The sequence below is a fragment of the Haliotis rubra genome, unplaced genomic scaffold, assembly GCF_003918875.1.
Source record: "Haliotis rubra isolate DU_JTF1 unplaced genomic scaffold, ASM391887v1 Scf547, whole genome shotgun sequence".
Taxonomy (NCBI): domain Eukaryota; kingdom Metazoa; phylum Mollusca; class Gastropoda; order Lepetellida; family Haliotidae; genus Haliotis; species Haliotis rubra.
This window is the reverse complement of record NW_025767243.1, coordinates 305,382-593,739: the sequence shown is the minus strand read 5'-3', so window position 1 is coordinate 593,739 and position 288,358 is coordinate 305,382. Positions and strand designations below refer to the sequence as shown.

The 288,358-nt window shown below is 41.0% G+C and overlaps 10 protein-coding genes and 2 long non-coding RNA genes across 22 annotated transcripts; 6 read left to right on the top strand and 6 right to left on the bottom strand.

Annotated features, from left to right (window-relative positions):
- Window positions 1-75,480: 75,480 nt before the first annotated feature.
- Window positions 75,481-93,059, top strand: LOC124253638 (carbohydrate sulfotransferase 11-like). 3 transcript variants are annotated; one of them, XM_046687442.1, is made up of 4 exons: window positions 75,481-75,582; window positions 77,488-77,744; window positions 87,846-87,898; window positions 91,600-93,059. In XM_046687442.1, exons 2-4 carry the CDS (start codon window positions 77,639-77,641, stop codon window positions 92,665-92,667), a joined length of 1,227 nt encoding a protein of 408 aa, XP_046543398.1. In that variant the 5' UTR covers window positions 75,481-75,582; window positions 77,488-77,638; the 3' UTR covers window positions 92,668-93,059. The 3 variants fall into 3 exon arrangements, with proteins under 3 accessions (XP_046543398.1, XP_046543399.1, XP_046543400.1); XM_046687443.1 differs by lacking the exon at window positions 77,488-77,744 and having other exon boundaries at window positions 75,492-75,582; XM_046687444.1 differs by lacking the exon at window positions 75,481-75,582 and having other exon boundaries at window positions 77,711-77,748.
- Window positions 93,060-116,476: 23,417 nt separating this feature from the next.
- On the top strand, window positions 116,477-130,168 carry LOC124253619 (calcyclin-binding protein-like). The gene is made up of 5 exons (XM_046687427.1): window positions 116,477-116,607; window positions 119,228-119,429; window positions 124,351-124,451; window positions 126,428-126,525; window positions 128,956-130,168. Exons 1-5 carry the CDS (start codon window positions 116,590-116,592, stop codon window positions 129,095-129,097), a joined length of 561 nt encoding a protein of 186 aa, XP_046543383.1. The 5' UTR covers window positions 116,477-116,589; the 3' UTR covers window positions 129,098-130,168.
- Window positions 130,169-132,612: 2,444 nt separating this feature from the next.
- LOC124253632 lies at window positions 132,613-132,968 on the bottom strand. Its single transcript, XR_006892249.1, has 2 exons — window positions 132,861-132,968; window positions 132,613-132,823 (listed from the first exon to the last, which is right to left on the bottom strand). It is a non-coding gene; the product is annotated as an uncharacterized LOC124253632 (long non-coding RNA).
- A 3,661-nt stretch (window positions 132,969-136,629) lies between these two features.
- Window positions 136,630-140,422, bottom strand: LOC124253634. The gene is made up of 5 exons (XM_046687438.1): window positions 140,183-140,422; window positions 139,760-139,897; window positions 138,943-139,039; window positions 138,108-138,238; window positions 136,630-137,048 (listed from the first exon to the last, which is right to left on the bottom strand). The coding sequence occupies exons 1-5, from the start codon at window positions 140,240-140,242 to the stop codon at window positions 136,776-136,778; spliced, it is 699 nt and encodes a 232-aa protein (XP_046543394.1). The 5' UTR covers window positions 140,243-140,422; the 3' UTR covers window positions 136,630-136,775.
- A 213-nt stretch (window positions 140,423-140,635) lies between these two features.
- Window positions 140,636-152,919, top strand: LOC124253612 (isocitrate dehydrogenase [NAD] subunit beta, mitochondrial-like). The gene is given in 10 exon segments (XM_046687420.1): window positions 140,636-140,740; window positions 143,162-143,310; window positions 144,678-144,818; window positions 145,887-145,998; window positions 146,001-146,021; window positions 146,729-146,862; window positions 147,721-147,823; window positions 149,420-149,567; window positions 150,514-150,668; window positions 152,044-152,919. Coding segments are annotated over 10 exon segments (1,110 nt in total). The 5' UTR covers window positions 140,636-140,665; the 3' UTR covers window positions 152,116-152,919.
- On the bottom strand, window positions 149,886-150,048 carry LOC124253613. The gene is made up of 2 exons (XR_006892246.1): window positions 149,983-150,048; window positions 149,886-149,950 (listed from the first exon to the last, which is right to left on the bottom strand). It is a non-coding gene; the product is annotated as an uncharacterized LOC124253613 (long non-coding RNA).
- Window positions 152,920-157,241: 4,322 nt separating the features above from the next.
- On the bottom strand, window positions 157,242-174,344 carry LOC124253610 (ADP-ribosylation factor-like protein 3). Its single transcript, XM_046687419.1, has 6 exons — window positions 174,246-174,344; window positions 171,880-172,023; window positions 162,132-162,248; window positions 161,245-161,295; window positions 160,608-160,793; window positions 157,242-157,453 (listed from the first exon to the last, which is right to left on the bottom strand). The coding sequence occupies exons 1-6, from the start codon at window positions 174,246-174,248 to the stop codon at window positions 157,412-157,414; spliced, it is 543 nt and encodes a 180-aa protein (XP_046543375.1). The 5' UTR covers window positions 174,249-174,344; the 3' UTR covers window positions 157,242-157,411.
- A 3-nt stretch (window positions 174,345-174,347) lies between these two features.
- LOC124253618 (sideroflexin-2-like) lies at window positions 174,348-186,158 on the top strand. Its single transcript, XM_046687426.1, has 11 exons — window positions 174,348-174,375; window positions 175,940-176,104; window positions 177,413-177,617; window positions 178,140-178,238; window positions 179,205-179,283; window positions 181,643-181,728; window positions 182,282-182,342; window positions 182,571-182,637; window positions 183,135-183,234; window positions 184,579-184,626; window positions 185,350-186,158. Exons 2-11 carry the CDS (start codon window positions 175,954-175,956, stop codon window positions 185,459-185,461), a joined length of 1,008 nt encoding a protein of 335 aa, XP_046543382.1. The 5' UTR covers window positions 174,348-174,375; window positions 175,940-175,953; the 3' UTR covers window positions 185,462-186,158.
- An 8,007-nt stretch (window positions 186,159-194,165) lies between these two features.
- On the bottom strand, window positions 194,166-248,952 carry LOC124253609 (rab GTPase-activating protein 1-like). Of its 5 annotated transcripts, XM_046687414.1 has the most exons (23): window positions 248,846-248,952; window positions 237,811-238,202; window positions 236,560-236,764; window positions 234,773-234,793; window positions 230,850-231,033; window positions 230,042-230,301; window positions 222,557-222,623; window positions 220,719-220,821; window positions 220,142-220,308; window positions 211,663-211,819; window positions 210,946-211,193; window positions 210,511-210,624; window positions 209,630-209,704; window positions 208,323-208,448; window positions 207,789-207,932; window positions 206,957-206,998; window positions 204,311-204,439; window positions 203,687-203,695; window positions 202,287-202,379; window positions 201,409-201,519; window positions 200,942-201,046; window positions 199,268-199,410; window positions 198,146-198,279 (listed from the first exon to the last, which is right to left on the bottom strand). In XM_046687414.1, exons 2-23 carry the CDS (start codon window positions 238,157-238,159, stop codon window positions 198,270-198,272), a joined length of 2,862 nt encoding a protein of 953 aa, XP_046543370.1. In that variant the 5' UTR covers window positions 238,160-238,202; window positions 248,846-248,952; the 3' UTR covers window positions 198,146-198,269. The 5 variants fall into 5 exon arrangements, with proteins under 5 accessions (XP_046543374.1, XP_046543370.1, XP_046543371.1 ...); XM_046687418.1 differs by lacking the exons at window positions 203,687-203,695; window positions 234,773-234,793 and adding an exon at window positions 199,185-199,199 and having other exon boundaries at window positions 194,166-198,279; window positions 199,276-199,410; XM_046687415.1 differs by lacking the exon at window positions 203,687-203,695.
- Window positions 248,953-252,390: 3,438 nt separating this feature from the next.
- LOC124253637 (tubulin alpha-2/alpha-4 chain) lies at window positions 252,391-259,433 on the top strand. Its single transcript, XM_046687441.1, has 4 exons — window positions 252,391-252,492; window positions 252,947-253,169; window positions 255,698-255,999; window positions 258,545-259,433. Exons 1-4 carry the CDS (start codon window positions 252,490-252,492, stop codon window positions 259,373-259,375), a joined length of 1,359 nt encoding a protein of 452 aa, XP_046543397.1. The 5' UTR covers window positions 252,391-252,489; the 3' UTR covers window positions 259,376-259,433.
- A 4,066-nt stretch (window positions 259,434-263,499) lies between these two features.
- Window positions 263,500-279,245, top strand: LOC124253640 (uncharacterized protein DDB_G0274171-like). 5 transcript variants are annotated; one of them, XM_046687445.1, is made up of 14 exons: window positions 263,500-263,592; window positions 265,189-265,237; window positions 265,940-266,209; window positions 267,330-267,528; window positions 268,718-268,840; window positions 269,481-269,603; window positions 271,060-271,182; window positions 271,906-272,028; window positions 272,441-272,563; window positions 273,172-273,294; window positions 273,929-274,051; window positions 276,286-276,368; window positions 277,534-277,674; window positions 278,730-279,245. In XM_046687445.1, the coding sequence occupies exons 1-14, from the start codon at window positions 263,524-263,526 to the stop codon at window positions 278,780-278,782; spliced, it is 1,725 nt and encodes a 574-aa protein (XP_046543401.1). In that variant the 5' UTR covers window positions 263,500-263,523; the 3' UTR covers window positions 278,783-279,245. The 5 variants fall into 5 exon arrangements, with proteins under 5 accessions (XP_046543401.1, XP_046543402.1, XP_046543404.1 ...); XM_046687446.1 differs by lacking the exon at window positions 271,060-271,182; XM_046687448.1 differs by lacking the exon at window positions 271,906-272,028.
- On the bottom strand, window positions 264,102-284,689 carry LOC124253617. The gene is made up of 6 exons (XM_046687425.1): window positions 284,544-284,689; window positions 283,715-283,830; window positions 282,032-282,316; window positions 280,725-280,889; window positions 279,282-279,934; window positions 264,102-264,113 (listed from the first exon to the last, which is right to left on the bottom strand). Exons 1-5 carry the CDS (start codon window positions 284,687-284,689, stop codon window positions 279,777-279,779), a joined length of 870 nt encoding a protein of 289 aa, XP_046543381.1. The 3' UTR covers window positions 264,102-264,113; window positions 279,282-279,776.
- Between the last annotated feature and the right edge of the window lie 3,669 nt (window positions 284,690-288,358).

Here is a 288,358-nt window from a genome sequence, read left to right as displayed (position 1 = left end):
CATTTGAGATCATTTCCCAAATGACTGTATAGTTTTATATGAAATGAACAAGTACTTCCGGTAACGCTCATGTCCACAGGGCGTGTGTAAGAGACCTATCCGCCAAATCCATCTGAATCCGTCTTAAATGGCCACAAATGGTCTCAAAGAAGACCACACATGAAAATAAAGGTAAAAACAAGGAACAGGGATACAATTTAGACAACTTTATTGTTACAAGAAGTAAAACTGCATCAAAGACAGCGGCCATGTCGGTAAGCCACTTTGAAGAAATGAAAGCTTTCATTGAAAAATCTCTCCGGGACCAAACGCTCGAGTTGGGTAGCAAAATAGACAATATTAATACTGAACTTACTACACTTCAGAAGAAAACGGACGAAATTATGAATTCAGTTGAATTTAACGCTTCACAAATTGAAGAAAATACGTCCGAGATCGAGAAGTTGAGATTCGAGTTGAAACAGCTTCGACAAGAAACCGAAGACAAACTTCTATCACAGGAACTCTACCACCGTAAGAACAACCTGCTCTTTTATGGTATTCAGGATTCCCTTGATCCGGAGCCGGCGTGTCGAGAGCTATTAAAGTCGCTAGGTGTGCCACACAGCAAGGACATGAAGTTTGTTAACATTCACAGACTCCCACGGCAGAGTACGAACCCTCGAACAGCGAACTCCCCAAAACCCATAGTGATCAAATTCGTCGAGATGAACGACTGACAACAGACCCTGAACGCAAGCTTCAGACAAGGTGCGCTTGTGAGTGAAAAATATCTCCATCAGGACAGATTTACCTGTGCCTCTGAAGAAGCTCCGAGGAAAACTTGCAGCAAGAGCCTACACCATGAGACAAACGCTGAAAGTTCATCCAGGAGCGAGGACTGGACATCACACTTCAATATCGGAAGAGTGCGTCCCACCCCTGGAAAACTACGGATCTTGAAGAGGATATCGACAAAATTGTGATCTGAACGAGGTATCTCATCTGTGTATTTTGTTTATGTTTTGATACTATTTTTTACATCTCTGATCACGTGACGCGGTATTGACACTAAACATGTAACTTTCGTGCTCACGATATTAGTCACGCTGTTATTCCCTCTCTTTCCTGCTGTTTCTTTGTGAAAATACGAGAACAAATTAAATTGTGACGTTAGTGTTCTTTTTAATAATACCAGAACACTCTGAGACGAATTATGGAAAGAAGTTTAACTTAGACCAGGTTTAAGGCTAGTCTGGGTTTTGGTAAATCCAGACCCCGGGTCTGAAATAAACGGTATTATAGAAAGCAGGTCTGGCAAAACCCTTGGTTTAAAGCTAGACTAGGGGTTTAATGTTTTTTCCGCTTTAAAAATGTTTCAAATATTATATTAGACCGTTTTTGCGCATAATCAGTGTCCTATTTCCGTTTTTGACTCAGCGTTTTTATACGTTGCATCGCGGTACATGACGGTAGCGTTTCAAACGTCAAGGTAATACAATATGGCATCTAGAATACAAAACTTTACTGAGGAACACAAGCTGTACATTCTCCAGTGTATTGAGGATAATATTTCAATCATTGAAGACAAGAGGTGTGACGCCCATGCGTTAAAAAACAAATCGACAGCATGGCGAAGAATCAAGTTATCTTTTCAAGGTCGTTTTGGCATCTACATTGAAACCGATAAATTGAAGTAATCATGGAAACGACTAAAGTTTCCTGCCAAAAGAGAACTACGGAACTACGAAAAGGAACTTTAAAAAACTGGAGGGGGGCAACCCAAGGACGTGTCTAATGTATCGCATAGAATAATCAGTATGATCCCCAGGGAGTTTGAACAACTGACCAACCCATACGACGACGACGCTGACGACCATGACGAACAGGGAGATATCTCAGCGGAAGGCGATAATTTGAGGTATATAAAGATGAATATGTGACCGCGTCTGACGAAATAGGGCCAGATGGGGCACAAGCAATTTTGAGTAATTTATAACGTCATTCGCCTTTCACAAAACCCCAGAAAAACATGCTGTAACTTCAACAGGAAGTGAGGTACCTCTATAAAGTTTTGTGTGTGTGTCATTAAGATGATGCTGATTTCAAATCACCAAAAGTCTCAAATATTTAATTTGGTCATTTCACCCTATTTTGTCAGACGCGGTCACATAAAATTATGTAGATTTCTTCATCCTCATAATATCAAGTACAAAATAATTTAGTAAAAGAAAAATCACGCTTTTTTTCAACTGATGTTTAACCAGAAAATAATTATTGTCTTAAATTTCAATATTCAGTAACAAATCTAGCATTTATAGCACACAAAATGAAGATTAGAAAGACATCATCAGAGAAAAATATTAGAGTGATCTCCCCTTACAATTCACGTCTTTCCCGTTGTATAATATGATACACATCACTTGTCACACATGTAAATATTAAACTAGAGTGGTTTATGTGTAAATAACATAATATACAGATGCATGGTAATTCATGAACACGGAAAATATTAAAAATAAAACTTAATTTCACCTGTACCAGCGTATAATATCCGATCAATGTCTGAGTGCACACAGACATGTGTTTTTTCATGGAGGCCGCAGTCTTGGATGACCTTTCTGCACTAAGCATGCAGAGCTAATATCTGTTCGAAACTACTGAATGACTTGCAAGATTGCATGGATCAAGGCCCTATAAGGGAGATAACTCCAATTACTCTATGGGGCACACTAGATACCAGGAAGTACAATTATCATATATGATAGAGGGTTAACGCAGTCAAGCGCTCCTAAAATCAGACATGCGTAAGTCCACACATTGATGCCTTCAGATCTTTCAGAACAACCAATCAGAATCGAGGATTTTCTTGATTCATGGTAGAATAGTTATTACATAAATAGTTCCCCTTCAAAAGTGTCCGTTAAGTCAGTTTAGTAAGATTGGAGCATGTATGCTCAACGTTATAGATTATCTACCTGTCAACTCTCACGCCTCCAAATAATAATCTCACGCATATCTGGTAGCAAAAACTAATTTCAAAATTAATACGCATTTTCGTTCGTTTTTGCGTAAAATTGAACATTGAAAGAACGCCTGAATGAACGAAGTACTAAAACGATGTTCATGCGAATGATTCGGCTTATTCCGTGACTTACATATGAAACGAGCGCAGCGATTGGACATCCCTTCTGGCTATAGCCAATCACAACAGCTTTTTCTTAAACTTTCTATTTACGCGGTTCTTTTGTTAGAGACGAAAACATGGACAGTGGATCTGATTCTGAGGGGCCTTCTGATGCAAAAAAAGCAAAAATTACGAAATATTATGGTGCTGCTAAGTATGACACTAAGTTTAATCCTAAATGGACGTAAACACATCCATTTATTGTTGCCGATTCGACAGACAGACATCATTTTCGATGCACCATATGCAATCGCAGTGTAAGCTGCAAACACCAAGGGTGGAAAGATGTAGAAAGACACATCAGTCGAAATTCCCACAAAGAGTTGGAGAAAATAACGTCGTCTACAAAGGTTGATATCTTCTCATCATTTGCAGCACACAACGCTATTAGCGACCAGGTACGTTACATCTTTAAGTGCATGAATTTTGAGTCCTCAAACTTCGTAATGAATTGCTTTTTTAAAAATACATTCTAGATCTAATTTTGTTTTGTGTCAATGTGCTGAAAATTAACATATTTTGAATGTGTTGAATTTGAATAAATACTAATTTTGTTTTCCTGAATATTACATGTTTTGAATGAATTTTAATAAATGCATGCCCTATTCTTATTACAGAACATTTGCATGAATTGCATGGTATGTTTAACAACTATGTCTTTAAATGGTAATATACATAGCATAAATGTTAATATATATATAAATAAATGTTATATAAATATAATTTATAAATAAAAAATATATATATAAATAAATGTTATATAAATATAATATATAAATATAAAATATATATATAGAATAAATGTTAATATATATAAAATGTTAATATATTTAGACTTGATCCACATCTATATTAATTTAATATTTTAATATGGCTAATATTTTGCTATTCATCAGGCTTTTGCCGTAAGATTGATTTATTAATCTGTGTAATCCATGAAAGGTTTATAAATAACAATGGTTTATAATATTTTTCCTATAGGTTACTCGTGCCGAAGTAAAGGTTGCCCACATCATTGCTGAGCATAACCTGCCACTTGCGACAGCTGACCATTTGTCTCCTGCTTTTGCGGATATCTTCCCAGATTCTAAGATTGCCAAACAGTACTCCTCAGCGAAAACAAAGACTACATGTATGCTGAATGGAGCTATTGCTCCTTTTTTTCTTGGTATGTGGAACATGTACACTATTAAAGTACACAAATTAGATGCATTTTCATGCACACTATTATACCAGCTACAAAGTAACTTTGATTTATTTTCATGTCTTATGGACAGCACAGCTAAACTTAATGAGGAACAGTACAACTAGCAGTTTTTGTTTATTGTATTATTTGAAACTATTAAGAACTTTGTCAACAAAAAGAACCATTACGATAATAACTAGAAATAAAATGAACCTTGTGTCACCAATTATGTTTTTATTTCAGCCAACCTTGTCGACATGATGAAGGCTCAGCCATATTCCTTGGCAGTTGATGGTTCAAACGATACAGGCCTAGAAAAGATGAACCCGTTGACTGTTCGCATTTATGATGTCAATACAAGCAAGGTAGAATTTCGAATCCTGGATATGTGTTGCAACTCAGGAAATAATTCTGCAACTGCTGCCTGCATCTTTGACAAGATTAATGAGAAAATAACTGTCCACGACATACCATGGTCAAATTGTTTAGCTTTTGGTGTGGATAACACCAGTGTCAATCTGGGAAAGAGAAACAGTATTAAGACAAGAGTTCAACAACAGGTTCAATCATGGTATTTTGTAGGATGCCCTTGTCATTTAGTCCACAACATAGCATGCAAGGCTTCGGATGCCTTTCAGTCAGAGGTGAAGTTTGACATGGGAGATTTTTGTGTGGACATATTCTATTACTTCGACAAGTCAACAAAAAGGAAGGCAATCCTAAGTGATTTCTGCTCATTCTGCGACACCAATTACAAACAAGTTGTGAAACAAGTCAACACCAGATGGCTTAGTCTTGAAAAAAGCGGTCACCAGAAACCTAGAACTATTTGAAGGTAGCAAGAGCTACTTCAAATCGACACAAGAATCCCAACCAAGGTTTAAGAGACTCAGGGGACATTACGAAGACCCAGTGACTGAAATATACCTCTTATTTTATCAGTCAGTGCTTCCTGTCTTTACCAACTTTAACAAGTTTCTCCAGCGGGATGATCCCTGCATTTATGCGGTATACCCCCAGATGACCTCCTTTCTAAAAAAACTGTTGGGAAAGTCTGTTAAAGTAGAAGTCATCAAGAAGAGTCTCCCAGTGGTAACAGATGTGGACTTTCTGCCTCCTGAAAATCAACTCTATGATGACAACATCTTTGTTGGAATTGCCACCAGAGACAAGTTGATGGCCCTTGAAGAGGAGGGTGATATATAGCCAAGAAACCGGGAGATGTTCTACAAAGGAGCACGAGCTTTCTTTGTGAAGGCTGCTTCTGAAGCTGTACAGAAGCTGCCATGGTTGGAAGACCATGATCTTCTGAAACATGCCATATTTGTAAATTTTTCTGAAAGGGCAGCAGCAACATTTGAGGATGTATTATTCTTCACAAAACAATATCCACAAGTGCTCCCATTTCACACCCCTCAACAGGTTGTTGAGCTGAAGGAGGAGTTTACAGAGTATCGGCTACTTGACAAATCTGATATTCCAGAAGCTGTCTGGAGTGCAGCAGCAGTCAAGGATGACCATGACGGCCAGTTTGACTACAGGATGGATGTTATCTGGGGGCACCTGTCACAGTGTGCACACACATTTGGAAAGAAATTTTTTGAAAAACTATCTGCAGTTGCTAAGCTTGTGCTTGTGATTCCTCATTCAAATGCTGGGGAGGAAAGGGTCTTCAGTATGGTGAGGAAAATCAAGACTGACTTCAGAAGCAGCATGTACCTGAACAGCACCCTGAACTCCCCGATTACAGTAAACTTGGCCAATCCAGAGTCACCATCACCTTGTTACAAATGGGAACCACCAAAGGAATTGTTGAAGAAATGCAAAAGTGCCACAAAGGACTACAACAGACTCCATTCTAAACAGTGAACTGATATGAAACTCCACTAAACAACAGTGAACTTCGCAGTGTTAATGTACAGTTTGAGACTTTCTGTTTAAACAAGGTTGAAATTCAAAATCTTCTATACTGTTTATTATTAGTGAACAACAGCTGTACCAACCAATTGCATCACTGTTCATATCCACACTGAGACTTCAATATCTTCTTGTGAGTTGTTATCAATCTATGGATTACACTGAGCCACTCTCAATAGTGACACTAAACTCCACTCCCAACATTGAAATTTTCTGTGTTAATGTTTTCTTAGTTCATTTTGTGACTTATGTTTAAATATGGTTGAAAGTCCAAGTGTTTATACAGTTTTATTGTGTGATTTATGAACAGCTTTGCCTACTTAGTTGTTTCACTGTGAGTTGTATCTTGGTATCTTGTGAGTTGTATCTTGGTATCTTGTGAGTTGTATCTTGGCATCTTGTGAGTTGTCTCTTGGTATATTGTGAGTTGTATCTTGGCATCTTGTGAGTTGTATCTTGGTATCTTGTGAGTTGTATCTTGGTATCTTGTGAGTTGTATCTTGGCATCTTGTGAGTTGTATCTTGGCATCTTGTGAGTTGTATCTTGGCATCTTGTGAGTTGTATCTTGGCATCTTGTGAGTTGTATCTTGGCATCTTGTGAGTTGTATCTTGGTATCTTGTGAGTTGTATCTTGTGAGTTGTATCTTGGTATCTTGTGAGTTGTATCTTGGCATCTTGTGAGTTGTATCTTGGCATCTTGTGAGTTGTATCTTGGTATCTTGTGAGTTGTATCTTGGCATCTTGTGAGTTGTATCTTGGCATCTTGTGAGTTGTATCTTGGCATCTTGTGAGTTGTATCTTGGCATCTTGTGAGTTGTATCTTGGCATCTTGTGAGTTGTATCTTGGTATCTTGTGAGTTGTATCTTGGTATCTTGTGAGTTGTATCTTGGTATCTTGTGAGTTGTATCTTGGTATCTTGTGAGTTGTATCTTGGCATCTTGTGAGTTGTATCTTGGCATCTTGTGAGTTGTATCTTGGTATCTTGTGAGTTGTATCTTGGTATCTTGTGAGTTGTATCTTGGCATCTTGTGAGTTTGTATCTTGGCATCTTGTGAGCTGTATCTTGGCATCTTGTGAGCTGTATCTTGGCATCTTGTGAGTTGTATCTTGGCATCTTGTGAGTTGTATCTTGGCATCTTGGAGCTGTATCTTCTTGTGAGTTGTATCTTGGCATCTGGCATCTTGTGAGTTGTATCTTGGTATCTTGTGAGCTGCATCTTGGCATCTTGTGAGCTGTATCTCTTGGCATCTTGTGAGCTGTATCTCTGGTATCTTGTGAGTTGTATCTTGGCATCTTGTGAGCATCTTGGCATCTTGTGAGTATCTGTATCTTGGCATCTTGGCATCTGTGTGAGCTGTATCTTGGCATCTTGTGAGCTGTATCTTGGCATCTTGTGAGTTGTATATCTTGGTATCTTGTGAGTTGTATCTTGGCATCTTGTGAGTTGTATCTTGGCATCTTGTGAGTTGTATCTTGGCATCTTGTGAGTTGTATCTTGGTATCTTGTGAGTTGTATCTTGGCATCTTGTGAGTTGTATCTTGGCATCTTGTGAGTTGTATCTTGGCATCTTGTGAGTTGTATCTTGGCATCTTGTGAGTTGTATCTTGGTATCTTGTGAGTTGTATCTTGGCATCTTGTGAGTTGTATCTTGGCATCTTGTGAGTTGTATCTTGGTATCTTGTGAGTTGTATCTTGGTATCTTGTGAGTTGTATCTTGGCATCTTGTGAGCTTGTATCTTGGTATCTTGTGATCTTGTGAGTTGTATCTTGGTATCTTGTGAGTTGTATCTTGGTATCTTGTGAGTTGTATCTTGGTATCTTGTGAGTTGTATCTTGGCATCTTGTGAGCTGTATCTTGGTATCTTGTGAGTTGTATCTTGGTATCTTGTGAGTTGTATCTTGGTATCTTGTGAGTTGTATCTTGGCATCTTGTGAGTTGTATCTTGGTATTTTGTGATTTGTATATCAATCTATTGATTGTAGCAATGCTTCTCTTCTAAGAAATTCAAAGAATGAAGGTATGTGATGTTTTTTTCATGTTTTAGCATGCATCTTTTAGTGTCAAAATAATGCCACCAGAAGGCTCCAAATGCTCCTGAAAATCACTAAACTTCATTTTCGGCTGGGGGCTTCGCCCCCGGAGACCCCCACCAGGACCCCCACCTCGCCCTGGACCCCGGCTTATTTTTTCAGTCTCACTCCAAAACATTTTCAGGGGTTGACAGCTCTGTAGATAAACCGATTAGGTAAATGTATGATATTTACATCCATGCAATGTAGTTTAATTGGTAAGGAAAAAATACTTATGTACCAGAACAAAAATATCATACATTATATTTGTGATCTCTACTCTTCAGTCCCGACGTCCAGGTAGTAAATGTCAGCAAGGGAGCCCCTATACCGTCAACATCAACATCAACATCATCCGAGTGTGTGCGTGATTCTGTCGGCCCAAATGTTGACTACTGCGACGATGACATCAGCGTAAGTCAATGTCATTATGATAAACTCCCCATTCTTACAAAGAGAAAGACAATCGACCGGTTCAACTAGAGATGCGACACCCGAGACAACTCTTCTGCAGCTCGCACGAGAAGAACACGAACTAAAGTTAAAGTACATGAAGGAAGAACACGAATGCAGAAAATCAACTTTGCGCTCACAATGTCGTGTGGGATGGCGATCGTTCATACACTGAACTGTAGATCATTAATGGAGAACTTGTTTACTTTGTATGTTGTTCTGCAAGTGTAGAGTTCTGAATCTATGTTCTGTTATGCAGTTCAGACCTGTTTCGACGTTATTCATATTCCTCGTATTTTATTTTCCACCAGTAACAGTAGAAAATATATTTTATTGATACAAATCAGCGACGAATCTCTTATGTAGAAAAAGGTTACTTTACCCCACCATTGACTGTGATTATTGTACTTCACAAAACTGGACACGAAATACAATGTAAACGTTCTGCTGCTAAATATTGCATCTAAACATTTTTTAAAGATTGGTCTTTTTGCGAATCGTATATCTTGCATGTCGACATTTTATTCCAGTGACATTCCGTATGTTGAGTGAAACATCCACACACTTTTGTTTTCATTTCAGATTACATCTATAGATCATTTGCCAGACAAAATCTTGGGAAACATTTTTCGTGAATTGGATCTTAGTGACATTTTTCGAAACATCAGTTTTGTGTGTACACGAAGGAGAAGTATCATTGATAGTTCCCACTTCTGGTTAAGTATCAAAACCATTGATATATGGGACGACCCTGACCTTTCACATTTAGACATTACCCCTTTCCTGCCAAAATCTGCCAATTAGGTATATTGAAAGTATCTGAAAATCAGTTGTGTTCTATCAAAGTTTTGGAAATATTGAGAAATTTGAAGTTTGCTTTTGACTGACGTAGGCTTCTCATTTACACCTTCTAGTCTGAGACAATTGCTGACCAACTTCAGTAACATCAAGCAGATATTAGTCGACGTTAGGGTTGACGGAGAGGATGCTGAAATTCAAGCATCAAAGGTCTTGAATACGTTTTGTTTCAAGTTATGTTTTGGACATGATATGGTTGACATAGTTCCAAGAAAGTCACTTCAATTTGACAGATACTGGTATTCATCACCTCTTATGAAATATTTTGTAAAGTAAGAAATGCCGAGACATATCATTCGGGCACTTCGGCAACTTATTGCGTTCCGTCGCGCTCTGCGTAGAGAACGTGTTTTTAGAGATCGCCAGAATCCTTTTGACATGTACAACGACGGGCAATTTCATCGCCGACTTAGGTTCAACAAGGAGAACGCTAACGACATCAGTGGTTTGATTTCAGAGCAAATTGCGCCTTTAACCAGACGCAACAATTCATTACCTGCTGCGTTGAAATGTTTAATTGCTCTCAGGTTTTATGCTACAGGTACCTTTCAAATTGCCCTTGGTGATCTCCTTGGTGTCCACCAGACAACAGTTTGCGTGGTTGTCAAAAGGGTTAGTAAAGCTTTGGCTTCCTGTCGCCAGCAGTTCATTACAACACCTACTGGTGCTAGAGCAAGACGAGTCATGGCTGATTTCTCGGCAGTAGCTAATTTCCCAAATGTTACAGGGCAGTAGATTGCACTCACATTCCTATTTCTACGCAAAGTGGCAATGCGCTTCATAAACAGGAAAGGGTTCTCTTCAATAAATACCCAGGTAATATGTGACGACATCCCACTGATAACAAACATTGTCGCATGATGGCCCGGATGCACCTACGACTCGCGCATTTTACAAGAAAGCAGAATCAGTGAGAAATTTGAACGTGGTCAAGTTCCTGGCTACCTTCTTGGTGATCCCGGGTATCCTTGTTTACCGTACTTACTGACACCTGTAAACAATCCTCGCACGGAAGCAGAAAGACGTTTCAACACATCTCAGAGAAAGACTAGAGGGATTGTTGAGCGTCTGTTCGGCATCTGGAAACGTCGCTTCCCCTGCTTATCTTTTGGCCTTCGATTGAAGTTGGACACACTATTCAGTGTTATCATAGCATGTGCAGTTTTGCACAACACTGAGTCACTTAGACATGATCCTGACTTTGACGACAGTGACGACGACGATGATGACGACAGCGAGTCAGAGACTGACAATGACAATTTGACAGACGCTGTTCTGCGACGTCGCGGCCTAAGGGAACGAGATATGATAATTGCACAACATTTCTCTAAATAAATCACAGATATGGACTTGCCCCAAGTTCATAGAAACCGTATGCACACTAGTGCATTTCCTACTGTTTGTTTATATTGATGGTATCATGTTCACACTGCGCCACAAAGGCAATAACGTCATGTAGGTTATGTCATTGTTTTGCATAATTTTGCTCGACTTTGCTTGCTCTGTAAGATGACATAATTGTTTATTCCGGTTTTTTAACTGTTCCGTATTTTAAAGAGCTTGTGATGTTGTAGTTGATTCAACAAAAGTAAAAGTGTTATTTTGAAAATAAAGTCATCTTCATAATTATCTGCCGTAGTTCTGGTTTTTTTGTCAAAAAAGGATATTCAAAATAACAAGATATAGAGCGGTGTCGGGTATTACCGAACAAGCGGCTATTACCGAACAAAATTCCATTTTCGCATTGTTTTCTCAAGTTGCCGATCGCGACAGCAACTTTTATATGCATGCTATGAAAGGGAAACTTCCTCTTCCGGAAGAACGATCGTCTGCTCCTTAAATATACTTCAAAAGACACAGAGAAGAAAATTGACGAAAATACAAGCAACAGAAATTACATTCGTAAACGTGGTGCGTATCTCGGCGATGAGATGGCTAAGTCAACAAGTCTTGGTCAAAACAGGGATACCCCATTCTAAATATAGCACTATGTCTATTTCAGTATACTACGCAGTTCCAAACAATAAAGTACGGCTTTGTTAGCTATGTACGGACTGTACAGTACGATCAACACCAACCCTTCACTGTGTAGCCCTGTCGTCCTTTACCGAACAAGCGTCATTGGCCTCAGCAATTTTTTTGCTATGCCTATGGCGTCGCTTATTTGCTGATAATAAAACAAACGGTAATAATTCATCCGTGTGGTTTATGAACCGTCAAAACAACACAAAACACGATAATTATGCGTGTCTCCATTCACTATTCGTAGGTGTTAGAATTTAACTTGTCCTGTGTATATAAATAAACATTAACTTTGGAAACGTGCCCTGCTGAAAAACACGATGATTGTTTCATCAAGGAATGGGTTTTATTGGCCAATCTGTCGCGTTCTCCCAAACCAAATATTAATAAATGAGACAACTCCAAACATTAGTCCGGGGAACAACTTACTTTTACATCAGAAACGTGTTTGTTGAGTCATGTCGATAAACGTTTGAAATATTCGACCGTGACTTTATAGGAATGTCAAGGGCAGCTAATTTTCACGACTTAATTAAGAGTGGTTTCCCTTATACTGTGCTCCAATCCTGACTGACGGGCACCAGGCACGTCATTTGCTTTCATTTCTATCTGTTCCAGTCATTATGATCGACCGACACTTCAAGTGTCATCTAAATGGTGTGTAAGACTTTCAAGTCGAATGGCTTAAACGTCAGCATTGTTTAATTATTTTCACCCTTGTCCCTGTTGAAATACGTAATTCCATTATTTTTCGTGGCCAATTAATTTTGTCTTCCATGAAATACGTCACATATCATCAAAAAACATACACATTAATCATGTATTTAGAGTAAGGCTTCCAGTATTTTTTCTGCATCCTCATCTTCCGTATGCCCCATATTTTGTATTCAGACGTACGCGTGAAATAATAGAAAGTGTCACGGACACTGTAGGGATTAATGCCCTGATGTGATCAAGTCTCTTTGCACACAAACAGTTCAGTTTTCTCCATAATATACATTTACTGAAATAATGTTTCAATGAGAAAGCGACCAGACATATATCAAATCAATAAAATAAAGATTATTACATAAAGATAAGTGATCTATATTTGAAAAAAACTGATATGTAGATACACACTGGAACACATTTGTAATGCGAATGTACAGACACTGTTCAGGAATACCTGTTTGATTCCTGGCAGTTATATGATTTACAAGTAAATATAAGAACTGCATTTTGAACAAAACATCAATCAAGTGATACTGTTAATAATTAATACAGCACTCTTTTTCAAGGACTTTCCGTTTGAGTGTTTTTTCTAGTGAATATTTTAATAGTGAATGTTTACCTTCAAATTGCTATACATGTATTTTGAAAAAAAATGAAAGAATATTTCATCTGTGTTTAGGCCTACTGTCTATCAAATTACTGAATTGACATCGTTAAATTACACGTAAGTGGAATCACATGTGTTTTCATGGTTAACATGTTACCTGGCTAAACGGACCAATATTTCTTTAAGGAGACTCGGTGTGGTGTGATTTATAGTTTGTGGTTCTTTCATATTGCTCTTTCACATATGTTTCTCGCAGTAAAGTGTATTGATCAATGCCTATCAAGAATTCTTAATCAGGTAAAGATCAGTACTCAAAGGATTTTTGTATTTGTAAATAACTGGTGATAGTTTACCCCAAAGGTCGTGCATTATTGTCTACTGGTAATTCCCACCAACCTTTAACTTGCATAAAAACTCTTGATCTTTCTTTAGATAGGGTAATATTGTCCGCAACCACCAGTAGCTAAAGTGACGACTTAAATCCTACTGGAGTATGTGCAGGAAGTTGAGGTACCGTAAGTCCCCATGATCCCCAGTGAGGTGGCCTAGCTTGGGTTGCTGGTGGATATAACCAGTGTCTTTGAAAGTTGTAGATGGAACTGTCACGTGGTGAATCGTTCATGACAACTTTGTGACACAGAGAATAAGAAAATCCCTCCGCCATACGCACATATGAAAGAGTTGTTACCTGGTATATAACTGCTCAGCACACCTGATAAATAACTTTTAACCACATGAAGTGTTTTTGACATCCTGATATGCGTAAATTGCAAAAGTGTTACTTCATATGATGCATGCGTTCATGGCAGTATTTGAATGTGACTTGTTTTACCTGCATGGTTACCGGAGAAAGTTATCATGATTATCTGGATGTTGAGATACCGTATCAAACAATAACATATCTGGCCTTGTTAGCAACGTCACGTGTTCTCTAGTATAATATATGAGTTATGGTTTCACTATTACACAATACCGTTATAGGGCGTGGAACTGGTATATCAATATATTGAGTGAGGACACTTTTAAATATTAAGATAAGAACACACCACTATAAACAGTACGCCGTCTTGTTGTTTTTCATTCTTTGTAAAATTTCAGTATAGTGACGTTTATTCCTTATTCGGAACAAACTCTTCCTGAAATTGTAATTAGTCTACATGAATTCCTTTTATCCATAATGTCGAGTGAAAAAAAACCTCGCGCACGTTTCAAATATTGGTTGGTTGGTTTGATGTGCAACGCTGCACTCAACAATATTCCAGCTATATTTTGGAACGGACAAATTTCAGTAATAGGCTGGACATCAGAGTGTATAATATGTACGAAATGACCGCACCATAAACACACGTCATAGAGGTCGTCAGCCGGCGCCGTTGTTCGGAGTAGCCCGATACGAATGTTCGGAAATGCCCGACGAGAGTGTTCGGAATAGCCCGACGTGACTGTTCGGAAGAGCCGACAAGAGTGCAAAATCTGAAAATTAGATCGTGTCAAGTATTTGCATTAAACAGGTTTACTGGACGGGATTAACTCGTCTTCAAACGTGAATACTATACACATTGAGAGGTTCGTTGTGTGTATTAATTACTGTTACGTGTGATGAAACACAGTAAGAATTAGGCGGGATGTGGTGTTAGCTGTTCGGTAATACCCGACATCGCTCTATACATGTAGGCCTACACTCGAACTGAACGAAACAGCGTTTGATCTTAGAGGTAGATCAGACTTACATGATAAAAACCTGCATGTAAACCTGCCCCTACCCAGGTCTGCATTTTTACCAGTTTTTTTACGGTGTTTAGACCTGGTTTAGTGCAAAACCTGCTTTCTTAATACCGTCCAGGGCCCCGTTTCTCAAAGCTCTCGTAAGCCTAAGATCTCGTAACTTTTCTCGTAGTATTCGTACCTCCTATGTTACAGTATAGTAGATACGACTGCTACGAGAAAAGTTACGAGATCTTAGGCTTACGAGAGCTTTGTGAAACGGGGCCCTGAAAAGAAAACTCAGCTTCAGAGCAGGGTTAAACCTGGGTTATCGCCAAACTTCGTAAATGTGTTCGGGATTTCCCGGGGAACGACGGAAAACTCGGGACTAACTAAAAACACGTTCCATAATGTGAAATATTTACGTCTCGGTCTAATTTCTTTGTTTTAGACTGGTATTAAGTTCAAACCACCTTTCATCATAGCAGTTCAGGTTTAACCTCACAGGTAGACCGGGATTTTCTTAAACCGGGTCTAAACCTGTTTCCACAATTCGGCCCTCTATGCGCAGAATGTGTTGTGCGACTGTGAGGAGGTTAACAGCACGGCGGCGTGATACCGTAGTGTGATACAGGCGTGTGCCTATGTGTTGCTCGCTACTGAGCATGTACATGTGAATCCTCCGTGGTCTTATAATATCGTCAAAATATGCTGGATAAACAACTGCAGAACCCAATTCGGTAAATATGAATCCTGAACTGTTAACACACTTTCCATACCGATGTCACATACGCTACCCAACAGTTACCTCCCTTTGTTTACATTACAGGCAGGAGATAACTGTGATGTTCATATTTACCCTGCAGCTATTATATATTGATAACTCTTTGGGTACCACATTGGCCACGCTATATTTAAAGGCGTAATTAAGAATGGCTGGTGTGGATAGTAATGCCACCTCCACTTAAGATGCTGTCTTTTTACCAATGTTTTGTTTTGGGGGTTTTCATGTCCATGCATATTTCTTATAACTGTAATGTTTCACTTTATCATGTATCCAATTTGCTTTGAGACACTTGGAGTACCGAATTCGGTAAATATGAATCTTGAACTGGTAACTCATTTTCTATACCGATATACCATACGCTACACATCTTAACCATCAGTTACCTCCCTTTGTTTACATTACAGGCTGACAACTGTGATGTTCTTATTTACCCTGTAGTTTTCTTCATATTCAATACTAAACTTTATCTAGGGAAGGCGCAGGGCCCAGTCGATTTTGGTGACCTTCACTTAATTTTCAAGGTCATGGCGACACTTTGAAGATTTCAGCATGTAAACTTGCATGTTAAGCTATCTCAAGAACCGTTCACTGGATTTTCGTTATATTTGACACCAAGTTTTATCTAGGGAAGGCGCAGGACCCAGTCAATTTTGGTGACCTTCACTTAATTTTCAAGGTCACAGAGACACTTTGAAGATTTCAGCATATTAACTAACATGTTAGGCTTGTCAGCGAGGAGATACTTCAAGAACCATTCACTGGAGTTTCTTCACATTTGATACCAAGCTTCATCCAGGGAAGGCGGATGGCCTTCACTTAATTTTCAAGGTCACAGAGACACTTTGAAGATTTCAGCATGTTAAATTGCATGTTAAGATAGTCAGCAAGATATCGCAAAAATTATTCACTGGATTTTCTTCATATTTGACACCAATCTTCATCTAGGGAAGGTCCAGGGCCCAGTCAACTGTGGTGACCTTCACATAATTTTTAGGGTCACGACGACACTTTGAAGATTTCAGCATGTTAACCTGAATTGTCAGCAAGATATTTTAAGAACGGTTCACTTGATTTTCTTCATAGACTTTTAAGACTTCTCTTGAATGTTTTTCAATAAGCAATTTCTTTAGTACTAGTTTTGCATATTTCATACACTATGACATTCATGTCAAGGTCAAAGTCAGTCTTGAAAATATGTGTGTGTTTGAACAACTAAAGAGCCAGATATCAAGAGAGGTTGATTAGTCATGTTTTTGACGGCGGGGGATTATGTCACCTTAGTGTCAATGCTTGTCTTATTTACCCTGCAGCTATTATATAATAACTCTTTGCGTACCACATTGGCTACGATATATTTAAAGGCGTCATTAAGTTGTTGATGTGTATAGCAATGCCACCTTTACTTAAGATGCTGTCTTTTTACAAATGTTTTTGTTGTTGTTGTTGTTGTTTTGTTTTTTTCCATGTCCATGCATATTTCTTACAACTGTAATGTTTCACTTTATCATGTATCCAATTTGCTTGGAGACACTTGGAGAACCGAATTCGGTAAATGCGAATCTTGAACTGGAAAACAAGTTGAAGTAGTTTCAGTTTCTTTTAATAACTGCCAAGAAACTTGAAACCCAGATCAAGAAAACAGTTCTAACATAAACGTATTGTTATTCACAATTTCAAACTCGCGAGCTGCATGCTATGTCTGCCACCATGTTTGTTTAAGAGGTAACAGGGCGGATAACTCTAAATCAAAGTGAACGAATCTGGTACTTACTGTAATTTGCGCTGCGTATTTATCAACGGAAGTCAATTACTAAACTATCGATAGTCACTATCTATCATCGTTTCTATCATTGATTAAAATCTATCGGAGACTGAACAATTGCAATCGATCGATAGTTCGATGCATCGTTGAAGCACTAACTGACTACGCATTAGTCAAACGTCCAATGTCAGTTCGGTTCATTCCATCCCATTCTTCCCCCCTACCAGCCAACGTTGAGAGTGGGCGGTGGTTTTTGATAGTGATATACGAGAAGTCCAGTGATATCCAAGAAATGTTCGATGTTGCCAAACCTGTACTGAGTGCAAGCCATGGCAAGGTGAGTTAGTAAGTGAGTTTAGTTTTAGCAATATTCCAGGAATATCACGGCGGAGGACACCAAAAATGGGCTTCACACATTGAGCCCATGTGGGGAATCGAACCCAGTATTCGGCGTGACGAGCGAACGCTTTAACCACGAGGCTACCCCACCGCTCCACCTTTGGAAGGTAACATTCAGGCCGTCCAGTGACGTCTTGCAGTGATTCCGTCAATCATGGGATAAGACGTGGGCAACTGGTCTTCAGTAATCCAGGGCGGTGGGGTAGCCTAGTGGTTAAAGCGTTTGCTCATCACGCCGAAGACCCGGGTTCGAATCCCCACATGGGTACACCGCGTGAAGCCCATTTCTGGTGTCCCCCGCCGTGATGTTGCTGGAATATTGCTAAATGCAGCGTAAAACCAAACTCAGTCAGTCAGTAATCCATACTTGTCGTAAGAGGCGACAACTGGTGCACAAAACGGTTTTATCAGTCGTCAGCGCCATATAGCTGGAATATTGTTGAATGCTGCGTTAAACAACAAACAACAAACAAAATAGCCACGAACAACAACCCCTCACAAAATGAACAACCAACATGTATCTTTCTGACACCTCTGAACATCAAGTATGTCGGATCTCCACGTCTCTTCCTATAGCTACAAACTGTCTATAAATACACTTGCTTTACCCTACAGTCAATGCATAAATGATTCCTAAAGAAGTCCAAATAGACTATAACCCGGATCTTCACGGGTAGAGACAAGCATGAGTTAATGAAGATCAAAATTCTAACCCAGACCTTCACGGGTAACAAACTACCTTTAACATACCTAACTTTACCGTACAATCAATACATAAGTGATTCTCCAACAAGTCAAAAAACGAAATTACACAAGAAATAAAGCGTTTGTCATAATTTCCTCCAAGAACTACATGTTCATTCATCCTGGTTCTAAGGCATCAGAGTTTGCTGTCTTTGTCTTCAGTTTCTTTTCCAGATCGTCGACCCCTTCTTGGTCTGTGTTTTAAGGTCAGGATCGTCAGTGTACATCTTGCAATGTTTGCCATCCAGGGAGAAGTAGCGGCACTTCAATATGGCACAGTCCTTGGCGCATGATCGGAGGGAGGTTTGTGGTGCAACATATGTCGGATGACTAGTAATTTCTAAATCTTGGTACCATCTTTGATTTGAGAAGACCTTTACTTTGTATGCATCTGTTAAGATAAAACTTCATATTATTCGTATCTTTTATAAAATATATATATCGATATGTTAGATAACTTTCTCGGATGCTAAAACGTCCCTAAAATCATCAGAAAATATATATTTTAGTACAGTTAGGGAACATTATAAGTATAAGATTATTATTCAGAACATAATCGAAACAACAGATTTTCGAAAGAATTCACTCGAACTGAATGACAAAGACTGATAATTTGCGTGAGACTAAGCCCAACAAATTTGAAAATGCAATTAGTATAACATTACCATCAGGTTGGTACGGCCCACACAGCGACTGATACTTTGAGCGACATTTGCGAGAATGCCACTTCAATATTCTATGCTTTAGGCAAACACATTGATCTGTGTCGAGGTCATCCGGTTCATCGCCGTCAATGTTCCAATTTGTATAACGCAACGCTGTCCCATCAGAGTAGCCAAAGCGTATTCCGTTGAAATGCAACCCCAGCCAAGCATAATCGGATCTGTGACAACGTACATTGTATGATTATCATGCTTTGATTCATTTGCAATTTGAAGTGTGTTATGTCACCTAAATCGCTGTCATTGTTTTCTTAGTACGTGGATGGTACTTCGTCACATAAATATCACCAGTCGGCCTGCAATCATATAGTCAGGCGCCGCTTTTAGCAATATTCCAGCAATATCACGGCGGGGGGACACCAGAAATGGGCTTAACACATTGTGCCCATGTGGGGAATCGAACCCGGGTCTTCGGCGTGACGAGCCAACGCTTTAACCACTAGGCTACCCACCGCCCATGTTTGGCATGGAGGAATTAGCTGTGACGCCATACATTACAATGGCTTTGATGTCGCTTTATATACGTTTATCTGTAACTTAATTACCATGTATACATTAGGGGTGAAACGGCACGCTCTTACCACGGTACAGTACGTATATATCGGTGTACAAGACCTTCGGTTTGGTCCGTTTCGGTTCAGTATATGAGAACTTTCTTCCAGGAAAATAGCGGTCCAGCAAAGAATGCATAGATTTGAACAATTTGAAGTGTGTTTTGTCACTTAAATCGCCATCATTGTTTTCTTAGTGCATGGGCACGTCGTCGCATGTATATCATCAGTGAGCCTGTATGATATAGTCATACGCAATGTTACTCTATTGTCACTTAAGTGGTCAAGGCTAATCTTACAGGAGACTACAGTAAAATTTGTTATCTGTTTTGATTCTCCGCACTGATGAAAGTGCAGATTTGAAGAGGTCCAATTAGGACGATGAGCATCGCTTGTCATTTGAGAATCAGTTAAGATGTCCTCCTTAGCTGTGTTTTATTATGCGTATCAGTGAACACGTCCCTTGCCTTTGGAACCAGTCGGAAAGGGCACGCTCACCTTCCCGCGAACATTTGGTGCCTTGACTGGTTTATAGTGCTTCATTAATACATGCTTATATTATACTTAAAATTGTATATGGCCTCTTGCCTTGAGATTTCTCAGGATTATCATACAGGTGTTGCTGCTTGTAATTGTAATCCGGGCTGAAGTCAGTCTAAGTAAACTTAGCCTCAGTATTATTCGTTACACTGTTATATACAGAGTCTAACAAAACCTTGTGGAAGGTCGCGTCAGGTTACCTTTGAGCGACCTATGACCGTCATATCAAACGTGAGACGACAGAACGGATTTTACCAATCAGACAACGGCTACTATTTAGGATTCAACGGGACTTACAAAATGGATTTACTCTTCCCCGGTCGCCAACACTGATCTCACAACAAATGAAAACCCGCATAAAACAAAGATATATGACCTGCAGAATATACGCTTTTGGGTTTCTATTGACATGGTTATCAATAGCTAATATTTCCGCAAGCTGACATCCTTGAATACTGACAAAACGCTATTTTCAGCGACTGTTTATTCACGGTTGTGGCGTGCTCCATGTGCATCACTCGGAAGCGATCGTACGGAAAATAGCATTCGGAATCGTTCGGGCACAAACTCTTTCTAGGTAAATGTTCGAAAGGTATGTGCGAATATCAACTTTCGCGATTTGGTAAGCTGTGTTCTGATTGGTCAATTGAAAAGGTTACCTGACGCGACCTTCTACAAGGTTTTGTTAGACTCAGTATAGCAGTGAAACGAATAATACTGAGCCTAAGTTTACTTAGACTGGGGCTGAAGTATATTAATGGCCGTTGGTGTTTCTGAAATACGGCAACGTGACGTTTCTACTCACCGTTTATGTTTGTAAAGGTCGTTAAGTTCCCGTTGAACTTCAGGAGAAGTCACTTTCACTAGGTGAAGCCCACGCCTTTCGCAGAGACGACGTGCATCTTCGAAGTTGACTCGTTTATCTATGTAGAGGTACGTGGCAGCTGAAAGAAGAACAGTCTTTTCAATGCACACACACGGACACAAATCTGAATATCAATATCACCAAATATGATAAAGAGACTTCCATATTATACTAACGTTCATAGCCAAATATGGGAAACTTACATTTAGATGTTTGTTTCCATATGGTGACACGTACAAAACAGAATAGTGTAAAACTCCTGGAAGAAACGAGAATTATATTTACACAATTTTCATCGACGTTTAGAGGCCTCAGTGATGGAGAAGGTACCCGGCCTGCATCAATATAAAAGGTGGAAAGTCCAGGGAACATTCCATACCCGAAGTAGGAATTGGCGGAATTCCCACAGAGCTGCTGGAGTATTCGAATGATGTCGTAAACGTGGCTCCATTTCACCCCAGAGAACATATTTCCTGTCAAAATTGGCAATCAGGCTATCGTCCGCAGATGCGTAAACGTCTCACATACACCTCTATTGCCAGGTATAGTATGGGCTGAAAGTATTGCTGGTTGGAACCTGTGTAGGAGGTGCGTGGTTTGGAACCATCAATCGACGTTGGGACGTTTCTGTTGTACAGTCACTATTGCTACTGTCTATAATTTGATTCTTTAGCTGGAAACGTCGCTATAAGTACCTGATGGTGTATCCATTGACTTTGAAACTAAGAACAACGACACGCTGCGAGGTACCAGACTAAAGCGAATGTATAGCTCATTTTCCCTAAGCTTGGCATGTTCAACTTGTTCCTGAAGGATGAATCAAGGTGGGGGGTTTTCCGACGTTAGCACTCCTTAAGACTGCACTGAGTGGGAATAATAACCGTTCTCTTGCCTTTTAAAATGCACATTTCTGGCGTCATGCTTCTTACAGCTTTCAAGCACCATGAACAGCAACTGCATGCTTGCGTTTCTTCGACCAAAGTCCAAAACTAGTTAGGTGTTTCAGAAGTTGATAATGAATAGCTCCTGCCGCAGCGTCGTGAGGCTGCCCAGGGCAGTACGTAGTTCATGGAGAGAAAACGTTTCATTGTAAACCTCACCATTATCAGAGTTAAAATTGACTAATTTTCTTTCTTGATGGGTTTGGTATTTCTGGAACTGAGGGTTATAATTTGATGAGGAAGAGTGGTTCGCCAAGTTTCGTCAAGTTTGTTTGCAATTTCAAATTTATTTGTTAAAAGAGAGTCACCATCTTTGAGATGGCGGACACCAGGTTTTGATCCTTTGCCCTTAATCTTTTGAATCATGTTCCACACCTTGGATATGGGTGTGCGGGAGTCGATTTTGGACACATATTTCCTCCATGACAGATGTTTAGTTTGCTTAAAGGTACGTCTTGCCCTGGCATTCGTCATTTTAACGGCATTCAGGTTATGCACAGTAAGATGTTGTCTTTAATGATACTTTTATGCCTTCTTCAAATTTTTCTAGCTTGTTTGCAGTTTGTATCAAACCATGGTTTGCGTATGTGTGGGTTAGCAGAGGACTTAGGACTGCCTTTGTCTATAATGGCATTTAAAATGTCTGAAAATAGTGCCATGGGATCAGGAACATTCCTGAAATTGTCAGGTATAGGTTTTTCAGAGCTTAGGGTTTGGAATAATGGCCAATTAGGCTTAGAAAAAGTCCACCTTGTTGAAGGTGGTTCATCTACGGGAATGATAGGAGTAAAAATTGTTGGGAAGTGGTCACTTCCACAAAGGTCATAGTGGACCGACAATTAAAAGTCGTTTAAAAGATTAGTATCTGTAATTAATAGATAGAGCAGAGTTTTGTGGATTCATGGTGCTTCCACCAGTGACATGTCACGTGAACGTGAGGAAGTGTTTGCAGTACTCCTATTGGTGTCAGGTGGAGATCGAGTGACCTCCATATCCAGAGGACCAAAGGGGTTATGGACCTCGACAGGGACCTCTAGAGGAGAGGTGGCCTTTGGTTTGGGGTTTGGCAGTTGCTCATGCTGCTTTAGTCCCTGTATTTTATTTTATTTCCTTTTTTGGCGCACAGTTTCTGGTTCTGGTGTTTGTGATTCAGAAGTTTTGACTTTTGGTTTTGGAGATGAAGTGGCTGAGTTGGGCTGAGAAAGATTTGACCCATGTCAGATCGGTCTGACATGAGATAGTTGCAGTAGTGATAGAAGGACGGGAGACAACAGAAGAGTAAGAGATGGTTGAAGGGGTTACAGTAAAACTTACAAACCTTTTCTTAACTTCATGAAAGGAGATATTTTCTTGTGTTAGGGATCTCTGACTGGACAAGATTTGACGATTTGGCTGCAATATTATCGATGTGACGTTAAATGATAACTCACTCACTCACTCACTGGACAAAATTTGGAAGAGGCCATGTGGTTACTGTCGCAGCTTGTGCAATTCACGTCCTAAGTACAGTCATTGCCCTCATGTTTGTAACCGTAGCAGTAGCAAACAGCGGAGGAACGACAAGACTTGGAGCGGATTGGAGACAGACACCTCCACACCAATGCTGCAATAACCAGCTCTAATCGATTCGGGAATCTTAAATCAGGCAAACGTAAAGAGATAGGTGTATGTTGGTTGAACAACACCGTCCTTCTTGAAAGTGAATCGTTTTACGACTGTGACGGACTGCTGGGAAAGCTCCTGGACAATTTGTTCCTCAGTCATGTCAGACAGGCATCGAGCTATGTCATGTACAATGTCTCTACACGTGTTTAGTGTTTTGTGCAACCTTTACATTGACAAACTCTTGTATTTTCAGTAGATTCAAGAATTGCTGTCTCTGAGCTAATTTTACAAGGAGAGAACCGGATCAGAGCTTGGTGACATTGGCAACCTCTCTGCAGATACCAGCGATAGCCTTGGAGACTGGGTTCAGCTGCAAAGGTTGCTTGTCACAAGCTTCAATGATCAAACAACGTGGCCAGTAAACGGGTCGAAGGGGCATACTCTCGTCAGAGAAGGAATTGTCAGAGTCCATATGTCTTCGTTTTAAACCGGAATGTTGTTCGGCACCCCCTGTCCCCACCCACCATGGAGTGTCAACAAGGACAATCTTATACTGCAGCGGATTTCCAAGTTGCAAAGACCGAGGATGAGGGGGTGTTAAACTCCAGCGAATTTGACATGAAATGCTGCAGCTGTCTACCAGATTTAAGGTCAGGATGGTTCGGTCCTAAATTGGAAATAGAGGAATTTGGAAATGACAAGATAATCATGTCTGGTGATTGGAACCTAGTTCTTGATGCTGATATAGATATATTTAATTATAAACATTTAAATAATCCAAAAGCCAGACAGGAATTACTTGAAATTATTGATTATTTTGATCTCAAGGATGCATGGAGAGAATCCCACCCAGATGAGAAAAGGTATGCCTGGCGGCACCCAATCCCTTAAAGCAGGCACGACTAGATTATTTCCTGATATCGCATAACCTTCTTAATTCAGTACTTGAGAGTGATGTTACTCCAAGTATAAACATAGATCACTCTTTAATACCTATTTCCCTAAAGACCACAGAAACAAAAGGTGTGTGGCTTTTGGAAATTTAGTAACTCCCTACCCAACGATAAAAAATATGGTGAAAAAGTTAAAGAAACTATTAAAAATACCTTACAGCAATATAACATGATAAGAATGTAAATGGCTGTGTATTAAATGACAAAAAGCTCTGGGAAATATTACTGTTGGAAATAATAGGAATGACTATCTATTACTCATCAACGAAAATTAATAACCAAAAAGCAAACCAAACACAGCAAGAACTTACTAAACTAGAAGAAAAAAATGATTTAGCTCAAAATGAAAAGGAAAAAACTATTGATATTGGAGGATATGAACGAAGTTAAAATGAACTTGGAAGTATTAGAAAAGCAAAAAACTCAAGGAGCTCTCATTAGATCTAACGCAAAATGGATCGAGCATGGAGGAACACCAAGTATATATTTTGCATCTGGAATATAGAAACTTTCTAAACAGATACATAAAAGAATTACATTAAAGTGATGGGAAAGTATTGAAAGGCCAAAAAGAGATATTCGAAGAAACAAAACAATACTACGAAAAGCTGTATACAAGCGACGAATATGTACAGGTTAGTTTGGAAAGTTTATTTTCTGAATTCGATGTTTCAAAGTTAAGTTAAGTTAACTTATCATAACTTAATTTCCTTCCTTATAGTCAATAATTACTTTCTGAATTCGAAGTTAAGAGACAAACTTGCAAAATCTCTAGAAGGGCAATTAACATCTGATGACATACTTTTGGTTCTTAAAATTACAAAAATTGTAAAAGCCCAGGCCTAGATGCCTTTACAGTAGAATTTGTCAAATTCTTTTGGAATGATTTAGAGGAAATACTTGATAAATAAAACAACACCAAACATCAAAGACTACCGCCAGTCGCCTTAACGCCCCCGTGAAACACTCATGCCGCCCCCATGCCCATGCAGAACAATCATTTACCATCACCCACCAGTTATCTCCCCTTGCGGATATTTCCAAAATTGGAAATCTCATATTTCCAAAATTGGAAATTTTTGGAAACATCATCTTTCCAAAATTGGAAATTTTTGGAAACATCATCTTTCCAAAATTGGAAATGTCTTGGAAACATCATCTTTCCAAGACATTTCCAAGCTTGTAAATGCGGATTTTTTTTCCAGTGCTATGGATATGAATCTGGATCGTTATCTACTACAAAACGACAAGGAGTAATAACATGCCTACCAAAGGAAAATAAACCTAAACATCTTCTAAGAAATTGGAGACCGATATCTTATTTAAATACACCTTACAAACTAGTCTCTGCAGCAATAGCCAATAGAATTTAAAAAGAATTTACCACAAATAATTCATGAAACCGAAAAGGATTTGTGGAAGGGAGATGTATAGGGGAAATAACCAGATTAATTTACATTTTGATGGACTACACAGAAACCTATGCAAATTTGGCTTATCGACTTCGAAAAAAACTTTGACTCTGTGGTGAGAAAATTCATGCAAAATGGTTAAAGAAAATTTAATTTAGGCCATAGTATCCAAAAAGGGATTATAGTACTTTTGATGGGGTCAAATATAGTGTTTTAGTAAAGGGATATGGACGCTCTTTCTTTCGAATAACAAAAGGTTGTCGCCAGAGGGACCCAGTATCTCCTTATATCTTTATCCTGTGTGTAGAGATCCTTAAGTTTTTAGAAAGATTTTCAGGACTCAAAGTGAATACTGAAAAGACCAAATTAATTTTGGATTGGTTCAAAAAAACAGATCTCGGATAAAACTATGCAAGGTTATGAATTTAGACTGGACTCAAAGTTTAAACTTTTGGGAATTGATTTTGATATAGACCTAGAAAATATGCAAGACCTGAGTTATGAAAGTAAACTAACCTCAATTGAAAAGGAAATGAGAATGTGATCAATTAGAAGTTTAACTCATATAGGAAGAAATCCCATTTTAAAATCTCTACAACTTCCCTAACTACATCACTTGTTTAGTATCTTACTAAATCCCCCTATTGGAATCATAGACAAATTCCAATATATATGTGTGTGTGTGTGTGTGTGTGTGTGTGTGTGTAAAGCGCTGGAGGTATTGCTCAAAATGAGTCATAATTAGTAATCGACAAATGATGCCACGCACAAGGCGAAATATAACTGAGTGAAACGTATCCAGTTTTTAGTATTACAACAGCACACACACAGTATCTCTCTCTCTCTCTCTCACACACACACACACACACACACACACACACGCACGCACACACACACACACACACACACACACACGCACACACAAGGCAAAAACAAATAAAATATCCAATAAAGCAAACAAAAAACACCGTGCCAAAATATAATTGCAATGATTTAAATCACTCATTCCGAGCCAGGCCGTTCTTACCTTGAATAATACGAAGGAGTTGCAGCGTGGCCAGACTTAGAATGAGCATACTGACTGCCAACATGGAGTCTCCCCTTCCACCTTCACCAGGGATGAAGTCAACACTTCTCAACGTTGCTTTGCTATATGCTGCCGTGAAAGGGCAGGTTTATCTTAATATGCGCGTTGGATTACGCCCACCCGGTGATATGATCACAGATGAACCCACATAGAGCTACAATTACAATTTGCAGGTTTCTTATAATATGGGTGTGGAGTTTCTTATAATAACCACCCGATCTGTTACTGCAAAGCACCTGTCACAAGTCTGTATACATCAATTTCATCTAATGTATACTGCTGAAAATAGTAATGAAAGTATCTCAGCTTTATCTTCAATATGGGCAAACTAGTGCAAAGTGATAATATCCTTCTACATCACAGTTGTCACAAAGCATTAATTCATGTTTTACAAACTCTTTGCGGAAATGCTGTTTTTAAAAATATTTTTAACTAGATGGTTAACATCGAAATTTCGACAATACTCTCACAAGATATTTCTCACACGAGGGTATATAGAGTTGTTTCGATTGGGGATAGATATATCACGCATAATGTTTAATGAACACGGAATTGCTAATATTTTGATACCAATTAAAAACGAATCATGAGTCGCCTTCAAAAGAATGTCTTATAAGGAACAAATGGATAATTGAAAATGAAATTCCACATGTTTGTTCCCATTACTGATGTCGCCTGAATTCGTTCAAGATGTTCGAATCCAATATGCAATATAGAAAAAACAGCTTGTGGCAATCAAGGCACATATCCACTTTTTGTCACTGTAGTGAAAATATAACTTTTCCTAAACTGAGAAATATCAGTATTTCACACTACAGTCCGTTTGAGTCAGAAACGGACCGATGAATTGCAAATTTTATCATTGTACAAAATTGCCACATAAATATAAATAGTACACATGTTTATCATTTACTAATACCCAACAGCTTTCTTATATTTGAAATTTTCGGACTCCACCAAAAAAGTTCTTTAAGAAACTATCATTAAAATTTTGACACAGTTCACTATTTGTTACGAGGGAGGAGTGCAGAGAAAGGGACAGCCAGGTGTGCGAGAAAGGATGGAGACGGCACAGCACAGGCTAATGAATCAATAACTTGGTGGGCACTTGTGCACGTGCTTCTCTAACCAATACTGGTATTAGATATATTAAAATCAATGTGTGCATCAAAGAGTGAGTGAGTGAGTTTGATTTTACGCCGATTTTAGCAATATTCCAGCAATATCACGGCGGGGGACACAAGAAATGGGCTTCACACATTATGCCCATGTGGGGAATCGAACCCGGATCTCGGCGTGACGAGCGAACGCTTTAACCACTAGGCTACCCCACCGCCCGTGCATCAAAGAGGATACGGGCGATCCTGGCACTGTCAGGCTAATCAGACTTATCACAAGGCTAAAGCTTTCTGTGCCTGATACTGCACGAGTATAATGAGCTTCACGGCATCATAAAGACGTTATATGTTTCTAAACTAAAACCATGTTGCAAAAACGTGTAATAGTTGTTTGCACATCATGGTAGACACAGAAAAGTTGCTTAAGTTTGCGTTTACTGTTAACTATCAATAATATATCCAGCAAATGAACGAATGATAACACTATCTAGCGCCTTACGGGGATGATTTCAAGATACACTATCAATAATAGCATATGTTGGGATATTCTTGTGGACCACATTTGCAAGTTTCATCTCAATAACAGTTTGTAAGGTTTTTGAATTTATCAAGTTGGTAAAAATAAAAAATGTTAAAAATATGTTAATTTTTTTTTTTTAAATTACAAAAAAAAAAAAAGTTGGTAAAACCAAATAATCATGTTGTCATGGTTTTGGTTTAAGTATGTGTATCTTCAGACCTAGCTGTATGTAATCTGGTTTCCACACGTTTCATTAACATGACCAGCGTTCCATAATGCTTACCTTATCAATGTGGAAGTTGTGGTATCGCTTCAAGTGGCACTAATATACCTGTGACATGGGGCCATTTAAAATCGTTGATGATATTTCAACGTTTCCGATAATAAATAAATCTTGTTATGGATTATTAAACTTGAATGGATGAGATGTGAAAGATAACGCTCATCGCATCATGCATTTAGTATCTCTTTGAGCAATATTCCAGATAAAACACAAAGTAGTACTTGAACTTACATGAAATGTTCAAAACACATTTATATTCATAGAAAATCTGTATTACAATCTATTAAAACGTAGATTTATCAAAGAGCAAAAGAAATGGAAAGGAAATAGTATTACTTCTTTAAATGATCATCATCGGGCGATGAAAACAAAAATGCTAACAGCATAACAAACAAGGGTTCGTATTTAAAAACGGAAGTGACTTGTAATTTTTTTGTTGCCATTTCTATATGCAGTGGTTTTTCTTTTTATCGATCATTTCGAGGTAATACATTATAATATTATCTAAGAATTGAATGTCACTTTGTGTGTTTGCACTGAAAAATGAACGATGTCAAAGCGTTGTTCAAACTCGTGTGAACGAGCGAGTTTACGAGTGACATTCAATTCTTTTAATTTCGCACTTTGATGTTTACACATACGTTTTTTACCCACTTCTACATGATCGTTGTTTACATTGATGTGTTTTAATACCTGTAAAATGTTGTAATGTCATTTTGTTCAAGACCGATGTTTGTATACTTGGCGATTTTTTTACACATGTATCCCAACCCTTGATGAAATAGTTCTCAAAGTATTCCTTAAAATATTACAACACATTCGTCAATAGTTTGAAACTGCTTTAATAAGCATAACATCAATAAAATTATCAAACAGAAACAAATATCAATAACAATATCATTTTAACAAACTGTCATTGTACCTATAAAACTATGACGGATTCGTTTGATCGCGTAATAATACACTGACCGACTTCGAAGTGCGGCGTGGCGAATAGGAAGCAGATCTCGTTGTCGTATTCTATTTATTTGTGATTGTTTATTGTGAAATTTAATGAGCAGTTTTTAAACAGATCACGGGGCAGAACCCGCAAACCACGAGAGATTAAACTCTTGTGATAAGGAACAATGCTCGGCAATTGGAAATCCGTTTGGTCGTGAAGAAGCGACATTGCCAAAATTGGGATGATTTGAAACAGGATCGCTCGCTAAATTGTCATCACCAAATGCAGCAAGAACATTGGGGTTCCTTGAAACCGTAGCGGAAATTTGAAAATTAGTTCGCACTGGCTGGGACTTGTTGTCGGACAGCGTTGTCGGTCGGATTCAGTTGGTGCTTTTTGTTACATACAAAAACAAGTAAGTGATATGTATAAATTAAAAGGAGTGTGAATGCAAATGATTTATTTTGCTCGAAAACGTTCACACACGTATGAACGATGTTTACGCACGTATGAACGATTTGAAGGGTTCAAGGGAAATGAACCTTGAAAGTTAGATCACATGACCGCTCTCTCAACCAACCAACGTTCGGGAATCTGTGTAAACTTCAAAGTACGAAATTATATTGTAATGAAGGAGGCCACAGGAAATGCGAAGATCTAAATTTGAGATTGAAACTCACGACCATTAAATGTAGATACAACACACTTCGCTGATTTGGGAGTGAGTGAGAGTGAATCGGGTTTTACGCCGCTTTTAGCAATATTCCAGCAATATCACGGCGGGGGACACCAGAAATGGGCTTCACATATTGTACCCATGTGGGGAATCGAACCCGGGCCTTCGGGGTGACGAGCAAACGCTTTAACCACTAGGCTATCCCACCGCCCCGCTGATTTTTGACTTATCCTGTCATAACTGTACATAGATTTAAAGTTCGTGAAGTAGCCATGAAGCAAGCATATTTGGGCACTTCTCTGCTCTTGATACCGGAACAATGATGGCGTGTGTTCAGGCTTTAGGAATAGTTCCAGAAGTCCAACAAATATTCAAAAGATCACAGTTGTTGGCGATCTATAGCCCGTTTTTAGATTGTATTGTCCACATAGTGCTATTAGTTTTAACATTCCATGCTAGTTTTAATTCTAATTGTGATATTCTAGTTGTTTTACTGTCCTTCGTCGACAGGTTTTTATAATATACATATATTCCATTTCAATGTCAAATGTGTTCTCGTCACGATATGGCTGCAATATTGCCGATGTGACGTTAAATAATAACTCACTCACTCACTCAAAAGATCACTGGGTGCCGTTGTACAAAACTACTTCAATCGTAAGTCTATGCTAAGGTATGCGAGTTACGATCACCTCACGATCGCTTTGTAAAATGACACAATGGTCATTAAGCGAGCATAACTGGGATCTCATAGTCATCTCATAACTGATCTGCTCAATGAGAGTGGCTTGAGGCGACTAACAGGATCAGATGACACATGTCATCGTATCCCAATTGAGTAGATCGATGCTCATGCTGTTGATCAGTGGATTGTCTGGTCCAGACTCGATTATTTACAGACCGCATCTTATCTGTATGTATCTGGAATATTGCTAAGTGCGGGGTAAAACTAAACTCACTCACTCCATGAGAGGCACTATTTGTTTCAATATGGCATGTTCATCGTTTAAGAATTGGATCTTTAAGTAAGAGCCAACATGGCAGTAGACATGTCAGGTATAAGAGAGTATTTTGTGTTTTTCAAAATCTCTCTGGAAGTTATCAGAGCTCCCAACAGTTCTAAATTGTTCAACTAGTGTCTGGAAAACCGTTAAAATCAGTGTATTAAAGATCACTTACTAACGCATTCAAGTGATGAAGTGTACACCTGTAACCACGGACAACAATCTGACAAACACATCTCAATGTTATCTAATCAGTCGTCGGATCACTACGTTTCTTCCTATAGCTACAAAACACCCTTTAAACACTTTACAACACCATCAATACTTTGAAAACACGTCACTCAGTTCCAGTCTTTCTTAACATAAAATGAACAATAAAAAGCCTTATCTCGCCAATGTTGGTGTACTCGAACCGATAATGAATACACTACATAAAAGGCAATAATTTCACAGCTATTTGAAACATTCCAAAGAAAGTTACACCTGGCAAGAATGGTAACTCTGGAAATAACGGTTTGTTACCTCCCTTGATTCGAACTGTGACTACAGGTAAGTGATTGACAAACCATTTATAATAATAGGCACAAGAAACAAAGCGTTTGTCACAATTTCCTCCAAGAGCTACATGTTCTTTCATTCTGGTTCTAAGGCATCAGAGTTTGCTGTCTGTGTCTTCAGTTTCTTTTCCAGATCGTCGACCACTTCTTGGGCTGTGTTTCAAGGTCAGTATTTTCACTGTTTGCCATCCAGAGAGAAGTAATGGCACTTCAATATGGCACAGTCCTTGGCGCATGATCGGAGGGAGGTTTGTGGTGCAACATATGTCGGATGCCGGGTACGTTTCACAGGCAGATGTTAGAAACTACGTGTTTCTATAAATATTTAGGTGTTTATTTTACAGATCGCCTCACATGGATCTTACATACTAAAGAGGCGTCAAACCAGGCTAAGAAAATACTGATAGGAATTGGCAAGAACCTTCATGTACTTTCCAACATATCTTATAATACTTTGACGCAAAAATAAGAGCAATACTCCTTCATGGGTCAGAGGTATGGGGACTTAAAGCTCATGATCCAATTGAAAAGGTACACTTATTTGCGTGTAGAAATACCTAGGAATTAAAACAAATACTCCCAGAGTTATGGAGTAAGGGAAAACGGGGCGTTGTTCCATGTATATAAATGCCTATATAGAAGTCAATAAATATTGGTTAAGACTTATCCATATGCCCCCTTACAAATACCCACGAAATTGGGCCACACACGCGAAGGAGAAACTTTTTATTACAGGTTTACTACATTTGGTATGATCAACTTGTAAACTGTACTTCAAATTTCATGATGACTTTTACACAGAGGTTAAAAGACATATTTCTGCAAGATTGGCATCGCACCCTGAGTTTGTCGAGTAAATGTTTCTATTACAAACAGCTAAAATCCACTATTGAATCTGAAACTTATCTCAAGGTATAAATGTGAAGAAATTTAAGATAGCAATTGCAAGGCTAAGATGTTCATCCAATGATCTCTTTGTGGAAACAAGAAGGTACACAATATCTCTAGAGAAAACAGATATTGTAATCTTTGTAATATGAATAGGATAGGAGACGAATATCATTTAATTCTTATATGTCCATTTCATTTAACAATAAGAGAAAATATCAGTCTAATTCTTATAATAGACACCCAAACACTCACAAATTTATCGATCTACCTAGATCACATTTTTGTCTAATTCTACGAAATGTATCAGCATTTATATTCAATGCTTGAACTATAGAAAGACTGTCATGTCTTGATTGTGTTATGTAAAATCCACGTTAACGATTGCCTATATTCTACCATATGTATATTGTAAATGTACTACAGGTCTGTGGCCTCTTCAGTACTGAATAAACGGATAAAGTATCTGCTTTGGGATGTATTGTAGCTGAAAAAAGATAACTTTATTTGTATATTCAATAAGACAATTCCATGTGATTCTTAAACCCTATTTAGAAATATACATTTGGAAATATAAGGAAAACAGCTGGTAATACTTACGTGAGAATATATATAACAAATCCTTGTTCTCTCCATCTTTTAGTTGTATAAAAGAGGTTTAATTCTTTGAAATATATGAATAAAAACACAAACAACAATACACTGACTAGTGCTTCGGTGATATTAAGTACCATTGGAATCAAATAGGAATAGAGTTATCGTTCTTGTTTAAAGTAGTTCTGATGTTCATTCGCCAATGTGAAATCCTTCCAGAGGGGCACGAGTCGCAATTGGGCTTGTCCCGGAATAACACGAATTGGTCACGAATGGATATACAACTGAAAAACTCTTCATACTGAAGATTTTACGACACAGTTTGTGTAACTTCAGTCTAACTGCCTGCACTAGGTTGTGGAAGTCACAATATGAAATGAAAAGTTGGCTTTTATTAGGGCTTCAACGGGTACTCGAGTACTCGAGCACGAGTCGGGTTTAGCTGGAATCGAGTCCATTTTCTAGGACTCGAGGACTCGATAAGGGGAGATAACTCTAATCGGGTTACGTTGTCAGACTGTCTGTCTGCCTTGTGCAAAGCGGCTGTTAACATCTGATATACGACATCGTTTGAGAAATTGAGACTTCACTTCTTAAAGTGATTAGGTAACTATCTTATTGCCAATTGACAGAGATGGAGAAGGATAAAAAATCAAATGTATGGGCGTATTTCGATTTGGATAATGAAAAGAAGAAAACCAAATGTCGTCTGTTCGGTACATCACTGAGTTATGCAGGGAGCACAACCAGTACCATGAAAAAGCATTTGTCATGTAAACACCCAAATACTAATTCTGACCAGCCAAAGCGAAAGCAGGCCACTCTTGTGTCATTTGGTAATTTTGGAATGACAAAACCTGTAGATAGAAAGTGGTACGAAAGGGTCACACAGAAAGCAATGATCATGTGCGTTCGCGACCTGCGACCTCTAAACATTGTGAACGGTGACGGTTTTCGTGCATTCTGTGCCGAGTTAAACCCTAACTATAAAGTCCCATGCTCAACCACTCTCCACAATTACTTGCATAAGACTTTTAACGAAGCTAAGTCAGAGCTTAAAAACAAACTTCAAGCTATTCCATATGTTGCCCTTACCACAGACATGTGGACAAGCATAGCAACAGAGGGCTATATTACGGTTACGGCTCACTGTCTTAGCAATTGGGTACTTGAGTCGTGTGTGCTGCGCCACACGGAGTGTGGAGGAACGCCATACGGGCGAGAATATTGGACGGATTTTAAATTCTGTGCAGGAGGAATTTGGAATTGCTAAAGTGGTCGGCCTAACTACTGACAATGCGAGCAACGTGTCTCTGGCGGCAAAGACAGCAGGTTATCCTCATGTGAGATGTTTCGCCCACACTCTTCAACTAGCAGTCCATGATGGTTTGAAACTTCCTTCTATTGAGAATATGCTGATGTTTGCACGCAAGCTGGTAGCGTTTTTCTCAAAGTCAACTCTGGCAACTCAACAACTCAGAGAACATCAATCAAAGCTTGGTAAAGCCCCCAAAAATGTCATTACCGACGTGGTGACTCGTTGGAATTCTGCCTATTTCATGTTCGAACGTCTGGCCGAACTCCACACAGACATCGTGGCTGTGCTCCATGACCCGCTGCTGAAGAAACACAAGGGATTGAATCTAAAAGATACACACTGGAGTCTGTTGGAATACCTTGTGGTGGCACTGAAGCCACTAGTATCCGCCACAGAAGTCCTTTGCAGCGAAGAGTTTCCAACATCTTCAGGTGTGTACCCCCTTCTGTTTGCGCTAGTCAACAAGCACCTGAAAGTGTCAGACTTGGACACAAATATCATTGCAGACATGAAGACAACCATCGCAAAGGGGCTGGAAGGGCGTCTTCTCAAAGACGAGTTTTGGAAGAGACCTCAAATGATTGCAACGGCCCTGGTTCCTGACAGATGATCAAAAATGTGACATCGAAAACCATATTATCGAGTTGATTGAACGCAACCACACACGTGATCCAACAGAAGAAACTCCTGCTCTTCATGTGAAGGAGGAACCAGAAGAAGGCCCAGATTCGCCAGCAACAACACCCAAACAGCCAAGCAAAAAGTTCAAATTTTGTGAGAATGACAATGCTATGTCATTCCTCTTGGATGACATCATCGAAATCGATGATGACGAGAACCTTCACAAAGATGCCAGAGCTGAGTATCATGACTATCTGTGTGCCCCTAACAAGCTGTCTGGGTCGTCAACGCTAAAATCGTTAACTCTTGGCTGGTGGCGGGAAAATGCCAACTTATTCCCACGAATTGCAACATTGGCTCAAGAACATCTTTGCATACCCGGTACAAGTGTACCATCTGAGAGAGCTTTCTCTACCGCCGGTCTCACGATCACCAAACAGCGGGCATCACTTGATTCAAGCACAGCAGATGCAATCATCTTTCTGAATAAAAACCTGAGAAATACTCTACAAACCTCGTCCGCTTCAACGTCGTCTTGTCCACCAGTGCCAGCAATCGCTATAAAGGTGGAGCCGGTTAATCCCATTCCTCAGACAGTGTCGAGTGAGTCTGGTGAAACTAACATCACTCAACCGCCACTTCCCGATCTCCCACATATGTGTTGAAGTTTTCAAATTCAGAAGCTATTTGCTTATTGACGTTCGAGTTTAAATGTTTCAAAGTTTATAGTGACGTTGTTGATACAGCAAGTCAGAAGATGCTACACTTCAATGATATGACTGACAATCTACCAGTTACACAGGCTGTCAAATTTTGTCAGTGAACGACATTACAAGGCTCTACTCTCGAGTTTAATTGGCATTTCTTACGTTCTTTCAATTTCTTTGACATTTGTGAAAACGTTAGAGACGTGAATGATTTATTTGTTTATCTGTTAAAAGTTAAAATGTTAACTACTTACGTTGATATATTTGAGAAAATATGGAAACTTGCATTCGACCAGTTAAAGTTTGTCTGAGATTGTACTGAGTGCGGCGTAAAAACTAAACTCACTCTGAGATTGTAATGATTACTAATGTTCACAGCACTACACCGCCTAAGGACTTAGGCATTTCTTATATGTGGTTTGTTTATTAACAACTGAACACACAGGCAAACTAACGCAAGTGTCTTGCGCAACAAAGCAAAATGACCAGTCTTACCCAATGCGAACGAAATTATTATGTTCTGTTGCGCAACTCAGTTGCGTTAGTTTACCTGTGTGTTAATGTGGTTAACATGAGATAAGTGATTCATTTGTTTGTCAATATCCTCTGATGTTCAGATACCTGAGTGTACTTCTTGAATCTTGATACTGTTAATTAAACATCTTGAAATGTAACGAACGTGTTGATCTTTTTGTTTCATATGATCTCTTTCAGAGTACTTAGTCATAATTTATCACTTTACACCATTCAAAACGTAATTTTGAAAGCAATTATCAAAATTACACAATTGCCAGTAAATAATTTCGAAAGGAATTGTTAAAGTCCATCAATATCAATCAAAATTCTTCCTTTTAACCGTCTCTTATTCCATGGATTGAGCTGATTGAAAGTGTTCATTTCACTGGTTTTCCATAATTTACTAACAGCCAATTGCTGATTATGTCTTCGCCACGTGCTTCTCTTCATGTACAGCAACCTGAACCTAAGGCGGCAAAGTCGCCCCATAGTCCTGTCGTGCTAGTAAGTAAGTAAATTATACATGAAATCAGCATCATGAGTATGCATAATCAAGCATATGTTTTTATATTATTTTGTGGTCTTTGATTTTACATTATTATAACAATGGGAAATGTAAGTGACATGACGATATCAAATCGGAAAGAGTGAGTGAGTGAGTTAATATTTAACGTCACATCGGCAATATTTCAGCCATATCGTGACGAGAACATTTTACATTGTAAAGGAATATGTATATATTATAAAACCTGTCATCGAAGGACAGTAAAGCAACTAGAGTATCACAGATATATAAATGTAAAACTAGTAATTGAATCTAAAACATTTTAACCATAGGGGACAACACAATCTAAAAATGGGCTATAGATCGCTAACAACTGAAGGTAGATCACCATACTAGGGACCATGGGGACTTACAGTACATTTGCTTCCTGCATGGGCCCTAGCTGGATTTATATCATCCCCTCAGCCGTTAGCAATTAAGACATATCTAGCCATACTTTAAAATTACAAATATTCTACGATTAAAAAACGGAAAGTTGAAATTTACTTTGAATGTTTTGGGACTTACGTACCCTCTCAGGAGCAAATCGGAAAGAAGTAAGTGTTAACTTGCATGATCGGAACACATTTCATGCCATGAACTGTAATGGTTTAACAACATGTATGTGTATTAGTAAGTTACCAAATTCACCCTTGTTCAAACAAACATCGTATTGTGTAATGCTATGCCAGTTATGCTATGGTTTGATGGAAAAGTATGAATTTCGAGTACTCGGGTCCGAGTCGAGTCTGACCCCTCGAGTACTCGAGTCCAAGAAAATGGACTCGTTGAAGCCCTAGCTTTTATGATCATTTTTAGAGTCTGTAATCCAAGTAGCTGTTGTTCTGTGATAGATGTTAGCACTAATGTTCAAATTAGGAATATCCGCACCATAACTGCTTCAAACATGTACATTAATGCCACAAAAACACGGCAAAGTATTCTGACAATGAATTCCGGGGTCGCCAACTGTCAAGGAGAGAGATGTTATGATCAATGTTCCATTGCTATCGTTAAAAAATACATGTAAATACGTGTAAACCACCAGAATTCTGCACTCTGCCAGCTTCCCCGCAAGGCTGTCACTGCTGGTGATCTATGTTCGTACACTTTGAAAAAAAGCTTGGCCACAATCCAGTCCCACGAAACCCAAGTTAGTCGCATGTACACACAGCAGCACCTACTGTCACTCTTTCGTCGCATGCCTGGGTGGAGGCACGTACGTGAAATTATGATCCACACTCGCCGGTCATAAAAATATTTGAATAGTTACAGGTCGTAGGTCGATCAGGAAAGGATCTATTCTTCGATTCTGCAGGGTTCAGATTCGACAGTCAGTCAAGTATTTTCCACTGTCACTTCAAATTTCAACCTTTCGCAAAATGTAAACACTGGCTCGTGCGCCATTTCAAACCGTTGCGTAACTGTCAACGACAGACTGCACTTCCACGAAAAATAAGTAGGTCAGACGATTCCATTATAGTGTGGCCAGGGGGGTAGAGTAACACGGCACACAAAACATAGGCTGGTTTCGGTCGTGTGGAGTTCGGATTATATAAACCAAGCGCTTAGGTATTACATTATTGGAAGCACCTTTAGAATACAGCACCACAACTTCTCGCGAGGACGGATCTCTGCCGTAGGTCACGTATCATTAAAGGATTTTTAAAAAAGTCACTTCACATTGTTTAGTTTCGCTCTTAATGAACCCCTGGGTATATATAATATTCACAAAATACAGTTAAAAACGGTAATATTTCATTATACAGCTTGTATTAGGAATCTAAAACGCACCTCCCACGAAAGCATTTCCCGATTACGCAAGATAATGAGGTAGATGTCACGTGGTCGCGTGACGTCATACCCGAGAGTCGCTACATCAACACACAGAAAATACAGTGGTACCGAGCCTGTTCGCTTACTGAGGTCTACATCTAGTTTAGCAAATAAATCAATCCACGAAGTCAAAACTGGATTTGGATGGCATACTAGATACTGATTATATCACATACATACAACCTTTTCAATTTGAAAGCATTTCTAGCGGCAAGGCCGACATGAATATTGACGACGATTCCACCAGTTGACAACATACACCGTGGGACGATCCCGATCCCGACTATGTTTTGAATAGACCTACTGCAGACTGGTATGCAAGTCACTTGCCTATCACATGTTCATGGAAAACTGATTAGAAACTGAATTAATTTGTCCGCGGTTACGGTAAAATTTGCAGTCATGATAACGGCAATGTTCAATCAATGTGTTGAGCCTGTCTTCCGGTATCCATCGGGAAGGTAAACACTGAAATAGTTACGTTCGAGGTTCATGATTTTATGAAGGTTATTAAGTAACTTTCAGTTTGATTTCATAAAATGCGTCTTCTGCTAAATTTATCCGTAAAGGTTTAAGTATGGTGATAATCTTTTCTATGAAATACGTACCGTTACGGAAGTCGATAAGTTCGATCTCACCACTGTATAGAGAAGTACCCTAAATTCGTTAGTGTATGTTTTCGGAGAAGTCAGTGTATCGTCTCTGATATGGTGCATCAAACATCAGTTTTATTACATTTTCAATTTCCATACACGTGTAAAGCATCGGTTATATGTCGTGATACTTAGTCTATAAATCTGCAAAATATACATAAAATGTAAAATGATAAAGACCTGTACATGTAACCTCCTTAGCAGCTAATAATAGATAGAATAAATAAATATAGATGCAAAAAATAGAACTGACAAATCCTTATCTTTCTCTTTAACTGTCAGCTAGTGAAAAAGTAAATTCTTCATTGTGTCATCTAGTAGTAATGTGTAAAGTGTGATCAGTCCCATAGAAAGACCAGCGATCAAATCATGAAACCAGCACACTAAAATTAAAGCAAATATTTTATTTGCATACAAACTGTTTATGTCAAAATAACGAATATGTTACGTGATCTTGATTTTCTACTACATGATGAGTTAGGAGTAATCTCCCTTGCTTGTGCTTTCGAAGGTCGTCGATTAAACATCGTGTCTTTGGAAGTCAACGTGTCTTGTTATTGGCCTGAAACCTCAAACCAGAGCACGTAACATGGTGGCAGCGGAGTGGAAACGAGTAAGCCCATTCCATAGACAAATCTGATCTGAACTTTGAAGGAATTTAATCCCGAATTTTACTGTTCTGACTGTTCTAATTGTCACGTGTCTGAAACCGCGTGACTCGCTCAAGATGGCGGAAGGCGGGAAAAACAACGACCTTTGCCAAGGCTACAAGGCATCAAAGCACCCGGTGCGACGTTAAATATTAACTCACTCACTCACTCAAAGCACCCGGACCCTTATTGCTTGATGGCAATACAGCTGGGAGTTGGGGTCAAACACAAGTTAAAAAACTACGAAATATTAGCGCAACTTTCACCGTATGAGAGACCTTATCAGGTTGCATCATTCTTGACCTCGCTCGGTGATGGGTCTCTACGTGTGTACAACGGATTTCACTTCAGCAAAGATGAAAAGGATATTACTCTAAACGATATCATTAAGAAATTTGATACATTTGCCATAGGAGAAATCAACGAAACTTATGAAAGGTATGTGTTCAACAAGCAATCGCAAAATGAGGGTGAATCTTTTGAGAGTTTCCATTCAAACATCAGATCGTTGGTAAAGACTTGTAATTACTGTGGAAACTGTGTTGACTCAATTCTCAGGGACCGTATAGTGTTGGGTGTGAGTGATAAAACACCTCAGCAAACATTACTGGGGGAAAAGCAGCTTACGTTGACAAAGGCTATTGATATTTGTAGAGCAGCTGAGAATGCCTCTGCTCGATATGAAGCTTTTAAACCAGAAAGTGTGAATAAAGTTGTATCTGTACGAAGAGATAGGAAGAGTTTGTACAAAGAAAGAAGTTCCACAACATCACTGCATGGGGATTACAAGCAAAGTGCTGACAAATCTGATCTGAAAGACTGTAAATTCTGTGGACGAAAACATGTTCTCCTCAAATATGAATGCCCAGCCTGGGGAAAAACTTGCTCCACATGTGGAAATAGGAATCACTGCTCAATCATGTGTGCTAACACAAAGAAGAAATATGGTAAAGTGCATCAAGTCATTGAAGATTCCTCTGATGACGAGGAAGAAGAATGGATACATACCATACACAGTGTTGAAAATGAACATGACTAGATCAGTACAATAAACTTTGATGAAGAAAATATCAACTCAGTGAACACATCCAAACAAATCAAGTGTCACAAGATCATCAATGGAAAAGATCAAGTGTTACAAGTAGACACAGGTGCTTCAGGAAACATTCTACCTAGAAATTACGTGCCAGATGCAGACATTAAGCCTTCTGTGAAGAAACTGAAAATGTGGAATAACACTGAAATTATTCCTCTTGGAACATCTCGGTTGTCGGTGAAGAACCCAATGAATTCGTTATTGTCGAACAACAGCTGACACCTTTAATTGGTCTTCGAGCGGCTGAACAAATGGACTTGGTTACAGTTCATCCTAAAAACATGGACCTTGTTTGCTCTGTCGCACATAACTGCTCCATTCTAAAAAGGGACTGCTCTCCTGTGAAGAATGAAGGTGCTCCAGAGAGGAATGGCGGCTCTTCTGTTAAAAAAGACTGCTCTTCTGTAACAAATGACTTTCCTTCTGTTGTGGATGGAGCTTTCGCGGGACTGGTAAACCTGGAAGTGAAAGAAAATGTGAAGCCAGTCGTAATGCCTGACAAATGAGTGCCATTAGCACTCCGTCCAAGACTGAAATCAGAACTTGATCGACTGATGTCCCTAGGTGTTATAACGCCATTACATGAACCAACACCATGGGTCAGTCAACTCAAGATCACAGAGAAGAAATCAGGGGAAATCAGGATCTGTTTATATCCAAGAGAACTCAACAAGGCTTTACAAAGAGAACACTTCACACTTCCTATCCTTGAAGAAACATGAACTGGGCCAGTCACGTGTGTTCTCTGATCCAGAGCAATTTCCGTGGACTGGTTGTTGCTTTTGTTATTGTATTTCTCAAGTGAGTACCCGGATGATATCCCAGAATTATCTAGACTTTGATGAATAATTTGGTTTCTTACAGAAAAATATTCACTTTGATAAAAATGCTGATTTTGATTTCATAGTAATGTTGACTTTATAAAAATGTTAACGTAAATGGATGTAGAATTTGATTTAAGAAATAGTTGGACCTTGAATTTGGTGAGAAGCCTTGTTTTGAAAGTAAGGCTAACTAAGTACATGGGGAGTCTTGGGGAGAGTAGTGAGCTTGGGTTCGCTACTAGTAAATCTGAATGTTGTATTAACTGGCAATATTTTGATAACAAATGAAAACAAAAAGTTTAACCATCTGCCAGTGGTAATAAATGTTAGGACTGAAATAACGAAGTCAATGTACGTCTTTATATTTTGTCTCATAATCCTAATTAGTTTATTGTCATATTTACATGCATTTTGAAACTTATTAAAATGCCCACGGTCTGCTTATATTTAGTGAATTTATAACATGACTGTAATATCTAGACATCTTATAGATTGCCAACGTGTATCATATTTCACACAGACGCCCTAAGTGCGACCTAGTGTATGTTGTATGTCTCATTACACTTCACGGCAAAAAAATGATTCTGTTGAATTCCATAACAAATATATAAAAACAAAATGAAAATATTAAAATTAAAACAGACCAAAGTTATAGCAACAATATCAGGCTATTACCTTGTTCGGGGAATGTATCCATCAATATCTACATAAAGGAATGATATGCCATTCATCTGCAGCTGACAAAGTATCCTGTTCTATGTCATGTGTCTTTTAACAGTCTAATTGCGAAATAGTGATCTATCGTTTCTGGTTTTTCACATTGGTGTATAGTCCCATTGGTCACCCAAGATAGCCCACCTGGCAACTAATTGCATGATGTGGGCCATTCTTTAAAAAAAGTGATTTAGTTAGCCAATAATGAGCAATCAATCAATGTATTGGCGGTTAATCCTTTGAAGGAAGAGACTTTACGACAGGGTGTATTCAGTATAGATTAGTAAATCTACATACATAAACACTACCTTTTGACAAATCCGCTGTGCAGGATAAAAGCAATTCATCAATCAGCGTGTTTTCAGTTAATCCTTTGATCGATGTTTGTTTTGTAACTCACCTGATAATTCCTCTTACTGCACTTCCATGCGTATATTATATAAGATGTAATACATTTGCCACATCAGACCTCAATTTATAATGATGAGTATTTACTCAAGACACAAGAAATGCCAAATGGGAACCTTTGTCGGGTAATCTGAGTGGTGTTATCACTAATTATAACTGTTATACATTCATTAACTGACCTTCAAGTGAATGATGACAAATAACATGTGTAGGTTTACCACCAAACAAGGGTTACAGCAAGAGAGTAGTAATCCCTGTATTGCATGCAAGTTTGATTGTTGTTGAAATGAGAAAATAGTTTGAGTTTGAGTTAACTAAATTTGTCACATTTCCTTCTCCATGATACAGATACAGGCGGAAGTACACAACTGTTGTTGTTGAAATGAGAAAAGTTAACTAGATTTGATTTTTAACAAGCCAGATCTCAACATTATTAAATACTTATCGCATAGTAAATGGGGTAGCAACAGACAAACATTACTACTATTATATAAATCACTCATCAAATCTAAATTACTCTATGTCTGCAAAATATTTCAAGATATGGCACAAACACCAATTCCAGGCACATTCTAACAAACCCCAAATTAATAAAACCACTCATTAAATATCTCATTCATTCATACATAATTATACTAACAATCTAGCAAAAAACCCAATAATACAATAATTCCACTTAAAAATTCGACAAAAAAGAGGCGACATATGCCCGAGCATGCCCGTATAACAAAGTGGCCACAATAAAGAATGTACTGTATAACGTATTTTGTTTTCCTTAATGCCCGGAGCGTCGAACGCCATAGTGTTAACGCCTAGTTACCTCCTTACGTAATACCCGAACATCGAATTTATAAAATTTCATTTTTCGACAGTCCTGGTGAACACCACAGCAAGAGAGTAGTGATCGCTGTATTGCATGCAAGTTTGATTGCCTGAAAAAAATATATCGGCCGACACTGTTTTGAGGATACGAACGGAACTTCGTTGTTACATAAGAAATATATATAAGCATTTGCTGTGTACTTAGTTAAAAACTGTATATACCTATATGTACCTAAGTAAAATTTCAGATTTTTTTGGCAATGGCAAAGTGGGGTTGTTTAGTTTATGGATTCAAATATATCAAGTGTGTGTTTTTGATAGCATACGTAATAGACATCATATTTTTACAGGATTACATATCGAGGTAAAAAACACAGAAATAGGATCAAATTGGATCAGTCACTATACCATCCAAACATTTGAAAATTTGAAAAAGCCTACACTGCTGGGATACTTTATTACAATCAAACAAGAACTACCGGGGATATTTTTCAAATAACGGCATCTGATGGGCATCCACCCTTCCTAATGTGCCACTGTTTAGGTTGACAAAATTCTGCCAAGGTGGACAGTAGCCCAGTCCCGCGTGTCCGTCACGGTCGAGGGAGCAAGGGCTGACCTGTTTGCAGTTAGGTTTCGTAATTAAGACTGTACATGTTGGCTGGAAACATTAATCGCTCTGGATCAGTGGCCTTTTAAGACATCAGGCACAACTGGTTTCAGTTCACACCCTAGACACGTATACATGATTTCATTTTATATCTTGATGTCAGTGAATTCACCAGTTCCTGTTTACTAGTTATAAATGAAAGTTTCTGGCAGAATATCCTGGAAAAATAGGCTGTTTGTCCTGCAAGGATGTCGGAAGGAAACATGTTTCTTCTCTCGAGAATGGCCCTGAGGAGGAATTCCAGATACTCTGTGAATAAATTTTAGATTGAATTAGAGACATTTTGTAACACAATTTCAGTATATTTTGTTTTTGTTACCATAATAACAATTTTCTTTGAAATCTGCTCTAAAAAGTAAGTACTTTTGTCTTTACAAATGCTGAGAGGGAAATTAGATATGAGGATTAAAAACCAGTGTCTTTGCAAACAAGACTTAGTGTTGACTCATTAGTTAGGGAAAAACATGCAGTAATAGGAACAGTGTTTTTTTGTCAAACTGGAGTGCACCAGATCAACAAAATATTATTGATTGTATGAATTATATTTACCACGTGTTGGTTTCTTGTTCACTGGCTTGACCTCTTGGTTTAGGCCTAGGGGGTAGCTGATTGCCCACTTGGGTTCTCCAGTCTTGTTCACTTCTAGGGTATTTAGGCTGTTTTCATTGATGTGAAATGCTGCCATGTACATCCTAAAAAATATTATTAAAGTGGCATTTTTACATTTGCCAAAAACAAAACCCACAAGGAAATACATTATCTGAGTGAACATATTTCCCTGATTTCCCATTTTTGAAAGTGGGTTAAAAGTTACCTATATATACAGCTGCCATAATGTTTTCACAAGGGGTCCATAAATACCTAAGTTTTATGCCAGTGGTGAGCAGTCATTTTCATTTTATTTATTGTATTGCCTTAAAGAGAGAAAGAGTGAGAGTCAACATTTTGAACATGCCCTAACACACACACACACACACACACACACAATTCACATACCCCATTTTAACATGGTAGGGGACCAGTGTCTGGTGGATAATTAATTATCTGATATGACTCATTTTTAATTATGTTTTAATAATTATGTGCTCTCTCTCGCCACCGCACCAGTATGATGCAAATTCTCATTTGTCCATGCCCACCCCCATCCCAATCCCTCCACACAACACACCCGTCTCGGGAAATAGGTGGCCCTACTGACTAACAGTAACACAAACAGTGGCTGTGAAAATATATCTCTGATCGAAAATAGGACACGAGCGCAAATTATGACGTACTTTTTCATCAACTATTGCTTTATATAGCTAGCTACTGGAGTGTTTATGTTGCTCCAAAACAACAACATCTTAAAACTCACCTGCAACCAACGTCGCGTCCGGATGCAACTCTCTCGGTCTCAGTTCCAAGTTGACATTTCGGCCTCTGTGTTTGTTTGGAATGTCGAAAGGAATGCCCAATATATATAGCATCCTTATAAAGTTTAAGTTTTGCCTATTCGTATCCTTATTTTGCCAGAGGTTAGGTCTCTTTCATAGCGATTCTTCGAAAAGTGTAACGAACACAGATGACCGTGCGTGGAGGGGTTCACAGAATCCGCACGACGACAGTAAACAATCTATGCCCTTCCTCTTGTCAAATAGAATTTCTCAGGAAATGTACATCCGTGTTGTTTACGCAGTTGGATAATCATCAAAACTCGAAGTGCAGTTGTCAGTTTCCAATACATAATCACAGCAACGCTTGATTCAAAATATTGCGCTTCTTGTCACTTTCAACTCGATGGCGTATACTATGGAATCCTTGAAGGGACATTGTCGCTATGTCGCATTGTCGCGTTGTCAAAAACAAGTAAAGTGAGGCAAAATAAACCAAAACGCGACACGCGACAACGCGACATTTCGCCCATTTGTCGCATTGTCGCGATGTCGCGTGTCGCGTTTTGAATAATATTTTTCTATTCCTCCAAAGGGCGACACGCGACATAGCTACAATTTTCAAGGTCAAAATATGTCGCGTTGTTGCGCGTCGCCCTATCTAAGATGTGTAAAAAGAAGCCTAAAAATTCACTAAAACGCGACACGCGACAATGCGACATATTATATGTCGCATTGTCGCGTGTCGCGTTTTCGCCCTTTTCGATTACCGGTGCGCATGCGTAGAAAGTCAATGAGTCTACACATGCGCAGGAATGTTATACTCTTTCACACTTCAGTGGTCTTTTGTTACCTCAAATGGTTTTACAATGAAGTAGTACGCGTAATGATAATGGGGGCTGCTTTTCTTGAACTTAATGGACATCTTTCATTGTTGCTTTGAAAATTATTGTATATATTGTAAATGTATTTGGCCAATCAAGTGTGTTTTTAGCAGCAAGACAAATTATTAGCGCTACTATTCATTGTAATCACGGCACACGGTGGCTCTGTCATTCAAGGCGGGGCAATTTGCTGTGCAGAGTTGTGTCTCTTAGTCACACCAGAAAACTATGATCATAGGTTCTAATCCCAGCACCATACACACTCATCACTTCGGACATTTCACCCATATCAAGCTCACAGGTTGTGAAAAAACTCAAATATTGTTAAAATTCAGGCCACATCGGCAGAAACATCAAGTGATGTCCACGAATGGGTTACTATGTTCCACAGTGTGGCTCCTCAGAGAGATTCTTGGTACAGTCCTGTCCGACGCTGACGAAATTGTTCAGCAAAAGTGGATGGATACCAGGTAGAATGAGATGGTAATATCACTTAACCATCCAGCACCTCAAATACAGTTTTGGTCGACTTTGAACGTGATATTCTTCTTGGGAAAACGCCATACAAATGGAATGTTATCATTATGATTTTAAAAGCGGTCAAATCGCTTGGCAGAGTTGCGTACCCTTGGAGTGCCAGAAATCAACCCTCGCTCGCTCGCTCCCTCCCTCCATTCCACTCCCCGCTCCACCCACTCACTCACTCCACCCCACTCCACTCCACTACACTCATCTCCACTCCGCTCTACTCTACACCACTTCGCTCCACTCACTCACTCATTCCACTCCACTCCGCTCCGCTCCACTCACTCACTCACCCACTCATTCCACTCTACTCCACTCCGCTCCCCTCCTCTCCGCTCACTCACTCATTCCACTCCACTCCACTCCCCTCCGCTCCACTCCGCTCATTGACTCACTTCTCTCACTCACTCATTCCGCTCCACCAACTCACTCACTCCACTCCCCGCTCCACTCATTCACTCACTCCGCTCCGCTCCGCTAACTCACTCCACTCACTCACTCATTCCGCTCCACTCCGCTCCACTCCACTCCACTCCAATCCGCTCCAAACATCGAAAAGTAATCATGCTTGTGATAGTTTATGAAATCCGCGGTAACTAATAAAACGCGACACGCGACAATGCGACAACGCGACATTTTGATGAAATGTCGCGTTGTCGCATTGTCACGTTTTGTTAAAATATTGAGTATAGTATGTATTATAACGTATTTACTAAAACGCGACACGCGACAATGCGACAACGTGACATTTTGATGAAATGTCGCGTTGTCGCGCGTCGCGTGTCGCGTTTTGTTAAAATATTGAGTACAGTATGTATTATAACGTATTTACTACAATGCGACAACGCGACATTTTGAGGAAACCAATGGCGATATGACGGTTGGCTTCACTTAGACGTGGCATTTTGCGTTCGTCAACAATATTCCAAATACAGTGAATAATCGACAGGCAACGATCAACCTTTTATACCAATCATTGAGACTATCTGATCCCCAACTTTCACCTGCATTGCATGTGAATTGTGTATTCTGTGACACTACACGCCGAATCATGCTGTTAAATACGGTGTTGTTATGTTTCAAAACATAAACACCATAGAACTCATAAACAGAGCATAACCTTTTGTAAAATGAATCACGTTTTCATTCATTGCTACATGAAATTGCTATTTTCACGATGCGTTTCTTTTTTGGGAGAGTATATATGATTTTTTTTTCACCCTGGTGATATTAGAATAGATCTGATACATGTTAATAATCATATAATTTGATATCAGCAATTATTCAGCAGTTAACAAGTTTGATTAAATGATACAATGGAGTCTTTTTGCGTTACTTTATTATACTTTAGGGCTGTGCATACAAACATATTTCAACACATACTCAGTGATTTTACATTGAATTTTTGAGAATGACAGTGCTCTGAATTTGTTAGCCAGTTCACTATTGATATTTGTTTTAAATTGAAATTGTATGGTTTGTATCTAGAAATCTGGATATTGTGTTAACACCTATCCTTATTTGGACTAAAGCACTAACTACTCTTGGTGTAGAGATTGAAAAGGCTATTATGACATTGTACAGATATTAAAAGAAAGTTGGAAATATACCATGTCCAGATTTATTTAAGATATTTAGGGCTCCTTGCCTCTAGGCAGGAGACCTATTGTAATCGTTAATGTTTTTATTATTATTATTATTTATTATTCCGCCGTATTTTGTACCAGGGCTACAAAGAGCACCAGTGGACAGAATCGCTTGACAAAGGTCACCTAGATGCCCATCGAGGTGTAGATATTCCCCATGCTCTAACAAATCTCAATGCTCTAGGCCCAATAGCAAAGGGCAGATAATTCAAAATAATTTTAAAAATTCAATTTCAAAAGCAAGTATGTGCAAAACTACTGATCTAATAAGTGCCAAAGTTCTTGAGCAGATGCACAATCAAAATGCCTACAATTTTGCTTGGTCGGGTCAAGTCGCTAAAATGTACCGTTTGGCAGTTATATTTGTTTAACTGATGTCCAGTACGATTCTGCAAATTCTGCACAAAAAGTGCCAGGGTGCCGTTCCACTAACCGATCTTATCTAAGATCAATCTTAGCAAGTTACGCCAATTTTACAATCGTCGTAGCTAAAAGTTACACCCGTTCCACTACCCGATCTTAGGCCGATCGTAGCCGGTCCCGATCTTACGATCCGATCCAAGTTTAGATCGAGGCTCTTTCGTGCGAGAGATAGAGGAATGCGAGGCACGAGTTATCTCCCTTTGCATAGTCTAGCAAATGATGGAAGTAGTTTACGAACCAACTGAGTGAGTGAGTTTAGATTTACGCCGCACTCAGCAATATTCCAGCTATATGGCGGCGGTCTGTAAATAATCGAGTCTGGACCAGACAATCCAGTGATCAACAGCATGAGCATCGATCTGCGCAGTTGGGAACCGATGACATGTGTCAACCAAGTCAGCGAGCCTGACCACCCGATCCCGTTAGTGGCCTCTTACGACAAGCATGGGTTATTGAAGTTCAATATTCTAACCCGGGCCTTCATGGGTATTTTTCCAACTAAGTGTAAACGTGGAAAAAAGACCTAGAGCAAAATATTAGGGTAGTGAGCACCTTGGTTTCAGGTGCAAGTGCGTGTGAACGCTGGGTATCAGGCATTATATAATAGTAATAAATGCATATTTATAGTGCGCCTATTCCACATCCTGGGGCATGCTCAAAGTGCTATGTACAGATAATTTCCACGAGAGTATTTACAGCCGAGATTATAAGTAATATACTGAGAACAGGTTTTAAGTCTGGACTTTAAAAATGTCAATTGTGTCAGAGCTTTTAATATTTGCCTGAACTTTGTCAATCAAAATAAACAAGGCGTGGCGAGGTATCCTCTATAACGTATGTAGAATCTGTCAGTGGTCTTGAATAACACGCGGCCTGCCTTTAGAATTCCCCACCAAATAAGCGCACATGAAATCAAACATATTTGTATCTTTTTGTTTCAGAACATTGTTCACTTCACGGCTGTCGTTATTCTTAACCATGACGTTGCAATATTGTTGTACAAATGTGTTACACCGACTCGCTCGGTTGTGTTCCCATGACGACAGTGGTCAGACTGGCCTGACATTTGTAAGGCTTCAGTGCAGTGTTTGTTTACATCACAGAAATATACAAATTCATTTCATGGGGGATTTTAGGGGACGGTCATGGTGAAATGCTCGCTCTTATTTTTCACATAGAATAGGAAAGCCACCATTTTGGTTTCTCTACGATTGATTTTAGCTATCCTAAGTTGGTCATGAGCAACTTAGACTTTGAATCTTAACTTTACGATTGACTTAGGTAAGATTGGTTAGTGGAACGGTACGCCGATCGTAACGTCACGCTAAGACTGGGATTTTATGGGTTTACGATTGGCATAGGGCTAAGATCGGTTAATGGAACGGCACCCTGGGTTTACGCCAATCGTAAACCCATAAAATCCCAGTCTTAGCGTGACGTTACGATCGGCATACCGTTCCACTAACCAATCTTACCTAAGTCAATCGTAAAGTTAAGATTCAAAGTCTAAGTTGCTCATGACCAACTTAGGATAGCTAAAATCAATCGTAGAGAAACCAAAATTGTGGCTTTCCTATTCTATGTGAAAAATAAGAGCGAGCATTTCACCGTGAGCGTCCCCTAAAATTCCCCATGAAATGAATTTGTATATTTCTGTGATGTAAACAAACACTGCACTGAAGCCTTACAAATGTCAGGCCAGTCTGACCACTGTCGTCATCGGAACACAACCGAGCGAGTCGGTGTAACACATTTGTATTGTACAACAATATTGCAACGTCATGGATAAGAGTAGGGACAGCCGTGAAGTGAACAATGTTCTGAAGCAAAAAGATACAAATATGTTTGATTTCACTGCGCATATTTGGTGGGGGATTCTAAAGGCAGGCCGCGTGTTATTCAGGCAAATATTAAAAGCTCTGACACAATTGACATTTTTAAGTCCAGACTTAAAACCTGTTATCAGTTTATTACTTACAATCTCGGCTGTAAATGCTCTCGTGTAAATTATCTGTACATGGCGCTTTGAGCATGCCCCAGGATGTGGAATAGGCGCACTATAAATATGCATTTATTACTATTATATAATGCCTGATACCCAGCGTTCACACGCACTTGCACCTGAAACCAAGGTGCTCACTACCCTAATATTTTGCTCCAGCCTTTTTCTCCACGTTTACACTTGGTTGGAAAAATACCAATGAAGGCCCGGGTTAGAATATTGAACTTCAATAACCCATGCTTGTCGTAAGAGGCCACTAACGGGATCGGGTGGTCAGGCTCGCTGACTTGGCTGACACATGTCATCGGTTCCCAACTGCGCAGATCGATGCTCATGCTGTTGATCACTGGATTGTCTGGTCCAGACTCGATTATTTATAGCTAAGATACATAGCGTTAACTAACATGAACGCTCATGTTAGTGAACGCTATGCATCTTAGTTAGATTATTTACAGACCGCCGCCATATAGCTGGACTATTGCTGAGTGCGGCGTAAATCTAAACTCACTCACTCACTCAGTTGGTTCGTAAACTACTTCCATCATTTGCTAGACTATGCAAAGGGAGATAACTCGTGCCTCGCATTCCTCTATCTCTCGCACGAAAGAGTCTCGATCTAAGCTTGGATCGGATCGTAAGATCGGGACCGGCTACAATCGGCCTAAAATCGGTTAGTGGAACGGGTGTAACTTTTAGCTAAGACGATTGTAAAATTGGCGTAACTTGCTAAGATTGATCTTAGATAAGATCGGTTAGTGGAACGGCACCCAGGACGATAGACAAAGTCTTGGTGATTCCAGGGTGCCGTTCCACTAACCGATCTTAGCCCTACGCCAATCGTAAACCCTTAAAATCCCAATCTTAGCGTGACGTTACGATCGGCATACCGTTCCACTAACCAATCTTACCCAAGTCAATCGTAAAGTTAAGATTCAAAGTCTAAGTTGCTCATGACCAACTTAGGATCGCTAAAATCAATCGTAGAGAAACCAAAATGGTGGCTTTCATAGTCTATATGAAGAAGAAGAAGAGCGAGCATTTCACCGTGAGCGTCCCCTAAAATCCCCCATGAAATGAATTTGAATATTTCTGTGATGTAAACAAACACTGCACTGAAGCCTTACAAATGTCAGGCCAGTCTGACCACTGTCGTCATAGGAACACAACCGAGCGAGTCGGTGTAACACATTTGTAAACAATATTGCAACGTCATGGGACAGTTGTGGAAGCCGTGAAGTGAACACTGTTCTGAAGCAAAAAGATACAAATATGTTTGATTTCACTGCGCATATTTGGTAGGGGATTCTAAAGGCAGGCCGCGTGTTATTAAAGACGTTATTATAGCCTCCTCACGGCTTGTTAATTCCAGATTGACCTGTTAAGGTTAAGGCACAATATCAAAAGCTCTGACACAATTGACATTTTTGTGGAAAGTCGCAGACTTAAAACCTGTTCTCAGTATATTACTTATAATCTCACACGGCTTGCACCTAAATGCTCTCGTGTAAATTATCTGTACATTTGGTTGAAAATACCTTTGAGCATGCCCCAGGATGTGGAATAGGCGCACTATAAATATGCATTTATTATTATTATATTATGCCTGATGCCCAGCGTTCACTGGATTGTCTTGCACCTGAAACCAAGGTGCTCACATAACCCTAATATTTTAGATTATTTACAGACCGCCGCCATATAGCTGGACTATTGCTGAGTGCGGCGTAAATCTAAACTCACTCACTCACTCAGTTGGTTCGTAAACTACTTCCATCATTTGCTAGACTATGCAAAGGGAGATAACTCGTACCTCGCATTCCTCTATCTCTCGCACGAAAGAGTCTCGATCTAAGCTTGGATCGGATCGTAAGATCGGACCGGCTACGATCGGCCTAAGATCGGGTCGTGGAACGCGTGTAACTTTTAGCTAAGACGATTGTAAAATTGGCGTAACTTGCTAAGATTGATCTTAGATAAGATCGGTTAGTGGAAAGTCACCCAGAACACTAATTGTTTTGACCGTAGACTAAAGAACAACTGAGATACCGACTTGTATAGAGGGAACTATTCTTCTCAAGAACTTCTTAAAAGGAACATGACCCCGACGACCCCGGCTGCATTTCAACGATTCGCTCCCGTGTCAAAAACGTGTTCTGGCTGCGTTTGGGGCGATTTCTAGCCCTCAAATACAATTCAAACACCCGTAACTCTGAAACCAACCGTCCGATTTCGACCAAAATGTACCTGTACAAGTGGGCTATTAGTGTGGATTATAACTAACGATTGCAGTAATGTATCTCCAAAGACAACAGAGGGACAAGTGAAATTATATTTTCCACATTTTAGTTGCTATCTTCATCGGTTCTCTAGAGAACACAATGAAAGTTAGCCGTATGTATCTCAAACGTTAGCTGATCAGTTTCTGTTCTTCGGTGCATTTGAAAAGTATCACCGTTTGGTACATATCTTCTTCATGATTGTTAGAGGTAATTAAGATAGATGTTTGAACAAAGGGTTCTTCTGTTTTGAGATTCATGATACCCAAGTGATATTTTCTAATCTAAGAAAAAAGGTTTGGTGATGAATTTATCGAAACTTAAAGACCTTCCAGTACTTCCAGTCGAAGAGCATTCGACTAGCAGTGATATGATTCATATTAACTAAAACTATTACTACTTTCATCAGTTATGTGACAGACACAATAGGCTAGATAGAACTAAAGCCAAGGAGCCTACATCGTTGCTTGCAACTATATTTGATGCTATGATTGTTCCTATGGTGTGTTATGGTGCAGAGGTATATGGTACCTCATTCTTATTGAACTATTGAAGATGTTCAGTATAAAATGTATAAATGGTTTCTCAAAACAATGGTATGGTTTGGGGAGAATGTGGCACAGCCCTCTCCAACTTGTCAACACCACAAGGGCTATTAAGTATTGGTGCAGGCTACTGCATTTGGATGAATGCAGACTGCCAATGCTACCTAATGGATGACTCTGGCTGTACCACATGGGCTACTCATATTAAAGATATTCTGTTTAGACCTGGATTTGAATATGTGTGGTTAACACAAGATGTGGGAAAAGTGAAGATATATATTCTCCTTTTTAAACCATGATTATTTAACAACCTACAACTATCATGGTGTTGTTCTATCAACAGTTTATCTGATTCCTTCTATTTATATTCCATAATGTGTCCGTTTCCGATTACATAAAAACAACTGTAGCTGTATCTGGAGTGGGATGGGTAATGGGGTACATTCAGTTTTATTTTTATCATAGTCATGTGATTTTACATATCCAGAAAATAACAGGCATAACGCAGATGTTGTAATGCCATGGTCACTGAAGATCATTATGTCTATTCCATCACCATGATCAACCTCATGCAAAATGGAAGAATAGAAATGGATGTTATTTTGAAATGATATATGCAAAATGAATAAAAATAATAAATATATTCTTCTTCACATACATTGTCAAAAATAAATGGTTGAATTAATCAGTTATGTGTTACACATGTATTAGATCTATTTATTATTGATTACATAATGTTGTAAACAACAATTTTCTAGTTACTATTACTGGGTGTTCAGTTTATTTCCAGCATACAACAGGAGAAAATGGGACCAAATCATCGAATTATACGTCATCAACTATGTTAAAATAAAGATGCTAACTATATTCAATCAATGTGGTCGTTCAGATCCATGTTTTATGTGTACGATTTTGACACAACAGCGAGCTGGCAGGAAATATCAACGCACATGTCGGTGTTGAAAATGGGGTCTTTGTTATTGTAACGATTTTCGTGTATCGAAACTGCATAAACAAAGTTTTCGTACACGGAAAGATTTACGGAAACTGTCGATGTTTACCGAAGAGAGGCCAGAAATTTGTTCAAAGCAGAGGGTAGTGCTAATGCGAGGGTCAGTGTTCAAATATCAAAAGCGGGTAGACAAATTGAATACAATGAGCAGAAAGGTAAAAGAATAACCTACAAGCTCAAAACAATGTTTTGTGAAAAACGTAAGTTTTGATTGAACCGCACGTTAAAATAGTCGGGCTGTCCGGTTTTCGATAAGGTTTTGAGCATCGCGAGTGTCAACCTTTGAGTATTGTATGTAATGAGTGTAGCGGTAGAATTTTCTTAAAAATTCATTTCTTCACCGATCTCGTTCAAATTTGAAATATAGGTTAATCATAACATAAAAATAACAAATATATACTATTGCAAACGTCTAGATTTTTATTTGTATTGTCCAAACAGTGATTCGAACTCCTGTGGTTATATAATGCATACTGTACTCAATATTTTAACAAAGCGCGACACGCGACGCGCGACAACGCGACATTTCATCAAAATGTCGCGTTGTCGCATTGTCGCGTGTCGCGTGTCGCGTTTTAGTCAAATACGTTATAATACATACTATACTCAATATTTTAACAAAACGCGACACGCGACGCGCGACAACGCGACATTTCATCAAAATGTCGCGTTGTCGCGTGTCGCGTGTCGCGTTTTAGTCAAATACGTTACAATACATACTAAACTCAATATTTTAACACAACGCGACACGCGACGCGCGACAACGCGACATTTCATCAAATTGTCGCATTGTCGCGTGTCGCGTTTTAGTCAAATACGTTATAATACATACTGTACTCAATATTTTAACAAATCGCGACACGCGACGCGCGACAACGCGACATTTCATCAAAATGTCGCGTTGTCGCATTGTCGCGTGTCGCGTTTTCGTCAAATACATTATAATACATACTATACTCAATATTTTAACAAAACGCGACACGCGACGCGCGACAACGCGATATTTCATCAAAATGTCGCGTTGTCGCATTGTCGCGTGTCGCGTTTTAGTCAAATACGTTACAATACATACTAAACTCAATATTTTAACAAAACGCGACACGCGACGCGCGACAACGCGACATTTCATCAAAATGTCGCGTTGTCGCATTGTCGCGTGTCGCGTTTTATTAGTTACCGCGGAATTTCAAAACTATTACAAGGATGATTATGTTTAGATGTTTTTAAAGGGCTAAGATACACAGGGATCGAACTCAGAGTAATAATAAATGTGGCCGTGAAGTCTGTGGGTTAAGAGTTCTTGGTTAATAAAATGGATGTGTTGAAACTGGCCATTTTGCTGAACATTATTATGATTGAGTAGGTGTATGTTTGAAACGATACAAGTACATGTGTATCGCTTGGTATATTATTATTATTATAAATAATATAGGATTCAAATAGAATTGAAAAACAGACATCACAACACATTATTGTAATGAAATATCTTGCTAATTTACCAAGTTCCCTAAACCTTGAGTGAGTGAGTGAGGAGTGAAAGTGGAGTGGAGTGGAGCGGAGTGGAGCGGAACGGAGAGGAGAGAGAGCGTAGAGGAGAGGACAGGAGAGGTGCGGAGAGGAGAGAGGAGAGGAGAGGAGGAGGAGGGAGAGGAGGAGAGGAGAGAGAGAGAGAGGAGAGGAGCGGAGAGGAGAGGAGAGGAGCGGAGCGGAGAGGAGAGGAGCGGGGTGGAGAAGAGCGGAGTGGGGCGGAGCGGAGCGCAGTGGAGTGGAGCGGAGAGGAGTGAGAGAGGGAGGGTTGCTTTCTGCCACTCCAAGGGTACGCAACTCTGCTAAGCGATTTCATCGTTTCTAATATCATAATGATAACAGTCCATTTGTATGGCGTTTTCCCAAGAAGAATATCACGTTCAAAGCCGACCTAAACTGTCTTTGAGGTGCTGGATGGTTAAGTGATATTACCATCTCATTCTACCTGGTATCCATCCACTTCTGGTTGAACAGAGGCAGATGTCGGACAAATTCATCAGCGTCGGACAGGACTGTACCAAGAAAACTCTGTCAGGAGCCACACTGTCGAACATAGTAACCCATTGGAGGACTTCACCTGATGTTTATGCCGATGTGGCCTGAATTTTAACAATATTTGAGTTTTTTCACAACCTGTGAGCTTGATATGGGTGAAATGTTCAAAGTGATGAATGTGTATGGTACTGGGATTCGAACCTATGATCATAGTTATTTAGTGTGACTAAGAGACACAACCCTGCATAGCAAATTGCCTCGCCTTGAATGACAGGGCCACAGTGTGCCGTGATTACAATGAATAGTAGCGCTAATAATTTGTCTGGCTGCTAAAACACACTTGATTGGCTGAACACAGTTACAATATATAAAATAATAAAGCAACAATGAAAGATTTCCATTAAGTTCAAGAAAAGCAGCCCCCATTGCCATTACGAGCACTACTTCATTGTAAAAACCATTGGAGGTAACAAAAGACCAGTGAAGTCTGAAATAGAGTATAACATTGTCTGCGCATGCGTAGACTAATTGACTTTCTACACATGCGCACCGGTAATCGAAAAGGGCGAAAACGCGACACGCGACAATGCGACATATAATATGTCGCATTGTCGCGTCGCGCGTTTTAGTCATATGTTATAATACATACTATACTCAATATTTTAACAAAGCGCGACACGCGACAATGCGACAACGCAACATTTCATCAAAATGTCGCGTTGTCTCATTGTCGCGTGTCGCGTTTTAGTAAATTTTAGGCTGTTTTACACATCTTACATAGGGCGACGCGCGACAACGCGACATATTTTGACCTTGAAAATTGTCGCTATGTCGCGTGTCGCCCTTTGAAGGAATGAAAACATATATTATTCAAAACGCGACACGCGACATCGCGACAATGCGACAAATGGGCGAAATGTCGCGATGTCGCGATGTCGCGTTTTGTTTTTTAATTTTGCTTGTATTTGAGAGGGCGACAACGCGACAATGTCCCTTCCAGGATTCCATAGTATACACTACTGAAATGTCAACACACTGAGCGGAATCTCGGGTATGACGTCACACCCACAGATGGCAGACCGCTAAAAATAAAAATATGCATAAGAGTGGGCGGGGCTAAAGTGGTTTTAGTTTTGGTGCACATTTATAATTTTTACAACTATTTTTCGTAAATGGATGGTGCAGATATGGTATATATTCATGTTTGAATGGCATTATGTAATAAAAATGCATAGTATTTAACTTATTTAAAAATCCTTCAAGACAAGCAACCAGTTTGTGAGAATCCGTTGGACGCGAACCCGCGACTTTCGGATTGTTAGCTCGACAGCTAACCGACTGACATACGTCCACACTGTGCAAATTTATCGAGTCATTCCTGTGACGTCACGTAAATGAACGGAAAGAGTCGAATAGGTCACGGACAATTACGAAGGTTACGGGTAGACTTGGTGTCTCGTGATTTTAATCACGGACAATTGCCGAATGGACCCGATGCCATTTGGCACACTTATCCCATTCCGTAATCTACAACATAACGTGTGACGTGGAATGAGCCGATATGCCTCAAACTGAAAAGGGTGGTTGACGTCAAGCGTCAGACGTCGATTTCACGGTGCATGCATGAATGAAGCGCTTTTATATAAATCGGTGATTTTGTGACAGAAAAGTGATGTAGGGAACACTGTAAGGATAATGTGGATCGCACTAAGGAACGAGGGAGACATGAGCATGTGTAGTGACGGCACGAGGGTAAGTTAGCCTTCGAATCATTACTGAACAATTGTTGCGTGTGAAAGAGACTCGAGTGCAAATTCCAGGCATATTTCCATTAACCCAAAATTTCTACATTAAACCATTTCATAGTGTACCTTCGACGTTTTTGGTTTCCCGTTTTTGTGTGAAAAAAAGTATCAAAATGCAAAAGGAAAAACAAACAAATGGTCCTCACGTATTACACCGAACATGTAAATACTAGGCACATAAAGAAACTGTGCATACAAAAATTTAAAATCTAAATTTATCAAACCTGTGTAGACACATAAGGATTTAAACGCAGAGATTAGTGACGTGTATCCAACATGCATGCACGTGCCACGTTCCGTGACGACAGTGGGTTCGTCCTTGTGACGTGCAATACGTTGTTGCACGTGCATTCCGGGAAAGAGAAACAGAGCAAATGAATGCCACACAATACTGTCACTTTGGAAAGCTCAACCCCTGCCCTTGCGATCGTTCAAAAAATTAAACGGCTATTGAAACGCATAGCATGCCAAGGCTCACGTCTGCACAACGTCATGAGACCATTGGGATGGTCCGTGGGGGAATGTCTCAACGACAAGTGGCTGCACATTTCCACTGCCACCAGAACACCATTTCTGCACTGGTGAGACGCTACCAGAACACAAATGACGTCATCTATCGGCCACGTTCTGGACGTCCACGTGTAACAACGCCAAGACAGGACAGATGGATAAGGGTGACCCATCTTCGCCACAGGTTTCTGACTGCAGTGATGACTGCCCGAACCATCCCAGGACTTCGCCGTATCCACCCCAACACAGCTCGACAATGTTTCGTCATCACGGGATCAGACCACGACGTCCCGCCATACGGCCTATCCTGACACAACGTCATCGACAAGCTCGCCGAATGTGGTGCCGAAATCATGTCCGCAGACCCTTGTTTTGGTGGAGAAATGTTGTTTTAACAGATGAGTCCAGGTTTAACATTTCCCATAGTGATGGACGTCAACGTGCCTATAAACGCGTGGGAGAACGTTATGCACAGGCCTGTGTCTTGGAGAGGAATCGCTTTGGTGGTGGTTCCATGATGATTTGGGGTGGAATAACAGCACGCCAAAGAACTTCTTTGGTGATTGTTCAGGGCAACTTAACTGGTGTGGGCTACAGGGATCAGCTTCTTCGACCTGTGGCAATTCCTTTTCTGCAACGTCATGGCCCTGGGTTAACATTCCAAGAGGACAATGCCCGCCCTCATACGGCAAGGGTTGCTATGGATTTCGTGCAACACCACAACGTTGACTTACTGCCTTGGCTTGCAAATTCACCGAGTCTCTCCCCGATAGAGCATGTTTGGGACGAGATGGATCGACGTCTACGCCGTCTTCCTCATCCGCCAGATAACGTCCTTGACCTTGCAACGGAACTTGAGAGAATCTGGCGTGACATCCCACAAGCCTTCCTTGCACGTTTGATAGGCTCTATGCGTCGTCGATGCACTGCTGTTCTCAATGCCGATGGTGGACATACCGTTATTGAGCTTGTGACATGGTCGTTTGACCCCTCGTGACGTCATTGTGATTGACTTTTCAATTGAAATTCTCCCGACTTGTTATGGTCTCATTATCCCTCCATTAAAGTTTATATGTACCTTTGACATTGTTATCGTACTTATCAACTGGGATAATATTTTGACAATGCACAGTTTCTTTATGTGGCTAGTATATATTGGATTAGGTAACTAGCCCTAACCCTAACCCTAACCCTAACCCTAACCCTAACCCTAACCCTAAAACCTAAAACCTAAAAACCTAAGCCCTAACCCTAAGACCTAACCCTAACCCTAACCCCTTGAAATAATCCTAATAAATAGAATACATTGACCGAACCGGTACAAACATGACTGACGTGTCCAGTGTAATGCAGTATTACCGCTTCGAAAAATAAAATACTAATAAAAAAATTCTATGTAATGGTGCAAGTAACTGAATGAAAAAAATATATATGTATGTCAGTTCACGTTGGTAAATCATTTAGACCTAATAGTTACGTAGAAACCGAAACATAAAATATATTTACATTATTTATATAATTACATTGACCAAAATTGCGAATAATCGAATATATATAATATAGACCGGTCTAACGCATTCTCGCTAAATTTAAAAAATACAAAATACAAAAATACACAAAATATAACACCACCCTGTAATACAAATAAATATGAGCGTATTAATGAAAAAATGAAAACTTATTTCAATCTGGTGCTTGCAAAAACTTGCGCATCCGCCGGTATACAACTACTGGATATTCTCAACATCGTTGGACTTATGCAATGACAAAGCTAGTAGAGATGAAACACCAGTGAGCGGAGCTTATACGCACTCGCTGAGCTGGACAACCGTGCTGCTATGCAGGCGTCATAGGGCATTGTTTCGAGAACGTGCTTTCGAACAAAATCACATCAAATTACGTAATTACGTAAAATCACATAAAATCTCTAAATTAATCATTTGAAACCTCACGCTACGCGTTCGGTTCCAAATGAAATTAAGAGACTATCAATTCTGCCTAACATTCATCTAATTTCCAAACACAGTACGTTTATTTCCGAAATAAAGTATTATTTAATTTGAAACTGACAGTTATATTTGATTTAAAGGCATATCACGAAGTCTAAGGGACCGTTCATAATTTATGTCGGTGGGGGTGGGGTGTGTGTGTGGGGTGATGATGATTTTCATCATGCATGTGCAATGTGAATTACACCCCCCACCCCCACCCCTAAAATCTATGTACAAAGTAGGTGGCGCCTCCTGTAGAGTCCGAGTGGGAACAAACACTATCTTCCTTGTCAATGAACTTTAATTGAAAGGAAACATCGCAAATACAACGGACCAGCAACTGACGCTCTATCCTGCAGCCGGGGCATGTCCAATCGGAGTTGGCATTCAGAACTTTCACTACCAACCTTTGCAAACATGATCATAATGACCCGTCCATAAAATGACCATGATTCAACCATAGTTACATATCTCTCTCTCACACACACACACACACACACACACACACACACACACACACGCACGCACACACCACCCCCATGACTTGTACAAAATCAGTAACCCCCTCTAAAGATTTTTAGCACAAATGTTTTAAATACTAATGTGTACAAAATTGCTGACGTTATGAAAATTGCTGACGTTTTCCATAGTTGGTGTGATGTTTTCATTATATTCTGCGTTGAAATGAATGTTTGATCATGAACCGATTTGGAGTTAGATTGTTATTCATTGGTATCATTTTGACCCAAACAGACTTTATGCCACATTCATGGTTTTGGACCAATGTCCCACAATTACGTTTTTCACATTTTGAAAAAGCACGATTCGCATGAAGTTTCAGACAGCTGCGGGCTATCGGGACCATGTTGCGTTTTGGCGAATGTTTTCTGCTTCGGTTCAAACCTGTATCAGCGTTTTGGTTTTTTTATAAAATTACTTTAAATGTGATAACTGGTATTTTACTTTGAGTTCAAAATGGATCCAGCTCTAATATTTCATTAGCAATGTTAATTCGTGAATTGCCTTAACAGATGCCAAGGAGTCAGTAAATATACCTCGCTGATGGTCATCATTATTTACTCCTGCTTGTCGTAAGATGCGACTAACGGGATGGTCAGGCTCGCTGACTTGGTTGTCACATGTCATCGTATCTCAGCTGAGCAGATCGATGTTCATACTGTTGATCACTGGATTGTCTGGTCCAGACTCGATTAATCACAGACTGCCGCCATAAAGATGGAATATTGCTGCATGCGGCGTTAAACAACAAACCAACCAATCAACGATTATATGCTAAGCAGCAAATACTGGGAGATAGTAACTTTGTTTTGATACACTTGAGATGTAGAAATCTGAAATCCAAGGCCGATCCTTTGAGGCAATAGTAGATTGGCATAACGTTCATTAATAAAATCATGAGATACAGGTTTTATCAAATTAAGACTCTTTCTTTGATAATACACGAAGTCAAAACATCAAACAGTAATGATGTCTGAGCATTTCTGAAACAATTCAATAACAAGATCACAATTTCTGTATGTGCATTTGTACAGTTAATGGTCAATCCGTTAACAAGTCATTGATCGTAATATCGAAAAGAATGGGGCTAATAATACTGCCTTGTTGGGTTATCAATTTCAGTCAATATTTACCAATACTTGAATAGACCTTTCAGAAACTCCATGTCAGCTTGTTGCCTTTTAGCCTCAGAATTCTCTCATTTGGAAAGAGGTCGTTGTTTGCTTTTTCAATATCAAGGAAGTGTATTGTACATTGTATTTAATGGTTAATCTGAAAAAGGGTCATTTATCATAATATTGAAAAGAACGGGGATAATGATACTGACTTAAGGGGTTAACATTTTCAATAAAATATTGACAAATACATGAATATGCCTTCCAGAAAGAAACGAGCTGATGCATCTGCCTTTTAGCCCCAGAATTTTCTAATTTGAAGAGAAGTTCTTTTCTCCAAATTATATCATATGGTTGTTTTTTTCTATATCACTGAAGATGCACAATATCACATGCTTGATAACGGTGTTGATACCTACACCGAAACGTCTCATTCGTTGCAATAAAGAAGTTGACTATCCATAGAGCTTGGTTTTCCTTAATAATCCCTGGGTTCCAATTGTGCATCCACCGTACCAATTCAGTGCTAATTAACTACTGGCTTTCCTTTGTTATCTTATCACTTCTGCTGATTTACATATTGATACGAGAGTGTGTGGTTTTTTGTAATTTGTAATAGCTTTGATTAAGTGATAGTTATTATGGGTCACAATGTTTAAAGTTTTGAGTGTGGGTTGCGGCTCACATCTTACATCGTAAATGTTCAATGGTAATAGTATTTTTAGCGGTACGCCGTTTTGATAGCGCCCCAGAATTACCTGCCCTTGGCAATCTTTTGTTTATCTTGTTGATTTCCACCTCTCGCCGTGGGTGTTCGCGAATGTACTGCGTGGATAATGATACAGCCACGCTTTGCTCGAATGTTCAAGAATCTCTGTCAGTAGATATAAAGGCTGGTTGTTGTGTTGTGCGACACGGGAATCACACACGGAATTACAATGGAATCCCACACGGAATTACACGGGACTTTTCATATCACTGGAGTTGTGTACATCTGTCTGCCATTGCCATCGTCTGACCTACATTCAAGACTGACACTGTGTGCCTGATTGTCCTCATTGTAAACTACCTTCATTCAGTATATCTGCTCTCACTGTAAATGTCAAGACTCTGGTGAGTTGATATCTTATACTTGTGACCCACTACTTGTGACTCAATTGCATTGTACTAGAAATCTGTATTGTGATTGTGTAGCTTGCTCATTGTTTGTTCAAAATATTATTGAATATTTTAGACTTGTCTGTGTGTTATTTTGCTGGTTCAAAGGGGATTCTTAAACCTTTTGTCACGGCAAATTGTTAACCCTAACAATATATACTGGCCACATAAAGAAACTGTGCACACAGAAAATATAAAGATAGGCAGACAGCGCCTTTATACATAAATATAGGTGTGACCATAGTAAGTATTGGAGACAATCAAACGCTCATGCAGGTGCCAGGCGACGTGACGTCATTGATGGTGGTCTATGGACTTGCAATGTGTTATTGCACGTGCAGCCTGTGCAGCTGCACATAACATGTGAAACTCAGAAATTGCTGTCACTGTCGAAAGCTTGATCTTTGGTCATTCAAACGTTCACAAATTCACATGAGAAGTCACATGCATATCTTGCCAAGATTAACCTCTGCTCAACGTCATGAAGCCATTGGAATGGTTCGAGCAGGCATGAGCCAAGAACAAACGGCTGCACATTTCCAATGCCATCGTAAAACGATATCTGCATTGGTCAGGCGTTATGGAAACAGTAATGACGTCGCCGGCCACCCAAGTTCTAGGCGTCCCCGAGTAACGACGCCAAGACAGGACAGATGGATTCGGGTAACTCATCTCAGACACAGGTTCCAGACGGCAACGACCACGTCCCAAACCATTCCCCAGGCCTTCATTTGGAAAATTTGGTAGCCTCTATGCATCGTCGATGCACTGCTGTGCTTCACGCGCATGATGGTCATACCAGTTATTGACTTAGTGACGTCAACGTGTGACCCCCGGCTCAATTTTGAACTTCTAACGTCATCGTTACGGATATTGTTCATGTTCTTTTGACATGTTGATGAGGCCCGATACTAAAGTGTCTACATCATTTGGTCTTTTCTATGGAATCCTGGAAGGGACATTGTCGCGTTGTCGCATTGTCGCGTTGTCGCCCTCTCAAATACAGTGCACTCTGTCAAACTCGGTCTCTGTCTTTCTCGGATTGCTGTATAAACAGGACTGAACTCACAGTCCCGACGTAATCCTTCTTTGTTGTCATAATAAAAAAGTTCTGTATCTCGGACTCTCATTATTTCGGATTTCGGACCAAAGTGTAGGCCCGATAAGGAAGTTACATGTAAAAACATTGCTATATAATTCAGACTGAGCAGGAAGTCCGTTTGACAACTTTTATGACTGTTGTTGTTGATTTTATTTATTAGTTTATTCAATTTATTTAATGAATTCCTCGAAACATCGTTACTTTGCTCTTTGACAATGTTATTGTGGACCCGCTGCCGAAGCAGGTGTCCGAGAATCGTTGTTTTCAATAACATTGCGAAAAATAGTTTATAATTTTAATTCTGCAGATAATATATGATAAATTGAAATTTAAGAAGTGTTTTCAGACATTGTGAAATGTGATAGATTTAATATATGAATCATAAGTCTTGTAACATGTGTTTCATGCACAATCGGATGTTCGTCAAAGGGGAGATAACTCCATTAAAATCTGTGTACTTCGGACTACTGTATAATTCGGACTTTTTAGTCGGTCCCAAGCTGGTCCGAATTAGACAGAGTGCACTGTACAAGCAAATTAAACAAAACTTGACACCAGACATGCGACATGGCGACAAATGGGCGAAATGTCGCGTTGTCGCGATGTCGCGTGTCGCGTTTTGGTTTATTTTGCCTAACTTTACTTGTTTTTGACAACGCGACAATGCGACATAGCAACAATGTCCCTTCTAGGATTCCATACTTTTCTGTGTTGTATTCTAATTCTGAAGGAATTTTCTGTGTGCACAGTTTCTTTATGTGGCTAGTATACATATATAACTGTCTGTTTCCTTGTATTACATTCACATGGTGAAGGAGAAAAAATGTACTCCGAAACGACGTGTTCCTCAAGTGTTCGCCCATTATATCTCTAAGTGACACCTTCATAAAGCAAGTATGTATCTAATTGGGCGTCTGTTCCTATAGGCCTCTTCCTATAGCTACAAACTACTTTTGAGTGAGTGAGTTTAGTTTTACGCCGCACTCACCAATATGCACTCAGCAATAGCGCCTTTGAGGATCTGAGCTGGATATCGGCGCTATACAAATGTTAGTATGTATGCATGCATATTCCAGCTATTTGGTCTGTAAATAATCGAGTCTGGACCACACAACCCGGTGATCAGCAGCATGAGCATCGATCTGCGCAATTGGGAACCGATGACATGTGTCAACCAAGTCAGCGAGCCTGACCACCCGATCCTGTTAGTCTCCTCTTACGACAAGCATGGGTTACTGAAGATCAATATTCTAACCCGGACCTTCACGGGTAGAGACAAGCATGGGTTACTGAAGATCAATATTCTAACCCGGATCTTCACGGGTAGAGACAAGCATGGGTTACTGAAGATCAATATTCCAACCCGGATCTTCACGGGTAGAGACAAGCATGGGTTACTGAAGATCAATATTCTAACCCGGATCTTAATGGGTAGAGACAAGCATGGGTTACTGTAGATCAATATTCTAACCCGGATCTTCACGGGTAGAGACAAGCATGGGTTACTGTAGATCAATATTCTAACCCGGATCTTCACGGGTAGAGACAAGCATGGGTTACTGTAGATCAATATTCTAACCCGGATCTTCACGGGTAGAGATCATGGGTTACTGAAGATCAAAATTCTAACCCGGACCTTCACGGGTAGAGACAAGCATGGGTTACTGAAGATCAATATTCTAACCCGGATCTTCACGGGTAGAGACAAGCATGGGTTACTGAAGATCAATATTCTAACCCGGACCTTCACGGGTAGAGACAAGCATGGGTTACTGAAGATCAATATTCTAACCCAGATCTTCACGGGTAGAGACAAGCATGGGTTACTGAAGATCAATATTCTATCCCGGATCTTCACGGGTAGAGACAAGCATGGGTTACTGAAGATCAATATTCTAACCCGGATCTTCACGGGTAGAGGCAAGCATGGGTTACTGAAGATCAATATTCTAAGCCTGACCTTCACAGGCAACAAACTACCTTTAACATACCTAACTTGACCGTACAATCAATACATAAGTGATTCTCAAACAAGTCAAAAAACGAAATTACACAAGAAATAAAGCGTCTGTCATAATTTCCTCCAAGAGCTGCATGTTAATTCATTCTGGTTCTAAGGCATCAGAGTTTGCTGTCTGTGTCTTCAGTTTCTTTTCCAGATCGTCGACCCCTTCTTGTGCTGTCTTTCAAGGTCAGTATTGTCACTGTATATCTTGCACTGTTTGCCATCCAGGGAGAAGTAATGGCACTTCAATATGGCACAGTCCTTGGCGCATGATCGGAGGGAAGTTCGTGGTGCAACATATGTCGGATCTCTGGTAAATTCCTCCTCTTGGTGCCATCTTTTGGATGCGAAGACCTTTACTTTGTATGCATCTGTTAAAATTACACTTCATAATTATATTTTATGAAATGGATATGTCAATATAATCAATAACTTAATCGAATCTTAACATTTTCCCTTAAAAATCAAGCAATATTTTATTATAGTTAGGGAACAATTTACGACTGTAAGACTATAATTCAGCACCAAACTGTAACAGCAGTTTTTTACAGACATCATTCTTACTGACTGACAAGGAATGATAATTTGCTTGAGACTAAGGCCATAGATATAATATTCTTGTTTCTCATTACCGCCCGACCCCAAAATTCGACCAAACCCTAAGATTGTCTTTATTTTGTACACAAGAGAAAATGCAACTTTTACCCTCCAAGCTTTTCACTCTACTAAGTTTTGATTTTCTATCGGAGAAAATGTGTATATAATAAAATGTAAAAATAAATCCACCCACCCGACCCTTTTTTTTGTGTGAAAAAGCGACGAGAAACAGGAATATTTTTATATGTGGCCTTAGCTCAACCATATTTGAAAATTTCAATAAGTATAACATTACCATCAGTCTGGTATGGCCCACATAGCGATGCATATCGGTGTTCACAACTTCGAGTTTTCCACCAGAAGTCGTGATTCTTTAGGACAACACAATGATCCCTCTTGAGCCGATCCGGTTCCCCGGGGCCCCAATCTTTATACCGCAACGCTGTCCCGTCAGAGTAGTCATGGCGCTCCCCGTTGTAATGCACCCCCAGCCAAGCAACATTGGATGTGTGGCAATGTACATTGTATGCTCATTTTCAAAATGACTGACACACACACACACACACACACACACACACACACACACACACACACACACACACACACACACACACAAATTCTCCAAAAATTGCCCAAAATGCTTATTGAAACACAATACGCTGAAACAGAAAGGCATATGACCCTAGCTACCTTAATGACAAAGTTATGAGTCAAAATGCTATATAAGACATGTCTCAGACGGGTAAATAGTGTGCATTAAGTAAAGGGTGGTGATGCTTCTTTGAAAGCACCATATAGTTATTCCCGAAAACGAAAACAACATGAACGGCAGCTGTTGTTCACATGAAGATGACTGTGATTCGTCCTTGACAACGTCATCAACAAGTTATTATTACTAAATGTTCCGAGTCTTCATTCGACCTTGGCTTTCAAGCCTCTACAACATCAGAAAGAAGCCATTTTAGGAGCTATATCAATGACAATTTCAGAATTTGCTGAAATTTGAAAATGAGATAGTGCTCCTGCCTGAACTTCGTGAGTGTTCGATCTTGGGTCCTTGATTAATTTAAGATGTCGCCTTATATATGTAAATCCGATGTTACTTAATTATCATGTAAATGTATGTCGAGCATATCTTGTCATTAGAGAATCAGTCAGGATGTCCTGTTTCGCTTTGTCAGTCAAAACCTTTTCGTATACATAATATTTTTGTTACGTATCAGTGAACACTTTGGAACCAGTCGGAAAGGACAGGTTTACATTTATCTTCAACAACTAGTACAACCGCCTTTTTATAGTGCTTTATATATAGATGCTTATATTATAATTAAAATCGGATAATGGACTCTCTTTTTAGCAGAGGTTACTTCGAGAATAATTGAACGGCTCCAGCCTTTGGTGTACACATTTCACAACTTTTGAGGCACAATCGAGCATGTTCCTTTCATCTGGATTTTAAAGAGCGTCATGACACTCTTGCTCAGAAGTTGGTTGATCAAGGCTACAACATCCAAGGCCTCAGCAAAGCTTTCAAGAAGTTTTATGGTAGACATGTGGAGGAAATTTCCCAATTTGATACATCAGTGACAAAAATGATGTCCGATGCAATTCCCTATTTTACTTATATCATACGTTCCCAAATTATTTCAGGTGAACAATTGACTAGACTTAGCATATGTTTATGACGGGTGCCCTCGGTGGGGCAGGATACGCTGACCTTTACGCGAACACCTGGTATCACTATTTCATAGCGATTCATTAACACATGCTCTGTCATCGTATCGCATGGTGACAATCACTGGATTGTCTGGTTCAGACAAGATTGTTAACAAACAACGTGATACAGCTGTAATCCAGTTGATACAAATATCTGCTCATGATACAGTCACAATTGTACAACCGACTCTCCTTTTGGTTAGAGATTTAATATGAATGTGGAAAGGGTTTTGTCAATTCTAGTATGATGATCGTTCTGGCTGAAGTATATTTAGGAGTGTTTCTGAAATAAGATGGCATGATGTTTCAACTCACTTTTCGTCAAAGTAAAGTTCGTTAAGCTCCTCTTGATCGTCAGTAGAAGTCACTTTTACAAGGTCACGGCCAAGTTTTTGACAGAGATGGCGAACATCGTCGTAGGTGGCTTTCTCAGCTATGTGGAGGTACTTGGTAGCTGAAAGAAGAAAAGTCTTTTCAATATATACACACACGCGCGCGCCCGGACGCACACACATATACATGTATATATGTATATAACCACGCACTCGTATTAGTGTCAGTTCCGGTGATCACTGGATTGTGTGGTCCAGACTCGACTATATATATATAGATAGATAGATAGATAGATATAGATATAATACGCGGTAGGAAACTTGTATATTTTATAGTTTCGGTAGGGTTCTCGTATGATGACTGTGTAAAAGTCTAGAAAAGATGATTATATTCACACAATTTGAATCGAGGTGAAGTGGCCTCAGTGAGAAGGTCCCTGACCTGCATCAATACAACAGGTGGAAAGTCACCTTCTTCTAAAAAGACATTTAATTGTGATACACTGAGTACTTTGTGTAGTATTCCATATCCGGAACTCACAAAACACACACACACACACTCTCTCTCTCTCTCTCTCTCTCTCTCTCTCTCTCTCTCTCTCTCTCTCTCTCTCTCTCTCTCTCTCTCTCTCTCTCTCTCTCTCTCTCTCTCTCTCTCTCTCTCTCTCTCTCTCTCTCACACACACACACACACACACACACACACACACATACATACATATTATCAACTTTTGTTTGGATATGTAATCATAATTTTCATCTACCACAGGAAGAGGGATAAAGAACAACAACCTACGTCATGAATGTCTTCACTGCTGATTCGTTCTGACTTGTGATGCCATCAATATTTTAGATCATCATTAATTAAGGATCTTTTTAGAAGTATCAGTTCTCTTTTAGGTATTGACTTTTTAATGGAAATTGATTTAAATGAATAAAGTTTGATGTATATAAGTTACAGTCAATGTCTATAATCAGGCAATGTGTACAATGACTGAAATAACCAGTCACTGTGTACATTGTCTAAAATTTTCACGCATTGTGTACTTTGATTAATTAACCCAATTATGGTACAGATGGACTGATTGTTGAACAAACAAAATCCACACCTAACGGCATCAGGTGGTAAGGCTCGCTGACTTGGTTGACACATGTCATCGGTTCCCAATTGCGCAGATCGATGCTCATGCTGTTGATCACTGGATTGTCTGGTCCAGACTCGATTATTTACAGACCGCCGCCATATGGCTGGAATATTGCTGAGTGCGGCGTAGAAATAAACTCACTCACTCACTCACTTACTTACTTCGACAAATGTGGATGTTGCGGTATCGCATCAAGTGGTACTAACATACCTGTGACGCGTAGCCATTTGTAATCGTTCATGATATTTTAACGTTTCCTTAAGTATAATCTTAATGGATATTTATTTCATAAGAATACGGATACGATAACACTCGTTGCATCATGCTTTTTAACGCATCTTTGAGAAATAATCCAGATAAAACTGAAAGTAATCTTTGAACTTACAAAGATGTACAAAACCCATTCAATATTCATAGAAAATCTGTTACAATCTGCTAAAACATTTGTTATTATTATCGAAGAACAAGGGGTATGATTTATGCACAACGCTAGTGGTTCACATGATACTCCGAGTTTCCCACGTTATGACAAAGCTTATCATTGTGTCCGCGGGCGGCAGGGTAGCTTAGTGGTTAAGGTGTTCGCTCGTCACGTCGAAGACCCGGGTTCGATTCCCAACACGGGTACAATGTGTGAAGCCCATTTCTGGTGTCCCCCATTTCTGGTACTGGAATATTGCTAAAAGCAGCGTAAAACAAACCTCACTCACTCACTCAAAAAAGAAGAAGAAGAAAGAAACGCATAGGTGATTTTGAGAACATTGGACTCATGAAGCTGCGGCAAAAACAATACAAACATACTATTTCTTTCCAAAACGTCATCTTTGTTTGATTGTCACGGCAATTTTAACTTTTTCCTTTGTTTTAGAAGCGTTTGAAGAAATATTCGCCAAAACGTAACCAAGAAAAGCAAAGCAAAGCAAAATGCACGTGCAATTAAGCGGAACAGCATGAAAAGGCAAACGTTGTGCTTAAGTTTGTATTTCGTATTTGCCTGGAAAATCATCATGCCACGACTGAGTGCCGCCAATCGAAACATAGGCCGCCTTGATGCTAGGGAGTCTCAGTCCTCAGTTGCCCGACATTTCCACGTTCACCAGAGCACCATATCTCGCCTGTGGGATCGTTTCCTGCAGACCAATTTCGCCCCAAATCCCCGAGAAGCGGCCGTCCCATTAACATTTTCAGGTAAAGTCGATTTTTTACTTGTGCAATTGTGTAAAAACATGTTATCAACACTTTTGTTACATATTTTGACAATTGTTTGAACACAATAGGTAATTAATAGATTTTAAAAAATACAAAACGTCTATGCGTTTCTTTTTTGGGATAGTATATATAGCTAAATATTTTATAAATTGGTAGGATATGACTCAACCTGGGCTGAAGTAAAATTATTGTCCCCCCGAAAAGGTATGCAAGTCCATATCTCTCCAGTATTTATATATCTACTAGTTTTTAATCGTAGTATATATTATTATGTTAGTTTAATTTATGGCTAGATTGGTGTAAAATTGCCAGTCTCTGAAGGGATGGTGTAAATCCAGCTTGGGTCCATGCAGGACTCGATCATGCATTCCACAGAGTATGAGTATGAAGTGCCTGTGGCCTTCATCAACCGGCTAATTCATTCCATGTACAGACGATGCAACGCCGTCATTGATGCCCATGGAGGCTACTCACGATATTGACTTTGAAGGCATCCCAATGGTGCCATTTTTGGTGAGTTTGTTTGTGTGAACTCTAAATGTGATTCCCGAAAATGTGAAATGTGTTAACCATAATTGGCAAGTTTGAACCTCCGTTTTGATTGTTGATTACAGCGAATTAAAGTGTGTGCTTTAAGAAATCTCTATCGGTTTGGCGTTTCTTTTGCAGTTGAGTATATATATATTATTGTAGACCACATTTCCAAGTTATATCGAAAGAAAATAATGTGGAATTTGTGTGAATTGTGAATTCAAACAAAAGTGATAAATATTCGTGATGCCATGATTTGGTTTTAAGTATGTTTATATTCAGAACCAGTTGTATGACTGAATAATATGTTTATTACTTCAAACAAATGTGGAACTTGCGGTATCGCATCACAATAAAATTAGAAAAAATACATGAAAAATAGGGGACATCAAATGATGGTCGACGTTTTTCGTATTTGTCAACCATCGGTGGGGGCATTATTTGACGTAAATAACGCCATAGGCGGTATTGCGGCAGGACCATCATTGTTATAAACAATATTTTTAGCATAGTCAAACATTTTAAATATACAGCACAAAATACTTCATTCCAAAAGCCTGAAAAATTTACTTGAAACTAAGCCCAAACATATATCACAATTGAATAAGTATAACATTACCATCAGGTTCATCCGGCCCACAGACGGCAGCACTCAACAAATCTGTGACACCACTTCTTATCCCATACTCTGATTACAAAGCTAGCATTAGAACTTACATCCGTGATCTGATGCAGAATAAGTGGGACACCCAGTTAGGTATCAATAAATTACATGCAATAAAACCCTACATCGGTTAAACCTACTTGGGTTGTCAGTCCAGATTTGAAGAGGTCAATATGCGACGATGTCGAAATGGCCATAATAGATTTACTCACGAATATTTATTGAAAGGCGAAGATCCTCCGTTTTGTATCCCTTGTGATGAGAGAATCACGGTCAAGCATATTTTGAAGTATATAGCGACAGCCCAGCAAGGTCGAGGCAACATTTGAAATTCCCTTTGTCGTGCACATGACATGTTCGGAGTTGCAACAAGTATTGTGGCACTAGCTTTTAACGTTTCACAGTATGCAGTTAGCAGATTTACAATTACCGTATCGAAAGATAAATAACGTTGATGACATACGTCGATCAGGTTGACGAAGGGGATCGGGTGGTCAGACTCGCTGACTTGGTTGACACGTCATCGTATCTCAATTGCGTAGATCGATGTTCATGGTGTTGATCACTGGATTGTCTTGTCCCGAATCGATTATTAGCTGGAATACTGCTGGGTGTGGCGTTAAACAACAATCAATCAATCAAAACCATACCCCTGATTGAATTTAAGAAAGGATGCCCTGAAAACAATATGAAGGTTCCCCGTAATGTTAGACGAAAATATCCCCAGTGAAGCGAAGTAGACCCAGTGTTTCAGATTAAACTAGTTGATTAGTTACATATCAATACGAGTTTGAAACCTTTCTGTATTTACATTACATGCGTGTGTATGTGTGGCTGCTTGTACTAGCCCAGACTCAAGCTAATTTTATAGTGCTAGCCCACTGAGATACCATGCCGCAGTGAAGCATGAATACCCCACTCAGACTCATTATACTGACTCCGAGCCGACCAGTCCTTGTACCTATTAATGCCGAGCGCCAGACAGGGACCAACAAGTACCATACTTTAACGTCTTTTGGTATGACGCGGCCTGGCATGAAGGTAAATGTGACTGTGATGTTGATGATAACGACGATGACAACAACAACGACGACGAGACAGTGGGATGCTGAGGTTAATGATATTAGTCACGAGAACAACAATGGCGATGCGATGATGAAGGTGAATGTGATGTTGATGATGTTAATGACAATGATGATGAAAATTATAACGACAACGGTTATGGTGTATCGATTATAAGGGACGTGTGTAGTGTGTACATGATCCCAGCCTGCAACATATTGGCCGGTAGTTAAAGGCGAAACCGACTCCCGGATATGGCGAGGATATAATCTGGCATATACAAGCGGCGGGACCATGTGACAGCTGTGACGGCCGTGACGTTTGAGCGGCCACACAGACACAGGTAGTTGGTGATGTTGACGTGAAGCGCTGACAGTCGGTATCACTGCAGGTAAGTATACTTTTACACATCCAACTTTCGTGAGTTTACCTTTGAGTGTATATCGCCGGTATGTCGATCCGTGCTCAGCGTACATACACATCCCCGAGTACCCGTGAAAATCCGGGTAAGAATTGGTCTTCAGTAACCCATGCTTGTCGTAAAAGGGCGACCAACGGGATCGGGTGGTCAGACTCACTGATTTGGTTGACACATGTCAAATCCAAATTGCGTAGATTGATGATCGTGCTGCTGATCACTGGATTGTCTGGTCTAGACTTGATTATTTACAGACCGCTGCCATATTGCTGGAATATTGCTGATAACGGTATTAAACAACAAACCAACCAACATCTTTATTATTATAACATGACAACAAGTAACAGAATTATGAGCATCTGTATTATTTATGATGACCAACTTTATCATTTATACACTCACATTCCGTCCGTGTATGTTGTTACCGCTTCGTCAGGCAAAGGGCAAAGCGTTACAATGGTAATAGTTTGTCAAGTTATCTGCCTTATATTATTGATGACGCAGATGAAAAGGTTAGATAGAGTCAATACAGCCTGATCAAATCATATTTAAAGTCACTACCAATGCTGTCTATCTCATTCGTACCTAACCCAGTTACAACATATGACTGCAGGAATTTATTAATAAAATGCCACATAAAAAGGTGAACTGTTAATTGTATCATTTACATAATGAACCAGCTGAAGAGAGTTGTATTTCATTACATAATCAGAGCGTTGATTAACCAGTTCCAGATAAAGAGAGTAACATGGATGTACAACATGTACAGGGAAATGATAGAGTGGCGCCAATATCCATAACTCTATGTAGTTATTTCACCCAGTAATCACAAAGCAGGACCATGCTTACCAAACCTGTCCTGACGGATTAAGTAAATAATTATTGATAGTAGTTGTAGCGGCGGTGCGGTGGGGTAGCCTTATGCCTAAAGCGTTCGAAGACCCGGGCTCGATTCCCCACATGGGTACAATGTGTGAAGCCCATTTCCAGTGATTCCCCACATGGGTACAATGTGTGAAGCCCATTTCCAATGTTCCCCGCCGTGATATTGCTAAAATATTGTTAAAAGCGGCGTAAAACTAAACTCGCTCACTCGCTAGTTGTATAGTGGTTGCAGGCTGTAAATCCGTCTTACACACGGAACACGGGGTCCCTACCATCTGATAGTCAGAACAGAACTGAATGACATACACATCTGACGTATACATCCATCTGACGTATACATCCATCTGACGTATACATCCAACGCTGACCAATGGTCATTGCTATATAATATACGTCAGAAAAGCGCAGATCATCAGGTATTGAAGAGGTAAAAAATGGACAAGATAATTGTGTGTAAATCATGACTTGTCACCCCAATCATGTTTGAATCAAAACTTCTCAACCCAAATCATATCTTAATTTAAGACTTGTGAACCCAAATCATGTGTAAATCAAGACCTGTCAGCCTAATTCGAATGTAAATCAAGACCCGTCAACCCCAATCATATGTAAATCAAGATTTGTCCACCCAAATTATGTGTAAATAGAGACTTGTCAACCCAAATCATGTGTCAATCATGAGATGTCAACCCAAATCATACCTTGATTTAAGACTTGTAAACTCAATTCATGTGTCAGCCTAATTCGAGTGTAAATCAAGACCTGTCAGCCTAATTCATGTGTAAATAGAGACTTGTCAACCCAAATCATGTGTAAATCAAGACCTGTCAACCTCATTCATGTGTAAATCAAGACCTGTCAGCCTAATTCATGTGTAAATAGAGACTTGTCAACCCAAATCATGTGTAAATCAAGACTTGGCAGCCCAAATCATGGCGAATTCAAGATTTGTGGACACAAATCATGTGTAATTGAAGACATTTTGTTATGCAGGTAAATAATGGGCCAGGCAATATTCCTTGTTGGACTAGACTTGTCAGCTAAAACCCTGTTTAATTATAGACGGAACCCGGTTTATATCACTATTGCTACACTGGTCCCAAGACTTCTCAACGCACATCCTGCTATGTCCCAGTGAGACACAATGACAGCTGTTCGTCGCCTGTTCCTCTGCGCGTGCAGGGTGCCTCGCCCCCTGGTGGCAATTGCGATAGTGGTGACAATACTGATAGCATACCTCTCTACAACAGGCAAGTATGTTAATCACGGTTAATGTAGGTTACAGAGAGCTCTCTCCTTATCCCTAGGATTTCCTTTCCGATCATGCGCCTTTTGCGAGTATTATGGTTATGTACAGCGTTCCGACCAAGCACCCCACTTGCCGATCAAAATAAAACTTGCGATATTTTGGTGTGGGCCCCACTTATAGATCAAACACCCCCTTACGAATCTTTGTGTCCAGCCCCCCTTGCCGATCAAACACCCCCTTACTATTCTTTGTGTCCAGCCCCCCTTGCCGATCAAACACCCCTTGCCGATCAAACACCCCTTACTATTCTTTGTGTCCAGCTCCCCTTGCCGATCAAACACCCCTTACGAATCTTTGTGTCCAGCTCCCCTTGCCGATCAAACACCCCTTACTATTCTTTGTGTCCAGCTCCCCTTGCCGATCAAACACCCTCTTACTAATCTTTGTGTCCAGCTCCCCTTGCCGATCAAACACCCCTTACTATTCTTTCTTTGTGTCCAGCTCCCCTTGCCGATCAAACACCCCCTTACTATTCTTTGTGTCCAGCTCCCCTTGCCGATCAAACACCCTCTTACTATTCTTTGTGTCCAGCTCCCCTTGCCGATCAAACACCCCTTACTATTCTTTGTGTCCAGCTCCCCTTGCCGATCAAACACCCCTTACTATTCTTTCTTTGTGTCCAGCTCCACCCTTGCCGATCAAACACCCCTTACTATTCTTTGTGTCCAGCTCCCTTGCCGATCAAACACCCCCTATTCTTTGTGTCCAGCTCCCCTTGCCGATCAAACACACCCTTAGCTCCCCTTGCCGATCAAACACCCCTTACTATTCTTTTGTCCCTCCAGCTCCTTTGCCGATCAAACACCCACTTACTATTCTTTGTGTCCAGCTCCCTTGCCGATCAAACACCCTCTTACTATTCTTTGTCAAACACCCCTTACTATCCGAGCTCCTTTGTGGCCAGCTTTGCCGATCAAACACCCCTTACTACTAGCTTCTTTGTGTCCAGCTCCTTGCCGCCGATCAAACACCCCTTACTATTCTTTGTGTCCAGCTCCCCTTGGCGATCAAACAACCCCTTACTATTCTTTGTGTCCACTATTCTTTGTGTCCAGCTCCCTTGCCGATCAAACACCCTCTTACTATTCTTTGTGTCCAGCTCCACCCCTCTTACTATTCTTTGTGTCCAGCTCCCTTGCCGATCAAACACCACCTTACTATTCTCTTTGTCCAGCTCACCTTCTCAAACACCACCTTACTATTCTTTGTGTCCAGCTCCCCTTGCTCCCCCCTTACTATTCTTTGTGTCCGATCAAACACCCTCTTACTATTCTTTGTGGCCATTCTCAAACACCCTCTTACCATTCTTTGTGTCCAGCTCCCTTGCCGATCAAACACCCTCTTACTATTCTTTGTGTGTCCATCAAACACCCTCTTACTAATCTTTGTGTCTCCCTTGATCAAACACCCTCTCTACTATTCTCTTTGAGCTCCCTGCCGATCAAACACCCCCTTACTATTCTTTGTGTCCATCTCCCCTTGGCGATCAAACACCCACTTACTATTCTCTGTGTTAATCACAGGGGCGATGGGGTAGCCTAATGTTTAAAGCTTTCGCTCGTCACGCCGAAGACCCGGGTTCTTCACATAGGTACAATGCGTGAAGCCCATATTTTCTGTCCCCCGCCGTGATATTGTTGGGATATTGTTAAAAGCGGCGTAAAACCATACTCACTCACTCTCTCTTAGCAATTATATCCAATGCAGTTTAAGGAAACTCCGAATATTTGTATTTTTTATCAATTTTCGAGTTTCGCGGAGTAACAAATTACTCCGATTCATTGCTTTAATGCTTCATGGCTTTGCCTGAAATGTTCGTATATCGTTCTCAAATACCACTATCAGTCATGTTTGCCAGCTGTTACAACACTGACCATTTATGTGCTTTGAAAACAAACAGGACGCCACAAAACAACGGTATGGTTATAAATTACATGATTTGACATATTGCCGATACATTTTTACGAGCGTTACAAATGTGCTACTGGAAATGGACATTGTTAACCATGAAGGGAACCTACCAGGGGGGCGATATATGAGCCTTTCTGAAGAATATTGAACAGAAAGCATATACTAGGTTTATAATGGGGGGCTATTGTGGCATGAAAAGTGATACTGTTCAATTGATTTGTTTTGCGAAATAACACGCGAGCACAAACATTCGTCTTACCCGAGACTCCATAACAAAACAGCCTCAGGCACTGTTTCACAAAGCGATGTAAACTCGACGACTTTTATAATATATATCAGTGATACATTATACGCTTTGCGAAAGGATATACTGACAATATTGATTTTGTACATTCAGTGCAGTTTGTTGCCGATACTAGTACCTTACCTGGTGTAGGAGTGCCGTGACCTACTAACGGGCCCTAATACCTGGGTTGGGAGGGTATAGGATCAAACAATCAGGAATCGGCTGTGAGAGGTGAGAATTAAACACCGAAGAATTATAATCATGATAGAATTGGGACGTTTTTATGGCTAACAACGTATGCAATGAAGCAAGGCCGTACATTCATGGTCTCTGAGAAACCGGCGACTGGTCTGGTTAGGTGATACACGATTTCTTCTCCAACGACGAAAGACAGCCTGCCTACCGATGCCGAAATATACGTTTGGCACCGAACTGCGTTCGATGGGTCGGAGATTGTGTGAGGAGCCATATCCTACACACTGAGATCTTATATTTACTATGTGGTGGTTCAGGGTGATCTGGGTGCAAAACCGTACGCTGACCAAATTCTTCAACCTCCCCTTCTTCCGATTATCCACCGACAGAGGGAGTTGTTTCAACATGACAGTCCTGCACCACACACACCTCGTGTCACTGTTGACTTCTTTCATAATTCAAACGTCATTGTCTTGCCATGACTTTCCTGTTCTCCAGATCTGACCCCGATAGAGCAGTTTGGAGATAAACTCGATAGACGGGTACGTCAACGTCAAAATACACGACAGAGACCTGCTGTTGCAGGAAGAATGGAGGAGAATTCCACAGGACGGAATCCGTAGACTTATTCAGTCTGTTGCAAGGAGATGTATTTATAATACCCGTCGGTGGTCACCCCAGGTACTGATGCGAACACCCCAGGTATTGATCCGAACGCCCCGGGTACTGACCCGAACGCCCCAAATACAGCTCCGAACACCCCAGGTACTGATCCGAACGCCCCGGGTACTGATCCGAACTTCCCTGGTACTAATCCGAACACCCCAGATACTGATCCGAACGCCCTGGGTACTGATACGAACACCCCAGATACTGATCCGAACGCCCTGGGTACTGATACGAACACCCACAGGGACATGTGCCTATAACTGTAACATGACGTAATGCTGAAGGGGTGGAGAGGCTTGTATTATCTTGATGGATGAAAAAGTATAAACTGGACTCTATAATTCTAGAGTACCAAAATACTACTAAATGAAAATAGTGTGTTTGACGTGATATAACCTGTCGATGTACAATTTTGTTTAAGATTATAGGAAATATAATCATGTAAAGAGAACTTTGGCTTAATGGTCTAGAAGCCAAACCCCCCAAATGGTGAAAATGTGGTGCAGTTCTGGCGACCAAACGGGATGTGATTTTTCACAATCAGGAATGATTTAGCTTTGATTTAAAGCCGGTTGTCATCAGCTACCATGCGTGACTACCGTACAGAGGCCCTTTTAAGGTGCAACATGTCATGTCAGTTATGGCAATATTTTAACCGATAACTGGGTGGTTTAATTTAATAACTTTGTTTTGGAGTGACTGATTTTCATCAAAATAGTAGTTTTGGAATGCTCAGATCATGATTGAAAATTGTGGACAATAATATTACATATATGTTCATCGCAAAAATATTTTGGTAAGGTCAAAGGTCAATTTTAATAGAAAGGGAATTTGATGAGAAAATATGAGTTGAACTTTACAAATCAAAGGTAATTGTTTCCAAAATTATGTTTTCTAATTCAGCTATATCATTTGAAGATCATATATACCTTTGGTTTGCACTGTATGCATGAAAAAAACATTACAAGGAAACAAAAGTTGGTACTTTGTATCTAGATCAGCAAAATATTATATAATGTCTGTTCAACAGTAACAGCTCCATGCTTTACATAGTCAACGATACCAAATATGTCGATAATACTGTCGGACTATCTCTAAAATCACACAACATAACAGAAAACTCTTAAATGTAAAATTCTATTATTCCAGATGTCTTTCTTTGCTCATCAAAGAATGATGAGTCAGCCATGTCATCATAACTCAAGCAACATTTCCTTCATATCAATTCGTGTCTATTGTTCCTAATAGTCATAGTGTATTCCTAGTTGACATGGTAGCCAATGTCAACAATGTCAAGATCACGGGAACATGTTTCAAGTCCACATCCACATGCCGAAGTACACAACAGGTTCAACCTCTTTGACACCTTCCTGTACATTGACTTTAACATGCACAGTTATGAAGTTGAAGAAGGTCCACGGAAACCATTTAGTCTTAACTTATTTGCAACTTTATCAATTTTACAAATTTAAGGTAATTTTACCAAAATTATGTTTTTATAATTCAGCTATATCATTTGAAGATCATACATATCTTTGGTTGGCACTGCATGCATGAAACTCAACAATTCAACTGATGTCAGAAGGAGATATGTTTTGATAAGTGTCAATATTGTTAATATATGTGTCACTTCACGCTCCAGCTGCAATGACATGCCGTGAAACCCTTACAGTTGATGGATAATAGTATGACATCCTAATGAAAGGTTTACAAGTGACATTATGGTGTTCCATTTTTTTCTGTTTACAATGTGAAATATTACGACTTTGGTTTTATTTATTTATTTTACACCATCAAAAGATATCACACACTGATCAGAAAGGCGTTATGGTATCTTACCACCAAATGTACACACCCGTCATATACCTCTGAAATACACAGTATTCCCAATGCATTCCTTTTGATTGTAATATAGGTGATGTAATTTCCGACTCTTTTCTAAGTTTACTTGGGTTCGAAATATGAATATTTCCTTAGGTGGGAAAACATTTGTAAATTTGCAAGTTTTCAAATGTTTTCATGGCTTAAAACCTTGTGCATCATTCCGGATATCAAGGGTATGTATTTGAACACATTATATATGCTCATGTTACCAGTACTAAAACAAAATGGTCACAGAAAATCTGGGTTCACATTGTGTTATTCACATTGAGGTTTGATAGTTGTTTAGGCTATGCAATATGTTATTACCCTCTCCTGGTTTATTGGGAGTTCACTGACAAAATTACAGTTTGCAACATGTTTCGCATCCATGCATTATACAGCGCTGTTCTTGATTCATGATTCATGCATTCAATCAAAAACAAAACATCTGTAAAAATACTTGTGATCGAAACCTGCTTAAAGCTGCATTACTCACAGGTACTTTCACACAGTGTTGTTTTACATTTCAAAGTTCTTTTAGGTAAGCTTTTTTTCAAATGTATTGGTTTAGTATTTCAAGCAACGCTGCAGGTTATCTGTATGTCTGGACGTATCAACGCATTAACGCCTTGAACATATACCTCCCATCTTTCCTCTATCTCCACTACCCCATGGATAATTGAAGAAAATAATCATCCTGATTAAGAGATCGCACAAGCCAAGTACATACAATGTACTTGGATTAACCTTTCCATATTCCATACAATATCAAGCAAATATTCATTATCATAAATACACAACGTTTCTAGGCTACTAAGAAGCAGCCTAGAAACGTTGTGTTGTAAATAATAAAGAAGTTGTAAATCCATACCATACGTTGTTATGTTATCTTCCAACTTCTAAATGCCCATCAAGCATCCACATGTTGATCAGTTTACAGTGCAAACATTATGAAAATGTACCCATGAATAAATATAATCAATTAATCCTACTTAGGTGGATTTCATCTTGAATAGCCCCAGCCCATACAAATGCAACAAAGAAAATAATAAACAAACGCACGCACAAAACCCAATGCCATAAAAAGGCTACACAGCGTGCAAGTTTAATGTTGGATCTAACAACAGTTTGTTTAATGTGGGAGAAATTCAGAAACATAGATATGGTCTTGAAAACAAAATAAGCATGCCCGGCATCATGTTTGGGTCCATAATTACAGGATCCTGGCACGTTATACCAAGCGGAAGCCTCTGAAAATAGGAAATTTTGATAGCAATATATAACTCCGTATATACTGAATTAGCCCCAGTGAGTTCGGAGACTCAGAACTAGACTGGCTTCATTTTGGACCATTGCATTACAGAAGGGGCTGGGCCGAAAGTTTGGAGTATGAGACAGACTACTGGCATGTGTAAGGTCCCAGCGATACAGAGCGAATATGGTTCTTACAAGGAGGGAAACGCATTTAAAAACCTTAATCCTAGTAATATTAGCATTCGGAAACTAAATATATAGATCTGGGCAAGCATTTGAAACACACTCTGCTGATCACAGCTGTTGGAACAATGCAGTTGACTACAGCCGACTTGGTAATGTTCATCTGGGTGAGGTCTGTCAATATGTTAGAGCTGACGTTGTACTGTCGACGTGCGTCAGCTGATGAAGACAGTGATTGACGTGAGCCAATTCCATGATACGATAACTATTGTCAGTTCATTCACTCTCTGCTTGAAGGACAACGTAGTCATGCGACATATGGAAATCGGGAAAGGAACGACAGTTGGTCGTTTAGTATCCATCTAGACGAGGTAACTCAATACTGTCAATATGTATAGACGATTCAAAGTTTTCCGCGCAAAATATAATTCTAAAGCGTCTGTCAACGTATATACCAACTTCTGTGCGTGTACGGAACAGCTGATATTAATTAAATGCAGCTTGACAATTGGCTCTCTGAGGTACGACTTATGCAGAGACCAGAAAAGATATTGGCGACATACATTCTGTTGTCAGTAATAGCACTTGGAATGATATACAATAGATATCATGAGACTGACTATGCATTTATTTATTAACCATTCTGGCAGGTTCACAAATATGTTAATTGGGTCAAAATTGATCTTCAGCAACCCATGTTGTAAGAGCGAACTAATGTGATCGGGTGGTCGTTCTCACTTACTTGTTTGATGCATGCTATCGTATCCCACTTGTGAAGATCGATGCTCATAGTGTCATGACCATGCTATGTGTAACTCTTTTGTGTATATCATTACATATTACTAAAACCAAGGTATGCATATTTGTATGTACGTTACAGTAGAAGCAAGACGTTTATATGAATATTGTCTGGGAATTCCTTTGAGTTGTCCATAAAAGCAGGCACTTAATGTTTTGTATTTAAAGCAGTACGTTTATGTCGTAATAGATCTTCATCAAATATTCCTCTGTTCCTCTGTGATAAGGTTGCAAATAAGTTAAGACTAAATCGTTTCCGTGGACCTTCTTCAACATATCTGTGCATATAAACGCCAATGTACAGGAAGGAGTAGCTGCAAGAGGTTGAACCTGTTGTGTGCTTCGGCATGTGGATGTGGACATGAAACATGTTCCCGTGATCTTGACAATGTTGACATTGACTAACATGTCAACTGGGAATACACTATGACTATTAAGAACAATAAATACGAATTGATATGAAGGTAATGTTGCTTGTGTTATGATGACATGACTGTGTGTATATTTGGTGGTAAGATACCATAACGCCTTTCTGATGAGTGTGTCATATCTTTTACAATGTATCAATGATTGCCGGTGTAAAATAAAGAAAGAAAACCAAAGTCGTAATATTTCACATTGTAAACAGAAAAAATGGAACACCATAATGTCAATTGTAAACCTTCCATTAGGATGTCATATTATTATCCATCAGCTTTAAGGGTTTCACGGCATGTCAGTGCAATACTGACACTTATCAAAACATATCTCCTTCTGACATCAGCTGAATTGTTGTTTCTGCTAGAATGTCAATAAACGCAAATTTGTATGATAGTTCAACAGTATCTTCGACATATTTAGTATTGTTGATACTTTGTAAAGCATGGAGCTGAAATTATCTTATGTTTTGCTGATCTAAATACAAAGTACCAACCTTTATTTCCTTGTAATGGTTTTTCATGAATACAATGCCAACCAAAGGTTTATATGATCTTCAAATGATATAGCTGAATCAGAAACACATAATTTGGGAAAAACTACCTTTAATTTGTAAAGTTCAACTCACATTTTCTCATCAAATGCCCTTTCTATTAAAACTGACCTTTGACCTTACCAAAATATTTTTGCGATGAGCATATATGTAATATTATTGTCCACAATTTTAAATCATGGTCTGATCATTAAAAAACTATTTTTGTTATGAAAATCGGTCAAACCAAACCAGAGTTATTAAATTAAACCATCCAGTTATCGGTTAAAATATTGCCATAACTGACATGACATGTTGCACCTTAAAAGGGCCTCTGTACGGTAGTCACGCATGGTAGCTGATGACAACCGGCTTTAAATCAAAGCCAAATCATTCGTGATTGTGAAAAATCACATTCCATTCGGTCGCCAGAACTGCACCACATTTTCACTATTTGGGGGATCTGGCTTCTAGACCAGGGGCCTAATATACCGTTAAACACCGTGGCGTCGAAGCTGAAGGGATCTACGCAAATACTTCGAGTTATCCAAGGTTCGACACCACCCCCAAACGATGACAAAATAATGAATATACCTGCATCAAACGTTATTTTGAAAACAAAACAAGTTCGACACAATGGTGTTTGATGAGTCAGTGAGTATGGCTTTAGGTCGCTTTTAGCAATTATATTCCAGCAATATCACGGCGGGGACACCAGAAATGGGCTTCACACATTGTACCCATGTGGGGAATCGAACCCGGGTCTTCGGGGTGACGAGCGAACGCTTTAACCACTAGGCTACCCCACCTCCCCTTGGTGATATCGGCCGATACTGTTGTAATTCATGTTCATAAATACAGATCTATATTACACGAAGAAAATGGTAATAATGAACTGACTGCGCATGAGCATGCTGTCAGTGTGGTTTTAGCGCAATATAAATGGACTAATTTTTATCAGTATTACTTTAACACGAGTTTATCATATCTGTAGCACTGAATTATTTTAACAGGCGCACCATAGATGTCCATAAACTCCGATAGTATCTCTTATAGTTTTACATAGGCTGGCAACTGCTGCTGCGCATTGACTATTATTATGCTAATATTTGCATAGCGCCAATATCCCGTTCAGCCGCTCAAAGGCGCTTTGTTTTTCACTCGATCATTGGATTGCAATCTCAAACGGCACATCGCATTGTCAATCTCAACTCCCTGAGGATCATACAACTCTTGCTGCCACTAGACGCACCGAGTTAACATGGCTTTCCCATCCTTACGAGGTACCCATTCACAGATGGGTGGACTGGGACACATAGTCACAGTACTTTGTCCAAGTGTTTGCACCTATCTGGTCATTTACAGATTCGTTGGTTCTTTTAAGTGCACAGGGTTGTGTACTGTACACTAGGGGTTGTGACAACACTGAAAGAGTCTGCACACAAAGTTGACTCCAAGGTTTTTACACCCGGTCACAGGTGAACTCGATCCCGGCACCTCAAGCTTGCTGGATCACTAGCCTGGCGCCTTAGGCAGCTCGCCCACCACGCCCACCTCTTATTGTAGTGAGTGAGTATGGTTTTACGTCGCTTTTAGCAATATTCCAGCAATATCACGGCGGGGGACACCAGAAATGGGCCTCACAAATTGTACCCATGTGGGGAATCGAACCCGGGTCTTCGGCGTGACGAGCAAACGCTTTAACTTTAAGGCTACCCCACCGCCCCACCTCTTATTGTAAGAACTCTGGCTTTAAATATGTAATGATGCGACAGCCGCATAACGCTGTGCCAGGTCGAGCCCTTCTGAGAGGGTGAGTGAGGGAGTAGGGGAAGGGGTGGGTTGAGCGGGTGATGGATGGGATAGCAAGCGCGAGTGATCTGATAGGAATATTGGACAATGATGTGTGTTATGTTTTTTTCATTACCTCCCAGGCCAAAAGGCGCCCCGGAAGTCAACGCGTGATGACAGAGCCAGTGTACCACAGGTAAACAGTAGATAAATGTTACCCGTTTAATGTCTGCTTTGCTTAGATAAGTGAGCAAGCAATGTCTCGATATTTCTGGCGTTGCAAATATCAAACATTTGAAATTATGACGACCTCAAAACGTACCATGCCACACATTGTTAAGGAGTAAGTGTACAGATGTTTCCCAGTTGGTGAAACACAGGTATGTGCATCTTTCTCTAGATGACCATACACAGGTATGTACATGTCATCCCAGTTGACCATACACAGGTATGTACATGTCACCCAAGTTGACCATACCCAGGTATGTACATGTCACCCAAGTTGACCATACACAGGTACGTACATGTCACCCAAGTTGACCATACATGTCTCCCCAGTTGACCATACACAGGTATGTACACGTCACCCAAGTTGACCATACACAGGTATGTACATGTCACCCAAGTTGACCATACACAGGTATGTACATGTCACCCCAGTTGACCATACACAGGTATGTACATGTCACCCAAGTTGACCATACACAGGTATGTACATGTCACCCAAGTTGACATTACACAGGTATGTACATGTCACCCAAGTTGACCATACATGTCTCCCCAGTTGACCATACACAGGTATGTACATGTCACCCAAGTTGACCATACACAGGTATGTACATGTCACCCCAGTTGACCATACACAGGTATGTACATGTCACCCAAGTTGACCATACACAGGTATGTACATGTCACCCAAGCTGACATTACACAGGTATGTACATGTCACCCAAGTTGACCATACATGTCTCCCCAGTTGACCATACACAGGTATGTACACGTCACCCAAGTTGACCATAGACAGGTATGTACATGTCACCCATGTTGACCATACACAGGTATGTACGTGTCACCCAAGTTGACCATACACAGGTATGTACATGTCACCCATGTTGACCATACACAGGTATGTACATGTCACCCATGTTGACCATACACAGGTATGTACATGTCACCCATGTTGACCATACACAGGTATGTACATCGTCACCCAAGTTGACCATAGACAGGTATGTACATGTCACCCATGTTGACCATACACAGGTATGTACATGTCACCCAAGTTGACCATACACAGGTATGTACATGTCACCCATGTTGACCATACACAGGTATGTACATGTCACCCATGTTGACCATACACAGGTATGTACATGTCACCCATGTTGACCATACACAGGTATGTACATGTCACCCAAGTTGACCATACACAGGTATGTACATGTCACCCATGTTGACCATACACAGGTATGTACATGTCACCCAAGTTGACCATACACAGGTATGTACATGTCACCCATGTTGACCATACACAGGTACGTACATGTCACCCAAGTTGACCATACATGTCTCCCCAGTTGACCATACACAGGTATGTACACGTCACCCAAGTTGACCATACACAGGTATGTACATGTCACCCAAGTTGACCATACACAGGTATGTACATGTCACCCCAGTTGACCATACACAGGTATGTACATGTCACCCAAGTTGACCATACACAGGTATGTACATGTCACCCAAGTTGACATTACACAGGTATGTACATGTCACCCAAGTTGACCATACATGTCTCCCCAGTTGACCATACACAGGTATGTACACGTCACCCAAGTTGACCATACACAGGTATGTACATGTCACCCCAGTTGACCATACACAGGTATGTACATGTCACCCAAGTTGACCATACACAGGTATGTACATGTCACCCAAGCTGACATTACACAGGTATGTACATGTCACCCAAGTTGACCATACATGTCTCCCCAGTTGACCATACACAGGTATGTACACGTCACCCAAGTTGACCATAGACAGGTATGTACATGTCACCCATGTTGACCATACACAGGTATGTACATGTCACCCAAGTTGACCATACACAGGTATGTACATGTCACCCATGTTGACCATACACAGGTATGTACATGTCACCCATGTTGACCATACACAGGTATGTACATGTCTCCCCAGTTGACCATACACAGGTATGTACACGTCACCCAAGTTGACCATAGACAGGTATGTACATGTCACCCATGTTGACCATACACAGGTATGTACATGTCACCCAAGTTGACCATACACAGGTATGTACATGTCACCCATGTTGACCATACACAGGTATGTACATGTCACCCATGTTGACCATACACAGGTATGTACATGTCACCCATGTTGACCATACACAGGTATGTACATGTCACCCAAGTTGACCATACACAGGTATGTACATGTCACCCATGTTGACCATACACAGGTATGTACATGTCACCCAAGTTGACCATACACAGGTATGTACATGTCACCCATGTTGACCATACACAGGTATGTACATGTCACCCAAGTTGACCATACACAGGTATGTACATGTCACCCATGTTGACCATACACAGGTATGTACATGTCACCCAAGTTGACCATACACAGGTATGTACATGTCACCCCAGTTGATCATACACAGGTATGTACATGTCACCCAAGTTGACCATACACAGGTATGTACATGTCACCCATGTTGACCATACACAGGTATGTACATGTCACCAAAGTCGACCATACACAGGTATGTACACGTCTCCCCAGTTGACCATACACAGGTATGTACATTTCACCCAAGTTGACCATACACAGGTATGTACATGTCACCCAAGTTGACCATACACAGGTATGTACATGTCTCCCCAGTTGATCATACACAGGTATGTACATGTCACCCAAGTTGACCATACACAGGTATGTACATGTCACCCAAGTTGACCATACACAGGTATGTACATGTCACCCAAGTTGACCATACACAGGTATGTACATGTCACCCCAGTTGACCATACACAGGTATGTACATGTCTCCCCAGTTGACCATACACAGGTATGTACATGTCACCCAAGTTGACCATACACAGGTATGTACATTTTACCTAAATTGACCATACACAGGTATGTACATGTCTCCCCAGTTGACCATACACAGGTATGTACATGTCACCCAAGTTGACCATACACAGGTATGTACATGTCACCCAAGTTGACCATACACTGGTATGTACATTTTACCCAAGTTGACCATACACAGGTATGTACATGTCACCCCAGTTGACCATACACAGGTATGTACATGTCTCCCCAGTTGACCATACACAGGTATGTACACGTCACCCAAGTTGACCATACACAGGTATGTACATTTTACCTAAATTGACCATACACAGGTATGTACATGTCTCCCCAGTTGACCATACACAGGTATGTACATGTCACCCAAGTTGACCATACACAGGTATGTACATGTCACCCAAGTTGACCATACACAGGTATGTACATTTTACCCAAGTTGACCATACACAGGTATGTACATGTCACCCAAGTTGACCATACACAGGTATGTACATGTCACCCAAGTTGACCATACACAGGTATGTGCATGTCTCCCCAGTTGACAGGTACAATCGACAGACAAACTCTGACGATTTGTCTCATAATGTTGGACACCCGAATTAAAAAGTTGTTTAACAAACGCCAAATCGTTATATAACAACGCAGGCACCTAATGATTCATTCTAGAGACAGATGGTCGTAATATGCCGTGGTTCGGTATGTTAACTAGGTATAAAAGGCAATCTATGGTTTCAAGGTTACTGTTCTGATCAACTCATGTCATATTTTGTTTAGATGCTACACACCGACGTGGTTGAAAGCGACCCTTCTATTTACGTAACACGACGACGTCGCTTGCAGCAGCTATGTGAGGGCAGGAAGGGAACAGCGTGGACAGAAAACATCCTCGTCTACCGCAACATGTCCTATGGTGTGGTAGCTAAGGCTGGCTGTACGTTTTGGATCCGCGTGTTCCGGTTCCTACATAACGATACCATGGGGCGTATCCTTGACAACCCATTCCAGATGACGAGAACTGAAGCTCATGGGGGACCCAGGAAGATCAAGATGTACAGACTTCAGAATGAGGAGGACAGACGTGTTGTCATGGCAACAACACGTTTCATGGTTGCTAGGAACCCATTTACTCGATTGTTCTCCGCTTACATAGATAAACTGTATCTCCCTGACTACTGGTCCAGCGCTGGCAAAACTATAGTCTCCCGTCGAGAGATTGTATCTTCTATAAGTCTGAGGTGCGGGCACGACGTCTCCTTCGCTGAATTCCTTGAGCATGTTGTTCGTGTCGGTGAACACAATGCCGTGTCTTTGAACGGCCATTGGCGTCCGATAGAGCATTCCTGCAACCCATGCGCATTCAAACCGGATATAGTGGCCACGCAGGAGACATTCTCGCGAGATTCTCGTTATATACTAGAAAGATTCGGCCTTGGGCACTTACTACATAACCACTCTCACACAGATCATGTGCAAGACGAGTTGACAATACTTACAGACTGGAACTATCACCCACGTGACGAGTGTCTCACCCGGAAGCAGTTGGCTGGAAGGTTATGGAAGACGTTTCAGATCAATGGCTACCTTACTCCCGGCTCAGAGGTACTTTTAGAAGCGGAGTTTTCAGAGACTCTGACTAGAGACAAACTAAAGCAGCTGATGTTCAGATCCTATCGTGACGCCATGTTGACAAAACAGAAGTCTTCCGCACAGAGACGATCCTACCTGAGACAGGCCTACGCCTCTGTACCACGTGACATACTTGATAGAGTGGTCAGACTTTTCAGAAATGACTTTTTATACTTCGACTATGACAGCTCCATAGACAGTCTTCTACGTAAGTGAGTGAGTTTATTTTAACGCCGCACTCAGCAATATCCCAGCTGTATGACGGTGTCGGGCGGATAAGCTTTTTGAGAAAGAGGGTGTGCACAGTTCATTTTCAAAATGGTCATTTAATAAACTTTCAGGACAAAAGGGAGGGTGGGTGTTTCGCGCCCCTGCAACCCCCAACCCCCCTTTTGAAAATGACTTAAGATGACATTGAAAATTTTTTTTGGCTTTGGCATAGCCAATGGGGGGTTCAGAGAGTTCGAACCCCCTGAAGCCCCTCCTTTCAAAATTCCTGGATCCGCTCATGTGAAGGATAATTAAAGTAACATTTCAATATTAGTAACTCTTGAGAATGAAAGTGAAATTTGTGGCAAATGCATATCAAATATATGTGATTGATGTGATTGTCGTTCATGTTTCAGCCCGGGTTAGAATTGATCTTCAGTAACCCATGCCTGTCGTAAAAGCCGACTAGCGGGATCGGATGGTCAGGCTCGCTAATCTTGGTTGACAAATGTCATCGTATCTCAGTTGCGCAGATCGATGCTCATGCTGTTGATCATTGGATTGTCTGGCCCAGACTCGATTATTTACAGACCGCCACAATATAGCTGGAATATTGCTGAGTGCGGCGTAAAACTGAACTCACTCACTCCTTAAGACGAAAAAGATCTGCATGTAATGAACTACACGAAACAGAAAATATTTTTTTCAGATAATTTTGATGTAAACGATGGTAATGAATTTGTACATTTTGTTGTAGAGGAGAGAGCATTCCATAACCATAAATAAATGACTTTTAGAGAATTGAGGTGCGAAATTTAGGAATAGCCAAATCTGATTGGTTTGCACAAGTTGTATCCGGAAATGGTGTCATTAAAAGGTAGAATTAATTTTTATCAGGTAATCGGGAGCTTGCATATTAACAATTTTGTAGAATGTACAGAGTTTGCTTTGTGTTCGTTTAACTTTCAATGGTAACCAACCAGTTTCACTGTATAAACTATATCTTGAAGCGAATTTAGGCAAGCCGGATCCGCGGCCGGTTACAATTCTTGCTGCTTCAATTTGTAACATTTAAATTTATCACAAATAAAGCTAGGGCAATTATCCCAGGCCTCCGATGCATATCTAAAATAGGCCTAATATACATTTCACACATACTAGAAAGGCTATATCTAGGCAATACATACATTAGCGTCCGTAGTGAGGAAAAAAAATTTAGGCCTTTTCTATTACAGCAGATACATGATGAGACCATTTTGTATTATCTGAAAAGATGACACCGAGGTGTTTACGTTCATGTACACGTTCCAAATGTTCAATGTTGAAAATCAAGTCAGGAACTTGTGGACAATTTCCATTCTTAAAAAGCATGAATTTTATCTTATTCGGGTTAAACGTAACTAACCATTTACAACACATTCATCCAAATCATAGTTAGCTTCTATGGTTTTTACATCTTTTCCACCGACACGTCGGCAAACAGTCTTGTGACATTTGTTAGAGTTTCTGAAGGGATCTATGCAAATACTCCGTGTTATCCGACGCCAAAACGATGACAAAATAATGAATATGCAGGCACCACCAAACGTTTATTTCGACAGAAAAATGTTTTGGTTTGTTTGGTGATATCGTGACTGAGTGAGTGAGTGAGTATTGTTTTACCCCGCTTTTAGCAATCAATTTTGCAAAATAGTTAAGAATAGCTTCTATGTTTCTTACATCTTTTCCTGCAACACTAATTGAAGTGTCGTCGGCGAATAGTCTTGTGACATTTGTTAGAGTTTCAGGTAAATCATTGATGTACACAAGGAACAAAAATGGACCAAGGACAGATCCTTGAGGCACCCCTGCAGTAACATTTAATTCTTTTGATAATGTACCATTGATGGAAACACTCTGTCGTCTATCAGTTAACACTTTGTTAACCAACTAAGTAAATGCCCACGGACACCACAATTTTCTATTACATGTGATCCATGTGTTCTCACATTAGGCAAGTGAGTTTGTTCAAAACTGCCTCTGTTCACCCAGCAGAAAATGGGTGCCCGGTGGGGTAAGTCATGTGACTATTAACCTTCTAAGCACCTCACAGGCAGCTTGGGTTATCCGGGGTAATAATAATCAGATTGTTAGTGTGCAACGTTTACCCTGGCCCACTTTTTATAAGATGGCGGCACATCCGGTCCCCATGGGCGCCGCCATCTTGGATCAATATGGTTCTTTCACCATACCCAAACCGGTGAGCCGATGTATACATATCAAGATCACTCGGGTTCCGGTTCCGGTGCTTCCGGTTCCGGTGTGTGCGCACGCATCGCGATGACGTCACGTCCGGTTCCGGTGGTTGCGCGCGCATGACGATGACGTCACCTCCGGGCCAAGATGGCGGACGCGTTTCAAGATGGCGTCCCATCCGGTGGGATCGCGTGAGATCTCGCGGGATCTCGTGGACTCTCGCGGGATCTCGCGAGCGTAGACGCCTTTCAAGATGGCGGAACGGACGAGCGGCGGACGGGACAAGGACGGAGAGGGAAGGAAGGGAAGGAGGAGGGAAGGAGAGGAAGGAGAGGGAGAGAGGGGTGAGGCGGACGATGGCGTGGCTAGACAAGTGTGTGTGTGTGTGTGTGTGTGTGTGTGTGTGTGTGTGTGTGGTTAAAACACATTGGATGTAGCCTTCTTTCGAGCGAGGTGGGTGGCCCTGAAAAGGGCCGTTGGTATGGGTGGGTGAGAGATCACCGAGGTATCTATTGTGGTGATGGTGGTGCACTGGAGGCAGTGCTGCTGGAATCGTCCATGGGTTCGACAAACTCCAAGATGCGTTGAAGTAGAGAGTACATGGTGTCTATGCGATCTTGAACGAGGAGGACCTTGTCATGGAGTAGAGCCAGTAGATGTTGGCTTTCACGTTTACTCACTTTCTTTGGCGGTTCACTTGGCTGGTAGGTGGATGCCGGACGTTTCTGGCCCTTGTTAGAGCAGTTCATACTCTTATGGTCCTCTTGACCACAGTGACGACAGGGATGTGGACAGACGTAACTGAGATGACCTTCGTTTTTTCCACAGTTGTAGCAGGTGTTGTTATCGTGCTTGTTGTTGTCCTTGGTCTTCTTGGGACATACGTAATAGCGATGACCTTGAGCACCACACTCGGTACAGGTCACCTTGGGACAGTGTAGATAACTGTGGTCATCTGTTTCGCACAGGCGGCAACGGAAGGAGGCGGAGGCGGAGGCGGGAGACGACTGCATGCTTCCAGTTTCAGTGAGCAACTGATGAGGAGTGCTGGAAAACCTTGAATTTATATAGCTGGGGTTGATGACGTCACTTTGACGCATCCGGTTCGCACCGGTTGCATCCGGTTCGCACCACTCTCATCCTGACTCAACAGGCTAGTGTGACGTCATGGGGTATGACATCATTCCTATAAATAACACATGAGCTCATGGTGCGCACTGCTACGCTTAGGACAGCCTATTGTGACGTCATAGGGTGACGTGACCTATATAAACCAGTCTCAGCGTGGGTCTTACCAGTTCTCACCATGCCGTCACCACGAATGAACGAAGATGAACTTGAAGAGGAGCCTGTGCCCTACGAGTTGGAGCGGACGACCCAAAGAACAACCAAGAAATTCCGGACTGGTACCCAGCGCTACAACCTGAAGTTCAATCCAGCTTGGCTGCAGCGTCAACAGCCTGAAGACCTTCCCGTCGTTCTCAGAGAACAGTTTGATGCCGTGTTAGCAGATTTGAGAGACGATGTGGGCGGACAGGATGGTGATCGCGTGGGATTGGCCCTGGAACACCCAGCCCTGGATTCAGACATCCGAATCCCATTTCAGCGCATGGAGGACCTCCAGGGGGAACACATCATGGCCCAAGTGGAAAAAGTACAGCAAAGCAACCACGATTTGCATATCGATGACACCATGGACATTTTCTTACTGCATGTAGAGGATCCTGATCGTATAGGTGAGGGACACGGCCGGCCAAGGCACCTCGTTGGCTTAAACGCTTTCCTGGAAAAGAAACAATGCATCGTTCAAATCAAGAATGAGGATCAGCTCTGCTTTGCCCGTGCCCTGGTTGTGGCCAGTCACCATTCACACAAACCCGATCCTGTGACCAAGGAATGGACGAAGGAATGGAAATACATACGTAAGGAAGAAAGACCAGCGCAGTTGAAGGCTGCCAAGGGTTTATTTCGCCAACTCAAGATCCCCGAAGGGCCTTGTACAGGGCGTGCCACGTGGGAGTTGTTCAGTCAACGTTTGGCCCCTTACTATCAGCTCAAAGTCTACTCCCAAGATGTGTTGAATCGCCTCCTGTACAAGAGTGAAGTGCCTCAACCCACCAAGATCCTTCACCTCTATCATCACCATCACCATTACGATGTCATTACCTCCATGACTGCCTTCACAGGGTATAGTTACTATTGTGAAACTTGTGACCAAGGCTACGACCACGCTGAAGATCATCGTTGCACCCGAGAATTTCAATGTCACTGGTGTCAATGTCTTGGATACTGTGGCGACGTGAACAATGAAGGGCTCTCCTGTCTCCAATGTGGCGGGTGGTTCCGAAACCCTACCTGCTTTGAACGCCATCGGACGGCCTCCGCCAAGCATCCCAGTACCTGCTCCACCATCCATACGTGTCATCGATGTCTGGCCAAAGTCAACGTGAGAAAAATCCAGGGCATGGCCAACCACCAGTGTGGCACGAATTGGGACTGCAAGATCTGCAAAGAACCTTTGAAACCCAACCACCAGTGTTACATGTCCGTCATCGAACCACCGAAACAAAATGAAGACGGTGAAAAAAATGGATGAAGACAAAGAACGGCAACAGCGTCAGTTCATCTTCTATGACTTTGAATGTACTCAAGATCAAGGAACTCATGTTCCCAACTTGTGTGTGGTGCATCTAGGATGTGGAAAATGTATTTCCGAGGCCTCGGATCAGTTGTGTGACAAGTGTCCCTGGCGTAAGGAAGGAGAAGGGCCTAGCCGCATCAAAGTGTTTCAGGGATCTACGACGTTGAAGGACATGGGCGACTGGCTGATGCGCCATGGAAAAGAAAGAGAAGCAGAAGAAGAAACGTAAGGCATCCCAGCAGCAGCCGTCAGGCCGCGCCTCTCGAAACAACTCCAAACTGTCATCACCAGAACCCGATGATGATGATGTAGAACAAGACAACAACGACAAAGAACAAGACGATCGAAGACGACATTTCTCCTACCATTGATGATGACGACGGTTGGTCATTGCTCACAACTACCGAGGGTATGATGGACACTTGCTCCAACAGTACTTCCATCAACATCTCGTGAAAGCACCCCAGGTCACACTTCGAGGGAATCACATCTTGCAAATGACCGTGGGGACGCCTTGTTTTCAAGGATTCCCTCAACTTCCTCACGATGGCTCTGAAGCAGTTTCCAAAACGTTTGCATTGACGGAACTCAAGAAAGGTTACTTCCCTCACTTCTTCAACACCGAAGCTCACCAAGGCTATGTGGGTCCTTATCCTCCCGTGTCTACCTACGATCCTGACAGTATGTTTTCTGCCAAACGCAAAGCTTTCTTTGGTCTGGTACGCGATGCACGGGTGGCTGAAGGGACTGTGTTTGATCTGGATGAAGAATTGTTGACCTACTGTCAGAGTGATGTGGACATTTTGCGTCGAGGGCTGTGCTGCATTCCGCAACATATTCATCCAACAGAACAACGTGGACCCTTTCTATGAAGCGGTGACTCTACCCATGGCTTGTATGCTCACCTTCCGAAAAACAGTTTTGGAACCCCGCACCATCGCCATCCTACCTACTCAAGGTTATCGCCCCAGCGCCGCTACTCTTTCAGTGTCTCCACTGGCTCAACTGGGTCATGCATCAACACTCTGGGGTCCACATTCAACATGCTCGAATGGTGGAGAAGTAGGTTTTGACTGTGCTGACGGAAGTCGCGTTACATGGCAGATGGCTACGACGCCAAGACACGCACCGCGGTACCTAATACTTGGGCTGTTTCTGGCATGGATGTACTCGCTGTTACAAGACGGGCCGATGTGAACGCCATGTTAGCTTGGGTACCACCCCTTGGGAACGATACCATCATACCATGTACCGCCTGGGTGTGTTACGCCAACATTCCGACATCGACCAAGTGGTGACCCTCTGGGAATGCGATTTTCTGAAACAACAGAAAGACAATGGTGACCTGAGAGCCTTCCTGACTACCCTGCAAGGACCCCATGCCTACATGCCTGACCCATTGGATCCTAGAGATGCTTTCTTTGGAGGTCGTACCAACGCCACCAAACTGTACTATGAAGCCAAAGAAGATGAAGAAATCAAATATGTGGACGTTTGCTCGCTGTACCCCTTTACATCTGCAAGTATGGTACTTTTCCCCGTGGGACATCCCGAGATCAAAGATCATCCTCCCGTGTCTGACTTGTTTGAGCTCCACGGCCTGATCCAGTGCCGAAGTCTTGCCACCCAATCGACCTCTATCATCCTGTTCTTCCCCTACAAGTGTCAAGGCAAACCGCTCTTTCCTCTGTGCCGCACGTGTGCTGAAGAGCAGTTGGATGCTTCCTGCTCCCCACGGGATGAAGACCGGCATGGATCGGTACCTACGCCAGCAAGGAGCTTCAGTTTGCTGTTGAAAAGTGTGGCTATCAGGTGCTTCACATCTTTGAGGCTTGGCACTTTGACACGCTCGCCACCTACGACCCTGACACTCAAGAGGGAGGACTGTTTGCCAAGTATGTGAACAATTTCTTCAAGATCGCAAGAGGCCAGTGGATACCCCGAAGGTTGTCCAGACCCAGACGCTTACATCAACGAGATACAGCAAAAAGAGGGAGTCACCTTGGATCCTGCTCACATTCGCAAAAACCCAGGACTACGTGCTTTAGCCAAAGCCTGCCTGAACAATCACTGGGGCAAGTTTGGTCAACGCGTTGGGTTTGCCAAGACGGAATATATCAGTTCCCCTGAGAGGTACTTTGCCCTCCTCCGAGATGAGCGCTGTGTGGTGAAAGATATTAACATCATCAATGAAGACCTCATCTGTGTCACTCACGAACCTCAGACAGACTTTCATGACCCTCATCCAGCCCACAATGTGACATGACCATGTCCAGGGTTTGTCAATATTCGGATGAGATACACCCATTCCTATTCCCCATCTTTGATCGTAGGGGCTAGCTTCAGCTAACGACTTTGGGTAGGATTGAATCAATCTCTGTTTCAAGCCCTTGTTCTGGGAAAATTTAGCCGTGATCGCCTTGGTCATCACCTCAAGACTGACAGTGTCCCACACTGTTTGAGTAAAGCCTTTCACACATCGCCCCAGACGTTTTTGCTTTGCTGGAACAGCCTCTTGCAGAATACGCGTCGCACTGTCGTAATCTCCAAAGTACATGGCTTTAGAGTACATGTAACACTGTTCAACACAATTAAATGTAACACCATCCAAGGTAAACACAGCTGGATGAAAGTTGCTGAACGGTGACTGGATTCCATAGAAGAATAGCCAGTGGACTGTCACTTGTGACTGTGCCTTGTCCGTTGGAGTCTTGAGACCCAGCAAGGTCATGGCTTCTGTTTCTCCACATTCCTCCAAAGCTTTGCAGAAGAGGGAGTAAGCTTGGGGTCCACGTCGGGGAAGCATGTTTAACAATTCTCTGACACGGTCAAAGGAGGTCCGAGGTTTTTCGATAATCTCTGCCTTCATGAGGATGGTCAGGACTTTAAACGTCATCAGTTTGTCGACCACGGCTTCGACCTGCTTGATAGCGAGCACGAGACCACAACGATTCTCCCTAAGCCTATCGCAGTGAACGGGTTCCATCCTTCTCTTTTCTTAGACAACAGAATCTGTAATGACTCTGACAGAAACGTCTCTTTATATATACACACAGGGTCGTGATGACGTCATAGGGTGTGTGACGTCAAACTAGAAAGAAAAAAGAAATACAGAGCAGAGCGTGGTTTCGATCCACGGGCCTCTGGGTTATGAGCCCAGCACGCTTCCACTGCGCCACTCTGCTCTCCCTTCTCTTTGTGACAGTACCTATGACATGGTAAACGTGACCATGGCCTCCACCAGGTCTGAGTCTAAGAACAGGGTACAACAGGGTTGAGGGTGACCATGGACTCCACCAGGTCTGGCCCTGAAGAGAGAGAGACGACATAACACAAGAGTACAATACAATCACAATTTATTGAATGATAGAACAACAAATGAACAAGGCAATCACATTTTATGGGTTAAACATCAATACATCAGAGCATGTCTGCATCAAAAGTCCATGGGAGGGATGGGTTCACTCTTTATAGCCATAGGGGAGAGTTTCCCTGGGGACACCTTGGGGGTCGTACTGCACTCGGCGTTTGGTGTAGACCAAGCGATAGGTTTTGGTGGTGTCCTTGGACAGCAACACGTTGCCCTGACGAAGTCCTCCGCGAATGATGCGGTGTGTGGGTGCGGGACCGTGATGTTGGCTTGATCCCTCTGACAGACGAGGTTCTTCATGCTGTCAAAGTGGACATGTTGGCTCGCCCTGTGATTTAAAGTAAATCCCGGACCTTGCTGATGCCCACACTACCGTCAGATTGAGGATGACGTAGCTTGTAGCCATAATTCTTGGGTCCTGCCGAGACAAAGGTTTGAATGCTGTTGCCCCTCCCAGTTCATCAGTCAGCTCCCCAAGGTATCTCCCAGTGGCGGGTTGTAACTTCGTGGACGGTGAATGTAGATGATACTGTCTGTATCAAAATAGAGGACACGGCGATCCAACGGTTGCAAATAAGAATACAACTTGAGACGGGCTTGCGCTGTCACCCAGGCTGCAATGGCCACATTGTGGGCTGGATGAGGGTCATGAAAGTCTGTCTGAGGTTCGTGAGTGACACAGATGAGGTCTTCATTGATGATGTTAATATCTTTCACCACACAGCGCTCATCCCGGAGGAGGGCAAAGTACCTCTCAGGGGAACTGATATATTCCGTCTTGGCAAACCCAACGCGTTGACCAAACTTGCCCCAGTGATTGTTCAGGCAGGCCTTGGCTAAGGCACGTAGTCCTGGGTTTTTGCGAATGCGAGCAGGATCCAAGGTGACTCCCTCTTTCTGCTGTATCTCGTTGCTGTAGGCGCCTGGGTCTGGACAACCTTCGGGGTATCCACTGGCCTCTTGCTTGATCTTGAAGAAATTGTTCACATACTTGGCAAACAGTCCTCCCTCTTGAGTGTCAGGGTCGTAGGTGGCGAGCGTGTCAAAGTGCCAAGCCTCAAAGATGTGAAGCACCTGATAGCCACACTTTTCAACAGCAAACTGAAGCTCTTTGCTGACGTAGGTACCGATCCATGCCCGGTCTTCATCCCCGTGGGGGCAGGAAGCATCCAACTGCTCTTCAGCACACGTACGGCACAGAGGAAAGAGCAGTTTGCCTTGACACTTGTAAGGAAGAACAGGATGATAGAGGTCGGTGGGTGGCAAGACTCGGCACTGGATCAGGCCGTGGAGCTCAAACAAGTCAGACACGGGAGGATGATCTTTGATCTCGGGATGTCCCACGGGAAAAGTACCATACTTGCAGATGTAAGGGTACAGCGAGCAAACGTCCACATATTTGATTTCTTCATCTTCTTTGGCTTCATAGTACAGTTTGGTGGCGTTGGTACGACCTCCAAAGAAAGCATCTCTAGGATCCAATGGGTCAGGCATGTAGGCATGGGGTCCTTGCAGGGTGATCAGGAAGGCTCTCAGGTCACCATTGTCTTTCTGTTGTTTCAGAAAATCGCATTCCCAGAGGGTCACCACTTGGTCGATGTCGGGATGTTGGCGTAACACACCCAGTCGGTACATGGTATGATGGTATCGTTCCCAAGGGGTGGTACCCAAGCTAGCATGGCGTTCACATCGGTCCGTCTTGTAACAGCGAGTACATCCATGCCAGAAACAGCCCAAGTATTCATACACGGTGCGTGTCTTGGCGTCGTAGCCATCCACCATGTAGCGACTTCCGTCAGCACAGTCAAAACCTACTTCTCCACCATTCCGAGCATGTTGGATGTGGACCCCAGGGTGTTGATGCATGACCCAGTTGAGCCAGTGGAGACACTGAAGAGAGTAGCGACGCTGGGGGTGATAACCTTGAGTAGGTAGGATGGCGATGGTGCGGGGTTCCAAAAACTGTTTTCGGAAGGTGAGCATACAAGCCATGGGTAGAGTCACTGCTTCATAGAAAGGGTCCACGTTGTTCTGTTGGATGAATATGTTGCGGAATGCAGCACAGCCTCGACGCAAAATGTCCACATCACTCTGACAGTAGGTCAACAATTCCTCATCCAGATCAAAGACAGTCCCTTCAGCCACCCGTGCATCGTACCAGGCCAAGAAAGCTTTACGTTCGGCAGGAAACATGCTGTCAGGATCGTAGGTAGACACGGGAGGATAAGGACCCACATAGCCTTGGTGAGCTTCGGTGTTGAAGAAGTGAGGGAAGTAGCCTTTCTTGAGTTCCGTCAATGCAAACGTTTTTGGAAACTGCTTCAGAGCCATCGTGAGGAAGTTGAGTGAATCCTTAAAACAAAGGCGTCCACGGTCATCTGCAAGATGTGATTCCCTCGAAGTGTGACCTGGGGTGCTTTCACGAGATGTTGATGGAAGTACTGTTGGAGCAAGTGTCCATCATACCCTCGGTAGTTGTGAGCAATGACCAACACGTCGTCATCATCAATGGTAGGAGAAATGTCATCTTAAATCGTCTTGTTCTTTGTCGTTGTTGTCTTGTTCTACATCATCATCATCATCGGGTTCTGGTGATGACAGTTTGGGTTGTTTCGAGGCACGGCCTGACGGCTGCTGCTGGGATGCCTTACGTTTCTTCTTCTGCTTCTCTTTCTTTTCCGCCAGGGACATCAGCCAGTCGCCCATGTCCTTCAAGGTCGTAGATCCCCGAAACACTTTGATGCGGCTAGGCCCTTCTCCTTCCTTACGCCAGGGACACTTGTCACACAACTGATCCGAAGCCTCGGAAATACATTTTCCACATCCTAGATGCACCACACACAAGTTGGGAACATGAGTTCCTTGATCTTGAGTACATTCAAAGTCATAGAAGATGAACTGACGCTGTTGCCGTTCTTTGTCTTCATCCATTTTTTCACCGTCTTCATTTTGTTTCGGTGGTTCGATGACGGACATGTAACACTGGTGGTTGGGTTTCAAGGGTTCTTTGCAGATCTTGCAGTCCCAATTCGTGCCACACTGGTGGTTGACCATGCCCTGGATTTTTCTCACGTTGACTTTGGCCAGACATCGATGACACGTGTGGATGGTGGAGCAGGTGCTGGGATGCTTGGCGGAGGCCGTCCGATGGCGTTCAAAGCAGGTACGAGTTTGGAACCACCCGCCACATTGGAGACAGGAGAGCCCTTCATTGACCACGTCGCCACAGTATCCAAGACATTGGCACCAGTGACATTGAAATTCTCGGGTGCAACGATGATCTTCAGCGTGGTCGTAGCCTTGGTCACAAGTTTCACAATAGTAGGGATAACCTGTAAAAGCAGTCATGGAGGTAATGACATCGTAATGGTGATGGTGATGATAGAGGTGAAGGATCTTGGTGGGTTGAGGCACTTCACTCTTGTACAGGAGGCGATTCATCACATCTTGGGAGTAGACTTTGAGCTGATAGTAAGGGGCCAAACGTTGACTGAACAACTCCCACGTGGCACGCCCTGTACAAGGACCTTCGGGGATCTTGAGTTGACGAAATAAACCCTTGGCAGCCTTCAACTGCGCTGGTCTTTCTTCCTTACGTATGTATTTCCATTCCTTCGTCCATTCCTTGGTCACAGGATCGGGTTTGTGTTCGTGGTGACTGGCCACGACCAGGGCACGGGCAAAGCAGAGCTGATCCTCATTCTTGATTTGAACGATGCATTGTTTCTTTTCCAGGAAAGCGTTTAAGCCAACGAGGTGCCTTGGCCGGCCCCGTGTCCCTCACCTATACGATCAGGATCCTCTACATGCAGTAAGAAAATGTCCATGGTGTCATCGATATGTAAGTCGTGGTTGCTTTGTTGTACTTTTTCCACTTGGGCCATGATGTGTTCCCCCTGGAGGTCCTCCATGCGCTGAAATGGGATTCGGATGTCTGAATCCAGGGCTGGGTGTTCCAGGGCCAATCCCACGCGATCACCATCCTGTCCGCCCCACATCGTCTCTCAAATCTGCTAACACTGCATCAAACTGTTCTCTGAGAACGACGGGAAGGTCTTCAGGCTGTTGACGCTGCAGCCAAGCTGGATTGAACTTCAGGTTGTAGCGCTGGGTACCAGTCCGAATTTCTTGGTTGTTCTTTGGGTCGTCGCTCCAACTCGTAGGGCACAGGCTCCTCTTCAAGTTCATCTTCGTTCATTCGTGGTGACGACATGGTGAGAACTGGTAAGACCCACGCTGAGCCTGGTTTATATAGGTCACGTCACCCTATGACGTCACAATAGGTTGTCCTAAGCGTAGCAGTGCGCACCATGAGCTCATGTGTTATTTATAGGAATGATGTCATACCCCATGACGTCACACTAGCCTATCGCCCTGTTGAGTCAGGATGAGAGTGGTGCGAACCGGATGCAACCGGTGCGAACCAGATGCGTCAAAGTGACGTCATCAACCCCAGCTATATAAATTCGAGGTTTTCCAGCTCTCCTCATCAGTTGCTCACTGAAACTGGAAGCATGCAGTCGTCTCCCGCCTCCGCCTCCGCCTCCGCCTCCTTCCGTTGCCGCCTGTGCGAAACAGATGACCACAGTTATCTACACTGTCCCAAGGTGACCTGTACCGAGTGTGGTGCTCAAGGTCATCGCTATTACGTATGTCCCAAGAAGACCAAGGACAACAACAAGCACGATAACAACACCTGCTACAACTGTGGAAAAAACGAAGGTCATCTCAGTTACGCCTGTCCACATCCCTGTCGTCACTGTGGTCAAGAGGACCATAAGAGTATGAACTGCTCTAACAAGGGCCAGAAACGTCCGGCATCCACCTACCAGCCAAGTGAACCGCCAAAGAAAGTGAGTAAACGTGAAAGCCAACATCTACTGGCTCTACTCCATGACAAGGTCCTCCTCGTTCAAGATCGCATAGACACCATGTACTCTCTACTTCAACGCATCTTGGAGTTTGTCGAACCCATGGACGATTCCAGCAGCACTGCCTCCAGTGCACCACCATCACCACAATAGATACCTCGGTGATCTCTCACCCACCCATACCAACGGCCCTTTTCAGGGCCACCCACCTGGCTCGAAAGAATGCTACATCCAATGTGTTTTAACCACACACACACACACACACACACACACACAGCCACGCCATCGTCCGCCTCACCCCTCTCTCCTCCTCCCTCTCCTCTCCTTTCCTCTCCTTCCCTTCCCTTCCCTCTCCGTCCCGTCCCGTCCGCCGCTCGTCCGTTCCGCCATCTTGAAACGCGTCTACGCTCGCGAGATCCCGCGAGAATCCACGAGATCCCGCGAGATCTCACGCGATCCCACCGGATGGGACGCCATCTTGAAACGCGTCCGCCATCTTGGCCCGGAGGTGACGTCATCGTCATGCGCGCGCAACCACCGGAACCGGACGTGACGTCATCGCGATGCGTGCGCACACACCGGAACCGGAAGCACCGGAACCGGAACCCGAGTGATCTCCCCTGATGGCGGCACATCCGGTCCCCGTGGGCGTCGCCATCTTGATCCAAGATGGCGGCGCCCAAGCGTATTTGAATAAGGTGCAACAGCTACTGAATTAAACCAGTATAAGTTTTCGTAACAGTTGCATTTACAGCAAATCCTGATGAACAGAATAATCAGAATGTGTGATGCGTGCAAACAGGTACTCCTAATGTACGATCATTCAAATACTGTACGTATGCGTTTGATTTCTATCAGGTTGCTGATTTGTGTCCTTCTTTCCACATCTATTTAAATAAAGTGGCACAAGCGTATTTGAATAAGAGCTTGTATTTAAACTTCCAGATGAGCCACAGTTAAATATGCGTTTGATGCAATTGTGTGGAAAGTGGCTGGAAAGATAAGAGCTACTTTTACCTACTAAATGTTCCCAGGTTGGTTCTTATTCAGGTAACTTTTTGTTACGGGTACCAGCGGTGGGGCAGAATACGCTCACCTTTCCGCAAACACCTTTAACCATGGCTGCTTCATACTAATTCATATGCAACCGTAATCATACAATCATACAATCGACAATGATGTGGTATAGAAAGATCAATGAACAGTTCTGCATGACAGAATCATTTGACCTTTGTCCGTGTATTCATGCGTCACGTTTCGACCTCGGTAAATACTTGTAATCTATAGACACAGTGACACAGCCTATCAACGAAGCAGTCATTGTACAATCCTATGATTGGTTTTGAGTTCGGAATGAGTGTGAACGATGCCAAGCAAAGTATGATCACCAGAAAAATACCCATTATTGTCCACGCAGATGAAACTGACATGGTGGATACAATGAACCACATGGAGAACTTATTGACTCTGTGTTACAGTCTTGCAATCACTGAGATGGCCAAGAGGCTTTCTTGTGAATTATGTTTTAGTTGTATGTTTGATACAGAAGGTGAACCAGTTCATTCTTGTTGTGGCATGTCAGAACAGGACCTCGCGGAGACATACAGTGTCATGGCCGTGACTGAAGTGGGCGACGTGGAAGTGCTTGGAAACTGGATGACATTGTTGGCAGATGATTCGTCGTTGAAACGTACACCTGCTTTCAACATAGTTCCATATTAGAGAAGGACATCAAAATGGATCGACGATGTGACTGACTGACTGAGTTTGCTTTTACGCCGCTTTTAGCAATAGTCCAGCTACATCACGGCGGGGGAACACCAGAAATGGGCTTCACACATTGTACCCATGTGGGGATTCGAACCCGGGTCTTCGGCATGACGAGCCAACTCTTTAACCGCTAGGCTACCCCACCGCTCCTCGACGATGTGAAAGAACGTGTCATTAAAATGTGAAAGTTAGACAAGAGATTTTTAAACAGGTATAACTCTAATCGAACTTTAAGAGATACAATAAGTTATGTACACGCTATCTCGAAAACTGTCTTTGTAACTCGAAAATTATATTGTCAACGTCCACCAAGAGAATAATAAATTTGTTTCTTATCATTATATTGGTAATTGTGTTGCTGTATGTATATTATAAACTTGTCATGCTTTCTTTCATTCATCTGCGATTCCTCACACTGTTCAACACCGCGGTTCCTCGTTATTCCTCACTCCTCACTGTTGAATTTGAACATGCAGGGGGGACCACTTACTTTGTGCATACATTTTAGACGGGAGGCCTTCACATTGTACATGCTTCTCCATACGAAATCGTCCCCTCCCGACCACCCCCACCCCACCCCCATAAATTATGAACGGTCCCTTATATGTTCCGCTTGGAGGGAAGGACGGAAAAGAAAAAAATCCAAATTTTATGAAAACATTTTAATATGTGTATGAAAAAGCGTTTGTGATTACAATGCAAAATTCCTTGTTTGATCGACTCTCTGGATGAATGCACTTGCAACATGTGTTGCAATAAGAACATGAGTGTCAGTTCTTGCCAAGGTCGTCAGCGGTAAAGCCTTTTGAAGTGTATTTTGTGTTCATATACTTGGACTAGAACCAATAGGACGAAGATACGAACCTGTTTACGATCATGTGACCACTTACAAGGAAAAAGGTTCAAATATTCTCACCTGTCTCTGTTAAAGACATGAAGTGAAGAGAGAATAATACAGTCATGTTGCATCTTTCAAGTTTCATTGGACCAGTTGATGTGATGGCAGTGAAAGTGTCAGAGTGGTACGGGCTGGCTGACAAGTCAATGTACAATGTAGTGGTGATGGCAGTGAAAGAGACAGAGTGGTACGGGCTGGCTGACAAGTCAATGTACAATGTAGTGGTGGTGGCAGTGAAAGTGTCAGAGTGGTACGGGCTGGCTGACAAGTCAATGTACAATGTAGTGGTGATGGCAGTGAAAGTGACAGAGTGGTACGGGCTGGCTGACAAGTCAATGTACAATGTAGTGGTGATGGCAGTGAAAGTGTCAGAGTGGTACGGGCTGGCTGACAAGTCAATGTACAATGTAGTGGTGATGGCAGTGAAAGTGTCAGAGTGGTACGGGCTGGCTGACAAGTCAATGTACAATGTAGTGGTGATGGCAGTGAAAGTGTCAGAACGGTACGGGCTGGCTGACAAGTCAGTGTACAATGTAGTGGTGATGGCAGTGAAAGTGTCAGAGTGGTACGGGCTGGCTGACAAGTCAATGTACAATGTAGTGGTGATGGCAGTGAAAGTGTCAGAGTGGTACGGGCTGGCTGACAAGTCAATGTACAATGTAGTGGTGATGGCAGTGAAAGTGACAGAGTGGTACGGGCTGGCTGACAAGTCAATGTACAATGTATAAGTGGTGGTGAGGATTAAGACCGCAGATTAGCGTCATATAAATAATTACAATTAAGTTCCAAATGGGTTGGATACATAGTTTTTGGTCTTTAAAAATATTTGGACGATGGCTGTCCTGACTTAGTCACTATGATACAGCTAAGGGCCTTTGCTGGTTAGACACCACTGTCTGTAAACATGAAGAAGAGGAAAAATCACCGACGTTTAACTGAGTCTGATGATATATTCACAGACGGGGACGTTAGACGTTCGGCAAAGAAAGGAACCAGAAGAACACAATCCACCAGTTGTGCTTGACACAATTGTCGTTGACTATTACTATGTACGGTGTTACCTGCAAAGCTTCAGTAAAACTAATACATAATGGTACACGAATTCTTCTTCTGAAATTGTGTATAAAATAAAAACATTATCTTTTCGTTTTAGTGAGTTTAGTTTTACGCCACTTTTAGCAATATTCAAGCAATATCACGGCGGGGGACACCAGAAATGGGCTTCACACATTGTACCCATGTGGAGAATCGAACCCGGGTCTTTGGCATGACGAGCGAACGCTTTAACCACTAGGCTACCCCATCGCCCCTCTGTTCGTTTTGGCAGTTGACCATTCTTATTCATGATGAATGGGAGGGTACCATGCAAGGAATGTGGTAAAACATTTTCCAGAAAGGATATTCTGTTGACACACCAGAGACAGCCATAGCAGTAAGGGTGTGAATAGTCAGCCAATACAAACACCGCTATAAACAGAATCTCTCATGGCGTCATCTCCTCATCCTAACTTACAGCCGCCTCCACCGCCGCTGCTGCCGCCGCCGCCGCCTCCATTACCTTTTACATTCGTGATTCCATCCAATGCCATTTTGTTGTTTGGTCCAGTGGATACAGAAGGTCAGTGCTTGCCTTCAACCTATTACGTCATGAATTCATGAAACCCGCCCCTAACCATATTCTCTAGTGTTATGCTGTATGGCAACCCCTTTACGATACCATTCTTCAAATTCTACCCCAAGTACAGTTTATTAAAGGAATACCTTACAAACTCGAAGATGATTTTTTTGTCTGAAGCGAAGAACGACAGGCGGATTTCCGGTCTGTTTACCCAAACCTCCATCTACAAGAATGTTATTATCTTTTAGCTATTGCACATTCTGTTCCCAAGAGGCAAGGAATCATGTGACATTGCTCTAAACGCCCATTACGTGACGCTGTTGAATTCCCCTGTTAGTCAACAGCGGGTGAAATTCTTTGCCAGAAGAGTATTTCCTGAAAGAGATTGGTAAATTCATGACTCTATATGAAAAAGCTGTTGAAACGACCTGTAGAAATCTCACAGTGAATCCCAACCTAGTACAAATGAGGAGAACAGACTGCACGACCCTACCTTGACAACCTTCGACGGTCAATCTGATCATCAGTAGGGTTCACAACAAGAGAAGGTAAAACACGTTACTTCGAAAACGGACGTTCGGACTAGGGGTGACTATTGAGAGGGAAACAACTAGGGCTGTGCAATATAACCGGTTTACCGGTATTTACCGGTTCAGACATGAAAACGATACGTATTGCGAAACGCTGATCGAAAACCGGTATTTTGACTTGCATTCGGAAAACGTCGTAACACTCGGAAATCTTCGGATACTAGTATTTCCTTGTTTCATTTGTGCCAAATATTATTCACATTTTTATTTAATCATGATTAAAAGTTGTTATTAAAGCTTAATCAAGCATAGTGATTTTGGTGTGTTTTTGCTCTATAAATCAAGCAGTAACTCGATTATAAGTAGTTTTTTGTTTAAAAATACTTCTTGCAATATATTGCAATACGTATCGCAATACATGCTTTTGCATTGCAATATATTGCAATATGAATATTCTCTGCAATACCCACCCCTAGAAACAACTATTGCGATAATCTACTGGAGCATACTGTTGCGATAGCGATAGTCTATTGCGACCAACTATTGGTTGGCAATGCTATTTCAATAGTTTTTCTCTCTTTCTTCAGTTGTCTCATTTGAAGTCATTTCCCAAATGAATGTACAGTTTATATGAAATAAAAACAAGCTGAAGTAGTTTCAGTCTCTTTAATATCTGACAAGACACTTGAAACCCAGATCAAGTTAACAGTTAACAGGGAACAGGGGCGGATAACTCTAAATCAAAGTGAATGAATCTGGTACTTCCTGAATCAATGGAAGTCAATTACTAAACTAACGATAGTCACACATACTATCGATGCATCCATAGTTTTTCGTTTCTACCATCGATTAATTGCTGTCGGAGACTCAACAATTACAATCCATCGATAGTTCATAGTTCGATGCATCGTTACAGCACTAGTTCAGACATGTCATGACATTCGTGAGAATCTCACTTTAGATTCCAAAGAAAGATCTCTCAGCCTTGACGGCGAAACAGCATCCATCTCCTGTGACGTCACTGGGCCTTTCACCATGGCAACTGCTTGTGCTGACTGCAGCCTATTGATAGATAATATGCATGTTCTGCAGCGCCATATCAAGTCATGGTGCCCAGAAAATGCGTTGAAATCAAAGAGGAAACCTTAGATATGAGGATGACGAAAGTGATGAAAATGAACAGCTCCCTGTTCAGAAACGTAGCGGTGTTGTCCATAGGGAACGGAAAGTGAATGATATACCCTCCAACGAGTGGCAAAATGTTGGTTTACAACGTACATGTATTTGGAATCGGGTGCATGAGACGGATCAACATCATCTAAATCTCAAGAGGAGCAAGTACAGACAAGGAGTGAGTGAGTGAGAATGGTTTTACGCTGCTTTTAGCAATATTCCAGCAATATCACGGCAGGGGACACTAGGAATGGGCTTTACACATTGTACCCATGTTGGGAATCGAACCCGAGCCTTCGGCGTGTCGACCGAAAGCTTTAACCACTAAGCTACACCACCCCTGAGACAACAAGGAAGGTCAGAGGAATGGATCGAAAGAAAACTGAAACATATGTGGAAAGTAATTTAGCCGTCAACCTAAACAGTGTCTGCAGACTGAGGGGTACTTCTTGACAGTAACTGATAGTATACTGACTACATATTATTAGGGAAAAGACTTTCAAGATCCAAGATTTGTATTACAGTATTAGAGGCCTCCAGCCCAAAGTACATGTTTTGTCTGACAAACCTCCTTTCACAGACGGTTTACATAAAAGTGAATGAATACAAATAAAATGGTACAAATACAATATAAACAGTAAAAATGAATGCAAGAGAACATTCCTCACACTGTTCAACACCTGGGTTCCTCGTTATGCCTCACTCCTCACTGTTGAATTTGAACATGCAGGGGGGACCACTTACTTTGTGCATACATTTTAGAGGGGGATTCACATTGTACATGCTTCTCCATACGAAGTCCTCCTCCTCAGTTTCAAATCGCTATTATTGGTTTGTATAACAAGGGTGTATGCACATTAAATGAAACACCGAGAACAAGTAGGGTTGGTCTAAGTTAACGCTCATCAGGTACCACACGTGGATTTAGTTCAGTGTTCCAACTACCGCACTTATCCCCTTGTAATACAAACCAATAATAGCGATTTGAATCTATGATCGTTTGTTAAACAACTTTTATCCTAAGTTGAATAAAATTCTGAGATTCAATGTTCAGTTGGCAAGGTAAAATTATGAGGATTCGCAATCTAAATTTCAGTTTATTTGATTTACTTTCTTGTTTAAAGTGAAATTCATCGGTACGTTTTCACTGCAAACAGACTATTGAGATGGAAACAACTATTGCGATAGTCTACTGGAGCATACTGTTGCCAAAGTGAATGAATACAAACAAATGGTACAAATACAATATAAATAGTAAAAATGAATGCAAGAGAACATTTCAAACAACTTTAAGCAGCATATGGAAAATATCATATTTTATGAAGGCTTTAGTCACTCTTAATATTAAGTAATAGTTTATCGCTGGGTTTTAACGCACACTTATGTCTAAAGTTGCTTTGTGCTCCATAAAACAAATTTCATGGAATTATAGGGGCGTTTGGCATGTTTGGGTAGCCTAGTGGTTAAATCGCTCCCTCGTCACGCCGAAGACCCTGGTTTGATTTCCTACATGGGTGCAATGTGTGAAGCCTATATTTCTGGTGTCGCCCGCCGTGATGTTGCTGGAACATTGCTGAAAGCGGCGTAAAACCATACTCACTCACTCACACATGGAATTATAACATGCTCAGGGCTCCGGATAAGGGCCGTATCGGCGTATGTACGGATAAAAAATATGTACGGTAAGGTAGGAAATAATTTAGAAAACGTATCAGATACGCACCACAGCAATGTGTACGGTCTTAGAACCATTTACAGACGTATTTATCTGAAAAAAAGTATTGTTTTATTGTTTATTATCCTGTTTACACAAGAGTAGCAATGTTGTGGTGCATATATGAAACGAAACAAGATTACTGATAGTCCATTAATTTCCATTCAGTACTCTAAATGTACTCTTAAGGTTTTCCAGTACTCAATATTGAACAAATAAGGAGTACGTACTCCTGATGTTGAAAAATTATCTGGAGCCCTGATGCTGTTTGTGTGTATGGTAAAAGTGTACATGATTACTTCTAAGGTGTGACTGAGGAATTATTGTTAAACACCTCGTCAGCATGTACTTTTTCATGGCTGTTGTTCCCAAGAAGTATGGTTCCTAAAGAAGATGGGCAACCTGCTTTCTTCCAGATTGTTTTCTTTATTGACGGTATGTTACACACTTAAATGCTTCTTCAATCATGGAGTCTTTGAACGACTTTAGAAGTGATACACATATTGATTTATTTATTAGTTTGAGGAACAATCATGGTTATTTTCTTATAATGCTTGCACTGTAGTCAGATCAACATGTGTTCTTAATGCGCTTTTTTGTAGCAGTGTCATCCCTCGCCTACCGACTCGGGTGACACTGCTACAAAGAGGCGTACATCAGACCGTATTACCTTCGAGAGAAGCATACAACTTATATTATCTTACCTTCATGTAAAATACTTTAATTTCATTGGTCAATGACGCGTTAACAAGTCTCCGTGTCATAATATGAAGTGCCCGTAGTTCGAAAACCGTTCGATTAGTTGTTTTTAAGTTCACTATGTACACATTTATTTTACCGACTTTCATTACTTTATTTAAACTATTTTATACATTGAATCGTTTGCAAACTCAGCTTAAACACATTTAACCATTTTAATAGCAGTTTTAAGCTTGTCAGAATATGTTTCACTGATTGTAAAAATCCAGTCGAGAGGCAGACGCCATTTTGTTTACATGTCATATAGTGGGTAGCGATCTTCAAAATAAAATGAAATGATATTTTGTACATTTAACATGGCGGTAAGATAAATACGTTGTATGTTGGAGAGAAGCATACAACTTATAATGTACATTGTATGTGCTGTATGTGAATTATATCCTGTTTGTCATTATATTCCCCAATAACCCATAGAGTAGTGGAAGCACAGGATGAAGGGGAGGTATCTATTAGAGCATTAAAACTTCTCCAGGCCTCGAATTAAGCTGACGTATTTACATAAAGTACTCAAACTCCATTTGTTAAAAGGAGCTCATTTAACTTTGAGTTGCTTGCAAGAAGAAAATTGATAACCCAACAGTATTACAACACTTTAATTAACCCATATAGCTTAGCTTGCGAATATATAATATTTTCAACAGATCTTTGTTACTGGCTGAAAGCAAGACTCAAATATTAAGAGTGAGTGAGTTTGATATTTACGCCGCTTTTAGCAATATTCCAGCGGGGATCACCAGAAATGGCTTCACAAATTGTACCCATGTGGGTAATCGAACCGGGGTCTTCGGCGTGACGAGCGAACGCTTTAACCGCTAGGATAACCTACCGCACCAAGTGCGTGTTTATATTTGGCTGTTCAAAGAACACACAGAATGAAGAAGAACTTGTTTGGAACAGTGATTCTTATGACTAGACAGAAAATGATTGAATAACTGTTACTGTTCATGTACTAAGTAAGATAATATGATCTTGCCAGAGCCACAATAATTATGTTGTAATGATTTTCTACATCATCAAAACTCGAGCACTGTGTATAATGGTGGGCGTGGTGGGCGAGCTGGCTAAGGTGCCAGGCTAGTGATCCAGCATGAGGTGCCGGGATCGAGCCCACCGGTGACCGGGTGTAAAAACCTTGGAGTCAACTTTGTGTGCAGACTCTTTCAGTGTTGTCACAACCCCTAGTGTACAGTACACACCATGTGCACTTAAAAGAACCCACGAATCCGTTGGTATTTGACCAGATGGTGGCCACATGAATACGTGCAAACACCTAGTTGCGGGTACAGCAACGTGCAGTAAACTTGGACAAAGTACTGTGACTATGTGTCCCAGTCCACCCAGCTGTGAATACCTCGTAAGGATGGGAAAGCCGCAATAACTCGGTGCGCCTTGTGGCAGCAAGAGTTGTATGATCCCCAGGGAGTTGAGATTGATAATAAGATGTGCCGTTGAGATTGACATCCAATGATCGAGGGGAAAATACCAGCGCCTTGAGCATTCACTAGTGCGTGGATATGTGCGCAAAATAAATATCCAATAATAATGCTATATTTTATATTGAGCAGCCTGTTTTTGTTTGGTGCAACAAGATCTTTACCTTAGGTTGCACCGAGTGCAAGTATAGTTTTCACTTTCTAAATCGAGCCCTGATGACTGTTATGACTTCTCTAACACATGAATACACACTCAATAGATGGTTGAAACCTAAAACCACATAGAAGTATAATTATTTTCATCGGTTGGTTTAAAAAGCCAAAGTGATAAATACATTGTGGATAAAGTGATACAGATCATGCACTCGTAATATAGACATGTAACCGACTGACGAGCGAACGCTTTAACCACTAGGCTACCCCACCGCCCCTATAGACATGTAAAAACTAGTCAAATGCATACACTAAATATCCGGAACGATACATAATTTCTGAGATATGAAAACTTTAATAAATTTTAAAATGTTGTCCGCATTAGAAAATGGCAATATTTCGAACCCATAGTAAAGTAGGCATGTTGTTTTCTAAAACAAGCCTGTCTGAATCATTCAGAAATTTCACCTACTTTCGCTACTCTGGGATGAGCCAAATGTAAGTCACGGAAAGATACGAATGGTGAGGATTGGGAATGACTCTCTAGACTGGTTTGGCTATATAAAAGCGCTTGCGCACCGCGTCACTTCAATTTTGTAAAGCGAAGGAGGACAGGATACCAGTCTATAACTAACATACTGCCGAGAGGATCCGAATGTTTCAGCGCGGGAATACCGGAAGTTAACCACAGTGGGGAATCCCACGTGAGGCCAAACAGCCAGGTATTTCCAACTGTGTTAACTTCTGCTTATATTCCGTAACCATGGCATCGATAGAAGAGGTAAGTTGTGTTTGAACTAGATGAAAATATTTGGTATTCTGTATTAGATCCAGTTTACGGTGATGAAAGTAAACCACGACGCAAGTGTATTTACTTCATGCAGGGTTTCTAGAATATTCTTTAACGTGCATGTTCATTGTTGAATTTAAGTCTTTGTATTGTTTGATGTTTATATAACGAAAGGGTTCGTGAGCCATGAGAGGGACAGCTGATAAACAACTTTGCCACCCTTTTGTAATAATACGGCCGAAATGTGAATTCAAATGGTACCGCAATCAACATATCACACATCACCTCTGACCGCCAGACCTAAGCAGTAAGCTTATTTTGGAACACCGGTAGCTGAATGGCACATATTTTAAAAACAATTTTTAGAAGTATTTTCTGTCTTCATGTAGGTCTGTGCACCAGAGGCTGAGTGTCCAAGAACAATTGTACAGTTCTCGAGATCGGCCATTTGTGCCTAAAACAATCCATGAAAAGCAACACTAATTATATGGTTTATCCTGTTCATTATAATCCAAATGAGAGCAATTTCCCCGTGAAACCATCTGTGCTTTAAGAAAATATCTGAATTAAAGGACCTGCTAGGTGTTTTTAAATCATTCACAATTTCTGAGTTTGGTGTCATTTCAGCTCATGCACAGTTCAACTGTCTACCAAACAGTAGAGCTCCTCAGAACAAAGCTGAGAACCCAAGCATTGCACAGATTAAACTGGCAAATTATAGAGAAAGCTTGTTCTTATGGAGACTTATTGACAGATTGATTGGAATCAAAGCCAGTGTTAATACATACCTCGGTCATATTAAGCTTAATCATGTTGCTTATTGCTGACCTGCTAATATGCTGAATTCCGCCCATTCTTGCACAGTGTACTCTGCAGAAACTTCACTCACTGATTAAGCTCTGATTCAGGGATATCAGCTATTGTAAAACATGCTCCAGAGTGGCTGGCATTCTGGCATTTTTAAGTAATAATTGTGGAGGAGAAAGGCCATTGAAGAGTAGCCATATAAACATGTTTCCATAATTATATTCAGTGTATGAAATAAGACAAAAACCCAGCTAGACATCAGAGCTGGTAACTTCAAAATGTTACCAGCCCCAAATGGATTTAACCAGACCAGACAATCCAAAGAAAATTACTCAGATTAATGGAATATGTTATCTAAAAATATTACCAGACCATCGGGCTGGCTAGCTGTAGATTTAGACCGTCCGTCAGACCTGGGCAGTCGGACAGGCCTTATTTCATACACTGTTATATTCTAAACTTAAAATTTTATATTTTAGATTAACGACATATTACTAAAGACTCCTAAAGTGAATATGGAAAATGCTTCCTTTATTGTTGTATCAAATGGGATAGTTTAACTTTTGGACAAAACACAAATACAAGAAACAGTGGTTGATATAACTGTCAATTATAAGACAGAGGCAGTTCTGTAAACATGGTAAAGTACTGTATGTACATGTAGTGGGTATATAACCTCCAAGTCGCTTGAAGGGATTTAATTATGAACCTTCTGGCCTGAAGTCAACACTTTGTCCACATGTCCAAAGAGGTTGATCATACATGTCACCCAAATAGAACCCCACCACTGCACATGCACACCGGCCTCCCATGTGACCAGCCAACGACTGTCACTCTCTCAGTTTAAACTGTATCGCTGGCTATGGGACATCGAGGCAAACAGTATGAGTCAGAATAAGTATTATATAATATTTTTACTCTGAAATTACACACACATTGTTCGCTCATCACCCCGAAGACCCGGGTTCGATTCCCCACATGGGTACAATGTGTGAAGCCCATTTCTGGTGTCCCCGCCGTGATATTGCTGGAATATAATTGCTTAAAGCAACGTAAAGCCATACGGACTGACTCGTCAAACACCATTGTGTCGAACTTTTTTTGTTTTAAAATAACGTTTGGTGCAGGTATATTCATTATTTTGTCATCGTTTGGAGGTGGTGTCGAACCTTGATGATGATGGAACATCGCTAAAAGCGGCGTAAAACTAAACTCACTCACCCACACATATGAATTGATGATACACCTTGACACAGAAACAGATATACATTGTAGTGTAGAAGCAGTTATAATTGGGCAAGGGGTGGTTGATTAATCTAGTTGTTAAACCAAAGCAAATCGCTCGTCACACTGAAGACCTAAGTTCGATTCCCCACATGGGTACAATGTGTGAAGCCCATTTCTGGTGTTCCCTTCCGTGATGTTGCTGGAATATTGCTAAAAGTGACGTAAAAACAAACTCACTCACTCACTATACATTGGGGGGTGGGGGTGGTGGTTTAATACTAGCCTAGTGGTTAAAGCATTGGCTCGTCATGCCGAAGACCCAGGTTCGAATCCCCAAATGGGTACAATGTGTGAAGCGCATTTCTTGTGTTCCCCGCTTTGATGTTGCTGGAATATTGCTAAAAGTGGCGTAAAAACAAACTCACTCACTATACATTGGGCATGTTGAGAATACACCTTACTACAGAAACAATGGTACGTTAATACAGGACATAACAGAATACACCTTGAGCTTGTTGAGATAATAACAGCTACATACATTTGGAGAACACTGTAGGAATCTGTCAATATGTTGTAGCTGAAGAAAGACATTGAGGAGCTGAAGAAGTTTGAGAATGAGTCAACCCGTCCCCGGGTCCAGAAAGCATTGTCTGTGGAAATACAGAAGATCGAGTCAGCGATAGCTCTGCAAGAAAACCCTGCCCCTGTCAACCTACTTGCCCCACAGTCCACCACTAGACAGGAGGTCAAGGTGCTCGCTGAGCAGATCAAGAAGTATGGTGAGTTCTTGGAGTGTCCCTCTGGTGATGTTATTTTGTGAATTTGTTGGTCTTCTTTATTATAAAGTGGGTGGCGGTACCCTTAATGGGGGTTGAAGTACTGTAAAATTACTGTCCTCTTGAGAGGGTATGTAAGTCCACTTGAATCACAGAATCCCAGATAAGCTGTGTATCCGGGTAAAATATGAATATTCATATTTACCATCATGTTTAATCGTAGAATATTTGTAGTTTTTAGATACATGGCTACCAATATAGTACCATTACCAGTGTATGAAATAAGCCAGAAACCCAGCCAGACATCAGGGCTGGTATTAGTGGTAACTTCAAAATGGTACCAGCCCAAAATGGATTTAACCAGATCTTGACACTAAGATATGGTGAATTTACTCAGATTTATAAATAATCTTGTCTAGTGATGTTTAATTGCATCTATAACTTTTGTTTGTTACCAGACCATCGGGCTGGCTAGCTGTAAACTTTTTTGCCGTCCGGCAGAACATCCTAGCTTACTCAATGGCATCTTAGGTGAGTAAAATGACTGAAATACGCACATCGGAACAGAAAAAGCCCACTTATTTCATACACCCACATGCCATTACTCTACAATCGTTAGCAGCTGAAGGGATGGTATAAAACCCAGCCAGCTTATTAGGAAGCCAGCCCAAAATGGATGCAGGAAGCAGACATATTGTAAGTCCCCGTCGGTCCCTAGTATGGTGACCTCACTTCCTTTGCTATAGCTAGTGATCCCTTGCCACTTTTTATCTCGTATAGTTAATTTTTCGTATCTGATTTTAACTTTCTCTGATCTAGTTTTAACAGATCTGTGATAGTCTAGTAATAATACTGTCCTTCGTTGACAGGGTTTTATAAATAATATGTATTTATCATAAATTAATGACTGGTTTTAGTCACAATATGGCTGAAATATTGCGGATGTGACTTAAAATCTCAACTATCTCTGACTCATTGTAAAGTGGAAACTTGCTAAATGGGAGATTTACAGAGAGTGAAAAGTCTTTTGTTCGATCCTCAGCTGCAATATACCAAAAGTGGGGTGGTGGGGTAGCCTAGTGGTTAAAACATTGGCTCATCATGCCAAAGAACTGGGTTTGATTCCCCACAAGGGTACAACGTGTGAAGCCCATTCCTGGTGTCCCCAGCCATTTGGAGCACAGTGGTGTAGTGGTTAGCATGCTGGCCTCTCATGCCAAAGGCCCAGGTTCGAATCCCGGTGGAGACACCAAAATTTGTGACCTGGGTCTCATACTGTGTTGTGTCCCTGGGCAAGGCACTTCATCCACATTGCACTCAGTCCACCCAGCTGTTCAAAATGGGTGCCTGAGAAGTGGATGTATGGACCTATACGGTTGGCGGAGCGCTTAGTAGCAGCTTTGAAAGTACAATTCCGTCAGGGTAATAATGTAACACGAAAGAAGCATTGGGTTGGATTTTAGGCGCAAAAATTAGCATTATTATTATCATATTGCTGAAATATTGCTTTTCTCACGTACCAAAAGAGATTAAAAGATGGAACATGTTGTCATCATGCCTGATGTTGAATGGACAAAACATTGACTGGTCTACTGTCTCTGAGTAGGGTAGCCATTTTATGACTGGCATTCAGTCATAAGTCCAGACTACATACACACATGCTGGGGCTTGTTGCTTTGAAAGTGCGTTAGTATTTAATGTGATGTTATACCCGTGAAGTTCTGGGTTAGAAGAATGATCTTCAGTAACCCATGCTTGTCGTAAGAGGCGACTAACGGGATCGGGTGGTCAGGCTTGCTGACCTGGTTGACACATGTCATCGATGCTCATGATGTTGATCACTGGATTGTCTGGTCCAGACTCGATTATTTACAGACCGCCGCCATATAGCTGGAATATTGCTGAGTGCAGTGTAAAACTCAACTCACTCACTCACTAATGTGGTATTAACATCATTTCACCTCACCTCCATCACCTAACATCCACTTTACATCATAGGGCGTTTTTCAAGCAATGAATCAAATCTTCGCATGCTTCCAATGAGAAAGATTCAAGCAAGTGCTGTGGCCAGTATGTGCTCAGACTGCATTCATATACAGTGATGTTCTTGGTTACCAAACGGGTTCAAAAATCCCATCGCCCGATGCCCGGGACAAGTCAGTTTTCATTTCGGGCAATCAAATAATGGTATCTTACTTGTCCGTGGGCTACTAGATAATTTCTACTTATGGTTTCAAACTGCAAATAAACTTGGATTTTAATTTCATATCTGCTCAAAATGTAGCTATTCAATTTCGCAATGATAATAAAGTAGAGTTATCTTTCTTTGCTTTTTATCACTTTTCAATAAATAGTCCAGTAAACATTAACATCAAATACCATGTTGATTTCTTCTTTCATAATTACATCATCATGATTATGTCATAAAATCAGGGCAAGTGGAAAATTAGTCAGGACAAGTTACTTTCTTAAAAAAAATTTAAACCCCTGCCAAAGTGTGCAGGATGAGGGTGTGGCGGTGGAGTAGCCTAGTGACTCGTCACACCCGAAGACCAGAGTTCGATTTCCACGGGGTACAGTGTGTGAAGCCCATATCTCTTGTCTCCTGTCGTGATGTTGCTGGAATATTGCTAAAAGCAGCATAAAACCAAACTATCTCATTGATATTTACGCAGTTAACTGTACCTGTCACTATCCCACAGATGTATTGTTTGGATTTCTTTTTAGTATTTTTCAAAAAGCAGGATGAGGAAGGTATTTCAATATGAGAAAATGTTTTAGCAAAACAACAACCAGTGCTCACATCAATGACCATTTAATATGCCACTGAAAATATGTTGTTAATTTTGCATGAAATTTCATTGAAAGAGAATTGTGTGTGTTGACTTACGTTGTATTCCATGACAGCTTGGGACCAGTCAGACAAGTTCATGAAGCTGTATGTGACACTGGATGGCGTCCAGGGCATCCCCCGCTGAGAATGTCACGTCCACCTTTACAGACAGGTAACCCACTGATCCACATTCTTCCTCAATGTCTCACTTCTCTTCCCACAGAGGTTACTCCTGTCATATCTTCCTACGTAACCTCTGTTCTAATACGGCCCTTTCATGGTGTGAGCGTTCAAAACTCGTGATTGGAGGCAATCAGATTTAGTTGTGCAATCAGCGACGTTGTTTCAAAAGTGATCATTCGCAAGGCCTCAGTAATTTCCGTATGCTTCGAGAAAACTAAACTTCTTCCCCTGCGCGATGCGCAAACGTTTCTTCTAGACAGAACTCAGTCATGTTATGGCGGATCAGTTGCGTCTCCATCGCCCTCGTTGACAACGGACAAGCTAGCCATTAAACGTCTTGTGTGTAACATCAACACAAATCCCCGGCAGATGGGGGGATATTTGTGGCCCCACATTTGCTTTTGTTAGTCAAGTTGAATCTAGGTCGATGTAACACGTGTTCTGATTGGATAGAAAGAAGGGAGATAATTCGTTTTGCGATCTTTTGCCGCTAGGGGATTTTACGAGAACCGGAGGTTCGTAGGAAGATATGACAAGTAACCTCTGTGGGAAGAGAATGCATTGTCTCATGTCAGTCATGTTAGCTAAGCCTAGTGGTCAAGTGTTCACTTGTCATGTCATAGGCCTCTGTTAGATTACCCTCAAGGGTACAATGTGTGAGTGAGTGAGTTGAGTTTTATGCCACACTCAGCAATATTCCAGCTATATCGTGGCGGTCTGTAAATAATCGAGTCTGGACCAGACAATCCAGTGACCAACGTCATGAGCACCGATGCGTCTTCTATTATTCCCACCTCTTTTAACGTGCAACTATATTATCCAATCAGAGACTCGCTCTACTATTCGGTGCGGGTCTGTAGCCTGAGATTTGTTTACTTCCGGGCATATGTCCTGACTTCGTGTGAGAATGGACGGCAAAATTATTGAAAGCTTTAAATGAGAATAAAATCACTAGGTTAGTGATACGCAAGGTACTTTACAGAGGTCAGCTGAGCATAAATTGTGCAGTTTATCCAACGGTCAAAGCGATGGAAGCGTTTGTCAGACCAAAACCCAGCCGAGTCGAGCCGGGCCGCCATTTTGTTTCGATTTACTGACACACAGTTCTTATATCTTATATATATATATAGGTCATACTTATAAATATATCAGAGTCAGGCGCCTATGCTTTGTACAGGTGGCATGTTACTTTTACGCTTATTTTGTCTTAAGTTATGTACAATTTATAACATGTATATATTATGTATGTATGTTTTTATTAAAATGACTGTGAGGTGAGACTATAATAAACAATCTGTCTGTATATACAATTGTCTAACCCTTCTGACCATGAAGAAATGAGGTGAACAAGGGAGGTAACTCTATGGATCTACAGCTATTTTAATATAGTGTGTGGGATGCTTCAGTGTAGATACTATATAAGTTATCACATCGTGTCGAGGGAAATACAGGGTTTTATCAGTCCTGAGTAAGGTTGTATTTCCCGAGACACGATGTGATAACGCATTTATCTAGCCAAATGTTTTGCTTCAATTTCATTCTCAGTTGTTGTGGCAAAACGTTTCCTTGCTGCCATGTTGACAACAGCTGATCGATTGACCTCAATGCAGCGCACTTTACTAAAGGCTTGGCGATGCACGCTTTTCTCACTTCGCGTGGTCACCGAGGCGTGGCGGGATAATATGACTTTTGTACTCCCTGCTTGTGGATCGTGACGGGTGTACATGGTATTTTATCAGAGTCACGTGAACCAATCAAAACTCGACATTCTTACATGAGGCTGGATAAACACTGTTAACAGTGATGTCCCTGTGATAAAGTATAACTCATTGTAATATCCATGGAATCATGTCCCTTGCTCATCATATCAACTTTTAAATGCCATGTAAAGAATCCTTCTGTTACCAGGTCTGGTGAGGCTTCTTGTAAAGGGCCTCAACAATAAGAGCCACGAACTGTTCATCGCTCGACTTTGTGAGGAGATCACCCCAGACAACAGTTACCATAAGGTTAGTGTCAGAACTGCCTCCAGGAGCCTGCTTAATGTCGCAGTAGTTCCTGACACCAGCTGACTTGAGCTGGATGTATAACCAGTGGTTCCACTTAACGTAAGTTTAGTTTTATCGCAGAGCTGTATTTAATGCCAGTTACTGGAAGTTGAATCACAGAATAGTAGTAAATGCCAGTTACCATAGGTTGTGTCTGTGGGTTACTACAACATTCGTAAGCATATGATAAACTATACTGGCCAGCTGAACATTTGTCGCCGTCTAACAGTTATCGCCAATACATCAGTATCACACGTGCGCAGTTCAGGTCAATTACAATTCCGGTATTTTTCCCCACGGTATTTGACAACAATAAAGGACAGCAAAAGAAAACTCTTCACGGCAAGTAACATAAGAGAAAAAATAAAGATAAAGTTATGAACCCTATAAAAAAATTTTAACTTAGTCAGGGGGATGTCCGTCAACCTATATAATAGCAAGTGCTAGTTCACAAGTCATTAATTGTTTCATTCCCTATCAATCTACTGTAAAAGAAACATTCAAATAGTCACACAATCAATTATTCGAGGTTACTGTATGGTATAAATATATATTATTTCACGAATGGCATGAGAAATTCTGAATGGCGATAAGTGTTACAGTTAGTTGTGAGAAAACAACTATTTATACTGCCATGATTCCCTTCCGCCGGGTTATATAAAAACATGATTGGCGGCAGTGAAGGGGCTGGACACATCGGTGAATAGCTAATTAAGTATCTTAATTAATTCTGTTTCACTGAATTAACGAACGGCTGAGTAATTTTGTAAATACCGCTAAAATATGGTGATAGCTGTTCGGTAGCCAGTAGAGTTATGAACGCTTTCTTGATTGGGGCCCAGAACTGAAGTAAAGACGAAGTCCAAAGCGACGTATTTAGAACAGACCATGGTTTTATGCAAATTAGTGTGCGATGATATGGCATGACAAAGGGCACTTTTTAAATGCCCATTTTGAAATTAGACTTAGCTTCATTATTAACGATAGCAGACGTAAAAAATAATAACTTTGATACTGACACCATTAAGCCTCACTATCACTATAAAAAGAAACAGGTAGGAGGGGCCGTCTCAAAAGCAAAACCAGGATGGGTGTCGCAGACGGTGGTTGGGTCGGGCTGGGGCATAGAGATATCAGCTAAGATAAGATAGTCCTTTAGGGGAATAAACTGGAGAAGTAAACAGCATGTCATACAAATAATATCCAGTCCTGTTGATCTTTGGGTGTTCATACCACCTATATATTTTGAAATAATACAATGGCTGATTTAAGCTTTTCTATGGGTATCATACTCTTTTACATATCTCAACATAAACCTTAGGAAACAAAGGCACATCAGATGTTAATCAATAGAGACATATTCAATACACATGAAAAAGCATAAAATATGTTTGAGATGACCCCTTGTGCCTGTGGGCAGCACATGCATTTCATGCCAGGTGACTCGACGGTCCGTGGTCATACTAGGCTGAGTACCTAATTGCCATCTATAGTCTGATCTATTGTTTTCGGTGTCCATTCATACTTTTTCTAAGTTTTGCCCGATTTTACGAGTAAACATGCTTTTCTGGATATCCTATTATGCATCCCACTGAACGCCCAGTTAGGCCAATGTGGGTTATTCCGACATATGCTATTTGCAGTTGTGTAAATTTTAGGGAAAAAACTAAAAACAGTTTTTTTCTATTTCCGACATTACTTTAGTGGTTAAAGTGCTCACTTGTCAAACCGAAGACCCAGGTTCGATTCCCCACATGGGTGAAGCCCATTTCTGTGTCCCCACTTATAATGCTGAAATATTGCAGAGAGGTGTAAAACTCGCTCACTACAGTTACTGTAAGTTAAGTGTTCAACATTAAGCCAGTTTAAAGCTTCTAAAGCTTCCCACCAGAAGTCTCTCCATGAGTGTATTGTGACGTGACTCCCCTCTGTACCAGGTGAAGACCGACTGTGTGTTGCTCATGATGAAGAAGTCTTCGTCCATCACCTGGGCTTACGTCACGGAGGCAGAGAAAAAAGCCAAAGGAGTAAAAAAGTAAGATTTCCACTCATTCTTCTCTGTGCCAGATATATCTTTTTTTGTCCCCCACCGCAACACGGAACTGGGGACTATGTATTCAGCAGCATCCGTATGTCCGTACATCCGTATGTACATCCCAATTCTTGTTAACACGATATCTCATGCACTGGTGTACCCAATGTCTTCAAATTTGGTGACAGCCTGCATTGGGGGATTACGCAGACACCAGTCGTTTTGTGTGACCTGAACTTTATTTTCAAGGTCACCCTGACACTTTGACCACTTTTCAAACTCTTGTTAATGCAATATCTCATGCACTGTTGTACCCAATGTCTTCAAATTTGGTGACAGCCTACATTGGGTGATTGCAAAGACACCAGCGAATTTGGGTGACCTTGATGTTATCTCTAAGGTCACCATGATTCTTTGACCCGTTTTCAAACTTATGTAAATGCGATATCTCACAAAACATTGCACCCAATTTTAGCCTCCAAGCTGAAGAATATATATTGCCATTTCTTACAAATTTGATGTCAGGAATTAACATAATGGGTATCAGGGTATGGTAGGGTAATAGGGGGTGGGGTACCCGGGTAGAAAATTTGGACCCATCCCAGCCCTAATACACACTGATACTGACAGTGGATATATGCATCTGCATCTATACATTCAAATCTACTATATTCCTGAAATATCTTGGGGGACATTGCCATGTTGGTGGCAAACACTTATTGTCTGTTGATATGCCATAATGCCAGCAGCAGAAGAAAAGGATTGTCAGGGTTGTTTGAAATGAATTTCCTGATTCAAAACCATTAAATAAATACAGTCAGATAGAAAAGCAAAAACGTGTGTTGAAGAATGAAAGTGGGTGTCTTCTTTGAGTGGCATTTCTTGAAGTTGTATAGTCAGATAAGGACAAACTATGGATAAACAAAGTCTTTATTCAGGTGATGCGTTTCGACACAACTATACAAGCATCTGCATCGAAACGTCGCATCACCTGAATAAAGAAATTGTGTGTAGTATATGGACACTTAAGTCTTTACTTTCAACGGTATAAGGGAGACAACTCCGGAAGCCTTGTCGCTGTAACAAGTTACAAACCAGAGTGACGTCCCTTTGGGAACCCCCTGCATGTAACCCAGGGAAATAAACATATCTGCGGTCACGTTAATGTAAGTTGTTCTGTCATCGACTATGGTCGATTATGGTGAAGACACGACATTGTTCATCCATAAAGTTTGTCCTTATGTGAAAGTGGGTGAGATCACGCTTGAGTGGAAATGGATGATAGTCATGGCATGATTGTGGAACCGGTAAAGAGGCACCTGGTCAGGGCTAGTAACGGACTGATTGTTTATGCTGCTCTATTATAAAGTGCTCTTAACCAGTAGGGCACGTAACATGGATGCGAGATGGGATGGTGTTAGCGTCACTGTAACTTAGCATTAGACATGCTGAGTAAAGTCCATTTCTGGTGTCCCCTGGGTGTTAAAAGCTGCGTCATTGCCAAAAACTCACTCACTCACTTACTCACTCACTCACTCACTCACTGAGTATGTGTCATGAAAACAATGACTGGTGGAAAGACTGGTAAAATCTGTATTATAACCAATTCACATCTTTACTGAAGTTTGTAAACAAACTACACCTAAAATGACCTGAGCCCATTCTGCAAACCAGACTCAGTGGTTTGATCACCAGTTTGTTTGAGAAGGGAGTAATGATTATCTTAATGCCAAGATCGTTTGGTGGGACACAATCCTGAAACTTCATTCTCATATGCATCCAAGGTGACATTTTATCATTTCATACAAGGGGCAGTGGGGCAGCCTAATGATTAAAGCGTCTGCTTGTCATGCTGAAAACCTGGGTTCAATTCTCCACATGGGTACAGTGTGTGAAGCCCATTTCTGGTGTCCCCCGCTGTGATATTGCTGGAATATTGTTAAAAGTGGCATAAAACTAAAGTCAATCACTTTTCATGCAAGAAATAGAGAATCTCACCCAAGTGTCTTCTGATATCAATTATATCAACACGAGTTGATAAAGTTACAAATATCCGAGGCTTGCCGAGGATATTTTTACTTTTATCAACGAGTGTTGATTTATTTGATATCAGAAGACACGAGGGTGAGATTCTATTTATCATCCAAAATCACTCTTCATTAATTTTCAATGAAAAATGTACATCTCTGAACATGGTACTGCCATTAGACTTGCAGTGCAGCGATGTCATAGCATTGTGACGTCATCAAGTACATGACGTCATAGCATTGTCAGGGCATTGTACAAAATCTACTGTCAAAACGATATCTCCTAGGAGATATCGTTTGATCTCACACAAGCGATATCTCCTGTGGAACACAGTTTTGGATGATAAATCATGCATATCATACATAGTAGTCTGCTGATAAACATGTTGCCATGGTAACCTTTCAGACCACCAATCGATGACAAGGAAGACCCCAATGCAAGCCTGATGAAGATGATGCAGAACATGTACGAGGATGGCGATGATGATATGAAGAGAACGATCGCCAAGGCTTGGACGGAAGGACGGGACAAGACACCCGCAATGTGAGGCAACTTGGGGTGGGGTGGGATAGGGTGGCGATGATGATATGAAGCTTAACGATCGCCAAGGGCTTGGACGGAAGGAGGGACAAGACACCCGCAATGTGAGGCAACTTGTGGGGGTGGGATGGGGTGGGGGGCGGGCGGGGCATCTTGTGGGTGGGGGTGGGTTTTAATCACCGACACATGGTGGGTATGACTGAAATAATACCATTCTGTCTGTCAGACACATGCTTTTGTCTCTTTTTTAAATGTACCTTTTGAAAAATATGCTACGAAATGGTTCTAATATTGACTACAGACTGCTCGTATTTTCACCATGTTCACCTGTTTTGATATGAATTTGTTGCTATTGATATCATCTCAATTCAAGCTTCAATAATTGTTTTCATTAATTTTGCTGAAACATGGATGTATTAGCATTTGGTATTGTGGTGTTGAATCAGTGAGGGGCCGGTAGCCTAGAGGTTAAAGCGTTCACTCGTCATGCCAAAGACCTGATCAAATATTTTCCAAATTTCTGAAAAAGCTCCTGCAAAAGAGACACCAGAAGAAATTGGTTTTGAAATGACACACAAGGCACATGGTCAAGCGTCACTTTGTCCTACGAGCGGAGGGGTAGCCTTGTGGTTAAAGCGTTCGCTCGTCACGCACATGGCCCGGGTTCGATTCCCCACATGAGTACAATGAATCCCATTTCTGGTGTCCCCCGCCATGATATTGCTGGAATAAAAGCGGCGTAAAACTATACTCACTCACTCTCACTGTATCAGTGTATGGAGTCCTGTGTAGAGTGAGGGTAGAACTCGTCATCATTCTTTTGGGTTATATGCTACTCAAAAAATGTTAAGGAACACAGATTCTTTTTCATACTACTGTTATTAATCAGTCATGACATATATTCTATTGTATAAATCAGGTGGTCTTTAACTTTTTTGAGTAGTATAAATGTGAGCAGATCGGTCTTGGTTGGCACATCCAGCATTGTAGTCAAAACTTGGCAGCATGATTCTCAGATACATATTGTTTACAGTTTTATGAGGATAAATATTTTTAAGTTCATGGTCATATTGTCAAATACTAGTGTGTACATAGTGAAGAACTGCCTCTAAGTATGAAATAATTTTCCATATTAGACCCTCGATTCGATCACTTTCGGTTCGATTCATACAAGTAAATACATCAGATTTCATTTACCTCTCAGAGTTCAAGTGAGTCAGCTTTTTAGTGTGAACTCTACAGTCAACTTTGCGATGTCTACCAACAACAATTCTCATTGGATAATTAGCCCAGTTCAACCAATCACGTTTCGCCTTATTTCAGCACTCGAAACTGCTCGAGTTGGAGTCAAAATTACATTCTTGCTGTGTGGAAATAATTTAAATATATATTCAAATATCAAATCAAAATGGTGATATGGTTATCAAAAATCTAAGGTGTCAGATTCGATTTTCAATGAATCGAACAGAATCGTTGCAGCCCTAGATTCAAATCATAAATCATGACGTTTAAATTGTTAAGATTATACCCTCATGTATTATGTTATGTTATGAACACTGTCTTCGACTCTTCATCACCAGTTTTTTCTGTGTGATTGAGATGCTGCATAGATATTCAAGTTGTTGGATCATTGGGCAGAAGGGTCTTATGGTGAAAGTATTCACTGGTTTAGCCCAAGTCCATAGTTTGATTTTCCACATGAGTACAGCATGTAAAAGCAATGTTTGGGAGCCTCTGTGGCAATATTGGTGGAATATCATTAAAAGCTTCATCAATACTTCAGGGTTTGTATACATTATGTTTTTCGATCAGAGGTGAATACGTAAATATGCTGTAACATAGTTAATGAATTATCGAGAGAGAATCTGTGGACCAAGTGTTTAGGCTATGTAGTGCTAGCAGCAGTGTTTCTTATTTGCTGTTGTGTGCAGCATGTGCAAGAACTTTGCAGACGTCTGCACTAACAACCAAGTTTCTTGTATGACTTTGTGTGCAACATGTGCAAGAACTTTGCAGATGTCTGCACTAACCAAGTTTCTTGTATGACTTTGTGTGCAACATGTGCAAGAACTTTGCAGATGTCTGCACTAACAACCAAGTTTCTTGTATGACTTTGTGTGCAACATGTGCAAGAACTTTGCAGATGTCTGCACTTACCAAGTTTCTTGTATGACTTTGTGTGCAGCATGTGCAAGAACTTTGCAGACGTCTGCACTAACAACCAAGTTTCTTGTATGACTTTGTGTGCAACATGTGCAAGAACTTTGCAGATGTCTGCACTAACCAAGTTTCTTGTATGACTTTGTGTGCAACATGTGCAAGAACTTTGCAGATGTCTGCACTTACCAAGTTTCTTGTATGACTTTGTGTGCAACATGTGCAAGAACTTTGCAGATGTCTGCACTAACAACCAAGTTTCTTGTATGACTTTGTGTGCAACATGTGCAAGAACTTTGCAGATGTCTGCACTAACCAAGTTTCTTGTATGACTTTGTGAACATGTGCAAGAACTTTGCAGATGTCTGCACTAACACCAAGTTTCTTGTATGACTTTGTGTGCACATGTTGCAAAGAACTGCAGGCGTCTGCACTAACCAAGTTTCTTGTATGACTTTGTGTGCAACATGTGCAAGAACTTTGCAGATGTCTGCACTAACCAAGTTTCTTGTATGACTTTGTGTGCAACATGTGCAAGAACTTTGCAGATGTCTGCACTAACCAAGTTTCTTGTATGACTTTGTGTGCAACATGTGCAAGAACTTTGCAGATGTCTGCACTAACCAAGTTTCTTGTATGACTTTGTGTGCAACATGTGCAAGAACTTTGCAGATGTCTGCACTTTAAGTTTCTTGTATGACTTTGTAGCAACATGTGCAAGAACTTTGCAGATGTCTGCACTAACCAAGTTTCTTGTATGACTTTGTGTGCAACATGTGCAAGAACTTTGCAGACGTCTGCACTAACAACCAAGTTTCTTGTATGACTTTGTGTGCAACATGTGCAAGAACTTTGCAGATGTCTGCACTAACCAAGTTTCTTGTATGACTTTGTGTGCAACATGTGCAAGAACTTTGCAGATGTCTGCACTAACAACCAAGTTGTATGACTTTGTGTGCAACATGTGCAAGAACTTTGCAGATGTCTGCACTAGCAACCAAGTTTCTTGTATGACTCTGTGTGCAACATGCCCAGAGCCTTGTCGACGTCTAATCTACATGTGTCCAGCAATGGTGGGGTTCACTCAAAGATCACCCATCTCATATGGCCTCCCTGAAATATACACAGCTTTTTGTAATTAGTTGACGAATTATTTTATCCCAGAAATATCATTTTGAATCCTTGGGTGATGGAGGAAAACTGTGGATACAAACCTGTGTGAAGTAGTCTCAGAGACCCATCCATAAAACAAGACAAAACATTGGTCTCATGTCTAGATCTTACAGTCTGCGTCTGCATTAGTTCAAAACAGAAACTCACATCCTAACAGCTTTGGTCGGTATACTTCCCATCTCATTTTCTTTCTGTATGTATGGAGACATTACCGTTAGGGCTGGGACGGGTCCAAATTGTCTACCCGGGTACCCCACCCCCTATTACCCTACCCTACCCGGATACCTGTTATGTTAATTCCTGACATCAATTTTGTAACAAATGGCAATATATTCTTCAGCTCTAACGCTAAAATTTTGAGTTTTTCAATCTCTTAACCATGTATTATATTCAAAACAGGTGACTGTAAATTATGTCTAAATCTTCAAAGTCAACACAACCATTTGATCATGAAAGAATAACATATTACATTGTATAATCTATTGGTCACGTGATCATAACGAGTCCGGGTATTGAGACGGGTACCCGGGTTCAACTCATTACCCACCCGTCCCGGGTATCCGGGTTACCCGTCCCAGCCCTAATTACTATGTATGGGGTTGAGTGTAAAGATTGAGATCATGGACTCATAAAAGAAAGAAATTATATGAAAAATCTTTAACCTAGTATAAAGGTAATCACTGGGGTAAGAATCAAGTGAAATATTGGACATGCCCACAGTAGTAATACCGTGTTTACTGGAAATCTTTTCAGTTTGATTTCGTGTCAACCTTTCATCGTTTTCATTGGTAGAAGTGAAATATATGTGGGAAATTTGTTTACTGCGGTACAAATTTGCATTCAACATACAAAGTTGCATCAGGGCTCCAGATAAGGGCCGTATCGACGTATGTACGGATAAAAAATATGCACGATACGATAGGAAATAATTTCGAAAACGTAGCAGATATGCACCACAGCAATGATGTATGAATCATTTACAGACATATTTATATGAAAAAGTATTGTTTTATTGTTTATTGGCCTGTTTACACAAAAGTAGCAATGTTGTGGTGCATATACCAAACGAAACACAAGAATACTGATTACTAATTTCCATTCTGTACTCTAAATGTACTCTTAAGTTTTTCCAGTACTCCTATATTGAAAAAATAAGGAGTACGTACTCCTGATGTTGAAAAATTATCTGCAGCCCTGTTGCATCAAAGTATTTCATTATGGATTGACTTAATAAAGGCATGGTCATATTCTTACAGTGGTCCAAACCATTTCACACCCAACCACATCTAATTAAAACACAACCCATTACCTGACAAGACTTCCTTTAAGTTTAAGCATTTGGAACTTACATGAAGTGCAACCTGAAACTACAAAATGCAACCTCTTATTTATACCAACTAGCACCCCTGCATGTTAATATTTTGATGTTCAAAGAGCACAGACTTCAGCTGGAAAACAGTATGATGAACTGTCTGGGAGCAGTGACTGATGACTACACAGGCAGTGATTGAATGAGTGTTCATGTCATGAAGTTGAATGAAATAAGACAGGGCTCGATTTATGAGATGTTAACCTACTTGCACCAGGTGCAACTTAAGATAAAAACCTACTTGCACCAGTCAAATTCCAGTTGTACTGTTTTTATTGCAATATGTAATATCAGAAATATGCTATTGAATTATTTTGATGTTTTATTCATAAGGTTACCCACTCAAAAATTGACTTGCGCCTGGTGCAAGTTAGACTAATAACTAGGTTGCACTTTGTAATTTTGGGTTGCACCAGTGCAAGTAACAAAGCATTAAATCGAGCCCTGTAAGATAATATGATCCATCAGATACAGAATACACATGTAATTTCATTATTATGATGTTCTAAATCATCAATACCAAAAATCAAGCATTATGTATATTTTTGTATTGAGCAGCAGGTGCAACCTGTTTTTGTTTGGTGCAACTAGGTTATTACGCAAGGTTGAAATGGGTACAAGGTTTCATTTCCATAAGGAAGGATAACAACATATGGATGAACAAATTCTTTATTGCAGGGGCGGGGGGTAGCCTAGTGGTTGAAGCGTTCGCTCGTCACGCCGAAGACCCGGGTTCAATTCCCCACATGGGTACAATGTGTGAAGCCCATTTCTCCTGTCTCCTGCCGTGATGTTGCTGGAGTATTTATAAAAGCGGCGTAAAACCACACTCACTCATGTTTTATTGCAGTGAGAGCAATGTTTTGGTGTACTCTCTAACACCGTTATCAAGTATGTGATGAACAGCATGAGGATAGAAAAGCTTGCTTGATAACGGTGTTAGAGCCTACACTGAAAGTGAAACGTCCCTCTCACTGCAATATAGTTAGTCATCCATATATTGTTATCCTTCCTTACTGCTCCATGTTCTAAATGCCTCTCAGAGAATTTGTACATTTCCATAAATCGAACCCTGCCTGGTCACAATCAGTGATAATAGTCATTGGGAAACAACAATCAAAGGGTTTGTTTAGGATCGCCTTTCTGTAAATATTGATGTTTAGTAACAACGGACCGATCCAGAGGAGGGTGTACAACTCCACTTCCTTCAGACACCTTTCATGTTAACTGGCCCTCGGCCCAGGCTATTTGTCACTTGGTTATGTATTTTCAATATTCTGAATCGGCCTCCATGCCATGTGTGAAAATAAACTGTCCTCAGTCATTATACATTCTTGAGTTTCTTTTATTGTTTGTGGTATTTTGCAAATAATGACTTGAAAACGGTATAAGTATCTATACCGAAACATTGCTATTGTACAATAAAGAAGTTGATCATCCATAAAGACTTGTCATTCCTAATGCCTCATATAGTGCATCATTTGAACACAATACTTATTATTTCTTTGAGAATGGGGCGGTGGGGTAGCCTAGTGGTTAAAGCGTTGGCTCGTCACGGCGAGGACCCAGGTTCGAATCCTCACATGGGTACAATACTACAATGTGTGAAGCCTATTTCTGGTGTTCCCCACTGTGATGTTGCTGGAATATTGCTAAAAGCGGCGTAAAACCAAACTCACTCACTCTTTGAGAATGTTTAGTACACGCACTTGTCATGCAACTACAATACAGAAGAGCTGCTTCAACCTTGTGAGTGTCTCTTGCCTATACACATATTGACAGTACTATGAATTTGGAATAAGATTTACACTTCAGACCACATCTACACAATACGTTCTACAACAAGCAGAAGAGACAATTCAATTCTCAAACTTCTTACATTCTAACATGTGGGCATCTTATGTATGTGACACACTCTGTTTCCAAGTCTACAGGATAGCAGCATCAGAGGAATATTGATTTGGTAGCTGTAACCGCTGACTCAGCATTTTGTCACAGATATGACCTTGAACTGATGTCTCTAGTGCCACCAAAACACAAGAAGACATGGTCATCAATATCCCCTGCCACAGTGTTCTGTTCCTATTTTGACAACTATTCATTCTTCCTGCAAATGGCGGTACATTAGCTGTTAAATGAGAAAATCTGTTCCCATTGGGGATAACGTGCATTGTCAAGAAACGCATGACAAGGGCCATAACTCTGTAAAGAATCGTAACATGGTTTCCATTTTGGAACTCCATCAAGGCATTCATGTCCTGAAAACACATACCAAATTTGGTTTCCCTATCTATAACAGTTTTTGAGAAAATCTGTCCCCATCATCTCGGACATGGACAGATGGACGGAGTTCAAACCAATATCCCCCTCCCACTTCGTGGCTGGGGATAATAAACTAGTATCAGCCAGTCACATCTCCTCAGTGTATATACTTCTACATCTTGCCAACTCATGATGAGTATGCCTGACTCCCAGTTTCAGAACCTATCAGTTTACTGCCATTTTCTATGGTTTTTCATCAATTTACAGGAGCGGTGGGGTAGCCTAGAAGTTGAGGCGTTGGCTCACAACGCCAAACACCCGAGTTCAAATCTCCATTTGGGTACAATGTGTGGAGCCCATTTCTGGTGTACCCCACTGTGATTTTGCTGCAATATTGCTAAAAGTGGCATAAAACCATACTCACACACACACACACACACTCACTCACACACACTCACTCACTCATCAATTTACAGCAGAAGACTTGTTCTCAACAGGTCAAACTTATATTCTTAGAAACCTCCATCCTATAAATATTTTCTTTCTGTTCAAATCTTAAAACAAAACAAGAGACATTGTAATAATTAGAAACTTGCAACTTGTGTTATCATCAGAAAATAGTCAGTGAAATACATCTGTTTAAGGAAATCTGGTGAGCCTGAATCTTTGTTGGGAAGTTCCGATTATTCAGATAGTCCAACCACACCGCACCCACTACCAACTATCACTTGTCTTTCTTTTCAGCCGCTGGAATTCGACCTATTAAATAAAATTCTGGGTTGGGTCTCACGCGCAGGAAGTGAGCTAGTCTGTTGGACATGCTCAGGAAGGATGCCAGTGACCCGATATCCCAGGCATCATCATGGTTCATGCCATTCTCGTACAGCCGCTCGAACTGCTCGTCTGCTGGTGAGTGGCATTCGGCAACAGTGGTAGCGAAGTCCAGGATTGCTTTCTGTCGTATGTCCAGATCTGCCATTCTCCAGTTGGTAGACAGCTGGAAGAAAGGGGTGGACCATCATCAAATCTTGAGAGTAGTTGCCATGGTAACAGCACCACAGCAATAAAATAAGTAGTTACCTTTGTAACAATAATCAATCAGACTGCAGTTACCGTGGTAACTGTAACTGCTGAGAAACCATCCTGACTGTCGTTACCATAGAAACCTCAGAACAACCATCCAGACAGTTGTGACCATTGTAAGCAGCCCTACAGAGAGCACTACAACTTTGTCCTCTATAATATCAAGTCTAGGCCAGAAAAATCGGTGGATCACACTACCAGGAATAGTCCTAAAACATTATCAACATTGTCTTAACTAGGGGCGGTGGGGTAGCCTAGTGGTTAAAGCATAGACTAGTCATGCTGAAGACCCTTGGTAGATTCCCCAAATGGGTACAATGTGTAAAGCCCATTTCTTGGTGTCCCCTGATGTGATATTGCTGGAATGTTGCTAAAAGTGGCATAAAACCATACTCACTCAACTCAACCACTAATATCACAGGCCCTGTTACCACACTAACCACAAATAATTTGATTTTCGTATTTAGACAAATATTGAAAATTATCACCTCAGCGGCCCATTCAATAAAGTGATCGTAGCATGGGGGTGATTGTAACTCCATACTTTAACATAAACGTGTTTTACAGTTACAACTGTTTTCAGGGGCATAGCTACTGTTATAGAAAAACAACTGTTTTCAGAAGCTTACACTGTTATGTTGTTGCTAAAAAGGTTGTACAAGCCCTCAATAATATCTAAATATATAGCTTTGCAACCTATTGGGCTTACACGAAAAGATTGGCTTGCTACCCACCTGGCTTTTGTAGCCCTACGAACTTGTTAAGCCCATTCTTAACATGTTGGCTACGATCAAAGTTTAGAATTCTTAGGGCTACGGAACGTTTGAGAATAAGGGCCCTGTTTTTGGGGAAACAGCCTTGAGTAATAATTCTTAATATTTGTTTAATTGTACCATGTTTGTCAGCTCTTGACATCCCCGTTATGACATGGTGGGAATATTGCATACCAAATCACAATTGAGCCATGGCTTACCTGATCTGCCAAGACAGGGTTGCGTGAGTGGAGCCTGTAGAGGGCGCTGTGAGTAGCCACACAATACAGACACTGGTTGTCCGCACTGACAACCACAGCAATCATCTCCTTGTCTGCTTTAGTCAAATTACCTGGGTATGAAAAGTCCATCAGACAACTCATCAGTGAAGGATTATATGAGCAAAAAAAAAAATAAATTACAACTTAATTCATTTGAGTTTCTATTTCGAATGAAGATTTAGGGTTCAATATAACTTATCCCATAAAGGTTCTCACAGCTAAGGGTGGTGGGGTAGCCTAATGGTTAAAGCTTTCAGCTCACTTGGTTCTCAATCCCCACATGGGTACAATGTGTGAAGTCCGTTCTGGTGTCCCAGAATATTGCTGGAATATTGCTAAAAGCGGCGTAAAACCAAACTCAGTCAGTCAGTCAGTCTCACAGCTAAAGAGGACCGAAAAACCTTTCAGCTCACTTGGCTAGTAAGTTCATGTGAACTGACATTTTTGCAGACCTCGTGGTCTTCAGTAACCCATGCTTGTCATAAGATGCTACAGCTATTCCAGATATATGGTGGCAGTCTGTAAATAATCGAGGCTGGACCAGACAATCCTGTGATAAACAACATTAGCATCAATCTATGCAATGCAGCTGCAAATTACGATGACATGTGTCAACCAAGTCAGCGAACCTGACCACTTGATCCCGTTTGTCGCCTCTTGATAAGCTTGGGTTACTGAAGATCAATTCTAACCCGGATCTTCACGGGTCTGTATCTACAAGAAGACAAGTTATCCCCAAGTAGTACTCTTGACATGATATGCTTCAACTACTTACTACTGTCTCTCATCAGCACTTCGTGGTAGTTGATAAATGCTCGCAGTTCATCAGGTCGATATGACAGAGCGCCAAATACATTTGGTAGAAATTTTGACTGGAAAATAGCAAACAAGACAATCATCAAACCAAACACCACACAACCAGACAGAGTGCTGTAACCTACAGTAAACACAGACGTCACATCAGAGTAAGTTTCAATTTTACACAACACTCAGCAATATTCCAGCTATATGGCAGCAGTCTATAAATAAGCAAGTCTGGATCATACAACCCAGTGATCAACAGCATGAGCATCAATCTATGCAACTGGGATATGATGACATGTGTCTACCACGTCAGCGAGTCTGACCACCCAATCCCGTTAGTCGCCTCTTATGAAAAGCTTGGGTTGCTGAAGACCAATTGTAACCCGGATCTTCCCGGATTCTACACATCAGAATCAAGTTGAATTAAATAACATTATGTATGTATCATAAGCATAGTAAACATCATCACTTCAGGTTTTCTTCCCACATAAAGCTAACACACTGTGATATGACTGGAATACTGTTCAAAGTGGCAGTAAACCAAATTCATTAACTCAAATTAGCAATGCCTGAGTAAAAAGTGGTTAAAGTGTTTGTTCATCAAGCCAAAGATGCTCTGGATGTTATGGCGCATTATCCATTTATTATTATTATTATTATTATTATCACGCCAAAGATTCTGGGCATGGGCAAATGAAACCCATATCTGGTGTCCCCCACAGTGATATTGCTGTGATATTGTAAAGAGAATAAAAAATCAAGTCACTCACTCACTCATACTGACTGACCTTTCCAAACTTTTCCCTGAGATCCTCTGGCAACTCCTTGACATCGGGTACAGGGAATCGGCTGATGGGATGTTCATGTGACTCGTCATGTTTCAGTAGCACACCTGATGAGGTAATACTTCTTCGACATGAATTTGTCTGCAATTAATATATTGACATATATCATTTATCTGGCCATTTCATTTTACACAAAGCACCAAACCCTAAATCAGTTACACAGATAAGGTCTAATTTAAGTAGAACTAGAAGATTATTGAACCCTATGAAAATACAGATCGGACTCATGGACTAAGAATTAAAGGAAAACAATATCAGTGAAATGAGAATGTCAGGCTTGCACTGTAAACTTTTGTCTTGTCAAACGTATCGATACTTAAAACAAATACTCCAATGTACTATCTTAATGCAAAATGACAGTCATACCTGATTCTTCAAAACTATGGCTATTCTTCTCAGATACTGCAATTTAGTTTTTAAAAACATTTCTGTATTTATTTGTACAGCTTCTTAATAAAGAGATATCAGCTGATACTACTGTCACAGATTTCTGCACAGGGTAGCGCCTTTCCACAGGTTGCTTGATTGTTAGAATGGTTATGAGCTTGGTGCTGTCTCCACATATCACAAATAGGCGCCGAACGTGAAGACTTGGACACCAGTTTAATAAATAGGGTCACTTCATGGGGACCGTTTATTTCTTATGGCTTTCATTTAACATGTACTTACTCTAAAAGTGAAAATGTAACGCTGGTTTTGCAGAATACACAATGATAAGAATATATACCTTAATTTGTACCACAACAAACAATTTGCTTATCGCTAAAAGTGTGCTTCATTAACTCTGAATGAAAATATATACTTTATGCTCATTTCTGGAAATCCCCTTATGACGTCACAGATACAATCATGGCTACCACGAGGTTATCCACGACTTTGAACATCGGAAAGACATTGGTCTCAAGTTTGCGGGCTCTGAGCAATGTGAGTTTATCCATAATTGCCGTGACTCGTTTGTTCAGTGGCGTCTAATGTATCTCGTCATGAGGTATTTTGCAGATCACATTCGTATTTGATGAACTTTTTGGCAGAATTGCAGACGGACAGTTTGACATTGACATTGTAACCATGCACGTTTTATGACAGTTCATGGGCATGAGATCACTGAACGATTCTGCACAGTTTGAGTTACATTTCTGTTTGTATTGAACTTTTGTGTGTACCTCCAATGAGTCTAAAGCTTAGTACATATAGATGCCCAAAACTGAAAATATAAATGAGCATGTTAATCTTTCTGTTGTAGGATCAATTCGGAAGAATTAATTTCCTTATTACTCATGTCTTAGGAATTAATTATGATATTTGGCTAAACATTTTAAGAAATTATGTGATTGGGAGTTGATGTTGCTGCTGCTGTTGTTTATTGTGTTGATTCTGGGCTATAATTGGACCCCAGCAACCTACATGTTGATTAAGTGTCAATATACCCAGATGGCATGGTGTTGCTCATTAGGCCTAAACAATTTTTTTTGTGGTTCCGATTACCCGACCGACCCTTGAATTCTGGTGCCGACCCTTTTTTTTCAAGCGGTATGAATAAAATCAGCGTTCAGATACCATTTTGTTTTCCTGGCACTGACGGTCATCGGTCATTCTGATATACAAAGTTGACATGATGGCCGCAAGCTTGATTAAATAAACAATTTCACATTGATAAATGTATTATTAGTTTGTATTTTATTTCTAAAAAAATGTAAAAAAAATATTTACCTACCTACCCTAAAGTTTATAGAGATGTATTCGGAACCACAACATTTTTTTTTATTTGGCCTTATATTCAGTCACTGAACTGACTCAGTTATTTACAGGCAAAAGTCAAATAGCTGAAATATGTTTGAGTGCGTTGATAAACAACACACACTTAAGTTCACACACACATTATAATTGTTGTCGTTGATGATTCTGAATCACTGAATCAAATTAAGACTATAATGCAATTTTGCAATCAATGTAAATTTACAAATCAGCTTCAGTATGTTCAACAATATATAACCAGGTATTGTGATGTTTGTTGTAGCCATCTTATATTTTATTTTGTATTCTGTAGTCTGTAATGATTTCATTTTGTTGTTTGTATTTTTGTTGTCACAGCCTAGTGCAAGCAAAATTCCTGCCAGCAATGGCTACCACATCGACTCCATCCCCTCACAAAAATGTGGTATGTGTTGTTACACCAGTGTCATTATGATCATGCATGTCATAGCTTTACAATGTTGTTGTTACCATGGTATGGCTGGCTATTGATACAGATCATAGAGATGATCATCGTTAAATGTATCTCGATTGATTATTGTTAAATATCAGAGAAGTAACTTCGAGCAAAAGTGACTTAAATATCTGAAAGAATTCAGCGCATTTCACATTTCTGATTATCGATCTTTTGAGCCAGCCCTAATGTCCCTTAGTTTTACAAATTTGTTGTTGCCATGGTAACTAGTGGACCTGAACTGCAGGGTTAAACTTGTGTTTGTCTTATGCAAACTGAGGATGGACGCAGATATGTAAGTTGTGAGTGCTGGAGGTACACAAGCAACCTGACAGTTCACATAATTGAAGCTACTAAAGGTCTCTTAGAATTCTTGTTGCACACAACTGACATTTCTATTTTGTTATGGTTAATAAGTTACCTTGACAAAAGGTTTAAGAGTCCCCTTTGAACCAGCAAAATAGAACACAGACAAGGCTAAAATATTCAATAATATATTGAGCAAACAATGAGCAAGCTACAATGAATGACAAGACAGATGAGTTACAAATCTAATAAATGTTAGGTCGCGTCATTCACATTGTAAATGCTTCTCCATAAAAATCATCATCACACCCCCTAGTCATAAATTAAGAACAGTCCCTTACCAGCCTGATCTATGCTGTTGACTAAAGAGACTATTATGGCGTACAGACCGATATTAAAGATAAGTCAGGTAAATTACTATTTAATGGATATGAAAGAATAAATTTTGCATTTCTGCAACTAGACTGGGGCCAAGTATTTATCCTGTTGACTCAAAACAATAATACTGTCTACAGACTTAGAATAAAGAGAGGTTAAATATGCAGAATGTTTGCGCAAAGGGAGAGAAAACTTTGGAATACCCTGTGTAACCATAGTAACTGTAACAGTTAGCGTGTCAGAAAGAAATCACAAATCAGATTTGAGTATGAAACAATCAGATTTGAAACTAATTTACAAACACTTCTTCATAGATTTAGGCTGTAATTCCCACAAATAAAAACATAGCACTGACACATTCACTGTTTATTGCGCTTGAATAAATTTTTTTAGTTTCTCTTGTTTAAATGCTCTGTCACACTTTATTCCCTACTAAAGTGTGTTTGAATGTCTAGAATATCCCGGAGCCAGTATCGAAGCCAGCTGGTCGCCATGTTGTGACAATGGTGCCCGGAGACGGCCTCGGCCCAGAGATGATGGGCGGCGTCTTGGACGTGTTTCAGGCTGCTGGTGTTCCGGTGGACTTTGAGGAGATCTTCCTCAGGTATTGCAATAATTAAAACACAAGTGCAATAGCTGCCATGTTACATGTTATATGGTGATTACTTGGTCAGTTTGGTTCAAAGAATCATGAAGGTTGTTTCTGTGTAGTTAGTACTAGGGCTTGATGTGTGTGATCTGTTACATGTGATATTATGAATTTTTACATTGGCTGAAAGTTTGCACAATTTTTCAAATTCTCTCAAATTGCATTTCATCACAGTGAAATTAAGACAATAATTTCATGTGTTTGTTTCCACCAGTGATAAAATCTGAATGTTTTCAAGAGGTTTAAATCTGATTTTCAGGAGACCCTGAATACATCTTACATAAAATGGGGGTTGGGGGGGAGAGGAGGGGGAACCATATTTGATACCATAATAAGACTAGTCCTAGCTCTAATTGGTTTTCCATATGATGACGTCATATTTTATGAAAAAGCTAGGTTCTTATTGTATTTTCACAAAACAGTTAGAAATGTATGTTGTTAGAAACATTCTGTTCAGAAGATTCATGATGCTCAAAGTTAAACAAAGTGAATATATCTGTTGTGCACAAGGACATCAGAAAACTATTACCATGTATTACCATAGATCAGAAGGTCTCATAGATAAGCCAACACCACCACCCCAAACACACACACACACACACACACACCCCAACCTTCGCTCATCTTTTCATTGTGATCAGTCATCGGAAATAGTGTCAACAAATCCATATTGAATTACTCAAGTTTATTCTCCGATATTTGTAACTTAGGTCAGTATTATTCACAACAGTGACTACTAAGTGGATTCATGGCACAGGCTACAGCACCCTTGACACTGTTGTCTAGTCTTTTAGACTGCCTCCGTGGTGTAGTGGTTAGAGCGTCTGCCCGGAGAGTGGAAGGTCGCGGGTTCGATCCCCGACCACGTCATACCAAAAGAAGTTAAAATATGGTACTTGTTGGTCCCTGCCTGGCACTCAGCATTAATGGGTACAACAAGGACTGGTCGGCTTGGAGTCAGTATAATGTGTCTGAGTTGGGTATTCCTGCTTCACTGCGGCATGGTATCTCAGTGGGCTAGCACTATAAAACCAGCTTAAGTCTGGGCTAGTACAAGCAGCCCCACATACACACGCATGCATGTCGTCATATGAGCGAAATATTCTCAAGCACGACGTTAAACCCAATTTCACCCCACCTCACCTTGTCTTTTGGGTGACCTTCTTTAATTTTCCTCTGACATTGCATATTGAGTAACAAAGTCTGTTTTACAAGAAAACAAGTTGTCATGGCAGAGATAAAAGTGCCAGACGTTGTTGCTGAGGTGATTATATATCTTATAGCTACATATGCAGAATTTATTTTTATTTTTTCTTTCCCAGTGAAGTTCAACCCGGGCAGAGTGCCAGTCTCTCGACAGCCATTGAGTCGTTTGTAAGGAACGGCGTCGGGCTGAAGGGCATCATCACAACACCTAGCAGCTTCAAGGGCGGAGTACTGCGTACACTCAACATGAGGCTAAGGTAGAGTTACCTACCCTTTCCTTTCAGTGTATCACTACAGATTTCACGTTATAGTATCTTAATTACATGGATGAATGCTCATAATGTCAGTCGCTTGATTGCCTAGTCCAGAATCGATTATTTACAGACTGTTGAACATAGCTGAGCGTGTTGCTAGGAGACAGCAAACAAGCATACCTACCTGTATCTTTGTCATCACACCCAGAATACTCATAAGAGTGTAACTCACTGAAATGGAAGTTGTATAACCTTTTGCATTTTTTGACAGACATATTGACAGACAAAAATGGTCATATATGTTTCTTTCTTGCTCATAACTCATGATTCTTGGTAAGACTAGGTTCCAAGTAACCATGGCAACCATTGTAACCATAGTAATCTCCATTTCTTACTATTATAACTGGATGGCTCATGATGCCTGGTTAGACTAGGTGCTTAGTAACCATGGTCCTCTCTCATTTTTGCTTTGATAACTGGATAGCTCATGATTCCTGGTTAGACCGCCTCCGTGGTGTAGTGGCTAGAGCGTCCGCCCGAAGAGCAGAAGGCTGTGGGTTCAATCCCCGACCACATCAAACCAAAAGACGTTAAAATATGGTACTTGTTGGCGCTCGGCATTAATGGGTACAACAAGGACTGGTCGGCTCGGAGTCAGTATAATGTGTCTGAGTTGGGTATTCATGCTTCACTGCGGCATGGTATCTCAGTGGGCTAGCACTATTAAACCAGCTTAGTCTGGGCAAGCAGCTGCACATACACATGCATGCACGTCGTCATATGAGCGAAATATTCTCAAGCACGATGTTAAACCCAATTTCACCTCACCTCACCTGGTTGGAGAAGGTTGCTGGTAATCTTGGTAATGTATAACTGTCAACATAGGTGACTATCTGGGTCAGGTGGATTGAGTGTGATTGTTTTGATATCAGTAGCTCTTCTCATTGTCTGATCCCCTACCTTGTTACTTACAGACGTCTGTCTTGTAGCTGAAATATTGTTGAATTCTGTTCATTTTCTTTATTCATTGTATCTCTTCATCCCTGTTATCATATTGTTTTCTGGTGATAGACGAGAGTTGGATCTGTTTGCCAATGTGGTGTGGGTGAGGAGCTTGCCGGGCTACAAGACCCGCCACAACAACCTGGATTTTGTCATCATAAGTGAACAGACAGAGGGGGGTAATACAGTGCGCTGGAGCATGAGGTGGGTGGCACAAACTGTGTCTCATCATGGGACAGTAACTAAGTATGTCATATCCCCTGGTCTGACCATGATGACTGAAGTAGGTGATGTCCAAGGCTTGCCTCCCATAAGTTGGTCATTTCTCGAGCTTGTTTCACACTATGGTAAGTTAGATGAGTGAAATCCTACACTTGTTTCACCATGATGAGCTAAGTAGGTCATATCCAAAGCTTGTCTCAACTTGGTGATCCCAAGCTTGTGTCACATCACCAGAGAACATCGCCATGGCAACAAACTGCAGAGTTGCCTCCCTTCACTGTCAGGATCAAATACCAGATTCTTACCAAATATTTGGTTGGCAGGGATTACTACTTCAGGGTTATTGTTTGAGGTAGTCTTAGCAACAAGTACATCAATGTAAACGGTGTTTTAATTCTGAACCATGTGGTTAGCATGGCAGTCATTACACTGGAGCCAAGGGAGATCACTCTACTATCACGTTTTACATTGACATACTACATGTTGGCAACTATATATGGTTAAAGTGACCCACCATTTGTTATTATCTTAAGTACATTTCATCACCTTGTTTACTTGTTGTACAAGTTGTGTTTCTCACATGCTCATAGTCATACCGACAAAGGTAGCTGAAATGTGGATCAGAGAAGATTTGTCACAATTGAATAGGATGCTAATCTCTAGTTTCATTGTGTAAATCTTGTGTTCAGAGTGTCGAAGGAGTGATCGAGTGTCTCAAGATCATCACCAGAGAAAAATCCATGAGAATCGCCAAGTTTGCTTTTGACTACGCCCTCCGTCACAACAGGGAGAAGGTCACAGCAGTTCACAAAGCCAACATCATGTGAGTTGCGTAATGAACTTCATGGTGTCAAAACACACATGAGTGTGATTTTCTTTATCATCCAAAGTCATTCTTCCTATTTTAAGTTTGTGGAAGCTGGTGATCCCGCCGTGTTGTTGCTGGTATATATTGCTAAAAGCGACGTAAAACCATACTCACTCACTCACTCACTCATGTTTGTAAATAGTCATAAGTCTTCTAAGAAGTACATCTGTCCAGCTTTAGTGCTGCAGAGATAAGTGATGTCAGTTGACTGTGATGTCATGGTAACCAGTGACATCACAATGGCCTGTTAACTCATTGTAAGTTCATTGCATTTTAGCAAAAATTCTCAACAGATCTGACTTGATCTCACACAAGTGATATATCTAGTAGAAGCCCATTATCTGTCCAGCTTTAGTGCTGCAGAGATAAGTGATGTCAGTTGACTCTGTTGTCATGGTAACCATGACATCAAATTCCATTGCATTTTAGCAAAAAATCTCAACAGATCTGACTTGATCTCACACAAGTTATATCTAGTAGATGATTTTTTTTCTCTCTTAATTCAAATCAATTTACTCTCTGTATGTTTTTTCATATGTTGCCTTCTCCATCTTTCAAGACTAGAGTGTGTACCAGTGGAAAACTGTTCTGTTGAACTTTGATCTGTCGACCTTATGGTTGCCTCGAAGCCTTGTCCTCTGCTTTCTTTATTCATCATTTGTTGGTTGTGTCAAACCTTGGATAGCTTGAAGGATTTATGTTGATCAGTTCAACTTTGCTACAACAGTGTTTGACTGTATGTACAAAATTTAGTTAATTGGTAAATGCTATCCGGATTTTTACACATTGCATGTCATATTTGGTACATGACAGGAAGCTTGGTGACGGCCTGTTCCTCAAGTGTTGTGAGGAGGTTGCAGCTCTCTACCCCAAGATACAGTTTGAAACAATGATCATTGACAACTGCTGCATGCAGGTATGTGTTATATTACAGCTATTGTGATGGATCTCCACAACCTGGCTGCCTCAGACTCAGAGATCCATGAAGATCCGGGTTACAATTGATCTTCAGTAACCCATGCTTGTCATAAGAGGCGACTAATGGGATCGGGTGGTCAGGCTCGCTGACTTGGTTGACACATGTCATCGGTTCCCAATTACGCAGATCGATGCTCATGCAGTTGATCACTAGATTGTCTGGTCCAGACTCGATTATTTACAAACCGCCGCCATATAGATGGAATATTGCTGAGTGCGGCATAAAACTAAACTCGGTCACTTACTCAGACTCAGAGATGTGGTTAATAACGTACCTCAGTGGCATTTATGGTTGTTTACAGTATTGATCACTGGATTGTCTGGCCCAGACTCGATTGTGTATATACCATCATATTGCTTAGAATAATGCTATGTGCCAAGAGGGGCGGTGGGGTAGCCTTGTGGTTAAAGCGTTTGCTCGTCAAGCCGAAGACCCAGGTTCAATTCCCCACATGGGTACAGTGCATGAAGCCCATTTCTGGTGTCCCCGGTGGAATATTGCTAAAAGCGGCAAAAAACCAAAACTCACTCACTCACTATGTGCCAAGATAAACAACAAAGAAATATATTTAAGGATACATTTTGGTAACATGTCATTTTCTCTAAAATTGTTGTATACTTAGATATTTCATGCCTCAAAATCCCTTGCTCCCAAGATTCAAGTACTGTAAGATCAAATAGACCAGACCCTAGTAGTCCGAACGCTGGTTACTGACATAGGGTGTTACCTAGGTGACCACAGGCTACCCAGCTGGACTACTGTGTATGTGATGTAATACGTAATTCATGCCCTCCTTTTCTGTATGTGTGTTTATAGGGGCGGTGGGGTAGCCTAATGGTTGAAGTGTTGGCTCGTCACGCCGAAGACCCGTGTTCGAATCCCCACATGGGCACAATGTGTGAAGCCCATTTCTGGTGTCCCCTGCCGTGATGTTGCTGGAATATTGCTAAAAGCAGTGTAACACCAAACTCAGTCAGTCAGTCAGTCAATATGTGTGTTTATAGACGTAGCCTACCACTTGACAACGAGTAATGACTAGTATATAGATCTAAATGGTGACTTTTGTAATATTGTGGTCGTCTAATGTGCTTCAGTTCTATGTGCATCCCTGCTATTGATTGTGGGTTCAAACCATTTCCCCCAGATATGTTTGTAAGCAATCAATCAGTGAATCAGTGAGTTCGTCTGTCTGTGTGTCTGTCCCTTCCTCCAGGGGTGGAAATAACTTTAAAATTGCTAGTTTACTCTGGTACAGTAGCACATGTAAAATCACCTGCCCTGATAATTTTTCCACTGTACCGGCTGTTTTCTTGTTGATGTTTTAAATAAATAACATAATTAACATTGGAAAGTCAACTGGACACCGGTACAGTGTGATATGCAAATTAGCTTGCCCGACAGAAAAAACACTGGACTCGACGTCAGGCAATGGGTTATTTCCACCCCTGTCCTCATGAAGCTGATGATGTAAAAACCCATTCGTATAATCCAGACATTACATGTCATTATAATCATGCTCAATGACACTTCCAGATGGTGTCAAACCCCCACCAGTTTGACGTGATGGTCATGCCCAACCTGTACGGCAACATCCTCGACAACCTGGCAGCAGGGTTGGTTGGTGGTGCAGGGGTTGTACCCGGCGAGAGTTACAGCAAGGATGTTGCCATCTTTGAGCAGGTATGACGCTCACTTGAGAGAAAATATTTTGCACTTTTTAACCATGTATGGTTTGTGTACGTTGATAGGGTAGGGGAGTAGCCCAGTAGCATTATCATTTTACTTCACTCCCTGTCTGTATCATCACTTCCTGTTCATGTTATCACTTCCTGTTTGTGTCATCTCTTTCTTTTTTGTCCTCACTTTCTGCCCAAACCATGTTTTCACACATTTCACTGTCCATATCACCACCCTGTGACCATGTCATCACTTTGTCATCACTGTCCATACTTCCTGAGGGTATCCGCAGCCCTGTGACCCAGTCATCACTTCCTGAACATGTCATCACTTTCTGTCCATATCACCACCCTGTGACCATGTCATCACTTCCTGAACTGTCATCACCTTCTGTCCATATCATGTCATCATTCTTTCACTTTCTGTCCATATTTCACCATATCACCACCCTGTGTGACCGTGTCATCACTTCCTGAACATGTCATCACTTTCATGTCCATGAACATGTCATCACCCTGTGACATGTCATCACTTCTGAGCATGAACATGTCATCACTCTGTACATAACACCATCCTGTGAACATGTCATCACTTCTTGAACATGTCATCACTCTCTCATCACCTTCTATTATTGTCATCACTTTCTGTCCATGTCATCACATATTATTGTCATCACTTCCTGAACATGTCATCACTCTCAGTTCATATAATCACCTGTGACCATTTCATCACTTTCTGTCCATATCATCACTTTCTATTATTGTCATCACTTTCTGTCCATGTCATCACGTGACCTCATTATTGTCATCTCTTCCTGAACATGTCATCACTCTCAGCTCATATAATCACCTGTGACCATTTCATCACTTTCTATTATTGTCTTCACTTTCTGTCCATGTCATCACCATCTATCCATGTCATCCCTTTCATGTTAACAGGGTGCCATCCCTGTCATCGCCATGCTTTTGCGGAGGCTGTGGGTAAGAACATCGCCAACCCAACAGGGGTCCTACTGAGCGCCTGTAACATGCTCAAACACATCCACCTGGAGTACCACTCAAAGCTCATCGAGGAGGCTGTCACCCGTGTCATCAAGAGTGGGAAGGTCAGTAGATATGAGTATAGCTGTCTGTTAATGCCTCACTCCACACTAGGTGGTCTGCAAGTAATCAAGTCCCGACAATCCAGTGAATGACATAAGCATCGATTTATGCAGTTAGAAAAGACAGCCTGACAATATAATCTTGGATTACTTGACTAATTTGAACCCAGATTTTCACAGGGGTATAGAATCATGAATCATAAGACACAGGACAGAACATTTCAAATTTGTCTCATCCTACTTGGATTTATCAGCATTCCTGGATTCCTGATTTCTAATCATGAATTGAATTAGAATCATGAAAATCTTTTGTTTGATTGGTCATCTTAGGGTGGAAAACCAGCCCTTCATTTATTCATAAATAATGACATAGTTGATGCTGGAACATCCTCATTACTCCAGGGGAGGTAGGGGACTTAGGCGTCTCATCTCCATGTTAGTTTCATCAGGGACTGTTCATAATATATGGCTAGGGGGGTTGATGATGATTTTAAGGGAGGGTCACCCATTTTCTTATGGGGAGTTAGGGGGGTCATCAATTTTGTAATTTAATGTATTCTGCTTAAAAATTATGAGAAGGGGGGTCCATTTAATTTGTACATGTGTGTGCGTGTGTGCGTGCATGTGAGAGACTGTGAAAGATTCACATTGTACATGCTTCTCCATAAATATCATCATAACCATAACTTATGAATGGACCCTAAATACCACGGACCCATCGTCCACGTTAACAAGATTGAGAATACAAGTGTATGTGACTGTGATGATGTCACTTCCTGAAGGAGATCATATAGGACTGACTGACCGCCTGAGTTTTGGTTCTACGCCGCTTTTAGCAATATTCCAGCAACATCACGGCGGGGGACACCAGAAATGGGCTTTAATTTGTACATGTGTGTGCGTGCATGTGAGAGACTGTGAGAGATTCACATTGTACATGCTTCTCCATAAATAGCATCATAACCATAACTTATGAATGGACCCTAAATACCACGGACCCATCGTCCACGTTAACGAGAGTGGGAATACCAGTGTATGTGACTGTGATGATGTCACTTCCTGAAGGAGATCACATAGGACTGACTGACTGCCTGAGTTTTGGTTCTACGCTGCTTTTAGCAATATTCCAGCAACATCACGGCGGGGGACACCAGAAATGGGCTTCACACATTGTACCCATGTGGGGATTCGAACCCGGGTCTTCGGCGTGACGAGCCAACGCTTTAACCACTAGGCTACCCCACCGCCCCAGATCATATAGGAAATGGCCCTGGGTATTAATCACTGTACCAAGTAAATATGATGTACGGAATACCAGAGGATGGAACTGAAGGTGAAAACCTAAGTTTGTTGTCTAAATATCTGACTTTTCTCCTAGATCCGCACGAAGGACATGGGTGGTTATGGATCAACCAGCGAATTCATCAGCGCCGTCGTCCACAGTCTGTAGAGTCTCCACAAAGCTCTTATTGTTTGTTATTTATTGTATTTGTCAAATAAACATAAATGTCACGTTTGTCAACATTTAAATGCCTAGTGTATGACAGCAACTTGAAAGAAAATTGTAGGAATTGTAATGATGTTAAGATTTTATGTGTACATCTGAAGTTAGTCATAATGAAATCCTGTTGGCTGTGAAAATGTGTTACTCTGTCACTACCTGCAGCTTGTGAAGAAACAGGCTGATGCTTGGGCCAAAGATTTCGTAGCAAGCTGGTGAGAAAAAACAAATAATCTAAACTGTTCATTTCAGAATGATGTACTCATGTGCAATATCTTATTTTTGTGAGTTGAAATTTGTTCCATATCGGGTTTTTTCTGTTTCGGTAAATGAAACGAAGATGAGCACTGATGAATCTCATTTTGATATTTCAATATTTTGTTTTGAATGTTTTAGAGATTACAGATTTCTGTAGTTCAGATGTCACATTGAACACACATGCATGGATAAGTTTAAGAGTCGCAGTGTGTGTAGTCAGACATTGTGTAGCTGGAATACAGAAGAAAAGCTGTCTACACAAAACTGATTCTCATATTTCAAGCATATATTTCAGCAGAATGATAGATTTTCTTAAAAAGTTCAAAAGTTGAGCGGTATCTATTCAAATAATGTTAAGAACTGTTCCTGATACTATCCCATAAGAGCCCTGCCATTAAGTTCAGTTCATTCACATGTAACATTATAATTATTTGAAGTAAATGCATTTTTAGATGCACTTTCAAACAGGTTACAAATGTTCCAGTAGTGGTTTCCCTCGGACTTTTTCAACTGCACTCCTTCGTCGGGCAGTTAATGGAAGACCTCGGGCTTCTGCAAATGATAATGCCCTAACAAATAGCATTACCCTTATATTAGAGTAGATCTATTTTCTGTATTTACAGACTTTATGATGTATGCAGATATTTATCAGACTGTACATTGTGTGCACACAGACTGTTACATTATACCCTGTATACATGAATACTGTACCACTGAAAGGTTATGATGAGTTAATTATTAGATTTTCATCCAAATTTTGGTAAAACGCTGAGGTAGAAGGCATTTGGGGATTATCATTTGCAAAAACTTTGTGGGAAATTAGATCTCCAGACTTTGTATACAGATGGATTGGAATGAAAATTTAATAAATAGTTTATCATGGCCTAAGCTAAGATTGTAGATAACACCATTTGTTCATGGTTTATTATTATTGTTTTGTTAATAAAACATATACCAAAGCAACAATGTTACTTTTAATCCTTGTGTTGTCAGGGTTCGTTTCCTCAAATGCGTGACAGCCGCTCGACAGTCGTACTTTTTTACTATCCTTGTCGTTGTTGTCCAGGAAAATCACTGAAGGAACAGAAACCCCGCGGAAGATCCAGGTTCAATATCCCATGCTTGTTGTAAGTGGCTTACTTAACAGGATTGGGTGGTCAGGTTCACTGACTTGGTTGAAACGCCATCGTATCCCAATTCCATAGATCGATGCTCATGCTGCTGATCACTGGATTGTCTGGATTGTCTGGTCCTGACTCGATTATTTACAGACCTCCACCATATAGCTGGGATATTTCTGAGTGCAGTGTAAAACTAAACTCACTCACTCATTCCAGGAAAACCACAAAAGTCACCAGTAGAATATGTGAGATTTATTTCAACATACAGAGGACATTGTAAGTGATTCTGTGTCATCAGAGGGTGACAGGACGGATCAAGTATGCCGATATGACTCTGGGAATCATGACAAAATATTACAAATCAATTCATTGCTTAAGTAGCTGAAGGAATAATTCAATAAAACAAGGCAGATATAATTTAATGTATCAGATCTACAGAACAGACACTCCCTACAACATCCTTAAACTGGATACTTTTTATACTGGAGTTGAACATACAAAAGTAAATTCTTGGCGGATGTGGACTTGAGGACCGCTTTTCATAGTACGTCTATCTTAAAAATTAATATCTGAACAATACCATTCACATGCATATATAGCTTGAAGAAATATACAGAGGACTGTGCAATTAGTTTGAAGAAAGTTTGAGATTATTTGCTTAATAACTGATAATTTCATAATAGAGAAGCATTTTTACTGAACACTTCAGAAACTTTTTGAAAAACTTCCTGCAACTTTGTGTCATACAACACTGGCTTCCACAGTTGAAAGAAACTGAATCATAATACTATTCAAACCATTGTCACATCCTCAGTTAACATGATGTCACAATCAAGTTACATCAGTAATTGCTCAGCCACGGAAGCTGGTTAGGTGTACTTATCCACCTCAAAACACTCGGTAGAGATGTATTCTAATATTTTCCATTAATTAGCCCCTGAGTCAATGAATTGTGAAATAAAAGGATTTCATTTGTAAACGGGACTTGTGTAGAGCTGTGACAGACAAAATACATTTCACTCTGCACAAGACAAGCTACAAGTTTTACTTGGACATCTTGTTGTGTTCTGCCCTACAATTAATAAAAAAAATTGCAGGCATTTTGCTCTTTAATCACAATGAACATTGGAAAATATTCACTGGAATCCATGCTGTTCCACATGAGAGAACCTGTGCAGTGGTGTGTCAACAGACAAGTAGAAAGGGTTTAAAGGCGGGATTCCTACATTTCGTGGAGTTACACATTGCAACAGTTAGTTGAGGATATGAACCATACGACAACAGCAGACTTTGCTGAAACACATATCTAAACGTGAGACACCTAAACCTGAAGACCTGGATCCTATCCTCATTTGTACGCCCACGATAAAGAACACTGTTACGATAGGTCGTAACACTACGATAGGTCGTAACACTACGAACGCTTTATGGATCGGAGCCCTGTTTTATATTTCTAAACTACTGTACAGTTCATTTTCATCCCTTGCAAAATACCCTTCATATGTACAGATGTTACAAGATACTTGCACCAGGCACAAGGTATGGCACTCATCTGATGACTGGGCAAAGCTCCTTCTAATGAGGGTCCTGAGAGTTGTAAAATAAAACAGTGGTGAAATGCTAAGTGTTGAATATAAATATCATCAAATTATATTGTTTTTATGCAGCTTTGTTAAGATGATTTTTTTATGGCATCAGTGCAAACTGTTCGGTAAACAGAAAAAAACTCGAAAACATATTGAAAAGATATATTGTTTTGTTCAGCCATATATTGTCAAATAAATTATTTCAAATCAGTTCACCTCCATTGTAATTATAATTACTGCCTTCTATTTGTAGGGTCTTACTCTGCCTACAGTCATCCCCATCTGGACACTCTTTACCCTGGTAGATATGAACCAAGAGATCCCTATACTGAGGTGGGGTACACACAATACAGCCCATGACAGGCCAAGTGTTTGGTTAGAATGTCTCTGTCTCAATATTAAACATAGAAGGCATTTACACAAATTGCAACACTTATGAGAACTAGGCTAATTGTGTTATCTCAGAGTGTATGAATATAAAAGCGGCACATGTGTTTAAGACAAAATTATCTTCATTCAAATTCATTACTTGGGTCATGATAATCGCCCTTTGACTATAATCCATTATTGAACACTGCTGAACACTGCTTTTGCAAATTTTGTTGAGAAAGAAAAAAGTGACCAGTTGTCTCCCCTGACAGACTTTCTGATCCTCTTCCTCAGGATTCTGCTTGGATGTTGTGGCATCCAAAGGAACTAATCCGCTTCACCTGCCAGGAGCGATGGACAGCATGCTGTTGGAAATAATATGTTGGACGGGAACGTTGGGAAATGCTAGCCAACCAGTGAGTTTTGAGTTAGTGAGTGTGACCACAGTAAGAGCACTTCAAGATAAAGAAACATGGACGGATACAAACACAAGCAGGAATGATATGTGTCATCTGGACTGTTTCCAAGGCAACCAGTATCACAATGATAAAAATGTCTAAAATAAAGAAGCTGTGATAACATTCTCACAATGCACCATCACCTTGTACACCCCTAGCTGTTTCTTATCCAAATGCTGAAGTAAGACAACGTATAGTTACTGACAAGCTCTGTGACAAAAGGCACTGAGCTGAAACAAGTGCTTTCTAGTTCAAGGAATGGTGAAATCAAATTGCAGTGATGAACAAAACAATGATTGAATTTGTTTCTGCCACTAGGGGTGAAACGGTATATCACAGTATTAGTAGAATCATGGAATTTTGCCTTGGGTTCGGTATACCATAATGCAATCCAAAATTTGGTATTTTCAGTTTTCGTACCGTCATTTATTAACCTTTTAAAACCTTTTCTAAAATGTCTAGAAATCGAATTATTTTGTCAAATTCTTTTCTAGATGGCCGCTATTTTCCCGGAAGTAAGTTCTCATATACCAAACCGAAACGGACTGAACCGAAGGCTTTGTACCGCAATATGTACCGTGTACCGTGGTAAGAGCGTTTCACCCCTATCTGCCACAAACATTATTGACACTGTCAGTAGGACATTGTCCATATTATGCACAGATTATGAATGACAACAATCCCACTTCCCTGTTCTCTAGTAAAGAACGTCCCATTCATATAGCAATCATCATCTGATTATTAGGTTGTAATAATAAATATACATCAGCTATACAAATACAAAACTCTTAACTGGAATGAACAAAAACACATAACTGACAGTCGAAACTTGTAAGTAGAGACTGAAAATGATCCAAATGAGTGTGACACAAAAAGTCCAGTATTTCAGCAACCATCAACTGTGAAGCTTGTAAATGATTCATCCTTTCAACAGTCGCGCTGTAATGCCAAAGCTTTACTCAACTTCACTAAAACGTCTTCACTGTGGACGTGATTTCATAAAACTAAAGTGATATGTAAGCGTCTTATAACCATATTTGCCGCAAATTGCTGCAACATTGCTGAGGTGTGGCGTTAAGCAATATTCACTCACTCACTTATAACCATATTCACTCACTCACTTATAACCATATACCTAAGTTAAATCCTTAAAATATTTTATTTATGACGGTGGAGAGTTGAGTGCTAGAACACTTTTACCTTGTAACCACACCTGTGTTCATAGATGATACACTGCCATTATTAAACGTCCCCCTTCTGAGAACCAACTACAGACCAGGATAACAATTTGATATTCTTGCAATTTGATATTCATTGTGCCATGTGTTGTGACACTGACATGTCATCGCCATGGTAACTCAAGGTAACATAAAGATGGACAGAGCCCCCCTTCCCTCAGTTAACCCTAACCATGTACAGAATAATGAGTGATTGTCTTAGATGACAGCTGTCTTCATTTCTTCTTCACCATCTTCATCACCCACTCCATCCCATCCTGGAACACAATAACAGATATCAGATACCTGGTGTAACAAACATACATCTGATGAACATGATCTGTTGTGTACATGAGCCCAGATTTTCAAAGCTCTCTTAGCACTAAGAAAGTTGTAAATTAATGTTAATGTATGGCACTTACTTACTATCTTAGCTAAGAGAGAGCTTCAAAAGTCTAGATCCTGGTGTATATCTGATGTAACATATATTTGGGGTACATCTGAGGTACATCTGGGAGTATATCACATGTAACATACATTTGTGGTACATCCGCTGTATATCTGATGTAACATATATTTGTGGTACATCTGAGGTACATCCGAGTATATCACATGTAACATACATTTGTGGTACATTTGAGGTACATCCGCTGTATATCTGATGTAACATATATTTGAGGTACATCTGAGGTACATCCGAGTATATCACATGTAACATACATTTGTGGTACATCTGAGGTACATTCGCTGTATATCTGATGTAACATATATTTGGGGTGCATCTGAGGTACATCCGAGTATATCACATGTAACATACATTTGTGGTACATCTGAGGTACATCCGCTGTATATCTGATGTAACATATATTTGAGGTACATCTGAGGTACATCCGAGTATATCACATGTAACATACATTTGTGGTACATCTGAGGTACATCCAGCTGTATATCTGATGTAACATATATTTGTGGTACATCTGAGGTACATCCGGAGTATATCACATGTAACATACATTTGTGGTACATCTGAGGTACATCCGCTGTATATCTGATGTAACATATATTTGTGGTACATCTGAGGTACATCCGGAGTATATCACATGTAACATACATTTGTGGTACATCTGAGGTACATCCGCTGTATATCTGATGTAACATATATTTGAGGTACATCTGAGGTACATCCGGAGTATATCACATGTAACATACATTTGTGGTACATCTGAGGTACATCCGCTGTATATCTGATGTAACATATATTTGTGGTACATCTGAGGTACATCCGGAGTATATCACATGTAACATACATTTGTGGTACATCTGAGGTACATCCGCTGTATATCTGATGTAACATATATTTGAGGTACATCTGAGGTACATCCGCTGTATATCTGTTGTATATCTGTTGTAACATATATTTGGTGTACATATGGTGTATATCTGATGCAACATATATCTGTGTATTCTTCACATTTTATACATTCAGTGTATCATTATATAGGTGGTGTGTGTCTAATGTATGTGTAATGTGTATTATCACATTTTATACATTCAGTGTATCATTATATAGGTGGTGTGTGTCTAATTTATATGTAATGTGTATTATCACATTTTTATCATTTGCAACATGTACCACATTGTACATGTCTCATATATAAAAAATGTACATCGTTGTATTCCAGCTGCATATATATTGTATTTTCAAGTATTCTCTGTGTGTGTGCGTGTGTGTGTGTGTGAAATATGCAATGCACATCATTGTATATTTCTAGTATGTCTAATGTGCATCATTGTATAGGTCTGTAAGAATATTACTGTACACCTATGTCATATATATATATATATAGGTATTAACTCTTTCAACACCAGTCAACCAGAGGCATTTACTGCCATGACACCGAGTTCCCAGAGACCCTGAGGTCATAGATGAAGCCTATGTTTATGAAGGAAATTATAAGCTTGCAAAACGTTATTGCTACTACATCCCATACACCATTTAAAAGATCTAATCCTACTGTTGATAAATATGAAGTTTATTTTTATAATATTATTCAAATAATACAACTACAACTTAAATAAATGTATTTTTGAAAGAAAATGCAAGCTTACATTTATAATGTCCAGATAAACCACGAAAGAAGCAAAAACTATGGCGATTTTTTTCCATTTGTGACATGTCATAACATGCCCGTGCCTTTTTCTTTTATATTTTCATTTTTACGTCATCAGAAAATTATTATAAAAAGATTTCTTAAATAATATGTATGGTCGCCTATTTCCCGATATCTGTGGCTTTCCGCTCGGTAACATGACATAACAACAGAAAATACCTCCGTTTTCGAAGCTTCGTATGAATAACATGCGAAGCGAATCGTTTGATGTCGGGCATCGTTCGAAAGCTCTGAACATCAACAATATCACTGTACCCTTGCCAAGAGTATTTTCACAGTTGTAAGAAGCGATTTTATTGGATAAAAATTGGTTTCTAATGACGCTTTTTCGCCACAGTCTGCTATAAGGGTCGTGATTGGTCAAAATCAGACACGTGACCTAAGGCAGCCAATCATATTACGGCAATGGATATCGTCCTCGTAAACGAAAACTTTTAGATTTAGACAAAAGTTTTGGGTAAAATAATGCTATTCTGAACATATTAAGCAAGAAATCGCTACCTATACGTAAATTATGGAACTTATTGGACGTATCGTGCTAGGTTATGACCTATGACAAAAATGCTTCATGTATATATTTTCGCATTAAACATCGTGTCCGAGCGTGAAGATTGAGGCGGCGAGAGCCGAGATGTCACTTGTCAGTGACTTGACTTACATTACATGATCGCACAAAAAGATGGAAATAGTAATTTTATATGTACCTTTGACAACTCTTATGAATGTTGTTGTTGATTTTATGCATTAGTTTATTCAATTTATTTAATGAATTCCTCGAAACATCGTTACTTTGCTCTTTGACAATGTTATTGTGGACCCGCTGCCGAAGCATGTGTCCGAGAATCATTTTCAATAATATTGCGAAAAATAGTTTATAATTTTAATTCTGCTGATAATATATGATAAATTGAAATTTAATAAGTGTTTTCAGACATTGTGAAATGTGATAGATTTAATATATGAATCATAAGTCAGGTAGGTTCCTAAAATTATGTCTCATTTTGACGTGACTACTGCCTGGCCGCTTAATCGGCCTCCGGTGTCTGGGGACTCATAACGTTGTGGCCGCTTAAGCGGCCTGCGGTGTTGAATGGGTTAATGTACATCTTATGTATCAAATGTGGATAATTGCATATCATGGTTTGACTCCATATCAGTATATCAGTGTATATCACGTGTATATGGACTACATCAACCATGTATTGTTGGTATGTACAGTAGATATAAAACTATGTGTGTTATCTCCAGACCTACTCCCTACCTTAACCCCCTCCCCCGTGACTGCTGAGCAGGCCTGGATCTGCCACTTCCTGTCCCGTATACTCTGCAGACCAATTCCTTGGGAGATTTCGGATGGGGAGGCAGCAGTCAGCAGATCCTGTTTGTTGGCAAACACCACAAGAGGGACACCGGACAGCTTTTCTTCTTCCAGAAGCTCCTTCAGTTCCTGTGACAGTCACCCACATGTTTCCAGCAAATGAATGACAATGAACGACATGAGATGTCCAAATGTATCACTCTTAAATTCCACACCCCTCAGGAAAAGGTGTGGCCATAAGAAACCACTAAAATGAACCTCTAATGAACCTCTGCCTTCTTTTAAAATAACATCTTAGCACACATTTGAAGAGCATTTTATGGTAAATGATAACCAATTTCTCACTGCACAATTCTGCAGAATCCTTTAGGCGCTTGGTAAATACAACTGATAATATTAATAATACTGGAAATTCATATAGCGCTAAATCCAACCACTAAGTGGGTGCTCATAATGACCCCCACCCTTCAGAGATAAGTTCGAGGAGTTGACAAAAGTACAAACAGATGTTTCAATATATCAAGATACGAGCTGTATGAACAATAAGACATAAAGACAATCATTCCACAATGCCTCTTACCTCTGATGTTTCTTCAAATCGTTTCTTGTCACTGCTGTCAATCACGTACAGCTGCAAAATAAAATGATTCTAACCAATCAACTTGACAATGCACGCTGACAAGATGCAAACCAACACTGCAGGGACTGGTCTGATCTACATATTTAAGACAGTGACAGTGAGCTGGGTTGAATGTTGCTTTCAACAGTATTTCAGTTTCAAAGATGTTTTGCTAAAAGATCAAAGGCGTCGAAGGTACTTTATCAGGCTATAAAGTACAATTTTTTAAATTGAATGACGTCACACTGTATTGACGTCACTTCACCACTGTCGTCTGACCCCTTGTTATCAAACGTACCCTTGGTACCCAACGTCACGATTCCTGTCAGATGTCACATCGTAAAGCCTCCTACTGTAAACTACTCCAGAGCACCCCGTTTCTTGGTTTGCAGTTGCTTCACTCAGCTAACATCACTGGTCGAAACATTATGTTTATGCTTTTCGACGGATATAATGTCTCAGCTCGACTCACAATTAAACAGCGACACGGCAACCTTTGCCATGTTTACAGACCCACAATGTATCCTTGGAACGTCACATGACTAGTCAGCTTCATCTGGATTTAGGGTTCTAAACTTACATTGGTAGTAGAAATGCAATGTTGATATTGGCTTACATTAATCACAGATGCAATTAAAGTAAGCAAGTGTCCTTATACTTTAACTAAAATAGTGAAGTGTATTTCAGTATATAATAATGTGCCAGTTTCATGTGGGAGGAAATACTAAGTGATGCAGGTCTCTGACGTTTACAACAATAATGGTGTTGACAAACCAAGAAGCATAATGAGGAAAACTGGGATTCATATTGCTCAGGTTCCAAGTTAACAATGAAAAACAATAACTCACCAATACATCTGTGTTATCGAAGTAGTTCTTCCAGTATGGTCTGATCTTCCTCTGCCCGCCAATGTCCCACACGTTCAGCTTGCAGCCGGCCGACTGCACAGACTTGATGTTGAATCCCTGCCAGAATGAAAAGATATGTAATGATATTTGTTTATAAATGATAAATGTTTACTACTTTATTCACATATTGAACATATTAACAATCACTCAGCTGCCACCACCAAATGTTACCAATCCACCTGGTTTGTTCAGATACTGTTGTAACCTAGAATCTCAATAGGAATCCTGGCAATCACAGACTACAAACTTTTCAATGAACACCAACGCATCCCAGGAATAGCACGCCGGTAGAATTATCATCAGTTTCTGCAGTAAACTGACAGTGGACAAACATGTGTCTCCTTAAACATCCCAACACTGCCTCACAATTGTTCTCATCAGTGCAGCCTGTAAATACTGATGATTGATGATTGACGGTGACGGTGATGATGATGATGATGATGATGATGATGATTGATCGAGTAAGGTTTACGCCACTTTTAGCAATATTCCAGAAATGGGCTTCACACATTGTACCCATGTGGGGATTCGAACCCGGGTCTTCCGCGTGACGAGCCAACGCTTTAACCACTAGGCTACCCCACCGCCCCAGATCATATAGGAAATGGCCCTGGGTATTAATCATTGTACCAAGTAAATATGATGTACGGAATACCAGAGGATGGAACTGAAGGTGAAAACCTAAGTTTGTTGTCTAAATATCTGACTTTTCTCCTAGATCCGCACGAAGGACATGGGTGGTTATGGATCAACCAGCGAATTCATCAGCGCCGTCGTCCACAGTCTGTAGAGTCTTCACAAAGCTCATATTGTTTGTTATTTATTGTTTTTGTCAAATTAACATAAATGTCATGTTTGTCAACATTTAAATGCCTAGTTTATGATAGCAACTTGAAAGAAAATTGTAGGAATTGTAATGATGTTAAGATTTTATGTGTACATCTGAAGTTAGTCATAATGAAATCCTGTTGGCTGTGAAAATGTGTTACTCTGTCACTACCTGCAGCTTGAGAAGAAACAGGCTGATGCTTGGGCCAAAGCTTTCGTAGCAAGCTGGTGAGAAAAAACAAATGATCTAAACTGTTCATTTCAGAATGATGTACTCATGTGCAATATCTTATTTTTGTGAGTTGAAATTTGTTCCATATCGGGTTTTTTTCTGTTTCGGTAAATGAAACGAAGATGAGCACTGATGAATCTCATTTTGATATTTCAACATTTTGTTTTGAATGTTTTAGAGATTACAGATTTCTGTAGTTCAGATGTCACATTGAACACATGCATGGATAAGTTTAAGAGTCGCAGTATGTGTAGTCAGACATTGTGTAGCTGGAATACAGAAGAAAAGCTGTCTACACAAAACTGATTCTCATATTTCGAGCATATATTTCAGTAGAATGATAGATTTTATTAAAAAGTTCAAAAGTTGAGCGGTATCTATTCACATAAGGTTAAGAACTGTTCCTGATACTATCCCATAAGAGCCCTGCCATTAAGTTCAGTTCATTCACATGTAACATTATAATTATTTGAAGTAAATGCATTTTTAGTTGCACTTTCAAACAGGTTCCAGTAGTGGTTTCCCTCGGACTTTTTCAACTGCACTCCTTCGTCGGGCAGTTAATGGAAGACCTCGGGCTTCTGCAAATGATAATGCCCTAACAAATAGCATTACCCTTATATTAGAGTAGATCTATTTTCTGTATTTACAGACTTTATGATGTATGCAGATATTTATCAGACTGTACATTGTTTGCACACAGACTGTTACATTATACCCTGTACAGATACCACTGAAAGGCTATGATGAGTTAATTATTAGATTTTCATCCAAATTTTGGTAAAACGCTGAGGTAGAAGGCATTTGGGGATTATCATTTGCAAAAACTTTTGTGGAAATTAGATCTCCAGACTTTGTATACAGATGGATTGGAATGAAAATTTAATAAATAGTTTATCATGGCCTAAGCTAAGATTGTAGATAACACCATTTGTTCATGGTTTATTATTATTTTTTGTTTTGTTAATAAAACATATACCAAAGCAACAATGTTACTTTTTGTTATCCTTGTGTTGTCCAGGGCCCCGTTCCTCAAAGCGATCGTAGCGCTACGACAGTCGTAACTCCCATACTTTAACATAGACTTACGACTGTCGTAGCGCTACGATCACTTTGAGGAACGAGGTCCAGGAAAACCGGACCCGTGAAGATCCAGGTTCAATATCCCATGCTTGTTGTAAGTGGCGACTAACAGGATTGGGTGGTCAGGTTCACTGACTTGGTTGACACGTCATCGTATCCCAATTCCATAGATCGATGCTCATGCTGCTGATCACTGGATTGTCTGGTCCTGACACGATTATTTACAGACCTCCACCATATAGCTGGGATATTTCTGAGTGCAGTGTAAAACTAAACTCACTCACTCATTCCAGGAAAACCACAAAAGTCACCAGTAGAATATGTGAGATTTATTTCAACATACAGAGGACATTGTAAGTGATTCTGTGTCATCAGAAAGTGACAGGACGGATCAAGTATGCCGATATGACTCTGGGAATCATGACAAAATATTACAAACATCAATTCACTGCTTAAGTAGTTGAAGGAATAATCAATAAAACAAGGCAGATATAATTTAATGTATCAGATCTACAGAACAACATCCTTAAACTGGATACTATTTATACTGGAGTTGAACATACAAAAGTAAATTCTTGGCGGATGTGGACTTGAGGACCGCTTTTCATAGTACTTCTATCTTAAAAATTAATATCTGAACAATACCATTCACATGCATATATAGCTTGAAGAAATATACAGAGGACTGTGCAATTAGTTTGAAGAAAGTTTGAGATTATTTGCTTAATAACTGATAATTTCATAATAGAGAAGCATTTTTACTGAACACTTCAGAAACTTTCTGAAAAACTTCCTGCAACTTTGTGTCATACAACACTGGCTTCCACAGTTGAAAGAAACTGAATCATAATAATATTCAAACTCAGTTAACATGGTGTCACAATCAAGTTACATCAGTATTGCTCAGCCACTGAAGCTGGTGAGGTGTACTTATCCCCCCTCAAAACACTCGGTAGAGATGTATTCTAATATTTTCAATTAATTAGCCCCTGAGTCAATGAATTGTGAAATAAAAGGATTTCATTTGTAAACGGGACTTGTGTAGAGCTGTGACAGACAAAATACATTTCACTCTGCACAAGACAAGCTACAAGTTTTACTTGCCCTACAATTAATATTATTTTTTGCAAGCATTTTGCTCTTTAATCACAATGAACATTGGAAAATATTCACTGGAATTCATGCTGTTCCACATGAGAGAACCTGTGCAGTGGCGTGGCAACAGACTAGTACAAAGGGTTTAAAGGCGGGATTCCTACATTTCGTGGAGTTACACATTGCAACAGTTAGTTGAGGATATGAACCATACGGCAACAGCAGACTTCGCTGAAACACATATCTAAACGTGAGACACCTGAACCTGAAGACCTGGAACCCTATCCGCATTTGTACGCCCACTGTTACGATAGGTCGTAACACTACGAACGCTTTATGGATCGGAGCCCTGTTATATATTTCTAAACTACTGTACAGTTCATTTTCATCCTTTGCAAAATACCCTTCATATGTACAGATGTTACAAGATACTTGCACCAGGCACAAGGTATGGCACTGATCTGATGACTGGGCAAAGCTCCTTCTAATGAGGAGTCCTGAGAGTTGTAAAATATAACAGTGGTGAAATGCTAAGTGTTGAATATAAATATCATCAAATTCAATTGTTTTTATGCTGCTTTGTTAAGATGACTTTTTTTATAAGGCATCAGTGCAAACTGTTCGGTAAACAGCAAAAAACTCTAAACCATATTGAAGAGATATTGCTTTGTTCAGCCATATATTGTCAAATAAATTATTTCCAAATCAGTTCACCTCCATTGTAATTATAATTACTGCCTTCTATTTGTAGGGTCTTACTCTGCCTACAGTCATCCCCATCTGGACACTCTTTACCCTGGTAGATATGAACCAAGAGATCCCTATACTGAGGTGGGGTACACACAATACAGCCCATGACAGACCAAGTGTTTGGTTAGAATGTCTCTGTCTCAATATTAAACATGGAAGGCATTTACACAAATTGCAACACTTATGAGAGCTAGGCTAATTGTGTTATCTCAGAGTGTATAAATATAAAAGCGGCACATGTGTTTAAGACAAAATTATCTTCATTCAAAATCATTATTTGGGTCATGATAATCACCCTTTGACTATAATCCATTATTGAACACTGCTTAACACTGCTTTTGCAAATTTTGTTGAAAAAGAAAAATGTGACCAGTTGTCTCCCCTGGCAGACTTTCTGATCCTCTTCCCTGGGATTCTGCTTGGATGTTGTGTCATCCAAAGGAACTAATCAGCTTCATCTGCCAGTAGCGATGAACAGCATGCTATTGGAAATAATATGTTGGACGGGAACGTTGGGAATGCTAGCCAACCAGTGAGTTTTGAGTTAGTGAGTGTGACCACAGTAAGAGCACTTCAAGATAAAGAAACATGGACGGATACAAACACAAGCAGGAATGATATGTGTCATCTGGACTGTTTCCAAGGCAACCAGTATCACAATGATAAAAATGTCTAAAATAAAGAAGCTGTGATAACATTCTCACAATGCACCATCACCTTGTACACCCCTAGCTGTTTCTTATCCAAATGCTGAAGTAAGACAACGTATAGTTACTGACAAGCTCTGTGACAAAAGGCACTGAGCTGAAACAAGTGCATTCTAGTTCAAGGAATGGTGAAATCAAATTGCAGTGATGAACAAAACAATGATTGAATTTGTTTCTGCCACTAGGGGGGAAATGGTATATCGCAGTATTAGTAGAATCATGGAATTTTGCCTTGGGTTCGGTATACCATAATGCAATCCAAAATTTGGTATTTTCAGTTTTCGTACCGTCATTTATTAACCTTTTAAAACCTTTTCTAAAATGTCTAGAAATCGAATTATTTTGTCAAATTCTTTTCTAGATGGCCGCTATTTTCCGGAAGTAAGTTCTCATATACCAAACCCGAAACGGACTGAACCGAAGGCTTTGTACCGCAATATGTACCGTACCGTGGTAAGGCGTTTCACCCCTATCTGCCACAAACATTATTGACACTGTCAGTAGGGACATTGTCCATATTATGCACAGATTATGAATGACAACAATCCCACTTCCCTGTTCTCTAGTAAAGAACGTCCCATTCATATAGCAATCATCATCTGATTATTAGGTTGTAATAATAAATATACATCAGCTATACAAATACAAAACTCTTAACTGGAATGAACAAAAACACATAACTGACAGTCGAAACTTGTAAGTAGAGACTGAAAATGATCCAAATGAGTGTGACACAAAAAGTCCAGTATTTCAGCAACCATCAACTGTGAAGCTTGTAAATGATTCATCCTTTCAACAGTCGCGCTGTAATGCCAAAGCTTTACTCAACTTCACTAAAATGTCTTCACTGTGGACGTATTTCATAAAACTAAAGTGATATGTAAGCGTCTTATAACCATATTTGCCGCAAATTGCTGCAACATTGCTGAGGTGGCGTTAAGCAATATTCACTCACTCACTTATAACCATATTCACTCACTCACTTATAACCATATACCTAAGTTAAATCCTTAAAATATTTTATTTATGACCGTGGAGAGTTGAGTGCTAGAACACTTTTACCTTGTAACCACACCTGTGTTCATAGATGATACACTGCCATTATTAAACATCCCCCTTCTGAGAATCAACTACAGACCAGGATAACAATTTGATATTCTTGCAATTTGATATTCATTGTGCCATGTGTTGTGACACTGACATGTCATCGCCATGGTAACTCAAGGTAACATAAAGATGGACAGAGCCCCCCTTCCCTCAGTTAACCCTAACCATGTACAGAATAATGAGTGATTGTCTTAGATGACAGCTGTCTTCATTTCTTCTTCACCATCTTCATCACCCACTCCATCCCATCCTGGAACACAACAACAGATATCAGATACCTGGTGTAACACATACATGGTGTACATCTGGTGAACATGATCTGTTGTGTACATGAGCCCAGATTTTCAAAGCTCTCTTAGCACTAAGAAAGTTGTAAATTAATGTTAATGTATGGCACTTACGACTATCTTAGCACTATGAGAGCTTCGAAAGTCTAGATCCTGGTGTATATCTGATGTAACATATATTTGGGGTACATCTGAGGTACATCTGAGGTACATCCGGAGTATATCACATGTAACATACATTTGTGGTACATCTGAGGTACATCCGCTGTATATCTGATGTAACATATATTTGTGGTACATCTGAGGTACATCCGGAGTATATCACATGTAACATACATTTGTGGTACATCTGAGGTACATCCGCTGTATATCTGATGTAACATATATTTGAGGTACATCTGAGGTACATCCGCTGTATATCTGTTGTATATCTGTTGTAACATATATTTGGTGTACATATGGTGTATATCTGATGCAACATATATCTGTGTATTCTTCACATTTTATACATTCAGTGTATCATTATCATATAGGTGGTGTGTGTCTAATGTATGTGTAATGTGTATTATCACATTTTATACATTCAGTGTATCATTATATAGGTGGTGTGTGTCTAATTTATATGTAATGTGTATTATCACATTTTTATCATTTGCAACATGTACCACATTGTACATGTCTCATATATAAAAAATGTACATCGTTGTATTCCAGCTGCATATATATTGTATTTTCAAGTATTCTCTGTGTGTGTGTGCATGTGTGTGTGTGAAATATGCAATGCACATCATTGTATATTTCTAGTATGTCTAATGTGCATCATTGTATAGGTCTGTAAGAATATTACTGTACACCTATGTCATATATATATATATATATATATGTATCGATGTACATCTTTGTACATCTTATGTATCAAATGTGGATAATTGCATATCACAGTTTGACTCCATATCAGTATATCAGTGTATATCACATCAACCATGTATCGCTGGTACCGGTATGTACAGTAATTATGGTAACTATGTGTGTTATCTCCAGACCTACTCCCTACCTTAACCCCTTCCCCCGTGACTGCTGAGCAGGCCTGGATCTGCCACTTCCTGTCCCGGATACTCTGCAGACCAATTCCTTTGGAGATTTCCGATTCGGAGGCAGCAGTCAGCAGATCCTGTTTGTTGGCAAACACCACAAGAGGGACACCGCTAAGCTTTTCTTCTTCCAGAAGCTCCTTCAGTTCCTGTGACAGTCACCCACATGTTTCCAGCAAATGAATGACAATGAATGACATGAGATGTCCAAATGTATCACTCTTAAATTCCACACCCCTCAGGAAAAGGTGTGGCCATAAGAAACCACTAAAATGAACCTCTAATGAACCTCTGCCTTCTTTTAAAATAACATCTTAGCACACATTTGAAGAGCATTTTATGGTAAATGATAACCAATTTCTCACTGCACAATTCTGCAGAATCCTTTAGGCTTTGGTAAATACAACTGATAATATTAATAATACTGGAAATTCATATAGCTAAATCCAACCACTAAGTGGGTGCTCATAATGACCCCCACCCTTCAGAGATAAGTTCGAGGAGTTGACAAAAGTACAAACAGATGTTTCAATATATCAAGATCTGAGCTGTATGAACAATAAGACATAAAGACAATCATTCCACAATGCCTCTTACCTCTGATGTTTCTTCAAATCGTTTCTTGTCACTGCTGTCAATCACATTACAGCTGCAAAATAAAATGATTCTAACCAATCAACTTGACAATGCACGCTGACAAGATGCAAACCAACACTGCAGGGACTGGTCTGATCTACATATTTAAGACAGTGACAGTGAGCTGGGTTGAATGTTGCTTTCAACAGTATTTCAGTTTCAAAGATGTTTTGCTAAAAGATCAAAGCGTCGAAGGTACTTTATCAGGCTATAAAGTACAATTTTTAAATTGAATGGCGTCACACTGTATTGGCGTCACTTCACCACTGTCGTCTGACCCCTTGTTATCAAAGCGTACCCTTGGTACCCAACGTCCGCGATTCCTGTCAGATGTCACATCGTAAAGCCTCCTACTGTAAACTACTCCAGAGCACCCGTTTCTTGGTTTGCAGTTGCTTCACTCAGCTAACATCACTGGTCGAAACATTATTATGTTTATGCTTTTAAAAGCCGGATATAATGTCTCAGCTCGACTCACAATTAAACAGCGACATACGGCAACCTTTGCCATGTTTACAGACCCACAATGTATCCTTGGAACGTCACATGACTAGTCAGCTTCATCTGGATTTAGGGTTCTAAACTTACATTGGTAGTAGAAATGCAATGTTGATATTGGCTTACATTAATCACAGATGCAATTAAAGTAAGCAAGTGTCCTTATACTTTAACTAAAATAGTGAAGTGTATTTCAGTATATAATAATGTGCCAGTTTCATGTGGGAGGAAATACTAAGTGATGCAGGTCTCTGGCGTTTACAACAATAATGGTGTTGACAAACCAAGAAGCATAATGAGGAAAACTGGGATTCATATTGCTCAGGTTCCAAGTTAACAATGAAAACAATAACTCACCAATACATCTGTGTTATCGAGTAGTTCTTCCAGTATGGTCTGATCTTCCTCTGCCCGCCAATGTCCCACACGTTCAGCTTGCAGCCGGCCGTGACTGCACAGACTTGATGTTGAATCCCTGCCAGAATGAAAAGATATGTAATGATATTTGTTTATAAATGATAAATGTTTACTACTTTATTCACATATTGAACATATTAACAATCACTCAGCTGCCACCACCAAATGTTACCAATCCACCTGGTTTGTTCAGATACTGTTGTAACCTAGAATCTCAATAGGAATCCTGGCAATCACAGACTACAAACTTTTCAATGAACACCAACGCATCCCAGGAATAGCACGCCGGTAGAATTATCATCAGTTTCTGCAGTAAACTGACAGTGGACAAACATGTGTCTCCTTAAACATCCCAACACTGCCTCACAATTGTTCTCATCAGTGCAGCCTGTAAATACTGATGATTGATGATTGACGGTGACGGTGATGATGATGATGATGATGATGATGATGATTGATCGAGTAAGGTTTACGCCACTTTTAGCAATATTCCAGAAATGGGCTTCACACATTGTACCCATGTTGTATCGAACCTGAGTCTTCAGCATGACTGACTGACTAACTGAGTATAGTTTTACGCCGCTTTTAGCAATATTCCAGCAATATCACGGCGGGGGACACCAGAAATGGGCTTCACACATTGTGCCCATTTGGGGAATCGAACCAGGGTCTTCGGCGTGACGAGCCAACGCTTTAACCACTAGGCTACCCCCACTGCCCAATCATTGATGAGGATCATGATGATCAAGTAAGTCACCTCATGACTGTATTTCATTCAGTTCCTAACAAGCTTACTACACTTACATTTACAGAAACACACATATCTCAGGTTGATTTGTTCTTCAATCAAGGTTATGCTGCTCTCATTTTCAGCAATATTCCAGCTATATTACAGCAGTCTGTAAATACTCTAGTCTCTAGGCAGAATAAACCAGCCAATCTTGTTACTTGACGTACCTGCGTGGGTGTTATGTGGGATACATCTTCAGATGCCAACTTCTTCAGTAGAGTTGTCTTGCCAGCATTGTCCAGCCCCAATAACAAGATTCTTAGTTCCCTGTCAGGAGATGACTTCAGCTTCCTCAACAGTTGAAGTAGACCCTGAAGGATTTGTTAGAATGTTTAGAATTGTACATGTCAGTAACAGACCTAGGAATTTGTGTTGTCAGTTCTTTTGGCACTAATATAAACAAGGTGAGGATGTTTATTCAGGGACACTCTTATGCTGTGTTATCATTTGTGGGAATCACAGGCATTAATATTATTGCTAACATGGCCATCCAGGGGTGGAAATAACTTTAAAATTGCTAGTGTACTCCGGTACAGTGGCACATGTAAAATCACTTGTCCTGATCATTTTTCCACTATACCGGCCGTTTTCTTGTTGATTTTTTAAATAAACAACATAATTAATATTGGAAAGTCAACTGGACACCGGTACAGTGTGATATACCAATTTGCTTGCCCAACAGAAAAAAACACTGGACTCGGGCATCGGGCAATGGGTTATTTCCACCTCTGCCATCACATTGTCTAGATCCCTGCACCAGATAGTGGCTGAGAGAAGTTAACCATTAAACAGTCTTTGGAACAAGATATTATTAATCATAAACCATGATGAAAATCTGGGAAGATTTCATAGATAACAACTTTTTTTTTGCAACAACCCTGCATAACTTCTTCATGATCAACTGATGAACACAGGTCACTTCCTTATATATTGCCATGATTATTAGGGGTGGGTATTGCAGAGAATTTTCATATTGCGATATGTATTGCAATATATTGCATGAAGTATTTTTAAACAAAAAACTACTTATAACCGAGTTACTTCTTGATTTATAGAGCAAAAACATAAACAAATCACTAGGCTTGATTAAGCTTTAATAACAACTTTAATCATGATAAAATAAAAATGTGAATAATATCTGGCACAAATGAAACAAGGACATATCCGAACATTTCCGAGTGTTACGAAGTTTTCCGAATGCAAGTCAAAATACCGGTTTTCGATCAGCGTATCGCAATACGTATCGTTTTCATGTCTGAACCGGTAAATACCGGTAAACCGGTTATATTGCGCAGCCCTAATCATTAGGGTAGAAGTGTTATTGACTGCATATTTTAGCATTCAGTATTTATCATGCTGATGCATCTTGACGCAAAAATTATTCTATTCTGTATATCATGTGAAAATAGATGAAAACAATACCGATGTAGACCTGTAATTAACAAAGCTGATGCTAAATACGAAGTTGGTTGATTGAATTTAATTTTCTACCTCTTCATAGCAACCTTTCACAAGGAAATCTTAATAAATGTGAGTTTAGATGAGTATCAACACAGCATTAACATTTGAAAAGTAGTTATCCATAGATTGAATGATATACATGATATATGATGACATCCCTACATCTTGCACATGATGGTATTTCATTCATTACAAAAGACAAATGTTAAGATATGAAACATGAACATGAAAAAAATGTCATATATTTTCTATTATTTAATTAGGCATCGCAAGGTTGGAGCAACAGAAGGATGATCCAAAGAAAGAAACATAAGCATTTGAAAATGCAAACAAAGCTTGGGATTGTGACCAGAGAGCATATAATAAGATTATATTATATGGTCTCTGTTGTCTCATAATCTCAAAACAAACACATCTTCTTTCAACACGGTCATCAGTATATATCTATCTATCTACCTATCTGACTGTTGCCTGTTAAAATGGTGAATAATTGGGGCTAAACTTAAAACAATATGTTGAATAACAAAGCAGGTTATCATAAAATCATCATGCTGTGATTGGGTTATGAACATGATGAGATCTGGTAACGATTTGTCAAACTGTACTAAATGCATTAGTTATCCAGCTGAAACATAAAAATTTAGTGGCTGTTCCTGACGTAGTATGTCATCCCGTCATCCGAGAGGAGGTTATCCTCAGGTATGCAGAATGACAGACACTACTGAATCTCGAGAATCGTTCGGTCTAATGAAGAGTTTATCTTACTGTAAGAATGACAATGATTATTGAGGCCGTGTTTTCTTTCTCCCCTAAAGGCTTGGGAAAATATTATGAACCAACACGTATAATAGGATACGCCTCATTGATTCACAACACGCTATATTGTGATCAACCGGCACGGCAGGTGAACATCTTCTCATTAACAGGTAAAATATCCCTCAAAACCATAAACAACGGAAATCCTATCCAAGTACACGTAGACAATATGTACATATACACCTACTGTTTAGAAAAATGAACATACGAAAAACCAATAAGTAAATAATATTGTAAACAATCGAAAAATCGTTACCATTTTTGATGAATTATCTTAGTTTGGGGTAACTACGTGTGACGTCAGATCTTTCTGCGTACTCCTTATTTCAGCCTTTCCATTCGTAAGAGTCTGGTAAGGGGGCTAACTCTCGTCTTAGAAGCGAAACGTGAGTAGTCATTAATGTTCACTTTTTCACTTAGTTAATTAGATTACAGCAGCTGTCAATGTCACATAATTCAATCTGTTTACAGATACATATCACATACAGTACTTGTCTACAATACACGATGATGTATGCGTTTTAGCTAATAAACATGTTCATTGATGTTGTTTTAATACCGTTTTGTGTACGATGAAAATAGTAGTTTACAATGCTGAACTAGTGAATACAACGGGCGTGGTGTATGGAACCAACAGAACCAACAGAAGATAATGTCAGGATGTCTTATAGAGTATAGTTTTCAGTAATATAACAGCAACATGTAGTCATTGTAACATGTAGTCAGTCACATCAGTAGAGTATCTGTGAAGGACAATAGGTGAGTGAGTTTATTTAAGTGATATACGGTCGTTCGTAGACACTGTCCTTGACCTTTTTGATGAAGGCAATGAAATTATTTGTGTTATTAAATATTTGGACCCACTGACAACAATGTGATAGGCAAGATTCATGAAAGCATGATAGATATGCGAACCTCACCTTTGAAATGTCTCACTTGCATCCCACATACACTGATGACTGGACACCCATTGTTCTTGTCAACTTCTTGATGGCCTTGTTTGGCACCTCCTGCGCCTAGATTTTCGAAACTCTCTTAGCGCTAAGATAGTCATAAGTGCCATACATTAACATTAACTTACGACTATCTTAGCGCTAAGAGAGCTTCGAAAATCTAGGCCCTGGTCTGTTGGCGCAGATCACAAGAGTGCCTGTGTGTTCTCCACCAGGGGCACGGTTCTTCTGACATTCTTGGTAATGCAGAAGGCTGCAGTGTTGGGGAGACTTCACATTCTCCTGAAAGTTCTTAGTGGGTTCGACTAGCCAGTGCTTCCTTGGAGAAGTCCCATTCGCTGTCTGGGCTGCATGTAGGGGCAGCAAGGTTGCCTGAGCTGATGATGAGCCTTACCACCCCGACTTGGCTTGGTCCACCAAACCTCCCTCGGCTGTATTTTAGTTTAATCTGTAAGACATAATAATTCAATAAGTTGATTTGTGTTTGCTTTATTCCATTCACCAAAGAATTGTCTATGGCACTAATTATTATTGCTTTCAGCGCATCAGTGTGCACTCAATGTTCATACTGGTTAGTATACAACCTGACCGCCTCCTTGGTGTAGTGGTTAGAGCGTCCGCCCGGAGAGCAGAAGGTCGCGTGTTCGATCCCCGACCGCGTCATACCAAAAGACGTTAAAATACGTGTTGGTCCCTGCCTGGCGCTCGGCATTAATGGGTACATCAAGGACTGGTCGGCTCGGAGTCAGTATAATGTGTCTGAGTGGGGTATTCATGCTTCACTGCGGCATGGTATCTCAGTGGGCTAGCACTATAAAACCAGCTTAAGTCTGGGCTAGTACAAGCAGCCACACATACACATACACACGCATGCACATCGTCATATGAGTGAAATATTCTCAAGTACGACGTTAAACCCAATTTCACCTCACCTAGTATACAACCTACACTGCCTGTGTACGAATGTCACATTACCATCTCATCTTTATGTTTGCAGAAACAGACTCTGCCATGTCGGAGAGGATAGACCTGGATGCTCCACGATGGAATCAGGGGACATTCCTTGGACGACTCAAGTACTTCTTCTGGGTCACTGACCCGCGTCTGACCGTAGTCCCGACACATCGGTTCCATGAGGCGAAACTCTGCTGGAGCAGTACAGGTGAGACTTGATTGATTGAACATTACCTATTTAATAACATGCATATACCTGTATCTATACATGATGAGGTAGCCTTGTGGTTACAGCATTCATTCATCATGCCACAGACCTAAGTTCAATTCCCACTTGGGTAGAACGTGAACCTCATTTCTGGTGCACCCCTGTGTATATTGCTAAAAGTAGCATTCGCTGAACAATGATTCAAATCCCAAATTTACTATGCGCCAGGTCAGTGGTGACCTTTAGGTATGCCAGAAACCTACATGGGTTCCAATCCTGATTGAACCTGCTTGTGTTTCTAGGTCATGAGTAAACAATCAATACCTACTTCTCTTTAGGTTTTCCTACCCCATTCAGCGGACATGTTATGATATAACTGAAATACTGTTCAAAGATGCAACACTTACTCCTTAAAAAATTCCAGAATTGTTTGGGTCTATCAGAAGCAGATTATTTTGTGTGTCTAGTGAGGTCTGTGGTGTATATAGAGATTACAAAATGAGTGGGTGTTGAATATGGAAAATATTCCGAGATATGTTTAAATGTTTTAATTAATTCACGGGCGAAAGCAACATATTCGACAACCACAATTTTTGTGATCTATTTATTACACACAGGACAGGAAAACAGTGTATTCAAAGAACTGAACATCAAGCAGTCGTTGCCGAATATAAACAAAACAAACGGGAGCTAACTCTGTTACGACTACTTTATAGATGAAAATAAACAATTAAAAATATTCAATTGAAAAATAAAACTTATCCCCAGGACACAGAAATTGAATTTTAATGATCGACATGCCTAATGTTTTGTTTGGTTGACATGTTTGGTCAAAACCTGCTTGAAAGGAGTTATAATGTTAATCTGAAATATCGAGGAGGCAACAGAAAGGTCACTTGCATTGAATTCAGCATTATGACGTCACTATCGTTGAATAACCTAGTTTGGTTACACACTTGTTGGATAACTTTCCGCTGGTTACACAACACCTGTTTCAAATAGCCAAAATTATCTCATAATGATATTCAGAACACGTGTGTAAAAGGAAGTATTTATTCAGGGGTGGAAATAACTTTAAAATTGCTAGTGTACTCTGGTACAGTGGCACATGTAAAATCTCTTGCCCTGATAATTTTCCCACTATACCGGCCGATTTTCTTGTTCATTTTTTAAATAAACAACATAATTAACATTGGAAAGTCAACTGGACACCGGTACAGCGTGATATACAAATTTGCTTGCCCGACAGAAAAAAACACTGGACTGGGGAGTCGGGCAATGGGTTATTTCCATCCCTGATTTATACAGGTTACTTGCCAGCTCACATTATCATTGTCTGTAGGCGAGGTGAAGAACCAGCAAACACATCCTCTACCAGCATCCGCCAAGCCCAGAAGATGTTCCTCTCCGCCTTCCACCCTGACTCTGGGGATTTGCAGAATGTGATTGGTCGGATGTCCTTCCAAGTACCTGGCGGCATGATCCTCATTGGAGCCATGATTACATTCTACAAGTAGGTTTGATCTACCGGTACTCCATGTACCGACCCGTGAAGGTCCGGGGTAGAATACTGATCTTCAGTAACCCATGTTTGTCATAAGAGGCGACTAACGGGATTGGATGGTCAGACTCGCTGACTTGGTTGACACATTTCATCGGCTCCCAATTGCGTAGATTGATGCTCATGCTGTTGATCACTGGATTGTCTGGACCAGACTTGATTATTTACAGATAGCCGCCATATAGCTCAGGCGTGTAGCAAGCCATTTTTTTTGTGTAAGCCCGATAGGTTGCACAGCTTTGTATTTAGATAGTATTGAGGGCTTGCCCAACCTTTTTAGCAACAATCATGTGTAAGCCCGGGCTCTTTTTCATAATGGTAGCTACGCCTTGTAACTGGAATATTGCTGAGTGTGGCCAAACCAAATCAAACCAAAATGTTCTACTTTTAAGTAGGATCTACAGTAGTAATATTCTACGTTTATGTTGCATCTACACTGGTATCACTGTAACAATTCTTAACGTCCTTGTACAGATCAAACACTGCTGTGGTATTTTGGCAGTGGGCCAACCAGTCCTTCAATGCCCTTGTCAACTACACCAACCGCAACGCTGCGTCGGACATCTCTACAAAGTGAGTAAACTAGGTCCTCCTGATGTCTGTACTGGAGGCTGAGTCTGTCTTTTGTCACATTTCATAACATTCAACTCCTGTAAGCAGTTAAACTCTCTCATGTTTGTGCTTGAAGATCTGAGGACAACTCCATCAAGGGTCATGACAAGAGGTGGTCAAGTGTTTTCGTTGATAAGCTGGTCACTTGCCCATTGCTCTATAAGTATAATAATCTTGAATGCGAAATTTAGCCCATTTCACCTCACCTCATGCAATCACTGGCAGTCAGTGGTTTCTATGCAGTGGTGGTGTGTGGTCCTGTGCATAGACCTCAGGTCACAAATCAGTTGACGTTAAGCAACATTGGGTGTGGAGAGTCCTTGGATGGGTGAGAGTTTCTAGGACCCCACAACTAAGCACATCGTGATACACATTGTTTCACCATAGGAAAGTGAGTTTGATCAAAATTGCCTCTGTTCACCCAGCAGAAAATGAGTACCTGGTGGGATCAGTCATGTGACTATTAACCTTCCAGCACCTCACAGACAGCTTGGGTTATCTGGGGTAATAATAATCAAGATTATGTTTGTGTGCTTTGAGCAGGATATGAAGCCTGGAAAGCCGTGTTATAAATATTCTACATTATTACATTATATGCTGGTGAAACAGTCTGTGAATCTGGAATCTTGAATTTCTGATTTTAGTGTATGATCATTCCGATAACGAGACATATTGACAGTCTGTTGCCAAGGCAACACTAAGTCTGTGTACACACAATATGACGTTGACGTTACTTCAGCTATGTAGTCCTACAGTTTTCACTGGCACTAGGGGCTGATGCTGGATCTTTGGGTTGATGTTACGATAACTTGATTAATATATTCAGTGATGAAAATCATGGTAATACCTTATACCATTTGTGTCGAGGAGAATCATTGTAATTTCACCATTTTCAGAACTAGTGCACAGTGTTGTGGAATGTTTCAGACAAATGGCGGTAGCATATGTCAGCGCCACATCATGTGCCCTTGTAACTGCTCTCGGACTCAAGCATCTTCTTGCCAAGGTCAGAGGCATTCTACTTCAGTGATCATTCCATTCCGGTACTGTCGAGCAGGCCCAAACCTCAAACCTTGTATAGTCTATTACTTATCACAGCTTTGAGAAGTCAGGGATAGAATATGACTGCATGGTTCCTGATCTACAAAGTGTTCGTAGCATTATGAGGCATCATAAATATGTAGTTTATCATAGGATAACAAATGGCTTAGTGCTAAGAAAGCTTTGTGGATCAGGCGCCAGCAACCTAAACTTGTTATACAAAGCAGGGGTGACTATTGCGGGGGGAAACAACTATTGTGATAGTGATAGTCTATTGCGACCAACTATTGCAATACTATTGCAGTAGTTTTTTTCTCCTTGAATTGTCTCATTTGAATTCATTTCCCAAATGAACGTATAGTTTATATGAAATAAAAACAAGTTGAAGTAGTTTCAGTCACTTTTAGTGAGTGACAAGAAACTTGAACCCCAGATCAAGTAAACAGTTAAAACATAAACTCAATGTAGCTGCAAGTCTGCACCCAAACATCGCGTAGCGCATTTACCAACGGAAGTCAATTACTAAACTATCGATAGTCACACACACTATCGATGCATCAATATTTTTTTGTTTCTGCCATCGATTAATTGCTATCGGAGACTCAACAATTGCAATCCATCGATAGTTTGATGCATCATTACAGCCCTAATACAAAGATCATAATTGATCATGTGTCCACTTTTGGTGACTTGTTGATCACAGGTCATCGTTCCCCATCAGGGGATGCTGCTCTTGATATCAATCACTGGATTATCTGGTCCAGACATTGTTATTTGCAGGCAATATTGCTGACTGAAGCATTACACAACCAATGAATAAAAAAAGTGAAGGAACATTCTTTTTCCGAGAGATCGTCCTTGGGGTACATATTATGCATTTTCCGGCTGAAAAATGTCCTGTGACAGTTGTATCAATGTTTTTTGAATAAAAAGATTGAACAATAAATAAACTCTTTTATTTATTATACGGACCCTACCTCACGGAGTTACCTCCCTTAGCGCATGCGCACCAACTGGGTAGGCTCCTAGACCCGTATCATCATTCCTTCTGCTGTCACTGCCGTGAACAGACGTTATATGTAACCATTCATGAGCCGTGCAGCTGAATACGCTATGTCTGAGACACCACCTGTATGTATGGTCTTTATTTGCCTAAAACAAGGAACAGTAAAGCTTTACAGTTGGTTGTTTCATAATTGTGACTTTGTATTAATACAAAATCTGCGAACTTTCCGTGGTTTTACGCCGCGTGTTGCTCTGCCATGGCGGGAAGTTTAGCGTGCCATGTGGTAAATAATATTGCGTATTAAAACCAACTATTACTTTCCGTGGTAACCTTCACGTATTTTTCAATGTTTTCCTACGTGTTTATATGCTGCTGGCGCCCGTTAACTAACATGCTTGCGTGTTTGTTTTCAGGCCTTTTCATCCTGTTCGGTCTGTGGGGTAGTAGTCCCCCCGGGCCGACAGTCATACAAACTGTGTTGCCTGTCTGGAAAAGGCGGGACCGCGGCGCTGATTCCTGCCCTATTTGTCTGGCCTTTTCCCCGGGCCCAGAAGAGGCGGCGGCCCGATCGTTGTTTTATCGTTGAGATCGTGTGGCGGGAGGGACCTGGCGCAGGTTCCCCGTCTAAAACAAAATGAGCGTCAAAAAGGGAAAAAATCGAGGCCCTTCCCCTCTCCTGCCACTTCCCCTCACTGTGTGCTTGGACAGAATTCCCTCCTCCTGGCCTCCGGTCTTTGGGAGTCTGTGTTTATGCATAATATGTACCCCAAGGGGCGATCTCTCTGAAAAGAATTAACCAAACCTGCAGAGGTTTTCAATTCTTTGAAGAGAGTCGATCCTGGGTGGGGCCTCCCGCCTCCCGCAATTCTGTTCACTGATAAGAATTCAGCAGAAGGAATGATGATACGGGTCTAGGAGCCTACCCAGTTGGTGCGCATGCGCTAAGGGAGGTAACTCCGTGAGGTAGGGTCCGTATAATAAATAAAAGAGTTTATTTATTGTTCAATCTTTTTATTCAAAAAACATTGATACAACTGTCACAGGACATTTTTCAGCCGGAAAATGCATAATATGTACCCCAAGGACGACTCTCTTCAAAGAATTGAAAACCTCTGCAGGTTTGGTTAAGTTTTTATTGTTACCTGCTTCAGGAAAAAGAGTCTGCTTGTCGCCATTTTGAAGGCTACAAGTTCATGATGCCAATCACTGGAATGTTTGTTCCTGACTTGATTGTTTACAGACCGCCACCTTGTAGCTGGAGTTTTACTGAGTGTGACATTAAGAAACAAACAAAAGAATCATGTTGTCCATGTTGCAGAGAGCGGCGCCGCTGGTGCAGAGATTTGTTCCCTACGCTGCGGTTGCTGCTGCTAACATGGTGAACATCCCACTCATGAGGCAGAGGTGTGTGTTGTGTCAGCTCCGGCCTTTGTCTACCTCTGCTTCTTGGTCTCTGGCTGAACTGGTGCTTTGCTGACACTCTGTCTACCAATTAAACTGAACTTACTCAGCATTTGCTTCTAGAACTGTTTTTTCTGTGTCTGTGTTTACTTGTTGATCTATTTTGTGTTTGCTTCTGTGTCTGTGCTGAATGTCGTCTGCTTCTACCCCTGAAACACCTCTCTGAACCTGTGTCTTTGCTAAATGTCGTCTGCTTCTAATCTTCTGCTTGTCAAATCTTGAAACTGTGTCTGCCTCTACTCCAGAAATATCTGTCTGAATTTGTTTCTTTGCTGAAACATTTCTGCTTCTACTCCTGAAACGCCTGTCTGATCCTGTGTCTCTGCTAAATGTCGTCTGCTTCTACTCCTGAAACACCTGTCTGATTCTGTATCCAATCATGAATCCTGTTTCTGCTTCTACCTCTGTGTCTATTCACGAAACTGTATTCCTATGTATCTGTATCCAGTGACTGATTGCCAGCTGCTGTTTCTATATTTGTCTGTTTCTGCTCCAGTGAGCTGGCTGACGGGATCCAGCTGTTTGATGACAACAACAACAAAGTTATGGAATCTCGGGTAAGGACACATCAAACTGACAAATGAAGTGTTTATCCTAGCGAAGGTCAAACATTGATCTTGCTATTATCCACTGGAGTGTTTGGCACTGACATGAATATCAATAGCTGGAAATATACAAACTATGGCATAAAAACAACATTCACCTGCTCTGCTGGTTGTGAAGAACTCATCCTCCCTCAGTAAAAATGTACTCTTTTCTGATTGGTCATTTCAATGTCTCTGCAGTATGCTGCAACAAAGGGAATTGGCCAGGTGGTGTTTTCAAGAATCGTCATGGCAACCCCAAGCATGAGTAAGTTAGTTTAGTTTGGCAATATATATTTCATATATGATCACCATGCTGTGAGATATGGGGTAGAACAAATATATGTGTTGTCAGGGTCTGTTGAAATATCAATTCCTGACATTATGCCAAAACATGTTTTTGATGTGTTTGTATACCAGTGTATATGACATTATATACTTTTTCATATATCCTCTGGGGCGATAGGGTAGCCTAATAGTTCAAGCATTAGCTTGCCATGTCGAATACCGGGTTCGATTCCCCACATGGGTACAATGTGTGAAGCCCATTTCTGGTGTCCTTGGTGTGATATTGCTGGAATATTGCTATAATCGGTGTTCACTCTATATATCCTCTACTGATATGAAGGCATACTGTTCACTGCTAACTGTTGCTTTTATTTTTGTGTGTGAAATACCTGTAATGTTTAGACACTAATATAAGGGATAAGATGTGTGAACATTTGTTGTATGAAACATTGGCTTCATCCATGGTTGTTTTTTTAGCGATGCTGCCATTTCTGATGGAGTCTCTGGAGAAGACAAGGTTCATGAAGAAAAACCGATACATCAACGCCCCTCTGCAGGTGCTACTGGCTGGACTAGTGTGAGTGATGTTTTCACTGAAGTAACAACTGCTCCCTCAGCTGGTATATCCACTTAGCCCCCAAAAGTAATAATGACTGCTCCCTCAGCTAGTATATCCACTTAGCCCCCAAAAGTAATAATGACTGCTCCCTCAGCTGGTATATCCACTTAGCCCCCAAAAGTAATAATGACTGCTCCCTCAGCTAGTATATCCACTTAGCCCCCAAAAGTAATAATGACTGCTCCCTCAGCTGGTATATCCACTTAGCCCCCAAAAGTAATAATGACTGCTCCCTCAGCTGGTTTATCCACTTAGCCCCAAAAGTAATAATGACTGCTCCCACTTATCCCTCAGCTGGTTTATCCACTTAGCCCCCAAAAGTAATAATGACTGCTCCCTCAGCTGGTATATCCACTTAGCCCCCAAAAGTAATAATGACTGCTCCCTCAGCTGGTTTATCCACTTAGCCCCCAAAAGTAATAATGACTGCTCCCTCAGCTGGTATATCCACTTAGCCCCCAAAGGTCATAATGACTGCTCCCTCAGCTAGTACATCCACTTATCCCTAAACTGTGATAATGTGTGCTATAAGAAGTGATCTAAAAACTATAATAAAGACTGCTTCCCCAGCTAGTATACAAACTGATGTCTCATCTGAAATAATGACTGCTCCCTCAACTGGTATATGAACTGATGTCACAACAGTAATAATGACTGCTCCCTCAACTGATATGAGGACTTTGTCAACCTCCTGTGCAGTAATGACAACGCCACTGCCACACAGGCTAATTTGTATATCAGGTGACCAAACTTTTCTCTCATATAAACAAACACACTTATTCTGAAATCAGTTCATACTGACCTAATGCAAGTTTTTCGATGTTATTCTTTATTGTTTTGCACAATTATATAGATATGCTTCTGCAAAAGTGATAAGCATGACAATATATATTTGTGTATCAAAGTGACTGTATCATAACTCTCAGTAGGGCTAATGTAAACAAAGGACAGCAACGTAAATCAAAATAGTTTTCTAAGTGAAAGGTAACCATTCTATCACAAATGTTTAGCTAGATGTCTAAATTCATCATAAACTAAACAGACAAATGCACTGTGTAAGATGTGATGAGTGAGTGAGTGAGTCTAGTTTTACACCGCACTCAGCAATATTCCAGCTATATGGCGGCGGTCTGTAAATAACCAAGTCTGGACCAGACAATCCAGTGATCAACGTAAGATGTGATGAATCGTCACTTGGCAGTGGTCTGTGGCAGTGGTAATCTGGCCACGTGTAGAGGAGAGTGGACTGATCTCTGGGCTGTAATAATGAATTCTCCTTCAGATAACGCACCTTCTTTTCAGGTTGCTGTTCATGACTCCGACTGCGTGTGCCTTGTTCCCACAGAAATGGTGAGTGAATTAAATTTAGCGTAAATTTTCACTGAGAATGTTTTGACATATCACTAGTACAGTGTATATTACATCAAAATGGTAACAGACAGTTCAATATATACTGTTGAAAGGTGTCTTGGGTTGAAGAGATTAAACTTTCAAACATTTGATAGTGTTGTAGGGAGATGGAAGTTTTAGCTTCTGACTGAAGTCAAGTAAGCTTATGTCATGGCCTGCTTGTCCGTCGTCTGTGGCAACCGAGGAAACTGAAAATTGATATTCTTGTTAATGGCAATGATGACCATGACTTTGCCAAAGAGATTTGATTCCAGTTTTACAATATGGCCATTTTCTTGAAGAACCAGTTATAGCCATGACTATATAAAGGCAGCTTCCCTTGTTTGACGGGGTGGTGGAGTAGCCTAATGGTTAAAACATCTGCTTGTCATGCTGAAGATCGGGTTCGATTCCCCACATGGGTACAATAAGTGAAGCTCATTTCTGGTGTCCCACACTGTAAAATTGTTGAATATTGCTAAAAGCGGCATAAAACCATACTTACTCACTCCCTTAATTGACCCTCAGCTGCCACGAAGTTGTATCTGTGGCACTGTTCTTGTCTGCCACGGCCAGTGCTATGTACATTGTAGCAGTGACTGAAACAAACTGCCACAGAATGGACATATTGATCATAGTATTTCTTAGCTCTCTTTCCAAGGACTTTACTTTCAATTTCCTCAGCTCTGTCCAGACTGACAGGCTTCGAGCAATGGAGCCCCAGAGAATTGAGAAAGCAATGGAGAAGTACGGTGATCGACTCCCCATGACTCTGTACTTTAACAAGGGACTGTAATCTGGAGAATGAAGTATGGAGATGACCTCATCCCTGGTGCAGCAAACCAATCAGACTGAGATTTGAGGATGTGAATATCAGTATTTATTCAACACTTTCATAACCAGATTTATATTTAATGGGAAAGTGACTTGTCTCTTTCGTGTTTATACAGAGACAAGTGTTGTGTGGTCAATATTGACATGAAATATTTTGACCACAACTTCAAATTCTTGTGATCAGGCATGATTCCGATTCGATGAATTGTCTGACTGGAACTGCCTTTCATGTCAGTCAATATATGAATGCAGATATACGATAAAGTAGATTTTGTGTGCTTGTTACAGTACAACATTGTATATTTCATACAACATTGTAGACAGAGTGATTGGTTATATACAATAGTTTAGACTATATGAGGAAAGGTGCATGTTAGAGTTCTGAAGACATTGTGATTGTATGAATACAACATTGTATCAATAGTAGTTTTCAGGGTGATTGTATCAAAATATCCTAAGTATGGTGATCAGTACAAAATATACGCAGAGTGGAGGTATGAATGGAACAACGTATGCAGGGTGATTGTATCAACAGATCAATGTATACGGGGTTATTTTATCAATAGAACAATGCATGCATGGTAATTGTATCCATAGAACAATGTATGCCAGATTTGTATTAGTACCAGATTGAATGCATATTGGTTGTATCAGTAGAACATTGTATGCTATACAACAATGAGATTTGTTGTATTAGCAGAACATTGTATGCAGATTGAATGCATATTGGTTGTATCAGTAGAACATTGTATGCATAGTTGTTGTATTAGTAGTATGAGTAGAACAATGTATGCAGGAGGATTATATCAAAACTCTATTGAATAAGCAGTGATAGTGCTTGCTAGTGCTTGGCTGTATGTGAGAACACTGCTAGTGCTTGGCTGTATGTGAGAACACTGCTAGTGCTTGGCTGTATGAGAGAACACTGCTAGTGCTTGGCTGTATGTGAGAACACTGCTAGTGCTTGGCTGTATGTGAGAACACTGCTAGTGCTTGGCTGTATGTGAGAACACTGCTAGTGCTTGGCTGTATGTGAGAACAGTGCTAGTGCTTGGCTGTATGTGAGAACATTGCTAGTGCTTGCCTGTATGTGAGAACACTGCTAGTGCTTGGCTGTATGTGCTAGTGCTTGGCTGTATGAGAGAGAACACTGCTAGTGCTTGGCTGTATGAAGAACACTGCTAGTGCTTGGCTGTATGTGAGAACACTGCTAGTGCTTGGCTGTATGTGAGAACAGTGCTAGTGCTTGGCTGTATGTGAGAACACTGCTAGTGCTTGGCTGTATGAGAGAACACTGCTAGTGCTTGCCTGTATGTGAGAACACTGCTAGTGCTTGGCTGTATGAGAGAACACTGCTAGTGCTTGGCTGTATGTGAGAACACTGCTAGTGCTTGGCTGTATGTGAGAACAGTGCTAGTGCTTGCCTGCATGTGAGAACATTGCTAGTGCTTGCCTGCATGTGAGAACATTGCTAGGGCTTGCCTGCATGTGAGAACGTTGCTAGACCGTTGCTAGACCGTTGAAGACCCCAAAAAGCAGCCTTTGTCAAACCTTTTTTCTGGTGACCAGCAAGAGAATGACATTGTATCATTTCACGTGAACAAACAAGACAAAACTACTTTGTCAGTGAAGACATCAAATTTGCAATTAAACATCACTAGACAAGATTATTTACCTTTTCAGTTCTAATTTGTTATTGCTAGGCATTGTATTATATGCAGGGATTACGATTACCGTGTGTATTTGTCTCGTATATAGAGCCGGAAATAACAATCAGCTGTGCACACGTTTTCCGGCGATACTGAAATGTGTCAATGTGTAACACTTGCCTGTCTAAACAAGCTGTAACTGACAGGCGAAATTGATTGATGAACATGACTGTCAAATTTACAATATTTGATTGTGTGTGTTTGTTAAGCCATTTTGTAACTTAACTCTTGTTAAATCACAAATTAGGAGACTCAGAGGGATGTGGCGACTGAAGTAGATCTCATGTAGCGGAATTATTCATGTGCAATATTGACGTGCTATTGACCTTGATCAAAGGATTTATTTTTATGTTGTCATAATACTTTGTTTATGAAGTGCGGAAGTGATCTCTGTGTCTTTTTGTAACTGTGAAATAGTATTTTGTGTACAAAGTTTTTCTTTGTGAGTTTGTTATTGTTTTAACCAGATTGCTTGTAGGTTGTTGGCTGGTCAATGAGGACTGGTATTCTGTAAGAACTGTGCAACTGGTTGGTACCGAAGTTTCTACAAGTTTGCTAGATCTTGTCAGCGAGTCAGCGTGGACTCAGGACCTTTTTGTGTGAACATCTGACCTTAACAAAAAGATCACAGCAGTTTGACCTCACCTAAGACCATGGAGGGTTTCTGTGAAACTCTCATATGATATTTATAATTCTCGGTGACAGTCAGCTGCTGTGTCCTAAGAAACAAACGGATCAGTATCCCAGTATCCATCGACATTGTCAAACACCCCCTCCCCATCTACCCCTCCATTGCTTGAAGATCTCACCTCTATAGAAGGCCATCGCAGGGGACACTGAGCGGAATGTGACTGCCAATTCTAAAGGATGTGTGGGTTCTGGGCCAAACAAATGCAACCTCTTAAAATGAGTTGGTTTCATTTGTCTACCATCTTGAATTTAAAATGAGTGAGTTTATTTTTACACCACTCTCAGCAATATTCCAGCTACTTAGCGGCGGTCTGTAAATAATCGAGTCTGAACCATACAATCCAGGGATCAACATCATGAGCATCGGGATACACAATTGGGATACAATGGGATACAATGTCATATGTCAACCAAGTCAGCAAGCCTGACCACCTGATCCAATTAGTTGCCTCTTACAAAAAGCATGGGTTACTGAAGATCACTTCTAACCCGGACCTTCACAGGTCCTCTTTTAAGGGTCAAAGGTTTACCCGGTACCTTTTTACAATAATATGTGATTGAACACTTCTGAAAGGCTTTGTTCATATATCAGAGACTTGCCATGTCCAGGATACAAAGCATTTGTTAGTTAAAACGTCCTGAATACATTACTGTATTTTTCGAATCCATCAACTGACTGACTGACTGAGTTTGGTTTTACGCCGCTTTTAGCAATATTCCAGCAACATCACGGCAGGGGACACCAGAAATGGGCTTCACACATTGTGCCCATGTGGGGATTCGAACCCGGGTTGACGAGCGGACGCTTTAACCATTAGGTTACCCCAACGCCCCTCGAATCCATCAAGGATGGAATGGTGAGCAAATAAAACTAAAACTAAAGCATTTCATTTTGATTGGACAGAAATCTGGTAAAATCTGTTCACTGGAAGGAGAAAAGTTTAGTTTTGGGGAATGCAAGTGTTTTTAACAGTATGAACAATAATTACAATAATAATGCATTTTTTGTTCAAAGTTAATGAGTGAGTGAGTTTAGTTTTACGCCTCACTCAGCATTATCCCAGCTATATGGCGGCGCGGTCTGTAATTAATCGAGTCTGGACCAGACAATCCACTGATCAACAGCATGAACATCGATCTGCTCAGTTGGGAACCGATCAAAGTTAATGACCTTCAATGGAGAACACTGTGGCCATGTTGCAGTCTGATACCATGGAATACACAGCGTAACTCAGGTAATACTGTGGTATACACACAGGGTACACACATATCAGAACTATATAGATCTTGAGGTTATATTAGTAGGGTCACTTTGAAAAATTGAATATTCACAATGCCAGCTACATTGTTACTTAGTACAGTGAAAATTGTTTTCTCAAACTGTTATAATTTTATATTGCTATATAAGTTCAATAATACAGTTTAAATAATAAATAAATTGCAAGTAATTCAATGGCATTTGATCAGCAAAAAAAGCTTTTTGTTGCATGCTGGTTTCCATAATCCACCAAATAGACCACACCCACTAGCAGACTTTCTGATTGGCTGATAGTAAAATAAGGTTCCTGTGAGTTGTTATTTACTGAACAATGTCACTGTTTTCATATTGTTGTCTCTGTTTTATGTGTTAATGATAAAATAAGTAGTTTCTGAAGCATTGTTGCCATAGTTATTCATAAGAATTGACTTCCAATATGTTTTTTGCTTCTTTTTTTTGGAGATAAAAAGGTCAAAACTGGTGTGCACAGTTTGCATAAATCTATTTGGATTTACGAAGGGTACACGCTATTTCTTACATTTAAACATCTTTAAATGCAAAACGATATTGACGTCAGCTCCGAATAAGACAATGTAATGAACAGAATATTTTGCCACAAAAATCTGATATCATACTGTTATTCTGTGAACTACAGCCCAAGTTTTCCATCTGGCAGAGCCAGAAGAGACATGACTGGTACTGTCAGCTTGCTTTATGAACAACAAGCACTTTTATCTGGTTTATCAGAAAATGTTATCCAGGTTAAAATCATTCTTTGTTTTCAGACTTGGTGGTGTTATTTGAAATTATCATCCCATATATCCGTGTACTCTTATATCACCTAGGGTATACACAGTAATATACTACTCAAAAGATGCTAAGAATGCCTGATGTTTTGTCTGACTATAGCTATATGTGTTATGACAATTATATAATCATAAGGCGATAGTGAGTGAGTGAGTATGGTTTTACGCCGCTTTTAGCAATAGTCCAGCAATGTCATGGCAGGGGACATCAAAATGGGCTTCACACATTGTACCCATGTGGGGAATTGAACCCGTGTCTTCGGCGTGACGAGCCAATGCTTTAACCACTAGGCTACCATTGGACTATTGCTAATACGGCGTAAAACTTAACTCACTCACTCACTAGTCTGTCATGACCTGACTGTGGTCGCATGTTAGTATTGGGTGTTCTTCAGCTTCTTTCCAGCAGTGTATAAAAGGTCAGTTATTCCAGTCTCATGTATTGTTGGTGTATAGTGTTTGGGGTGATGGAGCCATCAGGTGTAGATCCTGTGGTGTGCCAGATGCATGGATATTCAGTATTAAAGACCGACTCCATTTACAAATTTGTCACCTTTACATTTATTTGCTCTGATACAAACATTAAATGGCAGAGACAATGGAGAACTGAATTTGTTTTCTATTTACTTGGGTTTGTCCTACAACTGATCAGTGTGGTATAAGAAATGTTAGGGATAACAACTTCTTTTATATTATACATGCCAGTACAGAGCAGGGTTACTCTTGGTGCCTTGAGGTGGTGTCTTGGCAGATGCCTCATGAACAAGACCAGAGAGGCAGTGTCCGGGCTGATGGTCTATCAACTAGACCAGAGAGGCAGAGTCCGGGCTGATGGTCTATCAACTGGACCACTGAGGTGGTGTCTTGGCAGATGCCTCATGAACAAGACCAGAGAGGCAGTGTCCGGGCTGATGGTCTATCAACTAGACCACAGAGGCAGTGTCCGGGCTGATGGTCTATCAACTGGACCAGAGAGGCAATGTCCGGGCTGATGGTCTATCAACTGGACCACAGAGGCGGTCTCTTGGTAGATGCCTCATGAAGAAGACCAGAGAGGCAGTCTCCAGTCAAATCCAAGGAGGTGGTCTCTTAGCAGATGCTTTATTGACTATACCAGGGAGGTAGTCTGCTAACAGATCCTGTAGCCATTACATCACGAAAACGGTCCAAAAATTGCACAAAGCTGGTAGGTAAAGAAAGACAGACAAGATGATATGTCGATTGTTTTATTTACACCACGTATGACAGACACACATCTACTGTACAGACCTATAGTGGTTGGTGCTGTGGCTCTCATGCTTAACTAGACACTCCCAATGTCTTATGGGTACACAACCACAAGGGGCTGGCGGATACTGCGAGACAGCATCAGACTACAAAAAAAATTCATCTGTTTCTCATTTAAGCAAGCATATTTTTTCAAAAGGTCATGGTTTAGTTGTGAATACAAGGAAACATTTTTCAGAGGTGTGTAATAATGACTAGTGACCCTTACGTGCATTCTCTATACCACACAAGAAACAACAAATTCCTTTGATCTAAACCCATATCAAATATCTGTCATAATTCTAACAGCAATGATTGTAGCTGTGTTATAGATGATAGCTCTACATATAACAATCAATGTCCAAAAATATGACCTGGTCGTGATTTAGAATAATTTTTAAGCATTTCAAGCAAATTGCATAAATCGCTGATTCAGCAAAAAACAAATCAAGAGCAATCCTGCAATACACACAATCTATTACTGCAGGGGTGGAAATAACCCATTGCCCCGTGCCCGAGTCAAGTGTTTTTTTCTGTCGGGCAAGCAAATTTGTATATCACACTGTACTGGTGTCCAGTTGATATTCCAATGTTAGTTATGTTGTTTATTTAAAATATCAACAAAAAAACGGCCGGTATAGTGGAAAAATGATCAGGGCAAGTGATTTTACATGTGCCACTGTACCGGAGTACACTAGCAATTTTAAAGTTATTTCCACCCCTGTACTGTAGAGTATTCGAGGCATATCTGGAGCAATAATGAAACTAACTGATCTGTGGAAAATGACCTGTCCGTCCAAATCTATGTGTGTTTGCGGACAGTCACTGGACAACATACATCTGATATTGCATTATGCTATCACATTTCTGAAAACGAGAAGATAATGTATGTACACATTCTGTTTCTGTCAAGAGTATATATGGCACTCAGCTTGAATACGACAAGAAGCATATACAGTCAGATAGTATTCATATATTTATAAACATTCTAAAAGAGTTCTCATATCAGATGTCATTAGCCCTGATTTCACAGAAAACAACATACAACAGAATGTAAATACTGATTAGCTACAACATCAGTTCAGTCAAGGGTCAAGGCCGTGCTTACAGTTGACAGGTATTGTACAAGTGCTTGTTCTCTTCTGTCATTCTAAACTAACAACCACGTTCCAGGCTGAACATAGTTTGTTGGGGTATATAACCATTTATCCAAGGGTTATGTTTTGCCTGTTGGGATATATAACCATTTTTGGCAGGTTGATAAGTGCCTGACAGGGATATATAGACCAGCACTGCTGGAGGTATGAGGAACAATGCTGTGCTGCTGCTGGCTGTCCCCACAATGTGAGTTACGCTTCTAGTTACAGCAATGTACATGAAGCCCCAGGTGTTCTAGTTTGGATGCAGATGTTGTGGGGAAAGTGTCGGGATGAAAGTAGTTTTGGAGATTTGTCGGGACAGCACTACTGTTGAAGCGGTATTACAGTGATCATCTGTGTATAGAATGTGTCTGGACATGTGTATAATGGAGGAAGTGTCGGATCTGTGTTAAGTGGAGAAAGTAGTGGAACATTGTTACACTGTTTGAGAAAACAAAGAGACAGCTGTCCAACGATACATGCATATATAATTTATAAACAGTATATAATATCAGTCGTATTTCACCCAGCCAATGTAATAATGCTATTACTGACAGAAAACCATTTTCATACACCTGTAGTAAAGTATACAGGTAGTCATAAATCAGAAGATCATTTTTCATTGGGTTAACAATACCATGAACATAAATTATGTCAGCTTCTAGGATAGTGTCAATTATCCTTAGAACAGCAATAGGAGTCGATGGAATGCTCTTAATATAGAAACTGTGGAAACATTCACAAATTGACACATGCAGATCCTAAACTTTATCCAGAAGATACTGGAACAATGGCTGGTAAATCTGGCCACCGCCATCGCAAATGACCAGCTGACAATCAGAGGCATCAGCTGGGTGGAATACGACAAGCAGCTTGAAAAATAATCACATTTCTGGACTTTTATATACTTGTGAGGTCTGCTTCTGTTAAGTTTTGTCAGAATGTCAATTTTGACTTTTTGTTGCAAAAACAAATTGAAACCCTGCACTACAGAGATATTTCATTGATGCTAGTTTGAGAAAGAGAACTGTATAAAACAAATCCTGTGAGTAAGAGTGCTGAAACATCAAAAGTAAATAGATACACAAGAGATGTTCGTTCTTGTTACAGCTGCTGATAAACTAGACACCAGCCACAGACAACCATCACATCATCATAACTTTATCATGGCAACAGCCACACACATATATCCCAATATTGTGGGCAGACCTACACATGTGCAGAACATCCACACAGATATATCCCAACTTCTGAGGGAAGAACTACACATGTGCAGAACAGCCACACCCATATATCTCAACTTCTGAGGGAAGAACTACACATGTGCAGAACAGCCACACACATATATCCCAACTTCTGAGGGAATAACTACACATGTGCAGAACAGCCACACACATATATCCCAACTTCTGAGGGAATAACTACACATGTGCAGAACAGCCACACACATATATCCCAACTTCTGAGGGAAGAACTACACATGTGCAGAACAGCCACACCCATATATCTCAACTTCTGAGGGAAGAACTACACATGTGCAGAACAGCCACACACATATATCCCAACTTCTGAGGGAATAACTACACATGTGCAGAACAGCCACACACATATATCCCAACTTCTGAGGGAATAACTACACATGTGCAGAACAGCCACACACATATATCCCAACTTCTGAGGGAAGAACTACACATGTGCAGAACAGCCACACACATATATCCCAACTTCCGAGGGAAGAACTACACGTGCAGAACAGTCCATGAAGGATTCCTCGCTAAAAAAAACCTTCAAGTTTGTATTTTCTCCAATATATACTATGTACAGGCATGTTTTGTCTCTTCAAATAGTACTACCCTTCTCAAACCCATAATCATATTTATGAAACAAAATAAACTTCTTCCTGGCTATCGATTGTTCAAATTTTGGATTTTAAAACTTAAGTAAATTAATTATTTTGTTTGCTGCCTAACATCACTCAGCAATGTTCCTGCTATACGAAACATTATCAGCAGATGTACTGGTACCAGCATATTAGGCCATTCTTATGAGTGAGTGACTGGGTTGGCTCTAAACCTCTTTGAATATGATTTCAGTTACATCAGGGCATGTCAGCTAGACGAGGGAGGCAAGTCCAGAGTAATGAAAGTCTTCGGTGAAACTCATTAGCACAGGAATAGCCCTGGCAAACCTAGAAACATAATCAAGGATTCAAATCTATGGTCGTAAGTTCCTGTCTTGCCAAAGGGAGAGAACTCTGAACAGCTACAGCATATTACACAACAGGGCCGTCCATGCCCATCTATCGAAATTTGTATTTTCGTGGGCAAGAATAAATGATCAGCATGATCACAGCATTGTGGAACCCTTCAAGGAATGGTCAATACAATAATCTTAGCATATATATATATACAGCATTTTATTAGCCTATACAGCATTTCAAAATAAATAACACGACTTTTTCAGTCTCAAGCTTTGTATATACAAAATAAAATGCATTGCTTATGCATATACAAATAAAACCTGCAAAACAAACATCTGACAATAACAACATTCAATGCATTAACAGAGTCAAGCTGGGCGTTAATAACCAGAGTTACCATGGCAACACATTTATGCTAAATAGTGTGCGGGCGCAGTTTGATTATGACCAACACGACCTATACAAAAAACAGCTGTAAATGATGAAAGTCCTCAGTGAATAAACACTCTCCTCTGAGTCTGTGAGGATAGTTTTACACCGCTTTAAGCAATATTCCAGCAATATCACGGCTGGGGACACCAGAAATGGGCTTCACGCATAGTACCCATTTGGGAAATTGATCCTGGGTCTTCGGCATGACAAGCAAATGCTTTAACCACTAGGCTACCCCACAGCCCTAAGCTTCAGGTGGGGTAGAGGTTAGGTTGTGGGTATTAAGTGGCCACAGACAATGTCAAGTCCAATATTGTCATTCAGTTGAATTATATCATATTTACAGTGAAGGATAAATTAGTGAAGCTTTACTAAAAGATCATTATAAAGTTATACCTAGAAACCATATGATTATATCTTTTGATATACGATGCCAGGGTGAAGAGGTGGGTATCGGAGCAGTTACCACACACACGACCTCAACATAAATTATGCTCACAGATGATTTATTATTATGCTCTTGATTGGTGAGGATGGATCAAAAACTTTCCATTGCATATCAACATCACAAACATTGCAAAATATGATAGGACACAAATGAGAATGTATGGCATTATTCAAACTATTCCAATTCAGACGAGCAAGCTACATTATGTCTGGAGGAGCTGTCAGCCTCTGATGTCACCAATTACACAACATGGATGAAGAAAGGAATGGATAGTAACCATGGCAACTATATGCATGATCATTGGTAAGCTGCAATCGACCCTTGATTTGTTTTGTTGAGTCTGGTTTTCTGACATATTGTTTGAAAAGAAAGAAAAAATACATGGTACCCTGTGGTAATTGCTAATATTTCAACAGAAACAAGTTCCACAAAAACAAAACTACGCTAAAAAAACACAAAGATGCTGGCGTATGGATTTCTACTTGTACAAGGTCTTGCAGCCTGTCAGGCTTGTGTTCCTTGAGAGGGTGGATCCTGTATTTGTGAGGTATTAACTCATATTGCACAATGGTTGTCATACCAATCATAAAAACAACACAGAGAAATGCAATAAACTGATTCCTGTACTGACAGTTTGTAACTGTGAACTCATTTCTGAAATCTTTAATTTATGGATGCAATACCGATTCTACAGACGCATGAACTTATTCCTGGAACAACTGTTTCCGCCTACTGGGTTATATGACATAAATAACACCGGCAATACCTGGATCCAACACTGGAATGAGTTAGAAACACTAACATAACAAATATCAACCGATAAATAAAATATCTTCATTCCACTGCAGCCTATCATGTGAAAATGCACAATGAACTTATGAAATTCGATCACTATGTAACCATTACAAACATGACGGTAATGCATATTTTGAAACGAGTTTTAAATATTCGTATATCGCCACCATGGCTCTGATGGTGGAATCCGTCCCCTCACTGAACAGGGAGGGTGAGTACAATAAGTTATATATATAAGGACTAGACACAGCATCACAATGTGATCTACTGGTTACACACAAGTGCTGATTATATGTCACAGGAAGTTGGTAATTCAAATGTCTATCTTCTGACCTTGAACTTTTGACCTCAAACGTCTGACCTTGAACTTTTGACCTCAAACTTCTGTCCTTGAACTTTTAGCCATTGCTTCAGACATTAACCTCCTCTTAAGGTTAAATTGACCTGGATATCCTGCCAGCAACATCTTCTTCAGTCTACCAGTACATCAGTACTTGGTTTGGTCAATGTATCTTTCCCATGCTGGTACATTCTGATAGCTCTATGTGATCTTTGATATATTTCCAACTCTCTGTGCAGGAGACATATTGCACACCAATTCTGTGCAGCTGCACCTGCAAATGTTACACTGGACACTGTTGTTTTGCTGGCGCACCCTCGAGTGTCTCGGATATATTGTACATTTGTATTAGCTGGTACACCTACATGTTGTAGATGCACCATGCACTGATCCGCTGGTATCTTCCATGTTGTATATATTCTTAACTCATGTTTGCAGGTACAGCTACGTGTTGGATACATTTTATCACTGGTCCACCTATGTGTTGTCGATATATCGTGTACACCCACATATTGGATATATATTGTACACTGGCGTTTTGCTGTTACACCTATACATGCCATAGCAGTAAATATATCATACATGCTGGTACATCCATGCATTGTTGATACATCATACACTGATGTTATGCTGGTACACCTACACATGTCAAATGGTGATGTAGTTTACAAGATCTGCACACATACCTACACTGTCTAAGTGTAAGTTAGACCATCCACATTGCACTCCCAGCCAAGATCAATAATTCTACACCAGAATCATGCAAGAATACTCCTCAACCAAGGACACCCTGTACAACAGACACTCCTCTACTGAGGACACCCCTATACCACTGTACAGAGAACCTTTCTATTTAGGTCACCCATGTACTGTGGACACGTCAGAGCCCAGGACAACATCGAAAGGTGGAATTCCCTGTAAAGGACACCCTGTACAACAGACACTCCTCTACTGAGGACACCCCTATACCACTGTACAGAGAACCTTTCTATTCAGGTCACCCATGTACTGTGGACACGTCAGAGCCCAGGACAACATCGAAAGGTGGAAATCCCTGTAAAGGACACCCTGTGCTAGAGACAACCCATACCAAGACCATCCTTGTACTTAGGACACTCTGTATCAAAGACAGCTCTGTAAAGACACAACTGTACAAATGACACCCAAAGTCATTCTCCAAGAGGTTGACTACATGCTGGTTCTGTCAGCGCTGCCATCCACAGATTTAGCACACTACATCCACATCCAACATGACACATATTCAGTCAGTGATCAACACAGTAATATTCTCTGTCAAAGAGTCACAAGCATCATCTGCTAGGGGTCCTACATAACCTCCACTTTGTCATCCCTGACAATGGCATCACAACGACACAGGCTCATTCCTTGGGATCCTTCTTATTGACTGTTGTCACCTCCTTAATGGAGCTGATGGTTTTGTGGAACCATGTGTTTTTGGATGCTTGTATTTCGCTGATGGCCGAGTTGAGCTGGTGGGTGAGGTCCTGCGTCTTGCACTCAGACTCTACCAGAGCCAGCTTCGTCTGGGCCAGCTCTAGCTCCAGTTCCCGGACCTGCTTCCTCAAATCCAACACACACGGGTTGCTGTCTTCAGGATTGGCCTTGACCTCTGGCAGTTTGACCTTGCCATCCTCAGTGAACATCTTGGAGCATTTATCACATGACTTCACTTGACCCTATTAGAGAGGACAATGATACAAGTGAATTTTCAACTTAGTTGTTAAAGGACATATGAAGGTCAAAGGCCATCAACAGAGTGAAACGCGATATCTTAAAAAATTGTTTCACATCTTAAGCGAGTTAGTGAATGTTTTTTTATACATGCTGTTACAAATCTTTCAGCTATAACATGGCAACCAGTAACCGAGTCGAAATTATCACTCCCATTTTTATCAGGTCTTCAAAAATTAAAATTAGAGTTTGTTAGGAAAACAGTGTTCCAGCTATATGACAATGTGTGGTTTTTATGTAGGAGGAAAGCCTTAAGTGATGCAGGCCTGAGTAGTTTACTGCTTTGGTTCATGATTGATTGATTGATTGATTGATTGTTGTTTAATGCCGCACTCAGCAATATTCTAGCTATATGACGGCAGTCTGTAAATAATTGAGTCTGAACTAGACGATTCAGTAATAAACAGCATGAACATTGATCAACGCAATTGGGATACGATGACATGTGCCAACCAAGTCAGCAAGCCTGACCATCTGATCCAGTCAGTTGCCTCTTATGGCTTACTGAAGACCAATTCTAACCCGGACCTTCACAGGTCACTACTTTGGTTCAAGCCACAAACACGAGTATGGTGCTGGCAACCTAAACCCAGAGTAAGGGCAAGCTGGAGTTTGAGCTCCCAATGATATCCAATAAGTAAAAGGAAACAAGGACCTTTCCTGCTTCCTCAGATTCGACTTACAGTGGAACACCACTTCCCTCCTGACTAAGAATAACTTGATTTCATAACATTTTCAGGAGTGGATGAGTTTGTTTCAATGCACTGGATGATACTTTAGCTAAGACAAAATGTGAGGTCAGTTTTCTTAGGGTACCCCTAGAGATACAGGTTCCTTGACCTCTCCTTACCTTAATACGTCCCAGCTCACACAACGTGAGGTCAGTTTTCTTAGGGTACCCCTAGAGATACAGGTTCCTTGACCTCTCCTTACCTTAATACGTCCCAGCTGGGCTGCTGCTTCTCGAGTCTCTCACTCAGCTGGGAGCAGATCTGTTTGTAGTCAGCAATGATGGCAGAGTTCCGCTGGCTCTCAGACTCCGCCCTGTCCAGTTCCCGCCGACACATCTCCTTTAGCTGAATCAGAAGTAAGCATGAAACATCCTACCTTCATCTTAAGTACAGTGAACATCTGTCATTTAACTCCTTCAACTTTATTTACAGATTAGTACTTATATATTGTTGCTATAGACATCACTTCTCACCTTCTAATTAACTTGATTTAAGTACATTTTGTTGAGCAAGCAATGCACTAAGTTGGTTTTAAATCGAATATGTAATTTTTAAAGTAAAAATGTAATTTTTAAGTAAATTTGATATTTTTATACTTATCCTGACTCATGAGACAGGATAAGGAAAAATAACAATATTTCGGTTAAATCTAAATGTGACGTAAGTGACTCAGGTTTTACACATTCACCACACAAGGGCATTTTGCTGACAAACTAAGACTAATGATTAGAGCAAATATAGGACTGAAAACCCCACTTATAGGATTCTGGCATGACAAAGGGAAGCAACTCTGCATGAAAATGAGTGAGTGAGTGAGTGAGTTTAGATTTACGCCACATTCAGCAATATTCCAGCTATATGGCAGTGGTCTGTAAATAATCAAGTCCGGACCAGACAATCCAGTGATCAACAACATGATCATCGATCTACACTTTTGAACTCTGCATGGAAAATTGTAAACACATTAATTGTTGAACAATAACTTACTAATATGTCTATTGTCCCATAATATCTTGAAGAATGATGATACTTTTTTATGGATATACAACTTCTTTTATTCTGTGTAGGCGACGTTTCGACATAGATTCCAATGTTGTTGTCATCACTTGCTTGACAACGACATCAGAATCTAAGTCGAAATGTCGCTGTTCACAATAAAGAAGTTCACAATAAAGAAGGGAGCGGTGGGCGAGCTGGCTAAGGCGCCAGGCTAGTGATCCAGCAAGGTTGAGGTGTCGGGATCGAGCCCACCTGTGACCGGATGTAAAAACCTTGGAGTAAACTTTGTGTGCAGACTCTTTCAGTGTTGTCACAACCCCTAGTGTACAGTACACAAACCCTGTGCACTTAGAAGAACCCACAAATCCGTTGGTATATGACCAGATGGTGGCCACATGAATATGTGTGCAAACACCTAGTTGCGGGTACAGCAACGTGCAGTGAACTTGGACAAAGTACTGTGACTATGTGTCCCAGTCCACTCAGCTGTGTATGGGTACCTCGTAAGGATGGGTAAGCCGCAAGAACTCGGTGCGCCTTGTGGCAGCAAGAGTTGTATACTCCCCAGGGAGTTGAGATTCATAATACGATGTGCCATTGACATTGACATCCAATAATCGAGGGAAAAAATACCAGCACCTTGAGCATGCACTAGTTGCCTGGATATGTGCACTATATAAATATCCTATTATAATTATTATAATATCCATGAAAACTATCATCATTCTTCATCATCCCAACTTCTAAAAAGCCCATCAAGGAAGCCATAATATCTTGTCAGGACTTCTGCCCATTTATAACATCTTAGAATCAGTACAAGGTATGTAACCACAGCAACTGGTATCTATAACAACCTTTAAAGAAGACATTCTCCTACCTGTGAGGACTCTGTTTCCAGTCGCCGTTTCTCCTCCTCCGTCTCTGTCAACATCTTCTGGGTGCTCATGTGATCCTTCATCAGAGCCTCGTGGGAGTCCTCCAGCTGAAAAGTGACCATGGCAACAGGTAACCATAGCAACATGAAACACAACACCACTTGACTCTCTGTTGGAAAATTTAAACTAATCTAACTGGTTCCTGTTTGTTGCTTTACACACATCATTATTGTGTGACAACAGATCCTCTTTCCAGTACAATAATCACCACACTGGGACCCCTTCTACCCTCAAACTTCCATAGAAGCCTCTTGGAAATCCATCATTGTAATTTTCATATGAGTTAATATAGATAATGACACCAATAACTTTCCTGACAATTTCCACAACACATTACATTCCTTCTTACGTCTACCAGCAAATGATTTGAAGTCTATCGCAACACGTATACAAATACACATCTACTCACAGCATCCAGCTCACTGCGGAGGGCCAGTTTGCTCTCTACCAGTTCATGGGCGAGGTCATCATTTTCCTGTTCCAGACGGAGATTGTCCTCCAGGAGCCGCTTGTTCTCGCGCTGAAAGTAGTACCGGTTTGGGTTAGAGAAGTCGCAGTGATAACTCACTGAATGCTGCTGTTGTTGTTAAACTGACTTACTGAGTATGGTTTTACGCCGCTTTTAGCAATATTCCAGCAATATCACGGCGGGGGACACCAGAAATGGGCTTCACAAATTGTACCCATGTGGGGAATCGAACACTGGCCTTCGGCGTGACGAGCTAACGCTTTAACCACTAGGCTACCCCACTGCCCCTGTTGTTCAACACCACACTCAGCAATATTAAAGCTATATGGTGGCATGACACATTAGAAATGGATAATTATCAAATCAAATTAATATTTAAATATCTGACTATTTCAAACATTATTACTTGCTTAACATAAAAAATGTTAAGACAATTTCTGGATGAGGTTGCTAAACATCACCAATAAAAACATGGAGGTGGCCTCAGGTCTTCATGCAGAAAGGTCTCAAAGCAAAAGATCTGAATCTGAGTGAGACTGATTCCAATTATCTTTCAGTATTTCTTGAGACAGGAAACAATGAACTGTGTAAACTGGTTGTGTTCTGTGGTCAATGGGGCAGTCTAGAGGTTAGAGCGTTCCGCTCGTCATGCTGAAGACCTGGGTTCGATTCCCCACATAGGCACATTATGTGAAGCCCATTTCTGGTGTCCCCCACTGTGATATAGCGGGAATATTGCTAAAAGCATTGTAAAACCATACTCACTCACTCACTCACTCACTCAGTGGTCACTGAGGTCAAGTTGCTGCTGCACTCACCTCAAACCTCTCGATGGGATTCTCCTGCTGCAGCTGGTGTTCCTTCATCTGGACGTATTCTCGCTCGTATTTCTTCAACTTGCGAGCGGTTACCTGCAACAATGAACATTTTCTCTTCTAAAACACTGCAATACTGAACTATCTGAAACAATTACTGTAATATACCAACATAAATAGAGAACAATTAATGATGAAATATCATGTCATTTGATGTTTGCTATTATTTTAATATTGTAACTAGTTGTGTAACAAGCAAGATCAAAAGCTACCTGTACATATAAGATAACATAAAACAATTACACAATACATACCGTTCCGGCAGAAATGACTTCTTACCATATTTTATTTGTGAAGCAATAACATCAACAGAAATCTGATCATGGACTCCTTACTACAACTAACAGCAATGAGCATAATCATGACAAGACCAATAACCCAGTGAGACATTATGTCATAACTCTGTATAACTCCCTATATCCCTATTTCACCCAGCTAGATGCTCAAAGAAACCCACGCAAGGGGAAGCACACCATATCCCAGTGAGACATTATGTGATAACCCCCATATCACATACAGGTAGGTTAAGCGCAATATATCCCAGTGAGACATTATGTGGTAATTCCCATATCACACACAGGTAGGTTAAGCGCAATATATCCCAGTGAGACATTATGTGGTAATTCCCGTATCACATGCAGGTAGGTTAAGCGCAATATATCCCAGTGAGACATTATGTGGTAACTCCCACATCACAAACAAGTGGGTTAAGCGCAATATATCCCAGAAAGACATCAACTGATAACATCCCTTTTACCCCAGGTAGGGAGAAGCAGAATATATTCCAAGGAGACATTGTGATAACTCCTGTATCCCACGCAGGCAGGGTCAAACACAGCATATCTCAGTGAGATGTGATAACTACCATATCACACCCAGGGAGGGAGAAACGTAATATATCTCAGTGAGACAAGCTGTCTTCCAGTTGTGACATGCATATATACATTGAACCACTCCGTCACCCATGCAATCGATGTAATCAAAGTACTGTATGCAATCCAGGTCAATGTTCTACATTGCTACATAATAACTTTTTTAACTGACAGAAATACTGTCAATTGATTTCCTTCATAAATGATCATATCACATAACAGTATAAAAGGTGACAGAGGTTTAAAGCTGAGCTTTTCCCACATGGGAATGAAGCCTGCGCCTTCAACATGATAAGCAAATGCTTTAACCACTAAGCCAATTTAGAAATAGAACTGATCCAGTGTTATGTAACACATACATGTATGTTTATCTATTAATTCTTAATGGCAGTCAACACCAGGAATATATAGATGTAGGGTCAGTAGCTGATATGAACACTTAGAAACCCAATGTATCATCATGTAGCATACCAAATAATCCTGGAGGCAGTGGAGAGAGATTACAGAAGATGTAACATGTGGTCAAAGCTCCATACATTCATACAATCTATCATTTGACAGTAAACAGCCATTTTCAGAGACATAACGTTTTGTTGTTTTAAGTGCCGAGGTAAAATATTGTGTACAGTCATTCAATTAGCTGCCTGCTTCCATCCACAAAGATCAACTATGTTTAAAACATAGCAACCAACCACAGACCTCATATCACAAAGTAATGGACAATGTAACCCTAACAAAAAAGAAAGAATGGTTTTAAGTGGACTGTATAGTCACTGCATAATGCTACGTAACTAAAGCATGAACAACTGCTATCATTATAGTATACGTATATGAATCATTAACAAAACTGTGATGTAAAAGTGTAACTTGGGTACAAGCATAACTGAATAATTTTAGGCTGTTATATTGCACCAGTTATTCCAAAATTATAACAGATGGTATCTCTGTAATTTGTTAATGCAGTAGTGATCTCACTTCAGTTATAAAGACTGACTTTATAGCTTCCCTGTTTAATTATGTACATTATTTATATTGAGTTAACGGACACCACACAAACTACTGATGGCTGTCAATGAGATGTACTGGAAGACTTACCTTGGAGCTGACTGCTGTCCTCATCAGATCCTTAGCAGCGTCGTCAGTGCGGTACTTCTTGGGCAGCTGGACGCGGAAGTATTTCAGGACTCCCTCAAAGTCCAGTGCTAGAAGGTCCTTCCTAGAACCCTGTAATACAGACAACATGTCAGCTGGGACAACGTTCAATGTGGAGAAAAGATAGTGGAATATGTACAGGGTCGCGATCCACAGGGCATTCGTAGCGCTATGGCATTCGTAAACTTATGGTAAACTATTGGGTTACGATGGGTCGTAACGTTACGAACGCTTTGTGGGTCAGGACCCTGAACGTTCTTCTACACACACTACCCCAGCTGTGACAAGATGGTCCATTAGTTGGCAGAATACGTCCCAACTGGCCAGGTCACACACTTCATCTCAGTCTAATCTCACGAAAAGTATGAATTGATGAGGATCCCTCAAATCCCAATGGGAAGAATATAATAAGGAATGTGCAAGCAGATTGAGTGCATCTGCACCACTCACAAATATTCCAGCTATGTCACACAGCCTGTATGCAATCAGACAAGCCAGTGATTAAAAGCTTTCAATAATGATCCAGGTCACTGGGGAATGCCAAACCTGACCACAAAATCCATTTGGTCACTTTCAACCAGCATAGCTTGTTGGGAACCAATCCAGATTCCAATTCCAAACCAGAATCCCACAGAGGTATATTAGTATCCTGCAGGTGTCCACTATAATATGGTGCTGTCAAACCTAGAAACATCAAATCTGAGATTCATACTGATGATCATAGGTTCCTGACAAACCTAAGGGACACAACTCACGTGTATTACACACCTGTGGCCCACAACAGAAATATCATCATCAATATCATCCAATTTCTGCAACCTGCCAGTCCCAAGGTGACTCATGTGGTTCCAAATGAAGGAAAGTGCTTCACCAATGTTGGGAATCAAACCCAGCGGTGGGTGCTTGAACCACAAGGCTACCCCACAAGACAGCTACTTGAAGATGTAATGTTCTTCTAAGGGATGCTGTGATCACATCCTGCTCTCTCCAATGTAGTCTCAGACTACTAAGTCATAAACCCAGATAAATGCCAAGATAAGTTCATCGATCAATATGACCCTGGCTAGGAATCCGGGATCAAGTCTGCCAGACAGATTACACTCACTGGCTTCATGTAAAATTATGGTACACGCACTACACGCACAACTGATCAGGAATTGACTGGCTCAAGCCAATTTAGTTGCTGTTGAAGAATGCATTTAGCAATAATCCAGCCTATTTGGCAGCAGCCTGTAAATATTCAAGTCTGGACCAGACAATCGGGTGATTGATATCATTAACAATTCATGCCATTAGAGGACAACCACATGCAACCTCTTGAGTAATCAAGTCTGGACCAGACAATCAGGTGATTGATATCATTAACAATCCATGCCATTAGAGGACAACCACATGCAACCGCTTGAGTAATCAAGTCTGACGACCGAATCAGTTTAGTGACCCTTTCCAAGCACCATTATCTGCAGGGGATCTATTCTAACCTGTAATATCAATAATGAGTCCACATGAAACGTGTTGCATCTCCATTGCTCGTGTGCAAGCACACACAAAAATTATGGCGGCAGCCTGTAAATATTCAAGTCTGGACCAGACAATCAAGTGATTTTCATTTGAAGCTACTTCGGGTATATACAATCCTAGCTGCCATAAGCACGAGGTGGTAACAGTCAAACACACAGACACAGACAGACAGACAGACAGACTGACACACAGACACATTTTTACTGCTGGACGACTAGAGGCATATTAATTATCAAATCAAGCTTGACAGTACTTTTGACAATATAAAAGTAATACTGCAGAAATCATCAAATCAGGGATAATTGTTTCAGGTTGCAATGGTCCTCTATGGCCTTGATTTGTAAATATTCAAGACTGGACCAGACAAATCAATGATTTTAGAAGCAATCCCAGTCATAGCACCTGGCCACCTGACCCTGTCAACCAGTATAGACTGCTGGAGATATCTGTCGTTTTTAACATCAAAGAAATTAAGATATCCATTTATACGTTTTAGGTTAGGTTTGATCAACATAATGGTAAACGAAGGAAGACGTTTTTATATTTAACGACGCAAGAGAATGTGCCCACTGTGTCATATAGATGTGGAAACTGAAATCCATTTTTTTCTTGTATGTCCTTTGTATAAAGATTTGCGTACGAAATATATAGCTGAATATTATCTATGTAAGCCACCTACATTAGGATTTAAACTACTTCTTTCATCAACTGACCAGCATGTAATAATAAAGCTGTCTGTCGTACTATATCAATTATGCTCTTATTAAACGTAACAATCTGATAAAAAGTTTTGTAGGTCCATCGTATTTCACTACTTGTACATAATTTACTGCATGTATCATGATTTGCTGTTTGGATCACTAACTACTACTTATTGCACCATATGTATAATGTTTATGTATAACTCCAATGTATATGGGCCGGAGGCGTTTTGTACAATAAACATCTTTGACTTGACAATGAGTATCACATGAATCCACATGGGGATTGACCAAGGGGTGAGGCATGACAGGAGACTACTTCCACCACTACACCAACGGTGTTGGAGTATTTAGATAGGTGACTCACCTTCAACAATGCCAGGGCCACACTGAAGATAACATCCTTGCCCTGAAATAAACAAATATAACCGTCACGTAACCATGGGAACAGGACAGATGTTGGTGAAAAACCAAAGATAAGAGCTGTCAAAGTCCTAATGTTACTGAATATTAGGTCACTATTAATGCACTGTTGATAGTTGAACATGCCATCAGTTAAGTGCTGACAGTTTGACCAAATGTAACATCTAGGTACTAGCAAATAGCAACTACAAGGTTAATAGAACAAGGTCAATAGAACTTACCTCACTGATTTACATGAACACAATGTTATTTCATCTCACTGAGGTATGGGAACATCACTGAGGTGCAGGTCCAGGATGTGAACAGCATGTGACCTCAACTCATCTCACTGAGGTATGGGAACACCACTGAGGTGCAGGTTCAGGATGTGAACAGCATGTGACCTCAACTCATCTCACTGAGGTATGGGAACACCACTGAGGTGCAGGTTCAGGATGTGAACAGCATGTGACCTCAACTCATCTCACTGAGGTATGGGAACACCACTGAGGTGCAGGTTCAGGATGTGAACAGCATGTGACCTCAGCTCATCTCACTGAGGTATGGGAACACCACTGAGGTGCAGGTTCAGGATGTGAACAGCATGTGACCTCAACTCATCTCACTGATATATGGGAACACCACTGAGGTGCAGGTCCAGGATGTGAACAGCACGTGACCTCAATCCATCTCACTGAGGTGCAAGAATGTCAAGTGACCTCACCTCACCTTACTCAGGTACAAGAATGTCACATGACCTCAACTCACCTCAAGAACGTCACATGACCTCTACTCACCTCACTGAGGTATAGGTCCAGGATATGGAACACCACATGCAAGGGGAACTTGGCCGTGAAGAGCGTCAGGAACCATTGTGAAGCAAACATGTGAATCTCCAAACCCATGTCAGCAAAATGTCCATATAAGTCAATCAACTGGTCCTGTAAACCACACAACAATAAGTTTCTTCTACAATATATAAACAACAATAAGTGCATGTGTATGTTCATGTTTGTGCATTTTACATCATCCTCAGCAAAATATTTAGTTCCTAACAATAGATTTGCTTGTTGTGATTAACACGACAACCAGCAATATTCCAGCTATATACCAGTGATCTGTAAATCATCAAGACAGCCCAATGACTGATACTATCCAAACCAACAACTAGACTTTCCTTTATACAAAGTAACAACACTATAGCATCCCAACCCTGTCCTAACTGCCAGGATGACATTATCTCCACATGTTAACCATCACCACCTACAGTATGGCAACATCATTGCCTGCCCCTCCTTATCCAGATCAGAGGCATGCCAACACCACCCTACCTGCATGAGTCTCTCCAGCTGGTAGAACTTGAGATGTAGCTCCTCAAAACCCTGCTTGAACAGGTCCCGCAGGCCGTAGTCAAACATGATCTTCACTAGGACACAGAAGGCTTGTTCCTCGGGCATCTGGAGGTCAGACATTACAGTCAGAGGCAAACTACTTGTCAATAATGGCAAATATCACTGGATGGGAAAAGGTTTTTCTACCTGTTCTCACCCTGAATCCCATAGGGAAGATCATGAAGTAAGTGTTGTAATACATCTAAATTATGTGCTACTATAAATGATATATCTACACTATGTGCTACCCTAAATGATATATCTACACTATGTGCTACCCTAAATGATATATCTAAATTATGTGCTACCCTAAATGATATATCTACACTATGTGCTACCCTAAATGATACATCTACACTATGTGCTACCCTAAATGATATATCTACACTATATGCTACCCTAAATGATATATCTACACTATGTGCTACCCTAAATGATATATCTACACTATGTGCTACCCTAAATGATATATCTACACTATGTGCTACCCTAAATGATACATCTACACTATGTGCTACCCTAAATGATATATCTACACTATGTGCTACCCTAAATGATATATCTACACTATGTGCTACCCTAAATGATATATCTACACTATGTGCTACCCTAAATGATATATCTACACTATGTGCTACCCTAAATGATATATCTACACTATGTGCTACCCTAAATGATATATCTACACTATGTGCTACCCTAAATGATATATCTACACTAAGTGCTACCCTAAATGATATATCTACACTATGTGCTACCCTAAATGATATATCTACACTACGTGCTACCCTAAATGCTCTTAGAAACATGGGGCATTCAGCTACAACATAAGGCACAAGGCTACAACATGGGGCACCTGCTACAACATAAGGCACAAGGCTACAACATGGGGCACCTGCTACAACATCAGGCACAAGGTTACAACATGGGGCACCTGCTACAACATCAGGCACAAGGCTGGGGCACCTGCTACAACATAAGGCAATGGGGCACCTGGGCACAAGGCTACAACATGGGGCACCTGCTACAACATCAGGCACAAGGCTACAACATGGGGCACCTGCTACAACATCAGGCACAAGGCTACAACATGGGGCACCTGCTACAACATCAGGCACAAGGCTACAACATGGGGCACCTGCTACAACATCAGGCACCTGGCAACACCATCAGGCACTTCAGGCTACATCAGACACCTGGTTTCAACAAGGGTCCCCTGTCACAAGGTTCACTATGGACATACTTACATGTAGCAACAGTGCAGCAGCAAGGAATGAGAGACCCTGGACGTAGCCAATCTCCTCATCATAGATCGCATATGCCTGAAACACAACCAAGTCTACATTAGTTTACACAAAATATGTGATCAATCGGTGGGTGATTTGGAGTTAAATGTTTGTGTCAGTTGAAGCTGTGGTAATTTTATTTGCAGTCAATGGCAACAATTGACAGTCGTTCCAGCAAACTTTCGCCTGTCGTGGTGGGAGCAAGGAAGTGGAACTTAGAGTTACCGATGACATTTATAAACATGACAGCCATGATGGGTCAAGAAGTTGTGGATGGAACAGTTTCCCAAAGGATGGCTGCATCTGTATGTGAGCACTACAAGGTGATTACATGTGTGTATCTATACTACCCATCAAAAGTTTAGACTCACTTTAAACACTCACTATATGTTATGTATATATATGGTTACATCGAAGATGAATTTCTCCACTAACTTGGGGGAACCAACTGCAAACCTTATGCAGATAAATCGCAGAAGAATGCATCAAATTGCTGTAAAGCATGCGCAAATATCATGCATGTGAACAGCTGCGTTTTGGTGTAAAGGTTTGGTAAGAATTCACCAATTTTCATTGAGTTTCATCATTTATTGAACTCATAACAGTGAACTTTTCAACGTTACGAATTTGTTTAACAATACGTCAGTTCCTGTGTGAACAGTACCTTTAAACAGTATGGAATATTTTGCAAAATCTAGTTTAGAACAGTTGATTGACGTCAGTAGCTACATTTACACTAGTGAGTCTAAACTTTTGATGGGTAGTATACTTTCCACAATTCAGACCAGAGTTGTCCTATCACTCTATCACCACATACACATCCTAAGGACCCTACGACTCACCTTGCTGATCTTGAAGAGAGAATCCTGCCCAAGACCTCCAGACTCCTTGAAGAAGTCATGAGCAGGGAATGTTCGGTTGATGTCTCGTTGGATCACCGGCTCACATGCAGACTCCTGTGACGATAATGAATGATGAATAATAGCACAAACACAAAGATCACACACATGCATTCTCCATTTTCTTGGTTAATTTGTCATTCAGCATAAGATTAAGCTCCATAAAACAGGGGTATAATAAATGAGCAATGACATCATATTTAGAGTAGGAACTACTTCACAAAACGTTTGACCTATTAATATTTCATACCAATCCATCAAAAATGTCTGAATAACATCAACAGTGATCAAATGTTTTGACTAAATCACAATTACCCTTTTACAACTCTTCAAGCAAACTTTCTGTTACTGACACGACAGACACCAAACCAAATGTACCTTGGTGATGAGGATCCGGTAAGCTTCCAGTAGTTCACTGCTGTCATGGCAACCAGTGATGAGTTGCCACACTTCCCCACGGAGAGCCTCGGGTACACCCTTCCGTGCCAGGGGGGTCACCTGTTTGGGGCGCTGCGTGAGGTTGGCGTGCCACTTGGTGAGGACGTCGTGCCAGGCGTCCAGCAGGTTCTCGTCAGTCACCTCCTTGCTCACCACTCCAGACCCACTGAGCAGCGGCTCGTCGCCATCTGGGGAGAGCAAAGGTATATAATCAACTGGGAGAGCCAACCCACCTTCCCCTGTGACAACTGGACAGGCTTGGGATGTTTCAAGGTTATCTATCCACCATTACAGCCTCATTAAGACTGTCCACCTCCTGTTGTCTTGTATGGACCAGATCTATGCCTGGTTTAGAGTCATAAAGAGTCATATATCCATTGTTCCACTGCCATAAAATGAGGTATACCTGTCTCATTTCCAGACCTGGGTGCCGTTGTACAAAACAACCTTAGCGCTAAGACTACCTTAAGTCTATGTTGAGGTATGGGAGTTACGGTCACCTTAGTGCTTAGATCGCTTTCTAAAACGGCACCCAGGCAATGTTCAGGGTTAAGATTGTCTCATTTCTCTCATTAGAGAGGTTGACCCAACCAACTCTTGTAGTGTGTAGGCCACATCCAGGATTGTTTAGAGTTAAGATTCCCTGATTCTACCTACCCGACTCCTCCTCTTCTTGTGGTGTCTGGACTGGCTCAGGGATGTGTTTGCTGCTGCTCAGACTGAGGCTCATGCCAGTGCTCTTCCTGTCCATTTCTGTCTGGCTCTCAACATGGACAACCTCAAAGTTGGCCCCATCATGGTTACTGCCTTCCACCTACAAACACAACGTTAACAAGAGTTTGAAAAGTGGTCAAAGTGACGGGAGTACCAACTGCGCACCAACTGGGTAAGCACCTAGGCCCGTATCATCATTCCTTCTGCTGAATACATCAGTGAACAGAATTATGGGAGGCGGGAGGCCCTATCCAAAGGCGATTCTACTTCTCAAGAATTGAAAAGCTCTTCAGGTTTGGTTAATTCTTCTTCATAGAGATCGTCCTTGGGGTACATATTATGCATAAACACAGACTGCCAAAGACCAGAGGCCAGGGAGGAGGGAATTCTGTCCAAGCACACACAAATAGCTATCGCTAATTGAAATAATGTAACAGACGCCATGACACTCACCTGTCGTGATGTCCCAGTTTTACGTCCCCGCGAGAGGCATTATGGGAGGGAAACCGACAGGGAGGATTTGTGCTCAAAGACCCACCTCCAAATGTTAAGATAGTAAATCGCATTAATGGTGCTTAAAATGTAAACAAAGCCCCACTCACCACGCACTCGATTAGTGAGCACCGTGAGGGGGAAATGTCAAAACGCCACAATCGACCTAAATACTCTGTAGAGAATCAAATGTGGGTAGTTAGCCCCAGTAGCGATATGTCAATAAAAACTTCAGTATTGAACAGCAGCCAAACAAAACCAATGAACCAAGACTCACTCGGTCAGGATGGCAGGACACTGTCCACTGGAGAGAACAGAATGGCCAAAGCTCGCCGCACGATTACGGGAATGCGACGAGCTGATAATGCCTAATCAAACGCGCCAGGGTCGGCTCCAAATAGCTGCAGAGCAGATCTCTTCAATGGGGAGTGCCGATGCAAAAGCTACTGCCCTGACCGAGTGAGCCTTCAACCCCTCAGGGGGAGGCTTGCCCTTAGCCTGATAAGCGGCACAAATACACGAAACTAGCCAGCTCCGGAACACCAGCCTTCCCGCCACCGTAACAACAGAACAGCTGGGTACCCGTGACGATTCCCTCATGCTCGCTTGATATAGACTTTGAGGGTCTTACGGACATCCAACGGGTGAGTGCTCGTTACAGAGGTCCCCGGCGTGGAAGGCTGGGTAAGAGGGAAGTTCGATAGGAGCTGTCACATGGAAAGCGCGGATCGACCCTCGGCTGCACGATCCGGGAGGCTTAATACTGACACGATCCGCGGTGAAATAACAAAGTCAGCCAGGTCGGACGACATAGCATGTAAATCACCGACCTCTACTTCCAGACATTACCGCCACCAGAAAAACAGCCTTCCAAGTTAACAACTGAATGGAAATAGCCGATAGGTGTGAGAAAGTTGGACCGACAGCCAATCGAAAGCACAATTGACAAATCCTTAAGGGGCTGGTTCGCCTGACAGCAGGTCGAACTCGCTCATGCCAGCCAGCAGAAAGCGCCAGACGAGAGGGTGCTGCCCCAGAAGAGCACCATCGACAGGGTGTGAAAAGTGGAAATAGCGTGGAGTAGCAGCTTAATGGTCGGCTGCCAGGCCTTCTTCCAAACGGGCTTGCAAAAACTCCAATACTCGGACTAAATCCGCAGAAAAGGGATCTGCAATCCCCCTATCTGAACACCAGCGCGCATAGCGGGACCACCATACCTCATACTGAACGTTTGTCGAACGTTTGTCGAGGCTAGACCTGACAGAGGCTAAGCCACCCACTGAATCCTTGGATTTGGGTGGGGCGCTCCGTTCTGAGTGAAAATGTCCGGTCGTAAAGGTAATAGAACAGGAGGCTGAGCCAGAAACCTGAGAATTACCGGAAACCAGCTCTGTGACGGCCAAAGCGGTGCCAGTAGCATAAGCAGCCGAGCTGGCTGGGTGGACAGCTGTGAAAGGACACGGGGAATGAGTGGTAACGGCGGGAACGCCCAGAGCACTCTGCCCGTCCAATCCAGCAGGAAGGCGTCGGCAGCCAACGCCCCTGGGTCCGTATTCGAGCAGAACACGGTGTTCTGATTCGTCCCGCCGACTTAAAACAGATCCACCTGGAACGAACCGGCACAACTGGGAGATAACTCTGAAAATCTGCCTGTCGAGCATCTACTCGTGCGGGGCCAGGATCCGGCGAGATAAACAGGGAGTACCTGACAATCGCACTGGTCGCACCAGAGTAGAAAGTCCCACGTCTCCTGGAGGAGCGCTGGGGACACCGTGCCGCCCTGCTTCAGGATGTACGACATGGCGCCTGGTTGTCCAACTGAAGACGGACAACCTGGCCCCTGACATGCTCTCTGAAGCCCGAAAACCAACCGCGACAGCTCTCAGTTCCAACATCGCTGATGTGAAGGTGGCTTCGCTTCGACCAGAGTCCGACACCACAGACTGCCCAGAACACCCCCCAGCCCGCGGAGGGACGACGGGTCTGAACTGTGAGAGCTGGCGCCGGGATTTCCAAGGGGACCCCTGGTGAGATTCCCACATTGGTCCACCACTGAAGGTGAGGTGTCAACCACCCGGGACTGTGAGACTCAGCTCCAGGTCCTCCGAGTGAGCCCACAGACTCGCCAAAGCTTGCTGTATAGGGCGCATCCTCAACCGCGCCCGCCACACTACAGAGATCGTCGCCACCATATGGCCCAGTAGATGGAGCCAAGTCCGTGCTGGTGCCTGGGGCTGGGAGAGGAACGAAGACACCATCTCCCGAACTCTGGTGATCCGGTCGGGCGACAAGGAAACTAGATCCTTGTGTGTTTGGAATCTCGCCCCAAGAAAAACCAAGTCCTGGGTGGGTACCAGGTCGGATTTCTTGAGGTACTGCTTGAACGATGGATGTATGGGCACATGCAGATACGCATCCTTGAGGTCGATTGACGTGAGCCAATCGCCGGGCTGAACAGATAAGATCACCGAGCGCAGTGTCTCCATCTTGAAGGATGGTACTTCGAGCATGCGGTTCAACCCCTTGAGGTTGAGAATGGGACGAACCTGCCGCTTTCTTCGACGCAGGGAAGTACGTGGAGTAAAACCTCCCGTTCCTCTCTCTCCCGTGGAATGCGCCGACAAGCGGACTTGTCCAGCAGAGCCTGAACTTCGGCAGCAATAATATGTCCGCCTCTTGCCTGACATGACGGCACCGGAGTGCGGCGATGCCGTGAAGTCGGGCGGACCTCGCCTACAGTGGTAAATGGCCTACACTGATGGTGGACAGCACCCGCGTTGTTTGTAACCTTCCCCCACCGCAGGAATAGAGAGAGGCGCCTCCCACCCTCCCCACCCTCAGGGCTTAATCGGGTGAACACGCACTCATCCACCATAGGAACCGGCTGAATCAGGGGAATCCTCCCCAGCTGGTACCTCCGACAAGCTCTGGCAAGTCGAAACGGAGCGCAGACCCAGACAGGAGGGGATCCAACACGCCCTGGACCAACGACGGAAGAACACGGAGCAGCTGCCTCATGAGGGCTGCCTAGGGGCAAACGCCGCCTGGCAGGCGGAACTCAGCCGTCCGAAAGCAGCTGGCAGGCACCGCTGCTTGGGGTAGGTACTGCAATGCGCTGCCGACCTCCCCGCAGAGCTGAAGAAAACGAAGCACCATCCTGTTCTCGACCTCCCCAGTATCCAGTAGACTCGGGCGCTCGGTGCCCGAAGTCTGAGGTTGGGTCTCCTCAAGAGGACCGAAACCCCGACCCGGGTGGGCGTGCCTAGCACTAGGTACAGCAGAGAGGGAGGAGCAGACAGAGCGCCCCGCGTCAGTGCCTGCAGTCATGCACGGACCCCGGTCCCGAGACGCTGGAGGCAGACCAGGCAGAACTGGTGCCTCCGCTCTCATGGGGCGGGAGGGCGCAGGGATCGGAACCCCAGGAATCATCCGGTCCCTGCGCTAACTCCGAGAGGGGGACTGGGAGCCGAGGTGTCCGGACACAAAGCCAGAGGCAACAGATCTACAGACGCGTCAAGGCCGAGGGATCGAGCCGGGCTCGGCGATCCCACCCCCAGACTCTCCGCCCCACGCTCAGAGTGGGCGAGGAACTCCTGCCGGAGTCCTCCAACCGTCTCATGAACATGGGACCTCATCGAGTCTGCGTGCTGCTGAAACATCTGTGTGATTAAAGTCATATCAAAACCGCTACTAGTAACGGAAGAAGGGGACTGGCTACGGGATTTTTTTCCCTTAGAGCCCGGCTTTTTAGCCTTAGACTAAACCCATGCAAATTTCACAAGTTTCGGCAACATGGTCCGTCTTCTCCAGACAGACGATACACTTATCGTGTCTGTCGGCCCGTGGGATACTCTGCCCACAGACCGTACAGGAGGAAAACGCCTGAAAGCAAACACGCAAGCATGTAGCTAACAGCGGACCAGCAGCGAACATACACGTAGAAAACATTGAAAAATACGTGAAGGCTACCACGGGAAGAAATAGTTGGTTCAATACTCAATATTACAACCACATGGCACGCTAAACTTCCCGCCATGGCAGAGCAAATGTGCATAAACCATGGGAATGTTAGCGTAAAATAATTAATACAAAGTCACAATTATGAAACAGCCGACCGCAAAGCTTTACAGGTCCTTGCAAGGACATAAAATAAAGACCATACATACAGGTGGTGTCTCAGACATATCTCTTTCAATTTCTTTAAGAGAAAACAGCGCTGCACGGCACATCGAACACGTCTTCACATGTGAGTGACAGCAGAAGGAACGATGATACGGGCCTAGGTGCTTATCCAGTTGGTGCGCATGTGCAACGGGAGGTAACTCCACGAGGTGGGGGCCGTATAATAGATAAAAAAGTTTATTTATTGTACAATCTTTTTATTCAAAAAACATTGATACAACTGTCACAGGACATTTTCAGCGTGGAAAATGCATAATATGTACCCCAAGGACGATCTCTATGAAGAAGAATGGTATCTATGTAATCCCCCAATGTAGGCTGTCACCAAATTTGAAGACATTGGGTACAACAGTTCATGAGATATCGTGTTAACAAGAGTTTGAAAAGTGGTCAAAGTGTCGTGGTGACCTTGAAAATAAGATATGAGATATCGCGTTAACAGAGAGGCGGGGGACAATAATACTTAGATAAACCTATAGAGGTTTCCAATTCTTTGAAGAGAATCGTCCTTGGGGTACATATATGCATTTTCTGCGGCTGAAAATGTCATGTGACAGTTGTATCAATTTTTTTAATAAAAACATTGTACAATATATAAATATATTTTTTATCTATTATACGGACCCCACCACATGGAGTTACCTCCCTGCTACGCATGCGCAGCCAATCAGGTAAGCACCCAGGCCCATATCATCTATCCTTCTGCTGAACAAATCAGTGAACAGAATTGCAGGGAGGTGGGTGGCCCTACCCCAAGGACGATCTTTTCAAAGAATTGGAAACCTCTACAGGTTTATCTTATTCCTTTTCATAGAGACTCCCAAAGACCGGTGGCCAGGGAGGAGGGAATTCTGTCAAAGTACACATAAATAGCGATCGTTAAAAAGAATGTAACAGACGCCACAACACTCACCTGTCACGTGTCCCGAAGCTTCCACGAGATGCATTATGGGAGGGTAACCGACAGGGAGGATAAGTACTTAGATCCGACCTCATAGGTTAAGGACAGTAAATCGCACAAAGTGCGAAAATAAAACAAACCGCCCACATCATGATCTATTAGAGAGCACCGTAAGGGGGAAAATCGAACTCACTCAACTGCTGCAGGAATTCCGCGTGCTTCGAGGCTAGACCTGACAGAGGCCAAGCCACCCACTGAATCCTTGGATCCGTACAACTGGGAGATAACTCTGAATATCTGCCTGTCGAGAATCCACTCGTGCGGGGCCAGGATCCGGCGAGAGAGAGCGTCTGCTCGCACGTTCTCCAGCCCCGGGAGATAAACAGGAATCACCTGCCAGTTGCACTGGTCACACCAGGGCATTCCGGTAGACTTCCTCTTAAGTCCGGTATGCCTGCCACAAGGGGGCGCACAACTGGGCCAACGGTGGTACTAAACGCCCTTGCTTGGCAGCCGGGGCTGCACCCGAGGAAGCCGAGCCTCCCCTGAGGGCTTACTTAAGTGAATACACACTTGTCCACCTCCTCGCACAAGGAACAGAGAAGCCAATCAGGTAAGCACCCAGGCCCGTATCATCTATCCTTCTGCTGAACAAATCAGTGAACAGAATTGCGGGGAGGTGGGTGGCCCTATCCCAAGGACGATTCTTTTCAAAGAATTGGAAACCTCTACAGGTTTATCTAATTCTTTTTCATAGAGATCATCCTTGGGGTACATATATGCATTAATTCAAGACTCCCAAAGACTGGAGGCCAGGGAGGAGGGAATTCTGTCAAAGTACACATAAATAGCGATCGTTAAAAAGAATGTAACAGACGCCACAACACTCACCTGTCACGTGTCCCGAAGCTTCCGCGAGATGCATTATGGGAGGGTAACCGACAGGGAGGATAAGTACTTAGATCCGACCTCATAGGTTAAGCACAGAAAATTGCACAAAGTGCGAAAATAAAGAACCCTGCCCACATCATGATCTATTAGATAGCACCGTAAAGGGGGAAATCGAACTCACAACCGACCATAATCTCCGGAGAGAATCGAAAGGAGCTAGATCACACAACAGCAGATATATCAATAATACTCAATTGAAAGCAGCGTCAACTGTCCAGATAACCAAGACTCACTCGGTCAGGGTGGCAGGACAAAACGCGCACGATCATGTGATTGTGTATCGAGCTGATAGTGCCTGATAAAAGTGCTAGGCCTGCTCCAAATAGAGGCAGAGCATGTCTTTTCAACGGGCAGTGCCGATGCAAAAGCCTTTGAAGTGGCCACTGCCCTGACCGAGTGAGCCTTAAACCCCTCAGGGGGAGCCTTGCCCTTAGCCTGATAAGCAGCACAAATGACCAATACAAGCCAGCGAGACAGGGTCTGTTTGCTCGCCAGCATCCCAGCCTTCCCGCCACCGTAACAGCAGAACAGATGGGTACCTGTACGGATCCCTTGTGTTCGTTTGATATAGACTTTAAGAGTCTTTCGGACATCCAACGGACATCCGGGAGGCGAATACTGACACGATCTGGATGGAACACAGTGCCGACATAGCATGTAAGTCACCGACCCTACGCCCAGATGTTACCGCCACCAGAAATACGGCCTTCCATGTTAACAACTGAATGGAAATAGCCGATAGACGTGAGAACGTAGGACCGGACAGCCAATCTAGCACAATTGACAAATCCCAAGGTGGGCTGGTTCGCCTGACAGCAGGTCGAACCCGATCCATGCCAGCTAAAAGGTGCTGCATAAGAGGGTTCTGCCCCAGAAGAGCACCATCGACAGGGGTGTGAAAAGTAGAAAGCAGTGGAGTAGCCACGAATGGTCGAAGCCGCCAAGCCTTCTTCCAAACGAGCTTGCAAAATCTTCAATACTCGGACTAAATCCGCAGAAAAGGGATCTGCAATCCCGCTATCTGAACACCAGCACGCAGAGCGGGACCACCTATCCTCATATTGAACGTTTGTCGAACCCCGCCTTGAAGCCAGAATTGTGTCTGCAACTGCTGCAGGAATTCCGCGTGCTTCGAGGCTAGACCTGACAGAGGCCAAGCCACCCACTGAATCCTTGGATTGGGGTGTGGCGCGCAGTTCTGAGTGAGAATGTCCAGTCGCAAAGGTTATAGAACAGGAGGCTGAGCCAGAAACCTGACAATTATCGGAAACCAGCTCTGTGACGGCCATAGCGGTGCCAGTAGCACAAGTAGCCGAGCTGAACATAACAGCATAAGATACACGTACAAAACATTGAAAATTACGTGAATGCGACAACGCGACATGAAATACTTGGTTAATAACGCAATATTTCAACCACGTGGCACGCTAAACTCCCCGCCATGGAATAGCAACACATGCGTAAACAACGGGAAAGCTAGCGTAAAATTTAATACAAAGTCACATAAATGAGAAATAACCGACTGCAAAATCAATAAAACTTTTCTCAAGAACGAATAAAGAGCATACATACAGTAGTTAAAGTCTCAGACATTCTTCTCGTAAAGAAGTAAATCAGCTAGGAACTCTATGAAACACGTGTGAACGCTACAGTGACAGCAGAAGGAATGATGATACGGGCCTGGGTGCTTACCTGGTTGGCTGCGCATGCGTAGCAGGGAGGTAACTCCATGTAGTGGGGGCGGTATAATAAACAAAAATGATTTTTATTTTTTGTACAATATTTTTATTAAAACATTGATACAACTGTCACATGACATTTTCAGCCGCAGAAAATGCATATATGTACCCCAAGGACGATCTCTATGAAAAAGAATACAAGGATTGTGGAGCCTACCTGTTTGAGTCTAACGTGGAACTGCTCAAAGTGGGGTTTCTTGGTGAAGTACCAGAACCGCTCGTTGGAAGGATAGATGCGTGCTTTGGTCTCCACAGCAAACCTGACAGGTTCCTGAATACCGAATATCACTAGGTCGACCGCCACAGTCAGGAATACTCGCGTGTCTGGAACATAAACACATACAAAATTGCCCATACTGAATATAATCAGGATTCAAAATTAATATGTCGCTAAAATAATTAAGGAAGGAGAAGTGACATTTCATGAACTACCATTCTTACCATGAAGACTACGGAAACTTTGTAGCAGATAAAAATATTTTCAAGAACTCCCCCCACGACTGAAAAGCAACATGACAATCTCTATATTCTCTTGAAAATAGAAATATTTTGGCACAAAAGAGCTGTGCACTAGTGACATAGAACTGCCTAGTAACAATCCAAAGTGTCTTTAACAACATACCTAAGATATGTTCAAACTAATTACCCAGAAAGGTATATGAAATAATTACCAGCTCTTTAACCAATCCGAGCTAGAATTTCAATGTGAGGTAAGATAAGGGAACTTATCTCACCTTTTGGGGTCTCCTCGTTCAGCACAAGGAAACATTTCTCGCTGGGGTCCCACTGCCCTGAGATGGTGTAACTGCGGCCATCACCAGCATAGCCCATAGAGTTCTGAAGCATCAGTACAATACATACCTCATACACAGCTAGCAAAGATTTATCTATCAAGTATGTGAGTTTAGTTTTACGCTGCTTTTAGCAACATTCCAGCAATATCACAGCAAGTGACACCAGAAATGGGCTTAACACACTGTACCCATGTGCGGAATCGAACCCAGGTCTTCAGCATGATGAGCTCATGTCTTAACCTCTTGGCTACCCCACCTCCTTAAGATTTAGCTACACCTACTAAAAGGGGAATATTGGCCCAAACTGTGCAGCAAATGATTGTAAAATCACAAAATGAATAATATTATTCCATGAGAAAATCAAGATTTATGGATGTCAACTTCTTTATTGTGAATAACACAACATTTCGAAGTATACGCTTGCTCCTTTCTCAGTTGAAGGATACACTCCGAAACGTCATGTTATTCACAATAAAAAAGTTGATACCCATAAATCTTGCTTTTCTCATGGATTCCACTTCTAAATGCCCCTCAAATATTTAATACTTTTCCAGTTCACTTCATATTGTAATAACTTAAAGTGCGGCTTTGTAGAGGGAATTTGAAATTCACTGACCAATTGGAGCCAAACTTTAAGATACAATATGTCTCGATATGCAGTGTAGGAAAGATAGCCCGTCCCAACGTCCGAAACGGGTGAATTTTGTGGAGGACAGGTTAAAAAAATATCTAGTCCGTCCTCATGTCAGGTCAATTTTAGCAAACCATTGACATATATATAATGATTATAACCTTTTTGAATATTTACTGCCGAAGGTGTTTTATTTATATTTGGAGGACTGGCTTGATTTTGGCAGGACTGGTAAAAAATTTGACCTGCCAGTCCTGTGGACAGGCTAGATTTTCTACATCTTTCCTACACTGCGATATGCCTGTCAAAGTCAGTCGGTTTGTAAATCTGAACAAAAACATGTTAAACCTGTATATTGTGTGCATGGTTCTATACTGCCTAGTGCTGCAGTCAGAATACTGTGGCTATTATCCTCAAGTTATAAAAGTGCATCATCATTATTGAAATTCATTCTGCCTCAGTATACAATATAATCGGTCTAGTGTCCCCCACCTTGATATTTCTGGAATATTGCTTAAAGCGTTTTTAAACTAAACTCACTTTTATATACAGCGATGTCAAATCCTAAACATCTTTTGTGTGTACAGTTAAACCTCCCAACACCGGCACCTGTCTAATCCGACACACTGTTGGTTCCGCCATTTTACAACAATATTATGATCAGTAAAACATTGTCTAATCTGGCACCTGTCTATTCCATATTCCAGCATGACTTTCCGGTCCCAACAAGCAATTTTAACTGTAATTAACACTGTCTTAACCGGCATGGGTATGAGACGTCCAATCAAGGACCCATAATCCAATACACTAATTACTCCTCTTGTCACGCTAGATAATCAGGAAGTAGTGATAGTGCAGTGAATCAAATGCTCTAAGCCGGCATGGGTATGAGCAGTCCAGTCAGGGTCCCATAATCCAATCACTCCTCTCGGCACACTAGATTGAGAGATTGACGAGTGTAAATTGCAGCCATGTTGGAAAATGAACGTCACTGTCTAATCCGGCACCCTGTCTAAACCAGCATTTTATTTCGGGCCCGTGGTGTGCCTGTTTAGACAGGTTTGACTGTATAAGCTGATTCTAAAGACATGAAACAGGTTAACCCCCATGTATCATGATTCTGTTGATCGTTACCAAGGTTACTTACCAACTCAATCAGCTGCATATCACTATGCTTAACGTTCCTCCCTGGTGAGATCAACAGCCCAAAACATCTGAAAAGAAATGATTTCATATTCACTCATGGAAACGAATAAGGGAACACATGAAAGTACAAGTGTTCCTTTATTCTTTTCCAGGTTTCTTCACAAAGTATGCATTGCACTGTGAGTGAAATTGTGGGAACGAATAAAGGAACACATGTACTTTCATGTGTTCCCTTATTTGTTTCTATGAGTATATTATTTTCGTTCTACATCATGTTAGTTTTAACCATTTTCAGGAGTTTTTTCTTAAGTCTAATGTTTGGGTTTTCTTTGTTGAATAACGCAATATCCCATCAAACTGATGGTAGCTGTAAAGAGCATGATCTGAACCAGACAAACCGGTGATTGCTATTATGAGCAACAATCAGGGCTACTGTAGAACATCCAATCCACTAATTCAAACACATCTCTCTGTTTTTTTAATTTTTTTGCAAGTAAGATATACTTTGCAGTACGCATGGATTTTGGCAAAATAATTCCCCACAAAATTCATAGCATTTTTTCATTATTTGTGATTCCAATTATATCTTTATATACACCATTCAGTCTGTGAGAATTGCAGAATCCAGATGAGATTATCTCCCTTATTTAACTTTTCTACAATATTTTTCTCTTTTTAAGTCATAATTACAGATATTTATTTCCCAAAGTAAATAGATACAAACATAATGAATGTACTTTACTCTTTAGGTCTTTAAATGATTCACTTCACTGAAAACAAAAATGTAATTTTTAGAGTAAAATTGATATTTTATACTTATCCTGACTCATGCTCTTTTGCTTGTCTTCTTCTTCTTGCGAACATAGTGGAACACTTGTATCTCCTTAATTGAAGCTCCCTTCAATGTAAAATCACTAATTAGTACTCACCAAGAGTTGCCTCCCTTTGCCTTCACGCGGGAAAGGTGGCGCCACCCTCTGGCCTCATGCTTCACTCTCTCCTGATTTTGCGAGCCCAACACTTGAATTTACAGGGAAATCCAAAGTGTTATGTGGGGAGGATGGGAGGGCTGACCTCATGAGTCAGGATAAGTATAAAATATCAATTTTACTCTAAAAATTACATATTTTTCCTTATCCTGACTCATGCTCTTTTGCTTGTAGAATCCTACAGAAACGGAGGTGGGAAAGAACAGAATACTTTGGATTTATAAAATTAGTGATTTATATAGATATAACTGTAATAACCCCCTAACGGGAACTTCATAAAGGCACTGACTTAGGATAATTCCTCTACTATAAACCATAAGTTTATACATTGCCATAAATGGGGTATTACAATAATAATATACTATGATATTAGCAAATAAAGATATAAAAGCGACTCTGACAAATACAACTGAACATGATCATCAGTATGAGCTTAAGGCTGAGTAGACCTAAGCTAAGTATATACATAGCCCTAGAACTCCGTAGAGTTATAAGCTAGATAATGCAGGTATGAAATATACATAATAATCTCGTAAGACTATGTGTTAACGTCTACAAGGGACTGTCAACTGCTGGGCGAGGACCAAGGGACCGAAATGGTGAATACCTGAGACATCCTCGGTGGTGATATCTCTCAGATAGTGATTAGCAAACACCATGTTAGATTTCCAAAAGCATCCTTCCATAATTGTATTCAATGAACAGTTACCGTGTAGAGCGAGTGTGGAAGCCAATGCCCTGATCTCATGGGGATTTCATGCTGTTGGAGGGTCCAGTCCTGCTGCCTTGTAGGCGCGAAGTATGACAGTTCTTATCCATATAGATATGGTGGTACGAGAGACTTCTGTTTGAGTTGTTGCCGATAAGGGGATGAATAATCGTTTGAGAAATCTTCGCCTTGTTTTGGAACGTCGTAAATAGATTTTGAGAGCTCTGACTGGGCATAGAGATAAGTCCAATGTATCCTGAGATCCGAGAATCGAGGAGAGTGCAGGAATATGGAATAACCTGTCTGGTTGACCTGGCAATTGATTTTTGGCGATGAAATCCCATCTTAATCCCAGGTGCGCTGTGTTTTGATTGTCATCAAACTGTATCCTCTCATAATCTAGTGCGTGAATTTCTGACATCCTGGCTGCCGTGGCTAGAGATAACAGGAAAAGCCGCTTTCTGTGAGAGAAATTCAAAGGTTGTCGATTCCAACGGTTCATAAGCCTCACTTGTGAGGTGTTGGAGCACTATATTCAGATCCCAAGCTGGGCGGAACTTCCGCTTTGATCCTCCAATCGGAAAGCACGTAGTAAGGCCAGTAACTCTGGCGCCTTGGTTAACTTGACACCCGCTCTCATAGTTATCACAGAACTAAGCCGCAAGATATGTTGACAATGTCGAGCCTTTTAAATGTTTGTTTTGGCGTAGGTAACACAAATAATCTGCTACTTGTGGATGAGTAGCATCTCGCCGTAAATCCCTTATTTGCTGCGTAATTTTCGAAACTGTGCCACTTGTCGTCGTACAAGTTACGTGTAGAATAGCGTAAGGCAAGCGTGACTGCTTTTGCCGCTCTGGTTGAATATCCTCTCTTGTTTAAACACATTTTAATACAGTCCATACGTGAAGTTGGAATACTCCTGGGCTTCCGTGCACCTGTTTGGTGTGTGGATGTACTAATAGATTCAAGCGCTTTGGTAGCTCTAGTGTTGGTTGACCGATTTCTTGAATTAGAATGGGAAACCACGTTCTGGCTGGCCAGTAGGGCGCGACCAAAGTAAGTTGGAGGCTCTGTGTTTGTCTGATTTTCTGTAACACTTGAGGGATTATTGCTGGCGGCAGAAACGCATACGCATTGAGGCCTTCCCAGGATATGCTTAGAGCGTCCGTTGCCCATGCTTGTGGGTCCGGGACTGGTGACACGAATGTCAGTAGCTGATTGTTGAAGCGTGTGGCGAATAGATCTACTAGCGGAGCTCCTATTTGCTTGATAATCTGTGCAAAGATTTCTGTATTGAGCATACATTCTGTCGGTGACGGTTGATGTGGCCGAGAGAGTGCGTCTGCTAGTACATTCTTGGCTCCGGAAATGTGACATGCTCTGACATGTAAGTTGAGATCGTGGATTAGATCGAACAGTTGAAAGCTTAAAGTCAATAGGTTCAGTGATCTCGCTTGAGCCTTGTTTGTTCACATAAAACGCCACTGTCGAAGTTGTCGGTATGAATCATCAGATGCGATTTTGTAGAATGGTGCTCCAATGAAGTATGGCGCTGATTACCGCTTTCATCTCTAACATGTTTATATGGAGCTTGCTTTCTTGCTGATTCCATAACCCTGATGCCGTCCGGTTGGCGAGATGAGCTCCCCAACCCTGGAGCGGCATGCTGCCTACATATAGATGGGTTTTGAATTCCTGCTCTGTTAAACAAATACCTTCGCAGACATTCGACCTCCTGGTCCACCATAGTAGATGAGGTCTGAGGTGTTTCGGTAGACTGAATGGTTGTAGGTCGTTGAGATGTGCATTGATGAAGACCTGTAACGGACGTAACTGTATTCTGCCTCTGAGTGTCATGTCTTGGGCTGACGTGAGGAGACCCAACAGGCTCTGCCAATGTCGTAGTGGTAACGGAGAGAGTAGAGCTGGCGGAATGGTCTGTTGGATCTTGAGCCAACGGTCTTCTGGTACGACGATACGGTTGAGAGTCGTGATAAATCGAATGCCTAGGAATTGCAGATCTTGCGAGGGTACTAGGTCCGACTTGAGTAAGTTTACTAACCATCCTAGCTGTGTTAGTAGCTTTATGATGTAGTTTAACTGTAGTTTGAGACGCTGTGGATCTTGATCTACTTGTATCCCGTCGTCGAGGTAGAACACACTGCGTAGCCCTAGACGATGTAGATAGGTGACGATAGGTTTCGTTATTCTTGTGAATAGCCAGGGGGCTGATGATATTCCGAATGGGAGTACTTTCCATTGGTAATGCAGCCCGTCTAGTGTAAATCGTAGGTATTTCCTGGATTCGGGATGTATCGGGATGTGTAGATATGCGTCTTGCAGATCTATACTGGCCATGTAATCCATGGGACGAATCAACTGCCGTAACTGAGGTAGATGTATCATGCGAAACTTTGGCGGTTTGCGTAGATAATTTCTGTTGAATATGTTCATGTTGTAAATGAGTCTGTATTTCTCCTTGGAGTTTTTCTTGGGTACTAGGAAAACTGGGGAGTAGAAGCCTGGTTCGATGTTTACTTGATCTAGTACTTCTATGGCCTGCTTGGTTAAGAGCGATGTAACAGCCTCTCTTAACTTTGGTAGTTGTTGTGCCTGGAAGTCGAACTTGTGAGGGTTACTTGTTTGAGTGGCATTTTAGAAGTTGAGACGTACAATATATAACAAGTTTTATGGATAACAACTTCTTTATTTTCGTGAGTGCGACGTTTCGATACAGATTCTTGTACCGTTGTCAAGCAAGAGTGATACATGAAGTGCTTGACAACGGTACAAGAATCTGTATCTAAACGTCGCACTCACGAAAATAAAGAAGTTGTTATCCATAAAACTTGTTATATCTTGTGAGGGTTGACTGTCAGCGGAGGCGTGGCCTGTAGTGGGATACGAAATCTGTGTTGAAGAATGTTGGAGACATAAGGGTCTTGTAACATTTCCCAGTACTCCCAGTGTAGTTGAAGGCGTCCACCCACTTGTGACGGTTGTACTGGAACGGCTGGGGGTGGATGACTCCAGTCGTTCCGAACCTGTCTTTCAGCGTTTATAGTTGCGGGAACCTCTGGGTGCCCTGCCTCTTCCTGATCCTCCTCTATAGTTGCCATATGGGCGACGAAAAGAATCTTTTCCCCTGGAGCTGGCCATCTTCCTATCCCGTGCTCTCTGTAATCCAGTGAATTTAGATCTCCCTGAATATCTTTGAGAAGTCTGCCTGATGACGCTGGCTAGCGTGTCCATCGACTTAATCATAAGGACTTCTCTGGAATCCTTAGTGACTTCCTTGGAGACTTTCTCTATTCCTCCGTCAAAGATGGATGGGGAGGACCACGGGGCTGTATAGAGTGGAGCTGTAAAGTTCTCACCCCAGCTGCAGGAAGCGAGGAGGCCTTGACGACGGCTAAGGTTAGCGCTGCTGAGACTGATGTGAGATGATCCGTTAGGAACTGCTGGTCCTTCTTTTGCATCAGTAGGGCCGAGTAGATCATCCTATCATCTTCAGAAGTCGTGTCACGAAATCTGGTGATATGTGTCTCATTGATCGTTCTAGATCTATTAAGGCCAAAGAACATGCGTCTCGTCATGGTTTCTATCTGCACCAGCTTGCGATCGTCAATCTTGTAGTTCTTGTTCTTGACATCGCTGATCAGCTTGTAGTTGTCATCGATGTCTTGTGCCTTGAAGAAGGGGTCCATGTTATGAGTTGAGAACTTCTTAGCGTGAAAGTTCGGAAGGTGTGGCGTCTGAACTTTCATGGCTTTATGGAAGGCTGTATCTAGATTCTGTGGCACCGCAGCAATCGGGTCAATCGGAGGTAAGGTGACGGCGTCTGCATCGTCTTCTTTCATCAGGTAGGTATGCGCCGAGTTGCCACTCTTGGAAGGTGAAGAAAGGTCTAGGTTGTTTACCATCCAATATCGTATCTCAGCGTCTGAGAAAATGATGCCTCCATCATCTTCTACCCCAGGATCGCTGATGAGAGGTTGATGCTCTTCAGATGGTGGACTGTGTGCTTCTACCACTGTGCCGGGTGACGATAGGGGAGACCTGACTGTAGACTTCTGTGCAGACTTGTGTGGTGACCTGCGAGGAGATCGACGTGGTGATGTACGAGGAGATCGGCGCGGTGAACGGCGAGGTGATCGTCTTGGTGATCTGCGTCTATGGGTTGACCTTCGCGGAGACCTTTGAGGTGAATGTTGATAGCTTCGCGGAGCTCTTGTGGAGTCCCTCGATGTCCTTCTGGACGAAGATGATCTGGAGGCAGGTGACCAGCTTCCTCTGCGTCCGGTCCTGGGGAACGGCGACTTGACCTTCGCGAAGGCTTCCGTGAAGTCTGGTGGTCTGAGTCCGCATCTAAGGATGAAGCCAAGGAAGGTGATGATCTATCCCGCCTTCGCGAAGGCCTTCGCAAAGGCTGTACATCTGGGTCCTTCGTCGAGGTGGTCTGTGACTTCCTTCGCGAAGGTGGCTTCGTCGTGGCCGCTACGTTGACAGGGGGTCCCTCTGGGGTGTCGTCTGCGTTGGAGCCTTCGCTAAGGCTCAGGCCCTGGGCTGGCTGCTTCTGCAGTCTGTAGTGGTCTTCCATCATGATCATGATTTGCCGCATCAGTTCATCTGGGACGGTCTGCGACGAAGTAGTCGGTGCCCTCTCTGCGATGTTAGCGGCGGGGCCCTCAGGGAGATCGTCCGACATCGGTGTAGACACATCAGGCTGCATGGCGATCTCTGCTGACGTCACTGTAGCTGTCACCGGTCGCTTCTTGTGGCGTAGGTCGGGGATGATGATCGGTTGATCACCGTAGAGGCCCAGTTCGGCGGCTGGAACGATCTCGGCTGAGAAAGTTCTTGACGACTTCGTAGACTTTCCCTTGGAGGAGTTGAGTAGACGTCGAGGCCCTCTTAGACTTTGGCTGCGATGACGGCATGTCTGGGGAGGCAGGACGCTTCTTGGAGGCGGCGGACTGCATCCCACGCCCCTCCTCCGAGGGAAACTCTAGCGGAACACCAGACGGGAGGGGGTCAACCAACAGCAGGTGACTGGATGGGGATTCCGATGTATCGGCCAAGTCTAACCCTTGTTTGTCTGACCTATCTGCTGCACGTCTCAAGACGCAAAGATGATACTTATTAAAAGCAGAATTAGATAGATTAATGCAGTAACTGCAACGTGAATCAAACGCACAAGGCGTAGAACAACTAGGGCATATTACATGCGGGTCAGCAGCAGAAAAACGTAATCTACAAATAGTACAGATTTTCATCAACGTAATACTAGCTGAACAATCACGAACTCACGTGAATAAACAGTAGAAATACGATTAATTATCAATACATATTAATGAAGGATACTAGCTATACCTCTATAGTAACCTATAGGAGGTAACTAACTAAGAAAAACCAAGGATATAGTGTGTAAGGAGACACAGGCGCTCTCACATCCTGCTCACTGGGCGAAGAAGGAGAGAGTGAAGCATGAGGCCAGAGGGTGGCGCCACCTTTCCCGCGTGAAGGCAAAGGGAGGCAACTCTTGGTGAGTACTAATTAGTGATTTTACATTGAAGGGAGCTTCAATTAAGGAGATACAAGTGTTCCACTATGTTCGCAAGAAGAAGAAGACAAGCAAAAGAGCATGAGTCAGGATAAGGAAAAATAAGGACAAAACGTCTGCTTTCAATTCTTCAACCAAACTATGGGAAGCTGCGTACACAAGAGGTCTCCATATCTGATCATGATATGGTAAGGATTGATGTTGCCTCATTCAGAACCTCACCGTTCAATCTTTAGCTCAATCGGACCAGTGTGAGTGACACAGATACTAATCCTCTTCTCGACGTTAGAGCGGAACTTGAACACTGACTTGTCCTTCGGTACAGCAGAGTAGTTCCCCTTGCCATCATCTTCCTTGAACTCAATGCCCACAGTGAATACATAGTTCTGATCGATCTCAGGCAAAACTGCTGAGGCTGTAGTCCGTGTGCTGCGGGGAACCCGGCGGAATGTTGTCGCAAAGCTGTACAGGATTTTTGCCACCTGCACAGTGAATGAATTTAAATATTAATCAGATTCAGTATGAATTAATTCAAATTCAGCCCCCCAAAATCTTGTTTCAATTCTGTGATTTCTATTTAATGCATCAGGTTGCAAAATGTTATTGACAATATGAGCATCAGACTGCACACAACTGGGACACCATTACAAGCATCAGCCAAGAGAACCTAACCATCCAATCCCATTTAGCGTTTCCCCCAGGATCCAAAAAGGGCAAGGTGACAGAATTTTAAAAAGGGTACACAATAACAGATTTCCAAGTATTATGTCAAGTTATTCATGCATAGTGATTATTCCAGGTTCAAAGAGCACAGACATTTCACATTACGTTACCATTAAATAGAAACTAAAACCATCAAATGTTAACATCAATTATTGTATTAAAAGAAGTCAGGGAACCAAATGAATAGGGCAGGGCACTGCACCCTGCTAAAAATGCGTAAGGAAACACTATCATTACTAGTCTCTTACAAAGGCATGGGTTGCTGAAGGCCAATTCTAGCCCAGATCTAATAATGTCATCAACTTACTGCTTCCGGAAGGTCACAGCGGAACACATGACACTGGAAAATGGCGGTCTCAGCTGTATCGCCATGGCTACACGTGAATGCAAAGCACTTCTTTTCGCTGCTGTCAGTCGGACCTCTTGCACAGAACAGAATGCGGTGAATACGGTAACTGGCAATCTCTGTGCTGCTTGCTGGATCGATCAATCTGAAACAAAGGTCAAGGTCAGGATACAGCCATCCTTGGGTCAGCCTCCCGAATGAGTTTCTTAAGGCTATTTTCAAAATGTAACGCAAACATTACAAACATGAAGACACTGTTATACTTATACACTTATCAAAAACTATCACACAATAACATTAATTCACTAAAACACAATTAATCAGACAAACCAATTAGCATTTTGTATTAATATTTGACAGTCTATTTTCGCCATTGTGTTTTATAAACACATGTAACATCAATATGATTATGACGACTACCAGTGAACAGTTTGGACAGAAATGATTTACCAAAGCATCATGACATCAAAATCAACAATCAGATACACAAAGTGGCTTTGTCTACATCATTGTGACTCTTCACAAACTCTTTTCATCATGAAGAGAGAGTGAGTATGGTCATGCTCCACTTTTAGCAATATTACAGCAAGATCACAGCAAGATCACAGCAGGGGACACCAGAAATGGGCATAACACATTGTGCCCATGTTGGGAATCGAAACCCGGGTCTTCAGTGTCATGAACCACTAGGCTACCCAAGAGTATCCACAAATTGCTTTCATGATCAGCTAGTCAGTGCACAAATTGTGGCCATTCCATGAGTGTCTGCAAATTTCTTTCATAATCTAAGAGTCCATAGAATACTAATAAAATATGACAGTCAACAATTCATTGTCATGATCTCAGAGTCCACAAACTAATTTCATAGCCAGACATTTCACAAATTAATTTCATGTTCTGAGAATCCACACTCTGTATTCATCATCTGAGAGCCAACACATTATTTTCATGATTTGAGAGTCCCCACACTGTCTTCATCATCTAAAAGTCCACAAATTACTTTCATGGCCTGAGAGTCCACAAATTGTTAGCATCATCTGCGAGTCCACATTATGTTTTCACAAATTAAGGGGGAAGAAGGAGACAATGATACGAGGAGGAGAAGGATAAAGAATATACCCGGGAAAACGTGTTCCTCATATTACACAAGTCCACATCCATAACATATTTCTCTTTAAGTATCGGGCCGGTGGGGTAGCCTAGTGGTTAAGGCGTTCACTCGTCATGCCAAAGACCCGAGTTCAATTCCCCACATGGGTACAATGCATGAAGCCCATTTCTGGTGTCCCCCGACGTGATATTGCTGGAATATTGCTAAAAGCGGCTTAAAGCCCAACTTGCTCACTCACTCTTTACATGTATTATTTCTAAATGTCTTTGAAAGAGTAACCAACAATCAAAAAGACATTAACAAAGCATAAAAGGTATGGGTTTTTGTGTCGTTGCTTTGTTGGATCATGTCTGCTCTGTACAAACTGGAAAGATGAAAGATGTTAATACACGTACATTCGATGATCTATCCGCAGGGTTTCACATGATTAACAGCTGAATAAGGCATATTCCATTTTGAATTTTGATTGAGTATTCTTCACTGACTAATATTTGACTCAATCTAATTGTATTACTCAGTACCAGACTGACTGACTGAGTTTGGTTTTACGCCGCTTTTAGCAATATTCCAGCAACATCACGGCGGGGGACACCAGAAATGGGCTTCACACATTGTACCCATGTGGGGATTTGAACCACGAATAACGCTTTAACCACTAGGCTACCCCAACGCCCCCCTCAGTACCAGAATGTCAACGCCTACACATCTGACGGAGTGTCAGCAGTCAGCTCACATACAAAAAATTAACTCAAACAATTTCATTTAAAAAATCCTCAAAATGCACTTTTGACATTTTAACATGCTTAATTATTTTTAAAGAAACTGTTTCCAGCATCAGTGTGAATGGATTTGATTCACTTGAAGCATGAATATTTGGTTTGACCATTCAATATTTTATGTTCTAAAAGCAAGCGTCCAAGTTATCGTTGCACACTGATCAACAGTTATTGAATGTGCTTAACTGGAAGTTTCAATTATATATACTTTGTACATCATCAAACGAAGAAGGGAACACATGTAATGACTTCCTTTGTCTACATGGACACTTAAATGATGTGAGGCAGGGTGTCGGCTTGTGACGGGGAAAGGGATGAAATTGATTAGTTTACCATTATTCCCATTTTCTATCAACATGTCTGCCATGTCTATGTAATTTCTTGACATCATTATCTCGTAGATTAAAAAGTTCATGCAAACTATGCAATATTTTCATAAGCTATGTGAAACCCTGTATATAGCCCCATTTACAATATAAGATTAATTATCCATGTTTGGTCTGATCTACACATCACTGACTGACTGACTGAGTTTGGTTTTACGCCGCTTTTAGCAATATTACAGCAACATCACGGCGGGGGACACCAGAAATGGGCTTCACACATTGTGCCCATGTGGGGATTCGAACCTGGGTCTTCGGTGTGACGAGCCAACGCTTTAACCATTAGGCTACCCCACCGCCCCTAGATCTACACATGAAGATACACTGTTATCATGGTTATCAGAACCTATCAAAAACATTCCTGGTGACACTGGTCATATTTTCCATATATATTTTAACCTGTTACCATGGCTAATTCACACAGTAAATAACACAATGAATGAAATTTTTGAAAATGTTATATGGGTGCTTTCTACATCTACAAAGATTCTACCATGTTACCATGGAGATTTCAAACTTTGGTTTCAATTCTCGACAGCAAAATATGTGTAAGTGGTAAAGATTACCCCGTTACCATGGTAACATCAACAATATTAGTTGTCAAACGTGGTCGCAGTGCAATGATTAGACAGGCATGCAAATGAATAAAATTAGAATAAAAACAGACGTGCTAAATAAATCTGAGGAAAAGCGTAAAACAAAATCCAAAATACTGATTTAATGACAACACAACAACACATCCACAGCAAACAATAGTGAGAAGTGGATGCCAGTATTAGATGACAGCATCCTAGGGCCTCAATGAAGTGAACCTATCTCCTCCATATTCTCGGGCAGTTTTACACTGCTGTTAACCATGACGAATGGTAGTCTCTATTTTTCCAAGTAAGACAGAGAAACATTTATATCATGAATACATGTCCCAAGAATCCTTTCTTGTATTTTCCGCAAAAATGTCCAAATTACTTCAACCGTCATGATGTAACACAATTTGTCTCAATTATTGAAAGCTACTCAGCTACACCTTATTTTTTACAATACTATCTACAAAAACAATTTATGTCCGACTTTTCGTGTGAGAAAAAATATGCAAAATCTAACAGTACTTGTCTGAAAACTATTAAAAGTGTGTCAAGGCGAAAGAAAAAGCAAATTATAAATTTTGTATGTGTGCCTGAAGATTAGTATAACTGTGTGAACAAGTGTTGTGTTTTGGACATGATAAAGGACTTAAAAATAATCAGTGTCTCCAATTTCAGATCTGTTTAAGTTGAGAAGGGCCCTAGCTCAGTCCAACTTTGCATATCCAAAAGTATCATGTTTTACTACAGTTGGATTTGATCTTGCTTTTTTAAGAAAAGGAAAAAAAACATTCTATACGTCTGGAAAATGCCCCAAGGTCGTAATATGTGCATCACTAGCACAAATCCGTAAGCATTATGTTTTGAATTTAGAGCAAAATAAAAAAGCAATGTCCCCATTTAACGCGAGTGGAAGACACCCCCCACACCCTCCCAAGCCTTATGTGTTGGTCTGTTGACTAGCATATGAAGCAAACGTAATGTAGCAAGCATGAGAGTCACTGAGACAATGGAGCCAAGCATATGGGCATACCGAACCATTCCATCGGCAGGGCTGCAACAAAGTAGAAAGCCATCAAACGTTGTTACCATGTCAACAGAACAAACTATTGTAGAAATATAATGTATGTTATCCTTACATCTGTATTTTCATGTTAACATGTTATGCTTTTATGTTTTAATGCTTTATGCATAATGCTGTAATGCATCAATAAAATTCTGTGCACAGTTAAAGTTCCTTCTCTTACTTAACATGAAAAGCTACTACATAATCATTCTTCCATTTACATGATGTGACCATTAACTTAATTCTTCAAACTTATAAAATATTGAAAACTAGTCTAAACCACAAAACTCGACCAGAATCTTACCACGGTTACAACTATTAGTTTTCTTTGAAATAGTTTTGTCATTTAAAACTCAGGAATTTCCTCGAAAGCTATTTCATGATTTGTCTAGTTTCAGACGACTGCCATGTTTACACATACTAGATCTAGCTTTATTCAAAACTAAACTATGTCGATCACCTCAGATGTTTTGGAATCAAATGCTATAATTACAGTTAAAACACACTACCTTTTATCAAAGTGACGTATTTTTTAGATTTGGAAGGAGGTTGATTTCATTGAATGTGATCAAATTTCATCAATATTCATTGCAACATCACCAACAGTGTGCATCACTTTCACATTAATGGTTCTTTCTGATCTGTGGAACTCTTTGTATTTCCGGTATAACCAAATATATACCTTACACATCATACATATTACAAAGACAGCAGTACAGGAGGCTATCAAACAGATTTAGTAGATACGGAAATCAATAGAACTCAAAAACACCACCAAAAAAACAGATACTAAAAAATAATCTGCATGCAAAAATGCTTGCACCAAATGTTGACACCATAATCACTGATTATTAAGGAGCCAAAGTCGGGATGCTGGCCATCAATCTCAACCCCATGACTTAATATATACTTGTTAAAATACTTGCATTACTAACGCCACCATGGTGGTGAAGAATGAAAACTGGACATGTCATAACAATCAAGTGTGCTACATTATCCACCAGTCCAAGAAACAGTTCTTCTAGGTCTAGAGTGAGTGAGTATCATTTTATGAAGCTTTTAGCACTATTCCAGCAATATCACAGCACGGGACACTGGCTTTGTTAAACGTAGAAACCTGAGCCAATAAGAATTCATGTCAAAATAAAATGTAAAATTTGAAAATGATGCTAGGAGCACATTCTTCAAATTTGGGCACAGATGAGGTCACTATCCACATGGCAGTTTTATACAAACGTATGTCCCTGTGTTTAGATGCATATTTCTTTCTTTGTGTTATTCCACTACCCAAAATAACATCATAAACTGTATTACGTCCTACACATGTGATAACACGACATTCCTACAACCACTGAGGTATAACACAACTGATGATTGGACAACAACAAAACTATCTAACATGTCATACAGGCTCATATCTCTCTAACCACTACATAATCTACATATTCCTTCACATCATGTCACAAAGGAAACAGCATATAGAGAATGGCAGTTGACAGTTGATTTGCTTTAATCCAACGGACAAACTTTTAGTCAATTTTGTTGTAATTTGTTTCATTACTATTATGCTCAAGAATGTTTCAAATATCGTGTAAAGCTAAAAAAATATCTTGTATCTTAAAAAATCACCAAAGTATGTATGTGTCAAAAATAAAGAAAGATGTTTTTCTATAGATTGTAATGTATCAACTGTTTTGGTCAACTACCATGTTGTATTTACTGTAACCTTAATCAAAGGGAGATAACTGGCTTACCCTACAAATCCCTCCGACGTACTGGGCACGGTGAGAGTGACAGGGATAGCCATCTGTGATTGGTCATTCAGCACTGCCATGTTGCGGTAGATCTCCACCTCACTGCGAGGTGCGTTGACAGTAGCGCAACCAAGGTAGGTGACTCCATCAAACACCGTACAGTCTGTGCCGGGAATTGTAGGAAGCGAGGTCGATCGGCCACGATCTGAAGGGATTAGTCATCATCAACACAGAATATTGTAGGTCGCTAGTTCAAGTGAGTACACTAAAACATCATGTAATTTTTTAAGTAAAGGGAAAGAGTGACAAGTATGGGCAAGTCACATGGTAAGTTTGTGCGGGAAAGGGCAAGGGAGGTAACTCGTGGGTGAGTATTTATACGTCTGCTTCGGGAACTTCAAGGGATTCAAGTGTTCCACTACCATTCGAAGAGGAAAGGGAGATAAGCAAAAGATCATGAGTCAGGATAAGGAAAAATAATGAGTCATACTGAATGTATATAGCAGGTACAATCTTGTGCAGGTGTTATAAAAGATGGTACTTATTGTTACCCTGCATGGTGCTTTGCATTAAGAGAATAAAAGAAGGACTGGTCGGCCCACAGTCAGTATAATGTATCTGTGAGGGTATCAATGATAAATGTTGGAAAGGTATCTCAGTGGGATACAACTAGAAAACCGTCGAAAGTTCAGATTTGAGTGAGTGAGTGTGTGAGTTTAGATTACACTGCTTTTAGCAATATTGCAGCAATATCACAGCGGGGGACACCAGAAATGGGTTTCACACATTGTACCCATGTGGGAAATCGAACCTAGGTTCTTGGCGTGTCGAGCAAACGCTTAACCACTAGGCTACCCTACCACCCAGTTCGGATTTGAACAGACAAGACACACACACATGCATGCACATCACTATGGAAGTGAAATGTCGTGAATGTGAAACTGAACCCCATTTCACCTCACACAATCCCCACCCCATCAATCTCACAAACAAAAGTATCGTCTGTCGATGAACTGGTCATCTTTGACGTAAGTGGAATGGATGCTTGTTTACAGTCTGGCTGTTTCACTGAGGCTCAAAATGAACATATGACAGATTATTGGTCCTAGGTTGTTAATACCATTTATCAAATTTGTGTTTATATACACAATCCACAAAAGTTATTCCCTTTCATCAATGACACTAAAAAGAATGGTATCAAAAAATGTTTCCACAAGACAGTCACCAAATGTAGGATACTTCGGTACTCACTGGCAGTAATCTGGTTGAGCCCGACATCTGCAGACCCCAGACCCATCACAGACATGTTCTCCGAGTGACTGATGGGCCCTACGATGTTGGACGCATCAGGGATGAGGACATCAGCCGACTGGCTACCACGTATCGCATGCTCCACCTTCTCCAATTCCATGCCATTTTGTTCAGGGGTGGTAGCAGCAGACGCAGCCATTTTGGGGGATAGGAACTTGCCGGCACCAACCTCTTCGTCTAGGTCGTTAATATCACCGGTCAACTTGAACTTTGGGTCAGCATTGACAACCACGAAGTCATCACCTGTTGAGGAGGAATCCACAGACTCTCGGCTCACGGCATCCTCCATATCAGCAGCGCAGTAGAGTCGCGTTCATAGTCGGGGCAGGGAGCTGAAACCATGGAAACAGTGTAGAGTCATGATCGCAGTTGGCACAGGGTAGCTTAACAAAGCCAGGATAGGGAGCTGAAACCATGGGAGTTTAGTTTTACACCACACTCAGCAATATTCAAACTATATGGCGGCGGTCTGTAAATAATCATGTTTGGACCAGACAATCCAGTGATCAATAGCATGGGCATCTATCTACTCAATTGGCATCAGACCCTAGTCAAAAGGGCCCCATCAAACAGTCAAAGGGCCTCAGACCCTAGTCAAAAGGGCCCCATCAAACAGTCAAAGGGCCTCAGACCCTAGTCAAAAGGGCCCCATCAAACAGTCAAAGGGCCTCAGACCCTAGTCAAAAGGGCCCCATCAAACAGTCAAAGGGCCTCAGACCCTAGTCAAAAGGGCCCCATCAAACAGTCAAAGGGCCTCAGACCCTAGTCAAAAGGGCCCCATCAAACAGTCAAAGGGCCTCAGACCCTAGTCAAAAGGGCCCCATCAAACAGTCAAAGGGCCTCAGACCCTAGTCAAAAGGGCCCCATCAAACAGTCAAAGGGCCTCAGACCCTAGTCAAAAGGGCCCCATCAAACAGTCAAAGGGCCTCAGACCCTAGTCAAAAGGGCCCCATCAAACAGTCAAAGGGCCTCAGACCCTAGTCAAAAGGGCCCCATCAAACAGTCAAAGGGCCTCAGACCCTAGTCAAAAGGGCCCCAGTCAAACGGGCCGCAAACCCCTAGTCAAAAGGGCCCCATCAAACAGTCAAAAGGGCCTCAGACCCCTAGTCAAAAGGGCCCCTTTTTTTAAAAGTGTATTATAGTAAAAGGTTATACATCTATACAATGTATACTTTATAAATACTAGTTAAGTTTTTAATAGATATTTTTTTCAATATTTGAAAGAAAATGCTGACAAAAATTAGATGTATGTGATGGTTATTTATTTCATCTAAGTAACAACACACTTATCATTTCGTCATGCGGCCCTTTTGACTAGGACCCATGTATCATCACCACGTAGAAAGCTTAAAATAATCAGTACAATTTCACCTGAGTTTCCTCATTCCTGTCCAACAATAACTTTCCAAGCACCTGTTAACAATAGCCACAGCTATGGTTTAACACGCGTTATTTTCCTGAAAGTATGACGCTTCCACCATTAATGTTTACAGAGCAGGTGTTGTGAGCTGCTTAACATCTCATTTCCTGGTTGAGGGCACATCTCAAAACTTTTGCAACAATTCAGTAGGTTCAGTGCATGAAAGTCACAGGGACCTTGTCATAACACTGCTACAATTTAAAGATTTAGTGTGTTTACGACGTACTAAGCACATATTCAAAGAACACAGACCTCAAAGAATCACTTTAATTTCCAACACTGCCTGTAACCATGGTAACCTTACACATGCAGAGCTCCAGATAAGATTTAGGTCATGTGGGTACTGTACCCACTGCATTTTTTTTGGAGTGGGTATTATGAATGTTGAGTGAGTATTTCATTTTCCGTCACCCACTGCTTTCAAATATGTGCGTATTTCAGTCATTTCACTCACCTAAGTATTACGTCGTTGAGTAAGTTTACTAAGCAGGTATGTCCTGCCTCATGTCATACCTAATCAAAACCAACTTAAATATAATGGAAATGATTTCATAAAAAAATCACTCATCCTATACTGACAGTACAACACTTGTCCTATACTAACAGTACAACTTGATAGCAATCGATGTCTTTTTCATTACGCAAGCGATTTTTATAAATATACTCTGTACGCATTTGTTTTAAACATTTTGCGTATCTAACATTGTAAATGCGTAAATGGTACGCAACAATTATTTTTTCAATGCGTATTTGGAAATTTTCTATGCGCGTATTTTACCCGGATACTCAGTTTATCTGGGCCTCTGACATGTAATATGTCAAGTAGAGTTTGGAATGGCATGGAATAACAATTACTGAAATTGAAATGGTAATATTTGTGGAGAAATACATCTCTAGTTTGAAATGATCATCACAGTGGCATGAAACTGGTCCACAGCTCTTTCCAGACAAGTGGTTTATGCACAATAACTAGATTCTGTGAGAAAGCATTTTCTTGCATAAACCACTTGTCTGGAAAGAGCTGTGGACCAGTTTCATGCCACTGTGACGCCAAACTCAAACCACTCTGATAACCATTATCAAGTCACAATGTCACCAATTAGGCCTCATTAGTAATTATTCATAGAAAAATGTTTGAAAAGAAATTTGGTTACTGAGTGAAGAAAATTGGACACAGATCAAGCACGACCAAGCAAATATTCTGATCTCTAACATGTTGAACCAGATCCAGAATAATATATCATATATCTCTAACATTTTCAAAAAATGCTGCTGCAAATGAATTGATTTCAATAATTCATGGAGTCATGCATTTTCGATTCACCTCTGGGCATACACTGCATATCATCACTGTCTCCATGCTTAATTATAAAATATCAACTCTACCTCAGTAAGATTGACACACCAAGGGGATCTGCTGACTAGTGTTGGGAATCGGAAAAGAAGTCCACTATCGATTATCGGAGGACTTGTGGTGAACGATAATCTACATTTTTAATGTAATCACTAATTTTAAGGGTTTTTCCCCAGTTTTTTTCTATTTAATTTTTTTTTATAACTAATACTGTCATGCAATGAAATGCACGTATGCAAGAATGACACTGGAATTGTAATTAAACAATAAAAGTGGTTAAAATTTTACAATTCTGACTGTCTTCGTTTCATTACTCGATTACTTCATTCTATATCATTAAATATAAATACAATCATTCATGAGTGTCCTCAATATTCGACAAATTTAATGGTTAGTTTACTTCAGTCAAGTGTTATACTAAAACAAGAAAATTCCAGTTAATCAAAAATGTTTTTTTACAATCGATAATTATTTTTAATCTTTCTTTCGATCGAATTTCGATTATTTTCGATCATCAGAACACCACTACCGCTGACTGCCTACTGTTACCAGCAATACCACTCATTTCTGTGTGTGAAGCCCATTTCTGGTGTCCCCCGCCGTGATATTGCTGGAATATTGCTAAAAGCGGCGTAAAACCAAACTCAGTCAGTCAGTCAGTCATTTCTGTGCATGCTCCTTGCTCCATGTCACCATGTGTCCCTGTATCATGTGTGATACGTGGATCTTTGTTCACATCATATAGTGTGATAAACAGTGTATACCATACACAAGGCAGCAGTATCTTCTTTTACAGCGACAGTGATATATTATATACCTCTAGCTTCCTTAGGTCTCACTTATGAATTATTAGCTTCCGGATGTTATTCAGTAAACATAGTGTGATCAGACAAATAAACAAAACTTAAACTATCTTCATGCAATTTTAATCATCCATTTATTTATATTATATTGATAGGTGTTATGAATTTGTAAAGCAAAGAAAACAAGTAATCATCTCATACCAAGGTAACATGAAAGATGGCACAGCTCTGTACGCATTGTAGTCAACATGGTGAAAGCCCTAACTATATTCAACAGGTGATCCTGATGAGATATTGCTGTAAATGAAAAGGGACATAAAACAATCACCACATCACTTATAATATGCTGACATATATATAGTGTTGTAATCTGGCCAATCATGCAGCATGTACACTATCTAGAAATGCCATTACTTCGTCAAATTGTTGCCCTAAACCACTGATACCTCCCCTGGTCAGTATGGTGATGTTCTGCTGATAACAAGAGGGAAACACTTCTGGAATCCGGATATCACTGCTTTGTGTGATTATCAAGAATCATTTACTTCTGAAATCTTTGAACAAATATATCAGCATTGAGTAAACACAGTTTCGTGGTTACTACACGAGTGGCAGATGCCTATGTCGTTCTGAAACCTGGGTTGTCATGTTCAGTACAACCAGAATAAACATAGATGTGATGTTAACATGGTAAATAGGGAGGGTAGCTGTAAATAACAGAGAAATCAGATTGCTGCAGGTCAAAAACATATCTTACTATCATCATGGAAATGACATTAAATCCCACCAGAGACCATATAGATCTGACATTATTCGGTTTATTTCAGGTACACAAGAATTTATTTGGACCCATTCAAAAACCAATTATGCAGCGACCGATTCACAATTCCTGTTTTAAAACTGTAAAGGTTTTCTTAGTGAGTTTAGTTTTACGCCGCACTCAGCAATATTCCAGCTATATGGCAGAGGTCTGTAAATAATTGAGTCTAGACCAGACAATCCAGTGATCAACAGCATGAGCATCGATCTGCGCAATTGGGAACCGATGACATGTGTCAACCAAGTCAGCGAGCCTGACCACCTGATCCTGTTAGTCGCCTCTTACGACAAGCATGGGTTACTGAAGATCAATATTCTAACCCGGATTTTCACGGGTCGAAGGATTTTTTAAGTTGTTGAAGAGACAAGCAATTCATCACACAGTTTGAGCAAAATAACCAAACAGACACACACACACACAAATCCAGGAAGATGTGCCACTGACATGCTACACTGAGCGTCCAGGTATAGAATAACCCTGGTAAGTGGTAACACATGAATAACCAAATGTAGCACTCCTACCTGGCAAGAGGTCCGAAGTCATCATCACTGTAACTATGGCAACCATATAAACAAATATCCACCAAGCGTCCTCATTTGATTTCAACAAGATAACTTAATCCACAGAAATCTCTATGTGCATCAACCATATATATTCCAACTACCAGTCCTGTCAAAGAATATACACAAACACACCAAAATGGCTGTCTGTTACAGATGCGAAACTGAATCCCACAAAACATCGAACACGCCCTCAAATGTTCTCCATGATGACGACAGTAAAACTCATTGTACACAAATGCTTTTCCTGCATAACAGAATTATAGAATTATGATAACATCTGATGTCACCAGTATTAAACATTGGCGACAGCTGTGGGTTGTAACCACCACCAGTCGTTGGTGACACACACATGATCCAGCATCAGAGCTCCAGTTACCTCGAACACGCTGAACACATTACAAAACACGCTGATCACATTACAAAACAACTCGCAGGACACAGGGCTGTAAACATTACCTCAAAAGTTCACAAGAGATCATGTTAGTCCCGATGTATAATCATGACAGCATGCAAATACTGGAGTTATGGTGACCGAGTCTCAAGGTTGTACATTGCAAATGTGACACTAACTTATCTATTGTCTTCTGGCCTAGTTTTTGAAAATATAAAACACACAATGAATATCATGAATATAGAGGTTCTTTCATCTTTGATGAAAATGCAAATGAGCCAAACATATGGTGACAGTCCATGCCAAAATATTTTGACCGAACTAGACATACACTCAAAAAAGCAATAAAAACATATGTCTAGCCTTGACTTCAGCAAACCTGGACTGGGGCACTGCGTGGGGACATGTTTGCCTGGATGTCAAGTTAAACATTTTACAGCAATATGGTTTTGAAAACCATTGCAGTGTTCTGTGGTATCACACATCAACTTCTCATTACAAATCTTCACTTCTTAAATTTCAGTGACATATTTAATGTGTTACCATGGTTACAACAAATGCTGAATGTCACCAGGAATATGTTTCTATTCACCGTTTTAGTTCAACTGTTTGGTGAGCTCATTTGAAAAAGACATTACTGGACCGATCAGTCTACCAAAGAAGATGCTGTCCCACAGGTTGTTATACTTGACCCAGTTTATGTCACAGACTGTGCTCAGAAATCTGCAACGATGACTATATTGAGCATATTAAAATAGACACTACCCGTGAAGATATGGGTTAGAATTGGTCTTCAGCAACCCATGCTTGTCATAAGAGGCAACGAACCAGATTTGGTAGTCAGGCTTGCTGATTTAGTTGACACCAGGGATTTACCTTGAGTCCTGTATTTGAGGGTCCCTGGGACTCATACTCTTAATTTTCGGGGGTCCTGGACAACAAAATGGGGGTCCCAGACACTTAAATATTATCATTAATACTGTTATTATATTGTGTATCATGATCATCACATTGTAACAGTAATTACATTGCAAAATATACCACAACCCAGCTATTTGCAAATTCAGTGATAACTTATTGTCACTTGATCGGAATTTGCACAAAAAGTATTTGGACTTTTTCTGAGTCCCTGTGGACCGCTGGACGGGGTAATCAATTTTGTTGCATCCATTGTCAATTTTTATGCACATAGGACGCAGGAATTCACGTCCTGTAAATCACTGGTTGACACACGTCATCGCAACCCAATTGTGTAGATCAGTGCTCATGATGTCAATCACTGGATTGTCTGGTCCAGACTCAATTATTTACAGACCTCCATTACATAGCTGGAGAATTGCACAGTAAAAGAAACAAAATACACACAAACAAAGAGTAGATATCCACATAAAATATGGGTAAGTGAGATAATATCAAATGTCAAATTTTACACTTGAAATGCAAATTGTTCCTATGACCATGTTGACTTTCCAGTTGTAAAACCTACATACATACATTTCAAGTGTCCCTTATGTTACTCAAGAACAGTGCCCCAGTTCCATGGCGACACATGAACAATGGGCTGGCACTTATGCCACCTTTGCACTGAGCTCCACAGCTGGTAAGACGAAGTTCACCGTACTTAATGCAATTCACCGGTATTTGATTCCTACACCCCCTCAAATACTCAATCTCTTGGATGTAACCCCATACTAGATGAACGCCTAGTTTCTGAAATATACATAGTTTACAGAAAAAAAGGTTCCTGAATTATATTCACAAATAAATTGACAAATATATCAACATGACAAACTCATGCTATTTATTCTAAATCTCACTCTTTCACCTGAAAACCATGGTATCATGTTTATTAGCAATGACAAGATTGGCACAAAGTGGAGCCGACTCATATTTCAGTTATTTAACATGTTTAATGCCTTACTCATTGCAAATGAAGCAATCAGGAAAAATAATGTCTGGGCAAGACAATCTAGTGGTTGATAAAACAAGCATCAATCTATAAAATACTGATTGACTGAGTATGGTTTTACAGCGCTTTTATAAAAATATTCCAGCAATATTACGGCGGGGAACACCAGAAATGGCCTTCACAAATTGTGGCCATGTGAGGAATCAAACCCGGGGCTTCGGCATGACGAGCAAACGCTTTAACCACTAGACTACCCCACCGCCCCCAATCTATGAATTGGGGATAGGCTACTGACAGGATAAATGCTGAAGCCACAGCACTATCCAATCAAGCTGGAATAAACACCTGAAATGTTTTCTAACCCAAATCATGCAAATGGTCATTCCAGTACAAATTCTCCTTTGCTACCTACTTGTCCTAAGGATATGAAATACACAAGACAAACTGAGTCAGGTTGTCAGCGGTATACTCCCCAAGGAGTGGAGAATGAAAATTAAGTGCACTGACACGACTGACCCGTTGTTGAGGGTAATAAACTAACAATGATCCCTCTGACTATTCATTTGGATGTGGATTTGGGTCTTTATAAACATTTTAAAAATAAAATCTGAAAGCAGAAAAAAAAATTGATGCAACAATTGATAAAGGTTAAACTTGAACATGGTGATTATTTGACTTATATCATATTTGACCATATAAATTGGTTGAAATCCAGGAATATATGTAAAAAATGTAACTACTAATGGCTCTGCTGCATAATACTAGCCAGCAAACACGGCAAAATGTGACCAAGTCCAATATTCTAATAATTCCTATCTATACCCTCATCACAGGTATACAAGCTTCTTTATGCAGTTGTTACAGAACCCTTCCTAACGATGGTTTACTGCAATGACTGACAACAGACAGTCTTGGAATGGGAGAAAAACGATTTTGGAATTTGCATCCAACCAAATTAGTTTAGTTTTAGCTGATTGATTATATGTGTCATTTCCGCATTGTTACAGTGGATTTCCATTTAAAGAAGTAACACAAAAAAGCAAGGTTATGGGCAAAATAATGAATTGCAATATATTGCAACATATGTATGTATGCTGCTGTACTTATTGCAACATATTAGCAAAATGTTTGACAGTGACTTGACACTTATTGTTCATGCAGATCCTAATCGTCAGTCACAGCTTGTTATCATGCAGACAGGTACTTGGTGGAAAAAGAACTCGAATATATAGGACTGATTCATCATTTGTCATATCAAACGAAACACATCTTCCATAACACATCCATATCTCCAGAGCTTGCATCTTGGTACTCCTACACATATTTGATAAGAGAAAAATCTTGTGTGAATAAATTTCAAATAAAAAACAATCTACTGGAATGCAGAAAGAAAAAAAGTTTGTCTTAAAAGGATTTTGCAGTTTACCGATATACATGATATATAGGGGTACCATGGTACGGTGCGTTATTGCGGTACAAGGTCTTTGGTTAGGTCCGTTTCGGTTTAGTATATATGATATGATCATAATGACGAAATTGACAACAAGAGGCAAACCTTACATTGTTTAATAACATGGAAAAAAATAACCATCATCTTTGTTATTTTAAAACTGTCATTTTATGACTAGATAGAAATAACGGTAAGAGAACCGAAAATACCGAATTTATAGATTGCATTACAGTATACCAAACCGAAGGCAAAATACCACGGTTCTACTAATACTGCCATATACCGTTTCAATCCTAATGATTTACAGGTATCAATATGCAATTCTGTAACTGCATGATCAGATTTATCCTCTGTAAACATAACCATGATCAGGGCTCCAGATAAGGGCCGTATCGGCGTATGTACGGATAAAATATGCATGATATTGTAGGAAATAATTCAGAAAACGTAGCACATACGCACCACAGCAATGCTGTACGGTCTTGGAATCATTTACAGACGTATTTATCTGAAAGAGTGTTGTTTTATTGTTAATTGCCCCATTTACACAAGAGTAGTAATGTTGTGGTGCATATGTGAAACGAAACACAAGATTACTGATACGTCATTAAATTCCATTCAGTACTCCAAATGTACTCTTAAGTTTATCCAGTACTCCTATATTGAAAAAATAAGGAGTACGTACTCCTGATGTTGAAAAATTATCTGGAGCCCGGCATGATATAGTATAAACAACTCCTGACACACACCAAGTGCAAGTACACAGTTCATGGAATATAACAAGTGTCCCCCCCTCTTGCAATAATTGTACGATACCAAACACAGCCCTTGCTACCATGCTTATACTATAAATTATAGGGCTTTAAAGATAATTTCACAGCTCCTTTTTACAAAAGACTTCTCATCCTCTTTAAGATGAGTGAAATATATCATGTATTGATTAAGAGTTCAGCATGCCCGATGCACTTGGATTACCATTGTTAACCCTTCCTTAGTACAACGTGCAGTAAACTAGGAACCTTGACATGTACGTGATGTCAGCAAATTGACCTTGATTATGCTGATCAATATATGCTTATGCTGCGTTTGATTGCCTAAGGTGTAGTAGGTGTGGAATGAAATAATACATTTATGAAAGAGAAATGTCATTGGATATTATCAATAATCCATTGTTGTGTCTCATCATGGATCATCCTTGACTGCTTATCATGTTTATGGATGTTTTTGACAGTCATGGCAAAGAAGATCTGTTTTCATCAAACCCGCTTAACGATCAATAACAATTTTAGTTTTTGTCAAGATTTCACGGCAATTATAACCTTTGCCAAACCAAACTGGGTACATTATTGGTCATTTCACCCTGATTTCCTATGCTCATCACATTAACTGGTGTTTATGATACACATTAAGTAAAAGAAAACATATGGATTTCATGTATAAACTATTATAATCTTGGCTCAGCGCAATCACATTCTTATACTGCTGCCCTTATCCTTTTTACACACTTTTCAACCATTCCCTCCTTTCCTTGCCATTTTCTCATTAATCATTTTTTATATCTCAAAAATGCTTTAAAAGAAAACAGATAAAAAAGACAATTCATATCAGTCATATAGCAATTGTCATTGTAGCAATTGTGGTTAACGCAATAGGTAAAACCTTTTTAAATATGTTCCCTATCTATTTCTGAAATACAGAATATAGCAGTAATATATTGTCTGCTTATATTCCCACCCACACTTTCTAGTCTCACTGCAGGATGTATTGACAAATCCTTCATGTCTAAACAGCCGACATTTTCATGTTGGCCATTATTTTTTTACTCAAATTCACATTAATTATCCTGGCTTTCATCTTTATCACCATGTGCTGTCAACGTTGCCGTGCGGGCTACAAACATAGTAATGATTATCATTGCCATCGTTATCTGTCCTTGTTGATTTCATTACCATCATCACATTGATAATATTTTCGAATAATTATTTATGCTGCATGAACATTATGACACGAATCGATACAGATAAATGCAAGATGTCTCTCATAATGCATAACATTCCGTTATAAAAATACCGAACAGACGTAGACCCAAATTGTTGTAATCTGTAAACAAGGAACTTGATGTTGCTGACGAGCCAAGTGACAGACGGTGGAAAAATTGGCATTATAATTACATCAAAACAAAGCGAACTTGCTATAAATAATTGGGGCACATGCTCTTAACAATACATGTAAATCGTTCATAATTTACTAGCCTTGCTCTCTTACCGATCAATCATCATAATTCCATCTGACAATGTTTGACAGGTAAAATGTTCCACTGTCTTGCGAAGAATCATAACAAATTACACATGGCCGAACATTTTCGCAGAGGGCGCTGCAGAAATGACGTGATGACGTCACTTCTACTTCCGCATTTTAGTGACGGATGCGTCTGTAAAATATGCATAAACTCTCACTTAACAAATATGACGAGGACTGCAATGTCAGCTTGACATTGGACAGTTAACCTATGAATCAGTTTCAGGACAGATCAACTCGTTCATGGACAAAGCTGACTGACTCAGACATAAAAATAGATGATTCGTGGCAGTTCTCAATGAACGTTAGAAACTGACACAGTGTTCAAACCCAAATTTATATGGCCATAACGTTCAAAAGGCGAGTAGAAACTAAAAAAAAACTGGACATAAGCATTATGTAGGAAGATATATCACGCGAGCTAGTGAGTGGAAAGGATACCTTTCTTCTGGTTGTTAGGCATGAGAATCAACCCTGTAGGTGGTGGCATGAGAAGCAGGCAGAAAAGTGGTTGTTTACCTGAGTACAAGAAACATATAGATCAGTGGTTGTAACTTGTAAGCATTACTGGTTCGTTTGTTGTAACACCAACCCGCAATATTCCAGCTGTATGGCGGCGGTACGTAAGTAATCGAGTCTGGACCAGACAATCCAGCGATCGACATCACGGGCATACGATTGGGATACGATGACATACATGTGTCAATTAATTTTCACAGCTCACAGGGTTGGGATTTGACGAGATCACATGGTGCCCGTTAATGTGAGAGGGAAATGTTTTATTAAGACAATACCAGGCCTGCTGTCCTTGCCTTTGTTCATTATCTGCTAAAGGGAAATATTACAGCTCTTAAGCAGGTTTTCAAATCTGCAGGTCTTGACCATACAGATCCTTTTCGGGATGACCTCAACAGACAGGTACGTCAACTTCAGCCGCCATCGGACGCTTCAGCAACCGTTGCAAGCAATGGGCTAGGATTCCACAAGCTCGGATCCAAACAGTTGGAGACGACAGAACAGATTTGAAGACATAACGTATTGAGCCCAATGCACATATATGTTATCTCTGATTGACATTTTGTTCAATTATTAGTAATGACTTTCACACTGTGTAGTTTGGTTCTGCGTTCGAAATAGATTTTTGTTGGCTTGTTTGTTGTTTAACTCCTCTCATCAATATTCCAGCTATATGGCGGCGGTCTGTAAATAATCGAGTCTGGACCAGACAATCCAATGATCAGCAGCACGAGCATCGCTCGACGCAACTAGGGTACGATGACATGTGTCAGCCAAATCAGCGAGCCAGTCGAAGTATAAACATAGTCTCAGTATTATTCGTTATACTGCTATGCTATACTGCTATACTGAGTATAGTATAGCAGTGTAACGAATAATACTGAGACTAAGTTTACTTAGGCTGATCAGCGAGCCTGACCTCCCTGATCCCGTTAGTCTCCTCTTACGACAATCATGGGTTGCTGAAGACCAGTAGCTGCTGTCCCTTTACCAAAGGCAGTGACTTTAAAAATGTGCTTGTAACATTTCGGTAAAGCTAGCCCGAATGTCGAGATGAAAACTCTTGGTAGTGCATATCTATTTCTACGAATTGTCTAGTTTTCAGTTTAATCGTACTCAAAAACATGCATTTCCCTCTCACATTAACTGGCCCTACAGATGATTGTCTGTAAATAAATTCCATCTCTCAGATTATATGTGTTGCTATCTGAGACCTGAGATTTTACTGATATATTCAAGTACAATGCCGGTAGTTTTATAAACCTCAGAATAACAAATGACAAAAGTAATGTATAGTTTGTAGGGGTAATTTATAAAACACCCATATTTTCTCTGTGTTGCATATATCTAGACTTTCTACGTGTATGTTAACACCTGTGCGATTATTCAGACAGCAATGGTTCTGATTCAAATACCAAAAGTGTTCAGGGTGAAATGTATTATTTAGATAAAATAATGTATTTTCTGATACCAAGATATGGTGCCATCTCATTTTATATATAAAAAATAGCTAGTCGTATTTCAGGAAACTTGCAAACTATTCTGTGACAGAATACTTACCTTTGTCATATCAAAAAAGAGAGAACAAACGACAATTATATCTGACCATTAGATTGATACCTTACATGGATGCAATAGACAACTATTCGCGATGCAGTTAATATAATGAGTTTATCTATTATGCAGGGTTTTACATCACGCGTGATTCCTGCGTATTGGACGCAACAATTGTGTAAAAGACTCTCAAAATATTGTACGAGTCAAGCTAGACGCAAGTTTTATGAGTGACCCTCAGAATCCAGTTCAATAAGCAAACAATGATAGTTTTCGTGAGATCTTCATTGATTTAGACATGTTACAGTGAATAAATCACAAGCCTGCTTATTTGTTCAGTATACAAGAGTTTGTTATGACTGAACTGAACAGTGAAAAATATACTATTTATTAACTAAGATATAAATGACAATACAACACAAAACAATAACATCTTTGCAAAACTCTTGCTTTTTGATATACACACAAAAATATTACACTGAAATTTTCATGTTACCCAAATATTGAAAATGACTCCCAAAAATAAATATTGTGAGTCACCATGACTATTTTTCAAAGTCTGTGTAAAACCCTGTATTATGTTTTATACCAGGTATAGGGACGGTGGGGCTAGCTTAATGGTTAAAGCGTTCACTCGTCACGCCGAAGATCTGAGTTAGATTGCCCACATGGGTACAATGTGTGAAGCCCATTTCTGGTGTCCCCCGCCGTGATATTGCTGGAATATTGCTAAAAGCGGCGTAAAACTAAACTCACTCACTCACTATACCAGATATATACGTCACAACAACCCGGGCCTTTACTGCAGTATGGCTATGTCCTATACTTACAATACGATATCACTTGTTTGTTATTTGAGGGGGGTCGGTGGGGTAGCCTAGTGATTAAAGCGTTGGCTCGTCACGCCGAAGACCCGGGTTCGATTCCCCACATGGGCACAATGTGTGAAGCCCATTTCTGGTGTCCCCCGCCGTGATATTGCTGGAATATTGCTAAAAGCGGCGTAAAACTAAACTCAGTCAGTCAGTCAGTGTTATTTGAGGGAGTGGAGGGGTAGCGTAGTGGTTAATGCGTTCGCTCGTCATGCGAAAGTTCTGGGTTCGAATCTCCACATGGGTGATATTGCTGGAATAATCTGGTAAAAGTAACATTAAACTCAACTCACATTGTAATCTGGAACCAATATTACGTTACAGACCTACAAGGAAATAATATTAAAACCAAGTAACATATACCATTACGTTCCGTTTCAACTAATACACTTAGGTTAGTTACAGCTGCAATAAAGTGATCACTTTTCCATTACTGAGAAAGTCATTCTTCGTCACATGTCAGCATGTCTAAACTCGCAACACGGCGGCGCTAAAGATAGAGATAACTTTCATTCCGCGATGACGTCATCCAATGACGTCACATCGTCTAGTAATACGTCGTATGGGCTTTGAAAACCTTCAGTTGAGAGTTGTTTGCGAGGCACGTTACACGTTTCGTCGCGACTCGTTTTCAGAGACCGTTGAAGGTAGCAAGATTAGATCAACAAAATGGTGAGAACTCTTTCACATCTGTTTCCTACCCATGCGTTATCGGACTGGATCTAAGTGTAATGTTTAAACACAGGCGAAACATGATTATGTCTTATTCAGAGAAAACTATTTTTATCAAGACACTCGACCTAGGCTTGACAATGACAACGTTTTATACCAAACAGTCTACCGTTTGATTCAAAGTATTTAAGTTTTGACACTTTTCGTAAACGTAGTTCACTGGAATAGACGTTAAAATATATTTAATATTTGGTTAGGATTAAAATCCTTTTCAATTTATGTCGTTTGAACGTCGATGTTTTCAGAGATCGATTCATAATACATTGATCACCTGATACTAAAACAACTGCTATGGCTGCCCAAGTATTTTCCTTCAGTACCAGATGGTAGATCTATATTGCTATTTCTCTTTAATCCGAAAATCAGAGTTTGACAAAGGTATTCCTGCTTCCAGAGAGAGTGTATTTCAATCCACGTGGGTCAAGCCGGTGTGCAGATCGGCAATGCATGCTGGGAGTTGTACTGCCTTGAACATGGCATCCAGCCTGATGGCCAGATGCCCTCCGACAAGACCATCGGGGGTGGGGACGACTCCTTCAACACCTTCTTCAGCGAGACCGGAGCGGGGAAACACGTCCCCAGGGCCGTGTTCGTCGACCTGGAACCGACCGTTGTCGGTAGGCCAACATAGCAGAACCGCATATGCTGAATATTTTGTTAGCCTTGTAGGACCCAGTAACCAATTTTTGTAATAAGAAACTCTAGAAGAGGCTGTAGGACATTGATATTAGGGATGCCACGATACATCGATGCATCGATACTTTTTCTAAGACGATACAAATATCGATACATTCAAAACTGTATCGATATTTATTTTTGAAAGTATCGGTTTAAATGTTTTATGTATCGTTTACAATTTTGCAATTGTATCATGTTTTTTGATGTTATGAGAGTTATAAATTATTTTTCTTCGTGCCCATAGATGGGATATTAGAACTTTTTAATCTCTGAGAATATGAAAAATCTTGATCTTTTCATGGACAATTATAAAATATGAAATATTAATGTTCAATTTGTAACTAAATTTATGTAATAATGCCGCGAAAATAGGTATCGTTTCCATGGAAACGTTTTGGACTTAGTCTTAAAGGGAGGGGGTTGGCTTCGTTTCCGGAGCATAACTCAGAAACCGTTCAGTATTTTTCTGCAAAACTTTGTAGATAGATCAAACAGAACCTAAAGTGGTGCTTTTTGCTATTTACAGATTTGTGTGATTTATTATTTTCTTGGTTTCCATGGAAATGATTCAGACTTAGTCTCAAAAAGGGGGGATGGGCTTCGTTTCCGGAGCACAACTTGAAAACCTTTCAATATCTTTCAACAGGACTTGGCAGATATATGAGACAGATCTTGAAGTGGTGCCTTTTGCTATTTACAGATTTTTGTCATTTTTATTTTTCTTGGTTTCCATGGAAACGATTTGGATTTAGTCTAAAAAGGGAGGGGTTGATTTCGTTTCTGGAGCACAACGCGAAAACGTCTTAATATCTTTCAACAAAACTTGGCAGATATGTTAGGCAGATCCCAAAGTGGTGCCTTTTGCTCTTTACAGATTTTTGGCATTTGTATTTTTTGTTGGTTTCCATGGAAACGATTCAGACTTAGTTTCAAAAGGAAGGGGTCGGCTTCGTTTCTGGAGCACAACTCACAAACTTCTTAATATCTTTCAGTAAAACTTGGCAGATATGTGAGGCAGATCTTGAAGTGGTGCCCTTTACTATTTGCAGATTTTGTCATTTATGTTTTTCATGATTTCCATGGAAACGATTTGCACTTAGTCTAAAATCAAGCTGGACTTTAGGTAACTGTCAGATGATTTGTTCTTTCAAACATGTGGGGGCCGGGGGGATGTCATCTTCTGGTGACTCTTGTTTACCTTTGTGAGTACCTGCCTGGGCGCAAAACAATCTTAGAACTAGTTCTTGTAAATTCGGTCTCAGGCCTCGGGTAGTCTTACCCCCTAGTGGTGTTCCGATGATCGATTATAATCGATAATTGATTGGTTACCCTTTTCCGATTCGACAATCGATTGCAAAATTTCATAATCGATTGTCTGTAATAATTCTTAGAAAAATAGTAATGAATGCCGAACTCTGATTATACCTTCTGTGTCGTTGACAGAAATGGATACGCATATATATTTTGTTTTGCTAAATGTCATATCTATTGTAGCTGGCGATCACAACAAACTGGCATGTGTATTTCACCTCATTTCTTGCCCGTACAAATTTCGCTTACCATGTTCATGAGGGTACGCTTTTCGCTCAATCTGCGATAGCACCAATTTCAGTTTCAGATTATTCTCAACAATCACGAACTGATTACCGCCTCGTCATCCATAGAGGCCCTAGTTTACAGTTACATCGGTGAAAACGTGTGTGAAATGGCATGCGTATTTCACCTCATTCCATGCACGTTCAACTTCCGTTTACCATGTCTGTGAGAGTCCGTATAACCTTAGTAATTTAGCCAAGACCTAGGGTAAGGTTTAGGGTTAGGTGAGGTGTGGTGAAATTGGGTTTTAACGTCGTGCTTGAGAATATTTCGCTCATATGACGACGTGCATACGTGTGTATAGTGTATGTGTATGTGCGGCTGCTTGTACTAGCCCAGACTTAAGCTGGTTTTATAGTGCTAGCCCACTGAGATACCATGCCGCAGTGAAGCATGAGTACCCCACACAGACACATTATACTGACTCCGAGCCGACCAGTCCTTGTTGTACCCATTAATGCCGAGCGCCAGGCAGGGACCAACAAGTACCATATATTAACATCTTTTGGTATGACGCGGCCGGGGATCGAACCCGCGACCTTCCGCTCTCCGGGCGGACGCTCTAACCACTACACCACTGAGGCCGTTTTTAGGGTTAGGGTGACGTGACACTAAACAATATGGCTGGTAGGTATCCGGCATTCTGTAGGTGTACACATAATGGTCTAAATATTATGAAAGAATAATTTCAAATAATGCCCGATCATAAGTTGATATTGTAATGATGCCATAAACCTCAATCAAAGTCTTGTTTGTTGTCGCGTAAAACAACATTCACTCAAATGTGTCAATTTGCTTGATGGAGGTGGCCTCAGGTGGGAGGAATCTGCTTTGTTTGCACATACTAATGTCGACCATGTCCCTGTTTCAGATGAGGTTCGTACCGGCACCTACCGCCAGCTGTTCCACCCCGAGCAGCTCATCACCGGCAAAGAGGATGCCGCCAACAACTACGCCCGTGGTCACTACACCATCGGCAAGGAGATCGTAGACCTCGTCCTTGACCGCATCAGGAAACTTGCTGACCAGTGCACTGGACTCCAAGGCTTCCTTATCTTCCACAGCTTCGGTGGCGGCACTGGCTCCGGCTTCGCCTCCCTGCTGATGGAGAGACTGTCTGTGGACTATGGCAAGAAGTCCAAGCTGGAATTTGCCATCTATCCAGCTCCTCAGGTAAGATATATCTGTCCTCGGGGCATGTCAAAAAGTAAATTACGATACCCAATGATAATGCGAAAGATGAACGCCAAGGTTCATACAGACTTGAAAAAAAGCTTTTGTTTTTAGTAGGGGTGAAACTGTACGCTCTTACCATGGTACCGTACGTATTGCGGTAGAAGGTCTTCGGTTTGGTCCGTTTCGGTTTGGTATATGAAATATGATCATAATACCGAAAATTGACAACAAGAGCCAAAGCTTTCATTGTTTAATAACATGGAAAAAAATAACCATAATCTTTGTTACTCTGAATGAACAAAAAAGTCATTTCATGACAAGAGGAATAATTAAAGTATCACTGGAACCTTGGAGCTCACAGCTGTGTGGCAAAATAGCAAGCAGCCAAGTATGATTAAAAGTCACTAAAATCACATCAGCATTTACTGCAGTGAAATCACCACGTCCCAGAAATGTTCATGTTTAAAAAAAAAATACAATATACAAAATTAGATCTTGTCGAATGTGACTCTGATGACTTATCACAGATAAATAAATTAAACAAATTAACTCAATACAGTTGTCACATGACAGTTACATTCTGTGTGACAGATCATTGTCCTTGCTCTAAATCATTGCCTATCTCTCGTTTCAGTCACTTACACATTTAGAGACTTTCCACAGTCCTTAGGAAGTACTGCTACACAATCTTGACACATTCCAGAAATTCTTTTTTATTCAGTTTTCAGATTCATTCAAAATATCTTTTAAAGATCACTAAGAAATGTATTTCTCCTTTCTGAAACAATATGTTTTAGCTTGAGAAAGCTGCTTTCTCTTTTTATTGGTGTTAAATGTGCATTGTTCTGATATAGCTTGCTTGTAATGAGATGGTAGCAACAACAAACAATCATAAGTCCTAAGAACTGTGATGGGAAAGCCCCCAGATCCATACCAATAATTGCAGTTATCCCTCGCCATAACGCCGGTCTTGGGGTCTATGGATGAGACACCCGCGTTATACATAACTCGGAATAAAGGCCAAGCTAAAATGTATTTTCCATGGACATAACAGAACTGCTATTTCGTGTATTGTGCCAAGTCAAAACTATATCGTATTGTCGGAGGTGAAAAAAACAAACTTTGTAAATGAAAATACATGTGTATAGGAAACCTGCAATCAAATTAAACATCACTGGACATGATAATTCAGTTGTCCTTCCTGTTATGCTACCTGTTATTCAACCAAGCCGGAAATAACAATCAGCTTTGTACTCATGTTTTGCTCCAATCTAGCGGTGATTCAGTTAAAAGTGACCTGAAAATATAACATCAATGGATTTCTATTCCTTTCTCAGAATAATTTATATCTCAAGCAGTTATTTTAACAGAGATATTATATATTGCTATGGTATTAGTATTATGCTTATTTCTACGAACATATTTAACATAATGATTAACATAGGTCCAGCACTTTGGGTTACGTGGTTGGATACATTTGACGTATGAGACAGTTTGACAAGTCACCGTTGACTTCCCGCGGTACCTGCCGCTTTGATTGTAAAAACAAAATGTTGGCAATTAACTGTGAATATGACCTCAATGAGTCAATAACACGGGTCTTGGGGTCCATGGATGACGAGGCGGTAATCTGTTGGTGATTGCTGAGAATAATGTGAAATTGGTGCTATCATCATACGTTCTGACATCATACGTTTTCGGATGGCAGTGTCTACCCCTGCAATAACGCGGTGTGTTGCATCACAGCACCCACCGTGAGTACACAGTTGATGGGTGTATTTATGATAAAGTTGACTTTAATAAGTTATTGCGATATTTCTCTGTTTGTCTGATTTGAAATAACTGAAAAAGAAACAAGTCAGCTATTGATTTGGTATCTGCAGTTGCTGTCTTGCTGACTTTCTAAGTAGAGGACTTGTGGCGATCTCGATTTTACTTCCAAGAAAATAGCGGCCGTCAAGCAAAGAAATGCATAGATTTTGACCAAATGATTCGATTTCTAGACATTTTAGAAAAGGTTTAAAATGATTAATAAAATGACGGTACGAAAACCCAATTTTTGGATTGCATTACGGTATACCAAACCGAAGGCAAAATACCGCGGTATACCGTTTCGCCTCTAGTTTTTTAGACTAGCTTGAAGAGCCTTGAATTAGTACAAAACTGACATATGCTTATTGATAACAAGCTTTAAATTAATGAAAGAGTTAGTATGTTGTACTTGTTGGTTGTGAAAAAACCCAATCTTATTGGGAAGGCCCTGTTTCGAATCGATTATTCCGTTCTGACCTCCTTACTTTATAAATACATTCATATATGACTGCTTATCTGGAATTCAAGGATATGCACAGTGCTATAACGTTGTGTCCTCACTTTAAAATCTTTAATACTATTGTCCTGAAGTTGGCTGCACTTAACAAGTTTTGGGAAGCGCAGATAAACATCTCCCATCTGCAGAGTGATGTATTCATCAACAATATGTCATTCAAGGCAGGGACAGAAGCAGTTAAGATAATTGATATGGGTAATGTCTTCTTCGTAGGTGTCGACGGCTGTTGTTGAGCCCTACAACTCCATCTTGACCACCCACACCACCCTGGAGCACTCCGACTGCGCCTTCATGGTGGACAACGAGGCCATTTACGACATCTGCAGACGTAACCTTGACATCGAGCGCCCAACCTACACCAACCTCAACCGTCTGATTGGGCAGATTGTCAGCTCCATCACTGCCTCGCTGCGCTTCGACGGTGCTCTGAACGTGGATCTGACAGAGTTCCAGACCAACTTGGTGCCCTACCCACGTATCCATTTCCCGCTGGTCACCTACGCACCGGTCATCTCGGCTGAGAAGGCCTACCATGAGCAGCTGTCTGTGGCCGAGATCACCAACGCATGTTTCGAGCCGGCAAACCAGATGGTCAAGTGTGATCCCCGTCACGGCAAGTACATGGCCTGCTGCATGTTGTACCGTGGTGATGTCGTCCCCAAGGATGTCAACGCCGCCATCGCCACCATCAAGACCAAGAGAACCATCCAGTTCGTTGACTGGTGCCCCACTGGTTTCAAGGTCGGCATCAACTACCAGCCACCAACAGTTGTCCCCGGTGGTGACCTGGCCAAGGTCCAGAGAGCCGTCTGCATGTTGAGCAATACCACCGCCATCGCCGAGGCCTGGGCTCGTCTTGACCACAAGTTCGATCTGATGTACGCCAAGCGTGCCTTCGTCCACTGGTACGTGGGTGAGGGTATGGAGGAAGGAGAGTTCTCCGAGGCCCGTGAGGACTTGGCTGCCCTGGAGAAGGACTACGAGGAGGTTGGAGTCGACTCTGTTGAGGGCGAGGGAGAGGAGGAGGGCGGTGATGAGTATTAGATAAACAGCTCAACATGTAACCGTCAGAACTGATTAAAAAACACGTTAACATTCAGAATCTTCTTATTTATTTTAGACCGGTGTACACGTATTTCTTTGATAGGATTTAAACAATATCCAACTAGCTATAGTTATAGAGAAAGAAGGCGCTATTTGTCATGAGTAAATGAATGACGGTTACATGGTAAATTGTACATGCACCGGTGACAAAAAACATTGTACAGTGATTAATGAGAGCCATGCTTTCAATTGACATTACGAGATCTCAGATGAGCTTTGTTTCAACACACCAGTAATTTCCTTGATCGATCTTAGCGGCGACAGACGGGGAAATATCGTTGCACCTACACCGATATCGATTAACAAGAAACACCACTTTGTCTTTCAAGGAGGAAAACGGTATGCTATAACAAAATGTTTCTGCAAAGTCGTGGTAACGAAACATCTTAGCCAAAACTCACATGTGGGTGTTATCATTTTTGCTATATCACCCCACTAATAACTTCAGTGTTAATCACTACTTCAAAGCTGGGGCGGGATACTAGAACGGAGGAACGTCCGTCCGCTTCTAAGTTGGTACAACTCAAAACTAATGAATGAAAGTTCGCATACTCAATAATTTCTGAGAGAGATCACTCCATACAGCTATATTGTCAAGAGTTACCTCCCCTGTTGCGGTTTTACATTTTTGGCACACAGTTACGGCCCTTGATCTATGTTATTTCACTGAGTGCATCTGCAGTGGCGACAATGCATTTGGGTACATCCCCTCCCCGACTGTCTCCATATTGACACTGTATGAACACAATTGTGTCCGTGGCGCGAGATTGTGATAACTCTGTAACTTTTACCAGTGTAAATATGAAAATGCAACAAATCCCATATTATAAGTTGTATGCTTCTCTCGAGGGTAGTACGGTCTGATGTACGCCTCTTTGTAGCAGTGTCCCCCCATACTTTGTATTGAAATAATACATATAATTTCCACTTCAATTATATTTTTGAAGAGGTGATCAGTACAGCTCCCTAGCAACTGTTGTCAAGGTAACGGGTACTCTAACCTATGTGAAAATTACGCAAAATAGATTTATTTTTAGGGACATTTATCTCAGAACAGCAAACGTTTGATGCTGTAATTGCTATGACTTTGCTAAATACAATTACCAAATTGTAGTATCAAGATATAAAAAAGTACGTAAAGTTTAGAATTTTTGTTTTTATTTTAAATTTTTCAAATTTTGACAGGAAACAATTTGGTACATTTATCAGAAGAAATCAACCATTTATTGAATATTCCGCAAGACATTATTATTCAAGTATTTAAGAGGACTGTTAGTTTTAGTTAATGTTTGACAAAAGTAACAGGGATTTGCAATGTCAACCTGTTGAACTAACATGTACCTTCCTAAAAACTGTATGCTGCATACATTCATGCTTTTGGGGGCCCCAGGCTCAGACTCGATTATTTACAGCTGGAATATTGCTGAGTGCGGCGTAGAACTAAACTCACTCTTTTACTGAAGTAAAATATGCTGAGTCATCAAAGTTATATGTTTCAGTTTATGTGCTATTACCTTTCGCAAAACCGAAAATAAATCTAGAAAGTAAAGACGTCATGTACTTTCTTTTTCTGTGTTGACTTTCTTAGTTTCTATAATTCAATCAAAGCATAAATGGAATATTCCTCATCACAAACAAAACAGACCCCTCATTTCAAGTATGAACCATACTTTCAAGAAGAAGTAATGTTTATTACATCGTGAAATATGTAAAAATATTATGAAAATACAGGTTCATGGTTTTAAACCTTGTCAAGTTATTAACAGACCAGTTATTGTCGCATAAAATAAATATACAACTCGAGGAGAAAATCCTTCATCGTTTATTATCAATACATCAAGACCTAAGTCATCTGTCCAAGAAACGATGGCATCTGGACGGAGTATTGAAACCATATCAGATATAACTTAGAGTTGTCTCACTTTCCAGCAATGTGTACTGGCTCAGGTATAACGAAAGTTTACTGGCCGAGAAGTTTCACCAGCATTACTTTTCCCACCTGCAATACGATCGTTTTAAATTGCTTCCCTCCTGGGTCGCGGAGCAAGCTTGTCGGTTATACCTAACAGACGACCTTAAATAAATAAAACAAAATCTGTACCACTTGTATCTGCGCGCATCCAAATTTTGCGATATCTAGTTTGTAGTACAGCAAGTGTCACCATTCAAAGCACTCGATGATTTGGCCGACCGTTATTGTAACAAATGCTTCTGCTTAATAGTTGTGACAGGCATTACAATCAGAAACAAATTCTATGAAGGCAGTTATCGTGGGGTTTTTCTAAAACAAGGTAATCAATGAATACACAATGCCATTTAGAAAGTCGTGGTCAAATGTAACATATGTTTTAGTTGGGATTACACCTTCTCAGTAAAGGACCGATTCTAGTACGTTTTGTTTGGTTGAGTGTCATCCGAGATTCCAACCCACCGAAACCCGGATTGGACTCAACCCAACAAAAGTACCAGAATCGGGTACTTTACTGAGGTGTAATCCTAAGTATAACATTTGTTACAAGGTCATCAATGAGCAGGCGCAGTCGCAGCCTACGAGAAAATGTTCCCAGCTCTATTTGCGCGTCACCACCTTGCGCCAAAACGATATGAACCCAGCTTACTAACATAAGCTTACTGCACATCTACTAATGACACGGGATCCCAGTCTACGCAATGATTATGCCCGTGGTGGGTTCGGACTGGTATCTAATCTTCAGCAAAGTAAAACGAAAGTTTCTGCATTCATCGGTAATCATGATTAGACACGATACTGAAAGATTGAGCGAGATATGTGATAATGTGAACAAACAATTGAAGATGGCTTCAAATCAGTTTTCCAACCTTGTGGTGGGCGTCTTTCTTATCACAGATAGTTCAGTAAGATTAGTTAGGGCAGCAGTTTTATTTTCTGTGTTTCTCATCGCCCGACCGATGCTTCTAATTTTATAGTGAATCATGAAAATAATTCACATAATTTTGTCTTTATTAAGTTTGATGGGTTTTTATGTGTGTGTTTGTTTTTGTTTGTTTGTATTTTTGGGGTTTTCCCCGACCGACCTACCCATGTTCAGAATTTAATGGCTACGTGAAACACATAAAAAAATTATGCCCTTATGCCAAGTCAAGTCGTTAACAACTAAACGAGCAGGATCCGCTATCCAGACATGTACACTGCTGTTTCGTGCCGTGCAGTAAAACGTAGGCACACTACTTCAACCAAGTGGTCTTAGCTTTAAGACTTACTTAACCCACATACATTGCCTAGACTTACGATAGTCGCAGCAGTGAGTCGGGAATAAAATGAGAATATAATAATGATGAGTATAAGTGAGCGAGTTTAGTTTTACACCGCTTTTAGCAATATTCCATGGAGCAATATCACGGTGGGGGACGCCAGAAAAGGGCTTCACACACTGTTGAGTAAGATCAATGAAAACTAGCCTAGAGATTTGATTGCAAAGCTTATATTGAACGACTAAAATTTCGGTCTGTCGTGTTTACCTATACGACAAATATTTGGCAGGACACAGTCGGACACGTATTTTAAACTATGGGAGTTGCGTATACAACGTCAGGACCACATACGTATATGCATGCATGTTACCGACTCACGTGATATATACAAATGTTTCCTACTTTCTCTCTTGTTGACTGATGCCATTTATACGAGTACACACATGAACCATTTTATCTGTCGCAGGTTCGTGCCATTTATACAGACACGTTCTTCTTTCCCTGTTGCTGACTTCGTCATTAATACACACATTCACTCTGTGGAGACCCATGAAGATCCAGGTTAGAATTGATCTTCAGCAACCCATGCTTGTCGTAAGAGGCGACTAATGGGATCGGTGGTCAGACTCGCTGACATGGTTGACACATTGCCGTTCGATTCCCCACATGTGTACAATGTGTGAAGCTGCTTTTCTGGTGTCCATCACTAAATATTGCTAAAAGCGGCGTAAAACCATACTCACTCACTATATACGTTCGATGTTCTCTCGGACTGGTTCACGGTGAATCCCCAATCTCATCACTGTTGATGACGTATTACACCAGATAACCAATGGACTTTGACAACAGCAACCAAGATGTCGACGTCAGGCTCGGTGGCCGTGTTGTTATTGAGCATTGTACTTGCATGTCAAGCTAGGGTGGATGTAAGTAACACACATTTGTAGACACTGTTCCAATGTAGCATCGCACTGCACACAGAGTATATTATGTAATACGCTAAATCGTTTTAAGAAGTGGCAACATATAGATTTCTGATTTATCAAATATATTGCGCAATGTTGATCCCAACACCATTATTCGTGAAGCTTCAGGGTTGGACTTTTCAACAACCCATGCGTATAATGCGAAGAGACCAACATGAGTCAAGGTTTAAGACATAACACTGGTTGATGCTTGTCATTGTGTCCTAAATGTTTAATCGATGTCAATGACGAGGTTGTCTGATCCACACTCGATTATGATATAGTTTGTATACTACTCAGTGCGGCGTTAAAAACAAGGTGAGGTGAGGTGAAATTGGGTAAACGTCGTGCTTGAGAATATTTCGCTCATATGACGACGTGCATGCGTGTGTATGTGTATAGTCTTGTACTAGCCCCGACTGAAGCTGGTTTTATAGTGCTAGCTCACTGAGATACCATGCCGCAGTGAAGCATGAATACCCCTCTCAGACACATTATACTGACTCCGAGCCGACCAGTCGTTGTTGTACCCATTAATGCCAAGCGCCAGGCAGGGACCAACAAGTACCATATTTTAACGTCTTTTGGTATGACGCGGTCGGGGATCGAACCCGCGACCTTCCGCTCTCCGGGCGGACGCTCTAACCACTACACCATGGAGGCGGTCCGTTAAAAACAAACACACGTCATGGGTAGAGCGTATAGTGCTGGTCATGATCTGTATAGTTTCAGTGACGATGAGTACTGTAGATGCTTAAGGGGCGGTGGGGTAGTCTAGTGGTTAAAGCGTTGGCTCGTCACGCCGAAGACCCGGGTTCGAATCCCCACATGAGTACAATGTGTGAAGCCCATTTCTGGTGTCCCCCGCCGTGATGTTGCTGGAACATTGCTAAAAGCGGCGCAAAACCAAACTCAGTCAGTCAGTCAGTAGATGCTTAAAAATATACCTCTACTTATCAGAATAAGGTGTGTGGAGAATACCATCCAGCCTCGTTGCCGTACTTTCTACGAACGTATGATGTGTGTATTGTCCGGTACATCTCTAAAAATGAGTGAGCGAGTTGAGTTTTACGCCACACTCAGCAATATTCCAGCTATATGGCGGCGGTCTGTAAATAATCGAGTCTGAACCAGACAATCCAGTGATCAACAGCATGAGCATCTATCTGCGCAATTGGGAACCGATGACATGTGTCAACCAAGTCAGCGAGCCTGACCACCCGATCCCGTTAGTCGCCTCTTATGACAAGCATGGGTTACTGAAGATCAATATTCTAACCCGGACCTTCACGGGTCACACCACTAAATGAGTGGGTATATACTGTGATACCCCTTACAATCTGGGTGCACGGGTTGCCCGTACATCTGAGGCGCCGCAAATTGATGTATAGTTGCGTCCCTTTGGACAAACAAGAGCCTACGAATGTGGGTTCGAATTCCGCATTTCTCCTACTTTATGCGGACACGCCATGATATAAAACAAATATTGTTATAAGCGGCGTTAAACACAACTCACTCACTCACTCCCCCTATATTGTGTCTGGTGTCACATTACAGGCAGACATCCCCCGACAAGCTGATGTGGAGGACCCAGCAAAGGAGATGTGTATGTATTGTATAACCAACACAAGCATTAGCCCCCGAATTGGTACTCTTAAAAACAGTATAGGGAATATTCCATTATTTTGGAATCAGGTTGTACGATTGTATATGGATTTAGAAAATGATTATTCCTTTCGCAGAGTGTAATAAATTTTGTGCAAACACGCCAATTTCTTGGAACGTTTTGCTTGAGTGCTCCTGAACATGGTCGGAGTAAAATTCGAAATTTACAGTAAATCTTGCCAGTGTGTTGCTGTAAATTTCAGTGATAAAAACCAGGCTGAAGGTTGTTTTATTAAACCGTTTTTGACCAGCGGCGTCTTACCCTCCAGGAACGGCTAGGTGCATGTTAGAAGTTTAAACAAGACAGGCGTTTGTGTCACGAGATTTTAACGTGTCGCGGTCAGTTATTAGCAGACTACAGAATCGATCTGGTCGACCAAAGTCGACACACATATATTTATTTACTCAACTCAATACAGCACTGTCTTTAGACTAATGCTTAGTCTCTGAATATATATAATTTTGATAGTAACATACAAGCCCATTTATATTGAAAAGGAGCCCCAGGGAGACCAGAGATTCAGAACCTGAGGAAATCTAGACTTGCTTTATTTAGGGCTTTAGCACTGCAGATAGGGCTTGGCAGTGGGGAAAATATTGTGGTTCATGGACTGTGAGACAGACTACACTGTATTGTCCCCAGCTCCCCAGCACTACGTCACGGTTTCCGCCCCCGCTGGCACCATCACAAGCCCAGGCTACCCCGGCAAATACCCCCCGAACCTCTCCAGCGTTCTCTTGTCCATCGGCGTTCCCTACGACGAGACCGAGGGCTACGTGAGCCTCCACTTCACCTGGTTCGACATTCAGATGTGCCCCTTCTGCAACTGTGACTACCTCTATGTCGACTCTCTGAAGACGTCGCTGTGCGGAGACAGCCTCCCACCAAGTTACGTCAACAACACCATTATCAGTGAGTGTGACTTTAACTGTGTGAGAGTGCTAATATACTACTCACAGTTTGCTAAGGATTACAAAAATGCACAACTTTACTTAAACGTAGATATTTAATTTGAAGTTGTATCCATTTAAAACTGGATTAATAATAAAGTGGTAACCCCTCTTTAGGCAAACAGTCACTTTAATCTAACCTTATGCACTTGATACATGAGTAACCATAAAAATGGTTTTCTTGGCACCAATCAACCATTTTGCAAATCATGGAACGAGTCATTGACAAGTACACAACACCTGTCAATAGCAGGTATGGGTTCCACAAGATGAAATGACATACTGAAACCTAGGATCCATGCTTACAATTAGCTTAGGTATTTAAACCAAATTTGACCCCACATCATAGTTTTCTGTAGAATCCATGATTTGATCCTTAGCAAAATGTGAATAGTACATTGGGGCCGACAGCCATTTATTTATGGAATTGTTTACAGAATAACATCATGTAGGCCATTACCATGAAATATAACATGTACATGTCTTCCTATGTCGCACCTTGATGCAGCTTAGGTTGTATATTCCTCGGGGAGCTGAGAACTGGAATTCAAATTGGTGTGTGTGTTGTTGTTTTTAACGTAGCCGTTTTTTGTGGTGTGGATACGGCACAGTAGTAGTAGTAGTAGTAGTAGTAGTAGTAGTAGTAGTAGTAGTAGTAGTAGTAGTAGTAGTAGTAGTAGTAATCATCATTGTAGTTCGGTGTCGTTACGGTTACATGACCACTTCAAGCGTTCATCACGCTGAAGACCTGAGTTCGAATCCCCACATGGGTACCATGTGTAAAGCCAGTTTCTGTGTCCCCCGCCGGGATATTGCTGGAATATTGCTAAAAGCGGCTTAAAAGTAAACTAGCTCACTCACTGTGTCCCCCGCCGTGATATTGCTGGAATATTGCTCAAAAGCGGCGTAAAACCAGACTCACTAACTCGGTCGTAGTGGTAACAACTGCTTAAAGGAGCGCAGGCTTTTAATATTTTGCGTTTCTATAGTTCTAGGTATTTTGTCACGCCATTTTGGTCTATGAGGTGGACACATTACATTACAACCACGTGGTGTTCACATATGGTGCCATGTTGTTTCAGTTGCAAGGAGCGAGATCAGGAACAATCTCATCACGCTCAGTTTCCGGTCAGATTCCCGCGAGGAGCACTCAGGCTTCGTCATCAACTATGAACTGCACGTGCACAGACCTGGACACGCCCAGACCACGCCCTTCACCACGTCTGTGTGTCCAGCGATAACCTGTCCCACTTGTCCAGCTGGAGAGGTCCCTAAGACGACGTACGTACCTAACGTCACGATGAGGTTATTGTGAACGGAGGTTGATGTCGCCAACGACGTGTGTATATTTCTGTTGACAATGTTGGTGTCAGGCTTGACGATATAAAGAAATCTCATGATGGTCTCCGGAGACGTTTTAAACAGATCTGTTGACGATGTTGATGTCAGGCTTGACGATGTAATGAGATCTAATGATGGTCTCCGGAGACGTTTTAAACAGATGTGTTGACGATGTTGATGTCAGGCTTGACGATGTAATGAGATCTAATGATGGTCTCCGGAGACGTTTTAAACAGATCTGTTGACGATGTTGATGTCAGGCTTGACGATGTAATGAGATCTAATGATGGTCTCCGGAGACGTTTTAAACAGATCGATGTTGGTGTCAGGCTGTTGACGATGTTGATGTCAGGCTTGACGATGTAATGAGATCTAATGATGGTCTCCGGAGACGTTTTAAACAGATGTGTTGACGATGTTGGTGTCAGGCTTGACGATGTAATGAGATCTAATGATGGTCTCCGGAGACGTTTTAAACAGATCTGTTGACGATGTTGATGCCACACAAGAAGATGTAAGAAAACCTATAGTCGATGATGTTGTCTCATACGATGTTGTAAGTAGGTCTGTTGGCGATGTTGTCTCGCATGACATTGTGAGTGGATCTGTTGAACACGATGTTGTCTCCCTGGACGTTTAAGTAGATATGTAAGGAAATGTAAGGAGATCTATCGATGATGTTGTGAGGCCTGATGAAGATGTTTGTGTCTTTCTTCGGCGGAGGCTGGCTTTAAAGAATTTTAACCTGTCCAATGTGTAATGAAGAAGCTGAAATACTAGCCCTTCGCCTAGTTTTGTGTATGGGGCGGTGGGGTAGCCTAGTGGTTAAAGCGTTAGCTCGAACAAGTATGAACAAAAATGATGGGTAAACTCTTTGAATCTGTTTAGTGGAGGGGCGGTGGGGTAGCCTAGTGGTTAAGGCGTTCGCTCGTCACGCCGAGGACCCGGGTTCGATTCCCCACATGGGTACCATGTGTGAAGCCTATTTCTGGTGTCCCCCGCTGTGATATTGCTGGAATATTGCTAAAAGTGGCCTTAAACCCATACCCACTCACTAGTTTTGTGTATAATACATGAGAATGAACACTTTTAATGTTGAAGAGTTTTCTTTCTTGTTGCAAATGTTCAGCTACACATCACCTTGTCCGAAGTGTGTGTGCACCGCGGAGACACCTTCCACCAAACTCCCATCCTCCAGGTGCCCCGTTCTCACCTGCCCCAGGTGCCCCCCGGGGCAAACCCCTGAAAGACAGTGAGTTTCCTGTAATATCTGAGTATTGTTACATTGTTATGTGTTTTAAGTTGAAAGTAAAACGTGAACCGAGAATTAGTCCGTAAAAGAACTATGTGTGAAACCAACCGACAACAGTGAATGATCGAATGATATAATGACCAAATGATATAATGATCAATTGATATAATGATCAATTGATATAATGATCAATTGATATCATGACCAACTGATATAATGATCAATTGATATCATGACATAATGATCAATTGATATAATGATCAACTGATATAATGATCAACTGATATAATGATCAATTGATATAACGATCAATTGATATAATGATCAACTGTATTATATTAATAGTATCGCGCAAGAAAAAGTAATACAAATGTATAGACAAACGTTGTTAATGATGTCTCACGCAATATTCTAACTGAATCTGTAGACAATGTTGTTCTCTCCGTGCACGATGTTAGCAGACATGTTGGCAAAGATGTTGCCTCCTTTGAACGATGTTGTAAGATCTTTAGACAGTGTAGTTTTCCCCCATGCATCATGCTGTCATTAGATCTATTGGAGATGTAGTTGTCTGTATGACGTTGTTGCATTTTAAAGTTTCAACTCTTGTAGAATTATTTCTCGTATTATCAACTTCCAGCTACACATTACCGTGTTCGACGTGTGTGTGCACCGCGGTGACACCTTCCACCCAACTCCCGCCCTCCAAGTGCCCCGTGCTCACCTGCCCCACGTGCCCCCAGGGGCAGACCTCTCAAATACGGTGGGTATCTTACATTATCTATGCATCCTGCAGTTTAAAAACACGTTCAGAGTGCGTAAACCCTTTCACGCCATCTCCAAGAAAGAAATGAGTTACAATCATCCATGTATAGTACCAGACAAGAATGAATAATATAGATATACGTGGTGAGGAGATCTGTTGACGATGTAGCCTTACATGAGGCTGTAAGTAGATATGTTGACGATGCAGCCTTACTCAAGGCTGTAAGTAGATCTGCTGACGATGTCGCCTTACTCAAGGCTGTAAGTAGATCTGTTGGCGATGTAGCCTTACACGAGGCTGTAAGTAGATCTGTTGGCGATGTAGCCTTACACGAGGCTGTAAGTAGATCTGTTGGCGATGTAGCCTTACACGAGGCTGTAAGTAGATCTGTTGGCGATGTCGCCTTACGCGAAGCTGTAAGTAGATCTGTTGACGATGTCGTCTTGCGCGAGGCTGTAAGTAGATCTGTTGACGGTGTTGCCTTTACGAGGCTATACGTAGATCTGTTGGCGATGTCGCCTTACGTGAGGCTATAAGTAGATCTGTTGACGATGTCGCCTTACACAAGGCTGAAAGTAGGTCTGTTGGCGATGTTCCCTCACATGGCGATATAATCAGATGTTGTTGTCTTCCATGACGATGCTAGTGGGTCCGTGGACGAGGTAGCAGTTTAACTCTTGATGATGTATTTCACACTTCACATTATCAACTTCCAGCTACACATCACCGTGTTCGACGTGTGTGTGCACCGCGGTGACACCATCAACCAAACTCCCATCCTCCAGGTGCCCTGTTCTCACCTGTCCCAGGTGCCCCCGGGGCAAACCCTGAAAGACGGTGAGTTTCCTGTAATATCTGAGTATTGTTACATTGTTACGTGTTTTAAGTTGAAAGTAAAACGTGAACCGAGAATTAGTCCGTAAAAGAACTATCTTGAAAAACCGTCAATGATCGAATGATATGACACCCTATATAATGATCAATTGATATAATGATCAATTGATGCACGTGATCAATTGATATCATGACCAACTGATATAATGATCAATTGAGGACATAATGATCAATGATATAATGATCAACTGATATAATGATCAACTGATATAATGATCAATTGTATAACGATCAATTGATGAAATCAACTGTATTATATTAATAGTATCGCGCAAGAAAAAGTAATACAAATGTATAGACAAACGTTGTTAATGATGTCTCACGCAATATTCTAATGAATCTGTAGCCAATGTTGTTCTCTCCGTGCACGATGTTAGCAGACATGTTGGCAAAGATGTTGCCTCCTTTGAACGATGTTGTAAGATCTTTAGACAGTGTAGTTTTCCCCCATGCATCATGCTGTCATTAGATCTATTGGAGATGTAGTTGTCTGTATGACGTTGTTGCATTTTAAAGTTTCAACTCTTGTAGAATTATTTCTCGTATTATCAACTTCCAGCTACACATTACCGTGTTCGACGTGTGTGTGCACCGCGGTGACACCTTCCACCCAACTCCCGCCCTCCAAGTGCCCCGTGCTCACCTGCCCCACGTGCCCCCAGGGGCAGACCTCTCAAATACGGTGGGTATCTTACATTATCTATGCATCCTGCAGTTTAAAAACACGTTCAGAGTGCGTAAAATTCTTTCACGCCATCTCCAAGAAAGAAATGAGTTACAATCATCCATGTATAGTACCAGACAAGAATGAATAATATAGATATACGTGGTGAGGAGATCTGTTGACGATGTAGCCTTACATGAGGCTGTAAGTAGATATGTTGACGATGCAGCCTTACTCAAGGCTGTAAGTAGATCTGCTGACGATGTCGCCTTACTCAAGGCTGTAAGTAGATCTGTTGGCGATGTAGCCTTACACGAGGCTGTAAGTAGATCTGTTGGCGATGTAGCCTTACACGAGGCTGTAAGTAGATCTGTTGGCGATGTAGCCTTACACGAGGCTGTAAGTAGATCTGTTGGCGATGTCGCCTTACGCGAAGCTGTAAGTAGATCTGTTGACGATGTCGTCTTGCGCGAGGCTGTAAGTAGATCTGTTGACGGTGTTGCCTTACGTGAGGCTATACGTAGATCTGTTGGCGATGTCGCCTTACGTGAGGCTATAAGTAGATCTGTTGACGATGTCGCCTTACACAAGGCTGAAAGTAGGTCTGTTGGCGATGTTCCCTCACATGGCGATATAATCAGATGTTGTTGTCTTCCATGACGATGCTAGTGGGTCCGTGGACGAGGTAGCAGTTTAACTCTTGATGATGTATTTCTCACACTTCACATTATCAACTTCCAGCTACACATCACCGTGTTCGACGTGTGTGTGCACCGCGGTGACACCATCAACCAAACTCCCGCCCTCCAGGTGCCCCGTTCTCACCTGTCCCAGGTGCCCCCCGGGGCAAACCCCTGAAAGACGGTGAGTTTCCTGTAATATCTGAGTATTGTTACATTGTTACGTGTTTTAAGTTACTTATCGACCTTCTTGAAAACCGTCAAATTCAAGAATGACACCCTATGCACGTGTATGCATTGTGCACGTGCTTCACATGCGTTGTGTTTAGGAGTGGTGATAAAGAGAAATGGTGGTGCGTTCATAAGATGTTTGTCTTTGAAAAGTTCGTTAAAGCTTATCGAAATTGAAAGTTTTTTTAAGAGTATACGTTGTGATGAAGTCTGTTGCCGATGTTCCCTCACACGATGTTATAATCAGATGTTCGACGAGGTTGTTGTCTTCCACGACGATGCTAGTGGCTCCGTAGACGATGTAGCAATTTAACGTTTAAGCTCTTGAAGAAGTATTTCTCCCACTTTACATTATAAACTTTCAGCTACACATTACCGTGTTCGACGTGTGTGTGCACCGCGGTGACACCTTCCACCAAACTCCCGCCCTCCAAGTGCCCCGTGCTCACCTGCCCCACGTGCCCCCAGGGGCAGACCTCTGAAATACGGTGGGTATCTTACATTATCTATCCATCCAGTTTAAAAAACACGTTCATAGTGCGTAAAATTCTTTCACGCCATCTCCGAGAGTGAAATAAGTTTTAGTCATTGACATATAGTACCAGACTGAGAATACATTTGCATATGCAAATTTGTCAGTCTAAGTAAACTTATAGTCTGTTTGCAGTGAAAACGTACCGATGAATTTCACTTTAAACAAAAAAGTTGATAAAAAGAGTGAAATGAAAATTGCGAATCCACATAATTTTACCTTGCCAACTGAACATTTAAATCTCAGAATTTTATTCAACTTCGGATAAAAGTTGTTTAACAAACGATCATATGAACCTATGATTGTTGGATTGTATTACAAGGGGGTAAGCGCAGTAGTTGGAACAGTGAAACAAATGCACGTGCGGTACGTGATGAGCGTTAACTTAGACCAACCCTACTTGTTCTCGGTGTTTCATTAAATGTGCATACCCCCTTGTAATACAAATGTTCTACAAGGTTGTTGTCTTCCACGACGATGCTAGTGGCTCCGAAGACGATGTAGCAGTTTAACGTTTAAACTCTTGAAGAAGTATTTCTTCCACTTCACATTATAAACTTTCAGCTACACATCACCGTGTTCGACGTGTGTGTGCACCGCGGTGACACCTTCCACCAAACTCCCGCCCTCCAAGTGCCCCGTGCTCACCTGCCCCACGTGCCCCCCGGGGCAGACCTCTGAAATACGGTGGGTATTCTTTGATGTTAGTAGTGTGTAAAAACCTTTAACGCGATCTCCGAAGTGAAATCAGTCACTTAAAATATCACTCTACAATATATAACAGAGATACTTAGTAATGAGATATGTAAACATCGCATGGTCTCTTATGCTCGACGCTATTAGCAGTTATTTTGGAAATGTTGGAAGTACATCTCTTTACGATGTAATTGTGTTCCACGCGGGTGTAAGCAGGTCTGTTGACGCTGTTGTTGTTTCTTTATGACGTCGAAGGTAGATCTGTTGAGGATGTTTTTGTCCCAAGCGTTCTTGAGAGTAGATCAGTTGACGACGCTCATATCTCACACGATGCAGTTGGTAGATCTGTTAGCAAGGATGTTGAAACAGGAGACGTAGTAAGGAGATCTGTTGACGGTGTTGTCGTCTCACACGACGATGCATGTAAACCCGTTGACGATGTTGGTGTACACGCATTACGTCTCTGTCTCCCATTACGTTGTAAGCAGATCTGTTTACTCTGTTGTCGTTGCACAAGTAGGAGTAAATAGATCTGTTGACGATGTTGCTGTCTCCTACCCCGTTGCGTGTTTAACTGTGAATTTTAGATCAATTTGCCACACTTCTTATCTTAACTTTCATTTAGCTACACATCTCCGTGTTCGACGTGCGTGTGCACCGCGGTGACACCTTTCACCAAACTCCCGCCCTCCAAGTGCCCAGTGGTCATCTGCCCCGCGTGTCCTCCGTGGCTCAAAGCTGAAAGACAGTTAGTATCCTCCAATATCTGCAGCATTGTCATAGTGTGACCTCAATTAAGTATATTTCATTCCATATGGAGACCGAAAGCAGTCGTACTGGTCACATCAAGCCTTTCAGATAATTTTACAAACGACCCTTGCTATACTTTGATGTGTTTATATTTAATATTTTACAAAGTCCTTTCTTCAAAAACTTTCGTTTACTGTCACGCATCGTTTCAGAATGGTAACGTTTAACACAACGCCCTCCGTTACTTATGAGTTTCAATAAACTGTAACAGTATTACAGTTTCTCCGTAGATCGTAGCTATAGTTTACTGAAACATGATATTCGCTTACTGACGGGTCCATGGATTGCACGTGATTTTAATTTTGATCTTAACACGTAGATATGTAAAACCAAAGTATGTTGCTTCAGAAAAATTAAAGGTACCTATTAAGGTTTGATAACTTGGAAAATCAATTGATTTTGTTTTTGCTAAGCAAATATGGGACTTTCTTAACCGCAATTGCCAAAGATGGCAAATTATTCTCAGGAACTGACTGACTGACTGACTGAGTTTGGTTTTACGCCACTTTTAGCAATATTCCAGCAATATCACGGCGGGGGACACCAGAAATGGGCTTCACTCATTGTACCCATGTGGGGATTCTAACCCGGGTCTTCGGCGCGACGAGCAAACGCTTTAACCACTAGGCTACCCCACCGCCCCTATTCTCATGAAGAATACTGGTATGTCATTGAGGGCCGTCGCAAGATATGTTGGTTGTCATCCATCGACTGTCAGCTGATTGGTCAGAAAACATCAACAAACTAATGACGTCACGGTCGTTCACGTCGTCCACGAGCGACAGCTCATAGAGAGAATACAGCCCTTCTCTGTTAAAAGTAGAGTGGCTTCCACATCGTCGTTTGACCAACAGAACGGCCCGAGAGTAAATCAGCCAGGTGCAGAGCAGGACGGCCTGTCAAACAGTTGCCGTTATCCCAAGAGCACAAAGCAGCACGGCTACAAATTGTAGATTGGAGTCAAGGTCGATGCCACTGGAATGATTGAAGGCCGGGCTCGCGTTTGGCCCTCAGAAACATTTGGCTATCAAATGATCTTTAAATAGTTGTTAAAGGCAAATTCCTACTGTTTGGTGAAAATGCATTCAAAGTATGTAAACTTACAGCCAATAGCCAGCAATCTGACCCCAGACGCCAGCCGCCAGCCACCAAACGCCAGGTTTTACACTATGCCCAGAAACACTGCCTAAGTATACCGGGATATGTTGGAGCAAGTACCGTTTCGCGGCGCGGGAGTTATTGGTGTGTGGGTGCATCTCACATGACTACACATTTGGTTTATGACGATCAGACCCATTCTGAATGCACAACATTGACAATCTAGACGGGGTTGTTGTACCACATGTCGATGACCATTCTTTGAAAACAAGGTCACGGACGAAAGGCAGATTACGCTAGAGAGAATATCCTGATGCATTGGAACAGGCCCTCCATCAAGAATGGAACCTCAAAGTAAAATTTAACTTCTAACAGTCAACGAGGAGGAGGTCAAGGATGTTATTCCAGTTGGCGGAGGTTACACCATGGATATTGACATTGTGCTCGATTACTTATGTGATAGGGCGATGGGGGAGCCTAGTGGTTAAAGCGTTCGCTCGTCACGCCGGACCCGGGTTCGATTCCCCACGTGGGCACAATGTGTGAAGCCTATTTCTGGTGTCCCACGCCGTGATATTGCTGGAATGTTGCTAAAAGCGGCGTAAAACTCACTCACTCACTTAGGTGATATCTTGTGGAGTGTATGCTAGAACCTTGAAAATGAACGCACTTCTTAACGCCATACAAAAATAGTTATCAGCACTACAAAATGAGTCAAGCTTTTGTTATGTTTGCTTTTCGTTCTCTTAGTGTTTACATTTGCCATGTAATTATTATTTTAGGGTCATTTTTATCCAAATAGTAAATTAAATTGAGGTTTTGATAAGTGGTTGATTGTAACATTGTTACATATTGATCCTTTGAGAAATGTAGGATGTTGCAATACATTTTGCCATGTGTAAATATTTTTAGGCAAATTGCTTCATAATGATCCCAGTCTGCCATATAAACTGTTGTGTATATTATGGGCTGACTGACCACATGTATAAACATAGGCCGGAGAGACACATTCTTCATGGACAGAGATAGATCATTCCGCTGTTATTAAATACACTGTAATGTGTCTTGTTCCAGGTACGACAAGGCGTGTCCCAGGTGTACCTGCGTCCGTTACTACACCTCCTCCACTCCCCCACAGAGAAAAACTACAACAGCAGGTTGGACAAAATGGAGAAATTATTTCGTGTAGCGTAGTTGTGATTGGACATGTATATTTCGCATCACATGAAAAAGGGTGATTCTGAATGCCATGAAACAGGTAGATTCCTGTTTCTATGAAATAAATAGATTTTGGGAGCCAAAAAAAACCCAAAACAGATAAAATCCTTTACCTAAAAACAGGTAGATTTCGGGTATAGTGAAACATCTAAATTCCAGGAACAACTAAAAAAAGTAAATTCCGGGGGCGTGGAATAGATAAAAATCCGGATACCATGAAACAGTTAAATTCCGGGTGCCATGAAACAGTTAAATTCCGGGTACGAACGAATAGGTAAGATCCGGATACCTTGAAACAGCTAAATTCACGATACAGTGAAACAAGTAAATTCCGAGTACCATGAAACAGTTAAACACAGGTAGATGAAGGTAAACAGTGGCACAGGTAGATGAAGTGCAATATTTGATCATGGGGTAAACGGAAACCTTCTAGATCCAAGGGCAGCAGGGTAGTGGTTAAAGAGTTGGCTCGTCACGCCGAAGACCCAGGTTCGATTCCCCACATGGATACAATGTGTAAAGCCCAATTGTGGTGTGCCCCGTCGTGATATTGCTGAAATATTGCTAAACACTGCGTAGAACCATACTGACCCACTCACTCACTTCAAGATCTGATGTCTGCTGGTATGTGTTTGTGCTCACTGCTATAACTGACTTATGTCGGGAGTTCTCAAAAGGCATATTTTAATTTTATGATTGGGCATTAAGATGTTAATAAAAATGTTAGTTCCGATTTTACATATTTTAGCTCCACCACAGGATCTTCTTTAAGTGTCACGTGAAATAATTCTTGAAACATAGTATTCATCTATTAGTCTCAGGACATAAGTCCTGAAACGTAGTATTCATATATTGGTCTTAGGAAGTAATTCCTGAAAGAGAGTATTCATTTATTGGTCGCCGGAAGTAATTCCTGATGTGTAACATTCATCCATGGGTCTCAGGAAGTAAATCCTGAAACACAGTGCTCATATTTTGATTGCAGGAAGTCCTGAAACGAAGTATGCATCTAATGGTCGCCGGAAGTAATTCCTGAAACGTCGTATTCATGATGTGTTCGGCAGCGTTGTAGTCAGTGTTTCAATGTTGTTTATGACGTTGCAGCGGGACGACCACCCATGATGCTGCTACAGATGCTGCAGAATGTCGCACACCGTGCAGAAACTCTGGAGTACGCAGCACGTGATATGAAGGAGGAGATGAGGATCGCCATCAATCTCTTGTTACAATCTCAGATTCAAAATGGTAGGTACACAAAGATCGCCATAAACCTCTTGCTACAATCTCCGCTCATCCGCTTCTCAGCAGCAGCAGCATTTTACCCAGTTTAAAATGTAAATTTGTGCCTAAAGAGGCAAAATAGTTTCAAAAGTTCGACGTCTAAAATTCCCAGTCACATTTGTGTATGATGCGATTTTATAAATTTGTTTGAAAAGAAAATACACTTTTAAAATATAGAACAATTAGGAATTCGAAGATCTGTGATTGTGTCTGAACTAGTGTTGGGAATTGGTTAAAATCTCATTACAACCGATCAATCATCGAAAATAATTGGTTATCGTCATTTATGAAATGTTCCTGGTTATTTATGTTAATGCTCAAATAAGGGGAAAACACATGTAGTTCTTTAAGTTTTATTGGTGCACAATTTCATATCTTTAAAGGATGACAAGTATGTAAGAACATAAATTTCTTAGAGTCTTTAAGATAAATTCAATCATGACTTGGAACGAGCTTGTAGTGCTTATAAAATGTAACAGACAAAACCAACCTTGTGAAATATATCGTTTATGAAAACAAGTGTTCCAGAATTGTTTGTGCTCGATTATGAGAAAACATGATCGATTGCTTGGTCGTTTAGTCACTGCGACCAATCTTCGATTATTTCAATTAATCGGACCACCACTAGTCTGAACACGTGATAACATGAACAATTTGGTTCATATTTCATGCAGACATATAGCCCACTAGTTCTGTAAGGTATCTTCCATGAGTTCAATGGGTTTGTTTTACAGTTGCGATTCTCTTGAGCAACTGATAAATTGATAAATTCGAAAAGTTTTCTAGTGACCCCACAAATTGCAACAACGCCCCGTTTAGTTCAGAAACAATAAAACAATTTTAATTTCGTTGTTTTAGCTGTTAAAACGGATGAATAATCCCAGGCTTTGATGCGAGGAACATGGTACCTGTATTCAATAATGCTTTTCCAAATAACATGATATCCAAACACGAAATGTTATACTTTTGAAGGAGTGATTTGAGCGGTAAATACACAATTTCTGAACCTTTGACACCAGATACCCCGAAACTCCCAGACAGTGTGGAGGGCGTCAAGCTCCCGGCAGTGTAGTTCTTCAATCGACCTTCAACTCGTGACCTTGTGCGTTGAGACTGTGCAGCGGCAACAGACGACACCCAGTCTCATTTCAGACTCCTATTTGTACCAGCGTCATATGAACAATAGTGCCAAAGTCTTTATGTCCTATTTGTTTTATTGTGTGTGCTTAACTGATGGTTTTCTAATGAAACGCTTCATAGTAGATATGTGATATCCAGATTATTGGTATTATGTTTTCTAAATTTATTTGTCATGGGAAATTCGGTACTGTGAACGGTCTTGTGACTTAGCTAACTACTTAACATTGGAAACAGAAATTTGGAACACCATACCAATGATGTAAAATCTGCACCCAGAATTACTATCTGATTCTCGGATTGGTCCCCATTATCCCATGCTCTCTGATTAAATGAAAATACTCAGGTTGTCTAGGTCAGCTCTTCCAGTGAATAAATTGTTTGACCACAAACATCAATTTGGACGATTATCTTTTTATTTACACTTATTACACAATGCCATTTAGAAAGTGGTCAAATGTAACGCATGTTATGTTTGGGATCACACGTTCTCAGTGAAGTACTGATTCTATTACTCTAGTTGGGTCCCATCTGGGACACCCTCAGAGTCGCCAAAGTCAGTGGTCTAACCCAATCAGCCACCGAAGCTTCAACCCAACACAAGTACTAGAATCTGTACTTTACTGAGAAAGTGTAATCCCAATATAATGTGTTACACTTATGTGGAGTTTCATTGAAGATACAACCATCTTTCTCATGCGCGGATGTGTTTCACGTGCTTGGCATTACCTATCTCTGGGGTTGGACATGTTTATACGTTAGTTCGCTACTTTTATGAGGTATGCTATTGTGATTTGAAACCTCTAATGGTTAATCAAAGAAAGACTTCTCCAATGTCCTGTTTGAATACATTTTATATCATTAGAGAATCATTATGCATGATGGGACTTATTTTCGAAGAGAATCATTAGATATGTTAGAGCACAAGTTCACTCGCGCTCGTCTAAGAATGACGTCATATCCTGTGTGTTGCATTTCTCGGTCGAGCAGAAGCACCAGACCACACCCTCGTTCTCGTTCTCGATACATCCGGTCCGCTCCAGGTCTTCCGGTAAGTAGTGCCCCTTAGAACACCCCCGGTAGATAACTAGGAAGAGAAAGGATGAGTTAGGATAGGAGGTGAGGTGAAATTGGGTTTTACGTCGTGCTTGAAAATATTTCGTTCACATGACGACGTGCATGCGTGTGTATGTGTATGTGCGGCTGCTTGTACTAGCCCAGACTGACGCTGGTTTTATAGTGCTAGCCCACTGAGATACCATGCCGCAGTGAAGCATGAATACCCCTCTCAGACACATTATACTGACTCCGAGCCGACCAGTCCTTGTTGTACCCATTAATGCCGAGCGCCAGGCAGGGACCAACAAGTACCACATTTTAACGTCTTTTGGTATGACGCGGTCGGGGATCGAACCCGCAACCTTCCGGTCTCCGGGCGGACGCTCTAACCACTACACCACAGAGGCGGTCAGTTAGGATAGGAAGTCACCGTTCTACATCAGTTAAGCACCAAACAAACACACACGATTCCATAATCACATTTGAACCAGGAGAACCTTTGGTTGTGAAAGCATTAACATCGACTCATAACTCATACGGTGGCCATCCCGATTGCAATTACAATCTTTATATTGCCAGAAATTATGGGTACCCGGACGGGAAAGATGGCAATGTGGCTTTAAGCGCCATCTCACATGGATTTATACTCCTAAGGGAGCTGAGAACAAAACTGGAACCGCGCTAATCCACTGACTCAGGTAATATGTGGAATGGGGACATATACGCACACTATAAGGCTTCCTAGTCCTGTTGCTACTACTACTACTCGCCAACGTTGTCTGCTACTAATACAAAAACAAGTTCTACTTAAAACCTACTGTGTTTATTCCAACGGGCCGTCTTCACGAAACAGGCGTCGTCGCACATGACGCTGGTGAGGAGATCCGTCGTGAGGTTACCGCTCACAGGACACAGTGGGTTCTGGTCACGTGACATGCCGCTGTTGCAGTCCCAGCACCGCACTGGGAACGTTGGAGGAGATGCTGGAGAACACAGATGTAATAATCAGACTGGTACCCTCTCGTTCGCCTCCTTGTGCTCTAGGGTAGGCAGACCAATCAAGCTCATTGAAATCAGTTCTGGCTACCACGATCTGAAGACATCCCATTATGGTTCACGTCTAAACGACTTTTCATCAAATCAATCAGCGTGTCCGATTATCAGATCAGAGAATCCCAGTAGAGTGTGTTTATAGGCTGGCAACCTCATACAGGTTAACTCAGGGTATTCCCAAAGATTGTATATATGGCCATAAGACTGATTCCGCCAATTTCCTCAATCTCGCTTCAGTGAGATAATCATCTGAAACGGAGGTGGCTTTGTATAGCCCGTGAGGGTTCTGCAACACATTCTTTGCTATATATCTGTCATTCCAGAATTTTCTTTTGTTAAATTTTCAAATTTATTTAAAGCCTAGTCCTGCATAGAGGTGGGCAGTTTGAAACTAGTGAGGTATAAAACCTGCTTGCTTGCTGGTCATTTCATTGTTTTTCCAAAGATCGTTCTTAGCAGGATGTCCTGAGATCATTGTTTGGCAGTAGCGGTGGCCAAGATCTGATATTAGGTGAGGTGAGATGAAATTGGGTTTTACGTCGTACTTGAGAATATTTCGCTCATATGACGACGTGCATGCGTGTGTATGTGTATGTGCGGCTGCTTGTACTAGCCCAGACTTAAGCTGGTTTTATAGTGCTAGCCCACTGAGATACCATGCCGGAGAGAAACATGAATACCCCACTCAGACACATTATACTGACTCCGAGCCGACCAGTCCTTGTTGTACCCATTAATGCCGAGCGCCAGGCAGGGACCAACAAGTACCATATTTTAACGTCTTTTGGTATGACGCGGTCGGGGATCGAACTCGCGACCTTCCGCTCTCCGGGCGGACGCTCTAACCACTACACAGATCTGATATTAATTACACTGATGGCTTAATGTAAAGCTTCTAAAGATACTGTTGCATTCGAGCTGGGACAAGTACTGTTCTGAAGCCAGATACCAAAAGGGTTATCCTCTTCAGCATGATCTATGGTAGATTAGTGGACCCTAGCCATGAGAACCAACCAGTCATGGAATAGGTTAATGTTGTCTGTTAAATTATAGGTCAATATGTTCCACGTACCTGTCTGACTTACAGTTGTCTCCCCCTGGTCGACAGGTGGCGGTGTTTCACACTGTAGATCCCGTTTCTGTTGCGCATTGGCCACGCTAAGATATCCACGTATTACTCGTGCTTGGTCCATTCCACATCGCGTGCGGGTGACGTCATCAAGACAAGTCTCGAACTCGTCATAGTACCGACAAGGGTCCCTGTCGGAAGCAGCAATGTCGTTAGCTCGGATGCCGCATTCTTTGAAGTCGGCGTTGAGGTTGAAATTCCCCAAACATTGCCTGTATCGCTGGATGTCTGCATGGAATACGTGTCATGGTGTCAGTCACGAAAACATGGGATAACGAAATGTCTTAATCAACGGCATGTACTGAAAACATGATGCTGTGGATATATCTTACATACACACCTGTATCTGTTCCACTTCAGAAACCACTTGAACGCTATACGAGGATGATTCTTTGCAGGTGTCACAAGTTCTAATGTTCAGGGGCGTAGCTACCATTGATTAAAATGCCCGGGCTTACACATGATTTTTGCTAAAAAAATATTTTTGGGTAATTCTTGCCAAATATACCTCAACTACTATCTACATATAAAGCTTTGAAACCTATCGGGCTTACACGAAAGAATTGGCTTGCTACGCGCCTGATGTTGTCTCGTTAAGATGTGTCGGTTTTAAAGCCTCCTTCATCAACGTAAGGGTGATATTACGGCGTATGAGTTTAATGTGGGAGGGAAGCCCGAAGTGATGCAGGTCTCAGACGTGTATAACTTTAATGAAACCCACCCACAGACAGGCACAGACAAACAGATACACTGTCGAAGCGAACCTTGATTCTAGCTCAGGATCATAGTTTTAGACGTGCTCAGGGGACGCAACTCTGATCAGCGAAATATACGCCTCATACGACGGGGCGCCGTCTCTGATAAAAGCTTACATTTCCCATTCGATTTCAACCTGCTTGCAACCTCCACGCTGAAGATGTCCTATCCATTCAACGATTTCTGCATACTGTACATCATGGCACTAATAGGTCACCAAAATAATCTGAATTAAAACCCTATTGCTTTTCAACGGAATTTAGAAGATATACACATAAACGATGAGAATTATTTATGGATGTCAACTTCTTCATTATGTCAACACAAGATAATCAGTGTTTCTCTTAATAAGGAAGTTTACATCCTTATATTCTCACCTTTTACACTATTGTTGTAACTTTAAATCTAATCAGTGGGTTTTAAAGTGGGTTACTGTGGCACCTGGAATTCCATTATAAAGTACAGTATTTCGGAATAGATGGATGTCGGATTTTGGGGATTTTCTTATCTGATATTATATAGAGACAAGTTCGGGACCAAATAAATATGTCGGTTTACAGGGACTGTCGGATTAGAGGGATGTCGGTTTAGAGGGAGTTCACTGTACGTTTATACCGAAGACGGATATGACGAACTGATTGATATAAACTACCTTTGCCCCTTGCCACTTACTGTATACTTTCATGAAAATGCGTACAACAATCTATAATCTATACCAAAAATGAATGGTCCCTTTCAGTTCGTTGTAACCGTAATCTGCTGTATGGCGTAACGGAAGTATCATTTGCTTTCTTCACAAACAAACCTTCTGATGTGTAAGGACAACACATCCACTGATCATGAGCAGGAGTTCAATGGTAGTTTAAGTACCTGAAAAGACGTCGTCGCAGATGTAGGAGAAAGCCCCGAGCAGTAGTTGGTCGACGTCTCTGAACAGCGGCGGCAGACACTCGGGGGAGGTACAGTTTTTGTAGATGCGGTAATCACTGAAGCAGATTTGGTAGGAACGTTTGAGCCATTGTCAGTGAGAACTCAGCCATCACTTGAAGCGCTGTTCAAATCTTAAGTCGATAACCTGCGCATTTTTTTTATCTTGTACACCAGTAACCCATGCTTGTCGTAAGAGGCGACTAACGGGATCGGATGGTCAGGTTCTCAATTGCACAGATCGATGCTCATGCTGTTGATCACTGGATTGTCTGGTCCAGACTCCATTATTTACAGACCGACGCCATAGCTGGAGTATTGCTGAGTTTGGCGTAAAACTAAACTCACTCACTTGTAGCTTGTATGGTAAAGATATGATACTCTCTAAAAACATGTATTACCTAACTCGTCAGCGACATGGATTTTATATTAATATATTCAGTTGTTCATGAAATGAAATAACCAAAAAATAATTACAGAGAAAGTAAATAAGTGATCAGAATATGACATTTGATTCTAACGTTCACCAGGATTGCCTCCCTTGGCCGTGTCTGGATCAGACGATGATGTATTCGATTCTTTAGTTGAAGTGAAAAACAAATGCATAATGGCACAGAAAGAAGAGAACAGAAAGAAGAGTGGTGATATTTCATACCAATGCTGAATAACATACACGGGAGAAAAGTACCATGTGTGTTACGGACACTCAAGGTGAAAATCGAAATAGACTGAAGCGTGCATATAATCTCACACGTGTTTGTCATTGACTTACGGGCAGCCATTGGCAAGTGCCGGGAGGTTGATGTTTCCGGTCTCCAGGCCGGAGACGAGATCCTGTAGGACCGGAAGTATTGGCTGGATGCACGTGACCACCACGTCCTGTTGACAATCCTGGGAGGACACTGTAAACGAATACATGCTGAGGTGATGCAACGAGCGGCCGAAATTCTACCCATTGGCCCTTTTGTCCAATTTCATTTGATGTTTAGATCCAAAACATAGAAAAGAGAACTAAATCTCAGTCATTCTGTTTCCCTGTCTTTCCTTAACATCAGAATGCAGAATTCATCCACACGGAAGGACGTTACTGACCATCCTGGCTATGCTGCGGCAACTCTCTGAGAGACGTCAGATGGTGTTAAAGAGTTACGTCAAAGCTAACGCTATGAGAGAAGTCGATCTATGTTAAAGAATCTTAGTTATGGTAGTCTACTGTGAGTGACGTAGATCGTTGTTTACCCGTGAAGATCCGGTTTAGAACTACATGTAGTCGTCACCAACCCATGCTTGTCGTAAGGCAACCAACGGGATCGGGTGGTTAGGCTTGCTGACTTGGTTGATGCACAGGAAAATTGTAGCGCAAATAGGGTTGCGCAACAAAGAAAATTACCAGTCTTCCCATATGCGTGCGCATGGGAAGACTGGTAATTTTCTCTTTGTTGCGCACCCTTATTTGCGCTACAATTTGTCTGTGGTTGATGCATGTCATCGTATCCCAATTTCGTAGATCGATGCTCATGCTGTTGATCACTGGACTATCTGGACTCGACTATTTACAGACAGCCGCCATATAGCTGGAATATTGCTGAGTGCGGCGTTAAACAACAAACAAGATTTCATGCTCATAATCCTATTGATGTAACTGAACATTGGTCAAAGGGTGGTAAGCCCAACTCATTCACTCATTTAGCTGTTCCGCGTCGACTACACACGCGTCGAGAGTCGTTGACGTGAATGCCTAAAATGTGTGTTGTAGATTACGTATGTACACATGTCAGACACCGTCCTGGCTGACCACCCGCGTCGTATACATATCCATCACCATCGACGGTCAATATGTAAACCGGGTGTAAACAAAGCAGTATGCTGTGGATGGGGATACTGAGTGGGTCACTGAGATCATTAACTGGGTTAAGGGGCGGTGGGGTAGCCTTGTGGTCAAAGCGTTCGCTCGTCACGCTGAAGACCCAGATTCGATTCCCCACATAGGTACAATGTGTAAGCCCGTTTCTGGTGTTCCCCGTCGTAACATTGCTGAAATATTGCTAAAAGCGGCGTAAAACTATACTCACTTACTCCAACTGGGCTAACGCTAATTCTCTGAATATATACATCATTTTAACTTCCTAGAGTGGCTTTTTTACAAGTTGGAGAGTCAGATACGGACAAACATTATGGATGAACAACTTCTTTATTCCCATGAGAGACGTAAATCTTTGCTTACCCGTGAAGACCCGGGTCTTCAACAACCCATGCTTGTCGTAAGAGGCGACTTAGTACTTAATACCCATCATTCAGATGCCCTAATATCTCAGTATTTTGAAGCATTAGTTCACGTGAGACGATGTGGCAACATTATAATTCTATTTGAATATGGAAAATACTTGATTCTGGACAGCCAGAGGTTTCAAATATTGATATTGATAACCTAACCATTGAGCTGACAGAGGCATATCAGAATATGATATGATGAGGAACGCATACTTTTTCTTTAAGGATTTGGAAATCGTATGTATGCTAGTAAGTTACAGAATGCAAAGGTGCGGTTACTACAATATTCAAAGTATGTCTGGCGCGTCTGGTTCCAATTCAACCAGTGAAGGTCCGGGTTAGAATTGATCTTCAGTAACCCATACTTGTCGTAAGAGGCGACTAACGGGATCGGGTGGTCAAGCTCGCTGACTTGGTTGACACATGTCATCGGTTCCCAATTGCGCAGATCGATGCTCATGCTGTTGATCACTGGATAATCTGGTCCAGACTCGATTATTTACAGACAGCCGCCATATAACTGGAATATTGCTGAGTGCGGCGTAAAACTAAACTCACTCACTCACTCCAATTCACGTGAGCGAGATTGAATCTGCAGGTAACCTACCTTTACTTGGAAAACATATACAGACTAACACTTAGTCTCTGAAAATATATAATTTTGACAGAAACAACGAATTCCTTTAAATTTGAAAAGGAAGCCCTTTATAATTGGAGATTTCCATGGGGGAATTCTAGACTTTCTTCATTATTAGGCCCTCCAGAAAGGGCTTAATTAAAGAATTCATGCTGTTTATGGACTGTGAGACAGACTATTGAAAACACATCAATACACAATGCCATTTAGAAAGTGGTCAAATGTAACACGTTATATTTAGGATTACACGTTCTCAGTAAAGTACAAATTCTAGTACTTTTGTTGGGTTGAGTCTCATCCGGGATTCGAACCCACACCCTCAGAGTCAGCCACATCCTTATCTCCGAAATAATTCTGTTATCAGTGATAGGAAACAAGTCCAGAATATTGTTTTGTCTTACCCGAGGCGAACAAAACAGCCAGAAGTCCAGGAACAGTGAACAACATGATGACAGAGACTAGAGAGGGACGGCAGACCGCTTCTGTATCCCAGTCCCCTGGAGAGATTCGGCGAGTGGGTGCGTTCTCGTCACACTGGAGGATGCCCCGTATTTGCTTACACCTCTGACGTCATCACTTCAATATAACGCCCAGCAACATGAATGACAGTCCGTGTACTAACGAATGCAACATGTGGGAGGGGCTTTTGGAGGGCTCGATTGACCTCTGTATTTATGTTTATACACATACATATTTCTTTTCTTCTTCTTTTTTTTATTCCTGAACAGTTTACATGTATTCATAATATGCATAGCATTGACATACTGGTTACAGGGTTACATATACATATTTCGATACGTAAGTCTTGTAGAACATGCAACCGTTTCTAACATACAGGACACAAATTAACTCACGGATACTCACGGGAAAAAGAAACACAACAAAAGCAACAACCACTCCACGGAAATTGCTCTGGAGCAGTGCCCCTGTAAACTCACCCTAACAAACAACTAATTTTCCGAAAATTAGAATTTATTTTATTGATTATTGTATGGTAACGAAGACTAAATAACTGTTTGATTGGATATTTTAAATAATGAATTTTGTGTCGGAAGGAAACTGGGTACGTGTATTAAAATATTGACAGAAAATGTTCTGGTTCTGATAAAGGTCCCGACACATCATCCACCCCTAGCCCACACAAGTGACAGCAAATTGAGAAAAACACGCGAACTAACACATACAAATGCAATGTGGCCCTATAACGAGGTCGCTCGGGGTCGGAATTTAAAATGACTCGTCTAAACTTTGCCCGTCTTCAAAGAAGAAGTCTTTGACAAGGCGAGAAATAGTATCTAAGATGTTTGAAAAATCCCTTTCTCTATAGGCGACATGTATTTACACAGGGGTCTCCGTGGACGAAAATACTTTCATTGTATCTTATAAGAGATCATTTCGCTGGCAGTTCGTAATCCGTGTGCTTTGTGGACAAAGAATACTTAAAATGCATAAACTAGTTTCGTAATTGACAAGATAAACAGTTGTTTCATCGACAGTCAACTATTTAGCATTCTCGGTTGAAGGTATCAAACGTAATGACAGGAATGCTTCACTTAAGACTGGCTTAGCACAGGCCTGGGATTGTAATTAAATTTACATGGTAAATGTCAACTCGCGCCTTGTTGCCCTGTGATACGGGAGCAATGTTGGAGATCTTTCCGTCAGTTTGTGTCGTCTGC

Coding starts and splice junctions, on each gene's coding strand:
- LOC124253634 (XM_046687438.1), bottom strand. CDS start 140,242: ATGTTTTTAAAAACTAAATTGCAGTATCTGAGAAGAATAGCCATAGTT. Junction 139,898..140,182: donor CCATAGTTTTGAAGAATCAG/GTATGACTGTCA, acceptor TATTAATTGCAG/ACAAATTCATGTCGAAGAAG. Junction 138,239..138,942: donor AGTGCTGATGAGAGACAGTA/GTAAGTAGTTGA, acceptor TTTCATACCCAG/GTAATTTGACTAAAGCAGAC.
- LOC124253619 (XM_046687427.1), top strand. Junction 124,452..126,427: donor CAGACAACAGTTACCATAAG/GTTAGTGTCAGA, acceptor CCTCTGTACCAG/GTGAAGACCGACTGTGTGTT. Junction 126,526..128,955: donor AAAGCCAAAGGAGTAAAAAA/GTAAGATTTCCA, acceptor GTAACCTTTCAG/ACCACCAATCGATGACAAGG.
- LOC124253617 (XM_046687425.1), bottom strand. CDS start 284,689: ATGTATTCGTTTACAGTGTCCTCCCAGGATTGTCAACAGGACGTGGTG. Junction 283,831..284,543: donor GCACTTGCCAATGGCTGCCC/GTAAGTCAATGA, acceptor AATCTGCTTCAG/TGATTACCGCATCTACAAAA. Junction 280,890..282,031: donor GACAACTGTAAGTCAGACAG/GTACGTGGAACA, acceptor TGTGTTCTCCAG/CATCTCCTCCAACGTTCCCA.
- LOC124253638 (XM_046687442.1), top strand. CDS start 77,639: ATGACAGCTGTTCGTCGCCTGTTCCTCTGCGCGTGCAGGGTGCCTCGC. Junction 77,745..87,845: donor AGCATACCTCTCTACAACAG/GCAAGTATGTTA, acceptor ATTACCTCCCAG/GCCAAAAGGCGCCCCGGAAG. Junction 87,899..91,599: donor ACAGAGCCAGTGTACCACAG/GTAAACAGTAGA, acceptor TATTTTGTTTAG/ATGCTACACACCGACGTGGT.
- LOC124253610 (XM_046687419.1), bottom strand. Junction 161,296..162,131: donor TCGATAACACAGATGTATTG/GTGAGTTATTGT, acceptor TTTATTTTGCAG/CTGTACGTGATTGACAGCAG. Junction 160,794..161,244: donor GATTTGAAGAAACATCAGAG/GTAAGAGGCATT, acceptor TGACTGTCACAG/GAACTGAAGGAGCTTCTGGA.
- LOC124253618 (XM_046687426.1), top strand. CDS start 175,954: ATGTCGGAGAGGATAGACCTGGATGCTCCACGATGGAATCAGGGGACA. Junction 177,618..178,139: donor GCCATGATTACATTCTACAA/GTAGGTTTGATC, acceptor GTCCTTGTACAG/ATCAAACACTGCTGTGGTAT. Junction 179,284..181,642: donor TCAAGCATCTTCTTGCCAAG/GTCAGAGGCATT, acceptor TCCATGTTGCAG/AGAGCGGCGCCGCTGGTGCA.
- LOC124253609 (XM_046687418.1), bottom strand. CDS start 238,159: ATGGAGGATGCCGTGAGCCGAGAGTCTGTGGATTCCTCCTCAACAGGT. Junction 210,625..210,945: donor ACCGGATCCTCATCACCAAG/GTACATTTGGTT, acceptor TTATCGTCACAG/GAGTCTGCATGTGAGCCGGT. Junction 202,380..204,310: donor GGACAGCAGTCAGCTCCAAG/GTAAGTCTTCCA, acceptor TCATTGTTGCAG/GTAACCGCTCGCAAGTTGAA.
- LOC124253640 (XM_046687445.1), top strand. CDS start 263,524: ATGTCGACGTCAGGCTCGGTGGCCGTGTTGTTATTGAGCATTGTACTT. Junction 266,210..267,329: donor CGTCAACAACACCATTATCA/GTGAGTGTGACT, acceptor ATGTTGTTTCAG/TTGCAAGGAGCGAGATCAGG. Junction 273,295..273,928: donor GGGCAGACCTCTGAAATACG/GTGGGTATTCTT, acceptor ACTTTCATTTAG/CTACACATCTCCGTGTTCGA.
- LOC124253637 (XM_046687441.1), top strand. Junction 253,170..255,697: donor CCTGGAACCGACCGTTGTCG/GTAGGCCAACAT, acceptor TCCCTGTTTCAG/ATGAGGTTCGTACCGGCACC. Junction 256,000..258,544: donor CCATCTATCCAGCTCCTCAG/GTAAGATATATC, acceptor TCTTCTTCGTAG/GTGTCGACGGCTGTTGTTGA.